The 288,358-nt window shown below is 44.3% G+C and overlaps 1 protein-coding gene across 1 annotated transcript; it reads left to right on the top strand.

Moving 5' to 3' along the window:
• Positions 1 to 27,281: 27,281 nt before the first annotated feature.
• Positions 27,282 to 233,492, top strand: STING1 (stimulator of interferon response cGAMP interactor 1; the record flags this gene model as incomplete). Its single annotated transcript, XM_082255918.1, has 6 exons — positions 27,282 to 27,529; positions 31,208 to 31,394; positions 128,445 to 128,553; positions 129,524 to 129,759; positions 177,788 to 177,974; positions 233,374 to 233,492. The coding sequence occupies 6 exons, from the start codon at positions 27,282 to 27,284 to the stop codon at positions 233,478 to 233,480; spliced, it is 1,074 nt and encodes a 357-aa protein (XP_082112044.1). The 3' UTR covers positions 233,481 to 233,492.
• Positions 233,493 to 288,358: the final 54,866 nt, after the last annotated feature.

Consider the following 288,358-nt stretch of genomic DNA (forward strand, 5'->3'; position numbering starts at 1 on the left):
CAGTGTGGGCTTTTTTAATGTGTCTGTTGCTGACAACAGTGTTGCCATCTGCAGCCTTTGCAGTTAACGCATAAGTCGCGGTAAGCCCAACACTCACCTAGGGACGACCCGCCTTAAGAAGGCACCTGAACTCCCATCACGAGCCCAGTGGGAGCAACTCCCGTCAGAACCCACAAAGCCACACTCCAGGCTCTCACCGTCCAGCCTCTTCTCCTTCTCCTCTCTCCTCACATTTGTCCTCCACCCCACCTTCCATGATGCCTTGTCACGTTGTTCTGGAAAAAGGCAGGCTTCTGTGGCCCAAATGTTGGAGCGTAAAAAAAATGATGACGCCGGATAACCCTCTTGCCCAACGTTTGACTGCTGGCTTGTCGGAACTGATAGCCCGCCAACTACTGCCATATCAACTGGAGGACTCGGAGGCCTTTCGTAAACTTGTGGCCATTGGAACACCACAATGGAAGGTCCCAGGCAGAAAATATTTCTCGCAGAAGGACATTCCAGAGCTGTATGGCCATGTTCAGCGGCAAGTGAATATATCTCTGGCACACAGTGTCTAGCAAACACGGGCAGGGAAGGTATATGTAAGATTCTGGTACCTCCGGTACCCTTAATCACCACTTTCTCTGTAATGAGTCCCACCTTTCTCTTCAGGTGGTACGCATATACCTTTAAGAACGATGATGTCACTGCTGAGCGCCGCAGAGCGGCTATTTCAACCGCCGGCGGTCTCACTCACATTGTTCGTTCAACCTGCCTTGTTATCCACATGCTTTCAAGCCTGTCTCTCGATCGGAACCTCCAGCTATTCCCTTTACCTGGAGCAGACCGGAACCTCGCTACTGATCCCTGTATCTTGCTACCGGATCATTCCTTATCTACTGGACCTCTCTAAACTACTAACATTATAAGTGATAAGTACCCCGCAGGGGAACCCTCCATAACCTTATTGCACTATCTACCTATGCACATTAAGGACTGTTACTACCTATACATACTATCCTATCATCTGCACTGTTACATAGATTGCTAGCTCTTGAGCCTACTACCATCTATCATCTGCACTGCTGCATAGATTGCTAGCTCTCCTATCTACTACTATCTATCCTTGCACTGGGTTAGTCTATCCTGTATTTGTCATCTGCTGTCCTCACCATCTGTTAGCATACTCGATACTAACCTATCTGCATTCCTAAATACCATCTTGAACTCTCCTATACAAAACCTATCAAGTGATTACCATCCTTGTCACTGTTCACACCTGTCCCTTCAGCACTTTACCTTCATACTATCATATACATCCTATCACTCCAGGAACACCTCATTGAGTGTGTATATATCTGTATGTTGAAGCTGACAGGCCCACGGTGATGAGTCCTGGAGAGTTGGATCTGGTATTCAACACATCTCTACATGACTACTGAGTGGAGATTTTGCAGCTGCAAATCCAGCCTATAATAAAAACGCAGGAGCGTTACAGTATATCACTTTTACTGCCCACTGGGTGAACGTTCTGATGGCCGTCAAGCATGTAACCCGTGGCACCCGTGTAGATTTGGTTGTACCGCCACGGATTGCATGCAGGCCTGCCTCTTCTTCTCCTCCTCCTCCTCCATCCTCCCTCTCCTCCTCGGCTGACTCCTCCTTTTCAGCTTCTACCGTCTCTTCCGCTGCGCCGCCAAACATCCCCAGAACCTATTCCACCTGCCAGGTGAGACGTTGCCATGCTGTGCTGCGTCTGTTGTGCCTGGAAGCCAAGAGACACACTGGTCCGGCACTCCTTTCAGCTTTGCATTCACAGGCAGATCAGTGGCTGACACCGCTGAATTTGACAGTTGGTAAAGTGGTGTGCAACAACGGTGCCAATCTGCTGAGCGCGCTGAAACAGGGCAAAAATAACACACGTGCCATGCATGGCACACGTTCTGAACTTGGTGGTGCAGCGATTCGTTGCCAAATACCCTGGGGTCAGCGGCGACACAACCTGCCCGTCAGGCGTCTTATTTGTGACTGCCCGACGCAATGGAACTCAACGTTGCATATGCTTGATAGGCTGCTCCAGCAGAAACGTGCAGTTAACGACTACCTGTACGAACTCTGCGGCAGGACAGATTCTGGGGAGATTAGGTTTTCTTCACCTCGCCAGTGGCTGCTCATGCGGGATGCGTGCAGACTTCTGCGGCCATTCGATTAGATCACCAAACTGGTCAGTCACGGCCAGGGCGCCATAAGTGACATTGTACCTTACGCCTTCTTTCTGGAGTGTGCATTGCGTTGTGTCATTGATCAAGCCATCGAGGAGCAGGAAGATGAGGAAGTCGCAATGTTGGATGAATTCCCAGTGGGTGCTACTCCATCTGAGACAAGTCAACAGCAGGAGTCTGAAGAGGAGTCAGAGGAGGATGGTGCTGGGGGGGGGGGATGAGGAGGAGCAAGAAGAGCATGCTTTAAACCTTTCTGGGATCCCTGGTGTTATCTGTGGATGGGGGGAGGAGAACGAGGACAACATTATCCTGGATGATGAGCTGGAAGCAGGCCACTACACCGCTTCCAGTTTAGTGCGAATGGGGGCCTTCATGCTCCAGTGTTTTAAGGGGGACCCCCTTATAAAAAGCATAAAGGCCAATGACCAGTACTGGGTGGCAACGTACTTAGACCCCCGGTACAAACAAAAAATTGCGGAAATGTTACCAGCATCACAGAGGGCGGTCAGAATGCAGCACTTCCAGGCCTTGCTGCGGGAAATGCTGCATTCTGCTTTTGCGTGCGCTGGCAGAGGAATTTCCAGTCACAGAGAGACAGTTGCGGGTAGCAATCCAACAACGCCGACAAGAAGAGGGTGGCTTGAAGATGTCCTGGTCACTTCAGATATGAGATCCTTCTTTCAGACGAACCATCGACAGCTGTACTCCGGATCCAGCATCAGGGAACGCCTAGACCGACAGGTGTCCGACTACATCGGGTTAACAGCCGATGTGGTTGCTCTGAGGAGTGATGAAACCCTGTACTACTGGGTGGGCAGGCTTGACCTCTGGCCAGAGCTTGCACAATTTGCAATGGAAATGTTGGCTTGCCCCCCGTCCAGTGTCCTATCCGAAAGTACGTTCAGAGCAGCAGGGGGGGTCCTGACCGATAAGCGCACTCGCCTAGCTCATGACAGTGTAGACTACCTCACATTTATAAAAATGGCATGGATCTCTGAGGAATTAAACACATGTGTCCAGTAGACCATGTTTCATTGAAATTTCTCATGCCAGGCCACAAATATCTGCCAGACCGCCGTCCACCCACAACAATTCCTGGTCCTTGTCTTCACTAAATACAGCGGCATAAAAGGCATTTCATGTCCATTGAAGGCAAATTTTTGGGGCCTTTTAGGGCCGACAATTATTTTTTCTGTGAATGCTTAATGTACCTCCAGCCACAGAATACAACTTTCTTTGCTGTCAGGTAAACCCATGTGGGCTAATTTTTGGGGCCAATACTGGCCGACACTTACTTCTGTATCCTGTGAATGCCTAATGTACCTCCAGCCACCAAATACTACTTTCTTAGCTGTCAAGTAAACACATGTGGGCTAATTTTTGGGGCCAATACTGGCCGACACTTACTTCTGTATCCTGTGAAAGCCAAATGTACCTCCAGCCACCAAATACTACGTTCTTAGCTGTCAAGTAAACCCATGTGGGCTAATTTTTGGGGCCATTACTGGCCGACACTTACTTCTGTATCCTGTGAATGCCTAATGTATCTGCAGCCTCAAAATACAACGTTCTTAGCTGTCAGGTAAACCCATGTGGGCTAATTTTTGGGGCCAATACTGGCCGACACTTACTTATTTATTCTGTGAATGCCTAATGTACCTTCAGCCACAGAATACTACGTTCTTTGCTGTCAGGTATCAATTCCCCTGAGGAAGACACGTGATCCCTTGTGTCGTCACGCGTAGGGGAGGGGCAAGGACGGACGGAACGCTTCGCTGAGATACATGCGAGACTGTCAGGATGTCGGGCTGAATCCACTGCAGAGGATAGGACACAGCTGCGGCGTCTCCCACTATACCACAACGGTACTTTAGAGATTGATATACCAGTATGGCTTTCTAAAGGTGCATGGATGCACCTAAACATATCTGCACTATCATATCTTTTTATGGAATAAGAGCACTTATAGAAGACTCTATTGCACTGATTGTCAACAAAGACTTTATTGGACACTTGTTTTTTGTTGCATGGACTTACATATTTTATATTTTATTACAGTTACAACTCATTATTTATATCATTTTATATATTGTATGGTTTGATATACAGTATCCTTTAGCACTAGGATTTATTGTGATACACACGTGTGTCCTAGCACTTTGCACTTTCTTATAGCACAATTTTATATTCATTTTTTATATTTATCTTAGGAATCGCACTCAGCACAATTATTTTATAATATTTATTTTTTATCTCTCAGCAATGGATTTTAGATATGATACAGTAATTTAAGAATACAGAACTGGGATCCTTGGCTTGAGGGCTACACATATTTATATATTTTGTCACAACATTTTAATTTTTTCACGTTTGGATAGATTTTTATTTTGCGCAACACTAATTTTATATTTATTAACAAAATATTGCAGTTTCCTGACTACTCACCTGAAGTGTAACAGCGTTGAGGCTCCTTTACAGAAAGCCACAAGCGCCTTCAAGTTAAGGGCCTCTCCTACAGCCTCCTGTATCCCAGCAAGCTTCACATTGTCGATGGCAATTGGGCATGTTTCTTTAAAGCGGAGTTCCGGCCACAAAATCGTTACAATAGATTTTGTAGGATCCGCTTCCTTATTGTCACCTCTAACAGTATTGGATATTCCCGTTTTTTTTTTTTTTTTTTTACTTACCTTGTTTCTGTAGAAAATATACTCACCTTTCCTTCTACTTCCTCCCTCCTCGGCCGCGGCCCGCGCCGTCACTTCCTGTCCCGCAATGCGTCCTGGGAGCTCTTAGTCATCACTCCCAGGATGCAATGGGCAGTGTCATAGGCGGCCGGCCGCTCCTCTCATCGCGTTATTTCCCTATGGAAACACATACTATGCCGATTGCATAGTACTGAGCATGCACGAGATTTTGCGCTGCATTCACCGGCCTCCTCCCTCTACAACAAGGAAGCAGGGCAGACATTTCCATACTGCGGCTTCGGGAAACCCAGACAAAGTTGGCGGTGCTCTGCAAACATTATATAAAGTAATCAATGAAAATTTGGGGAGAGCCCCATAGTGGAGGAGGGGCAAGACCAGGTGACAGGGTCATTTTAAACTTTGGAATAAAATTTATGACTTTTATATATACTGTATTTTTCTTATTTATGCATTACTTCATAAATTAGAGTCAAGTACCATTTAAAAATCCCAACTGCCCTCATATGTTCCATTTTCTTCCTTTTCTGATCTCTTTGTTTCTGGGAAGGTTTCTTCCCCCTTTACCTTGAGTAGGACAGACCCTGTCACCTGGTCTTGCCTCTCCTCCACTATGGGGCTCTCCCCAACTTTTCATTAATTGATTTCAAGGGATGTCGGTACTTAAACACTTTATTCACTAGATTATATAAAGTAAGAATTTATGATTGCAAATCTATTATTACACTGTATATCACCGGATTAGCTGATGTATGAAGGGAGGTGGATCACTGTTTGGGAAGTATTTAAAAATCAAAAATGATTCTGTGGCCAGAACTCCGCTTTAATACTGTGGAGGCAGCATCCACCTGGCTGGATGCCCGTTGATCACCTTGCTGCACCATTCTTTGGGCCTTAGCATATCTGATGGCATGAGGCCCTCCTTTTAGCATATCCTTTTAATAGTTGTTGTTGTTAGTTGCTGTTCTTGTTTATACACTTCAACTGGATTCGGGGTAGCAGTGATTTCCTGCAGTCCTCCTAAGGGTCGCTGGCCATACTACTGCTTTATCTGGTGGCTGCCCACATTGCCGAGCTTCAAGGCTTTTACTTACACTTGTACCTGCCTGTGAGACTCGCATCGAATGTAGAGCTTTAAGGACACCGCCACTCGCTGTTTCTTCTTTAAGGGATTTCTTTGCCCATGTTTATTAAACTCCCTGGCGGTATGATTCTTTCCGATTTTAGGTGCTGAAAGCGGTACAATTATTTTGCTAGTAATTCTTAAGAATGAGCAGCCCAAACCAACTATTTACATATGATTTTTTTTTTTACTGTGCCTTCTTCTTTATAACATCTCAGGTATGACAAAGTTTGAAACTAAAATAAATAAGTTAAATATTATATACTGTATATATATATATATATATATATATATATATATATATATATGTGTGTGTATATCTATCTATCTATATATATATATATATATATATATATATACACACTGTATATAAATATATATATACATACACACACACACACACATTATATATATATATATATATATATATATATACTGTGCATATATATATATATATATATATATATATATATATAATAAAAAGTACAGTAAAACTGCAGGAAAGGGCACTGGGGGGCAAACTAATATCAGTTTATTTTATTTTGCAATGAAATCAGTGTGCTTGTGTGTATAACTTTTCCAATTTTCCGCCGGTTCCACCCCCCTGCGAGCGTCACATCGCAGGAGACAGAAGCCGGGGCTCTACAGCATCGGGCGGAAGATTCAAAGGGACACATCGCTGGATCCCGATGACAAGGTAAGTAACCTCTACAAGGATCCAGCGATGCTCCCTGGCGGTACCCCGAGTGTGGCTCAGGGTTACCGCTTATGGCATTGAAATCCCACCCCGAGCCACACTCGGGAATACCGCCAGGGAGGTTAAAAGAAAACTCGGTACAAAATACAAGTGTTTCCCTCACAGGGGGTTTCAGCATTTGAGTCCTCAGCAAAATAAATGATTATTCAGCCCTCCTGGCTTGAACTTGCAGCACTGCTGCTCTGGCCTTAACACTTTAGGCCCTTGTCTGTCTCCTACAGACTTAGCTCACCCAACAGGGTGCACACGGATCCCAGCCTCATGCTGCATTGACTCCGACGTGGAGCCCTCCTGACTCCTAGGCCAGACCTCCTGTCTGCCGGGGTGGAGCCCAGAACCCCGGTCAGGTTACTATTAAAAACCCAGCACACCTTCAAGCCTGGAGAACTGTATCCAAATCACAACCTAACCTAAACTTAGCACAAACACACCCCCTACCACTGGACATTCTACCTACAAAAATCCACAAACTAGACATCAACCGACTTAAGTCACTTAACCTACAGAACTTAAATCAATTTTATGATAATCACTCCCTCAAAACCAAGGAAGTACTTACTGAAGAGTTTGGCATACCAGCTAACGCCTCCACCTCCCTGTCCAGAATTCTACTTCTATTGTCCAAACACCCTTTCCTGGACATCCAAACCAATTCCCACTCATGGGAATTTATATCTACCGATAAATCAGAGAGGAAGGGCATATCTCTATTTTACTCCGTTCTAACAGCTGAATACATGAACCAAAAATCACATCATAAGATTAAATGGGAAAAACCCCTTAAACAACAGTTTACAGTGAAACAATGGCAATGCGCAATTAAATCCACTTACAGGTTTTCCCACTGCACCAACCATTGGGAAATGATGACCAAAATTTTGAATAGGTGGTATTACACCCCATATAGACTAGCAAAAATGATGCCTAACATCTCACCCCTTTGCTGGCGTGAATGTGGCATGATTGGTTCTCTCCCACATATACTTTGGGACTGCCCCTCCTTGAAAAGTTATTGGAACTCAGTGTTCCAGTGCCTCACTTCTTGCACTGGAATTCTGAGGAAACCATCCATGGAAATAGCTATTCTAAATCTAAACCTAGACACATACCCTCACATGTACAGACGGATAATAATCCATGTACTGCTTGCTGCAAGAAACACGATATTGAGAAATTGGAAATCAAAGATTATCCCGAATTTGTCGGAAGTCATACAATCAGTAAACGAAAACTACCTACTTGAAAAAGCGTTATCTGTCAATAACCTAACATATAGTAAATTCTAGGAATCCTGGGATGCTTGGCCTTATCTTACCTCTGATAATAGATTGTCTTGAGATCCTTATTAACTTGGGAGGTGGGGCAGGTCCTCCTCTGTCCTGGAGACATTGATCCCTGTGGGTTCCGGACGGAGGAGTCCTGTCACGACTCCTGACTCATTGGACAATGTATATTATCGCTAAAATATGTCGCACAACTTAATCCTTGTATTATGGACTGGAAACTGATTACACCAATGTTTCGTTACTCGTATTCTCCTTATGTTGTTCTCCATGTTGGAGTATTGTTTAAATTCTTTGAAAATTCAATAAAACATTTTTGAAAGTAAAAACCCAGCACACACCTGACCAATTATTATGCTGGCTGTTCTGAATATCTGGATCCAGGATTGGAGATTCCATCCCACCCGGATCACTTAGAAATCTCCAAGCTCCAGGTCCCAAACTGGACTTTTTAAAACACAGAGGAAACTGAAAAGCCAGTTTCCTCTTCATGTTACAAGCTCCCTGGAGCCCCTCAACCTGCCTGGTTGAGAATGCTGGGTCACGTTCACTTTTTAGACACTGGCAGGGCAACGCTCTGCCACACTGCCCCATTTACAGTTTTTTTTTTTTTTTTGCCTCTGTGCATTGGGTTATAGGACCGGTCCCCTGAACTTTTTTGAACTGTTCCCCTTTTTATGACTGTTATTGCACTGTGAGGTTTGCCTAATTCTCTGTCTGGTCTTCCCTGCTTGACACTATGGATTACTAGTGACTGGTTGGGTTCACCTCTTTTGTTCAGGGTATAAGGCCTATCTGTAGTAAGTCTCTCTGTTCCAAGCTGCGCTGGGTATGGGCAGGGTATGTGCAGGGTATGTGCAGTTGCATTTGGTAAAAGTTGCTACTATGCTAGTCTGTTTTAGGACGTGTGTGGGCTCACTCTGGAATTACTGCCCCTTGGGTTCATCCCCCACTTCTCCAATATTGCGATATTTTGTATGACACCTTTCAGGATTTACCTATGAGATGGCGTCACAATGGCTTAAAACCATTTCATGGTCTAAATTGAAAAAAAAAACACACCTAATGGGCAGTAAACTCCTTGCATTAAACAAACCTTGCATTCAAAAATGTTTTCATGCAACATACAGAATTCTACATTTTCAGGGGGGGGGAGGAGGGGGGGTCTCAGTTTTGGTCAGCAAGTCACTTCCATGCAGGTGGTGCATACAGAACACTTGGGTAAATTTGTGATTACAGCACTGTCATTGTGGCACCAACCATATGTCATAGCGGATATATATGCTCTTCTCTTTTCTGATTCAGTATTGTACTCTGTAATGGAGAAAATGCCTCGGCTAAGCTAGTACTAATGGGTAACTTCAATGCTAAATTATCACCTACTCTGGATAGACCTACCCCTGGGCACTATACCTCATGTTGTATTACAGAAAATGTATTGCGCTTAGGAGTATTACGTATACTACTGTGATAAGGTAAATACCAATGAACACAATTAATCAAATGAGCAGCTGCTGCTGACGAATAAGGTGATAGTGCCTTAAAAGTGCTAAAATGTGACTGTCATCGCTGCTGCATGTAATGTGTATAACCAATAAATAAAACTAATATATATATATATATAAATATAACAATAATGCATCCACTAATATCTTCTGTGGTCCAAATTGCTGAGTGCAAAATTGTAAATATCAATATGTCCTTGTAATTGATGTCCTTCCAATATCAAAACCAATACATATAGTTTGTAGATGCAAATGGTGCAGATAAAGTGCTTCAGTGCTCCACTCTGAATAGACGCTCTGTCTATGCTAGATGCGTTTCGCCCTACCCCTGGGCGTCATCTCTAGCATAGAGCGTCTGACGTCACATCCAGCCGGTGGAGAGCACGCTACAGGAAGCAGAAACCACCGCGCCGCAACAAGTTGTAATACAGTAATTTTAAATGTAAGTGGATACTTTTTATTTAATAAAGTTTTTGGCATACTTCACCATGGCGGGCATTATGTCTATATGTCATTGTGGAGGAATCTGGCCAGCACGATACAAACTACAACAGTGGGTACATCAGGCACAGCATAACGTTTGGGATACAGCATGTGGATGTACACCTGCTTTATGTGGACTTAAACCATCTATATACAGTGTTCTGGCGAGTAAACATCCAAAGGGGAGCACGAGCACAATTCAATTTGGAGCGGAGCACTGAAGCACTTTATCTGCACCATTTGCATCTACAAACTATATGTATTGGTTTTGATATTGGACATCAATTACAAGGACATATTGATATTTCCAATATTTGGCACAGTTTGCACTGAGCACTTTGGACCACAGAAGATATTAGTGTATGAATTATTGTTTTTTATATATATATATATATATATATATATTTGTTTTATTTATTGGGTATACACATTATATACAGCAGCGCTGACACCCACATTTTAGCAATATACCTCGAGTACACTAGCTTCCTGGGCACTAACAATGGGCCTTACGGGGGTTTGGCGCTGGACACATCTCTTCTCCAAAATGTATTAATGCTGGTTTACATCCCACTGGAGGTCTTCTAGCATTGATTTGGCTTTTGCCAACCCCGCTCTGCTTGCTGATATCCAGGATGCCAGGTAGCTGCCCAGTGGACTCTCAGATCACTCCCCACTAGAACCTATATTAGGAGTCAGTCGCATATTAGTTCCCTGGGGCGCTTGGGCACTCAATGACTTTCCGAGCCTGACATTCTTGGCCAAATGCCTTCCCGGGTAGTGGACAATGGGAAGAACAATGAGCATTTTGCCTCCCTAGCTACAGTTTGTGATGCCTTTAAGGCTTTCACTAGAGGGCAATATATTTCCACCATTAAGCTGTCTGAAAGGACTTATCCTCTAGTTCCCAATCCATACAGGACTATATAGATGCCCAGGCCCAGGTATATGCTGTGGATCCCTATTCTCGCAACTTTGACATCCTTATGCCAGCCAGACAGAATCTCCACTTACACATGTCTGAGGTTAAAAGGCTTTAAAGCTGTTAAGTGCAGGCAAACAAAGGGGACTGCAATGGGAAGTTTTCTGCCCTGCTGTCACAACACGATACACCTCTCACCTAGGCATGTGCTGAACGAAAAAAGTTTGTTTTGTTTTGGATAGATTTGTTATGCTACTAATTTTGTTTTGTCGATTTGTTTCAGAATTAGTTTAGTTTAATTTCATTTAATAATTTTCAAACAAATTCCAACATTTTGGAACAATTCAAATTCGGATCGGTTGAAAAATTATCGACCAATTCTAATTCTGTGTGCAGAATAGCTGGTTGTTAAGTAGCGGCCCGGGAAGCCGGTTGCCGCATCCTTAACAACCAATGACTCATCAGCTGTCAGTGGGCTTCCCCACTGAGAGCTGAAAGGTAAACAAAAGAATACAGGCAATAGAAAAGTCAGAAAAAAACAACAATGTGGGGTCCCTCCCAATCCATATCAGGCCCTTGGGGTCTGGTATGGATTCTAAGGGGAGCCCCATGCCAAAATTAAGAAAAACCAGCGTGGAGTCCCCCCTCAAAATCCATACCAGACCCCTATCTGAGCATGCAGCCCGGCAAGCCAGGAAGGGGAGGGGAGGGAGTGAGTGAGTGCCCTCCTCCAGAGCCATACCAGGCCACATGCCCTTAACAACCATCCCCCCACCCCAAAGCACCTTGCCCCTATGTTGATGGTGACAAGGGCTTATTCCCCATAACCCTGGGCTGTGGTTGTTGGGGTCTGCGGGCGGGGGGGCTTATTGGAATCTAGAAACCCATTTTAACAAAGGGGCCCCCAGATCCTGGCCTCCTCTATGTGAATGAGCTATGGGTATATAGTACCCCTACCCATTCACCAAAAAATATAAAAATTGAATAAAGACAGTACACGAATTTGATAATACCTTTATTAAAAAGTCAAAAATAAAGAACAATGTACCTCGATGAAGATCCATTGTCAATCATGCCACCTGCCGCCACCGTCGGAAACCTGAAAAAAGAAAAAGGAAAAAAAAAAAAAACCTCCGGCCTTGTTAAAGGTTCCCTGCCAACTGTCTGCTCCTCCATCTGACATTCTTAAATAGGTAAGGGGCAGAGCATTGAACTACTAACTCCAGAAGAAGCTTCCCAAGCGAAACATGTCGAGCAATCTGGCTCTATGAAACTCTGTATGCATCTATAACCACATCAGTCGATCTTTGTGGATGGCAGCTTACACACCTGTCACCACTAATAGATCATCTCGATGTAAAGTATCCAATATCAAATTGTAGCTTCCATTGTTTGCGTTATTATTTTATTATTACTATGTATGAAGGCTATACATACTCCCGCCTTTTTTGAGGCGATGTATTTATGGTTCCTTTTTTTGTTTTTTTTTTTGCCTTGTATTTTACTTGTAAACCAATAAAAATGTTATGTTTTATGTATTCAGTACCTGCAAATTCCATGTTTTCCAACATTTAGTCCAAAGTTAAGGGGCAGAGCCTTCGGTGAGGCTGGAGTTTTTTTTTCCTTTTTTCAGATCTGGCGGTGCGTTGGTAAATGGATAGGGGTACTATGTACCTCATACTTATTCACATGGGGGGCAGGATCTGAGGGCCCCCTTATTAAAGAGGGCTTCCAGGTTCTAATAAGCACCCCACAGACTCCCAAAACCGCAGCCCAGGGTTCTGGGGAAGATGCCCTTGTCCCCATCAACATGTTTGTATTAGAAAACTTTCTGACAGGGGGTTTGCTTCGCTGCTGTAACACCTTGCCGGTTTAATAGAAGGCATTTTTTTGGGATCTTTGCAGTCAGGAAAAACATCTGAACTTGTGTATAGTGGTACTGTGCACAAGTTCTGATGTTTTGCCTGCCTCCAAAAACCCCCAAAAAATGCCAGCAAAAACACACCTGGGCATTTTTTTTTGACGCTAGCGTTTTTTTTGGCTTTTTTTTTGGGGTTCTTTTGAGGCAGGCAAAACATCTGAACTTGTGTATAGTGGTGTATATACACACATCCATATATTTATATACACACCTAGACATATATAGGTGTGTTAGTAGCAGAAATATATGCTTGCGCTAATGAAATCATTTACAGTAATATATTTCTGCTAAAGTTTTCTTTTTTTTTTTTTATTTTTACAAATCAGTGAGTTTATTGGAAAAAAAAATTAAAACAAGTTTTACAACGATAAACATAGGAATTCAACAAGTGTCATCAAGGACCATGCATGTAGGTACGGTTAAAGCAAGGCACTTCAGTCGGGCACAGTGGTTAACATTACTGGCACAGAGCACACATAAAGTAGAATCTGCTAATTGCGGGGGTCACAGTCATGGGCAGGAGGCGTCTCAGCTCCCCGTGTCCGGGCTCTGGACCCACCTATCCCATATCTTAGTGAATTTGGCTGGATTTCCCCTGTTCTTATACATGAGTTTATGGTACGGTAGGACCGCATTGACTTCAGCCTTCCAGGCACCGAAAGTGGGCGGGGAATCCCGCATCCACCGTCGGGCGATCAGCTTTCGAGCTATGAACAATGTGGTCTGAAGAAAAATAAGTATGCTTTTGTCCATATCCTCATCTGGGTATATACCCAGCAGGCACTGTTTGGGGACCAGCTGTATCGGGGAGCCCATCTTGTCATGAAGGAAAGTAACGATTTGTTTCCAGTACCCCTGGAGCTGAGGACAACTCCAGAGGAGGTGGAAAAAGGTGCCCACAGCCAACCGGCACATTGGGCAACTGGGTGACACTTCAGGCCTGTAGCTCTGGAGGCCAATGGGGGTTAGATATGCTCGGTGGAGAATGAAAAGTTGGGTGAGTCGGTCCGATAGTCTGGGAGACACAGTTTTGCACGACCCCAGAGCATCATCCCATTCATCATCTTCTATAGTCCCTACATCTGCCTCCCAGGGGGTCTTAGCTGCATAGACGAGCGCCGTGGAACTGGGAGTGTGGAGTTCAGCGTACAAGATGGAAATCATGTGTTGGGTGTCGGTACTCTTAAGGAATTCTATCATAGAGGGGGTCTCCAAAGGGTGGGGAGGGGTCGGGAATTGGGCCCTAAACGCATGTCTAAGCTGGCAGTATCGGAAAAGCATGGAGGCTGGGAGGTCAAAGGTGGAGCTCAGGTCAGCGAATGTGCGTAGGGTCGTCTCATGCAGCAAGTGTGAGAGGGAGTGAATCCCTTTACTACACCAGAGCTCAGGGTCCGGTACAGACACGAACTCCGCCAGTGTCGCGTTGTGCCAGAGGGGGGTATGAGTGTGTAGGGCTGGGTACTGCATCTTCGTCATAACCACCTCCCAGACCCTGCCATAATGATACAGCAAGGAGTCCGTCTCGCCTGCAATCTCGGAGCCCCTCACCCCCCGAAGGATAACAGTCAGTGGTTCGTCAGTCATTTGGGACCACCTGGGGCACAGGAGCTGCAGAAAACGTGTCCTGTCGGGTTTTATCTATGTGAAACAGGTGGGACAATTGGGCGGCTAGGTAGTAGAGGTTGAAATCCGGCAGGGCCACACCACCCAGATTCGAGGGATTTTTAAGTTTGCGCCAGGCAAGCTTGTGCCTGCTCTGGCCCCACACAAAAGCTTTAAGGGATTCCATTTGTTTGAAATATTTTAACGGCAGGTATATCGGGGAGTGCCAGAGAATATAGAGTATTTTCGGGAGCAGAACCATTTTTACAAGATTCACCCTCCCCATAACACCTAGGGGGAGCCTTGCCCAAATTTGGGTTTTGGCTTTGATCAGGTCATAAAGGGGTTGGACGTGACTATGACTCCCAGATATTTGATCTTCGATACTTGCTGTAGGGGTAAGGGTGAGGGGGACCAGGGCGGGGTGGAAAGATCAACAGGCAGGATCTGGGATTTGTCCCAGTTCATCTGCAGGCCGGAGTATCTGCCATATCGTTCTATCGATTGCAAGGCCGTGGTAAGAGAAGCGTCTGAGTCCGCCAAGTACAACAACGTGTCGTCCGCATACATGCCAAGCTTTTCGGTCAGGGATCCCATACGCAGTCCTTCAATACCGGGGTGGTTACGGATAGCAATGGCTAGTGGTTCGGCCGCCAAGGCGTATAGTAAAGGAGAGAGTGGGCAGCCCTGTCTCGTCCCCCTGGTAAGCGGGAACGATTCTGAGGTCCTGCCATTCGCAAGAATCTTGGCGACCGGAGCACTATACATCAAGCGGATCCACTTAATGAACCGCGGGCCAAACCCGAACCTCTCAAGGCATGCCCAGAGAATGCCCCATTCAACAGAATCGAAAGCTTTGGCCGTGTCCAGTGTCACAACAACCCTACTACCCGAGTTCTCATGCCGAGCCTGTAAGTTCATATGCAATCTACGAAGATTAAAAGATGTGTTTTTTCCGGGCATGAAGCCTGTCTGATCTCCATGTATCAGTGACAAGATGACCCGATTTAAGCGGATGGAAAGAATTTTTGCAAGCACTTTAACGTCCACCTGAAGGAGGGAGATCGGGCGGTACGACTCCGGGAATCGGGGGTCCTTACCCGGCTTAGGAATCAGCACGATCAATGCCTCCTTCATGGACGCGGGTAACCTATCTTCCTCAAAGATGGCAGTAAACAACTTCAGTAGCTATGGCAGGAGAAGTTCGGAGAAATGGGCATAAAACTCAATGGGGAGTCCATCCGTCCCTGGGGACTTAGACCTGGGGAACCTGGACACGGCGTCAGCAATCTCATCTGCCGATATCGGAGCCTCTAACTCAGACACCTGGTCATCAGTAAGCCTAGGGAACTCAACCTCATCCAGTAGCAAATGCATGTCCGTGAGGTCATCAGGGGCTCGAGACTTGTACAAATCCGAAAAGGACACGGCCAAGGCACAGAGTTCAGCAGCTGGTGATTTGGAGGGGGAGAGACAGCCGAGGCTCGGACCAGAGCCAGAGGCACAGCAAGTGGAGTAGAATGTAAAAAAAAAGGGGGGGAACAAAAAAAAGAAGGGAGAAAAACAAGGGGGAACGTAAAATTAAATTAATAAGGGGGGAGAAGAACATGAGGAAGCAAGATTCCAGTGTCAGAAGGTTTCCCAATTCAGCCGCGGGTTTCAAGGTGCTCCAGCCACGCTATGGCTGCTTCCGGATCGTCAAAGAAGTGAACCCGGTCCTCTCCTTCAACACGGAGTCTGGCCGGGTAGAGCATTGCATATTTGAGATGTTTAATCCTGAGTCTGCGTTTGGCCTCCATAAAGTTCTTTCTCTTCCTCTGTACTTCAGCCGAGTAGTCCGGGAATATTGCCACCCTGCTGTTTCCCATTGGGATGTTCCCCTTCTCCCTAGCCAGACGAAGTATAGTGTCTCGATCTCGGTAATTGAGGAATTTGGCGATAAATGTGCGGGGGGGAGCTCCCTGGGGTGGAGGTCGGCCTGACAGGCGGTGTGCCCGCTCCACTACGAATGTGGGGGAGAATGAGTCCCGGCCATATGTTTGAATAAGGAGATTCTCCAGGTATGTGTTGGGATCTCTACCCTCCGATCCTTCAGGGAGCCCAATGAAGCGGAGGTTACACCGTCTCAGGCGGTTCTCCATATCATCCTGTTTGGCGAGGATTTGAGACACCTGGTCCTGCAAGCGAGCGGTGGTGTGCTGCAGCGGGGGGAGGGAGTCTTCCATTCCCCCGATCCTATGTTCCGCCTCCGTGACCCTCTCCCGCAACTGCCTCATATCTTGCCGGATTAAAGAAATGTCTACCTTTACCTCGTCGATCTTAGAGGTTAAGGATGCCTGGCATGCAGAGATTGCCTCCAGCACTGTCACTGTGTCAGCGCCACCCTTCGATCCCGCGGCCGTGGACGGCCCGGCGCCATCTTGGATCGGGGCCTCCCCAGCCTGCCGGCGAAACTTCTCGAGCTTGGCCGCTGCATCTGAGGGCTTCTTTGGCGGCGACATGACCCGTGGGGTGCCCGGAGTGTGTAGGGGTAGGTGGCGGGTCAAATCGAGCCAAGAGGGTACAGGATTATCAAGGTTAGGATGTATGGGTGACGGAGCTCCAGCTACTCACGTCTCACCTCATGCTGCGCCAGGCCACGCCCCCGTCAGAAAGTTTTCTAATACAAACAATCCTTTTTTTTCTGGTTCTGGACATGCTACAGAGATGAAACTTCACAGGTACACCTTTTAGACCCCCAGACACAAAATCACACAAAAAAAGTTCTTAAAAATTGTCATTTTTGATAAAAAAAGCCAATTATTGGAAAATTAAAAAAAAAAAGAGATTTTTTGATTTATACTTTGGATTTCAGATCTGGGGGGTCTAAAAGGTGTACATGTGAAGTTTCAGCTCTGTAGCATGTCCAGAACCATAAAAAAAGATTGTTTGTATTAGAAAACTTTCTGACAGGGGGTTTGCTTCGCTCCTGTAACACCTTGCCGGTTTAATAGAAGGCATTTTTTTGGGATCTTTGCAGTCAGGAAAAACATCTGAACTTGTGTATAGTGGTACTGTGCACAAGTTCAGATGTTTTGCCTGCCTCCAAAACCCCCCAAAAAATGCCAGCAAAAACACACCTGGGCATTTTTTTTTTGACGCTAGCGTTTTTTTTGCATTTTTTTGGGTTCTTTTGAGGCAGGGAAACATCTGAACTTGTGTATAGTGGTACTGTGCACAAGTTCAGATGTTTTGCCTGCCTCCAAAACCCCCCCAAAAAATGCCAGCAAAAACACACCTGGGCATTTTTTTTTTTACGCTAGCGTTTTTTTGGCATTTTTTTGGGTTCTTTTGAGGCAGGCAAAACATCTGAACATGTGTATAGGGGGTATATATAGACATATATGTCTGAATATATACCCCTAGACATATATAGGTGTGATAGTAGCAGAAATATATTACTGTAAATGATTTCATTAGCGCAAGCATTTATTTCTGCTACTATCACACCTATATATGTCTAGGGGTATATATTCAGACATATATGTCTATATATACCCCCTATACACATGTTCAGATGTCATGTCTGACATCAAACATGTCCTCAAAAAAAGCACTGGCAGTGGCAGCCCCTGCAGCATAAAAAATGCTTGGCTGGTGAGAAGCCATATGGGTGTGATGAAGCTGTTCAGAGAAATGATCTTTTCTCTATAGCGGTCACCCTGCTATGGAAGGGTTTTGTCACCCTGCCATAGCAGTCACTGCCAGTTAACCCTACACTACACTACGGTCCCCTTACACTTAACACTTTCCCTACAGAAACTGAATTTTTGAAGCTAACTAAAGTGTAAAGGAGCACTCTAACTACACTAGATATCCCTTTCCTCACACTAAAAATAGCTAAATGACACTTTTAAAGTAAAATTCACAGAACAGCATTCCACTCTCTTCCATGTCCAGTATAACAATGCTAGGAATATGCGGGGGCGATCTTATATACTGGGGGGCGTATTCACTAATGATCGGTCTATGGACCCCCTAGTCACTCCAATCACATTCCTAGCATTCTCCTGCCCCCTCAATTGGCTTTTGCTAATGGTTCTGGTCCAATCACGGGCTTTTAAAGCCCATTTCCTGAAGCATTGCATTTTGGGCGGTTCTGGTTGACGAATTCCGAACTTTTTGGGCAAAAAGTTCTAAATTCGGCCGAACCTCGAACACCCAATGTTCGGGCCGAACCGATAGTGGACCCGAACCGTTCGATCATCCCTATTCAGGAGGGGGGCGCTCGCTCGGATAAGGGTCTGGTAAGACTTTTGGGGGGGCTTTTTTTTACATTTTGGCATGGTTTTCTTTCGGACTTTTCTATTGCTGGCATTCGTTTGCTGAGTCATCGGTTGTTAAGGATGCAGCAGCCGGCTTCCCGACCTCCTCCATAACAACCAGCTATTCTGCACACAGAATTAGAATCAGCTGATAAGCAAAGCTAATTTCAATGAAATTCCTTACTATTTCGTTCAGCGATTGGGATTTATACGCATCTCTGAATAACCAAAAGTTTGCCTGAATTTACATTTGGACTGAAACAAATTGCACCTGTCTAATCTCACCATTGTCTTGGAGATTAAAGCGGAGGATGGGTCAGTTATCACCTCCTCGGCAGGCATATTACAGGAGTTTAGTTTCGTATTACAGTCGATTATACTCTTCCTCTTGGCCTTCTGATCACAACCCTGCAGCCTTGCACTCCCTTCTTGACTCTGTATCAATTTGTTTGGATCCCCTAGGGGTGGGACTTTTTAGGTCACTCAAAGTACAAAAGACTTATAGTCAAATGGTACAAAATTTTATTAATACATATATGAAAAAAATTAGCAAAAAAGAGAAAACAAAGCAGTATACAAATACACAATAAAATGGCAAAAGCTCTATAATGAAATATGCGGATACACTCAACCAACTGCTCCAGTTTGAATCCGACGTTTCGAGGTGATAGACCTCTTCCTCAGGGATTGAGCTGGAGGGTGGTTGGTTATGGTTGGTGTATCATATATACATATGTAGTGGTTTTGCCGCTGGATAAAAGCAGGGAGATTCTAGAACATCCACAGAGGTCAATGGTTTTTTGAAAATAAAAACTATATGCACGTAGGGCAATATAGTACTGGAAGGAGGAGCAGGGAGGGTTGTGCCCCCCGGGGAAAAGTGTCACAGCTGGAGTCCAAATTGCTACAACGGTTGGGCTGAAACTAGACACATCCAACTTCAGGTAGTGTAGCAGTTGAGCGACTTCCTCCCAGCAATGGATGTCAGCCTTCTTGACTCTGTAACTTTGGTCTGGCTCTCAAATGGAGAATGTGAATTTCTAGTACGTTCCATAACCACTGAAGAAGTCCTTGCAGTCAATAACTCCTTCCCGGGAGGCAAGGCCCCTGGCCCGGATGGTCTCCCGACAGAGTTTTATAAACACCATAGCGATATTTTGGTTCCCAAGACTAGCTGCATTATATACAACATGCCTAGCTGAGGATGCTCTTTCACCTTCATTGAGTGAAGCCCATATTGTGCTGATTTAGAAAAGTCCTAAGGATCTGACTTTCTGTGCCTCCTATAGACCTATAGCTTATTGAACCTGGACTTCAAGATCCTAACTAAACTTCTAAAAGGTAAACTTAATCAGACCCTTCCTACCTTTATAGCAGGGATCCTCAAACTACGGCCCTCCAGCTGTTACGGAACTACACATCCCATGAGGCATTGTAAAACTCTGGCATACACAGACATGACTAGGCATGATGGGAATTGTAGTTCCTGAACAGCTGGAGGGCCATAGTTTGAAGAACCTTGCTTTATAGGATCAGACTTTGTGGCTTAAAAGTCCACTGACATTAACAACCATAGGCTGTTCACAAACATCCACGCCTCTCATATTAACCAGAGGACTAGAGTAGTGGCCTCCCTAGATACTGAAAAAGCTTTTGATACCATAGAATGGGTGTATCTATGGGAGGTTCTTACACTTATGGGGTTTCTTCTTTGTTTTATAAAATGGTTACACACTTTTTCCAAGCCCCCCCCCCCCCACTGCTTCAATTAAATTGGGTGGTTGCTTGTCTGGGTCCTCTCACTTCATATAGGTACCAGGCAGGGCTGCCTTCTAGCTCTGTTTTTTTTTCACCATCGCCATGAAACCGATAGCAGAGGCCCACCGTATCTCTCTGGAGATCAAGGGCCTCCGCATTGGCTGGCTGGAGGAGAGGGTGGCCCTGTACGCTGAAAATTTGCTCCTTTCTCTGAATGACCCTGGCCTGCCCTTGCAGAGCGCCCTTCGGGTTCTCAATGCCTTTTCGGAGGTCAGGGGCCTTTGAAGTGAACTGGACCAAGTCGCAACTTTTCCAGATAGATCAGGAAGCAAGAAATTGTGCTGATGTTCCATTGCAGTGGGTAGATAGTTTTAAATATCTAGGAGTCCTGGTTTCTCGTTCTGCTAATGATTCTGTCGAGCTGAACTTAATGCTGATTCTCTGTGATGTAAGGGGAAGACTAAAAGCATTGGAGACTTTGCCATTATCACTACTAGGTCACATAAACCTTATCAAAATTAAGGTTTTACCCAAATTCATGCACCTGCTTAGGAACTCCCCCCCAGTGGATAACCAAAAGGTTTTTCGTCCAGCTCCATCAGCTATTTTCTTCATTTCTGTGGGGCCCTCGACTACCCTGGTATAAATTGGCTACGCTAATAAGACCCACTTCACGGGGGGCTGGCTATGCTGGGCTGCTTTAAATATTACCTAGCCTCACAGCTTTCTGGTGGCTCTGCCTGGACACATCCAACACAGCCACTATTTTGGAAGCTGCAGTGCTGTCCTCTATGGAAGCTCTGCAGTCTTTCCCTTTCAGTGAGGCTAAATCCCCTTACCCCTTTGACTCTACAACACAGATGTAATTGATGTAGGTTTTTGATTGATACTGGAGGGTTTGGGGGGGGAGGGAGTATTCTGGAGTTTTTTCCTCTGCTGAGGGGTGTATTAATAGGCACGTGTCCTCATGATGATTGCATGAGCTTCACACACATAGGTTCTGTTAGTGTTTTTGTGTTTTGTTTGTCAGGGCTCACTGTGCGGCGGATGCCCACAGTCGGCCTTAAATTGGGCCCTGCGTGGGCATGTTTTTGTACTACCTCTTGAAATGTTCAATATACAGAATTAATAAAAAAAATCAATAAAACTCTCAGCAGCAACGTAATGTAAATACAAAATCAAAAAGGCTAAAATCGACTTTGAGAGACATAGCAGAGGAAAGTAAAAGGAACCCTAAGAAATGCTTTAAATATATCAATAGCAAAAAAACAAGGTCAGAGCATGTTGCACACATAATTATCGATGATGGGAGGATGATTACAGATGACACAGAGAAGGCAACTGTGCTAAATGCTTTCTTCCCCTCAGTTTTCACACAGGAAAAAGGAGGGGTATGCTGACCATGACTGTATGGTTAGCAGTACTTCCCAGGACATGCCGCTATGGCTAACAGAGGGTGAAATCATGAAAAGGCTTGATAACATTAACACAAATAAATCACCAGGACCGGATGGTGTGCATCCGAGAGTACTCAAAGAACTCAGTAAGGTTATATCTAGGCCACTGTTCCTGATCTTTGCAGATAGTATTTTGACAGGAACTGTACCAAGTGACTGGAGGAAAGCTAACATGATACCAATATTCAAAAATGGGCAGAGGCATATTCCGGGCAATTATAGGGTGGTCAGCCTGACGTCAATAGTATGTAAATTACTGGATGGGATGATAAGGGACTATATCCAAAAAGTCAAGTCAACAGTAGCATCAGCAGTAATCAGCAAGGGTTTTCAAAAGAACGTTGTTGTCAGACCAATCTGTTAACATTCTATTAGGAGGAGAGCTGTGAGCTAGATAGGGGGAGACCTGTGGATGTCGTGTATCTGGATTTTGCTAAGGCATTCGATACAGTCCCCCACAAACGATTTGTCAGAATTATTGGGGGATATTAAATAAAAGAAATATGGAAATAGTCATATATAGAAATTTTGAGCAGTGGCGTCCATGTTGTAGAAGGTCACTAAAAGTTCAAACCTGCTTTTAGGAAAGGTGTCTATTCAAGAGATTTTTCAACAGACATGCTGTGTTGACCTAAGGTAATAAATAAATAGTCTGTTTAACTTTCTTTAGATAAAGTCTAGCTGACGCTAGACCAAGATAATCTTGTCTGTGTGGTCATCATAAAACACAAGTCAATATTTTCTGTGTTTAGACCCATTTAAAAAAATAAGATTTACAGATACATTATAATCCTATGTAACAGAATATTAACAATGACATATATATATATATATGAATAACATACATAGATATGTAGAAAACCGTTATATATTATAATTGTTTCATTCTTGCTAAAGAAAAGTTTTAACTGATATTGATGACTCATCTCTGTATGTCAAGAAAGACTTCATGTTAATCCTTTGTAAGAAGCCTCATAAAACTTTTCTGTCCTTGCCAGGAGTCTAGTCTAGAAGGTATGGATTTGTAGGCTCTTTGTCAATATAAGGTTCAAAGTTTATTTGTAGGTAAATATTGCTATATACTGAAGCTCAGAGCAATACAATACTGCCATCTCTGGTGACTGACTACTACTAATTGAAGTCTTAGGTTTAGACAGTTATTTCCAATATATATAGATATATATTAAATAAGATATATTAATTCTATTACGGTGTTACCAGATTCATTTCTTACCTAGATGCATGATGGAGATATTAAATGGACATGTAATAGATAAGAGTATGGACAAGTTTTTATGATGATTACTCTTAAATATAAAGAAATCATCATTTAATTTTAATATACTGGTCAACCAAGAGGTGTTACCCAATGACCTCACCAGTTAATGAATAAGATGTCCCAACCAATGGGGATAATGTTACTCCCTCTGGGTTTAACTTATGGTAATTTTAATAGTCCTTTGTTCAATACCATATAAAAAGGAGAACCCAGATGTAACTCAGGACCTTACACAATATACATTACAAATACAACACACACGCTACTACAGCCATGCATAGACTCATCTATACAGACTCCATTTTGCTTCATCATGTATCTGAAACTTTGAGGCACGCCAAACGAAACTCCTCCCTAACTGGCTACCATCTTGGGAAAGCAGCCATCTTAAGGACTCTGGTAACGACCATTCTAAGCTAGCAGCCATTTTAAATATGGTAAATATGCCTTGCTGTTTATTTGATTAATATTCAATATCGTTTATTTCCTTCCTTAAATGTTTTACATTTCATATTTAAGGGTAACAAGATTACAGTCCCAGCCGTATTAACCATATGTAGATTTTTCTCTAAGAGCAAATTTTTGCTTTTTATACATTTTTATTAATATCAGATTTAGCGCATATTGGCGTATTAGTCTCAAGTTTTGCATAGCCTATTCTCGCTTCATCTGCAGTGGAGTGACTATCGGCTGCGCATAGCGCAGACAATTGTGGTCTGATTATATAGAACATTAATTTATGGTTTATACTATACCTGGAGAAAACCTAATCTTGCTTTATTTTTACTTTCATTATTGAGCTACATTTCACATTGCATTTATCGTTTGAAGTTTGTATGTTATGTAAAGTTATCTCTTTGTGTCACTCGAGTCTGATCATTTATTGTGAATACATGTCTTGTGAATAAATATTCTTATATATTCCCTAATGTAGACTGTTTTCACTAAGATTGGTATATGCTTTTAAAAAGAAATTAATCGATAAAAATAATTCGCTACATATTGATTTGTGGAAATAAGTTGACACTCTCCTACCTCACAATCTTTGCTTATTTACATAAATAGAGACACTGTTATATTCAGAGCAGTATAAATATTCTGACAGATTAATGTACAATAAAAAAGGTGCATATTAATCTCAAAGTATTAAAACATATAAATAAGCACAAGCAGCGCTATGACTAAAAACCTTAGTCTGAATAATGACCATACGGTGTTATGTCTCTCATAAAACCATAAATCTCTCATAAATGAGTAAAATGGATAAAACAGATAAAATCAAGTCCATGGCAGGATCAGTCCATCACCAACAGGGCTTCATGCAGGATCACAGTGGGAATAATGGTTCCAGTGCAGAAAACGAATGTTTAATATGTCCCTCCACCTCACCGCGTGCAAAACACCCAAGTATATACTCTTACCAGATGTATCTGTCAATAGCGCCTGTATAATTATGGTCACCGGACCATCCAATGCTCGGATCCTTGTGAGACCTGCTCACAGCTGAAACTTTACGATATTTTGAAGGATGTCAGACCTGTGTGCCATAAAGGAGTCCTGATAATTTTAGTAAGTCCGTAACAGTGGTCCTTTGGGGAATACAGTGTGAGCTGAAGGGATGATCCTGTGCTTCATAGGCGGCTCACAGCCACCTTCTTAGTATATCCACTAATTCTGTTTCAGACAGCATGCAGCCTGTTGAGCTGTTCTGTCCATATCACGTGATCCAGCAGGTGGATAATGAATTTCACACCAGTGTGTGGCTGATACACAATGATTAGCGATCTGTGGGTATAAAGATATTCTATAGTGCCTTTGTCAAGCAGCTTCAAGCAGTACAAAAACGTATTTGTACTGCTTGAAGCTGGAATATTCTGTCCAGTTCTGGTCACCAATCCTCAAAAAGGATGTGCTGGAACTGGAAAGAGTCCAAAGAAGGGCAACTAAGCTAATTAGGGGATTGGAGGACCTAAATTATGAGGAGCGTTTACAAGTGCTCGATTTATTCACCCTAGAAAAGAGAAGCCTGAGAGGAGACCTGATAGCGTTTTACAAATACCTCAATGGTGATCTCAGCATAGAAAAAAAACTACTAATTCGCAAGGAGTGTAAGAGGACACAAGGCCATACAATGCGGTTAGAGGAGAAGTGATTTAACCTCAGGCTATGCAAAGGTTTTTTTTTTTTACAGTAAGGGCAATAAGATTGTGGAACTTTCTTCCACAAATGGTAGTAACTGCGGGGTGTATGGCTTCTTTTAAAAGACTCTTGGAAATACATCTCCAAGATCAAAACATTCAGGGGTATGGGAAATGAATAATGTCCACACACACCTACACAGGTTGAACTGGATGGACTATTGTCTTTATTCAACTACTATGTAATGATAAATCCTCCAGCAGCAACAATTAATTCCCCAGCAACATTAATAAATCTCCTAGCAGAAAAATGTAATCCTCAGCACCAACAATAAATCCCCCAGCAGCAATAATAACTTCCCCAGCAGCAACAATAAATCTCCCAACAGCATCAATACATTCCCCAGCAGCAGCAATAACCCCCCCCCTCTCCCCAGCAGCAGCAATAAATTCCGAAGGGAGAGTTAGCAACCTGCATTATCATATATTCCCTTTGTGAGCTTGGACAAGGTCACACAACGATAAGGTAGCTTTCCAGAATGAGGAATCTGAAATGTGGAAAGGACCAGGGAAAGGGTATACCCTCTGAACTATAACTTATTCTTGCTGGTGAGATTACTTTTTTATAAAGCCAAGTCTATCATAGTAATGACTTCTGGACTAAAATGCTGCTTTGATTAAGAGGGGTCACTCTATAAACCAAGTGACCCGGGTGAGTAATCTAAAAAAAAAAGCCTTTGATAGTCATTTGTTGTCTAATACCAGCAACTTTATGGGAGGTGTTAAAGAAAACACCATTACCATGATTTTAAGGCCAGGTCTGGTTGTTTTTTCGGGCATGCCTTTTATTCTTACATTGTTGTGGCAGTTGCAATTACTGCAGTCTTCCATAGCAAGCTGCAAGACAATGTAGTATTGGTGAAGCATTGGGATTCCAAGACTGTTTCTAGGGCTAAACTTTTTCTCGCGTGTCTAGAGAGGAAGATGTGGTTTTATGCCAGGACAAATCAGAAAACTATGATCAATGCTTACTTTCTCACCTCCTCTCGTTCCTACTTCAGTACACTCTTGGTACATTTAGCCAGGAATTCTGAGATTGTTCCCCATGGAAAGCAGATGAAGAAAGGTTCTTATGTCATTCTTATGGAGAAAAGATAAAAGTGTTAACTGCCTCATAAGGTCATATAGGCACTATGTTGGCTGAGATTTCTTCATTCACATTCTGCTAAAGGTCAAAGCATAGGAGATCTGAGCACCCAAATTCACAGTTGTTGTGGCTGTATGAACTACTGGGTATGCCTTTTAGGCACAGCTACATCGAGCTATGTTGTGAAGTTCCAACCATTATCAATGTGCACTATAGAAGAACTTTTACCTATGATCTGCTAATTGTGATAAATCATAGGCAGTTTTTGACTGTACTAATTGCATAAACATTTGAGGGAGGGTGCAATGTGAGCTAGGCTGTTGAAAGAACAACTTGAACAACTTTAGATCTTCTACTGTGAACTTAGTGGAAGAATTGATTCATAGTGCCCGCAGATGCAAAGGTCGTTTGCTGCTTATCTCAAATACTGTCTATAAATGCTTGAATATCCATAGCCTAGCCATATGTTTATTTAACATAAAAAAAAAAAACTAAATTTTAGAAAGTCAACAGTGTGCTAGTCCAGTTTATGAAATGTGTCATGCCTTAAAATTAAGGATACAAAAAAAAACATGCATCAGGAAAGTTGGCAATGTATGTGTGACTGAGCCTTCTTTTTAAAGGTGTAATAAAGGTGAATGTAATTATACAGTATATGAAGCGGATAACTTTCATGGGTTTTTATCTTTTTTTCAGATGGTTTCCAAAATACAACCTAAATCTGAAATGATTTCCATTATTCCACAACCCCGAGGGAACCGAGCTGTTAAAGCCATCTTTTTTTTTTTTTTTGTATGCCTTATCATTTTGTATTTTGGAGTTAACAATTACACTGGTAGTCAAGTTGTCTATGGCATGGCAATTCATTTCATAATCTCTCAAACTTGGGAGTTTATTGTCTGTCTCTCTGAATTTTTTGAAGAGATCACTCATGTGCATACCAGGTAGTTACAGTAAATGATGCAGTAGTTACATGATTTCCATTCTGAAATGTAAAAATAGTAACTATTTATTGTGGCATGCTAGCGTAGTCATGAAATACCACATTTCAAGTCACTGACCTGATTCAAACTTATTATCGTTAAAGATACACATTTGTTTAAAGTATATGTAAGTCTATGCAGGCAAAATGTTCTTTGGCACCTAAAGCAAAAATACACCCACCCCAAGATGAAATAAAGAGAGCTGGACCAGTGCTGGGAGCAGAAATGACAGTTGTAGGATAACTACATTTTGTTGCTGCAGTGTTAGTTGATATTTTAGTAAATTATTAATAAAAGCCAGAACAGAGCAGCAGTAAAAAATAGCTGACATTGGATGGTTGACACAGGTTTTAGAAGAGAGTAAAATCTAGGTTCTACTGGTTATAATACTACTTCATGCAGAAAGGGAAACAGTAGGAATAGAAAGACACCAGGTCTATATTAGTAAGAACAAATCCTCTCCTCCCTCAATACCCCCCCAGCACAAATTCCCCCAATATTCCCCCTCGTTGCACAAACCTCCCTCCCTACACTCCACCTCCCCAGCACAAATTATCTCCCTGCCTAAATCTCAAATCCCAGCACAAATAATATTTACCCCAAATTCCCTCTCTTAGCACAAACCTCCTTCCCCATATCCCTCCAGCAGACACCCTCTCCTCCCCCAAATTTCAACTCCCCAAACACCCCCCCGGCACCAATCCCCCCCCCCCAAAAAAAATCCCTTCCCCCATATCTCACCTCACAGCACAAATAATATTTCCACTCTTAGCATAAATCCTCCTTCCCTGACACAAATTCCCCCATCCCACCTCCCAGCCCAATTCCCCAAAAATCTTCCCTGCTAGGCCAACCCTCACCCCAAATTCTACCTACCCAGCACAAATCCTCTCCCTGCCCAAATCTCACCTTCCAGCAAAAATAATATTCCCCCCAAATTCCCTCTCCTAGCACAAATCATCTCCCACCCACTGTCTAGCACAAATTCTCTCCTCAGAGCATATGTCCTCTCCTCCCCCAAATCCCCTCAATACAAAACCTCTCCTCCCCTGAATTCCCCAAACACTAATCATCTCCTCCCCCAAATCCCCCCAGAACAAAAACTCTCCTACCCCAAATTTCCCCAGTACTATTCCTCCTCCCCCCAAAAAAATCCCATCCCACCTCCCAGCCCAATTTCCTCCAAATTTTCGCTGCTATCCTAACCCCCACACCAAATTCCACCTACCCAGCACAAATCCTCTCCCTGCTCAAGTCTCACCTTCCAGCAAAAATAATATTCCCCCAAATTCCTTCTCTTAGCACTAATACTCTCCCACCCACTGCCCAGCACACATTCTCTCCTCAGAACACAAATCCTCTCCTCCCCCAAATCCCCCCCAGTACAAAACCTCTCCTCCTTTGAATTCCCCAAACACTAATCTCTAATCGTCTTCCCCCAAATCCTCTCTCCCAACATAAATCGTCTCCCCCCAATCCCTTTCTCCAGGAATTAATCATCAACCTTCCAAAATCTCACCTCTCAGCACACATAATATTCCCTCTAGATTTTCACTCTTAGGACACATCCTCTACCCCCAACTCTCCCCCCTCAATTCCTCCTTCTCCCCCTCCATGAACTTCACTCTCCTAGCACAAATCCTCCTCCTTTTCAAATCCCATCTTCCCAGGAAAAATCCTCTTTACACCAATCCAACTCCTAGCATTAATCAACTCCTTCCTTAACCCCCCCCCCCCACACACACACACATACACACAACCCCTCCCCATCACAAATCCTCTGATCTCTAAATCCATCCCCCCTCCCAACACTAATCCCCCCCACATGTCACAGTCTAGCCTGCAGATTTGTTTCTGCATTACTTACCTCCTTGCTGAAGTGGTTATGCTAGATCTGTGGTTCATTCACATGTGTGCTGGCTTCTCTGTAGATGTTGCCTGCTCTACTATGGATTTATATACCCTTCTATTACTTCCTGGGTCACTCCCAGTTTGCTTCCTATCTATAGACATGCTCAGTGCAGTCCGCCTTGCCTGAGCAATTTCACAGTTCTCTGAGCTCCTATTTGCTACTACTTGTGTATTCTGTGTCTGACTACCCATGTACTGATGGGTTCTTCTATCATCTATGCAACAAGTCTGCTTCCTGTCCTGACCTCGGCATGTCTGCTGCATTTCCTATTGTCTCCTGTGGTTTGTACTCTGCACACATGAGTGGTCTACGCATCCTCAGCTGGGCACACCTGGAGGCCGTGACTGGGTTCCAGCTTGCTGCAAGGCCATCCCCACCATCAGGGGCGCTGGAGAAGAAGCAGGCTGGTGCAACCTGGGGAACCCCAACTTGGAAATCCACTAGGTAGGGCTCACTAGCACAGATGCTTGACACCCCAAATCTCACTCTCCAACACAAATCTTTCCCTCTCCTCCAAACCCTCCCATAAAAATCCACCCCCCCTTTTCAATTTCACTCTACCAGCACAAATCCTCCCCCCCCCCCCCCCAAATTCCACCTCCCCAGCACAAATCATTCCTCCCACCCTCAAATCCTTCCTTTTAGTACAATTCTCCTCATCACCCTCCTAGCACCAATCCCCCCCACCCTCAAATTCCACCTCCCCAGCACAAATTATTCCTTCCCCCTAAATCCCATCTCTTAGCACAAATCCCCCCTCCTAGAACCCCCCTTCAAGCACCGATCTTCTCACCCCAGCAACAAATCTTAATTGTTCCCCCCTCCCCCCAGGTCAGGCTGTCCCCCAGTACAATCTTTACTGAATTTACAGACCTCAAATACAGCACAGCTTGAGAGATTTTCTTCCTCCCAGGCTCCTCCTTGTGTGTCGTGTGATCGGTCAGAACCGAGGAGGAACCCAGGGGAATCTTCTCTTGACTTTGAAGACAGGCAGCTGCATCTGGCAGGGAGAGATGTTGGCTACAGCAGCAGCTGCTGGGGATCGTGGCATTGGAGACACCCCACAGGAGATATGGGGCATGTGCCCTGGGTGCCTGATGCTAGTGGGTGCCCCTGGCTAGCAGAATAAAAAGTGAGGGGTAATTCTAGTAGAAATAAAAAAAAACACAACAACATTCCCTATTTTATCTGAACATAGAAAAAAAAAAAACTTTTAACTTGACATATAATTTAAGCATTACTGAAAGGGCTGATTGTTGGTAAACTGGGAAGGTTATCTTTGTTGAGCAGTAAAAGTACTTAGCCTCTTGCCTTTTTAAAAAAAGGTTTTTCAAAAATAAAATCCCTTTAATTGCTGATTCTGCCTTACAGCTGTCAGTGTTTTTTCTGCACTAAGGGTAAATAGGAGAAGAGTTCACTGATCATTTAAAATCAATGCAGAGTTCAGGCATGATCAGGGGTCAGCAATGATACTATATACATAAAAAAACTTGCTAGATTAGAAAGCTTAGTCTCATACAGTACATCAAGCACTATAGCAAAATGGGCACTAAAGAAATTGTCTGTATTGGAAAATGCATGTGTACAGAGGCCATTGCAAGTTAACAAAATATGTTTTAATTTGTTTTTACTACAACTACCTTAAAATTGATAGAAACCTTTGAGTGTTTGCATGTTTGTAAATTTAATTTGTAGAAATAATATATACGTATCTTTTATTTTCGTAGGTATAATGGAGAATACCTGAGAGCGCTTAAAGCAAGCTTCTGTATGAGAAACGTATATATTTTCATTTTTACCAGTGCTATTTGCTATATCTTTTATGATGAAGTTCTGTTGCCACAATTCTCTTGCTTGATTAACTTGGTCATGCTGTTCCTATGCAATATGTTGTGCAGGCTTTCTGGGATTCAGGTATGGCAAGCAATAATGTACATTTATGTTCGCAAAAATTGAAAATTACAATTTTTAATACAATTATGGTTTATTTATGATTTTCCAGCTATATAAAAATGAATCTTGTACTATGCATATCTACTCATTCTCATGTTTAACCCCTTTCCTAACCAAAAGGTAATTAAATACCCAGGACAAATTTAGCAGCATCAGCATGCATTGGTTAAATTGACAATAACTCTATAATTATAACTGTTGTCAAGTTTGGGGGTTATAGCGCCACGGGCCCAAGTGCAAAGCCGTTCAACTTTAGCCACTTGCTTATTGGGCACATATATCCCTTTCCTGCCCAAGCCAATTTTCAACTTTTAGCGCTCTCACACTTTGAATGACCATTGCACGATCATGCTGCACTATACCCAAATAGAGCTTTCTTTTGGTGGTATTTAATCACCACTGGGTTTTTTATTTTTTTGCTAAACAAACAAAAAAAGACAGAAAATGTTATAAAATCTTCCAAACAGGTAATTTTTCTCCTTCATTGATGTGCGCTGAAGAGGCTGCAGTGATGGGCACTGATAGGTTGCACTGATAAGGCGGCACTCATGGGCACTGTCAAGGCAGCAGTGATGAGCTGTGATAAGGAGGCACTGATCAGGAGGCACTGATGAGGCTACACTGATAGGTGGAACTAATGGGCACTGATAGGTGGCACTAATAGGCGACACTGAAGGGCACTGCGAGGTGGCACTGATAGGCGGCACTAATAGGTGGCACTGGTGGGCACTGATTAGCAGTACTGATGGGCACTGGTAGGTGGCACTGGTAGTTGGCACTGACGGGCACTGGTTAGCAGCACTAGTGGGGACAGTGTGGGACCGATGTCCCTCTTACAGAAGCTGGTGATCAGCTTTATTCTTTTCCCCTCACGCTGTCAGTGTGAGGGAAAAAAAAAAGCAGATGACTGGCTTCTGTTTTTTATCACGTGATCAGCTGTCATTGGCTGACAGCTGATCACATGGTAAAGGGCTGGGATCAGGATCCTAAGGACTCGGCGATCACAGCGTGCGCCGTCTGCAAGCCTCAGGGGGTGGGCGAGAACGGGAGGATGTCTAGGTACATCCTGCTGTGATTTTAGGGACACGCTGTAGCCGTCTTTCGGCTTTAGCATGGGCGTGAAGTGGTTAAACAAAGTCTTTATATTTCTTTAGGCCAACACAAAAGAAACGCTTCCAGAAACAAAACAAAAATGCAACACAAAAAGTCTGCTTGTCTTCAGCACAAAACAGCATAAACAAACTATAAGGAAAACACACAGTTCATAGATGGGTGGGATTTTACCCCAGGGTTAGCACAGTCCCAGTCTGGCTATCTGGCAGCTTCCAACAAACATGCAGCACTCCAAACAGGTGTCTCTCTCCAACTCCTGCTCCTAATACTGCTTCCTTTTTTAAGTGCTGCTTCCTAGAGGTTCTTAACCCTTTGGGGACTGGAGTCCCTGTAGTCAGGAGTGGAGACCTTTTCCCACCCGAATGTCACTTCAGATCCTCCTAAATACTGGGTCCCAAATATGCCACTACTAATGCCGAGAGTACTGTGAGTCAGTCCTCTCTTCTGTACTACTGTCCTGTACATATCCCCCCCCACTCTGCCTCAATGCAGTGGTGCTGGGGGCACCATTTGACACCATACAGCACACTTGGGAGAGGACATCAGCATTGAACTGAAAATTGAACTCCTGGAGAGAAAGGAATCATCTTGGCACCCTGGCATTGTTCTGCTTGTTTTGTCTCATCCAGGTCAATGGGACATGGTCTGACACAAGACGGAGTCTGGAGTCCAGAGCCCATTTGTTGGTGAGGCACTCCCACTCCACTCCCACTGTGTTTTACTCTGCTGTCATCAGTTTCCTACTGAGAAAAACAATGGGGGGGCTCTTCCCCATTGACCACGAGACAAGACCCCTCCTAATCCTTTGATTGAAGCACCTATCTGCACCACAATCTCTTTTGAAAAATCTGGTGCTACGAACACCGGATGCTGGCACAATGGCGTCTTAAGCGCCTGAAAAGCTTCTTCGGCATCTGCATTCCACTTTATCATCACTAATTTCCTGCCTTTTGTTAAGTCAGTCAATGGTGCAGCAATGGTGGCAAAGTTGGGGACAAACCCCCGGTAGTCACCAACTATGCCCAAAAATGCTCTGACCAGCTTTTTGGTTAGGGCCAGTTCTGTATAGCTTCCACCTTACTCATTTGAGGCTTCACCAGTTCTCTACCCACAATGTACCCTAGATACTTGACCACCTCCATCTCAACCGCACACTTCTTAGGATTCATTGTGAACCCTGCTTTCTTCAAAGAGTCTATGCTTGCCTGAACCCAGGGAAGATGGGACTCCCAGTCGGCACTGAAAATGACTATATCATCCAGGTAGACTGAAGTGTATTGTTGATGGGGGTAATGTTTTGTCCATTGACCTTTGGAATGTGGCCGGAGCAGAGTCTAAGCCAAATAGCATCCTTTTATACTGGAAGTGGCTTTCTGGAGTGAAAAAAGCAGTTTTCTCCCTGGCTTCCTTGGTGAGGGCAATCTGCCAGTACCCTTTTGTGGGGTACAATGTGGTAATGTACCGGGCAGGACCCAACCTCTCAATTAAACCCGTGTACCCGGGGCATCAGAAAGGCATCAAATATGGAAACTTCATTAAGTTTTCTAAAGTCATTGCAAAAATGCAGGGTGCCATTGGGTTTCGGGTACCAAAAGGATTGGACTCGACCACTAACTCTGTGACATCAAGTTCAAGCATTCTTTTCACTTCCTCTGACACTACCTTTCTATGTGCTTCCGGGATGCGATATGGCTTTAAACTGATTTTTACATTGGGCTCGGTTACAATGTCATGCTCAATACTGTAGGTGAGACCAGGCAATCCTGAAAAAATAGAGGAATATTTTCAGCAAAAACTTTCGCTTGTTGGGCAACCTGCACCAGGTCAACTCCTGTAGGCTCCCCTGAATTGACACCTACTGCCACAGATACCTGTTTTCAGTCTTTCCAGGATTTTAACATGTTTACATGATAAATTTGGTATGGCTTTCTTTTCCCTGGCTGGTGTAGCTTGCGGTTTACATCCCCCACTTTTTCCACCACCCTAAATGGACCCTGCCACTTGGCCAAAAATGTGCTTTCTACTGTGGGGATCAGAACAGTCACCCAGTCTCCTTTAAATGGCCTGACTTTAACTAAACAGTTGTACACCCTCCTCTGGGCATCCTGAGCCTTCTGGAGATGCTCCCTCGCTAACAGCATCACTCCAGCCACCCTCTCTCGCATTTGGGAAATATGTTCTACCATGTTTTGTGCGGCGAGGACTCACTCACCATATGACGGCGGCAGAATAATGCGCTCTGCGCTCCCCCGTGGGGCGCGCGGAGCGGCGATCAGTGATGCGGCGTGTCACACTGACACACCGCATCTCTGATCTCGGTACTGACAGATCATTGATTACCAGTGCATACCCTCGGGGGGAGGGGGGGGTGCCACTAGAACCACCAGGGATGCTCACCCATGACCCCAGGGATGCCCACCCATGACCCCAGGGATGCCCAGTACGGCCACCAGGGATGGCAATCAGGGCCCTCCCCATCAGTGCTGCCGCCAGTGTCCTCCCCATCAGTGCTGCCCACCAGTACCCATCATTGCCATCTATCAGTGCCGCCCACCAGTGCCCATTATTGCCCACCAGTGCCGCCCGTCAGTGCCGATCAATGCCGCCTATCAGTGCCCATCAGTGCCCACCAGTGCTGCCTATCAGTGCCCATTATTGCCGCCTATCAGTGCCCATCAGTGCCACCTATCAGTGCCCGGCAGTGCCACCTATCAGTCCTACCTATCAGTGCCACATATCAGTGCCCATCAGTGCCGCCTATCTGTGCCACTCCATCAGTGCCTGTCAGTGCAGCCTCATCAGTGCTCATCAGTGCAGGAAAAAACGTATTTATTTACAAAATTGTATAACATAAACAAAAAACTTTTTTTTTTTTTCAAACTTTTCGGTCTTTTTTTTATTTGTTTAGCAAAAAAAGAAAAAACCTTGCAGTGATCAAATACCTCCAAAAGAAAGCTCTATTTGTGGAGGGAAAAAGACATAAATTTGGTGTAGGTACAGTGTTGCATGACCGTGCAATTGTCATTCAAAATGCAACAGCGCTAAAAGCTGAAAATTGGCCTGGGCAGAAAGGGGGGTGAAAGTGCCCTGTATTGAAGTGGTTAAAGTGCAGTCCCACTATTCAGATAACTAAAGTGCAAAAAAATGTGGAAAAAGAAAATGAGAAAACAAGAGATATGCTATATTAAGGAGCATAAAAATACATATAAAGTGCTAATGTTAATATGACCTTGATATAAAATGTATCCTGGATATTATGGCAAGTAGAAAATTTGAACAAACATCATCCCAAAGACACAACACCTAAAGAATCATCAAACAATAAGTCCAAAAATCAGACCATATGATGCATAATAATTCCTCCCAGGTGAAGAAAGTGCAAAAAGTACAGCAGCAGTGCCAATATAAACAATAATGTGCTTTCAGTGTCCACGCGTGGGGATCCCACCATCCGTGCAGAACCTTTTCCCCTAAATGGACTCACCAGAACACCAGCTGGTGAACTTTATCTCAGGTGTTGTGTCTTTGGGATGATGTTTGTTCAAATTTTCTACTTGCCATAATATTCAGGATACATTTTATATCAAGGTCATATTAACATTTCCACATTTTTTGCATAGTTATCTAAATAGTTGGACTGCATTTTAAATACTATCAGACAGTGGGCAGTTTTCATATAATATATACATTTTTTTTTTTCAACTATAATTTCCAGTGTGCAGGTCATTCTCACAACACAATATTTTTTGAACTTTATACAGCTGTGTCAGGCAACCATACCTATTTCTTTATTAACAGTCCTCTACTTACACACACACACACACACACACACACACACACACACACAAACACATAATTTTTCCTGTCTCAGTTATTTGCCCTTTGCACATAATTTCCAGTGTACAGGCTAATTTTATAATACACAATTTTTGCACTTTACTCAGCTGTATAAGACAGCTGGTACAGTATATGTTTACATATATATATTTTTTTTACAATAGCACTATTTATGATTGTGGATGTGATATCTACAACTTCGCACTGACACTTTGAATTTTCATACAATTGCTACAAAGATATTATTAGTTCATCCTAGCCAAGTTTGGGTTACATAAGAATTTGCGCTAGTTTTTTCTTTGGCCTTATACACGTGTAGCACATCTACAGTTTGACCAGCAGCATTTTCTTCTATCCCTTACCATTCATTATAGTTTTTTTTCGTTTATCCAATTTTGACATCCAAGGCGTTTGATTATATATTTTCTCTTTGATTTTCTGAAATGTCACTATCAAGGACAGGTATCTCAACATTAGGGGCATGTGTTGTGGGTGGTTCTGGACCAGACCCATCAAGGTTTGGCCCCAAAAGGCCCAGTGTCCCCAGTTCTCTTGGCTGTCCTGGAAGTCTATTCTGTACCTGGTTCCAAAGTTCAAGAAACAGCGGACAGTCCCGCCCCACTATAATATCATGTATCAAGCTTTTCACCAACCCAAACTCTTGGGTCACAGAGGTACCCTACCGAGGAAGTCAAAGGAGCATTACGCTCGACGTAACGCGTATAGGGGGACGGAGCGTGCGTGGCCGACGCAGAGTCTCTCTCTGGTAACAGATTGCTGACATCGCTTATACAGCAGGCACGGCTGAGTGCCCAACAAATGTGAGTTGATCTGCCTTTCTCTAATAAAGCACACCCTTATTAGTAAGCAGAGAGCACTAGATTTCTTCATCTGTTTTTTATATGTCCCGGGATCCCTCGAGGTGCAATACAGTGTGGCTCTTTCCTGGAAGTCTGATCCATGATACATGTGATTGCTGGCCCGTTTGGGTCCTTTAGGAAGGTGAGAGGCTAATTCACCTGGTGGAGGGATTCACTAATTGGTGTTTACAACTTGTTTTCATCACTGGATTTTCTTCAATTGGATACGGGGACACTCTTCATATCACTTTATTGGAAGCACACACATTGCTATGTGCCTTATGAACTGGATATGATTTATTGTATTTAAAGTCATCACTTTTTTATTATATTTCTGGCGCATCACATTTTGGTAGGATTTAGAGGTATGACCATAAGCAATGGACACTGGGACCAGGGGATACTCCATGGCGTCTCCATGGAAACATTCCACCCGTAGAGTCTTACCTACCAGGCTGAGTCTTCTGATCACCCTGGAATGTACCAGTGTCACCATGCTGCGGAGTACATTCAAACTGACCTGGGTGGCACATGCTCTTTGGACATAGAGCTTCTCCTGCCAGCTCTGCACTCCATGGGCTCCTCCTGAAGTTGGCATTGTGCCCGGGTATGTCCCCAGGACCGGCATCGCCAACACTGTATGTCCCCCATTCTTGTGACAAGGACCGACCTCCGAGGGCTTGAAGCAATTGAGGCCGGGATGCGGGATCCAGAGTCTGGCACGGCTTCCCCCTTAGGTGCTGCGATTTGCCTGGCTGCCCTTGGTGTGGGTTCCAGACGCTTGGCAGACCCGAGAAGGTCCTCCGCCACAGTATATCTTTCAACCAACTCTACCAGCTGGTCCATGGTTGCAGGGTCTCCATGACTTATTCATTGCTGCAGGTCATCCGGCAGGCACCGCGGGTACCAGTCCATCAGCACCCATTCCACCATTTGTGGGGGTGTTAACTTTTATGGTTGCAGCCTTTTTTTGACCAGCTGCACCAGTTCATGCATTTGAGACCTGGGTGGTTGGTCAGGTTGGTACCTCCAGTGGTGCACCCTCTGAGCCTGGACGGCCATGGTCATGCACAGGCAGGCCAGGATCTCTCCTCTCAGTCACTCCTAGACCCTGATGTGTACGGTTGGCAGGTCAAAGTAGGCCTTTGCGGGTCACAGGCAAGAAAAGTGCAACAATGCCAGCCCATTGGTTTCAAATCCAAAATCCTTTCAAAGGTAGTGACAAAGGCCTCCACATCATCGGTGGGTGTCAGTTTCCGCAAGAAATGGCTGGAGCTCACAGATACAGATAAGGTGTGGCTCTCCTCAAACAACCTACGACTATCTTGCCCTTCTAAAAAGTTGGGACCAAGGTTTATTGGGCCTTTTAGAATCAAAAGGATGATAAACCCTGTGGCTTTTGAACTAACTTTACCTAATTCATACAAGATTCATCCTGTATTCCATGTTTCCCTGCTTAAGCCTGCAATTTCTAGCCCCTTCCCAGGGAGGGGAGAATTGCCTCCACCTCCAGTTTCAGTGGAGGGTGAACCTGAATATGAAGTGGAAACCATTCTGGATTGTCGAAGGGGTGAGCTCATACAGTATCTTATTAAATGGAAAGGTTACCCCCCTGAAGACAATTCCTGGGAACCCGCTAGTAACCTGCATGCCCCCAGGCTGGTACAGGAATTCCACAGGAGATTCCCGGAAAGATTGGCCCGGTTGGGCATCCGGAGGCTGCCCCTTGGGGGGGGGGGGGGCACTGTCAGAGAAACGGCCATGCTGCAACTGGCAACTCTGCCAGTACTTCCAATGGCCGCAATGGACTCAGGCCATAGACTCATTTTCAGTGAAATGGCTGTGCTGCAACTGGCAACTTTGCCAGTACTTCCCATGGCTGCAATGGACTCAGGCCATAGACTAATTCACTGGCCTATAAAAGGACTCTGCTCAGCCCATCAGATTGCTGGATTGTCTTCAGCTCTTCCTGTTTCCTGAGCATTGCTACTTCCTGGATTCCCATTTGACCCAGCTTGTTCCTGACCTGTCTGCTCTCTCTCCTGGCTTTGACCCGCGGCTTCGTCTGACCCTTCGATCCTGCTCCAGTGTTTGACCCTCAGCTTGTGTGACCATCCTTGCTCTTTTGTCCTCTGCCTGACTTCTAGTGTACCGATCCCGGCTTGCTCAACGGACTTGCTTCTGCTCAATCCCCTTGTCTTGGTGACCTGTTTGGACTGATACCTGTGTATGACCCTCGGCCTGGCTTTTACCTGCACATTGCTTGATTCCCTGGAGGCCCTGCAAGTTGTTCCAGATACCTTTGTGAACCTTTACCTGCACTCCACAAGCATCCAGTGCTCCTTGGGATGCGTCACCTCCTGTCCCACTTCCAGCGGTGATCCGCACCGAGCTGCAAGGGAAGCCCTCTCAGCATTTCGGCCTCTTCCAAGAAGTGATCTGACAGAGAGTTTGCTAGACACATATAGCGCTGTGAAGATCCACAAAAGTCCTTTTCAGGGCTGGTATTTTTCGGTATAGGTCTAGTATCTTTTGAGCTTAGGGAGAGGTATCCTGTGGTTGCTTTAGGGGCAGTTAGAGATCGGCTGCAGTCACACAGAAATCGCTTTGTCAATGTCCACAAAAGTAATTTAAAATGCTGCAATGTCGTTTTAGGGTCTATTACAGTCTCTTTACTATAGGGCCAGGTATCCTGTGGTTGCTTTAGGGGCAGTTAGAGATCGGCTGTAGTCACACAGAAATCGCTTTGTCAATGTCCACAAAAGTCATTTAAAACGCTCCAATGTTGTTATAGAGTCTATTACAGTCTCTTTACTATAGGGCCAGGTATCCTGTGGTTGCTTTAGGGGCAGTTAGAGATCGGCTGCAGTCACACAGAAATCGCTTTGTCAATGTCCACAAAAGTCATTTAAAATGCTCCATTGATGTTTTAGGGTCTATTACAGTCTCTTTACTATAGGGCCAGGTATCCTGTGGTTGCTTTAGGGGCAGTTAGGGATCGGCTGCAGTCACACAGAAATCGCTTTTACAATGTCCACAAAAGTAATTTAAAATGCTCCAAAGTAATTTTAGGGTCTATTACAGTCTCTTTACTATAGGGCCAGGTATCCTGTGGTTGCTTTAGGGGCAGCTAGAGATTGGCTGCAGTCACACAGAAATTGCTTTGTCAATGTCCACAAAAGTCATTTAAAATGCTCCAATGTTGTTATAGAGTCTATTACAGTCTCTTTACTATAGGGCCAGGTATCCTGTGGTTGCTTTAGGGGCAGTTAGAGATCAGCTGCAGTCACACAGAAATCGCTTTGTCAATGTCCACAAAAGTCATTTAAAATGCTACATTGACGTTTTAGGGTATATTACAGTCTCTTTACTATAGGGCCAGGTATCCTGTGGTTGCTTTAGGGGCAGCTAGAGATTGGCTGCCGTCACACAGAAATTGCTTTGTCAATGTCCACAAAAGTCATTTAAAACACTCCAATGTTGTTATAGGTTCTATTACAGTCTCTTTACTATAGGGGCAGGTATCCAGTGGTTGCTTTAGGGGCAGTTAGAGATCGGCTGCAGTCACACACAAATTGCTCTGTCCCGTGAAAAGATAAATTGTTGGTGTTGGAATTCTAAAAGGACAAAAGTGAATCAAGTTCTCCCAGTCCAATAATCACAAATAATAAATCGTCTATGTACCGACAGAAAAATTGCATATGAGATCTAAAGGGATTGGAATCCCCAAAGATGTGGGAGAATTCCCACTAACCCATAAAGAGGTTGGTAAGTGATGGTTTCTTTTATATTGCTCTAGTGTGCGGCCATACTCGTATGGTGGTTTTTATAGCACCTGTTACAGAGGGATGAGCCTTAGCTCCCCGAAAAGCGAAGTTGCTCAGGGCTGCGTAGGAGCCCAATAGAGTGGCCTCCAGGGCTACTGCAGGATTCTGCCTGGGCTGGGAGAACCACCACCTTACAGTGACAAGCACTGCTGCCCAATAATAAAGTTGAAAGTTCAGGAGTGCCAGTCCTCCCCCCGAGAGTGGAGATATAGGATTTTTTTGGACACCCGAGGAGGTCATCCAGCCCAGACAAAGGATACCACCACGCCATATGTGCGAAAAAGGATTTAGGGATATGTTTTGGATTATTCTGAAAGAAGTATACAAAGTTGGGTAGATACAGTGCATCCGGAAAGTATTCACAGCGCTTCACTTTTTCTACATTTTGTTATGTTACAGCCTTATTCCAAAATGAATAAAATTCATTATTTTCCTCAAAATTGTACAAACAATACCCCATAATGACAATGTTAAAGAAGTTGTTTAAAATCTTTGCAAATCTTTTAAAAAAAACACGTACATAAGTATTCACAGCCTTTGCTCAATACTTTGTTGAAGCCCATTTAGCATCATTTACAGTCTCAAGTTTTTTTGAGTATGATGCTACAAGCTTGGCACATCTATTTTTGGGCAGTTTCTCCCATTCTTCTTTGCAGGACCTCTCAAGCGCCATCAGGTTGGATGGGGAGCGTTGGTGCACAACCATTTTCAGATCTCTCTAGAGCTGTTCAATCGGGTTCAATTCTGGGCTCTGGCTGGGCCACTCAAGGACATTCACAGAGTTGTTCTGTAGCCACTCCGCTGTTATCTTGGCTGTGTGCTTAGGATCGTTGCTCTGTTGGAATATGAACCTTCGCCCCAGTCTGAGGTCCAGAGCGCTTTGGAGCAGGTTCTCATCAAGGATGTCTCTGTACATTGCTGCATTCATCTTTCGCTTGATCCTGACTAGTCTCCTAGTTCCTGCTGCTGAAAACCATCCCCACAGCATGATGCTGCCACTACACTTCACTGTAGGGATGGCATTGGCCAGGTGTTGAGCGGTGCCTGGTTTCCTCTAGACATTACGCTTGCCATTCAGGCCAAAGAGTTCAATCTTTGTTTCATCAGACCAGAGAATTTTGTTTCTCATAGTCCTTCAGGTGCCTTTTGGCAAACTCCAGGCAGGCTGTTATATGTTTTTTACTGAGGACTGCTTCTGTCTGGCCACTCTACCATACAGGCCTGATTGGTGGAGTGCTGCAGAGATGGTTGTTCTTCTGGAAGGTTCTCCTCTCTCCACAGAGACACACTGGAGCTCTGTCAGAGTGACCATAGGGTTCTTGGTCCCCTCCCTGACTAAGGCCCTTCTTCCCCGATCGCTTAGTTTGGCCAGGTCGCCCACTCAAGGAAGAGTTCTGATGGTTTCAAACCTCTTCCATTAACAGTTGATGGAGGCCACTGTGCTCATTGGGACCTTCAATGCTGTAGAAACTTTTCTGTACTCTTTTCCAGATCTGTGCCTCGATACAATCATGTCTCAGGGGTCTACAGACAGTTCCTTGGACTTCATGACTTGGTTTGTGCTCTGACATGCACTAACTGTGGGACCTTATAAAGACAGGTGTGCGCCTTATCAAATCATGTCCAATCAACTAATTTTACCACAGGTGGACTCCAATGAGGTTTTAGAAACATCTCAAGGATGATCAGTGGGAACAGAATGCACCTGAGCTCAGTTTTGAGTGTCATGGCATGGCTGTGAATACTTATGTGATTTTTTTCATTATTTTTTCCAATAAACTTGCAAAGATTTAAAAACAAACTTCTTTCACATTGTCATGGGGAATTGCTTTTAGAGTTTTGAGGAAAATAATAAATTGAATCCATTTTGGAATAAGGCTATAACATAACAAAATGTGGAAAAAGTGAAGAGATGTGATGTGAATACTTTCTGGATGTACTGTATATATTTTTCAGCAAACTTACTCCCCCGACCGGTGGTAATGGGAGGTTGCGCCAGACAGCACAACTCCAGGTATTTTGCGGCAACAGGGGATACACATTTTTATCCAGGTAGGCCTCAATAGTACGACTCACCCTCAATCCCAGGTAGGTAAACTCTTTGACCCATTTTAGGGCTGTCTGTGTATCTATATGGGGCACTGATGGGTGTAGCAGGAACAGCACTGATTTATCCCAATTGATGTAGATACCAGAGTATAGGCTAAACTGATCAAAAAGGGCCAACGGCGCGCAAAGAGATTAAGATGCTTCAGCAAGATAGAGTAGGGAGTCGTCTGCATATAGGGACAGCTTTTCTTCCATTGGTCCCACAACTATGCCTCTAACCCCCGGATCTGCCCGTAGAAGAATAGCCAGAGATACCAGGGCCAAGGTAAACAGTCCCAGGGAAAGCGTGCATCCCAGACGAGTCCTATGTCCCAGGGGAAAGTAGTCAGAGAGGTTGCTGTTAGTACAAACTACTGTCCGTGGGTTGGCATAGAGTAGCCGCAATCAGGACAAAAACCGGGGTTTGAACCCAAATTTCGAGAGGACTGCCCATAAATAGACCCACTCGACAGAGTCAAAGGCCTTGTCGGTGTTGAGAGGCCACCACTCTTGCTTTATTGGAGTCAGCCATGACAATGTGGGTGTAGAGCCATCAGATGTTGATGCCTGTACCATGTTCCAGCATGAACCCCGTCGGATCTGGATGAATCAGTGCTGTTATAACCATATTTAACCAGTTGGCTAGGATCTTGGATATCAATTTTGCATCCATGTTCAAAAGCAAAATGGGGCAAGAGGAGGAACATCTAGAGGGGGGTCTTTCCTAGGCTTCGCTCATAGAATTAGTAAGCCTCTTAGCCTCCATTGACCCTGCAAACACAGCCTACAATCTGGGCGCTGTGATTAAGCTCTGATTGGACACAGCAGTCACATGATACCGAGGGCCAATCACAGCGCCCATATCCGATCCTGTCTTGGCTGTGTCTGGTGACCACTGTGGGCACTTGTTCTAAAGGAAACATTCCTGTACGCCCACTCAGAACAACGAAAGGCTCATCCGGCTGTTTCTGCACAGTGGCTGGGTGGGAAGATGATAACTAAGTAAGTTTAAGTAAACACAAAATACCTTTATAAATATCAAATATAAAAAAATGAAACACACACACACACATATATATATATATATGTGGGGATCGAAAGTTTGGGCACCCCAGGTAAAAATTTGTATTAATGTGCATAAAGAAGCCAAGGAGAGATGGAAAAATCTCCAAAAGGCATCAAATTACAGATTAGACATTCTTATAATATGTCAACAAAAGTTAGATTTTATTTCCATCATTTACACTTTCAAAATAACAGAAAACAAAAAAATGGTGTCTGTAAACGTTTGGGCACCCTGCAGAGTTAATATCTTGTACTGTCCCCTTTGGCAAGTATCACAGCTTGTAAACGCTTTTGTAGCCAGCCAAGAGTCTTTCAATTCTTGTTTGAGGTATCTTTGCCCATTCTTCCTTACAAAAGTCTTCCATAGATTTTCAATTATTTTGAGGTCAGGAGATTGTGAAGGCCATGGCAAAACCTTCAGTTTACACCTCTTGATGTAATCCCCCGTGGATTTCAAGGTGTGTTTAGGATCATTATCCATTTGTAGAAGCCATCCTCTCTTTAACTTCAGCTTTTTCACAGATGGCATCAAGTTACCATCCAAAATTTGCTGAAATTTTATTGAATCAATTTTTCCTTCTACTCGTGAGATGTTCCCTGTGCCACTGGCTGCAATACAACCCCAAAGCATGATTGATCCACCCCCATGTTTAACAGTTGGACAGAGGTTCTTTTCATTAAATTCTGTGGTCCTTCTTCTCCAAATGTACCTTTGCTCATTCAAGTTCAATTTTAACCTCATCGGTCCACAGAACTTGTTTCCAAAAGGCATCAGGCTTGTCTATATGTTCATTTGCAAAGTTCAAACGCTGATTTTTGTGGTAAGGACGTAGAAGAGGTTTTCTTCTGATGACTCTTCCATGAAGACCATATTTGTACAAGTATGTCTCTATAGTGGAATAGTGTACCACAACTCCAGTGTCTGCCCGATCTTTCTGGAGGGATCGGGCAGTCAAACATGGGTTTTGAATTGTTTTTCTCACAATCCTGCGAGCTGTTCTGTCTGATATTTTTCTTAGTCTTCCAGATCTTGCTTTAACTTCCACTGTTCCTGATGACTGCCATCTCTTAATTACATTCCGAACAGAGGATAATGACATCTGAAAATGCGTTGCTATCTTCTTATAGCCTTCTCCAGCTTTGTGAGCGTCAACTATTTTCAGTTTCAGTTTTCTAGACAACTGCTTAGAAGATCCCATGGTGCTGATTGTTGGGGCAAGGTCAGATGAGTGTGGGCATTTAAAACCTTTGAGATTGACATCACCTGGTCTTCCCAGACAATGATTGAGAACAATCCATGACACTGGCAGGTCTCAGCCTTGCACAGGGGGCAGTGCATGCTATAAATTCTGCAGGGTGCCCAAACGTTTGCAGACGCCAGTTTTTTGTTTTCTGTAATTCTGAAAGTGTCAATGATGGAAATAAAATCTAACTTTTGTTGACATATTATAAGAATGTCTAATCTGTAATTTGATGCCTTTTGGAGAGTTTTCCATCTTTCCTTGGCTTCTTTATGCACATTAATACAAATTTTTACCTGGGGTGCCCAAACTTTCGATCCCCACTATATATATATATATATATATATATATATATATACACGCACAGTGCCTTGCGAAAGTATTCGGCCCCCTTGAACTTTTACCTTTTGCCACATTTCAGGCTTCAAACATAAAGATATAAAACTGTAATTTTTTGTGAAGAATCAACAACAAGTGGGACACAGTCATGAAGTGGAACAAAATTTATTGGATATTTTTAAACTTTTTTAACAAATAAAAAACTGAACAATTGGGCATGCAAAATTATTCAGCCCCCCTAAGTTAATACTTTGTAGCGCCACCTTTTGCTGCGATTACAGCTGTAATGGGGTATGTCTCTATTAGTTTTGCACATCGAGAGACTGACATTTTTGCCCATTCCTCCTTGCAAAACAGCTCGAGCTCAGTGAGGTTGGATGGAGAGCGTTTGTGAACAGCAGTTTTCAGTTCTTTCAACAGATTCTCGATTGGATTCAGGTCTGGACTTTGACTTGGCCATTCTAACACCTGGATATGTTTATTTTTGAACCATTCCAGTGTAGATTTTGCTTTATGTTTTGGATCATTGTCTTGTTGGAAGACAAATCTCCGTCCCAGTCTCAGGTCTTTTGCAGACTCCATCAGGTTTTCTTCCAGAGTGGTCCTGTATTTGGCTCCATCCATCTTCCCATCAATTTTAACCATCTTCCCTGTCCCTGCTGAAGAAAAGCAGGCCCAAACCATGATGCTGCCACCACCATGTTTGACAGTGGGGATGGTGTGTTCAGGGTGATGAACTGTGTTGCTTTTACGCCAAACATAACATTTTGCATTGTTGCCAAAAAGTTTGATTTTTGTTTCATCTGACCAGAGCACCTTCTTCCACATGTTTGGTGTGTCTCCCAGGTGGCTTGTGGCAAACTTTAAACGACACTTTTTATGGATATCTTTAAGAAATGGCTTTCTTCTTGCCACTCTTCCATAAAGGCCAGATTTGTGCAGTATACGACTGATTGTTGTCCTATGGACAGAGTCTCCCACCTCAGCTGTAGATCTCTGCAGTTCATCCAGAGTGATCATGGGCCTCTTGGCTGCATCTCTGATCAGTCTTCTCCTTGTATGAACTGAAAGTTTAGATGGACGGCCAGGTCTTCGTAGATTTGCAGTGGTCGGATACTCCTTCCCTTTCAGTATTATCGCTTGCACAGTGCTCCTTGGGATGTTTAAAGCTTGGGAAATCTTTTTGTATCCAAATCCGGCTTTAAACTTCTTCACAACAGTATCTTGGATCTGCCTGGTGTGTTCCTTGTTCTTCATGATGCTCTCTGCGCTTTAAACGGACCTCTGAGACTATCACAGTGCAGGTGCATTTATACGGAGACTTGATTACACACAGGTGGATTCTATTTATCATCATTAGTCATTTAAGTCAACATTGGATCATTCAGAGATCCTCACTGAACTTCTGGAGAGAGTTTGCTGCACTGAAAGTAAAGGGGCTCTATGCCATTGTTTTATGGTGAACACTTGGTTAAGGGGTTTTTCCCATTTAATCATATGTTGTGACTTCTGGTTTAATGTGTTGGAGGTCAAAATGGAGTATATTAGGGATATTCCTTTATTTCTGGCTTATCTGCAGTTATGAAGTCCCATGTTTGGGAGTTGGTTTGGATTTCTAAGATTGGGTGTTTGGATAATAATAGTAGGATTTTAGAGAGGGATATAGAAGTGCTAGCAGGTATGCTAAACTCTTTAGTTACTGCTTCTTTGGTCTTGAGAGTCTGTTTATTATAGAATTGCGTTAGGTGATGGATGCCCAGTGTCTTAGCTTGGTTTATATCTAGTTTGTGAATTTTTGATGGTAGAATCTCTAGTGGGAGGGGGTGTGAGTGTTCGAGGTGTATGTTAGGTTGGGATTTAGAGATAGTTCTCAAAGCTTGAAGGGAGGATTTAATTGTTATTGGTAATTTGTTCCAATTCCAGGGAATCCATAGATCACTCATTAATAGCCATTTAAGATTATAAGTCGTAACTAAGTGTTCTTCAATGGCGGCCTATAGTGGAGATTCAGATTTAATGTTCCAGTGCTTCAACTGATCTAGACGTGTTGCCCGGTAATAGGCCGATAGATTAGGTAGTCCGGCTCCTCCCATATATTTGTGTGTAGTAAGGGTATCATATGCTATTCTTGCTTTTTTCCCTGCCCAAATATAATTTCTTAAAATGGTCGTGAGGGCTTTTAGTTTGTGTTTTGGGAATCTGGATCGGAAGTGTTCTGAATATATAGAGTATTTGGGGAAGGATGCACATTTTAATTGTTGCCATTCTGGCTCCCCAGGATATGTCGACTTTTTCAAATCTTTTAAGGTCTTCGGAAATTTTTTGTTTAAGTGTTTTTAGGTTAGTCAGAAGTAGGTCGGATGGGTATGGGGTGATGAGAATTCCTAGATAAGTTATCTTGTCCGAGGTCCATGGGAAGGGGCATTCTAATTGGAGACGATGTTTGGTGTCAGGCGCTATTTCCAGTTCAAGTACGCATGATTTTGAGGGGTTTATTTTATAATATGAAATTTTACCAAATTCGATCAGGATTTTGTGAGCTACCGGTAGTGATGTTTCTGGGTTAGTGAGCATTAGAATTATGTCGTCTGCGAATAAGTTGATTTTGTGTTCTAGTATACCCGTGATAAACCCAGTAATAGTTGTTTCTGATCGTATAGCTTCCGCTAGGGGTTCAATGGAGAGATTAAGAATGGAAGGTGAAAGGGGGCAGCCTTGTCTAGTTCCGTTTGTAATGGCGAATGATTTGGAAAGTGTACCCGACCTAAATACTCTTGCAGATGGTTGGGAGTATAAAGCAAGGATAGCTGATGGAATATTCCCTGTTAGGCCAAATTTGATTAAAGTTGAGGTCATGTATTCCCAATTTATTCTGTTGAACGCCTTCTCTGCATCCAAGGTCAGGAGCAGAGAAGGCGTTCGATTCGCCTTGGCGATATGTGTTATTGTCATGGTCTTACCTTCTTGCTGTTCTCCTTCGTTTGACATGTGCTGGCGGCCATCTTGGTTTCTGGGTTTCTTGTAGCCTCCCACCCTGCGGCTCCTCCTTCCCACTGGGAGGAGCTGGATGCCTAGCTCATATATATAGGAGGTCTGTGGCTTCAGTTCCTTGCTTGGTCCTCCTGTGTTCACATGCTTCTAAGACTGCTGCTGCTTCTGGTCTCTGATCCTGGCTTCGTCTGACTACCCTGCTGGTTCCTGATCCTGGCTTCGTCTGACTACCCTGCTGGTTCCTGATCCTGGCTTCGTCTGACTACCCTGCTGGTTCCTGATCCTGGCTTCGTCTGACTACCCTGCTGGTTCCTGATCCCGGCTTCGTCTGACCACCCTCCTGGTTCCTGACCCCTGGCTTCGCAAGGACTCTGCCTCGGTTTCGCCATCCGTTTGGACTTTTGCTTTACAGCTTGATTTTCAATAAAGCCTTCTTATTTTCACTTATCTGTTGTTGTACGTCTGGTTCATGGTTTCGTGACAGTTATATTAATTATACGTCTAGTAGCATCTGCCGTTTGCCTACTGGGTATGAAACACATCTGGTCTTTTTGGACCAGAGTGTGCATCACTCCCTGTAGTCTTTTGGCCAGAATTTTTGCAAAGATTTTCAAGTCCGTGTTTAGCAGGGAAATTGGGCGGTAATTGTTTGGTAGTGATGCATCTTTTCCGGGTTTGGGTATCGTTACTATGTAGGCTTCGAGCATATCTTTGGGAAACAACGCCATTTCTATTGCTTTATTGAAGAAATCTGCTAAATGTGGTGTAAGGATGTGGTGGAAGATTTGGTAGTATTCGTTTGGAAACCCGTCAGGTCCAGGTGATTTCCCCTGTGTGAGTGACAGGATGGTTTTACGAATTTCCTCTTTTGTAATCGGTTCATTGAGTTTGGTTATTTGGGAGTCAGAGAGATGGGGAAGATTCAAATTATCTAAGAATTGGGATATAGAGGCATTGGAGGGTTTACTGATGTTTGGGTCCATGTTTAGGTTGTAGAGGGAATGATAGTAATCTGCGAATTCATTTGCTATATCATTTGGGTGCGTGAGTTTGTGTGCGGAGTGAAGTTTCTTTAGGTGTGCTATTCTGGATTTGGCTTGTTTTGGTTTTAGGCGATTGGCTAATAGTTTCCCCGCTGTATTAGCATGTGCAAAGTAATTTAATTTTAGTTTTCTTAGTTGAATGTTGTGCTTCTCTAGTAATAAGGAGCGAAGCTGGTGTCTAAGGGTAATGAAAAAACAAATTTAAACCCGCGCTGCACAATAGTGATAAATTATGGTGATAAACTGGGAAAGTGTGCAGCTGCTGCAAACACTAAGAAAAATCTTAGAATAAATGAATAAAACAAATTTATGCAGCGCTAGCAATAAATTAGTGAAAATATAAAATTATGATAAAACCAATCTATATCATACAAGAAATCATAATATAATGTATCAATCACATTAAGTGCATAAAATAACTGCAATAATTATATAAAGTGCATGATAAACTAAAAAGTTGAGTATAGTTTTCAAGTGAGAAGATTAAAGTGCATAAATAAATAATTTGGTGAAAAAAGTCCTTATTGATGATCCAATAGGTGCCAAAGTGCCAAGTGAATAAAGGTGCTTATAAGGTGAAGGTGCCCTCTTGGTTCCCCACTCACCGGATTGTGATTGTAAAAAAGCCCTTGGTATTATTGCACATTTGCCCAGGATCTGATGTGGGGTTCCTCCGATGTGACCTCCAAATTGAAATCGTCTCCGATATCACCATTAAAAGAAAAAAGGGCCATACATCGTGAAGTACGTAGGTATATTTTATTTCCCCAAAAAGCGATTCAATACTTACAGGATAAAAAGGTTAAAAAAGCATGTAAGTATTGAATCGCTTTTTGGGGAAATAAAATATACCTACGTACTTCACGATGTATGGCCCTTTTTTCTTTTAATGGTGATATCGGAGACGATTTCAATTTGGAGGTCACATCGGAGGAACCCCACATCAGATCCTGGGCAAATGTGCAATAATACCAAGGGCTTTTTTACAATCGCAATCCGGTGAGTGGGGAACCAAGAGGGCACCTTCACCTTATAAGCACCTTTATTCACTTGGTACTTTGGCACCTATTGGATCACCAATAAGGACTTTTTTCACCAAATTATTTATTTATGCACTTTAATCTTCTCACTTGAAAACTATACTCAACTTTTAAGTTTATCATGCACTTTATATAATTATTGCAGTTATTTTATGCACTTAATGTGATTGATACATGATATTATGATTTCTTGTATGATATAGATTGGTTTTATCATAATTTTATAATTTTATATTTTCACTAATTTATTGCTAGCGCTGCATAAATTTGGTATCTAAGGGTGTTTAATTCGTTGGCTGTTTTGGGTTGTGGGTTACGTTTGTTATCTACTTCTAGGTTGTGAATCAGTGTCAGGGTTTTAGTTAATTTTTGGTTGTATTTCTTCCTTAAATTGGAGTTTTGTTGGATACAGATCCCCCTCATGTATGCCTTGTGTGCTACCCAGAGTGTCCAAGGATCTGACACTGATGGGGAGTTCATTTGGATAAATTCCCATAAATGCTGGGATAAATGAGTGTTACACACATTGGACTGTAAGTTTTTAACATTACATCTCCATACCTGTTTTTGCCCTCTTGGTATCCCCTCGTCGACAGTTATCTCGATCACCGCGCGGTCGGACCATGTGATGTCCTTAACAACTGCCGAGGTGGTCCTTCCCAAGAGATGCCAGTCCGTAATGAAGATGTCTATTCTAGAATAGGCTTGGTGTCTAGGCGAATAGAAAGTATAGTCTCTCTCTGTGGCGTGTAGGCATCTCCATGTGTCATACAGACCCTCCTTATGAAGTAGTCCTTGTAGAGAGATTTTCCTGCCTCTCGTAGGGGTCGACAAGTCCAGCTCCGGGTCCGTCAGCGAGTTGAAGTCTCCACACATCAAGAGGTTCCCGTACTTGACCTTGTTAATTTTTTTGATTAGTCATTGAAGAAACCGTAGTTGGTGGGTTTTTGGTGCGTAGAGTGTTACTAGAGTTAATGGGAGGTTGTTAAAAGTTCCAGTCAAAATGATGTATCTTCCATCAGGGTCTATTATGAGATCTTTGATTTGTACTGAGATCGTGTTTTTTATTGCCAACAGAACTCCTTTTTTCTTAGTAGAGGAGGTTGCAAGGAAGATGTGAGGGAAGTCTTTGTGAGTGCAATTACGGTGGTTCATTGTCTGGAAGTGGGTCTCTTGGACTGCTACTATGTCCGCCATTGTAGATTTAACTTCTCTCCAGAGTGCAAATCTTTTAGCAGGGTGATTAAGGCCGTTGGCATTAATTGAAATGCATTTAAAGGGCATGGTAAGTCAGTTGTCTTGGTGTGCTAGGGTGGTGTTGGTTTAGAGGTGAAAGGTTCAGTGCATAATAAAAATCCTTGTTGTTAAACGTTTGTGTGGTTCCTGGGACTGTAGAAACTGGGAGAAACAAAACTGAAGAACTTGAAAAAACGATAAAAAGGGTATGGTAAAAAAGGGACCATGGATGAGGTCCGAGATCAACTTGAGTAGTTGATAGAGGATGTTGGTAGAGGGCCATGAGGAGAATTATCATTCTATAGGCCGGGGACCTTGATGTTGGAAGGATGTGAATGTAGGACCTCCAGGGTTGTGCTTGGGTTTCCCTTGTTTTTTCCTCGTCACTAGCTGCCATTCACCTTCAACAGGCATGGACGTTAAATGGCGCTGGTTACATAGTTACATAGTTAGTGAGGTTGAAAAAAGACACCAGTCCATCCAGTTCAACCTATCATGTGTGTGTGTGTTTGCTTTTAACCGTACATTGTATACCCCTGTATGTTGTGGTCTCTAAGGTGCCCATCTAACAGTTTTTTGAAACTATCAATGCTCCCTGCTGATACGACTGCTTGTGGAAGAGAATTCCACATCCTTACTGCTCTTACAGTGAAGAACCCCTTACGCATTTTAAGGTTAAACCGCCTTTCCTCTAGTTTTAGTGAGTGGCCACGTGTCTTATTGCATCTCCTTTCTCTGAATAGTTTGTTCCTTATGCTAGGGTCGCCAGTACAGTATTTGAACATTGATATCATATCCCCCCTCAGTCGTCTCTTCTCCAGAGAGAATTAGTTCAGTGCTTGTAGTCTTTCCTCATAGCTGATGTCCTCCATTCCCCTAATTATTTTTGTTGCCCTTCTCTGGACTCTTTCCAGTTCCAGCACATCCTTCCTGAGGACTGGTTCCCAGAACTGGACAGCATACTCCAGATGTGGCCGGACCAGAGTCTTGTAGAGTGGGAGAATAATCTCTTTATTTCTGGAGTGAATCCCCTTTTTTATACATCCCAGTATTCTGTTGGCTTTACTTGCAGCGGCTTGGCATTGCATGCCACTGCCAAGCCTGTTGTCTACCAGTACCCCCAAGTCTTTTTCCATCCTAGACTCACCCAGAGGCTCCCCCCCTAGTGAGTAGCTTGCTTTCTGGTTTTTGGCCCCCAAGTGCATTACTTTACATTTTTCAACATTAAAACTTCTTCTGCCATGTAGTTGCCCACCCCGTTATTTTGTTCAGGTCCGCTTGTAAGGTTTCCACATCCTGCAAGAAGATATTGGCATGCTTAGTTTAGTATCATCTGCAAATACTGAGATTGTACTAGATATCCCCTCCTCTAGATCATTTATGAATAAATTAAACAGGATTGGTCCCACGACAGAACCCTGGGGGACCCCACTTTCCACACCCGCCCAATCCGAGTACTAATCACCACCCTCTGGACTCTCCCCTGGAGCCAGTTCTCTATCCAGGTACTCACCTTATGGTCCATACCTACCTTCCTTAGTTTGTACAGTAAGCGTTTGTGGGGAACGGTGTCAAAGGCCTTTGCAAAGTCCAGATACACCACATCCACAGGCTTACCTTTATCTAGGTGGCAGCTCACTTCATCGTAGAAGGTTAATAGATTGGTTTGGCAAGAACGATTTTTCATAAATCCATGCTGATTGCTACTAATAATACAGTTTTCATTACTAAAGTCTTGTATGTGGTCCTTTAACATCCCCTCCAAAATCTTGCAGACTACAGATGTTAGGCTGACCGGCCTATAGTTCCCCGGGATACACCTCGGCCCCTTTTTAAATATTGGTACCACGTTGGCTTTTTTCCAATCAGCTGGCACCATACCCGTCTGTAAACTATCCTTAAAGATCAAAAATAATGGTCTGGCAATCACCTGGCTGAGCTCTTTAAGAACCCTCGGGTGCAAGCCATCCGGTCCCGGTGATTTATTTATGTTAAGTTTCTCTAGTTTAGTTCTAAGTCTATCTTCTGTTAGCCATGTCCCCCTGGTCCGAGGCTCCTGCACCCAGCCCCCGGCTTCCTGGTGTGGATTGTCCGGTGGGAGTAGTATGCCCCATTTCTGGAGTAAGGCTATGCCATCCTCCAAAGAGGAGATAGGGGTCGTGTTTCCATTATATGTGATTGAAAGTGAAGCAGGGTGCTTCCATTTATGCAGAATTTTATGATTTCGTAACGCCTTTGTAATGTTCGCTCGGTTTTTCCTTTTTTGCGATGAGGTCAGGAAGAATTTGCAATTTAGCAAATTCAGCGGCAAGTTCTGGGTTTTTGCGGAAGGCTGTTATTAGTATTTCTCTTTACTTTGGAAGAAATGAACCTGCAGGAGTACATCTCTTGGTATTTCAGGGGCCAAGAATGCAGGCTTTGGGATCCTGTGGATTCGGTCAATTGCTAGATCAGTTTCTGATAAGTTTGGGACTAAAGATGTGAACAGTTTAACTGCACGTTGTTCTAATTGTTGTGGCAGTATTGATTCCGGGATCCCCCTTAATTTAAGATTGTTCCTTCTTGACCTGTCTTCTAAGTCAGCCACCTTGTCTTTAAGCCATGCTATGTCCTCAGATTGGTGGTTATGTGCATCAACCATGGCATTATGTGATAAGGCTTGTTTGCTTATGGAGTTTTCTGCAGTACTAAGTCTGTCTCCCATATTCTGCATTTCACTTTTAAACTGGTGCATGTAACTCATCACATCATCATGTAAAGAAGCTCTAAATGTATGCATGAATGAATGCAGCATATCCTTCATCATAACATCAGAAATTGGATTGCCAGTAGTGGGATATGAGGCAAAGGGATCAGGATTGTGCTGACCATGATCTAGGCTGGGAATCTGTGTCTGTGTAAAGTTCATTCCAGTGACATGTCCCTGTCCTTGCTTGGCTGGGGATATAAATCTTGCTTTAGTCTTGACAGGACTTCTAGAGGATGGTGACCCAGGGGAGGATGACCCAGAGGAGCCCCCACTGTCAGGGTTGCCTACCTTGCTTATCGGATGTTGAGGAATTACATTTCCTTGCTGGAGAGCTGAGGCTGCTGCCATCTTGCAGAATGTGGGTCTCATGCGGTCTAGCAGGCATCTCCATTTTAGGGAGTTGTGTGTTTTCCCTGCGGCGACGACTCATCTCCTGAGGGTCTGTGGGTGTTCACTGTCCTAGCTGGCAGGATGCAGTGATTTTGGAGGTCCGGTATCGTGTGCGGTCCCCTATGGCTGACGGAGCTTGTGTTCTATGCGGCCATCCGCGGCTCCGGTCGCCACGCCCCCTACTTTTCACATCCTTGAATCTTTCATTAAATGCTTCAATTAGTTTTGCACATTCACTAGCATATTCTTGTGTCGGAGAAGGCTTTTGTCCTTCCAGAGTGGGGAAATGCACCGTGTTATTCTTCCCGAGTTGCACTTTCCACAACCTTAATTTACCTTCAAATGATTTAACGTTTGAAAGCAGTGAGCCGAGAAGCTGGTTGGGGCCCTGCAGCTTGACGTTCAGCTCTGAGAGGTACTTGGTAATGTCCACCATGAATGCTAGATCACACAGCCACTTGCTATCAGTAAATTCCATGACAGGTTTTCCCTTCATCTCCATGAACTGCTTGACTTCATTCTGCAGTATATAAAACCTCCTGAGCATGTTCCCGCGACTCAGCCACCGCACTTCACAGTGATAAACAAGATCACCATACTCAGAGTCAAGATCACTCAGTAACTCCTCAAAACTGGAGGCTGTAAGGCCCTCTGGTTTTGATAAAATGTATGCATGACACTACAGTTGACATCACATTGTTGAATCGCAACGACTGTGCACAGAGACTTTCTTGGTGTATGATGCCATGGCATATAATTAAACCATTTGGATCAAGATTGAGACAATTCAGTTCTTTCTTGACAAAGGCAACTAACCCTTTTTGTGAGCCAACCATTGCTGGAGCTAAATCTGTAGTAAGGCCACTTAACTTTTCAAATGTTAGTTCAAGTTTTTTCATTGATAAAACAAGTCTCTCAAACAAGTCCTCACCTCTTGTGGTGTCATGCATAGCTTTGAGTGAAAGCAGTTCCTCTCGTATGTCAAACTCTGCAGTTATCACATGAACAAAAACAGCCAGTTGAGCAGTATTTGTTATGTCCATTGTCTCATCACAAGCCAGAGAGAAAAATTGAAAATCTCCTGCAGAATCCTTCAATGTTTTTTCAATATCTTGTGCTAAGTCAGTAATTCGTTCTCCGAGAAAAACTAAAGCCCCGTACACACGCATCGAAAATTGTCAGGGAATTTTCGTCCAACGTCCGATCTGCCGATTTTCGGCCTGTTAGTATGATGCTTCTGACAACCGACTCCGACTTTTCGGCCGAAAAAATCTGGTGTGCAGACTATAAAATTTTTGTTGGCCGTCAAAACACGGCTGATTTTCGTGCAGTCAGTACTGATTTCGACAGGGAAAAATCTTATGAGCAAGTCTGGGCATGCTCAGATAAGAAAAAACACAAAGAAAGCAAACCAACACATGACATCACTTCAGAAGTAGATTTTTGTTGGGCGAGAAAATTAGTGTGCAGTCTAAGCACATTCCAACCAACAAAAAACCACTCTGGACAAAAGTCGGACGATTGGTCGGCCGATAATCGTTGCGTGTGTACGGGGCTTAACACTCTGAAACAATTTTACTTTGTCTGAAGCAGCAACCATGCATTCTTTCACAAACTCTCCCTCTACATGAGGCCTGAGCTTCTTTGCTATTAGCTCACTCACTGCATAACTCGTCTGAATAACGTTGTCTCTGTCATAACGAGGTCTAGTGAAAGTGGCTTGTTGTGATTCCAAACTCAAGCGCATTGATTTTATCCAGGCGCAATTGGCCTCCCAATTCTCTGAGTTTAGCATGTTTTGAGCTGTAATGATGCTCCAGATTTGCTTTTTTCATTACTGCTAATGCATCGCCACAAACTAGGCACACATTTTTGCCTTTGACTTCAACAAAAAAAATAATCATTTGTCCATTTTTCTTGGAAAACTCGACACTCTGCATCAACTTTTCTTTTCTTTGTAGTCGCCATTTATATGATCGCACACCACTTTTTATAGTTTTAATAACTATCCAATGTGTGTTAACACTTTCGCCTCCCTGGCACTCACTATCCCCTGAGTTGGTCCTGACTGGGAATGCAAAGCAGTCCTGAAAAAAAAAATGCATGCCAGCCGTACCGTATATGTTTTTGTGTCATGGTAGATACAAAAACACAAGCTCACTGACACACACATGCTCACTACTGTAACGCTCCTGCGTTTTATGTATGATGTGGATTTTCAGCTGCAGAAATATTCCACTTCAGTAGTCATGTAGAGAAACGCTGAGACACCAATCCCACTCTCAATGACTCATCATGTGTGGATGATCTCAATTCAGCAAGTAAATACACACACTCAATAAGATGTTTCCTAGAGTGACTTATGTATATAGTAACACAGTGATGATAGGCTGAAGAGACAGGTTGGGTAGAGATGGTAGATGACAGACACTTGAAAGGAAATGTTCTTGAAAGTAAGATAGTAGCAGATGGGATGCAGATAGGTTTAGCAATCATGTATGGTAGCAGATGACAGAGTAGCAGGTGGACATTCAAGAGAGATCAACCCAGTGCAAGAACAGGTGGTAGTAGGCTCAAGAGCTAGCAATCTTAGATAATGCAGATGTAGTAATAGTCCTTAGTATGCAGAGCTAGATAGTGTAAGCTTTAGTATAAAGGTTATAGAGGTTTCCCCTGTGGGGTACTTATCACTAATAGCAATGTAGCAGAGGAGAGGTTCGGCAAGAGCGGATGATCCGGTAGCGGGATACAGGGATCAGCGCAGCGTGGTTCCGACAGCGAGGTATGCTTGCAAGCATGAGAGCTTCAAGACAGGTTAGCATCAAGGCACAAAGCAGTTTGAACGAACACATGTGAGTGAGAGCCGGCGATCTAAATAGCCATCCAGTCCGGCGCTCAGTGATGACAGCATCAGTCTTAAAGGTGTATGCGCACCTTACCAAAAGATAATGGTGGGGCGCATACACTTATGAAAGAGTAATTAGGGTACCCAAAGGTACCAGAACATTACAGTACCCCCCCCTTAAGGCCGGCTCCTGAAGGCCTCTGGAGCTGGTTTGTCTGGGTACTTCGCATGAAAATTGCGGATTAATCTAGAGGCATGTATGTCAGAGGTGTTTAGCCAGGTGTCGTCTTGGGGCCCATAGTTCTTCCATCGAACCAAGTACTGAAGTCTTCCTCTGTGGATACGAGAATCCAGAATCTCTTTTATCTCATATTCTTCTCCACATTCAACTTGTACAGGAGGAGGAGGTGGGATAGTAGGCCTTATTCCTTGGTCAGGAACATGGGGCTTCAGTAGCGACACATGGAAAATGGGATGTATTTTGAGGTCTATTGGCAATGTAAGCTGTACTGCAGCTTTTCCAATAAGTTTCTTGATTGGGAAAGGTCCCAAGAACAGAGGTCCAAGCTTTTTGCTAGGGATTTTCAGTCTTAAATTTTTTGTTGAGAGCCAAACGAGGTCCCCGATAGCGTACTGAGGAGAAGGTCTTCTGCGAAGATCATAGTACTTCTTTTGTTGACTATGAGCGTGTGCAATGGTAGTATTAAGCAAACCCAGAGAGTCCTTTATTTGGGTAAGATAGTCTGAAGCTACTGGGTTATTTGAAGGAAGGATGCGTGGTGGAAGAATAGAGGGATGAAACCCATAGTTCAAGTAGAACGGACTCTGCTTGGTCGTACTGTGGGTTGCGTTGTTGTAGGCAAATTCTGCCAGAGGGAGAAGATCCACCCAATCATCCTGTTGGTAAGAAGTGTAACAACGTAAATATTGCTCGATGCATTGGTTGACTCTTTCAGTCTGTCCGTTGGTCTGCGGATGGTAAGGAGAAGTGAGCTTCCGCTCGATCCGTAGTATGTGACATAGTTCTTGCCAGAACTTGGAAATAAATTGTGATCCACGGTCAGACAGAAGAGTTTTGGGATACCATGTAACTTAAAGACATGTTTCATCAGGAGTTCTGCCGTTTGTTTGGACGAAGGTAGTCTGCGAATAGCAATGAAATGTGCCATTTTTGTCAGATGGTCCACTGACACTAAGATGGTATTAAATCCTTTGGAAGGAGGCAATTCCACTATAAAGTCCAAGGACACAACTTCCCATGGAGTTTGGGGTATTGGTAGACTGCATAGTAGACCGGATGGTCTCGTAGTGTCAATTTTGGACCTGGCACAGACATTGCATGAAGAGACGAATTTTTGTATAGATGTTTTCATGTCAGGCCACCAGAATTGCCTGGTAATCAGATTAAGAGTCTTTGTCATACCCATATGTCCTGCCATAGGCACATCATGCGATAATTCCAAGATCTTGGTGCGTATGGTAGGTGGTATGTAAAGTTTGTCGTTGTAGTAGAGGAAGCCTTCTGCATCAGTATTTAGTTGTGGTGGGGGTGAATCCAAACTTATACCATGCAAAACCTCTTCCTTCAAGGAACGGACAACTCCAATAATGCGTTTGTGAGGTATTATAGGAACGGAAGGGATTTCAAAGTAGTTTTCTTCAGTTAGTCGTGATAGGGCATCCGCCTTTTTGTTCTTATCTGCAGGTGTGTAGGTCACTAGGAAGTTAAACCTTAGAAAGAATAGTGACCATCGTACCTGTCGGTGCGAGAGAGTTTTGTTAGTCTGAAGATATTGGAGATTTTTATGGTCCGTGTATATAAGTATTGGTAATTGGGTGCCTTCGAGTAGATGTCGCCAATTCTCCAGAGCCAATTTTATAGCAAGCAGTTCCTTTTCACCCACGGGGTAATTTATCTCTGGACTGCTTAGGGATTTAGAAAAAAAGGCGACTGGATGAAGTGGTGAAGTGTGAGTTGGTCGTTGGGAGAGTATTGCTCCTACTGCCATGTTTGACGCATCTACTTCCAGAATGTATTGGAGGGATGGGTCTGGATGGCGTAGTATGGGAGCAGAAGTAAACCTTGTCTTTAACAGGTGAAAAGCTTTATTTGCTTCATCTGACCATTTGAATAGTTTTTAATGCTAGTGAGCTGTGTGAGGGGTCTCACAATGGCAGAGAAGTTTCTAATGAACTTCCTGTAGAAATTCGAAAATCCAAGGAATCGCTGTAGCGCCTTGCGTGTGGTTGGTGTAGGCCAATCCTGAATGCAGGATATCTTACTCATGTCCATCTCGATTCCTGTTTTGGATATGATGTAGCCTAGAAACAGTACCTCTTCTTTATGAAACAAGCATTTTTTCAGTTTCACATAAAGGTTGTGTGCAAGCAATCTCGATAATACTAGTCTTACATGTCTTATGTGTTCAGACAGGGATCGTGAATATATAAGTATATCGTCCAGATATACCACAACACAGACATCTAGTAAGTCTCTGAAAATATCGTTTATAAATCCTTGAAAAACTGCAGGGGCGTTGCATAGCCCGAATGGCATTACAAGATATTCGAACAATCCATATCTGGTTCTGAATGCAGTCTTCCACTCGTGTCCATCACGGATTCGAATGAGATTGTATGCTCCTTTCAGGTCCAATTTTGAAAAATAGGTAGCTCCACGCACCTGCTCAATGAGCTCAGGGATAAGCGGTAGAGGATAGCGATCTTTTATTGTAATAGCATTCAATTGCCTATAGTCGATGATAGGCCTGAGACTTGAGTCCTTATTGCGGACAAAAAAGAGTCCTGCTGCTGTGGAAGAAGTGGAAGGTCTAATAAAACCTTTTTCCAAATTCTCATCCAAATAGTCTTTGAGATGGGAAAGTTCATCCCGTGAAAGAGGATAAACATGACCGAACGGCAATTTGCTATTTGGGAGTAGATCAATGCTACAATCATAGTCTCGATGGGGAGGTAGTGCTTGAGCATTTTTCTCAAGAAAAACCTCAGAGAGATCCTGATAACATAGTGGTGCAATCTCATCTGTCACCACAGACAGGATCTTCCCGAAAGACGGGAGGTTACACGTACCCTCGCAATAGCAAGAGAGGAAGGTCAGGGTCCGTTCCTTCCAATCTATGGTTGGTTGATGTGTGTGCAACCAGGGAAGTCCCAAAACAATGGGAAAGTGGGGTGAAGGTATTAGATCGAAGGTAGTGGTCTCCATATGAGACCCGTTAGTAGTGACTAGGAGTGCCTGTGTCTGATCAGTGATCGGACCAGAGGATAAAGGAACACCGTTAATAAGACTCACTGAGACAGGTTTAAGTTTAGAAATAATAGGAACTTTATTTAAAGCAGCAAAACGTATGTCAATATAATTTCCACAAGATCTTGTGTCAATCATGGCCTTAGTAGTAATCCTGTTCTGGTCCCACTGTAATGTTAAGCAAACAGAAAGGTAAGGGTTAGTGATTGAAGTTGTCAATCCCCCTAGGAGGACATGTGAACACTCACCCTTCTTTTTGTAGACTAGGGGACAGACGTTTATCTTGTGATCCGGGGATGCACAGTACAAGCAGAGATTACCAGATCGTCTTCTGGCTCTTTCCATAGTTGATAGAGGTGGGCGTATGGTTCCTACCTCCATAGGAACGGGGTCAACGGCCGAAATCCGAGAAGAACTGGATAATGGCATTCCCATTTTCTCAGCCTTTCTTTCTCGTAGTCTTCTATCTATGGTGATACTGAGTTGTATCAATGCATCCAGGGTTTTTGGCAGATCCGCTCAGGCGAGCTCATCTTTAATGGCCTCTGATAGGCCAAGCCTAAATTGGGATTTCAGAGATGCATCATTCCATTCTGAATCAAGGGTCCATCTCTTGAATTCTGCGACAAAGTCTTCTACAGGTCTCCCACCTTGTTTCAAGGATCTTAATTGAAGATCGGCAGTACTCTGCCTATTGGGATCATCATATAGGCTAATGAGTTCTGCTAGGAACAAGGCATAGGAGTTGAGAAGCTGATCGCTTTTCTCAAAAAGAGAGTCTGCCCAGGCCCGAGGATCGCCTGTTAGGTAAGAAATAATAGTACAAACCTTAATGTGATCAGTAAGGTAGGTACGGGGTTTTAGCAAGAAAAGTAACTCACATGCGTTTTTAAATTCGCGAAATTTTTTGCGATCGCCTGTAAATACCAAAGGAGGATTTATTTTGGGTTCAGGGGACTGAGCAGTGGTAAGTTGTGTCAGTCTAATTACCTGCTGCGACAGAGCCTGATTGTCTTCTTTTAATTCAGCAAGTGCGTGTATTAACGCAGGTACTTGCTGTTTTAATTGTGTCATCTGAGTGGTTATTTCTGCTGAATCCATTTGTGGTTCGTTCAATCTGTAACGCTCCTGCGTTTTATGTATGATGTGGATTTTCAGCTGCAGAGATATTCCACTTCAGTAGTCATGTAGAGAAACGCTGAGACACCAATCCCAACTCTCAATGACTCATCATGTGTGGATGATCTCAATTCAGCAAGTAAATACACACACTCAATAAGATGTTTCCTAGAGTGACTTATGTATATAGTAACACAGTGATGATAGGCTGAAGAGACAGGTTGGGTAGAGATGGTAGATGACAGACACTTGAAAGGAAATGTTCTTGAAAGTAAGATAGTAGCAGATGGGATGCAGATAGGTTTAGCAATCATGTATGGTAGTAGATGACAGAGTAGCAGGTGGACATACAAGAGAGATTAACCCAGTGCAAGAACAGGTGGTAGTAGGCTCAAGAGCTAGCAATCTTAGATAATGCAGATGTAGTAATAGTCCTTAGTATGCAGAGCTAGATAGTGTAAGCTTTAGTATAAAGGTTATAGAGGTTTCCCCTGTGGGGTACTTATCACTAATAGCAATGTCGCAGAGGAGAGGTTCGGCAAGAGCGGATGATCCGGTAGCGGGATACAGGGATCAGCGCAGCGTGGTTCCGACAGCGAGGTATGCTTGCAAGCATGAGAGCTTCAAGACAGGTTAGCATCAAGGCACAAAGCAGTTTGAACGAACACATGTGAGTGAGAGCCGGCGATCTAAATAGCCATCCAGTCCGGCGCTCAGTGATGACAGCATCAGTCTTAAAGGTGTATGCGCACCTTACCAAAAGAGAATGGTGGGGCGCATACACTTATGAAAGAGTAATTAGGGTACCCAAAAGGTACCAGAACATTACAACTACAGACAAGCTCATTGACACACATATGCTCATTACACAGTCTGCAACTGCCCTCAACACAATCTGCAATCCCCACAATGCAATCTGCGATTCCCCCAATCCCCAAAACACAATCTGCAGTCCCTCACCCCCCAAAAAGCACAATGCAATCCCTCACCCCCCCCCCCCAAAAACACAATGCAATCCCTCACCCCCCCCCCCAAAAAAACACAATCTTTATTCCCCCAACCTCCCAAAACACAATCTGTAATCTCCCCCTAAAAAATCTGCAGTCTGTATTCCCCCTCAATCCCCCAAAACACGATCTGCAATCCCCCACAATATAATCAGACCGATAGCGTGAAAGGGGCCTAATGCTGCTTTCACACAGATGCACTGCACTTTACCTGCTGACTGGTACTGCTGGCTGGTACTGCTGGATGGTACTGCTGGATGGTACTGACCACAGCGTGCCCCCTTTCAATGCAGAGAGACCACAGCATGCCCCCTTTCAATGCAGACTGACCACAGCGTGCCCCCTTTTAATGCAGACTGACCACAGTATGCCCAATTTTAATGCAGACTGACCACAGCGTGCCCCCTTTCAATGCAGAGAGACCACAGCGTGCCCCCTTTCAATGCAGACTGTCCACAGCGTGCCCCCTTTCAATACAGAGAGACCACAGCGTGCCCCCTTTCAATGCAGAGAGACCACAGAGTGCCCCCTTTCAATGCAGACTGACCACAGCGTGCCCCCTTTCAATGCAGACTGACCACAGCATGCCCCCTTTCAATACAGACTGACCACAGCGTGCCCCCGTTTAATGCAGACTGACCACAGTGTGCCCCCTTTCAATGCAGACTGACCACAGTGTGCCCCCTTTCAATGCAGACTGACCAGAGCGTGCCCCCTTTCAATGCAGACTGACCACAGCGTGCCCCTGTTTAATGCAGACTGACCACAGTGTGCCCCCTTACAATGCAGACTGACCACAATGCAGAGATCATCGTGCCCCCTTCAATGCAGACTGACCACAATGCAGAGATCATCTTGCCCCCTTACAATGCAGACTGACCACAATGCAGAGATCATCGTGCTCCTTTCAATGCAGACTGACCACAATGCAGAGATCATCTTGCCCCCTTACAATGCAGACTGACCACAATGAAAAGCTCATCGTGCCCCCTTACAATGCAGAGTGAACAGCGTCCCAAGCCCCCCAGACCAGTGCACTTGACTTACCTGTTGTAGTGGCGGCTTCCTCTCTTCAGTCCCCGCGTCTCTTCGAGTCCTCCCGCGTCCCGCCTCCTCCTCAGCCAATGGCATTGGCCGAGGAGCAGGAGGATCCATGAGACAATAGCGAATTTTAATTCGCTATTGTCACACAAATGGGCGGGGTCGGGGTGCACTGCTCTGCGCCCCGGGTCCACCCTTTTCAGAGACTCACAGTGTCAGGACGGAGCCATCGGCTCCTTCTGACACAGTGGCACGGGGGGGGGGGGGGGGGCGGACGCAACGATTGTGCAGGTTCCCCACCCCTGCTTTAAGGGGACAAAAGGGGTTAACTCATTGATCAGAGGAAGTGGGTTTAAGAAGGACAGGAAGTTGTAGATTGGGTGTGGTGGAGCATAGAGGAGACTGTGGATGGTGGATGGTGGACTTTTGTACAGCCGAGAGGGTGCATGTCAGTGTGCTGACTGGAAACCTGTTGCCAGGGGACGTTACCCTCTTCAAAAGTTGGGACTGTTTGACTGCAAAAGCAGCTCTGAACTCTTCAAGTCGATGAGACTGTTTTTCCCTGTTGTGTTTTTTTTGCTGCTATGAAGCCTGTTTAAGTTAACCACTTGCCGACCGCCGCAAGTAGATTTACTGCGGCGGTCAGCCCCTCACAGGCAAAGTGACGTATATTTACGTCACTAGCCTGTGAGGCTCTGGGGAGCGAGCGCGTGCCACCGCCAGCGCGCTCCCGCTCCCGCGATGTCACGGACCCCCCGCGCGTGTGACCGGCGGACCCGATGTCCACCACTCACTCTGCGATCGTCGGGGGAGAGGGAGAAAGGCAGGCAGCTTGTGTAAACAAGCTGCCTGTCATTCTCCCTTGTGTAGAAACACTGATCATACGGTTCTACTATGTAGGACCGTTGATCAGTGTAACTACAGCTCAAGCCACAGCCAATCACAGTTAGAATCACGCCCCTAGGGACACACACAGCCTCTCCCGCTCAAATAAAGTTAACCCCTTCACTGCCAGTGTATTTTTACAGTAACAGTGCATATATATATAGCACTGATTACTGTAGAAATGTCACTGGTAACCCCAAAAGTGTCAAAAATGTCAGTCAAGGGTCCGATCTGTCCGCCCCAATGTCACAGTACTGCAAAAAAAAAAAATCGCAGATTGCCGCCATTACGCGTTAAAAAAAAAAAAATGACAAAAATCTTTCCCTTTGTTAGTAAACGCAATAACTTTTGCGCAAACCAATCAAAATAGGCTTTTTGCGGGGTTTTTTACCAAACATATGTAGCATAAAACAAACTGGCCGAAAATGTTTTTTTTTTTTGGGGGAATTTCATATAAAAAAATGTGAAAAATATTGTTATTTTTGCAAAATTGACGCTCTTTTTTTGTTTATAGCGCGTGATCAAAAAATCGCACAGGTGATCAAATACCACCAAAAGAAAGCTCTGTTTGTGGGAAAAAAAGGACGTCAAATTCGTTTAGGTACAGCGTCGCACGACCGCGCAATTGCCTGTTAAAATCACGCAGTGCCAAATCGCAAAATACCCCCTGGTTAGGAAGGGGGTAAAATCTTCCGTGGCTTAAGTGGTTAATAAACATTTATTTGGTTGCAACGCCTGTGTCCTGCGATCCAGCTGATTCCCCAAACATTGCAACTGGTGCAGGATGTGGGGCAGGACAGAGTAACATGCACAAGAAGAAGAAAAGAAAAATTTTTTTTTTGGACTGAAAACCGTCATTTAAAGGGACAGTACATTTGACTTATGTCCTGGATTAAAGCTGCACTAAAAGCTGAAACAATGGAGGAGCTAATTAAACAGTTATCCCTGGCTAATATGCAAGTGCAGACTCGTCATGAGGAAGCTAATTAGCAACCCAGCTCACCACAAAGAGGCTCTGGCTCAGCAACAAGAAAGTACTCACCTGTTGGTAAACCAGCTAGCAGCCCAGTAAGGAGCTATAGAGACTCAGGTGAATGCCTTACATGAGGTAGTACAGCACCTTTCCCAGAGTCATGAACAGGCAGCGGTTACCCCTAGCAACCAGGTGACGGTGAGGGCCAGTCATTTCCTGCAGAAGTTGTCTCTGAGTGATGATGTAGAGGCATTTCTTGTTACGTTTGAAAGGACGGCAGAGAGAGAAGGGTGGCCCCAGGACCAGTGGGCAGGTCTCATTTCTCCTTTTCTCACCGGAGATCCTCAAAAGGCATTCTTTGATCTGCCGCCTGATGAAGCGAAAGTCTATGAACGATTAAAGGCAGAAATTCTGGCTCGTCTGGGGGTAACTACCGCTGTTCAGGCCCAACGAGTGCACCAGTGGAAATATTATCCAGACCGGCCACCAAGGTGCCAAATGCACGACCTGTTGCAACTGGTAAAAAAAATGGCTGCAGCCTGAGGTGTTGTCTGGCCTCCAAATTGTGGAACGAGTTGTGTTGGACCGATACCTAAGGTCCCTGCCAGACGACCTTCAACGATGGGTCAGCCATGGAGACCCCAAAACAGTGAACCACCTTGTTGAGATGGTGGAACGATATACGGTAGTGGAGGATCTTCTTGGCCCTACCAAGCGCCAAGGCCCCAGCACGTCTCGGCCTGTTCGGTCAACTGCAGCCGCTCGGATGGAAATCCCACGGAACCCTGGAGTACCAATTCCACAAGGCCAAGAGTCACTTCTTGTGCCTCCTCAGAGGGCTGTTCCTGCTCGGAAAGTAGGGGGATGTACAATGTTGGCAGTGTCATTCCTGGGGCCATACCCGGGCACACTGCCCACTGCAACAGGAGCCCATGTCCTCCAAAAGGGGTCTTTTTATGCCCATAAAGAATGCACAACACATCTGGATCTTGGTGAGGGGAAGTTCGAGTGTGAAGTTCGAGTAAACCCCCTTCCTGCCAGGGCTTTGTTGGACTCAGGAAGCATGGTGACCCTGGTTCATCCCAGAGTTATTGGGAGAATCGGCCCAGTAAGCAAAACTTTATGGGTTGTGTGCATTCACGGAGACACTAGAGAGTACCCTCTCATCTTGGTGTCAATCTCCAAGGCATGTGGCACTGGTACTCAAGAGGTGGGGGTGGGGGAAAACTTAGTGCATGATGTGATCATAGGACGAGACTGTCCGTTGTTTGCAAAACTGTGGGAACAAGGACAACCACATGAACGGCCCAGAGACTGGGGAGAAACGCCCTCTGTTCCTGCTGTTGAGGAGAGTAATCCTGAACTGCCAAATTTTGTTGAGGGTGGATAAAAGCAATATTGAAACTGTTGAGGATGCCAAAATAGATGGTGTGACGAGACCAATCTCGCCCCATTGCATTGTAGGAGCCTGGTTGCCCACCTGCTGCCTTTGGACTATGGACCAGACTTTAAAAGACTTTGACTCCCTGGCGATTAAACTGTATTTGTGGGGTCTGAGTGCCATTCACCTAATAATGTGCACTCAGACCTGAGCTATCTGGGGATATGTAACATGTCTATGTTTAATGTATAAAAAGTAACTTTATATATTTTAAAGCATAATACTGTATTTTGGTCCCCATGTGTGTAATGGAGTCTCGCTGTGAAAACTAGTTTTAGCTGCAGAGAGAGGGGGGGATTGTTTCCAGCAGCCCCCTCCTGAGGAATGTCTATTGATTAACTGAGTGCTTTTGTCTAGAGTGGGGATGCTTTGCTTCTGGGAGTCTGTAATGTGATACATGTCTGTTTGTGTTACAGTCTTCCATTTGGTCCCCTAGGGGAGTGTCCACCAGGTGGGAGACCTGTATAAATACGGGGGCAGGTAGCCCTCAATAAACATACCACTGCTTGAGCCTCACACTGAGCCTTGTCTCGTTCTTGGGGGGATTCACTGTAGGCTGTTGGAGACTGATTGCTAGGAGTGTAAACTGATGTATGCTTTTCCTGTTCGTCTGCTAGCAGCTATTCATGAGGTTCCAGGTTGGAGTGCTATTTTGTATCCAGTTCGGGAGTTTGGTGTCCTGCAAGTAGCTGTGCCTGTCTCTCAGAAAGGGGCATATCGCCTAAACGGATTTTAACCCCTTGTCTGCTGAAACGGTCCCTTACAACTGGTGGCAAGCAGGGGGATCGTTCCTACAGCCAGAAGGACAGCTACAGGAGACACCATTGCTCTGGATTTTACAATTGAGGGCAACGCATGTCCCAGTACAGCGACCCTGACAGCAAAAGCATGGAACCAGCAGTGGAGTTCGATGAGGGTGCCATGGATGACAGAGATGCAGTCCGTAAAGGCATCTGGTACCAGGCACTGGGCATGGTGGAATACCAGCGGGGCGAGAGACTCCCCAAGGAAGACCAGCGACTGCAGAAGCGGCTAGCCCTGCGGATGCCCTTCCTGGGAGAGCAGCACCTGAAGGAATGGGTAAAGGAATTGGAGCTCCGGGTATGGCAGGAGATGTGGCTGGAGGATGCCTACCAGGCGCTCTGGTGGTATGGGGCACAGTACCTGCCCTGGACAGCCGAGCATTACAAGCCAGAGGGAGAGGAGTTTGATGGCCCTGGCTTGTTATGGGAGTCTTTTTCAGAGCTTGAATTTGGGAGCCCTACACAAGCCCGGTTCAGTGATCTCTTGGAGTGGAGGGAGAGCAGGTATGACTGGGACGACACTCACGAAATTGAGCAAGACCTGGTCCACCTGGTGACCCGGGAGATGGAGCTAGAACAGGGCTACCAGCAGCTGTTCCAATACTATGAGAAGGCTCAGCAGGAGAGCAGCAGGACAGACCCAGAGCCAGACCCATTCAGAGGGGACGAGATGGTAAGGTTTTACTGGGAAGAACCCCAGGTGGCCGGTAGAGATGGGACCGAGGTCTCTCCACCGGTCCTGCCGGGAATTGGGAGCCCAGTCTCCATTCCCCAGCGGCAGTGTAAAGTGCAGGGAGAGGAGAGCAGCGTCCTCCCTCCCCAGCGGCAGGCTGAGTTACAGGGGGCAGAGGTAGTTGTTCCTGCCCCCCAGCAGCAAAGTGATGTGCCAGGAAGGCAGTGTGAAGTACAGGGAGAGGAGAGCAGCGTCCTCCCTCCCCAGCGGCTGGCTGAGTTACAGGGGGCAGAGGTAGTTGTTCCTGCCCCCCAGCAGCAGAGTGATTTGCCAGGAAGGCAGTGTGAAGTGCAGGGAGAGGAGAGCAGTGTCCTCCCTCCCCAGCGGCAGTGTGATTTTTTGGGAATTGATAGCCCAGTCTCCATTCCCCAGCAGGAGATACAGCAGGGAATTGGGAGCCCAGTCTCCATTCCCCAGCGGCAGTGTGATGTGCCGGGAATTGGGAGCCCAGTCTCCATTCTCCAGTGGCAGAGTATCCAGCAGGGAATAGAGAGCCCAGTCTCCTTTACCCAGCAGAAGAACTCTGTATTGGGAGGAGAGACAGTCGGTCTCCCTCCGCAAAGACTGGAAGTATGTATGGGAGAGGAGATTGTTACCACCTCTCCCCAGTAGCGGATCATTAATGGGCAGAGTGTTCTATCGGGAGAGGAGCTTGTTACCCCCTCTCCCCAGCGGCAGCTTAATGTACCAGGGGGAGACTGTAAGCCCCCCACCGGTGCAGATGGGACCGTGGTCTCTGCACTTACCACACAGGGGGTAGGGATGGTATCCCCCCACGACAGAGCTGTGTATCCAAGGGGGAGGCAGTCAGTCTCCAGCCACCAGGCTCCAACCAGACTACTCCGGTGGTAGTGCTGGCACCAGGACAGAGTACCGCTGGTCTTTGCCCACTCAGCAACCCACCAAGGCAGCCTACCAGTCCCCTACACAGCCGTGGTGAGGCACCTGGACATGGACAAGCTTCTCCTCTACCCAGGTGTAGTAACCATTTATTGTGGGTGGGCTGTACTGTTTTTTCTGCTTTATGGGTGGGCTGCTGGACTAACAAGGGCACTGACCGGCAGGAGGTCAGGTACCCTGTTAGTCTTTTTGGAAAGGGGGAGAGATGTGACGAGACCAATCTCGCCCCATTGCATTGGAGGAGCCTGGTTGCCCGCCTGCTGCCTTTGGACTATGGACCAGACTTTAAAAGACTTTGACTCCCTGGCGATTAAACTGTATTCGTGGGGTCTGAGTGCCATTCACCTAATAATGTGCACTCAGACCTGAGCTATCTGGGGATATGTAACATGACTATGTTTAATGTATAAAAAGTAACTTTATATATTTTAAAGCATAATACTGTATTTGGGTCCCCATGTGTGTAATGGAGTCTTGCTGTGAAAACTAGTTTTAGCTGCAGAGAGAGGGGGGGGATTGTTTCCAGCAGCCCCCTCCTGAGGAATGTCTATTGATTAACTGAGTGCTTTTGTCTAGAGTGGGGATGCTTTGCTTCTGGGAGTCTGTAATGTGATACATGTCTGTTTGTGTTACAGTCTTCCATTTGGTCCCCTAGGGGAGTGTCCACCAGGTGGGAGACCTGTATAAATAAGGGGGCAGGTAGCCCTCAATAAACATACCACTGCTTGAGGCTCACACGGAGCCTTGTCTTGTTCTTGGGGGGATTCACTGTAGGCTGTTGGAGACTGATTGCTAGGAGTGTAAGCTGATGTATGCTTCTCCTGTTCGTCTGCTAGCAGCTATTCGTGAGGTTCCAGGTTGGAGTGCTATTTTGTATCCAGTTCGGGAGTTTGGTGTCCTGCAAGTAGCTGTGCCTGTCTCTCAGAAAGGGGCATATCGCCTAAACGGATTTTAACCCCTTGTCTGCTGAAACGGTCCGTTACAGATGGTCCACAGACCAACCTGAATACAGAGGAGGGGGGGACCTTCTCCACTTCAGGTGATGCTGGGGGAAGAGGAGGAGGAAGTGGCCTCTACCCCTGCTCTGCCAGATTTGGGTGTTCCCCTGGGGCCATTTGGTACTGCCCAGATGCAGGACCCCAATTTGGCCCGGGCACGGGAACAGGTTGTGGTAGCAAATTGGGTTCCACAAGAGCCAGGGGCAAATGAGCGATGGCCACACTTTGCAGTATGCAATGAATTGCTTTATCGGGTTAATTTGGGGTACCAAATGTGGTAGAACAATTGTTGGTACCCCAACAATTTAGACGGAAGGTTCTTGACCTGGCCCATATAGATGTTTTAGGGGGACACCTAGGAATGGAGAAGACAGAAACACGAATCACCGACCAGTTTTACTGGCCAGGTCTGAAAGCAGAGGTAAAGAAATACTGTGCCTCCTGTCCCACCTGTCAGTTAACCGCTCCGGTGACTCACTTCCGTAGCCCTTTGGTCCCTCTGCCTATAATTGAGGTCCCCATTGAAAGGATAGCGATGGATATAGTGGGACCCTTGGTAAAGTCTGCTCAAGGTCACTCCTATATACTGGTGATCCTTGACTATGCCACCCGATATCCAGAGGCGCTACCCCTGCGGAATACCTCCTCTAAGACTATTGCTTGGGAGTTATTCCAATTGTTCACACGGACTGGATTTCCTAAGGAAATACTCACGGACCAGGGCACTCTGTTTATGTTGAGGGTTATGGCCGATGTGTGCAAGCTGTTTTGGATTAAACAGCTGTGCACATCAGTGTACCATCCCCAAACAGACAGCTTGGTAAAGCGCTTTAATAAGAATCTGAAGTCAATGCTCAAGAGAGTGGTACAAAGAGATGGGAAAGACTGGGACTGCCTGTTACCAGCTCTCCTATTTGCTATTTAGGAAGTGCCTCAGGCCTCCACGGGGTTTTCACTCTTTGAGTTGGTGTATGCAGTGCTGTATTTTGGCCTAGGCCGACAAGGCCCAGGCCTAGGGCGGCATTTTGCAGGGGGGCAGCAAAAAAGCCGCCCCCCCTCCACCGGAGACTATTTTGGCGACTGGTTGCTAGAGTTGCCTCTCTCACCTCTCTCTCGCTCCCCCCCCCTCTCTCTCACCCCTCCTTTCTCTCTCTCTCACACACCCCCCCTCTCTCTCTCACCCCGTCTCTCTCTCTCCCTCCCCCTCACTCACCCCCTCTCTCTCTCTTCCTCCCCCCTCACCCACCCCCTCTCTCTCTCATCCTCTCTCTCTCCCTCACCCACCCCCTCTCTCTCTCTCCCTCCCTCACCCACCCCCCTCTCTCTCCCTCCCCCCTCACCCACCCCCTCTCTCTCCCTCCCTTCCTCCATCACCCACCCCCTCTCTCCCTCCCCTCCCCTCCCTCACCCACCCCCCTCTCTCCCTCCCCTCCCTCACCAACCCCCCTCTCTCCCTCCTCTCCCTCACCCCCTCTCTCTCTCACTCCCTCCCTCACCCACCCCCTCTTACAACCCTTCCCCTCGTGAGATCTCAGGGGTTCATGCTGGGACTTGAAGCCCTTCAATTTTGGAGGGAGTCACATCCGTTAAAAAGGAAGGAGTGGGGCACATTTACATAGGAGTCAAAATGGGGGCGCCCAATTATAGTCTTGCCTAGGGCAGCACAAAACCAAAATACACCACTGGGTGTATGGGCGGAGACCTCGTGGATTGCTTGATTTTGTTAAAGAGGAATGGGAAAGTGAACCTATTCAGCATAACAGTGTTCTTGAATATGTCTCCCAAATGCAGGAAAGGATCATGAGTGTGATGCCACTGGTCAAGGAACATTTGCAAAAAGCCCAGGAGGCTCAACGGAGGGTATATAATAGGGCCACTAAAATAAGGCACTTCCAAGTGGGGGATCGAGTGGCGGTACTGATTCCCACTGTGAAAAGTAAGTTCTTGGCCGGATGGCAATGTCCCTTTGAAATTGTGGAAAAAATAGGGGAGGTAAATTATAGAGTCCATCAACCAGGCAAGAGGAAGCCGTATCAAATGTATCACGTAAACTTGTTAAAGCCCTGGATGGACAGGGAACCGGTGACCTCCCTGGCTGGTGTAAGACTTGAACCTCAGGTTGGTGTGGAGAGTGTCCAAGTAGCAAATACCCTCTCTAAAATCCAAAGTCAGCAAGCAAAGGAGTTCTTGCAGAGAAACAAAGAGAACTTTTCAGATTTGCCAGGTCTTACTATGGTCATCGAGCATGATGTTATCACAGAACCAGGGGTCAAAGTTTGTGTCCGGCCGTACCGTATCCCGGAAGCTCAGAGAAAGGCCGTTTCAGAGGAAGTAAAGAAGATGTTAGACCTGGATGTTATTGAAGAATCGCAGAGTGAGTGGTCAAACCAATCGTGTTGGTACCAAAGCCCAATGGGACTCTGCAGTTCTGGAATTATTTTCAGAAACTTAATGAAGTTTCAAAGTTTGATGCCTACCTTATGCCCCAGGTGGATGAGCTTATTGAGAGACTAGGCCCAGCCAGTTATATCACCACCTTAGACCTTACTAAGGGGTATTGGCAAATCCCCCTGACTAATGCTGCCAAAGAGAAAACTGCTTTTTCTACCCCAGAGGGGAGTTTTCAGTACAAAATAATGCCTTTTGGACTACAAACTGCTCCAGCCACCATCCAGCGAGCAATGGATAGGATTTTACAACCTCACCGAGAGTATGCCTCCGTATATTTGGATGACATAGTCATTTTTAGCAGAGACTGGGAATCCCACTTGCCTAAAGTTCAGGCAGTGCTGGACTCCCTTTGGAAGGAGGGGTTCACAGTGAATCCAGAAAGATGTGCGTTGGGAATGGAGGAGGTTAAATACCTGGGGTATATCGTAGGTAGAGGGCTGGTAAAACCTCAGGTCAACAAGGTAGAGGTGATACAGTTGAGCGAGAGTGTTTAGCCATTAAGTGGGCCTTAGAATCCCTCAGGTATTATCTCTTGGGGAGGAAATTTAGGCTGATTTCAGACCATGCTCCTTTAACGTGGATGAGAAAAAGTAAAGGGACTAATGCCAGGATTACCTGTTGGTTCCTGGCACTCCAGGAATTTAGGTTTGTAGTGGAGCACAGGCCCGGGGAGACAGCATCAAAATGCAGATGCTCTCTCACGAGCCCATTGTCTTAGCTCCACTGTTGCCTCCACCTCCTTGGCGTTGGGGCAGAGGGGGGGATATGTACAGGTCGTCGAGGGTGTGTCCGTGAAGGACGCTATATTTCCCCTCTGTTTGGGCTCTGGTCCCTTTAAGGGAACAAAAGGGGTTAACTCATTGATCAGAGGAAGTGGGTTTAAGAAGGACAGGAAGTTGTAGATTGGGTGTGGTGGAGCATAGAGGAGACTGTGGATGGTGGACTTTTGTACAGTGGAGAGGGTGCATGTCAGTGTGCTGACTGGGAACCTGTTGCCAGGGGAAGTTACCCTCTTCAAAAGTTGTTGACTGCAAAAGCAGCTCTGAACTCTTCAAGTCGGTGAGATTGTTTTTCCTTGTTGTGTTTTTTTTGCTGCTTTGAAGCCTGTTTATGTCAATAAACATTTCTTTGGTTGCAACGCCTGTGTCCTGCGATCCAGCTGATTCCCCAAACATTGCAATATATACTGTATATATATATATATATATATATATATATATATATATATACACATATACATACATATATTTTGTGGGGGGAACAGCTCAAGTGGGGATCACCTTTCTTGGGAAAAAGGCTAGTCCGGCAGCAAAGTTTCTTTAAGCTGTTTTGCAGACAGCACTTTTATTTTTAAAAGGTTGCAAACAAAAACAAAACACAACAGAAAAACAAATCCTTGCCATCTGGCTCTAACTAAACACATGGGTATTCCTAGCTAAACAGGTGGTGGGCTTCTCCCATCCACCTCACAAAACAAAAAGTACTGCAAACAAACCTTTTTCTCTCACAAAGTATTCAGTCCGTAGCTCTCTCAGCAATGTTGTCTGAGCCCCAGGGTAGAGCACCATTATGCTCCAGCCTTTTCCTTTTTATCTCACCTGGATGGCCAATTAAACATTTACCAATCCAGTTGAGGGAACTGGACAGCACAGACCCAAAGCCAGCTCGAAAACCTGGTCTGGATTCCGCTAGTCCTGTATATAGGACAGAAAGCGAGGGGAAACAGGACTTTCCCTTTCCTTAAGTCATATGTCCCCACCTCTGCTTAAGCCACCGTGGCTGAGCAACTGCCATGGAGAGGCAATGGACACACGAGAGGGCATCTACATTATTTTTCAGCTTCCCCGCTTTGTGTTCCACTGTAAGTTTAAATGCTTGTAAAGCCAAGAACCACCTTGTAACTCGGCTATTACTTTCTCTATCTTTACACATCCACTTGAGGGGGCTATGGACAGTGACCAGATTGAACTGTCTACCAAACAGGTAGTACTTGGGGGCGTTCAGGGCCCATTTGATAGACAAACATTCTTTCTCAACAATGGCATTGTAACGCCGCCGAGTGCTCCGGGTCCCGTGGCTTCCCCGGAGCACTCGAGGCGTCCCGCGGGCTGCAGCGCTCCGGTCATCGTCCCCGACCGTGAGCGCTGTTCCCCCGCATCTGCACCACTCACCCGCTGGGTCCCGTCATCTCGGCCGCTCGGTACACGCCGGGTTCCTTCCTCCTCCCGGCGTGCGCGGTCCCGCCCCCTAGGGCGCGCGCGTGCCGCTGCATTGAAATTTAAAGGGCCAGTGCACCACTAATTGGTGCCTGGTCCAATCAGTACCAAATCATATAAAAACCCACTTCCCCTTCCTGTCCTTGCTGGCTCTTGTTGCCTTTTGTGCCTTGAGAAAGCTTTTGGTGTATTTTTCCCTGCCTGTGTATCAGACCTTCTGCTGTTGCCCCTGACTACGAACCTTGCTGCCTGCCTTGACCTTTTGCTCCGTCTGACCTTGCCTTTGCCTTGTCCTTCTGTACCGCGCCTGAATCAGCTGTCTTTGAGGTTGAGCCGTTACCGGAGGATACGACCTGGTTGCTACCGCCGCAGCAAGTCCATCCCGCCTTGCGGCGGGCTCTGGTGAAAACCAGTAGTAACTTAGAACCGGTCCCCTGGTACGGTCCACGCCAATCCCTCACTGACACAGAGGATCCACCTCCAGTGCAGTCACCTGCCGCTAGTCCAGACCCTGACAGGCATAATTTTTCTTGTGTTTGCGCCCAGACCCACATCAGAGGCATCTGTCTGCACTATGAATTATTTTGTGAAATCTGGGGTCACAAGCACCGGTTGAGCACACGAAGCTTGCTTCAAACTCTTAAATGCATCATCAGGCTCAGAATTCCACGTAATCATGACTTACCCTCTACCCCTCATCAAATCAGTCAGGGGAGCTGCAATGGTGGCAAAATCGGGGATGAAGTGCCAATAGTAGCCTGTGATCCCAAGAAATGCTCTTATTTGTTTATTATTTATAGGTTAGGGCCACTTTTGGATCGCCTCAGTCTCATTGATTTGAGGCATAACTAAACCCCAACCTATAATATAACCCAAATATTTTGATTCCTCCATGGCACATTTTTTTGTGTTGGCTGTGAGTCCCGTCTTCCTAAGAGAGTCTACTACCGCTTGCGCCCTTGACAAATGAGACTGCCAGTCTGGGCTGTGTATGACTAAGGCCCCTTTCGGGTCAGTTTTTTAGGCGGACCTGATCGGATCCTCCATGCATCCCTATGGGGCAGGGGATGTCAGCAGTGACATGTCCGCTGACACCCGTTGCCAGCCGCATCCGATCCTGTCCATGAAATCCTGTCCATGAAATCCGGACAGATGGAAACTCTATTTTCCCCCATAGAAAGCAGCGGGGCTCTGACACCTCCCTCTCTGCACACAGAGCGGAGAGAGCTGTCACCTGCATGCTCAGCGGGGATCGGTGGATCGATCCCCCAATGAGCAGCACGGAGTCCGCCGACAGAGGCGGACCGTGTGAAAGAGCCCTACATTGTCCAAATAGGCCGCTGCGTATTGTTGATGTAGTTTCAGTGTTCTATCCATCATTCTTTGGAAGGAAGCAGGGGCACCATGGAAACCGAATGGCATCCTCTTATACTGCCAGTGCCCCTTTACTTTTTCCCCTAAGAAGCCATCACGGCCATGCCTACTAATGGCTGAGTGCAGCATGTGACCCAGCCTCTTTATAAGCTGGAGTCACGTACTGCCGCACGCCACTCTGCTGCTGTGAGCTTAGGGAAAGGGTGCTGCTGCCGCGATCAGGGACAGAATTGGGCACATATCAGAATAACCTGTGCTACTTTAATCCACAGGATACAGCAAATAGAGAGGGAGGGAGGGAGGGAGCTTCAGCAATCCAACATTTCAAGCCACTGCAAGGGAAATCTTTTTTTGTAATCCATCTGGTACTGAGGTGGTGCTCAGCGGCCATATTAGCCACTGCAGTGTACTGCATGTGTGCGAGCCAGCCAGGGACATCAGCCTAATCCTATTTTGTAGTTCAGTGAAGGAAAAAAAACTATTTTTTTCTGGCTGTTCAAGTCCCCTATATTGCCTTTTGTATGTTTAAGGGGTGACATAGTCCATTTGTCTAGCCTGGGATCTATGGTGCCACAGAGCACTTGTGTATACAATGCACTAAACCGTATATTCCATTTCAGCTATCAAATATTACATATATTTATACTATGTATAGTACTATAGTTAATGTACAGCAGTTAAAAGCTGCATTTTGGGGTGTTATTTAAAAAAGCTGCGTTTTAGGCCAAAAAAAACAGTTGTGCATCCGGCGTTTAAATAATAATTATTTCCAATATATAGCAGTTCATTACTGCATTTGTGAATTTTGGCGACCAAATCTGTGCTCTGGGTCCCCAAATCTGGTGTCCATACATAGTATAAATATATGCTGTTAATGTACAGCAGTTAAAAGCTGCATTTTGGGGTGTTATTGAAAAAAGTCACGTTTTAGGCAGAAAAAACAGTTGTGCATCCGGCGTTTCAATAATTATTTCCAATATATAGCAGTTCACTACTGCATTTGAGAATTTTGGCGACCAAATCTGTCCTCTGGGTCCCCAAATCTGGTGTCCATACATAGTATAAATATATAATGTTAATGCACAGCAGTTAAAAGCTGCATTTTGGGGTGTTATGTAGAAAAGCTGCGTTTTAGGCCGAAAAAACTGTTGTGCATCCGGCGTTTCAATAATTATTTCCAATATATAGCAGTTCACTACTGCATTTGTGAATTTTGGTGACCAAATCCGTGCTCTGGGTCCCCAAATCTGGTGTCCATACATAGTATAAATATATATATACTGTTAATGTACAGCAGTTATAATCTGCATTTTTAGGTGTTATTGAAAAAAGAAGCGTTTTAGGCAGAGAATTTTGGTGACCAAATCTGTGCTCTGGGTCGCCAAATCTGGTGTCCATACATAGTATAAATATATACAGTTAAGGCACAGCAGTTAAAAGCTGCATTTTGGGGTGTTATGTAGAAAAGCTGCGTTTTAGGCCGAAAAAACTGTTGTGCATCCGGCGTTTCAATAATTATTTCCAATATATAGCAGTTCACTACTGCATTTGTGAATTTTGGCAACCAAATCTGTGCTCTGGGTCGCCAAATCTGGTGTCCATACATAGTATAAATATATACAGTTAAGGCACAGCAGTTAAAAGCTGCATTTTGGGGTGTTATGTAGAAAAGCTGCGTTTTAGGCCGAAAAAACTGTTGTGCATCCGGCGTTTAAATAATTATTTCCAATATATAGCAGTTCACTACTGCATTTGTGAATTTTGGCGACCAAATCTGTGCTCTGGGTCCCCAAATCTGGTGTCCATACATATTATAAATATATAATGTTAATGTACAGCAGTTACAAGCTGCATTTTGAGTGTTATTGAAAAAAGACGTGTTTTAGGCAGAAAAAACTGTTGTGCATCCGGCGTTTCAATAATTATTTCCAATATATAGCAGTTCACTACTGCATTTGTGAATTTTGGCGACCAAATCCGTGCTCTGGGTCCCCAAATCTGGTGTCCATACATAGTATAAATATATATATATACTGTTAATGTACAGCAGTTAAAAGATGCATTTTGGGTGTTATTGAAAAAAGAAGCGTTTTAGGCAGAAAAAACAGTTGTGCATCCGGCGTTTAAATAATTATTTCCAATGTATAGCAGTTCACTACTGCATTTGTGAATTTTGGCGACCAAATCTGTGCTCTGGGTCCCCAAATCTGGTGTCCATACATAGTATAAATATATACTGTTAATGTACAGCAGTTAAAAGCTGCATTATGGGGTGTTATTGAAAAAAGAAGCGTTTTAGGCAGAAAAAACAGTTGTGCATCCGGCGTTTAAATAATTATTTCCAATGTATAGCAGTTCACTACTGCATTTGTGAATTTTGGCAACCAAATCTGTGCTCTGGGTCCCCAAATCTGGTGTCCATACATAGTATAAATATATAATGTTAATGTACAGCAGTTAAAAGCTGCATTTTGGGTGTTATTGAAAAAAGACGTGTTTTAGGCAGAAAAAACAGTTGTGCATCTGGCGTTTCAATAATTATTTCCAATATATAGCAGTTCACTACTGCATTTGGGAATTTTGGCGATCAAATCTGTGCTGGGTCCCCAAATCTGGTGTCCATACATAGTATAAATATATACTGTTAATGTACAGCAGTTAAAAGCTGCATTTTGGGGTGTTATTGAAAAAAGTTGCGTTTTAGGCCGATAAAACAGTTGTGCATCCAGCGTATAAATAATTAATTTCAAATTACAGCAGTGAAATACAAATTTTCTGTATCTTATTACAAAAATACTTATTCTTGTTACACAAACAATTTGTGCATACAGCGTACCAAAAATTTTTTACATTTCCGCATTGAAATTGAGAATCAGTGTATTTTGGGCACTAAAAACATTATTCTGGGTCCACAGAGCATTTTTATGACACGGCATTGCCTTAGCAAACGTAATTGTAGACTACTGCCAGGTAAATTGACACCGGAGAGAGACCAATCTTTCAGCTTGGTGGGTGAAAGCAAATAATGAGGAGAACATCAAATAAGGGACGTGGGCATGGTCGTGGTGGTGTTGGTGGAGCTCCTGTTGCCGGTAGAGGACGTGGTCGTTCAGCGCCAACTACTACCGCTCCAAGTCAAACACCTTCCTCTGGTGCGAGTAGGCGACAGAATCTGCAGCGTTTTTTGATAGGCCCAAATGCCGCTCTATGGATGGTGAAGTCAGAACATGTACACGCTATAGTAGATTGGGTGGCTGGCAGTGCCTCCAGTTCCTTCACAGTATCTAACACCCAGTCCTCTGCAGAAATCTCAGAGTTGGCACCTGCAGCCCATGCCCATCAGTCTTCCACCTCACCCCCTTGCAAATCAGCCAAGCAGTCAGAGCCCCAAATCATGCAGGAAAGTCTTATGCTTTTTGATGACTCTGTTGCCAGGGTTTCTCCGGCCCATCCACCTAGCCCTGCCCCAGAAGAGAAGGACATTGAATGCACTGATGCTCAACCACTTTTGTTGCAGGATGAGGACATGGGAATATCGCCACACAAGGTCTCTGATGATGACGAAACACAGGTGCCAAATGCTGTGGCTTTCTGCAATGTGCAGACCGACGAGGAGGGGAGGGGTCATGAATGGGTGGAAAATGATGTGGAGAATGATGAAGTCCTAGACCCAGACTGGACTGAAGGTCATGCTAGTGAGGCGTGCAGTTATGAAGAAGAGGCGGTGGTCGCACAGAGGCAACAGCACAGCAAAAGAGGGAACAGGGTGCAAAAGTGCAGCGGCCATTCCAGAGACAGTACGCCTGCTACTGTCCACCGCACCCAGGCACCGAGCACGCCAAGGCCTGCTCCAAGGAGTTCATTGGCATGGTAGTTCTTCACACAATGTCCTGACGACAAGAGTTGAGTGGTTTGCATGTTGTGCCATCAGAGCCTGAAGCGAGGCATAAACGTTCTTAACCTGAGCACAACCTGCATGACCAGGCATCTACATGCAAAGCATGAACTGCATTGGATACCTTAAATACCTTAAAAACAAGGAACTCTCTCATGCTCCTCCTGCTCCCTCTTCTGCTGCTGCCCCGGCCTCTCCCTCCACCGCTGGCGTCACTGTGGCACCTGGCGACCAGCAAACAGAGGATGTTCCACCAACACCACCACATACGACACCATCACCAAGCATCTCCAACATGTCACACGGCAGCATTCAGCTGTGAATCTCCCAAACATTGGAAAGAAGGAGGAAATACCCACCTACCCACTCTCGAGCCCTGGCCCTGAATGCCAGCATTTCAAAATTACTGGCCTTTGAAATGCTTTCATTCCGTCTGGTGGAGACGGACTGTTTCAAACAGCTGATGGCAGTGGCTGTCCCCCAGTACGTTGTTCCCAGCCGCTACTGCTTTTCCAGGCGAGCCGTCCCTTCCCTGCACAACCAAGTGAAAGATAAAATCAAGTTTGCGCTGCGCAACGCCATCTGTGGCAAGGTCCACATAACCACAGATACGTGGACCAGTAAGCACGGCCAGGGTCGCTATATCCCCCTAACTGCACACTGGGTAAACAAAGGGGCGTCTGGGCCCGAGGCGGATAGCGGTTTGGCGCATGTCCTTCTACCACCGAGGATCGCAGGGCATTATTTGTTGCCTCCTGTTGCTTCCTCCTCCTACTCCGCATCATCCTCCTCCTCCTTCTCTTCTACCACCCCCACATCCAGTCATCGAAAGAACCTCACCCCCAACTTCAGCACAGCCCAGGGTAAACTTCAGCAGGCGATTTTAAAACTCATGTGTTTGGGTGACAAACCCCACACCACAGAGGAGCTTTGGAGGGGCATAGAACAGCAGACTGATGACTGGTTGCTGCCGGTGAGCCTCAAGCCTGGCCTGGTGGTGTGCGATATTGAGCGAAATCTTGTTACAGCTCTGGGACTAGCCGTTTGACGGACATCCCTTGCCTGGTACATGTGCTGAATCTGGTGGTGAAGAAGTTTCTTAAAAACTACCCAGACATGTCAGAGCTGCTGCTAAAAGTGCGGTCCGTATGTGTGTGCTTTCGGAGTTCTCACCCTGCTGCTGCCCGCCTGTCTGCGCTGCAGCATAACTTCGGCTTTCCTGCTCACCGCCTCATATGCGACATGCCCACCAGGTGGAACTCCACCTTACATATGCTGGAGAGACTGTGCGAGCAGCAGTGGGCGATAGTGGAGTTTCAGATGCAGTATGCACGGGTCAGTCGCTCTGCGGATCAGCACCACTTCACCACCAGTGACTGGGCCTGCATGCAACACCTGTGTACCTTGTTGGGGTCTTTGGAATACTTAACCAACATGGCCAGTGCTGATGACGCCATTGTTTGCATGACAATACCCCTTCTATGTCTCCTTGAAAACAATATTACAGCGATGATGGAAGAGGATGTGGCACAGAAAGAGGAGGAAGAGGGGCCATTTCACAGGGTTTCAGGCTGGTCATAAAGAAGTGCCTCAGAGAGTGGGTTCCTGCACCAGCAGAGGCCAGGAACACATGTGGACAGCCAGGGCACACTTCTGGAGGACGAGGAGGATGAGGTAAAGGAGGAGGAGGAACCGGTTTCACTGCAGGGTGGCAGCCTATGCAGCTTAGGGTCATCACTGGAGCGTGGCTGGGGGATATGGAGGACACAGGTGATACACCACCTACAGAGGACAGCATATCGTTACCTCTGGGCAGCCTGGCACGCATGAGCGACTACATGCTGCAGTGCCTGCGCAACGACAGCAGTGTTGCCCACATTTTAACTAGTGCTGACTACTGGATTGCCACCCTGCTGGATCCCCGGTACAAGGACAACGTGCCCACCTTAATTCCCGCATTGGAGTGTGATAGGAAGATGTGCGACTACAAGCGCATGCTGGTAGACGCGCTCCTGAGGGCATTTCCAACTGACACGGGGGGACAAGTGCAAGCACAAGGTGAAGGCAGAGGAGGAGGAAAAGGTCACCAACGCAGCTGTGTCACGGCCAGCTCCTCAGATAGCAGGGTTAGCATGGCCGAGATGTGGAAACGTTTTGTCAGCACGCCACAGCAAACTGCACCACCAGCTGACAGGGAACGTGTTAGCAGGAGGCAGCATTTCAACAACATGGTGGAACAGTACGTGTGCACACGCCTCCACGTACTGACTGATGGTTCTGCCCCATTCAACTTCTGGGTCTCCAAATTGTCCACATGGCCAGAGCTTGCCCTTTAGGCCTTGGAGGAGCTGGCCTGCCCTGCGGCAAGTGTATTGTCTGAACGTGTATTTAGCACGTCAGGGGGCATCATTACAGACAAACGCAGCCGCCTGTCCACAGCCAACGTGGACAAACTCACGTTCATTAGAATGAACCAGGCATGGATCCCACAGGACTTGTCCGTACCTTGTGCAGAATAGATATTCATAACTGCCTCGCCCTCAACCATACACTCTTGTACTCCAGGCCACTTCTTTATTGAATCCTCTTTTTTTAATTGTACTATTATTTTGGGAGCAACCCCAAGTTGAATGAACCTCTCCTCTGTCTGGGTGTCAGGGGCCTAAAATTCAGTTAACCGCCTGCTGCTTTGGTGCGTGACATTAACCTGTTTTTGCTGTCAAATGACCTCTCCTCTGTCTGGGTGTCAGAGGCCTACAATTCTGTTAATCGCCTGCTGCTTTGGTGCGTGACATTAACCTCTTTCTGCTGTCAAATGACCTCTCCTCTGTCTTGGTGTCAGGGGCCTACAATTCATTTAATCGCCTGCTGCTTTGGTGCGTGACATTAACCTCTTTTTTTTTTTTTTTTTATCAACAAGGTCTTTATTGCAAAAAAAAAAAAAAGCAAGGAATTTACATACAAAGATAGAAAAACAAAATTACAATCGCGCATATGGAGAATGCAATGAGAATACAATGAGAATACAGCTGGGTGAGCACTAAAAACAGAGAATGAGCAGATAAAACAATCAGACATCAGGATGGAGGAACTGCCAAATACAGCACAGGCATAAAACAAACCCGGGTGACATTCCACAAAGTCTATGACCAGCAACAGCCTAAACACCACGCACAGTATGAGGGAAAACCACACATCAATAGCGTGTGGTCTACATACACGTCTCCGGAGCCTGAACCCATCTGTCCCAGATATTGTTGTATTTGGAGGGGCAGCCCCTGTGGGTATAAACCAGTTTCTTGTAGGGCAGGATCGTATTGACCTCTCTGAGCCAATCCCGGAGCGAAGGAGGAGTGTCCCTCATCCATCTACTGGCAATGCATTTTCTGGCGAGAAACAACGTTTCGTGTAAAAACAGGGTGGTGTATTTATCAATACTGACATCAGGGGGTATCCCTAATAAGCAGAATTTCGGGGCCAGTGTCAGAGGGGAACCCATGGTGTCATGGAGAAATCTAACCACCTGTCCCCAGAAGCCCTGGATCTCCGGGCATTGCCAGAGGAGATGGTAAAAGGTGCCTTGTTCCTGCCGACACACGGGGCACTGCCCGGACACCTCACTGCGGTACTTAGCCATCATTATTGGCGTCAGGTAGGCCCGGTGAAGGATGAACAATTGAGTTAGTCGGTCCGAAAGTTTTGGAGAGACCAGTTTACAATTGTCGAGGGCGTCCTCCCATTCCTCATCATCCATGGTCCCAACATCTCCCTCCTATTTAGTTTTAACAGCGTAGGCCAAGACCGTAGAAGCTGGTAACAGAAGGGCATTATACATATGAGAAATGAGTTGTTTAGATTCAGAACCCATCACTACTTCCAATACCGAGATCGGGGCCAGGTCGGGCATAGGTCGGGGGAATTGAGCGGAGAAAGCATGCCTAATCTGCAGGTACCTGAAGAACATATGGTTGGGAAGGTCATACTGGCTTTTCAGGGCATCGAAAGGCGTAAGGGCACCATTAGTGACTATATGAGCAAGGTAGCTAATTCCATACTGGACCCACACATGCGCATCCGGGATAGAGACATACTCGGGGAGGCTAGTATTGTGCCACAGAGGCGTGTGTGCATGAAGCAAGGGAACGTCCAATTTAGTGGACACCACGTCCCAGACACGCCTGTACTGAAACAGCATGGAGGTGCGGTCCCCTCTGGACTCGGCGCCCCGAATGCTCATCAGAACCAACGACAGGGGATCTGCAGATGCATGGGCCCAGGCAGGAGTGAGGAGGGCCAGAAACCTCTCCCTATCGGAGTTGTGAAGGTGGAAGAAGTGGGACAATTGCGAGGCCAAGTAGTATAGATTAAAATCCGGGAGGGCGAGGCCGCCCAAGTCAGTGGGATTCTTAAGTTTCCTCCAGGCCAATTTGTGTCTACTAGAGCCCCATATAAAAGGCTTGAGGATGGAATCGATCTGAAGGAAATACTTAAGGGGGAGGTATATCGGAGACTGCCATAAGATATACAATAGTTTGGGGAGTAGCACCATTTTGACAAGGTTAACTCGGCCACGCACCCCCAGAGGGAGGCGCGCCCACGTCTGGGTCTTGGATTTCAGCAATGCGAAGAGGGGTTGTAAGTTATCGTGTATGTAATCACCCGAGGAGTTGGTCACCAGGATCCCTAGATATTTAATACGGGGCACAACCTGAAGTGGAAAGAGCGGGTCAATGGGGAAAGGGGGTATATCGTCGATAGGCAAGATTTGAGATTTGTCCCAATTAATTTTTAATCCCGAATAACGACCAAATTGCTCAATAAGGGTGAGAGCGACGGAGAGGGAGGTGCCCGGGTCGGCCAGGTATAGCAATGTATCATCGGCATACATACCGATTTTTTCCTCCAGGGCACCCACCCTAAGACCATGTATGTCGGGGTGTGACCGTATCGCGATCGCCAGCGGCTCGGCCACCAACGCGTATAGAAGGGGAGAGAGGGGGCAGCCCTGCCGAGTACCCCTGGTGAGGGGAAATCCAGCCGACGTGCACCCATTGGCCAAAACCTTAGCCAGCGGTGCCTGATATAGAACACGGACCCAACGGATAAAGTTTGGGCCAAAGCCATATCCCTCCAGACACCGCCACAGGAAGCCCCATTCAACCGAATCGAAGGCCTTTGCCGTGTCCAAGGACACCACGACTCTGGAGCCAGCATTGTCATGATTGGCCTGTAGGTTCATAAACAGGCGCCTCAGGTTGAAGGAGGTGTTCCTGCCTGGCATAAAACCCGACTGGTCTGCATGGACTAAAGACAGAATAACTTTGTTAAGCCTGATCGATAGGACCTTGGCCAGGATCTTGACGTCTACCTGGAGTAGAGAAATCGGGTGGTAGGAGGCAGGCTGGTGGGGGTCTTTACCCGGCTTGGGGATAAGCACAATTAACGCTTCTCGTAGGGAGTGTGGAAGTTTCAAAGGCATGTTCAAACATATTCAGTAAGTGTGGCACTAATACATCGGAGTAAGTGGAGTAAAACTCTATAGGTAGGCCATCCGTACCCGGTGCCTTGGACCTAGGGAACCTGGCCATAGCCTCCAGGATCTCATCCTGTGTTAGCGGGGCCTCTAAGAGTGTCAGTTGGTCAGCCGTCAGTTGGGGAAGAACGTCTGGGGACAGGAACGGTAGGATTGGTGAGTCATCAACCGGAGCATTGGAGGTGTACAGGTCCTGGAAGAAGTCCCGGAAAGAGCTCGCCACCCTCCTGGGGTCAGAAATGGGGGGACCATGGGGGGAGTGTAGGGTGATTACCACCGGAGGTCTGTCGTTACTGTGAACCAGATATGCTAAAAGTTTGCCCGCGCGTTCACCATGCTCATACAACTTTTGTTTCTGGAAAAAAAGGGACCTGCGAGCCTTCTCAAAATCCAGTTGTTCCACAACTCTAGTCAAAAGTTTTAATTGATCCGCTCCAGCCGGAGTCGGATCAGCCGCAAACGCCGCCTCCGCGGCTGTCAGGGTCCCGGTGGCTTCAACGTAAGCCCGGGCAGAGTCCGATTTAATGGCATTGATAGTGGACGTCAGGGTCGACCTAGCATGTAGCTTGAAGGTCTCCCAGACCACCAAGGGGGAGGCCGAACCACCATTGTCAGCAAAAAAGTGTTGCCACACGGCGGCCAGGTCAGTCCTCTCAGGGATAAGGGAGAGCCAAAACGGGTTCAGCCGCCAAGTCGGCCGAACACGTTCACACTGAATCTTAAGCGTGACCCAATAGGGGCTATGGTCGGAGAGACTACGGGCCGAAAAGCCTGCGTCCAAAAGTCTGGGGAGCAAAAAGGGGGAAATAAAAATGAAGTCTATACGGGACATGGAATTATGGGCTGCCGAGAAGCATGAGTACGCCCTGAGGGAGGGGTACCTAACTCTCCAGGTGTCAAGCAAATTAAATTCTGCCATAAGGCGGGCAAATCTGGTGGTCGTGGGTTGGGGCTGTGCAGGCCCGGAGGTGTGTAACCTATCTAGACTGGGGTTCATGGTGTTGTTAAAATCCCCGAGCCAGATTGCTGGTGTGCGGGGATGTAGCATCATGAAGCCCAGACCCTCTAGTAATATAGTGGCCGCAAAAGGTGGGGGCACATAGAAGGCCAGCAGCAAATAGGGTTCACCATGTAACAGTGCGTCCAAAAACACATATCTTCCCAGTGGGTCTACTGAGGACCCCCGGAGCTCAAAATGTACTGATTTGGCGACCAAAATTGCCACTCCGCGGGAGTGGAAAGTAAACAGGGATTGGAACGTCCAGCCTATCCACGGGCGTTTCAGCGGCCTGTGGAGAGCACCATCTAGATGGGTCTCGAGCAGAACTATGACATCGGCCCTGAGGCGTTTTAGGATGTCAAACGCCGCCGACCTTTTAAGTTTATCTCTCATGCCCCGGACGTTCCAGGTAAGGAATTTAAGGTGCGCCATAGGACGGGGCTAAAAGAACAGTTTGCAGGAGCTCCGGGGATTCCGTTCGACCCAAACCTCCACCCAACAGTAACACATCTGGCAACCACAGATCATTAATAAAAAAGGTCAAAATCACATCCAGCTGTAAAAAAACATACAATACAGGTAGTAAAATGCATTGCACAGTGCTCAAGAGAAAGTAGAACATGACATACATCAACAATAAAGACAACTCGCCCACCCTCCCCGCCCTGCACCTAACCCAACTGGTGCGGGCTTTCGAGAACCCAACCCAATCAAACACCTGGCGCGACCCAAAAAAGGGGGCCCACCAGCAGGAAAAGAAAAAGAAAAAGGAGGAGCAGCAAAAAAAAATTCCAGTAGAAACAAGGGGCACAGTAGTACACTGGCCCAGCGGAGCCACCGCCCCTGCCACCCGGTTCGGTGACAGAGGGGAGGTTGGGGAAAGCGCCTAACATAGGCTAACATGGGGAACGAAACTTCGCTGGGTAGCAACGCATGCGTATAGGACAAACAATGAGAGATTCCAAATGCTCCACCGGCTTGTACGGATAGGAGTGTCCATGCCGGATGTAGAGGAACTAGGAAAACAACAAACAAAAAAAAAAAAAAAATAGTACTTGCATCCGGCTAGGTGAAGCAAAGGTATGAAGGGGGTCATGAGCCTCCCAGCCCGTGAGCCAAATCAGTTCCAAATAGTTCCAGATACCCTCCGACACGGCCGCAGCTCCAGGCCAGGAGCCAGAGGGCCCGGGGGGGCAAGCGGAGACAGCAAGTCAGAGCAAGTGAAAGGGGAACAAGTAAGGAGTCCAGTAGATACGGGGAGATTCTGCCATAAAAAAGGGGAAGAAGAGGCACAAGGCATGGTCAACCTCGAGCCTCGAGATGCTCCAACCAGGAAATGGCAGCTTCTGGGTCGTCAAAGAAGTGCACTCTATCGTCACCCTCCACACGGAGACGGGCAGGAAACAGCATGGCGTACCTGATGTTCTTTATGCGGAGCCTACGTTTTGCTTCAATGAATGTTTTCCGTTTTTTCTGAACCTCCGCCGAAAAGTCAGGGAATATCGCCAATCTTCCATTCCCAAAGGGGATATTGCCCTTCTCCCTGCTGAGATGGAGCACAGCATCCCTGTCCCGGAAATTCAGGAGTTTAGCTATGAAGGTGCGGGGGGGTGCTCCTTGCGGTGGTGGTCTGCCAGACAGGCGGTGGGCTCTCTCCACCACAAAAGTAGGAGAGAAGGCTTCCCAGCCATATGTATCAATCAGGAGCTTTTCTAAAAAGTCAGACGGTTGAGCCCCTTCTGCCCCCTCAGGTAGTCCTACAAGCCTAATATTACACCTTCGCAGCCTGTTTTCTATATCATCTTGCTTAAGCAGGAGCTGGGTGACCTGTAGCTGGAGGCGATCAGAAGCAGTTTGCAGGGGGGGGCAGGGAGTCCTCCACAGTGCTGATTCTCTGTTCTGTCTCAGCCACCCTCTCCCGCACCGCCTGGAGATCCTGGCGGACCAGGGAGAGGTCTATCTTCACCTCCTCAATCCGTGAGGTCAGGGAAGCCTGGCACTGTGAAATAGCCTCAAGTACCTTGGCAGTGTCTGCTCCCGCCGCGCTCACCTCCGCTCCCGCCTGGCCGCCATCTTGGGACTGGGAGTCCTTCTCCGTGCGGCGGTATTTGTCCAGCTTGGCGGCCGTGTCCGCCGTTTTTTTGGGCGGCGACATGCTGCGGACGGTCCAGAGGGCAACCTGTGATATCGGGGAGGCTGCAGAGGATCTCGGGGTTCAGGATAATAGTGAAGAGGATTATATGCCGGCGGAGCTACTCTCTCGCGCGTCCTATTCCATGCCGCTCCAGGCCACGCCCCGACATTAACCTCTTTTTGCTGTCAAATGACCTCTCCTCTGTCTTGGTTTCAGGGGCCTACAATTCAGTTATTCGCCTGCTGCTTTGGTGCTTGACATTAACCTCTTTCTGCTGTCAAATGACCTCTCCTCTGTCTTGGTGTCAGGGGCCTACAATTCAGTTAATCGCCTGCTGCTTTGGTGCGAGACATTAACCTCTTTTTGCTGTCAAATGACCTCTCCTCTGTCTTGGTTTCAGGGGCCTACAATTCAGTTAATCGCCTGCTGCTTTGGTGCGAGACATTAACCTCTTTTTGCTGTCAAATGACCTCTCCTCTGTCTTGGTTTCAGGGGCCTACAATTCAGTTAATCGCCTGCTGCTTTGGTGCGTGACATTAACCTCTTTCTGCTGTCAAATTTCCTCTCCTCTGTCTTGGTATCAGGGGCCTACAATTCAGTTAATCACCTGCTGCTTTGGTGCTTGACATTAACCACTTTTTGCTGTCAAATGACCTCTCCTCTGTCTTAGTTTCAGGGGCCTACAATTCAGTTAATCGCCTGCTGCTTTGGTGCGTGACATTAACCTCTTTTTGCTGTCAAATGACCTCTGCTCTGTCTTGGTTTCAGGGGCCTACAATTCAGTTAATCACCTGCTGCTCTGGTGCTTGACATTAACCTCTTTATACTGTCAAATGACCTCTCCTCTGTCTGGGTGTCAGGGGCCTACAATTCAATTAATCGCCTGCTGCTTTGGTGCGTGACATTAACCTCTTTCTGCTGTCAAATGACGTCTCCTCTGTCTGGGTGTCAGGGGCCGAAAATTCAGTTAATCACCTGCTGCTTTGGTGCGAGACATTAACCTCTTTTTGCTGTCAAATGACCTCTCCTCTGTCTTGGTGTCAGGGGCCTACAATTCAGTTAATCGCCTGCTGCTTTGGTGCGAGACATTAACCTCTTTTTCCTGTCAAATGACCTCTCCTCTGTCTTGGTGTCAGGGGCCTACAATTCAGTTAATCGCCTGCTGCTTTGGTGCGTGACATTAACCTCTTTTTGCTGTCAAAAGACCTCTCCTCTGTCTGGGTGTCAGGGGCCTACAATTCAGTTAATCGCCTGCTGCTCTGGTGCGTGACATTAACCTCTTTTTGCTGTCAAATGACCTCTCCTCTGTCTTGGTTTCAGGGGCCTACAATTCAGTTAATCGCCTGCTGCTTTGGTGCGTGACATTAACCTCTTTTTACTGTCAAATGACCTCTCCTCTGTCTGGGTGTCAGGGGCCTACAATTCAATTAATCGCCTGCTGCTTTGGTGCGTGACATTAACCCCTTTCTGCTGTCAAATGACCTCTCCTCTGTCTTGGTGTCAGGGGCCTACAATTCAGTTAATCGCCTGCTGCTTTGGTGCGTGACATTAACCTCTTTCTGCTGTCAAATGACATCTCCTTTGTCTTGGTTTTTAGGGGCCTACAATTCAGTTAATCGCCTGCTGCTTTGGTGCGAGACATTAACCTCTTTTTGCTGTCAAATGACCTCTCCTCTGTCTTGGTTTCAGGGGCCTACAATTCAGTTAATCGCCTGCTGCTTTGGTGCGTGACATTAACCTCTTTTTGCTGTCAAATGACCTCTCCTTTGTCTTGGTTTCAGGGGCCTACAATTCAGTTAATCGCCTGCTGCTTTGGTGCTTGACATTAACCTCTTTTTGCTGTCAAAAGACCTCTCCTCTGTCTGGGTGTCAGGGGCCTACAATTCAGTTAATCGCCTGCTGCTCTGGTGCGTGACATTAACCTCTTTTTGCTGTCAAATGACCTCTCCTCTGTCTTGGTTTCAGGGGCCTACAATTCAGTTAATCGCCTGCTGCTTTGGTGCGTGACATTAACCTCTTTTTACTGTCAAATTACCTCTCCTCTGTCTGGGTGTCAGGGGCCTACAATTCAATTAATCGCCTGCTGCTTTAGTGCGTGACATTAACCCCTTTCTGCTGTCAAATGACCTCTCCTCTGTCTTGGTGTCAGGGGCCTACAATTCAGTTAATCGCCTGCTGCTTTGGTGCGTGACATTAACCTCTTTCTGCTGTCAAATGACATCTCCTTTGTCTTGGTTTATAGGGGCCTACAATTCAGTTAATCGCCTGCTGCTTTGGTGCATGACATTAACCTCTTTCTGCTGTCAAATGACCTGTCCTCTGTCTGGGTGTCAGGGGCCTACAATTCAGTTATTCGCCTGCTGCTTTGGTGCTTGACATTAACCTCTTTCTGCTGTCAAATGACCTCTCCTCTGTCTTGGTGTCAGGGGCCTACAATTCAGTTAATCGCCTGCTGCTTTGGTGTGAGACATTACCTCTTTTTGCTGTCAAATGACCTCTCCTCTGTCTTGGTTTCAGGGGCCTACAATTCAGTTAATCGCCTGCTGCTTTGGTGCGTGACATTAACCTCTTTTTGCTGTCAAATGACCTCTCCTCTGTCTTGGAGTCAGGGGCCTACAATTCAGTTAATCGCCTGCTGCTTAGGTGCATGACATTAACCTCTTTTTCCTGTCAAATGACATCTCCTCTGTCTTGGTTTCAGGGGCCTACAATACAGTTAATCGCCTGCTGCTTTGGTGCGTGACATTAACCTCTTTTTGCTGTCAAATGACATCTCCTCTGTCTGGGTGTCAGGGGCCTACAATTCAGTTAATCGTCTGCTGCTTTGGTGCATGACATTAACCTCTTTCTGTTGTCAAATGACCTCTCCTCTGTCTGGGTGTCAGGGGCCTACAATTCAGTTAATCGCCTGCTGCTTTGGTGCGTGACATTAACCTCTTTTTGCTGTCAAATTTCCCCTCCTCTGTCTTGGTATCAGGGGCCTACAATTCAGTTAATCACCTGCTGCTTTGGTGCTTGACATTAACCACTTTTTGCTGTCAAATGACCTCTCCTCTGTCTTAGTTTCAGGGGCCTACAATTCAGTTAATCGCCTGCTGCTTTGGTGCGTGACATTAACCTCTTTTTGCTGTCAAATGACCTCTGCTCTGTCTTGGTTTCAGGGGCCTACAATTCAGTTAATCACCTGCTGCTCTGGTGCTTGAAATTAACCTCTTTATACTGTCAAATGACCTCTCCTCTGTCTGGGTGTCAGGGGCCTACAATTCAATTAATCGTCTGCTGCTTTGGTGCGTGACATTAACCTCTTTCTGCTGTCAAATGACGTCTCCTCTGTCTGGGTGTCAGGGGCCGAAAATTCAGTTAATCACCTGCTGCTTTGGTGCGAGACATTAACCTCTTTTTGCTGTCAAATGACCTCTCCTCTGTCTTGGTGTCAGGGGCCTACAATTCAGTTAATCGCCTGCTGCTTTGGTGCGAGACATTAACCTCTTTTTGCTGTCAAATGACCTCTCCTCTGTCTTGGTTTCAGGGGCCTACAATTCAGTTAATCGCCTGCTGCTTTGGTGCGTGACATTAACCTCTTTTTGCTGTCAAATGACCTCTCCTTTGTCTGGGTTTCAGGGGCCTACAATTCAGTTAATCGCCTGCTGCTTTGGTGCGTGACATTAACCTCTTTTTGCTGTCAAAATACCTCTCCTCTGTCTGGGTGTCAGGGGCCTACAATTCAGTTAATCGCCTGCTGCTCTGGTGCGTGACATTAACCTCTTTCTGCTGTCAAATGACATCTCCTTTGTCTTGGTTTTTAGGGGCCTACAATTCAGTTAATCGCCTGCTGCTTTGGTGCATGACATTAACCTCTTTCTGCTGTCAAATGACCTGTCCTCTGTCTGGGTGTCAGGGGCCTACAATTCAGTTAATCGCCTGCTGCTTTGGTGCGTGACATTAACCTCTTTCTGCTGTCAAATGACATCTCCTTTGTCTTGGTTTTTAGGGGCCTACAATTCAGTTAATCACCTGCTGCTTTGGTGCATGACATTAACCTTTTTTTGCTGTCAAATGACCTCTCCTCTGTCTGGGTGTCAGGGGCCAACAATTCAGTTAATCGCCTGCTGCTTTGGTGCGTGACATTAACCTCTTTCTGCTGTCAAATGACCTCTCCTCTGTCTGGGTGTCAGGGGCCAACAATTCAGTTAATCGCCTGCTGCTTTGGTGCGTGACATTAACCTCTTTTTGCTGTCAAATTACCTCTTCTCTGTCTTGGTTTCAGGGGCCTACAATTCAGTTAATCGCCCGCTGCTTTGGTGCTTGACATTAACCTCTTTTTGCTGTCAAATGACCTCTCCTCTGTCTTGGTGTCAGGGGCCTACAATTCAGTTAATCGCCTGCTGCTTTGTTGCTTGACATTAACCTCTTTCTGCTGTCAAATGACCTCTCCTCTGTCTGGGTGTCAGGGGCCTACAATTCAGTTAATCGCCTGTTGCTTTGGTGCGTGACATTAACCTCTTTCTGCTAACAAATTACCTCTCCTTTGTCTTGGTTTTTAGGGGCCTACAATTCAGTTAATCGCCTGCTGCTTTGGTGCATGACATTAACCTCTTTCTGCTGTCAAATGACCTGTCCTCTGTCTAGGTGTCAGGGGCCTATAATTCAGTTAATCACCTGCTGCTTTGGTGCGTGACATTAACCTCTTTCTGCTGTCAAATGACCTCTCCTCTGTCTTGGTTTCAGGGGCCTACAATTCAGTTAATCGCCTGCTGCTTTGGTGCGTGACATTAACCTCTTTTTGCTGTCAAATGACCTCTCCTTTGTCTTGGTTTCAGGGGCCTACAATTCAGTTAATCGCCTGCTGCTTTGGTGCTTGACATTAACCTCTTTTTACTGTCAAATGACCTCTCCTCTGTCTTGGTATCAGGGGCCTACAATTCAGTTAATCGCCTGCTGCTTTGGTGCGTGACATTAACCTCTGTCTGCTGTCAAATTACCTCTCCTCTGTCTGGGTGTCAGGGGCCTACAATTTAGTTAATCGCCTGCTGCTTTGGTGCGTGACATAAACTTCTTTTTGCTGTCAAATGACCTTTCCTCTGTCTTGGTTTCAGGGGCCTACAATTCAGTTAATAGCCTGCTGCTTTGGTGCGTTACATTAACCTCTTTTTGCTGTCAAATGACATCTCCTCTATCTGGGTGTCAGGGGCCTACAATTCAGTCAATCGCCTGCTGCTTTGGTGCGTGACATTAACCTCTTTCTGCTGTCAAATGACCTCTCCTTTGTCTTGGTTTCAGGGGCCTACAATTCAATTAATCACCTGCTGCTTTGGCGGGTGACATGAAGCCTGATTTTCTGCTATGGGACCTCTCTCCTCTGTCTGGGTGTCAGGGGCCTAAATAAATGATAATGGCCTGTTCCATTGCAGGTTGACCTGAGGCCTGTGTTGCTGTTACGAGACCAATCTCCTCTTTGTGGGTGCCATGGTCCTGAATTAGTGAATGAGAGGCCCGTGGCACTACTGGGTGAAATCAATACTGTTTTGGTATGAGTGTAACTCTCCTCTTTGTGGGTGCCATGGGTCTAAATCTGTGAATGAGGCCTGTGGCATTGCTGGGTTAAATCAATACTGTCTTGGCGTGATATTTACTCTCCTCTTTGTGGGTCCTGTGGGCCTAAATGTTTGAATGAGGCCTGTGGCCCTGCAGGCAGACATGATTCCTTCTTGGCTGTGATGACAACTTCAAGTCCAATAGCATTCCCACTTGACGCCACCCCAACCTCCTATTCAACCTCCTCCTCCAAGTTGCCAATTGATATTGATTAATTTTTATTTATTTTATTTTATTTTAAGTCATTTCCTTATCCACATTTGTTTGCTGGGGAATTACCTACATTGTGATGCCTTTTGCAGCCCTCTAGCCCTTTCCAGGGCTATTTTACAGCCTTTTTAGTGCCCAAAAGTTCGGGTCCCCATTGACTTCAATGGGGTTCGGGTTCGGGGTCAAGTTTGAATCCTGAACCTGAACATTTTCGTGAAGTTCGGCTGAACTTCTCCAACCCGAACATCGAGGTGTCCGCTCAACTCTAGTGGTTATATATCGAGCAGTTCCTAGTCTGTCAATGAGCTCATCCACCCAAGGCATTGGGTAAGCATCAAACTTGGACACATTATTTAACTTTCTAAAATCATTGCTAAACTTTATGCTTCCATCTGGTTTTGGGACCAGTACAATCGGACTTGACCAATCACATAGGGACTCTTCGATCACCCCCAATTCTAACATGTCCCTGACTTCTTCTGAGACAGGTTTTCATCTAGCTTCCGGTATTCTATATGGCTTTATATTTACACGAACACCAGATTAAGTAATGATGTCATGCTGCATGATTGTGGTCAGTCCAGGCTTTTCAGAGTAAAAAATCTGTATTTTCTCTCAGAAACGTTTTTACCTCAACCTGTTGAGCCATTGATAAGGTTTGGGAAGTTGGGACCTCTGGTGTGGAGGGGCCTGTATCTTTTGAGGGGTTGAGATAACCACCAGGGCTTCTCTTTCCAGGGTTTTAAGAGGTTGATATTATAAATTTTCTTGGGTTTTCTTTTCCCTGGCTGGTGAACTTTATAGTTTACTTCGCCCGTTTTTTCCATTATTCCATAGGGGCCTTACCACTTTGCCAGGAATTTACTCTCAATGTTGGGACTAGGACTTGGACTCTACCCCCGGGGTTAAAGCTACGTACTTTTGCCCCCTGATTTTAAGCTCTCCTCTTGGATTTCTGTGCTTGCTCCATATGTTCCCGTACCAGGGGTATGACAGCCGCAATTCGGTCTTGCATCAACGAGATATGCTCGACGATGCTCCTATAGGGCGTGGTTTCACCCTCCCTGATTTCCTTAGCAATATCTAGAAGGCCTCTAGGATGCCTGCCATACAGTAGTTCAAACTGGGAGTATCCTGTGGATGCCTGAGGTACCTCCCAGATAGCAAGCACGAGATACGGCAACAAGAAATCCCAATTCTTCCCATCCTTGTCAACCATCTTTTTTAACATATTTTTAAGCGTCTTATTAAATCTCTCTACCAGCCCATCACTTTGGGGGTGGGGAATAGATGTGCGTAAGTGTGAGATTTTGAACAGCCTACATAACTCCTTAGTCACTCTAGACATAAATGGTGTGCCCTGATCTGTTAAAATCTTCTTTGGAATACCCACGCAGGTAAATAACTGAACCAGCTCCCTGGCAATAGTTTTAGCTGAGGTATTGCGTAAGGGGATAGCTTCAGGATACCGTGTAGCATAATCTAGTATTACTAGGATATGCTGGTGCCCCCGGGCGGACTTAACCACTTGACCCACCAGATCCATGCCAATTCTTTCAAAGGGGACCTCAATATTTGTCAAAGGTACTAGGGGACGACGGAAATGGGGTGATAGCTCTGAATACTGACATTCTGGGCATGATTCACAATATTCCTTTACATCTGCATGTAAACCTGGCCAAAATAATCTCTGGCTTATTCTTTCCTTAGTTTTCTCTACACCACGTTACCCCCCCCCCCCCCCCATTTATATGATCATGAGCAAGATCCAATACCATCCTGTGATATGGCTTTGGGACTACTAATTGTTCCACCACGTCCTCTCCTTGTTTTACCACTTGGTACAGCACATCATTTTTTTACGCCATGTAGGGGGGAAGGACATCCTCACCTCGGGGTCAATGGGTTTCCACTCTATCATTTTTATTTTCCCTGGCTCTAGTCAGTGGAGTCTTTTATTTGATCTGTACAGAAATCGTCCTTTCTGACTTCTAAGTCAGGCATCTCACTTGATCCACTTTCAGAACTAGAGCTGGGCACAAAATCCTGTTCATTATTCCCAACCTCTGGCTCAGGCTCCACCTCCTCTTGTACCCCAACCATCACAGAAAGAAGGAAAGGCTTAACATCGGACACACCCACAATATCGTCTTCCATTTTACAGTCAAAGGGTTCTGGACTAAGTTCCCTGGGTTCACCTGTAGGTGGAGTTGCTAATGGGTTTGGTTCCCAAGACCTTATTAACCTCCCTGGCGGTATGATTCTGTCAGGAATTCTGTACCAAAAGCGGTACAATTTTTTTCATGGAAATTTGGTGTTATGTATTATAGGCTTACAATTCTTAGTAATTACTGACTTAAACCTGACCAAAACAAGACTCTAGTAGACATCCCAGATGTGATACATTTGAAACACAAACGCATGAATTATAATCAAATCAATAATATAATTTTATTATAGAATATATAATATATACAATAAAATTATATTATTGATTAGATTATAATTCATGCGTTATATATTATATATATATATATATATATATATGTGTGTGTGTATATATATATGTATATATATATATATATATATATATATATATATATATATATATATATATATAAAACGCATGAATTATAATCGAATCAATAATATAATTTTATATATATATATATATATATGTGTGTGTGTATATAGGTATATATATATACACATATATATATATATATATATATATATATATATATATATATATATATATATATGCATATATATAATATAAAATATGTGTTTGTGTTTTGTGCAACGTTTTTTTTTTTTTTTAATTTCCCTCCCTAGTTCCGCTCCCATGCAGCATTGCTGCTGCAGAGAACGGAACTAGGAAGTCCTTCTACCGACAGACGAGCGGCTGGCAGTCACAGCAATGAGAGCTCATCGCTGGATCGCCAGGATAAGGTAAGACACTCCGCTGCGCTGTCTGCACATTCACCCCGAGCGTGACTCGGGGATACCGATAATAGCAGGAAATTCCTACCCCGAGTCACGCTCGGGGTTACCGCTAGCCTGGTTAATAGGTTTTAGCCTTCCTCCCTTAAATGTTAGTAAAAGGTGGTTTTTGGTACCTCGGGCCAATGGTTTGGGACTTTATGGGCTAGTATAGAGTCGATTATTTGAAAAATAGTGTTTTTATTCAAAAAGATATAGTAATACATGGGTACAATAATCACATGGGGTGTGGGTTATAGACCCATTAGTGATTGGTGAAGATAAGAAAGATGAAGTGACATATGTGATAGGTGACAATGGTATGTCTCTCTATTATTCACGCTTGCATGGCGTGAAGTCTGTAGGGAGAGATATCCTTAAATTCCTACGCGTTTCGGCTTTACGCCTTTGTCAAGGAAAATTTTCACCGTATCTGTAAGTATATTGGTAGATAATTAGAATATTGAGCTTCCAATGGAGAGTTTTCATTGGTTGCCAATAATATACATACTTTTTAAAGAAGGTGCTGCCATTAAACCTTTGGTCCTTATATTTCCACACAGAAATTGAGGGTGGGCACTGGTCTCTGGGGTATAAAGTATAAGTATAATGAGTAATCATAATTGTGTGTATGAAGTATAAAGTAAAGTTCAGGTTGAGGGTACTTACAACCAATATGATACTTAAGAATGCCAGTGGTGGGGTGATCATCCATCCTGATCCTTTTAATTCTAATAGGACAGAGAAAGTCCGTTAGAGAAGGATCAAGTTCCTATTATGTGTCAATATCATGTATAGGAAAACTGGTCATTACTTACATTTGTAAAAAATAAGTGAGGTGTAGTATTCTTTTTGGCCACCGGGTGGTGTTCACATTAGGTTTGTTTTCTGTTTGGTGGTAAACATACAGAGGTGCTTTTACTTTCCAGAGAGTTTAATTTAGAAGGAAACCATCAATGCATAAATCGCATTGTGGTTTACTTACTGTTGTGGTATGTTTCTGTGTCCTTCAGGGTTTGTTTGATGCAGAGCGGCAGCGTCCTGGCATCCTATCGTTCCCTCAGCTGGAGGGAAGTGGCGCCTTGTTGCAATTCCCGGCCTTTTATATAGCCCGCGCATGCGCAGTAGAGTGCATGACGTGTAGTTTCGGCTGACTTCCGGGTATCGGGCGTGATGCGCGCGCACCCTGTCAGCTCGCTGGGAATATAAGATTTGCGGCCGCCGACACAGAGTCAGAGCGGAGTTCCTGCCTGGATCATTGGAGGCGGTTCTAATCCTCTATCCGTTCGTTCAGTCCCTGGATTCATTAGGAGCCAGGGACCCCTGTGACGGGTGTGGAGGTTAAAGGGACAAGGATTTCGGTTTTTTCAGGCAGGTTTTTTGAGTTGCAAATAAATAATGTCAAATAGATTCCGATTGGAGAGATTTCACGGAACATTAGTACATACATATACAATATGTATTTTGGTTTTAGCTATATTATGTTGTTGGAGGTTGCACTCTGTACACAGGGGCGCCTGAATACCGATGGTGTTGTTTGACACACTCTGCTGACACCATTCTTGAACAGTGAGGATCTTCACTTCCTGTTACAAGGGTTTGACACACTCTGCTGACACCATTCTTGAACAGTGAGGATCGTCACTTCCTGTTACAAGGGTTTGACACACTCTGCTGACACCATTCTTGAACAGTGAGGATCGTCACTTCCTGTTACAAGGGTTTGACACACTCTGCTGACACCATTCTTGAACAGTGAGGATCGTCACTTCCTGTTACAAGGGATGTGTCTGGAGTGACGACCGCACCTCCGCCTCCGCCCTCTCACTCTGTCGGCTATGGGCGTGAGCGTGTCACTTCCGCCCGGATGACGATGATTCATTGGAGGATACAGATCGTCACTTCCTGTTCATCATGTGACGTGCATCACGTGACGACCGTCTCCCTGCCCCTTTGCCTATTGAACGAATGGGCATTAAGGAAGACGGATCGTCACTTCCTATTAGCTTTTTGTGCCACCTATCTCCAGACGGTTTCCTTTGGTCTTCTAACCTATTGGAAGCGAGTTATTAACATATTACTCCTGCCCCTCTGGGATTGAATACCCATTGGCAGAGGTGACCGTCATGTGACATAGGTGTGGGGGTATATAGGCGTGTGTGTTGCGTCTGGGGTCACGCCCAGAAGAAGTCTTTCTTATGACGAAACATTGGCGATCCCAGACGTAAACGTCCACACGCCCCCCCAACGAAGCCGGCTGTTTATCCATATGCTGATCTGGAGACTTGCGGGACACCGCGGTTAGATCCATGACCGGCACATACTACATGCCTGTTTTTGTCTTTTAAATTGTAAGTAGTTTTTTTAATAAATTTACCTATTGGTTTACGGGATTACGCTATGGGCCTCTGTTTCTTTCTACATATGGCTTTACGTTCAATGGAGTATATGAGAAGTTCCAAGTGTGCCACATACTAATGTGATCGGTTTAACAACATACCAGAAACGGCTTTCGGCTTTTGGAGTCTTTGGAAGCACCTGAGCTTGATATCGGTTGACCTACTGGTTTATTACTAGCTGGGAGAGGCTGTCTCATTAAATTGAGCAGCCACGGAATTTCGGTAAGCTGCTTGTTATACCTGAGCACAAGGGTGTCCCCTTCCTACAGTTTTCCCTGGTGTCACTGGAAGAAAGTTATTTTTCACGTGGATTCACATCTCTGCACTTAATATTGGGACTATTCATTTGGACACTATCTCCTCTCCTTTTTTTGTTTTCTTTATATGAGCTTTTCAGCTATATTATTGTATACTGATTTTAGCGCTGCACTTTTTGGTTTTTATTGTATTTTTTGAATCACTGTTAGTTGATTTTGTGCCAGCTGCTCACTATTGTTCTCAATCATTTGGTTTTCTATCACATTTAGCGCGGAAATTTCTCTTCTATTTATATTACATACATATATAGTTTGTAAAGTTCAATAATGCAATACATTGTTACTGTTTTAAACAGCAATTGAAATAAGTATATACAGAGAGAGTCCGGATATCAATGGTGGTCAGGGGGCATGAGTAGGAATTTCCCCGGGATGGGGATGTTTGGCAAGTATCCAAGATTAGTGATACGGAATATAATTGAAAATATAATAGGAAAAAAGGAAAGGATGGAAATAAACATGAAATAGAAGAAAAATAGACAATAGGTGGAGCACTGCCCACCTCTTTATTTTCCCAAAGTCTCCAAAACTGTGGAAAACCTCTCCCCACTATAGCCTCGTGGAATTTCGGTAAGCTGCTTGTTATACCTGAGCACAAGGGTGTCCCCTTCCTACAGTTTTCCCTGGTGTCACTGGAAGAAAGTTATTTTTCACGTGGATTCACATCTCTGCACTTAATATTGGGACTATTCATTTGGACACTATCTCCTCTCCTTTTTTTGTTTTCTTTATATGAGCTTTTCAGCTATATTATTGTATACTGATTTTAGCGCTGCACTTTTTGGTTTTTATTGTATTTTTTGAATCACTGTTAGTTGATTTTGTGCCAGCTGCTCACTATTGTTCTCAATCATTTGGTTTTCTATCACATTTAGCGCGGAAATTTCTCTTCTATTTATATTACATACATATATAGTTTGTAAAGTTCAATAATGCAATACATTGTTACTGTTTTAAACAGCAATTGAAATAAGTATATACAGAGAGAGTCCGGATATCAATGGTGGTCAGGGGGCATGAGTAGGAATTTCCCCGGGATGGGGATGTTTGGCAAGTATCCAAGATTAGTGATACGGAATATAATTGAAAATATAATAGGAAAAAAGGAAAGGATGGAAATAAACATGAAATAGAAGAAAAATAGACAATAGGTGGAGCACTGCCCACCTCTTTATTTTCCCAAAGTCTCCAAAACTGTGGAAAACCTCTCCCCACTATAGCCTCATGGAGCAGAGAGAGTACTACACCCACAGAATGTGTCACAGAGCCCCATGGGGTATCAATTTCAGCTAGAGCAGTTTGGTAGTTGTGTGTCACCGTGTACACAAATAACCCCAATAGTGCTAGGGTGATACTTTGTGCGACTGATAAAGTTGCCTCTTGCTACAGTGACCACGCTACCAGAATTTAGCAGAGCTGTAACTGGCTTTCCATCAACTGAAATAATACAAATTTGTCTTTCAACATGTTCCTGACAGTACACACCCCTTGTGCAGAGAAAGACATGCGTTTTCTCAACATAACATTATCACATTGCATAGGTTCACCAATTAAAGGACAATTAGCAGCAATATGTCCTAACCTATGGCAACGAAAACATTTTATAGGTTCTCCACTTAGTCCTTTATACGGCCTCATGGTCCTTTCTGACCTATCAGGCCAGTCTCTAGGTCCAGAGCCTACAGTATCGTTATTTCCAGCAAATGTCTTATAATAACCTCCTGAGCCCTTACCCCCCTGGAATCGGCTTACCAGGACCTCTGGGCGAAACGGGGCAATCAAGCACGGGGGTACTTAGTAGGTCTGCCACTGTGGTATACCGTTCTACCATGTCCACTAGGTGGGTAGCAGTTTTGGGGTCTCCATGGCTGACCCATTTCCTTAGGGTGGCAAGAAGAGCCCGCAAATAACGGTCCATCACCACATGCTTCACTATCTCCGGTGGCGACAATGTCTCAGGTTGGAGCCACTTCCTGGTAAGGTGTACGAGGTCAAACATTTGGGATCGTGGGGGCTTTTCAGCCTGATAGGTCCACCGAAACACCCGCTGGGCATGAACTGCAATGGTGACACCCAGCCTTGGCAGGATTTCAGCCTTAAGTACATCATAATCCTGAGCAGCTGCTGGTTCCAGGTCTTAGTAGGCTTTTTGGGGTTCACCTGTTAGAAAAGTGGCAAAAGCCCCGCCGACTCATGTCTCTGCCAACCTTCTTGCACAGCAATCCTTTCGAAAGTGGTGTGGTAGGCTTCCACATCATCTGTAGCTGTCATTTTTTGCAGGTAACAGCTGGCATGCTTTTTCATTTTTGTTCCACTGGCATTGCAGCGGCGGGGTTAGCCTTTAACTCTAGGATGCTCTGAGTAAGCTCCTTGAGTAGCTCTCGATTTGCTTGCTGGGCCTCTCAATCCGCTTGCTGGGCCTCTGCCAACTGGTGAATTGTTTCTTGTTGGGCTATAGTGGCCTGCTGCTGGGCCTCTGCAAACTGGCGGTTTGTCTCTTGTTGGGCTTTAGTGGTCTGCTGCTGGGCTGCAGTGGCTTGCAGTAAAGCTCTTACGACATCCTCCATTATGCAACTCGCTCAGGAAAATGCCTGCCAAATCCACCATATGTGGGGGGAACAGCTCGAGTGGGGATCACCTTTCCTGGGAAAAGGCAAGTCCGGCAGCAAAGTTTCTTTAAGCTGTTTTGCAGACAGCACTTTTATTTTTAAAAGGTTGCAAACAAGAACCAAAACAGAATATAAATCCTTGCCAACTAAACACACAGGTATTCCTATCTAAACAGGTGGTGGGCTTCTCCCATCCACCTCACAAAATAAAAAGTACTGCAAACCTTTTTCTCTCACAAAGTATTCAGTCTGTAGCTCTCTCAGCAATGTTGTCTGAGTCCCAGGGTAGAGCACCATTATGCTCCAGCCTTTTCCTTTTTAACTCACCTGGATGGCCAATTAAACAACTACCAGCCCAGATGAGAGACACAAAACCCAAGCTGGAGGGGGCGTGAATTCCGCATGGAGTAGTGAGGACACACGGCTGTAGAGCTCCGCCGGAAATTTTACTTTAAGTGTCTTAAGCTTCCCTCTATACTCACCGCAGTTCACATCCAATTATGGGAAAACGATCCTTACGTTCCCTGCCTGTCAAGGGTTCGTCATCCGGGTCCATAGAGCGTTTCCTGGCTCCGGGACCGGAGGATTCTATGGACACTGGGGATCTCCTTCGTTCACAGCATGGCGCCAACTCCGCCCCTCTTCATCGCCAGTCTTCCCGACACAGCTCGCCAGCCTCGTCCTGTGACACAGAAGGTAGATGCTTCACTCCTGTTCGATCGGAGGTTGCTTCACTGGTCTGCGGATCCCTCACAGGTTCTTTCTAGAGTATAAGAGAACGAACACCGCCTTGACAACTACGCGGCTGCAATAAGGGATCTCCAGCTCAACCAAAAATGGGCGGCCATTGCCCACAGAATGACCCTGTACAAAATTGAGGACCAGGAAAACAGAAGCCACCAAAATTCGGGGCCTCCCATAGGCTACTAGGGACGATGATCTCTCTGCTACTGTTCGTGGCATTTTCAACAAGCTGCTTGGTAAACCCTGCATATAATCCCTTACGCCTGGACAGAGTCCTCAGAGCTCTCCCTCCCTCAACTTTTCATCTGATAACCCCCGGGATGTGATCTGCCGAGTCCACTATTATGAGGAAAAGGAGTTGATCATGAAAAGGGCTAGGGAAGCCACTCCTCTGGACTTTGACGGTGTCACTGTGGCTCTTTTCCTGGATCTTGCAAGGGAAATGTTAGACCGCCGCCACGCTCTAAAACCCCTCACTGACAAGCTGAGACAAGCTAGCATCCCCTACCGCTTGGGCTTCCCTTCGTGTCTTAAAGCCTCCAGGGAGGGAAGATCCGACACCCTTCACTTCCCGGAGGACCTTGCCAAGTTCTGTATGGATCTCAATATCATCGCTCCAGAGCTACCCGGCTGGGAAGAGGACATCCCCCATCTTGGAACCCTCGGTGGATCCTGTTTGGAACAAGCCTTCTAAGAAGCACCGCTCATCCACTCATGGATCTTCTCCTAAGCTGGGCTGAGCCACCAGGCTCCCCTATCTCTTTCTCCTGTTGGCATTCATTGCTATAGTTCTTCCACGATGGTGACTTACCTTGCACACTTCTCCTGCTACTTACAATGTTCGCCTCCCTATACCGAGCGGGACATTCCCTCCAGCTTGACTGCTAGGGTTTGGTGAGCAATTGGAAGTTTACTGCCCCCAATGTTCATGTTCATGCCTATGTTTCCAGTATGTTTTATCTGGGACTTTTTTTACCGTTCCCTTTCCTTTGGTATTATTTTTGATGGCACCGGCTAATCTTTGCACCTCCTGCCATTGCTGCATGTTAACGCTATGCTTCATAGTTACATAGTTACATAGTTGGTGAGGTTGAATAAAGACAAAAGTCCATCCAGTTCAACCTGTGTAGATGTGTGTGGCTGTAATCATCTTGCATACCCCTGAATGTTCTGATCCTTGAGATGTACGTCTAAGAGTCTTTTGAAAACCACCATACTACCCGCAGAAACCACCTCATGTGGTAGAGAATTCCACAATCTTGTAGCCCTAACAGTAAAGAACCCCCCACGTTGCCTGAGGTTAAAACGCTTCTCCTCTAATCGCATTGTATGCCCCCGAGTTCTCATGCAATCCCTTCGACTGAACAGCTTTTTTTCTAAGCCTAGATCCCCATTTAGATATTTAAAAATTGCTATCATGTCCCCCCTCAGGCGTCTCTTCTCCAGGGAGAATAAATCAAGCGATTGCAGACGCTCCTCATAATCAAGGTCCTCCAATCCCCTAATTAGTTTAGTTGCCCTTCTCTGGACTCTCTCCAGCTCCAACACATCCCTTCTGAGGACTGGTGACCAGAACTGGACCGAATACTCCAGATGAGGTCGGACCAGAGTTTTATAAAGTGGAAGGATTATAGTCTTATCTCTGGAATACATCCCTTTCTTTATGCATGCTAATATTCTGCTAGCCTTGGCAGCTGCCGCTTGACATTGCATGCTGTTGCCTAATCTATCATCAACCAAGACTCCCAGATCCTTCTCCATTTTTGATTCTCCCAAGGGTTCCCCTCCTAACGTGTATTGTGCTTTTATGTTTCTAGTCCCCAAGTGTAAAACCTTACATTTCTCCACGTTAAACCTCATTTGCCATGTCTTTGCCCACTCCGTTATTTTGTCCAGGTCATTCTGTAGGATATCTGCTTCATGCTGTGCTGTTATTGCCCTGCCTAATTTTGTGTCATCTGCAAAAACTGATATTGAACTACAGATCCCGTCCTCAATGCTGTTTATGAATAAATTGAACAAGGTTGGTCCAAGGACTGAGCCTTGGGGGACCCCGCTTACTACCTCAGACCAGTCTGAGTACACGCTGTTTATTACCACCCTTTGGACACGCCCTTTTAGCCAGTTACGTATCCAAGAGCAAACCCTGCTGTCGATACCTGCAGACCTTAATTTATAAATTAAGCGCTTATGGGGAACTGTATCAAACGCCTTAGCAAAATCTAGGTACACCACATCCACTGGTCTGCCCCTATCTAGCTCACAGCTCACCTCCTCGTAGAATGTTAAGAGATTGGTTTGACAAGAACGCCCATTTGTAAACCCGTGCTGGTTACTACTGATGATGCTGTTGTCCTTAGCAAACTCTACGATATAGTCCCTTATCATCCCCTCCAGAAGTTTACATACTACTGATGTCAGACTGACAGGCCTATAATTTCCCGGTATATGCCTCTGACCCTTTTTGAATATCGGAATCACGTTAGCTTTCCTCCACTCCCCTGGTACATCTCCTGTCCTAATACTGTCCGCAAAGATCAGGAACAGTGGTCTGGATATAACCTTACTGAGTTCCTTGAGTACTCTCGGATGTACGCCACCCGGGCCTGGTGATTTGTTAGTGTTGAGTTTATCCAGCCTTTCCCTGATTTCACCCTCTGTTAGCCATAGTGGCAAGTCCTTTGTATTACTACTAACCATACAGTCATGGTCAGTGTACCCCTCCGATTCCTGTGTAAAGACTGATGAGAAAAAAGCATTCAGCACGGTTGCTTTTTCAGTGTCCTCTGTGACCATCCTCCCATCATTGTTAATTATGTGTGCAATATGCTCTGCCCTAGTTTTTTTGCTGTTGATATACTTAAAGAATTTCTTTGGCTTTTTTTTGCTATCCTCCGCTATTTGTCTCTCAAAGTCTATTTTAGCCATCTTGATTTTGTGTTTACACTTCCTATTTGCCTCCTTGTATTGGTCGAAAGCCAATACTGTGCCCTCTGATTTATATTTCCTGAAGGCCAATTTTTTTCCCCTAATAAGTTTTTTAACGCTCCGGTTTAGCCAGCCAGGTTTGGCTTTGTCCCTTCTAAATTTATTTCCCATAGGAATGCACTGCAAGATGCCTTTGCTTAATATGTTCCTAAAGCATTCCCATTTTTCCTCTGTGGTCAGGGATCCCAGGGTTCGGTCCCAATTTACCCTTTCCATCAACAAGTACAATTTTGGAAAGTTTGCCCTTCTGAAGTTAAGGGTTCTTATGTTCCCCACTTGCCTTGCTATATTGTTATTTACGCTAAATGTGATCATCCTGTGATCGCTAGAGCCCAGGTTGTCCTGGACTCCTACCTCCGAGATTAGGTCTGGGTCATTAGTGATCAATAGATCCAGGATTGTGTTTTCTCTGGTAGGGGAATCCACCAACTGTGACATGTAATTATCCTGTAAGGTTTCCGTGAATTGACGGCCCTTATGTGAGTGTGTAGTCCCCTCTCCCCAGTCAATGTCGGGATAATTGAAGTCCCCCAATATGATGACTGATCCTAGCTTTGCCACTTTACCCAAAAGTGCTAAAAATTCCAGCTCTACCTCCTCCCCTTGTTTAGGTGGCCTATAGCAAACCCCCACAATTACTTTTCCCTTTTCTCCTTCCCTATGGAGTTCTACCCACACGGATTCTAACTCCATACTCATCCCTTCCGTAATGTCACTCCTCTCTATCACCCTTACATTATTCTTGACGTAGAGACATACCCCTCCCCCTCTTTTTCCTACCCTGTCCTTCCGGTACACTGAATACCCTTGGATATTTGCCAGCCAGTCATGTGAGGGGTCGAACCAAGTCTCCGTTATTCCCACTAGGTCTATGTCCTCCTCATGTACTAACATTTCCAACTCATCCATTTTATTAGCTAGGCTCCTGGCATTAGCATATACCCCTCTTAGTTTTACGGAAGTTAAACGTGATTGGTTATGTTTATTCCTGTTTGGTCTGCGGTTCTCCCGCACAGACCTACCAATAGACGTTGTGGACCTACTGTCGCTGCTGACCCTACAACTGCCATCAGTCCTTTGCTCCCTCCTAACTGACTCTACTTCTGAGCCCTCCCCCCGTCTCCTAGTTTAAAAGCTCCTCCAACTTGGTGGCCATCTTTCTCCCCAAAAGAGCTGTACCGCCCCCATTAAGGTGCAGCCCATCCTCAGGAAAGTTTTTTTATCTCCCTTCAGTGCGTTATCTCCGGCGGGCTCTCGTTACCCCTTACCAGAGACCTTTCAGGCCTGCATACCCTGTTCCCGGGATATGACTCACCCCCCTCCACCATGGGATACGCCCGGGCTCGGTCCTGGCCTGTCGGCACCTTCTGCGGATTGCCAGCGGTTGGGATGCGGGGCACGTTCATTGAGTTGAGGTCCCGCAGAAAAAGAGAACGGCTATCCCAACATAACTCCCTGTTAAAGGATATCCAGGCCCTGGAAAGCTCTCATAAGCTTTCTTCCTCCCCGTCTCTCCTACATCTACTTTCTCAAAAGAGGGAAGAACTTAAACAACTTTACCATTCTGATTGCAAACGCGTCTTCCGAGCGGTCTCACAAAAGTGGTATGAGTGGGGAAATAAGCCCAGCAGACTTTTTCCCAACCTTCTCAAACAGCAGAAAAAGGCCTATTTTATCTCAAAAATTAAATCTCCTTCCACTACACTGGTTCACGAAACCAAGGCCATTGCTGGAATTTTTCGCTCATTCTACCAACAACTCTACCAGGTTAACCGCGACTCCCCTAGACCGCCCGATATCCAGACGCTAATTTAGAACTACCTCACTAGAGCCAATCTACCACCTCCTGGCTAGGACGTATTAATGTAGCGAAAATGAATGTCTTGCCCAGGGTGCTTTTCTTGTCTCAGATGTTGCCGCACAGGCTGCCTCCTAGCTGTTTCCAGACCCTGTCTGCTCTGATTGGTAATTATGTATGGTCTGGTAAACATCCTCGGATTGCTCGCACCACCCTCCACAAAAGGAAAACCTTGGGAGGTCTGGCTCTCCCTGATTTTTCTATGTATTTTAATGCTGTGTCCCTCCAGAGGGCCTTGGACTGGAAACATCATGCTCAATCCAAATTGTGGGTTCAACTGGAAAAGACCTTGAATGGTTCGGACCCATACCTCCACCTATGGATTCCACCTAAGGACAGGTATATAGGCCACCACCATTAACTTCTTCCACCATACACGTCTTGGACCACTTATGCAAAAAATATGCCTGGGTGCCGAACTACCCACTGATGCCACTCCAGGGCCACTCTTACTTCCTCCCAGGGAAGCTAGATTCCTCTTTCTTTCAATGGCTGTCTCACCCACAACCTCTTCTACACCAAATTCTTCATCGCCAAGACATAGCCTCACTGGAGGTCCTCTCCGGCTCACCTTCACGGTCCTTTTTGGATACTTGGAGACACTTGCAACTGTCCCACTTCATCAAATGCCTCCCCAAGCCTTTGTGCTCTATGTCCGAACTCACACCGGTTGAACAAATCTTTGCTCATACTGACCCACCTCACAGGTCTCTCTCTCAGTTCTTTAAGGCTTTACAGGATATGAGCCCCTCTGACACTCCCCGTTTTCTTCTCGCCTGGGACCTCAACAGCTCTCTGGCTACCTCCCAGAGGGACACTATACTCAAACTTGCCCATGTCTCTTCTATCTCCTCCATGGCAGCGGAAAAACAAACTATAAACTCCTCACCAGATGGCATCTCACCCCTGCATCTTTACACCGCTTTTACAGATCGTTACCTGACCAGTGTTGGAGGGGTTGTGGGGGGATCGGATCACACGCTCACATTTGGTGGCACTGCCCCAAGATTCAAACCTTTTGGCAAGAGGTGATCCACTGGGTTGGGAAAATCCAAGGCAGTCCTCTTAATACAGATACTTGGTCAATCCTCTTTCACTGCACTGAGGAACCGATCCATCATTATAAGCGATCCATCACGCCTCACCTTTTAAACGCGGCCAAAGCTTTAATCCCACTCTATTAGGCTCGTACCACAGTGCCTTCCATCCAGCGCTGGCTACACAATGTGGATCATATTTACCGTATGGAAGACCTTACTCTTTCCCGCCATGGTCAGTCGACCTTATCAAACAGGGTATGGGCCTGCTGGATCGCTTTCGTTTACTCTCCGGCATATACACAATTAATGTATCCTAATGTCCCCGCTTGAGGTTATAATGAAGAATTTTTTTTGTCTGTTCCCCACGGCCCCTCAGTTCCCCTACCTCCCTCCCCCCCCCCCTCATCTTTTCTGCTTTTCCTCCTTTCTACCTCTCTTCTCTATATTGTTCTACTCGTGCCTACATGGCCTTGTTTGCTTTTGGTCACATTTCATTATGGCCCATTGTTGTTTGAAATGGCTCGTCATGCCTCGCGTTGGTAAGATGATTGTGATTATTGTTTAGCCTATTGACTTTGTATTGTAGGCTCTTTTCTCTTGCTGTAATGTTCATGACTTGAACTGTTCTTTATGCAAAAATTTTCAATAAAAATGTATTAAACAAAAACAAAACCCAAGCTGGATTGCACAGACCCAAAGTCAGCTCGAAAACCTGGTCTGGGTTCTGCTAGTCCTGTGTATAGGACAGAAAGCGAGGGGAAACCTATCATCCCTCGATGTCTTCCCCTTTCCTTTCTGGGGCGGTTCGCGAGCGTCAGCCACAAATTTTCTCAAATGTCCGCGAACCACAAGTTCGCGGCGGGCCCCATTGACTTTAATGGGAGGCGAACTTTAAAAAACTTTAGGTCATATTTGCAGCCACAAAAGACTTACTAGCTGTGCACAAATAGTCCCACCACATTGACAATGTGATAACTGAAGTATTGCAATTGGAAAAGTTGCCCAAAATTTTTTTACAGCAAAAAAATGTTTTTTTTTTTTCATAAATCAGCCAGAACTGACAGCAGCCGGTAAATACATGTCAAATACATATAGGGTCCATTCACACATCTGTAAAATGGGTCCTCATCCATTCCATAATTTGGCGGAACCTTTACAGACTCATTGATTTCCAATTCTAGTCTGAAAAATTAGGCATTCACCGGATAAAGAAGTAAGTGTCGGCCAGTACAGGCCCAAAAAATTAGCCCACATGCATTTATTTACCTGACAGCTAAGAACGTTGTATTCTGTGGCTGAATGTACATTAGGCATTCACATTAGGTATTCAGTGCTATAAAAGCACTCACATTTGGTAAATGTGACATGGGCATAGCAAAGATCTGTCTGGAGTCTTCCTATCCGCTGTGCTGAGTGGTCGCAATGAGGACATCCAGTGATCCACTTCCTGTAGGTGCGTCCTTTCGCCTCTGAGGTCTGACGAAGGAGCCAAGCTCCGAAACATGTAACCGCCCACCACCCGCTCTATTGGACACCAGCCGCTGCGTCCACACCCTGCCTTGAGGAAATTTCATGCCGACCAGGCTGAGACACAGACGAAAGGACGCACCTACAGGAAGCGGATCACCGGATGTCCTCATTGCAACCACTCAGCACAGCGGATAGGAAGACTCCAGACAGATCTTTGCTATGCCCATGTCACATTTACCAAATGTGAGTGCTTTTATACTTTTAACCTAATAAATACTCAGAGCCTACTGCACTTAAAGGCGCCTTGTCTTTTTATCTTTATCACTTTCAGAGCAGCTTCTCCTCTCCAGTGCTGCCGAAGTGCAGTGTCTCGCCTAAAGCCTGCTGTATTCCACGGAAGCGCCCATACAACAAACCCTTTTTCTCATTCAATGGACATGAAATGCCTTTTATGCCGCTGTATTTAGCGAAGACAAGGACCAGGAATTGTTGTGGGTGGATGGCGGTCTGGTGGATATTTGTGAGCTGTCATGAGGAATTTCAATGAAACATGGTCTACTGGTCACATGTGTTGAATTCCTCAGAGATCCATGCCTCATTCATTTTTATAAATGTGAGGTAGTCTACACTGTCAAGAGCTAGGTGAGTGCGCTTATCGGTCACGATCCCCCCTGCTGCGCTGAACGTCTTTTCTGACAGGACACTGGACGGGGGAGCAAGCCAAAAGTTCCATTGCAAATTGTGCAAGCTCTTGCCAGAGGTCAAGCCTGCCCACCCAGTAGTCCAGGGGTTCATCACTCCTGAGAGCATCCACATCGGCCATTACCCCGATGTAGTCGGACACCTGTCGGTCTAGGCATTCCCTGATGCTGGATCCGGAGTACAGCTGTCGATGGTTCAGCTGAAAGAAGGATCTCATAACTGAAGTGACCAAGACATCTTCAAACCACCCTCTTCTTGCAGGCGCTGTTGGATTGCTACCCGCAACTGTCTCTCTGTGACTGGAAATTCCTCTGCCAGCGCACGCTAAAGCAGAATGCAGCATTTCTCACAGCAAGGCCTGGAAGTGCTGCATTCTGACCGCCCTCTGTGATGCTGGTAACATTTCCGACTTTTTTTGTTTGTCTAAGTATGATGCCACCCAGTACTGGTCCTTGCCCTTTATGCTTTTTATACGGGGGTCCCCCTTAAAACACTGGAAGCGGTGTAGTGGCCTGGCTCCAGCTCATCATCCAGGATAATGTCGTCCTCGTTCTCCTCCCCCCATCCACGGATAACACCAGGGATCCCAGAAAGGTCTAAAGCATGCTCTTATTGCTCCTACTCATCCGCCCCGGCACCATCCTCCTCTTACTCCTCTTCAGACTACTGTTGTTGACTTATCTCAGATGGAGTAACACCCACTGGGAATTCATACAACATTGCGACTTCCTCATCTTCCTGCTCCTGCTTCTCGATGGCTTGATCAATGACACAACGCAATGCAGGCTCCAGAAAGAAGGCGTAAGGTACGATGTCAATGATGGCGCCCTGGCCGTGACTGACCAGTTTGGTGATCTCATCGAATGGCCGCAGAAGTCTGCATGCATCCCGCATGAGCAGCCACTGGCGAGGTGAAAAAAACCCAAGCTCCCCAGAACCTGTCCTGCAGCAGAGTTCGTACAGGTAGTCGTTAACTGCACATTTCTGCTGGAGCAGCCTATCAAGCATATGCAACGTTGAGTTTCATCGCTATGGGCAGTCACAAATAAGATGCCTGACGGGTGTCCCTGCTTCTGGACCGGAGCGCTCGCAGCGTTCGTTCCAGATCCACTCACCTGTGCCCGCTCCGGCTCCCTCCTCCGCTCCCCGCTCACATGGTTCCCGGAGCACGCGCCCCTGCACGCGCAGGTCGTTTGAAATTTAAGGGGCCTGTGCACCAGTAATTGGTGCCTGGTCCAAACCTCCCTTCCTGTTTCCTGTGACCTGTTTCCTGTTTCCTGTGACCTGTTTCCTGTGACCTGTTTCCTGTGACCTGTTTCCTGTTTCCTATATAAGTGACCTGCCCCTTCCAGCCATTGCCGGATCTTTGTTGCCTTGTTGCCTTAGTGAAAGCGTTATTTGTGTAATCCTTTGCCTGTTGCCGAACCCTTTGCTAACGACTATCGCCTCTGAACCTGTGCTGCCTGCCCTGACCTTTGCTACGTCTGACTACGCCTCTGCCTGTCCCTTTTGTACTACGCCTATATCAGCAGTCGGTGAGGTTGAGCCGCTACCAGAGGACACGACCTGGTAGTTACCGCCGCAGCAAGCCCATCCCGCCCTGCGGCGGGCTCTGGTGAAAACCAGTAACTACTTAGAACCGATCCTCCGGTGCGGTCCACGCCAATCCCTCACTGACACAGCGGATCCACTCCCTGCACCGCTCCTGCTACCAGTCCGGACCCTGACAACGGGCAGGTTGTGTTGCCGCTGAATGTCAGCAAGGCGAGCCATGGCTGTGTAAGATCTTCTGAAATGGCCCGAGATTTTCCTGGCCTGCCGCAAGACGTCCTGGACCCCAGGGTATTTGGCAATGAATCACTGCACGACCAAGTTCAGGATGTGTGCCATGCATGGCAAGTGTGTTATTTTGCCCTGTTTCAGCGCGCTCAGCAGATTGGCACCGTTGTCGCACACCACTTTACCACCTGTCAAATTCAGCGGTGTCAGCCACTGATCTGCCTGTGAATGCAAAGCTGAAAGGAGTGCAGGACCAGTGTGGCTCTTGGCTTCCAGGCACAACAGACGCAGCACAGCATGGCAACGTCTCACCTTGCATGTGGAATAGGTTCTGGGGATCTTGGGCGGCGCAGCGGAAGAGACAGTAGAAAAGGAGGAGTCAGCCAAGGAGGAGAAGAGGAGGCAGGCCTGCATGCAATCTGTGGCGGTACTACCAAATCTACACGGGTGCCATGGGTTACATGCTTGACGGCCGTCAGAAGGTTCACCCAGTGGGCAGTAAAAGTGATATACCTTCCCTGCCCGTGTTTGCTAGACCACGTGTCTGTGGTCAGATGTATCTTGGCACCGACACTGTGTGCCAGAGATACATTCACTTGCCGCTGAACATGGCCATACAGCTCTGGAATGCCCTTCTGCGAGAAATATTTCCTGCCTGGGACCTTCCATTGTGGTGTTCCAATGGCCACAAAGTTACGAAAGGCCTCTGAGTCCACCAGTTGATATGGCAGTAGTTGGCGGGCTATCAGTTCCGACAAGCCAGCAGTCAAACGTTGGGCAAGAGGGTTATCCGGCGTCATCATTTTTTTCCGCTCCAACATTTGGGCCACAGGGCTCGGTGATGGGAGTTCAGGTGCCTTCTTAAGGCGCTCATCCCTAGGTGAGTGTTGGGCTTACCGGGACTTATGCGTTCACTGCAAAGGCTGCAGATGGCAACACTGTTGTCAGCAACAGACACATTAAAAAAAGGCCCACACTGCGGTGCCATGTGACGGCGTCCTGGGAGTGCCAGATGTGACTGTACATGGTTGATGGCTCGCTCCTGATACATTTGCAGTCTGCTTTGTGCTTCTTGTGCAATGCAAGTTCCGCCTGCCTCTCCTCCATATCTGCTGGTCCGTCTCTCCCTCTGAACTCCCCTCCTCTTCCTCTCTTGTGGGCACCCACGAGACGTCCATAGACACGTCATCATTCAATATGTGGTATTGAGGGGCCAGTGGTCTATCACACCAGTTATAATACATTAAAAGTGCTTTTGTCACTGTTTGTTGTATTGCTGCAGCAACGCTCAACACACCAGTCACAATGCTGCACAGTGCACAATACAAATCCACTATAATATGCTTTCTATATTACAAAGTATATTATATGTGGATTACACCCCTATATAGTGCACTGCACACCTATACCAAATACCAGCCCTTAAAAGCAAAATTCGCCGCGAACCGACCGCCAGGCGAACTGCAAGGCCATCTCTAGTCACTATATATATATATATATATATATATATATGTATATAGCCTTCTTCCACCATTAAAAAAGAAAACATTGTAGAAGAATAGTATTTATATATGTGTGTCATTTTTAATACTATTTTCATTCAATATTTGACGTGTGTCCCTTTGACTGGTATTCTAATCACCTCTTTACTTTTGTATTATTACATATGCTGCAGGGACCGCACTGACTTAGTGAGTTTGCAAATTTCTACGGTCTAAACCATTTCATCTCTTTATAGCAATAAAAACTGACAGGGGTTTTTATTCTTCTCCACTGTATCAATTCCACTGTATATTGCATGAGATAAAATACCACATGGTTTCATGAGATATTTACTTCATATTTTGGAAAAATACCACAACTAGATGGATTGGTGTCTTTTTTTCAACCTGACTAACTATATAACTCCGTTTTCTTTTTTTTTTTAATTAATTTCAAATTGTTTATTTTTTTAATACTGTAATAGTATTAGGCAATAACCATATTAAACAGATGGCAACACAGTCTGAAGGTGTCAGTGTTAATCTGCAGGCTATTGGTTTTTAAAATATAAATGACGCCTCCAGTTTGCCTGTGATCACTATGTTATAACTGACATAGTAATCACGTGTTTGGAAACCACTATGATTAGTTCATGATCATCAGTGTATGCTGCTGGCTCTCATTCTGAATAGCACAAACACATCTTCTTATGGATGAAGATGTAGCAACATACTAATGTGCAGTACACTGCCAGAAAATGCTAAAGTAAACCTTTTTTTGTTTCATTTGACTGCTCATTCAAAGGAATGGGCTGCCTTAATGCAACACACATTAACATGAAGTGTAACACGAGGTAACATGAATGTGCTAAAGCTCCAAAATAGTGTAAATGGGAGCCACCTTGCCACTGTATATTTACAGTATACGGTCGGCAAGCAGTTAAACAGTGCATTGAGGTTGGCTTGTAAGTTGGAGACATCCTGTAAGGACCTTATTCCATGCATAGCTTGGTGCCATCTGCAAAGACTGAACTGGTACTCAGGGCCGGACTGGCCTACCGGGATACCGGGAAATTTCCCGGTGGGCCGCCGGCCCTGGGGCCACTTTAAAATTGTGGCCGCTTTAAGACGCAGCCGCTATTGTGGCCGCTTTAAGACGCGGCCGCTATTGTGGCCGCTTTAAGACGCGGCCGCTATTGTGGCCGCTTTAAGACGCGGCCGCTATTGTGGCGGCTTTAAGACGCGGCCGCTATTGTGGCCGCTTTAAGACGCGGCCGCTATTGGGACCGCCCCGTGGCCGCGCTGTGATGGCTGCTGCATCCCTGGTGAAGTCCGTACTATGTCAGCCGCTATGAGCGGCATGACGTTAGAGCGGCTGCGCGGCGCCGGCCGGCGGTGGATCATGTGACTGAGTCTGTCAGCAAGACGGACGGTCACGGTGACGGCGCCGAGGGACCCACTACACGGACGCCAGCCCAGCAGCCCAGCACCCGGGGAATCGAGTCCGACTGTCTGACCAAGTTAGTACTAAAAAATCAGCAGACTGCAGTGCAATTATTGATCCCATCCTCCGACCTCCACCAGACCACCACAGATCTTCTCCCTAATAGGATGGGGGGGAAGTAGTGGCGGTGGGGAGGATGGCACCCCCCATCACCACTGCCACCAATCTCCCCCCACCACCACCACTGCCACCGATTCCCACCCCCCTCACCACCACTGCCAACGATTCCCACCCCCCTCACCACCACTGCCAACGATTCCCACCCCCCTCACCACCACTGCCACGATTCCCACCCCCCTCACCACCACCACCACTGCCACCGATTCCCACCCCCCTCACCACCACTGCCACCGATTCCCACCCCCCTCACCACCACTGCCACCTATTCCCACCCCCTCACCACCACTGCCACCTATTCCCACCCCCCTCACCACCACCACCACTGCCACCGATTCCCACCCCCCTCATCACCACTGCCACCTATTCCCACCCCCCCTCACCACCACTGCCACCGATTCCCACCCCCCTCACCACCGCCACCACTGCCACCGATTCCCACCCCCCTCACCACCACTGCCACCGATTCCCACCCCCCTCACCACCACTGCCACCTATTCCCACCCCCCTCATCACCACTGCCACCTATTCTCACCCCCCTCACCACCACCACCACTGCCACCTATTCCCACCCCCCTCACCACCACTGCCACCTATTCCCACCCCCCTCACCACCACTGCCACCGATTCCCACCCCCCTCACCACCACCACCACTGCCACCGATTCCCACTCCCCTCACCACCACTGCCACCTATTCCCACCCCCCTCACCACCACTGCCACCTATTCCCACCCCCCTCACCACCACTGCCACCAATTCCCACCCCCCTCACCACCACCACCACTGCCACCGATTCCCACCCCCCTCACCACCACCACCACTGCCGATTCCCACCCCCCTCACCACTGCCACCGATTCCCACCCCCCTCACCACCACTGCCACCGATTCCCACCTCCCTCACCACCACTGCCACCGATTCCCACCCCCCTCACCACCACTGCCACCGATCCCACCCCCCCTCATCACCACCACCGCTGCCACTGATCCCACCCCCCTCATCACTACCCCTGCTGCCACCGATCCCAACCCCCTCACCACCACCCCTGATGCCACTGATCCCACCCCCCTCACCACCACCGCTCCCACCGATCCCACCACCCCTGCTGCCACTTATTCCACCCCCCTCACCATCACCACCGCTTCCACTGATTCCACCCCCTTCACCACCAGCCCTGCTGCCACTCATCCCACCCCCCTCATCATGTCTGCAACCTCTGACATCTCCTGTACCATGTCCGCACAGCCCCTGACATCTCCTGTACCATGTCCGCACAGCCCCTGACATCTCCTGTACCATGTCCGCACAGCCCCTGACATCTCCTGTACCATGTCCGCACAGCCCCTGACATCTCCTGTACCATGTCCGCACAGCCTCTGACATCTCCTGTACCATGTCTGCACAGCCTCTGACATCTCCTGTACCATGTCTGCAACCTCTGACATCTCCTGTACCATGTCCGCACAGCCTGTGACATCTCCTGTACCATGTCTGCACAGCCTCTGACATCTCCTGTACCATGTCCGCACAGCCTATGACATCTCCTGCACCATGTCTCCACAGCCCCTGACATCTCCTGCACCATGTCTCCACAGCCCCTGACATCTCCTATACCATGTCTCCACAGCCCCTGACATCTCCTATACCATGTCTCCACAGCCCCTGGCATCTCCTGTACCATGTCTCCACAGCCCCTGACATCTCCTGTACCATGTCTCCACAGCCCCTGACATCTCCTGTACCATGTCTCCACAGCCCCTGACATCTCCTGTACCATGTCTCCACAGCCCCTGACATCTCCTGTACCATGTCTCCACAGCCCCTGACATCTCCTGTACCATGTCTCCACAGCCCCTGACATCTCCTGTACCATGTCTCCACAGCCTCTGACATCTCCTGTACCATGTCCACACAGCCCCTGACATCTCCTGTACCATGTCTCCACAGCCCCTGACATGTCCTGTACCATGTCCACACAGCCCCTGACATGTCCTGTACCATGTCCACACAGCCCCTGACATGTCCTGTACCATGTCCACACAGCCCCTGACATGTCCTGTACCATGTCCGCACAGCCTATGACATCTCCTTTACCATGTCCGCACTTTTACCACTTTTAACTAGAATTTGCTCTTTTATATATAAAGCCCTATATGCTTTCATATCTATCTTATCTATGTATAATACACTCTTCAAATTTGCTTTAAAATGCATGGTTTTCCCTTTTATGAACAAGAAAATAATGGCGCTATGCTGTTGGGCCGGTATAATAATGCTATGGGGCTGGTATGACATTTTTTCCAGGGCTGAATTTTATTCCCAGTCCGGCCCTGCTGGTACTGGACCCTATAAATATATAAATATATTTATAAATAATATTATAAAAACATATATAGCATTATAATATAATATATAACTTATAAATATATAAAAGGTAAGGGATCCAACACTGAACCTTGAGTTATACCACTAATAACTTTAACTGGGGTACGCTACTGATAACTTTAGACCATTCATAGTATGGATCATTAACCACTACTCTCTGAATACAGTCTTTTAGCATGTTTTCTATCCATTTACAAACTGCTTTTATCAAGCTTCTAGACTTTACATTACACAATAGCTGTGTGTGGGGAACTGTGTCAAACGCTTTTGCAAAATACAAGTATACTATGTCCACAGCATCCTTTGTTTAAGGTTTTTCTTTCCTTCTCAGGAAAAGAAATCAGATTTGTTTAACAACTTCTGTCTTTCGTGATTCCATGCTGGCTATTGCTTAAGGCCCCGTTCACACTGGGGCGATCCGACTTCCAGGGGCGACCTCCGAGGTCGCGGTGCGAGCAGCGCGCCACGACCTCGGAGCGGCCGCCACGGACTTCATAACATTGAAGTCTATGATGGTCGCTCCGGGTCGCCCCAAAGAAGCTCCGGACCCTTTTTCTAAGTCGGAGCGACTTGTGTTACTCCTATTAGAACGGGTCCGCAGCTTCCCTATGGAAGGCGACCTGTGAGGCGACAGGTCGCCTCACAGGTCGCCCCAGTGTGAATGGGGACTTAATGTTTTTTAGTTTTTTTGCTAACAAAAATATATATTTCCTTTTTAAAACGAAGTTTATTGAAAACAATTGCAACAGTGCATTACATCACACAAAAAGAGAACGACAACAGGCAATGGCACATTTGGTACAGAATTAAATGCATCCATAGACAAAAGGAAGTGTTTACAGGCTCTATAATAGCACATGAGGATACCCTGTATCATAATGAAAGAAACGAACGTTGTGGTAGGCCAAACGCAAGAGAGACAAAGAAAAAAAAAACATTTGCAAAGGCAAGATCAGCAACATAGGAGACATGTACAACAGCTCAATAAAGAAGTGGTCTAATCTGAACAGGTAGAAGCATTATCCAACCATCTCCCCCACACCTTCTCATACTTGGTCGGACAGCCCCTATGGCGGTAGATCAGTTTCTTATATAACAGGGTGGAATTTACACTTGCTCTCCATGTATGAATAGAGGGGGGTTGGGGCCGCATCCACGTCCTCGCAATCAGCTTACGGGCACAGAAGAGTGTTTCATGTAGGAATGTAGAAAGGAATTAATCCATGGCAGAGTCAGGGAACAAACCCAGGAGACAAACCCCAGAGTCCAATTGTAGTGTGGAGCCCATATGATCATGTAATGCCCCATACACACGTGCAGATTATCTGCAGACTTTTGTCTGCAGACTTACCTTTTCTATGTAGTGCAAGGGCCTGCCGGATTGCATACAAATTGAAAGTGTTTAGGTTTGACCTCATATTATATGGTTTTGGTAAGTCTGCAGACAAAAGTCTGCAGATAATCTGCACGTGTGTATGGGGCATAAGAATTTGAAAACCTGGAGCCAGAAGGGTTGAATTAGTGGGCAGGACCAAATCAAGTGAAAAAAGGCGCCTTTGTTTGCATGGCATCTAGGGCAATGCAGACTGAAAATGGGGTGGTACTGTGCGATGCGTGCTGGTGTCAAGTAGGCCCTATGAATTATGTAGAATTGGGTCAGTCTATCGGGTAGCCTTGGGGAGAAGAGGTGTGGGCAGTCAAGGATAGAGTCCCAGTCCGTCTCGTCCAGTGGGCCTAGATCCCCCCTCCCAGCGAGTTTTAGCCCTGTCAGTCACAGCGTTGGTGGCTTTAAGGCGGAGCTCCAGATAGAGGGCAGATATCAACTTGGATGGAACAAAAGTATATATTTAAATATCTATTTCATCAGGATAATATATTACGACTTTTTTCACGGTGGTAAAACTTGAATGTTTGTCAGCTTATTCTCTGTGTGAATAGAATTAAATATATTTTATATGTGATTATAGCATGTAAAACATGGTGATCTGTAGAGTTGTGGTCTATCAAGGTACTGTAAAAGTAAATATGTTATTGATCAAACACTTCCCCCTGAATTTCAGTGCAAAAAATAACCAATTGGAAGAAAAATGTAAAATTCACTGAGCTTACACCCCAGCTTCTGGCACTCTAGGGAAATGTTACTGGGCTTTTTTTCAGGGTTCTTGGAAAGCTAAAAATCCCAAGAGTGCACTTTTGCACAGTGTTGGAGCATATTTTCATTAGATTGTGATTTCCTCAGCCTTACCTGGATCCAAAGGTGAGGTACAGTGATGACACTTCCTTTTAAGCAAACTTGCCTCTAGTCAGGGTTGTTAGAAGTTTCTTTGCATTTTTCTTTTGCTTCATTGTTTTCACTTAGCTTTTTTTTTTGGTGGTGGGGGTACAAGGTCCGCTTTACTTCTTTAAGACATTACCTGTCCAGGGCAAAGATCTACTTAAAGGGTAACTCCAATTTTGTGGGGAAAAACAAATAGCAAAGAAAAACCAATATAGCGTACACAATTGCGACACAAATCAAATTGTAATTGAATGTTAATAACAATTACCTTTCCTTTTAAATCTGCAGCCGTTGTAATTTTCTGAATTTGCAATGCAATATGGCTACCTGGAGATGCTCTGTACACAGAATGTATACTGACCACACCCCAGAAACATAATTTCCTGCTTATGTGATTGGCTCACCAATTTTCACAGAAGTCTGCTTAACCACTTCCCGACCACCCGCCGCCTATTCACTGCGGCAAGGTGCTCTCGTGTGCAAACCGACGTAGGTCTATTTGGGTCGCGCGCGGGAAGCTAGGGGGCGAACGTGCGGTGCTGGCGGCGCACTTCCCCCCCACTCGGCAGCGGGGAAGCCGATGCATGGGTCAGGCGATTCCGATTGCCGTCTGGCACCCGCAATCGCTTCCAGCTGAGAGAGAAGGACGGTCAGCTGTTGTAAACTTCTCCCTGAAATGATCACAGAGCTCATGTGATCCTTCTATACAGGATCACATGTCTCTGTGGTCATTTAACAAGCTACGCCCCCCCCCCCACAGTTAGAAACACTCCCCTAGGCTCACATTTAACCCCTTGATCACCCATAGGGTTAACCCCTTCCCTGCCAGTGTCATTATTACCGTAACAGTGCATATTTTTAGCACTGGTTACTGTAGTAATGTCACTGGTACCCCCAAAGTGTCAGAAATGTCAGTAAGGGGTCTGAGTTACCAACCGCAATGTCGCAGTCCCGCAAAAAAATCGCAGATCGCCGCAATTACTAGTAAAAAAAAAAAAAACAATGAAAATGACATAAATCTTTTCCGTAGTTAGTAGATGCGATAACTTTTGCGCAAACCAATCAAAATACGCTTATTGCAATTTATTTTATCAAAAATATGTAACAGAAAACAAATTGGCCTAGAATGTTAAAAAATTTAGATTTTTAAATTTTTTTTTTTGAGAATGTCATATAGCAGAATGTGAAAAATATTGTTTTTTCCAAAATTGTTGCTATTTTTTTGTTTATAGCGCAAAAAATAAAAATCGCACAGGTGATCAAGTTCCACCAAAAGAAAGCTATATTTGTGGGAAAAAAAAGGATATCAATTTTATTTGGGTACAGCGTCCCACCACCGCGCAATTCTCCAATAAAATAATGCAGTGCAGAATCGCTAAATAGGGCCTAGTCATTAAGAGGTTAAATCCTTCCGGTCTTAAAGTGGTTAAGATACAAGTCAGATTTCTGGCATCTCCTGCAATAAAAATGTCATCTTTGGTGAGATACTCCCAATAGGAGCACATCCAAAGGGATGTAGGCACAGCAGATTTCCTCATTAGAGCTCTGCAGCTGCCAAAGCTGAAAGATAATTATGAAACCACTCCCATTTGACCCACTCAGCACAGAGGCACAGAGGAACAAACAATGATTTCTCCAGAATAACATAAGGTAGGAATCTGCAACCAAGTTTGTTAAAATCCTTGTAATGTACACAGTGGCGTAGCGTGGGTTGTCAGCGCCCAGGGCAAGGTAAGTAATTTGCGCTCCCTACACAAATCTACTAGACCACTACACTGACACCTACACTGACCTAGCTGACCACTACGCAGACTTACCTGATTACTATACTGACACCTACACAGACCTACCTGACCACTACACAACCCTACCTGATTACTATACTGACACCTACACAAACCTACCTGATTACTATACTGACACCTACACAGACCTTCCTGACCACTACAGAGACCTACCTGACCACTACAGAGACCTACCTGACCAATATACAAACCTACCTGACCAATCTTATTCCTACACTGGCCTACCTTATTCCTGCACTAACCAAATGATCACTACACTGACCTACCTAATTACTATACTGACAATTACACAAAATGAAAGGAATGGGCTGCCTACATGCAAACACAGGTAGCAATGTTATAAAGTTAGCCTCATACCCCCCCCCCCCCCTTCACATTACTGTCCTCAGCAGTCCACCTTCATATCCCCCCCTTTACATTCATATCCTTATGCCCCTTTATATCATGCCCCTCCTCCTTCACATTTCTGTCCTCAGCCCCCCTCTGCATTCCTGTCCTTAGCCCCCTTTATATCACCTCTCTTCCGCCTTTATATGACCTCTCTTCCCCCTTTACATTCCTGTCCTCACCCCCAGTACCCCTTTACATTCCTGTCCTCACCCCCCCTACCCCTTTACATACCTGTCCTCAGCCCCCACCCCTTTACATTCCTGTCCTCACCCCCCTACCCCTTTACATTCCTGTCCCCCCCCTACCCCTTTACATTCCTGTCCTCACCCCCAGTACCCCTTTACATTCCTGTCCCCCACTACCCCTTTACATTCCTGTCCTCACCCCCCACCCCCACCCCTTTACATTCCTGTCCTCACCCCCCTACCCCGTTACATTCCTGCCCTCACCCCCCTACCCCTTTACATTCCTGTCCTCATTCCCACTACCCCTTTACATTCCTGTCCTCTCATCCCCACTACCCCTTTACATTCCTGTCCACCATTACCCCTTTACATTCCTGTCCCACACTACCCCTTTACATTCCTGACCCCCCCACTACCCCTTTACATTCCTGTCCCCCACTACCCCTTTACATTCCTGTCCCCCACTACCCCTTTCCATTCCTGTCCCCCACTACCCCTTTACATTCCTGTCCTCAGCTCCCCCCATCTTCAGGTTCCAGTCCTCAGCTCCCCCTTCACAGCACCCTGAGCTTCCTCCACAATCCACATTACTCACAGATCAGACAGCAGCTGGACAGCTCTGCATGGATGGCGGCAAGCATGAAGTTGACATTAGAACTAGAAGCAGGACATCTCTGGAAGGAGGGCGGGATCTGCATAACTTTTCCAGGTAGCCAGCTTGTGATTGGTTGCTAGCAACCAATCACCTGCGGGTTAACTTGAAGTCCTGCCCTCCATCTGGAGCTGTACACTGGCTCTGATATCAGCCACCTGCCGTCCATGCAGGGCTTGTTCAGGATGGCTGAGCGGGCTCTTAAATGGCAGCGTGACACTGCGCACCCCCAGATTTTGCGCCCGGTGCAGTTGGCCCCCCCAGCACCCCCCACGCTACGCCACTGAATGTACATAGATCACCCAGAGGGGAATGCTTTTTCTCAACAAAAGTGGAGTTACGCTTTATTAGATATTAATGATTAGACTGACATTTAGCTTAAAAATAAGTCTTGTCTATAGCTTTAGTGACCTAACACAGTGGTCCTCAACTCCCGTCCTCAGGGCCCACTAACAGGCCAGATTTTAAGTATTACCTTGGGTAGATGCAGACTAGAGTACTGCAATCACTGAGCAGCAAATGATATCACGTGGGATGTATTTCAGTTATCTTGAAAACCTGTCCTGTTAGTGGGCCCTGTAGGCCAGGGTTGAGGACCACTGACCTAACACACCTGTTATGAAGAATGTTCTATATTTTGCAGGCAGTTTCATCCTGTAGAAATGTTCTGTGCAGGATGCCAAGTCCTCACTCTGCTGTTGAAATTATGGCATGCATTGGTTAAGTCCATCTGGCTCAACCAAAAAAAAAACAAAAAAATAAACAGTAATGAAATCCCAACCATACAATTTCATATACACAATCTTATACCCACAGTTGATCCAGAGAAATGTGAAAAAAACCTCAGCAAAGCATGATCCAATTTGCTACAGCAGGGGAATAAAATTCCTTCCTGATCCCCCGAGAGGCAATCGGTTATTCCCTGGATCAACTTTACCTCTAAATATTAGTACCCACTTATATTAAGTACACCCAGGAAAGAATCCAGGCTTTTTTTAAAGCAATCTAGTGAGCTAGCCAGAACCACCTCTGGATTCCACATTTTCACAGCTCATATGGTGAAGAAACCTTTCCATATCTGGAGACTAAATCTGTTTTCCTCTAGACGTAAAGAGTGTCCTCTGTGTTGACCTCAAAGTGAACAACTCAACACCAAGTTCACTATACGGACCCCTTATGTATTTATACATGTTGATTATATCCCCCCTTAATCTCCTCTTCTCAAGAGAGAATAAATTCAGTTGAAGTTCCTCTAATCTTTTCTCATAGCTGAGCTCCTCCATGCCTCTTATCAGTTTGGTTTCCCGTCCCTGCACTTCCCCGATATCCTTTTTAAGAACTGGTACCCAAAACTGAACTGCATATTCCAGATGAGGGCTTACTAATGATTTGTACAGGGGCAAAATTATATCTCTCTCTCTGGAGTCCATGCCTCTGTTAATACAAGAAAAGACTTTGCTTGCTTTGGAAACCGCAGCTTGGCTTTGCATGCTATTATTAAGCTTATGATCTACCAGAACACCCAGATCCTTCTCCACTATGGATTCCACCAGTTCTACTGCACCTAGTATATATGATGCATGCATATTCTTAGCCCCCAAGTGTATAACTTTACATTTATCAACATTAAACCTCATTTGCCACATAGTTGCCCAATGAAACAGTGCATTGAGGTCAGCTTGTAAGTTGGAGACAAAGAAGTTATTCCACTGCAAAGCTTGGTGTCATCTGCAAAGACTGAAATTGTACTTTTAATCCCAGACCATATATCATTTATAAAGATATTAAAAAGTAAGGGTCCCAACATTGAACCTTGGGGTACACCACTGATAACCTTGGACCATTCAGAGTAAGAATCATTAACCACTACTCTCTGAATTCTATCTTTTAGCCAATTCTCTATCAATTAACAAACTGATCTTTCCAAGCCTGTAGACTTTACCTTACACATTAGCCGTGTGTGGGGAACTGTGTCATACACTTTTGCCATATCCAAGTATGCTACATCCACAGCCACCCCTCTGTCCAAAGTTTTACTTACCTCCTCATAAAAAAAATCAGGTTTGTTTGAAAACTTCTGTATTTCATGAATCCATGCTGTCTGTTGCTTAACATATTTTTTTTCCAGCAAGAACTCATCTATGTGATCATTTAATAAACTCTCCAGTATCTTCCGACTATAGAATTTAAACTAACAGGTCTATAGTTACTTGGCAAAGACTTTGATCCCTTTTTAAATATAGGCACCACATTGGCCCTACGCCAATCCAGTGGTACTATTCCAGCCCTTAACGAGTCCCTAAAAAATAGAAACCAAGGCTTTGAAAATAACGGTTAATAGCTCTAAGCCTGTCAAGCTGTAATGAACAAGCTCCCAATGGAGAACCAACCCCTTTTCCCTCCTCCATTGTGAAAAGTTCTTTCTATGATTACATTGCATGCAACTTGATCTATAAATGAGGGAGAGAATCCTGTAAGTCACCAGACTCCACCCATTCACTCCCCCACCCCCAGATCTTGCTACCTGCAGTGTACACTATGAAGAAACATTTTCCATTGGAGGAGAAAGGAGGAGGGACAGGTATTTATATAATATACCTGTATGTCTAAATTAGCAATTAATTTGCAACCAATTCATTGAAAAGAAGAGGCTATCCTAAAACACAAATTTCTTTGGTTTTGTAGACCTAAATAAGGTCAAATTAAATAAGAATAAAGTTTATTATCTATAAATAGAGCCACTGATTAATAAACTCCCTATTACATTTTTTAAAGCATAAAATGAAAAGACATTGGTATGGCAACTTTTTGTTTATATACAAAGTGTCTGATTCTAATTAATTTAATTAATTAGAGTTAATTTCTTGTGATTTTTCTGGATGAGATGAGAGATTGTCAACCCTCTAGCACCTTGGAAAGTGTATTTGGTCTATCGCCAATTGGAAGAAGAACAACACTAATTTCACCTATCCATTTACTTCCTTCATTTTCTCAGCCTCAGTAGTGTGTTGTTTATATGAATATTTAACTTGCTGATAGAGCAGGATATCCAAGAATGTAAAAGCTTTCCACATTTTTTCCCCAAGGGTCCAACACCTGCAGCTATTTCTGAAATCACAGAAAAAAGACACCTGAATGTTGCTCATGGGCTTGCATGGTCCTATTATGTTGGCTACCTCAAATTTGTTCTTCCAGGTAGGAAACCGTTTTTTTCAATAGAGATAGTAGTGACCATACAACATACAAATAATTATAGGTTCAGAATATGTGGTCATGCACTCTTCAGGATAAATCAAGTTTTTAAGGGGTACACTGATGAAAGCAATGATCGGCAGACATAAATAAGATTTTACAAATAGCTAGTGACTGCTATAACTGCTCGAAAACACCAAATATTGGAAAAATGTGTGTCTGTGTTTATGTCAGCTATGAATGTTTAAATATTTTTTTTAAAGAGTAGAAATAAATACCTGCCCACCGTTTCTGGCAATTCCTACTGCTTTTTTGTGCATGTATTTATGACAGCTCTAGGAGGTTAGGTTGTAGAACAGCTACATTTGGTTGACAATAGGATTCTGAGATACTGGAAGATGTGACATAGCTGTAAAGTAACACATTTTAATTTTTTATGTTCAGCACATGTTTCTGTTATATGACATATTTTGGCAGGTATGACCATAAAATGTAAACTGTAGCTATTATAGGACAAGTCAATACTTTTCTTATTACATGCTGTAACCTTCTGTGAGTTACTCTATAGACTGAGGATAATTTACTGTACTAAAAGAGTTCAGAATCTTAACTCAAAAAATGTTGCTAATTTTTGTTCACTTTAAATTTCCAATTATGTCCTGACACCTTTCCCATGATTGGATAACTGAAGTAAATATTCACACAATTTATTTGAGAGAAGATTCATAACTGCTTTTGTAAATCAGTGGACAGGACTGAGCCTGTTGACAAGTGTTGACATCCCAACTGTTGCTCTGTCTGCAATCAAATGTGTGTTTAAATACAATAATAACATTCACTGCTTTAAGTGGTTCAGAGTTTCAGACTAATACACAATTTTCATTATTTGATTAATTGATTACCACTGTCCACTGACAATTGCTGGTATTTGCATTTTGCATGTTGGTTTAACTATTGTAAATCTGTTTTACAGCCTTAAAGGACTCTGTGAAAAGATTTAACGAAGAAAATAATTTACTGAAATCTTCTGACACTTGCAGACTTCATATCTTGATACCTTTAAGCTGCAAAATTTATGGGGACCTGAAGGAGATAGATGAAAATATTGAATTTGTCAAGGAGATCCCACCACTCTACATTGATCGGGCCGGTATCAAGGGGCGAGTTTTTAAAAACAATGTCTATCGGATTCTGGATGAAGATCAAAGGGTATCTAACACTTTTTAAATACCTGTTGAGCATGACATGAAGATACAGTTAGATAAATGGTTAAAGCCAATGCAATCCAGAACCATTTTAGTTCTTGACTAGACACATAAATTGAATAATAACCTTATATCACTTGGAGATTCAATTTAAGACACACATTAACGTATGTATCCTGTCTCTGCCAAAATAACATACCAGGGATCTTGCTCTGCTACACCTACATGCTGGGATTACTGAGAGCAACTGAACAGAAATGGGTGTTTTTTGACAATCTTTTTCTCCCATACCTGATCATTCTCTATGACCAACCCTGGGCTACAAATACAATATGCCACATTTATAAGTAATGATATGAGCTGAAAAATCTATTGCATTATTTGACTGTTACCATTTCATAAGATAGGGAAGTGACCATTTAATTTTGGTTACAGAAAAACAATCACTTGAGTCACTTATGAATATTGTGGCAACACAGTTCAGGCAAGCAAAAAATTATAATAGAAGTCTTTTGTTGCATTATCGCGGTTGTTACTAGAAAGGTGATGCCATTAGCTCCTGATGGCACCTCCACACATCTATCTAACACATGCTGCCCTAAACATGACATGCAGAAACACGCAGAAATGGTCCAAAATGCACATGCACTCCGTCACACCTGCATAGATGTGAGTGGAGCCTAATCTTTAATATTTCCATACACATAATCATTCATTGTCTGGACATACATTTTGGGTCCTATTAAAAAAAAAAAAAGCTGAATGAATGTCATATTTATCCAGCCATAAAAAATGTTCCCTGTATTTTATCTAATAGGTTTATTACCTATGATCATCAGCTCCCTCTATGGCCATAATGCAATATTTTCCTGAAATATATATATATAGCAGGTTTTCTAGGCCTTGAGCCTAAGGTGGGTCTGCCATTGTTACCGGTAACACTCTCAGCCCATTTGAGCTGTGAACCCAGGTGTGAGAACTGAGACAATGACCATTCTGGCATCTTTGGTTTGTTTTATTGTATTTAGGGGAGGGGAGAAGGGAATGAGTGGGATACTCCTTTGGCTCAACTAGGTACAATTTTGGGACTCTTCTAGAACAATTCCTGTTAGTGCTATCTTGACGCTAGCCAACGCTTCCTGGCGCTTGAATACACTGTATCACTGAAAACTGTGCTGGAACCTCGACTTCTAATTCAGAAGATCCAGGACTGTAGAATACTTGACTTCTGACACTGCTTTGCTCAAAAGTCACTGAACAGCTCCCTCCAGCCCTGTACTAGCTTGAGGCAGCTCTTTGTAAATTCCTGTGCTGTTGCAACTCTCAACCTGTACACTCCACACTGTACACTGACTCTTCAGGGCCCAAACTGCAGGCCTTCAGGGTCTTCAACCTAGGTACCCCCTCTAACACTTCAGGGTCCTCTGATCGGGCACCCCCTTTACCGCTAGCTGACTCTTGGATCCCAGAACCTTCTCCGGAGTGGCCCCTCTGACACTAGGCAGACCCCCAGGGGCAATCCACAGTACTCACGACCTTTGTAGGCTTTCCTGGGACTGGACCCCTCTGACTTTCCGCTGGTTCTTGGCACACCGTATCCCCTTCAGCTCAACTCAGCACCCTCTGGATTCTCAGGCAGCACCCACAGCCATACTCTCCCTCCTGGGACCCTGCTTCCCGCCAAAGACTCTGCGTCATGCATTCCCTTCAAACTTATACACACTCCCAGAATCCTCTGTGGCAGAATCTGCCTTCTGGGGTAGATACAAGCCTGACTGAGCCACTGATTGCGTTTCCTCCACTGCCCTATGAGAATCCTCTCACAGAGCCAGTGGGGAGACTCCCCTCTCAGTAACCTCACCTGGGAGACATGACAGTCCAGCTGAAATTATGGCCCTGCTGTTAATTAGCCAAGGCCCACTATACTTTACCTAGCACCTACCTGTAGGGTGCTACATATATAATAAGCAAAATACTCCGTTTGGACTACTAGATGGATCTAACGATCATACATAATAAACGTATTAGACAAAAATATGTAAAAAATTAATTACAGCTGGGCCAAAGCTTGTGACATTTTCCCAGAATTTTATTCTATAAATAGACCACTTGAAACTTTACCCATAAAGCCTAACCCTTCTTCAGTTTAATTAATTTTCACGTACTGTATTCACACCCAAAGAATGCATGGTACAAATGTTTTTTTTTTCTCACAAGCAAATTAATTTCCTGACAGACTCCATGGCAGCTTACGTGTGGGTTAGTCCCGCCTCCTCCTACCTCATAGGACCCTACTCGATACATTTTTACTCCGTGCCAGAGGCCGTGTTCCTTTTTTGTCCTCCTCCTGAAAGGACTATGGTCAAATCTTACCTCATGAAGATTCCCAATTCAGGCCTGGCGGTCTGCACGTCAGATCCGGTAGTGTCCCCTTCATGTCCAGCACGCCCTAGCTATTAGAGGGGTAGGACACGGGCATGGAGTCAGTTTTCAGAAGAGCTTACAACCCTGGCCAATGGCAGGCAAAGCGACATATGGCCAATCGTCCCAGCTATTAGCGGGAGGTCCATTAATACGCCCCATCGTGTGTGCAGCCGCGGTGTCCGTATGGTCCAAGGTCTGGTCGTGGAAGTGGTGATGTACCCTGCTTTACATTCTATGGCAGCAGTTTGTTTTTGTATATTCTCCTGTTGTTTGTTACTTATCTCTCCCTAGGGCAGTGGTTCTTAACCTGGGTTCGATTGAACCCCAGGGGGTGAGTCAGTCTCGCCGGTTCGGCGGAGGACTCATATGATTCGGGATGACACGCACACCCTCCGCTAGTACCACTTCGCTGTCAGGGACTATTTCTCCAATTTCGGGCGTGTCCTTCCACTCCCACTCCGCGCCGTCATCATGGAAACATACAACATCCCCACAGTACAGAGCCCGGACCTGGCGGAGTGGTTCACATGTCATGTGACACTGACACACTTTGAGTCAGTGCACTGACGGCGAGGACAAGGACAGACTGAGCGGAGTGAGAGCGGGGACTTGGAAACTAGAGGGGAGAGAGGTCCAACTCCTAGGCCTAGGAGGAGGCTTAGTGAGTGGTGGCTCACTCAAGTGACTCACTGAATGAGTCTGACACCAGTCTGGCACCAGACCCAGGCCAGAGCAGGCCGCCCACAGGCCACGCACTACTAGGCCAATGCAGCAGGCAGCCCAGAATCAGGAGGACTAAGGTAGGTAGATGTGGTGGTGTGGTGTTCTCTGCAGAGAAGTGTTGAACTAAAAAGGCGCCCACCCACTATGTATAACAGTTATACACAGTGAGTGAGTGTGCAGTATTGGTATGGCATTTTTTTTTTTTTAAGTTAGGAGAGCCTTTTTTTTGGTTAGTTGGTTGGTAATGCAAATGGTCAGTGCTCAGTATTAATGCAAATGGTCAGTGCTCAGGGCCGGTGCTTCCACTAGGCAAACTAGGCAGCCGCCTAGGGTGCATTGCCACCTAGAGGCGCAGCCATGAGTCAGCACTCACTCTCCGTCATGAATGATCCTTGCTAGCTGAGGGGAGGGACGGCAGTGGGGGTGGAAAAAGGGACAGAGGAAGATGCCAGGTGTCTGGGGCAGTGGCAGAACTACCAGGCCCTGGCTTTCCACCATTGGTGGGGGAGCCCCAAGGGGCAGGAAAGGAGCCCACCGGAGTGCTATCTGCATGATGATCCTCTTCGTCCGGAGCTGAGCGGCCTAAACCCTGGGCGGAAAGTGAGTCTCTATACTGAGCTGGTGGGCAGCCGCCCATTTCCCTGGGTCGGTATAAAGCAGGGAGTGGCGGAGAGCTGAACCTGAGCCGGAGCTCAGCACTGGAGGGCGGCACCTTTACTGGAGCAGAAGAGACAAGGCACCGGAATGGTCTGGGGATGTTGGTGATGAAGGAGGTGCGGAGCTCTTTGACTGCTGCTTCTCCCTCCACCAGGAGCCGGTTGGAGCTGTGGTGAGCACTGTGGTCCAGGAGAGGAGCGTCCTGGGAGAAGGAATAAGCAGGATGACAGTGAAGGAGGGCAGAGTACAGGCCACTCTCTTCATACTGCCCAGTGAGTGTCCCCAGAACAGGGGATCAGGGTCCCTGGGTGTGACATGGAGGATCCCTGGTGTGAAAGAGAATTGGGGTCACCAGGTGTGCCATGGGGAATCGGAGTCACCAGGTGTGACATGGGGGAGAGGGGTCTCAAGTGTAACAGGGGTTCGGGGTCACCAGGTGTGCCATGAGGAATTGGGATCCCTGGGTGTGCCATGGGGGATTGAGGTCCCCAGGTGTGACATGGAGGAACATCAGGGTCCCCAGGTGTGACATGGAGGAACATCAGGGTCTCCGGGTATGACATGGAGGAACATCAGGGTCCCCTGATGTGACATAGAGGAACATTGGGGTCACTGGGTATGACAGCATGACATGGAGGAACACAGGGGTCCTTGGGTATGACATGGAGGAACATCAGGATCAGTGGGTATGACAGCAGTATATGGTGGACTATTGGGGTCCCAGGATGTGACATGGAAAAACATCAGGGTCCCTGGGTGTGACATAGGGGGACATAAGGGTCCCCAGGTGTGACATGGAGGAATATGGGGGTCACTGGGTATGACAGCATTACATGGAGGAACCATCAGATCAGGGTCACTGGATATGACATAGAGCAGTTTTTAACCCCTTCCCTTTTTATTTATTTTTTTGGGGGGGCGCAAATAGCTGATCTTGCCTAGGGCGTAAAACAGTCTAGCAACGGCCCTGTCAGTGCTCTGTATTAATGCAAATGGTCAGTGCTCAGTATTAATGCAAATGGTCAGTGCTCAATATTAATGCAAATGGTCAGCGGTCAGTGTTAATGCAAATTGTCAGTGCTCAGTATTAATGCAAATTGTCAGCGGTCAGTGTTAATGCAATTGGTCAGCGGCCAGTGTTAATGCAAATGGTCAGCGGTCAGTGTTAATGAAAATGGTCAGCGGTCAGTGTTAATGAAAATGGTCAGCGGTCAGTGTTAATGAAAATGGTCATCGGTCAGTGTTAATGCAAATGGTAAGCGGTCAGTGTTAATGCAAATGGTAAGCGGTCAGTGTTAATGCAAATGGTCAGCGGTCAGTATTAATGCAAATGGTCAGCAGTCAGTATTAATGCAAATGGTCAGCGGTCAGTATTAATGCAATGGTTTTGTTCTTTGATGGTTTTGTTCATTTTGTGCACCTATGTATAAATATATACCGTCCTAAATATATACCTATGTTTTGAATTTGAAAAAATCATATTTTATTTTTCCAATTAAGAAGGGTTCGGTGAATGCGCATATGAAACTCGTGGGGTTCAGTACCTCCAACAACTGCCCTAGGGTCTAGTTCGGCTGTGGGATGCACGGCGTTACATTCCACGTCCTTCCCCTCCGCTCCACTGCTTCCTGGTGCCTTCCAGGCTCGATCTGAATCGAGGCTTGGTTTGCACAGGTGGGGGGAGGGGGGGCGGTGACGTTATTCCGGCGGCAAATTCAAATAGCTGTAAGTTTCAGCTGTTTGTGGGTTTGTTCAGCAGTGTTTCCAGCGGCTTCCCCGTGCTCTGCAGGAATCTTTTAAAGGTGAGAGATGACTGTGATTATGCTGAATAGGCTTTCTGCCTGCTCTCTGCATGTCACTCATTTATGGTCTCTTGCAATTTTCCTAAAGTGATATGGATGTCTCACCGCCTCCTGGTTGCCAGCCCTTACATTACAGGTAAGATTGGTTTTATTCCTCTCCCTGTAATGTTTGGGGGTTTTTCTGCTGTTCTGTTGAGTCTTTATTTTCTTTCCTAAAGCCCTTCTAGGTCTGAAAGACATCACTCAGCCCGTGAAGATCAAGATCCTCCCAGATCGCAAACGCGGCATTCATCATCAAGTTCCAGGCTCCATCGGTCGTCCTCTAGGCGCCATGGTGAAGAGTCTGGAGCTACTTCAGGACACCACCACTCTGACAAAAGATCCTGCTGGGGATGTGGGGCACAGGTGCCTGACGGAAGGTCGCTCTGTGAGCCCTGTTTTGCACATGCTGCAAACGAAAGGGAAGACAGCAACCAGCAGATGGAGTCGCTGGTCAGGCGAGTAGTTAAGGAGTCCTTAAAAACCTTGGATCCTGCTCGTGCTGGTACTTCCTCCCCCAGGATGGCGAGTACTCCGGCTGGTGAAAATATTCATATCCCTGGGCCTTCCCAGCACAGTCACTCCTCATCTGACTACTCTGAGGGTGAGCTTGAAGCGGACGACCCTGGTACGGGTTTTGACTTTGAAAATAGCCAACTCACATTTAAAATCACAATCGAGTGAGTTGGCTATTTTTTGTGTAATAAATATTTGGAACGACTACACTATGTTGGCCCCTATCATTTACATGAGCTGTAAAGAGAAAGAGGAGCAGTAAAGGATCACAAGTGGTAAAGATTTAGGAAGCACCCATAAGAAATAGAAAGTGGCATAGGAGGAAATATTGAAGTGGGCACAGTGGAAAAATGTGGCCTTTGCAAGTGGGGTTTCTCCATCAGTGGCATCCAGGAGATCAAAATCACCTCATTCACATAACATCATCAATGCGGGAGAGCCTTCCATGGTGGCTGCAGAGCAAAAATCTCCTCAATTGCCATTCCATCATGCCCATCTCTTGGATCACAGTTACCACAGATGCCAGCAACACCGCATGGGGCGCCCTCTGTCAGACGGAGATAGCCCAGGGCAGCTGGGATTTCCAAGCTAACAGGGTAGTGTCAAATACTCTAGAATTGTGAGCCGTGTTCTGCGCTCTGAAAGCATTCCGTCACCTAATAGAAGGGACTTCTGTGATCCTGAGGATGGACAATACGACCGTGGTCTCCTATGTGAAGCGACAAGGAGGCACTCACAGTTGCTCCCTGTTGAAGGAGGTAGATCCAATCTTATATTGGGCCCAGTAACACCTGGTCAACCTCACTGCAGTGTTTCTTTTCCGGGGATACAGAATGTTCAAGTGGACTTCCTCTCAAGAGTCCGCTTGGACAACAACGAATGGAGCCTTCTCAACGATGTCTTCCAGTGGCTCACTTCTCTGGAATTTTGCCCGGAAGTGAATCTATTTGCATCCCCATGCAATCACAAGCTTCCGAAGTATTATGTGAGGTTCCATTGTCCCCAAGTCTTTGGGACGGATGCTCTGACAGACCAGTGGAGATTCCACTGATCTGGGGCTGCTGTCTTGCGCCTCCTCTGATAGTGAGATAGTGAGGATGACCTTTCTGCCTCCGCTGTCGCGCAAGATGAGGCGCTGGTGGACACGCTGATTGTGTCTGTCCGGGATATCCTAAAGCGGGAGGATGCAGCTGCGGCTGCGACTGCAACTGTTACGCAGGTTGCCGTTGGCGCTTGCAAGCCCTCCAGGGTGACAAAGGTTTTTTCCCTTTCATGCATAACGTGGATGGCTAGGCGCTATCTATTTGAGGAGTCCCTCATTAAAAGAGTGGACGGTGCCGATTACCGTCCTTTGGGGATCTTGTTGATCGTAGGGTGTAGTCTGTGTCTTGCACTATGTTTTCCCTGGCATGGTCTGCCTTCAGACCAGTGTTTACATAGTTACATAGTTACATATGTATAGTTGAGGTTGAATAAAGACAATAGTCCATCCAGTTCAACCTGTGTAGGTGTGTGTGGCCGTAATCATCTCTCATACCCCTAAATGTTCTGATCCTTGAGATGTACGTCTGAGTCTTTTGAAAGCCACCATACTTCCCACAGAAACCACCTCTTGTGGTAGAAAATTTCACAATCTTGTAGCCCTAACAGTAAAGAACCCCCCACGATGTATGCCCTCGAGTCCTCATGCAATCCCTTCGACTGAATAGCTTTTTTTCTATGCTGAGGTCGCCATTGAGATATTTATAAATTGTTATCATGTCCCCTCTCAGGCGTCTCTTCTCCAGGGAGAATAAATCAAGCGATTGCAGACGCTCTTCATAATTAAGGTCCTCCAATCCCCTAATTAGTTTAGTTGCCCTTCTCTGGACTCTCTCCAGCTCCAACACATCCCTCCTGAGGACTGGCGACCAGAACTGGACAGAATACTCCAGATGTGGTCGGACCAGAGTTTTATAAAGTGGAAGGATTATAGTCTTATCTCTGGAATACATCCCTTTCTTTATGCATGCTAATATACTGCCGGCTTTGGCAGCTGCCGCTTGACATTGCATGCTATTGCCTAGTCTATCCTCTACCAAGACTCCCAGATCTTTCTCCATTTTTGATTCCCCCAAGGGTACCCCCCCTAAAGTGTATTGTGCTTTTATGTTTTTGGCCCCCAAGTGCAAAACTATGACGTACCTAGAGATGAGCCTGACACTGTGAGGAAGGCCTCCCTTGCGCCTCTGACTCGGGACCCCTGATAGTGCAGACAGCGGACACCTGAGTGTAGAGTAGCACGAGCGCCTGGAGACTTGCTTGGAGCGGACAAAGGCTACTGGTGAAGGTTGCCAGAGAAGTTTGATGAGCAGGGTGTTGAGCAGGCAGCAGGTGCTGGAAGCAAGGGTTCCTGGGTAACAGGAGGAGCTTCCTATGCAGGATGGACGGTGTAGTGTATTAACACAGACAAGCTGTACAGGTTGCTTCTTTATTCACTGCACATCAGCATGCAACTAACTTCAGCCACACCCAGCTCCCAGACATATACATAATTGTAACATTTTGCAGACAGCAACTTAACCCGTTGCTTACCATACTACATTCCCTCCTCTCTTTGAATAAAACATAACATGCACAACGTATTAATAAGATTAACAAAATGCATGGATGAACAACTAAAAATTTAACCTATAAACTCCTGACTATACACATAGTCCTTAAGGTAGGCCGGTGGATTTGTTGCTCGTTTTTCTCTTGGCCATTCCGATGTGGATGGTTGTGGATTGAAGTCTGGATCACTGGCAGTATCATCACTACTCTTTGCCTGTTCGCCATCTTCCGATACTTGACCTTCTGACTCAATAAATTTCTTCACAAATGAGGAATTACGCACTTTTGTGTGTCCATCTAAATCCTCTAAAACCACTTGAGTACCTCTTTTCTCCTTTACAACATAAGGCTCAGGATCAAAGGACGGAGCCAGTTTGTTAAACCGATCACTTTGAAGCAACACCTTATCACCCTGTTGAAGGCCACTAGGTTGACAATGGCGGCGGTGGTTTGCATACTGTTCAGCCCGGATCTTCCTTTCCTCATCAATATGCCGAAAAGGTTTCTGACTTGTAGGAGGACCCCCAATGTCTGGCAATTTTGTCCTGAATTTGCGACCACAAAGAAGTTCCGCAGGACTAACGCCAGTGACAGTATGCGGAGTTGTGCGATAAGCCAAAAGAAAACACCACAGTTCCTTTTTCCAGTCTCTTCTCTCTAAATGAGCAATCCGCAAAGCTTTCAGCAAGGTTCGATTCTGGCGTTCCACTTCCCCGTTAGCCTGTGGCCAGTATGGAGTTGTACGATGATGTTCAATAGCATTTGATTTCAGATAATCCTGAAATTCCTGAGAAGTAAATTGGGCACCATTATCACTCACAATCCGTTTAGGCAACCCATGAGATGCAAAAATGCTCTCCAACCCCTCAATTACAGTTGATGATGTAGCTTTAGTGAGAACTACCACCTCTTGCCACCTTGAATAATAGTCCACAACAACTAAAAGATGGTGTCCAGATGGAATGTCGCACAGATCAATGGCTAAATCTTCCCATGGTCCCTCAGGTAGAACAGTGTGAGTTACTGGTTTAGGTTTGCTGCCCACCAACTGACATGCTCGACATGAAGAAACCAAACGTTCCACATCCTTGTCAATTCCTGGCCACCAGACTTTCTCACGTAATCTTTGTTTGGTGCGTACAATGCCTTGATGGCCCTCATGGGCTAAATGTAATGTACGTTTCCGTAAATCTTTAGGCATCACAATACGATTGCCACGTAAAACTAGTTGTCCTGCAATACTCAGCTCTTGTTTGATTCTGTGATAGCTTGGGTCACAATCCACCCAAACTCCTTGTCTTACACATTTTCTCAACCGAGCAATTTCCGGATCCACAGATGACAATTCTTCAACCTCCCGCGGTGTCAATGCCTGAGGCATGGCGTTAGTAGCCACAAAACGAATGTACTCTTCTGCCAGGTTATGAACAGGTGCAGAAGACTGAGGCAATCTGGAAAGTGCATCTGCCGCATTAGTCGGTCCAGGTCTGTACCGCACTGTAAAGCGATATGGTAACAATCTGAGAACCCATCTCTCAATTCTGGCGGATGGTTTTGAGCGTGGCGAATATATCACTTCCAGAGGCTTGTGGTCTGTGATGATTTCAAAATCAAGGCCGTAGAGATAGGTGTGAAACCTTTCACATCCCCAAACAGCCAAAGCTTCTTTCTCGGTCTGAGAATAACGTCTCTCTACATCAGTGAGGGATCTGCTTGCATACTGAATAGGCCTGTAATCGCCTGTGCATTGTCTCTGAACCAAGATGGCGCCTAACCCCACAGGGCTAGCATCGACAATAACTTGGGTGTGTGCAGTAGGATTGAAATAAGCCAAAGTTGTGGCGCAAGTCAGCCGTCTCTTAAGTTCATCAAATGCACCTTGTTCCAAAAAGCCCCACTTCCACGGGACTGCTTTGCGAGTCAACACTCTCAAAGGTTCACTGACAGTCGCCATATCTGGAATAAACTTGGCACAGTAATTCACTAGCCCAAGAAAACTGCGTACTTCTGCAGGGTTTTCAGGATTTCTGGCATCAGACACAGCTTTAATTTTACAGTCCTCCGGACCAATGCCCCTGTCAGACAGCACATGGCCCATAAAAGTCATTTTATTCATTTGAAATGTGCATTTCTTCTCATTTAATGTTAACCCTTTCTCCTTCAAGCGATTTAGCACTGCACGGAGACGTTCGTCGTGCTCCTGTGTGTTTGTTCCCCACACAATTATATCATCAGAAATGTTATGCGTGCCTTCACAACCATGTAGCACTTGCTGAATCACATGTTGATAGGCCTCCGGTGCGGACGATACGCCAAACATCAACCTCTTGTATCTAAAAAGACCTTTATGGCTTGCAAATGTAGTGATGACTCTAGATGCTGGGGTCAATTCAATCTGATGATAACCCCATTTCAAATCCAGTTTACTGAAGACACTTGCCCCATTCATTGCATGCAGAACATCTTCAATAGTGGGAATTGGATGTCTCTCTCTCTGCACAGCTTGGTTAGCACATCTCATGTCCACACAAATCCGAATATCTGTGCCCTTTGGTACAACAACTAACGGCGATACCCACGGAGTGGGCCCTTCCACAGGTTCAATAATGTCAAGGTCTAGCAGCTCTGCCAGTTTGTGCTCAACAGGTGATCTCAGGCTATAAGGAAGTCTGCGTACTGGCTGTGCAATAGGCTTTACATGTGGATCAATGTGAAGCTCCAACTGAAAATCCTTTAATTTTCCAAACCCAGAGAAGCAATCTTTAAATTCCTCTTTCAATGCAGAAATAGCAGGAGACACCATATTCACTCTTGCGCTGCCTACATCACGGCCAATCTGTAACACCCCTAGTGCCATTGCGGTTTGACGACCAAGCAGAGGCGACCCTGTGCCATCTACAACATAGAATTCGGTCTGCAATGGAGGACCAGTCTCATGTGTTTGAACAGAGGTATAAAATTTGCCTTTAAGTTGCAGTGGTGTACTGGAGCCATAAGTATAAATCTGTTTAGTGGTGTTACACAATTTAAGGTGATTTTCTCTGCCATTAAGACTGTGCCAAGAAGCCAAGTCCATAACATTGCATGTAGCTCCAGAGTCAATCAACACTGACACATCTGTATTTCCAATCTTAATGGTTAATGTCCCAGCTTGCAGAGAACACAGGGAGAATATAAATTCACAGTCAGGAGCACTCTCTTTATCCCCAGCTATAACATTTACTTGTGCAGATTGTCCTTTGGTTTTGTTATCTCTGGTTGTACTTCTACACACAGCTGCAAAATGACCTGTCTTTCCACAAGCATAGCACGTTTTATTCTGTACCACAGTGCAGTCCTGACTTGTGTGTCCCTCCCTGCCACATTTATTGCAGGTGATATGTAAAGTCCTCTTTGGAAAACTCTCTTTCCTACTCCAGATATTCCTATTATTATAGGTAGGTTTGGAGACTGTATTGACAGATGCAGTGTTCTTGGTTTCAATATGCAGAGCCTGGAGCTCAGACAGTTCAATGGCTCTTGCAATCTCCTGCAGACTAGTAAGTGTGAGACTAGGTTCTCTCAATAATCTCCTCCTGAGGTGCACAGATGTGCATTTCTCTATGACCTGATCTCTGATTATCTCCTCAGTTACAGTCCCAAAATCACAAGACTTTGCCAGATATTTCAGCCTAGTCACATAACTGTCTGTGGTTTCTCCCAGTTCTTGCACAGCCTGTCTAAACTTATATCTTTCATAGGGAATATTTTTCTTTGGCTCAAAGTACTCACTCTATTCATGGCTGTCTCATAGTCTGAATCTTCCCCCGTTGCTCCCAGGGTTTCAAAAATGTTCTGAACTTGAGGTCCAGCTAGATGCAGCAGCATGGCTCTCTTCTGAGCAGGTGCAGTCACTCCAGTGGCTATAACATAGAGCTGAAATCCCTTCTTCCACTTGTCCCAGCGCTGTGAGAGACTAGTGTGGTCTCCAGACACATCAAACGGTCCGATAGCCAGTAAATCCAGAAAGCTAGCCATCCTCGTCGCCAAAATGTAGTGTATTAACACAGACAAGCTGTACAGGTTGCTTCTTTATTCACTGCACATCAGCATGCAACTAACTTCAGCCACACCCAGATCCCAGACATATACATAATTGTAACATTTTGCAGACAGCAACTTAACCCGTTGCTTACCATACTACAGACGGATTCAGGGATGACAGAAGCGTAGTAAGACAAGCCGGGTCAGGAGACAATCGGTAACGTAAGAGCCAGTAGGAGCAGACAGGGAGAGAGGTCACGGGACAAGCCAAGGTCGGTGCAGGTGGAGATCAGAGAATCGTCAGGACAAGCTGGGTCTGGAACTAGGAACAAGATGCAGGTAAACAGGTAACAGGTATCCAAGGCTGAAGACAAAGCAGCACTGAGCCTGTGTGCTGATCCAGCTTAAATAGTGCTCTTCCTTGATGAGAAGGGTGGAGCCAGGATTAGCCTGTGGGTTTAACTCATCCTCTTCGAGAGCCTTCCTGACATGGCCCTCCCCAATGGGCAGCCTCCGGATGCCCAACTGGGCCATTCTTGCTGGGTGGGCCCGGTTGAAAGCCTGTATGAGTCTTTTGGCATGGATGTTTCCTTCAGGTTCCCAGGAGTTGTCTTCAGGACCATACCCCTTCCATTTAATCAGGTACTCAAACTCCTCTTCCCCGTTGACTACCACAGGTTCAGGGGGACCATTGTCCCTTTCAGGAAAGGGGTTCGGTAATGCAGGTTTTAACAGAGACACATGGAAAACAGGGTGGATTTTGAAAGAATCAGGTAGTACCAGTTCATAAGAGACGTCATTGATTCTTCTTTTAATAGGGAAGGGACCCACAAATTTTGGTCCAAGTTTTCTTGAGGGACAGGTAAGTTTCAAATTGGTTGTGGCCAACCATACCTGATCACCAGGTTCCAATATCAACTCTCCCTTTCTTTTCCTGTCAAGAATTTCTTATTATTTTCTTGAGCTTTAGCCATGGTTTCCCGAAGTAACTCAGTGTTGGATGCAAAAAAGTTTACTGTATCCTGGACAGCAGGGACAGGGCATTCAGGTACAGTGGTGATCAGAAAGGAAGGGTGGTAACCATAATTGGCAAAAAATGGAGTCTGCTTGGTAGTCGAATGTTCAGAGTTGTTGTATGCGAACTCCGCTAGTGGCAATAGCGTCACCCAATCATCCTGGGAAAAGGAAGAGAAACAGCGTAAATACTGTTCTAGTGTCTGATTGGTCCTTTCCGTTTGACCATTGGTCTGTGGGTGGTAAGCTGACGAAAAGGACAGTTCAATATCCAATTTCTCACAAAGGGATTTCCAAAATCTAGAGGTGAACTGAACTGCACGGTCGGATACTATGTTGGCAGGAACTCCATGCAGTCTAACAATCTCTTTAATGAACAACTTAGCTGTATCCATGGCCGAGGGGGTGCCCTTCATGGGCAAAAAATGCGCCATCTTGGATAGACGGTCTACCACCACGAAGATGGTAGTGTAGCCTTCAGATGGCGGGAGTTCAACGATGAAGTCCATCGAAATCATTTTCCATGCTCTGTCAGGGACTGGTAAGGGTTTGAGCAAGCCCCAAGACTTAGACCTGGGGGTCTTGTTCCGGATACATGTAACACAAGTTTCAATGTATTTTTTACAGTCCTTCTGTAGATCAGGCCACCAAAAGGTGCGTTGAAGCAACTCAGAGGTCTTATGGACTCCAAAATGACCTGCAAGGGAATGGTCATGGCAGAGACCCAGGACAGGGACCCGCAATCTTTCAGGTACGAATATTTTGTCATTGTGCCATAAGAATCCGTCCTTAACTTGTAAGGACACTCCGGGAAGTGGGGAAATATCCTCAGAGGCCTGTCTGAGCTGTAGCAGTAAGTTCTCTTGTAGTAACAGGAAATTTCCTGACAAGAGAATTGTATCTGGGACTACAGATCTCTCAGCATCAGAAAACATACGGGATAATGCATCCGGTTTTGTGTTCTTTGATTCCGGCCTGTAAGTGACATGAAAGGAAAATCTAGAGAAAAAGAGAGCCCACCTGGCCTGGCGAGGTTTCAAGCCTTTAGCTGCTCGTAAATATTCTAGATTCTTGTGGTCTGTGTACACTAGAATTGGATGGGCTGCCCCTTCTAAGAGGTATCTCCATTCTTTCAGGGCTGCCTTAATTGCCAAGAGCTCTCGATCACCGACGTCATAATTCCGCTCTGCCAGAGATAACTTGCGTGAGAAGAAGGCAACGGGGTGTAACAGAGCTTTGGCTCCTTGCCGCTGCGATAATACTGCTCCTACAGCCGACTCAAATGCGTCCACTTCTAGGACGTAAGGCAGGCCAGGATCTGGGTGCCGAAGGACCGGTGCAGAGGTGAAGAAGGCTTTTAGAGCTTCAAATGCGGTCTGCGCCTCAGGAGTCCACAGGAACCGGGTACCTTGTCTGGTTAATTGAGTGATGGGGGAGATGATTGCAGAGAAATTTTTGATAAACTTCCGATAAAAGATTGAGAACCCTACAAACCGTTGCACCCCTTTCTTATCAGAGGGGACTGGCCAGTGTAAAATGGCAGAAACCTTTTGAGGATCCATTTTAATACCTTCTGTGGAGAGGATCAGACCCAGGAATTGGATACTCTGACGATTGAACTCACACTTCTCAGGTTTTGCGTATAAGCCATGCTGTCTGAGACGGGCTAGGACACTTCTTACGTGTTCATGATGGTCTTCTATGGTGGAGGAAAATATCAAAATGTCATCAAGATAAACAATAACAAATAAGTCCAGAAAATCTCGGAAAATGTCATAAACAAAGTGCTGGAAGGTGGCTGGGGCGTTGCAAAGCCCAAAGGGCATCACTAGGTACTCATAGTGCCCGAAACGGGTGCGAAATGCTGTTTTCCACTCGTCACCTTCCCTGATTCGCACTAGATTATATGCCCCCCGTAAGTCCAATTTAGTAAAAATGGTGGCACAGCGGAGTCTCTGAAACAGTTCTGGCACTAATGGTAACGGGTAACGATTTTTGATCGTAATTTTATTTAGATCACGATAGTCCACACGGGGGCGGAGCGAGTGGTCCTTTTTTTCTACAAAGAAAATCCCAGCTCCTGCCGGGGATGTGGAAGGGTGGATAAACCCCTTTCTCAGGCTATCATCAAGGTATTCCTTTAGTGCTGCAAGTTCAAGCTCAGTGAGGGGAAAACTCCGTCCGAAGGGTATTTCGGCTCCGCGAAGAAGCTCGTTAGGGCAATCGTATGGTCTGTGAGGGGGAAGAGTCTCTGCTCCCTTCTTGCTGAAGACATCTAAGAAATCGTGGTAGGTTGCAGGCACAGAGGAGCACGATTCAATATCAGAGTCTATACACAGTAATGAAGACAGGGGGTCTTGTGGTTGGAAACAACAGAGTTGTTGACAGTAAGATGACTGGAATTTAATCTCCCCTGTTTTCCAATTAATGCAGGGATTGTGTGCCTGCAGCCATGGCATGCCCAGAATGATGGGAAATAGAGGTGAGGTGATGACATCTAGGCGTATTAGCTCCTGGTGGTTACCAGATATGGTAGCATGCAAGAGTTTCTTGTGTGAGGTCCAGATCTGATACGAGATCCATCGGCCAAATGGATAGTCAGTCCCTGTGATCTGGGCCTTAGCGGAACTTTTAGCTGAGTTGCAAATTTCAGATCAATAAAACAGCTACAGGCTCCTGAATCAATAATGGCGGGTGCCTGGAATCTGTAATGAGATAAGAACAGTCAGGTGAGATGAATTGTGGGGGCACAACCCTTGGTTAGTAGAGGAAAGGGTTAGGCACTTACGGCTCTTAGCTGGACAAGACCTCACAAAGTGTCCATCTTCTCCACAGTACAGGCACAAGTTATTCAGTCGCTGGCATTGACGTTCTTCTGGGGTGAGAGAAGGACGGATTATGCCAAGCTGCATTGGTTCAGAAGAGTCAATAGTGGGAGGAGCGGATGCTGAGGGTGTCGGACCAGAAGGTCTGAAGACTCGAGGCATCATCCATATGGGTCGGGATTGACCGGATGATCTTTCTGCACGGCGTTCTCTTAGACGTCTATCAATCTGGATCGCCAGGTGTATCAGGACTTCCAGAGTATCTGGCACCCCTACACGGGCCAATTCGTCTTTCAGAGAGTCAGATAGTCCCATCCGAAATTGGTGGCGGAGGGCAGCATCATTCCAGTTAGTATCAGCACTCCACCTTCTAAAGTCAGTTACATAGTCTTCTGCTGCTCTGCGGCCTTGCTGAAGGGTGTAGAGGGCTGCCTCAGCATTAGTAGTTTTCTGGGGGTCCTCATATAACTGGCCCATAGCTGTAAAGAACAAGGTTAAACTGGATAACCAGGGATCCTTTTGTTCAAGCAAACGGTGGGCCCAGGACTGGGGTTCGCCTTGTAGAAGGGAAATAACGAAGCCTACTTTTTTTTACAGTTAAATTTTTATTTTATTGTTACACATATAAACATCACAAACATTCCAATACAATACATTACTCTGCACAAAGAATAGTTTTATCCGTACCTACTAACACACACAAAAAAAAAAAAAAAAAAAAAAAAAAAAAAAATTCTTAGGGAGAGGGAGGGAAGGGGAATGTCAATAGACCAGTCTTAGAAACAAGGAGAGAAGGAAAAAAAAAAAAAAAAAAAAAAAAATTCTTAATTATAATAATAAGAGCCTACTTATATCATTATGGAACCGGTGACTTTAGCTCACCTACAGCGTCGATCCAGGCTGACCAGACTTTATCGAATTTTTTTGGACAGTTCCTACTACCGTATGTAAAACGGTAGAATGGGAGTGTCTTAGTAATGGCAACTATCCAGGATAATCGGGTGGGAGGTTCGGGTAACTTCCATCGCAAAAGGATTTCTCTCCTGGCATAAAACAGGGTATATGTAATGCACATTTTAGCATATTTATCCGCAGCCAGTTCTGTAAGGTTACTCAATAAAGTTACCTTTGGGTCCAAAGGGATCATAATGTCAAAGATTTCGCCAATAGTATCCGTCACTTCTTTCCAAAAAGTTGCCAGGTCAGGGCACGACCAGACAACATGTAAGAATGTACCTATTTCATGCCCACATCTAATGCACAAAGGATCTTTCGTGGGGAATATCCTGGCAAGACGTTGTGGCGTATAATATGCTCTATGTAAGAATTTGAGTTGTATAAATCTGTCCCTAGCTGCTATCATTGAGGGGATATAATTATTAACAGAATCCTCCCACTCTTCAATAGTCAGATCTGAAATGTCCTCCTTCCATTTATTATAGGTTTTCTCAAGGGACTGACTATGATCTGTTGAGAGTATGGAGTATATAGCAGAGAGAGATTTCCCTATTACCTTAAAAGTTAACATTTTCTCCAAGGGGTCTGATTCCAGGATAACAGGGCCATGGAACTGAGCCCGCATAGCATGACTAAGCTGGCGGTAACGAAACCCCATGGTGGAAGGTAATGAATGGGTGGACTGAAGAGCATTAAAGCCTTGAAGTCTTCCATCTTTAATAACATGTTTCATAGTCACAATCCCTCTAGCAGCCCATAACTGTGGATCAGGGAGATGATATAAATGTTTTAAATTAGGATTACCCCACAACGGAGTGTGGGGAGATATATGCAATGGTGTGTTGTATATCACCCGCGCCCGAGTCCATATCCGCAGGACGGTCTTCATCAGACTGGTTATTTGAGGATGTGCCTGTTCCCCCCGAAAAACAAGATTACTAAGGGCCGCATATGAACCCAATAGTGCTGCTTCTAGTGTAACTGCAGAATTAGTTTTGGGCTGAGAGAACCACCACCGGACCGTCACCAGGACGGCCGCCCAAAAATACAATTTAAAGTTAGGAAGCGCTAATCCTCCTCTTGCAAGAGGAAGGTATAGCGTGCGTCTTGCGACTCGTGGAGTACGCCCGGCCCATACAAAAGTTGTTATAATACTTTCTAATCTCGAAAAAAAGGTTCTAGTCATATCAATGGGGGAGTTACGGAAGAAATACAGAAATTTCGGAAGGTAGTTCATTTTTATTAAGTTAATTCTGCCAACGGGGGACAAGGGAAGCATGCGCCAAGACGCGCACTTTTTATTTAGTTGTAAAACTAAAGGGTCAATGTTATTTTGCTGATATACCTCCAGTGTTGGACCCACTTTGATGCCTAAGTACACCATATCCTGTACCCATTTCAACGGTGTATGAGTATCAATTAAAGATATCGATGGGTGTAGTGGAAAAAGGACGGACTTAGACCAATTAATATTTATACCTGAAAACCGGCCAAAGATGTCAAATAATTGTAAGGCCCTATGTAATGATGTGGATGCATCCGCCAAATAAATCAAGGTGTCGTCTGCATATAAAGACAACTTCTCTTCAATGACCCCTACCTTAATGCCTCGGACTTGTGGGTCCGCCCGCAACATAATCGCTAGCGGCTCCAAAGCTAAGGCAAACAAGGCTGGGGATAACGGACATCCCTGTCGGGTACCCCTCAATAGAGGGAATTTATCCGATAGAGATGTATTAGTACGAACTCTAGCTGTAGGGTTCTCATAGAGAAGCTTAATCCATGAGACGAAATTAGGGCCAAACCCGAAGCTAGATAAGATCTTCCAGAGAAATGGCCACTCAACAGAATCGAATGCTTTCTCGGCGTCGAGGGAGGCGACCACACCTGTTCCTCCCCCCGACGCCAAGGCCATATGTGTGAACAATCTCCGGATATTAATATCAGTACCCCGCTCAGGTATGAATCCAGTTTGGTCAGGATGGATCAATCCTGTAATAACACTATTAAGTCGATTGGCCAAGACTTTTGAAAGGATCTTCCCATCAACATTTAATAAAGAGATAGGTCTGTATGATGAACATAGTGATGGGTCCTTCCCTGGTTTAGGGATCACAACAATAACCGCTTCGCTCATTGTTTTAGGGAGTTCCCCATCCTTTAGAGATCCTAGAAGAGTGGCTAATAAATATGGGCCCAAAAGGTCCATATGTGCCTTATAGAATTCAACAGGAATTCCATCCGGTCCTGGTGTCTTATCGGGTTTTAGGGAGGCCACCACTTCCTGGATCTCCAAAAGAGTAATAGGGGCGTCTAGTTTGGCCCTATCTCTATCAGTTAAGACTGGAAAGTCCACTGCCTGTAGATAATGATCGAGTTCATCTCCTGAATAATTAACCTTAGTATTATATAGGGCTCGGTAATAATCAGTGAAGTTGTGATTAATAGTTTCTGGATTAGAGTGAAGAGTGCCTGATTGATCCTGAATATGTGCTATACTATACCCACTTGTCTGTTCCCTAGATATTTGCGCCAGCATTTTACCGTTATACTCGCCATGTACAAAAATATGTTGGGCTTGAGAGAGCAGTTTTTTCTGTGTAAGGGCTGTTCGTATTCCCATTACCTCCTTAGTCAAGGATTGAAATCGTGTATAATGAGTGGGGTCTCTAGTTTGGACATATAGATTTTCCATATCTCTAGCTTCCTTTTCTTTTTGCAATAGGTTTGTTCGCCTATATCGTTGGGTCTTCCCAATAGCTGTCTGATAATACCCCCGGGTGCAAACCTTAAAAGCTTCCCAGACCATGGCCACTGATGACGTACCCGGATTTATCTCCCAAAAGGCCGCTATCTGGGGTTCGACTAAGGGGTTTATATCAGAATCAGCGATCCAATATCTGGATAAGCACCATAATCTATGAGAGGGGTTACCAGACAATTCCATTTTTAAGAGAAGTGGGGCGTGGTCGGATATCCCTCGAGGAAGAACCCGAATCTCCCGGACCTGAGATAGTAATGACCCACTTGCAAACATTAAGTCAATTCGAGAAAGGGTTTTATAAGTGGCGGAGTGGCAGGTATATTCCCTAGCATGGGGATGGTGCCAACGCCATAGGTCTGTCAACCCATAGATCTCAGCCCATTCAGTGAGATCTGATCTAGAGGAAGAATCTCCAGTCATTCTATCCATGTTCGGATCTGGGACCATATTAAAATCACCCACAATGAGTATATTATCATTCTCAAATTTTGCAATTTCTTTAAAAATTTTATATAACAGCCTGATTGAGGCCGGCGGAGGTATATATAACCCTACCAGCAATAAAGTAAAAGATGATATCTGCAGATTGAGTAGAACAAATCGTCCATCCGGGTCCGAGAAGTGACCCATTAGTCTGAACGGGAGAGACTTGTGGATAAGAACGCTGACTCCCCGAGAATACGTAGAAAACGTAGAGTGGTAATGATGCCCAACCCACGGTTTCTTAAGAGCCAGCGTTCGAGTACCCAACAAGTGAGTCTCCTGCAGGACACATATGTGGGGCTTAAACGCTTTTAAATATTGAAACACTAAAGAGCGTTTCTGTGGGGAATTCAAACCTCTAGTGTTCCAGGAAATCACCCTTAAAGATTCCATATCCACTCAAAAAACAATGTATACAGCATAGTAACAGAAAAGGGGAAAAAAAAAAAAAAACAAAAAAATACAGTAAATACAATAACAGAGTAATGATTCAAACATCCCCATCCCCCCCACCCCACCCATCTCCCCGAAATTGGAGAGGGTTTGTATCCCACCCACCGCGGACCTCATAGTCCACCCTAGGGGGTAAGTGTCAAAAAAGGACTTCAGTGGCCTCGAGTGAAAAGGTCCGGGGTTGCAGCGCAAAATAAAGTTCACAGGCGTTTTGGAAGGACCTGAACTTGCTGCGATCACCAGAGAACTTTTCCGGGGTAGGTACACGAGGTTCTGGAGGCAAAACCATTACTGTAGGTGCAGCAGGAGATCCCCCCTGGGCGTTTGAAGAGGAGGCTGGCGGGGTAAGTGACTGGATCTGTTCTTCAAGTCGGGTGTAGCCTTCTTGTAAGTCTTTGACTGATCGGGTCAGTGCCGCCAGGTGATGACATAACTCGCCCATAGGGGAGGTTCCTCGGTCAGGCTCAGACATCTGGCTGCTTTGTACTATCACGTACCTGGAGATGAGCCTGACACTGTGAGGAAGGCCTCCCTTGCGCCTCCGACTCGGGACCCCTGATAGTGCAGACAGGGGACACCTGAGTGTAGAGTAGCACGAGCGCCTGGAGACTTGCTTGGAGCGGACGAAGGCTACTGGTGAAGGTTGCCAGAGAAGTCCGATGAGCAGGGTGTTGAGCAGGCAGCAGGTGCTGGAAGCAGGGGTTCCTGGGTAACAGGAGGAGCTTCCTATGCAGGATGGACGGATTCAGGGATGACAGAAGCGTAGTAAGACAAGCCGGGTCAGGAGCCAATCGGTAACGTAAGAGCCAGTAGGAGCAGACAGGGAGAGAGGTCACGGGACAAGCCAAGGTCGGTGCAGGTGGAGATCAGAGAATCGTCAGGACAAGCCGGGTCTGGAACTAGGAACAAGATGCAGGTAAACAGGTAACAGGTATCCAAGGCTGAAAACAAAGCAGCACTGAGCCTGTGTGCTGATCCAGCTTAAATAGTGCTCTTCCTTGATGAGAAGGGTGGAGCCAGGATTAGCCTGTGGGTTTAACTCATCCTCTTCCAGAGCCTTTCTGACAAAAACCTTACACTTCTCCACATTAAACCTCATTTGCCATGTCGTTGCCTACTCAGTTTTTTTGTCCAGGTCATTCTGCTTCATGTTGTGCAGTTATTGCCCTGCCCAATTTTGTGTCATCTGCAAAAACTGATAGAACTACTGATCCCGTCCTCAATGCTGTTTATGAATAAATTGAACAAGGTTGGTCCCAGGACCGAGCCTTGGGGGACCCCACTTACCACCTCAGACCTGTCTGAGTATGCGCTGTTTATTACCGCCCTTTGGACACGCCCTTTTAGCCAGTTCCGTATCCAATAGCAAACCCTGCGGTCGATGCCTGCAGACCTTATTTTATAAATTAAGCGCTTGTGGGGAACTGTATCAAACGCCTTAGCAAAATCCAGGTATATCACATACACTGGTCTCCCCCTATCTAGCTCACAGCTCACCTCCTCGTAGAATGTTAAGAGATTGGTTTGACAAGAACGCCAATTTGTAAACCCGTGCTGATTACAGCTGATGATGTTGTTGTCTTTAGCAAACTCTACGATATAGTCCCTTATCATCCCCTCCAGAAGTTTACATACTATCGATGTCAGACTGACAGGCCTATAATTTGCCTCTGCCCGTTTTTGAATATCGGTATCACGTTAGCTTTCCTCCAATCCCCTGGTACATTTCCTGTCAGAATACTGTCAGCAAAGATCAGGAACAGTGGTCTAGATATAATCTTACTAAGTTCTTTGAGTACTCTCGGATGTACGCCATCCGGGCCTGGTGATTTATTTGTGTTAATTTTATCCAGCCTTTCCCTGATTTCACCCTCTGTTAGCCATAGCGGCAAGTCCTGTGTATTACTACTAACCATATAGTCGTGGTCAGTGTATCCCCTCCTTTTCCTGTGTAAAGACTGTTTACCACTGCCCTGGTTTGCAAACATTAACAGAATGGACCAGGTTCCTACGCTGTGACCTGGAGGAGAGAAACCTCCCCCCTGCCATGTCGGAGTTACTGGACCAGATGGTGCAGGGGCTGCAATTTGTTTGCGATGCCACACTGGAGACTGGTCCATTGCTGGGGCGTTTGTCATTTTGGCGGTGGTCCTCTGGTGCATGCTTTGGCTGTAGTGCTGGTCGGCAGATCAGGCTTCTAAGAAAGCCTTGACTGGCCCCCCTTTTTAGGGGGATCACCTGTTTGGTGTTACCCTGGATGATATTGTCAAAGGTCTCGCTGGGGGCAAGAGCACCTTTCTCCCACAGGTTACCAAGTGTAAGGACCCTTGTCGCAGACGGGGACCCTCCATTTCAGCTCACAAGCTGTTTTTTCATTCCTCTGGAGCGGTCAACAAGGCAAAGCCCTTCCGGGCCCCCTCGGGGGGGGGGTCCAAGTGACCCTGGTTTGGTAACGGGAAATCAAGTTCCTCCAGCCCTGGGGATGAGTCTGCTTCGGCCTGAGGGTGCGCTCCCACCCATGTCGGGGATGGGGGGGTCGTCTTGCCGGCTCTCAGATCCGTGGCTCTCCAGGATTCAAGACTTCTGGGTCACGAGGTCATGCGGTCGGGGTACAAGATCGAGTTTCGATCGGTTCAACCGGTGAGGTTATCCCTTCCATTGTGAGGCTCTCCCCGGATTGCCTACGGGCTCTGTTGGGGGCTGTACAGGACTGGGTACAACTAGAGAACGTTTTTTTTTTTTTTGGGTTTTTACTCACATCTGTTCACGGTGCCCAGAAATGGAGGCCTCCCTGCATCTGGGGACTTTTTGGCCTCCATTGACATCAAATGTGCCTACCTTCACATTCCCATTTGCGCAGGACACCTACGTTTACTGCCATTTGCAGTGGGAGAGGACCATTATCTGTTTGTGGCGTTACCCTTTGGTTTTGCCTCTGCTCCCCGGGTCTTCTCAAAAGTTTTTTTTGGCTCCGGTTCTGGCGCTGTTGTGGCAATGGGGGGTATCGGTCCTGGGCTACCTGGATGACCTCCTCCTCCTTGTGGAGTCTCCACAGGTTCTGATGGCAAATTTGGAGATCACCATGACCTCTCTGGAAGAGTTCGGGTGGCTTGTGTGCCTGCTGACGTCGTCCCTGGTCCCCTCCAGGAGACGGGACTATCTGGGCCTGGCTTTGGCTGCGTCCTTGGCCAAGGTGTTTCTCCCTGCGGAAAAACTCCAGAAAATCCAAACAGTGACTCGGCTGTTTCTGTCCACCAAATGATCGTCCCTTCGGAACCTGCTGGAGCGTTCTAGGACTGCTGGTGGCGTCTTTTGAGGCGGTACCTTTAGCTCAGTTTCATGCGCGGACCCTCCAAAAGGAGATCTTCTCACATGGAACAGGAATCCCGATTCTCTGGACAATCAGATCCAGCTGAGCGAGCGGACCGGGGGTTCCCTGCTATGGTGGCTTCGGTCTCCGTTGCTCAGTCGAGGGAAATCCTTTCTTCCGATCTATTGGACCATTGTCACCACAGATGCCAGTCTATCCGGGTGGTGAGGGGTTCTCGGCAGGTTTTCTGCTCAGGGAATCTGGTCCCTGGAAGCATCCAGGTTGCCAATAAATGTATTGGAACTGAGAGCGATCAGGCTTTGCCTGGTTCACTGGACTGAGCATCTTCGGGGCTGTCCAGTGCAGGTTCAGTCGGACAATGCCACGGCCGTGGCTTATGTCACTCACCAAGGAGGCACCAAGAGTGTCCTTGTGGCCTTGGAAGTGGCTGGCATCCTCGTTGGGTGGAATGCTTGTTCCAGCTCTCTCCGCTGTTCACATTCCAGCCGTGGAAAATTGGCAGGCGGATTTTTTCTCTGCCGACAGACCGTCAATCAAGGGGGCTCAACAGGAGGGTGCAGAGGTTTGTAGCCTGCTCCCAAGATCCTCTGGCAGACACCACAGACGCGCTGGTGGCCCCGTGGGGGCAGTATCAGCTGCTGTATGCCTTTCCTCCTCTCAAGTTGCGGCCTGGGGCTTCTTCACAGGATAGAGGTGGAAGGAATTCCAGTCATTCTTGTGGCCCCGGACTGGCCTCATCGTGCCTGGTACGCTGACTTGGTCAGGCTGGTCGCAGACGCTCCTTGGAGGCTTCCTCTCAGGGAGGATCTGTTGTCTCAGGGGCCAATCTTCCGTCCTGCTTTACGGTCACTGGCTTGATGGCTCGGCTGTTGAAAGCCAGGTGCTGAAGGATAGGGGATTGTCTGCTTCAGTTATGCCTACTCTGCTTAAAGCGGGAAAAGCGACTTCTAGAATGATCTCTCATCGTGCATGGAAGACTTGTATAGCGTGGTGTGAATACCTCGGGGTTCCTCCACGTTCTTACTCAGTGCTCTGTTCTTGGTCTTCCTTCAATGGGGGGGGGGGGGGGGGTGATGGTGAGCAGAAGCTGGCTTTGAGTATTATCAAGGGTCAGGTCTCGGCCTGGGGATTTTCTCACAGAGGCCACTGGCCACTCAAAGTTGGTGCGAACTTTCATCCAGGGGGTGTGGCACCTGGTTCCTCCGGTGCGCTCTTCCTTACCGCACTGGGACCTTAGTTTGGTGTTGTCGGTTCTCCAGAAACCTCCCTTTGAAGGTACTGGGAGATTCCCCTGCTTACCTTATCCCAGAAGGTGGCCTTTTTGGTGGCTGTTACTTCTGCACGCAGGGTGTCAGAACTGGCTGCATTGTCCTTTTGTTCCCCCTATCTGGTGGTTCATGGGGATTAGGTGGTTCTTCGTCCGGATCCGTCCTTCTTTCCTAACGTGGTCTCCGTTTTCACTTAAATTAGGATATTGTGTTGACTTCCCTGTGTCCTCAGCCCAGCCATCCTAAGGAATTTGCACACCTTGGATGTGGTTCGGGCACTCAGGGTGTACCTGGCCACTGTTGACTCTTTTTCGTCAGTCGGATTCGCTCTTTGTGATCACGGATGGCCCTAGGAAGGGGTTGCCTGTGTCTGCTGGGACTTTCTCTGGAGGGATCAGGCAGGCGGTGGTGCAGGCTTGTTCGATTTAAGGGTCAGGTTCCTCCTTTCCCTGTTAAGGCGCACTCTACTGGGGCACTTAATGCTTCCTGGCATCAGGCGTCTGTGCTTCAGGTTTGCAAGGCGGCTGCCTGGTCGTCTGTTCATACCTTTACAATGTTTTATATGGTTGTTGGGCTGGCATCTACGGATGCCTCTTTTGGCCGCAAGGTTTTGCAGGCTGCTGTTTGAGGGGACCCTTGGTCTACCTCGGGGGTTCTGTTTTTGGTTTTCAGGTGGGTCTCCTCTTTTTGTTCCGATGAGTCCTGTGTTTCCTGGTTGGCTATGTTTTTTGGCCTTATGGGATGTTTTCTTCTGTTATCCCAACCCTCATTTATGGCACTGCTTTGGGACGTCCCTACGGAAATCAAGATATAAGTCCTGCGTCTGTCAATGAGCAACAGAGAACACTGGATTTTTGACTTAGCGTAAAATCCTTTTCTCTTAAGCTCATTGACAGACGCAGTACCCGCCCCTCTATGTTTGAGTTGGGTTAGTATGATTTCTCTGACACTGATTTGATGCAAAACTGACATCCTATAGCAGGAAGTGAGAGGGTATACCCCCTGGGACTGCCCATAGGCGTAGCCAGAACTTTTTTTCTGCCTAGTGTCCTACTCCTGTAGGGGGCAGTATAACCCTACGGATATCAAGATATGAGTCCTGCGTCTATCAATGAGCTTAAGAGAAAAGGATTTTACGGTAAGTCAAAAATCCAGTTTTTTCCTGTATAAATTTTGTAAATGCATTTTTAAAATGTCGCCTCATTGTCCTGAAGCTGTTGTTGAAAGGAGTCAAGGACACCCCCACCTACCCTGAACTTATGCGGGAAGTGAGGGAGGAAGAAGCTCTGCTAGAAGAGAAGAGCCGAGGGGTGAAGGAGCTGTTGAACAATGAAGGAAGAAGGGAGAGAGCTACCGCTCGTTTAGTGAGGGTGGAAAATAGCCTCTCAGGGGATGAGAGTGAAGCAGAATTGGAAGTGATTCACCAGGAAGATGCTGTAGAGAAGAAATCAGAGGATGGTTCACCCTCTGCAGATTTGATGCTCCAGGTAGCTCAAGCACAGACCCAGATGTGCCAGACCCTCATGCAAGTCATGGAGGCCCAGGGGAAGGTCCCTGAGACACGGAGAACTTTCAAGGGGTCCAATCTTTTCCCCTCCGAGAAAGAGGATGTTTTGCCTGTGGAGAGATAGGACACTTCGGGGCCCAGTGCCCGAGACGGGGCCTCAGCCCTAAAGCAATGGAAGAGTTATTGAAAGCATTACAGAAACTGTTTTCCAACAAGAAGGTGGAAAACTTCAGGGGACCTCAGTGAAGGAGCCAATTGAGAGTCCCTTTGGAAGCCTGAGCTCCAGCAGTCATGATACTGGTCATGGTCACTGTGGTACGGGGTTTGCTTCCCCGTCCCTCCCCAATGCCTCCGTACCTTTTGTGGGGACCACCTGAGTTTGGTAGAGAGACACAAGGGGTTGGTACCTCCACTCCAGTTCAAGAGAGGGTGTGGCAAACTCCAAGAACCAAGTCGATTAAAGTACAGACTATGGAATGTCTTTAAGACCCTGAACGCAGGAGGGTGAGGGACCCCAATGCCAAGGCCCGTCAAAAGTTATTTCAGTCCACCAAAGAAGCTGTGCCCAAGAAGTTAGTGGGGCCGTCTCCTGTGGTGCCGCTTAAAGTAGAAGGCATCTATAATAAGGCCTTGTTAGATACAGGCGCACAAGTAACATTACTCTATCGAGATTTCTACCGGAAGCATTTGAAGCATATCCCTCTGTGCAAGGTGGAGGACTTAGAAATCTGGGGTTTGGGCCCTGAAAAATTCCCCTATGACGGGTACATTCCTATGAAAGTCTCTTTTCAGCCTGTGGTAGGGGCCAAGATGGAGCTGTTCGACACCCTAGCTGTGGTGTGTCCAAGACCCCCGGGTGCCAAACAGAATTCGCTGATTATTGGAACCAACACAGACTTGGTCCGAAGAATAATTGCCCCATTAGAAGTCCAGGATTCATCAGAGGAGGAGGAGGTGCACCCCAAGTTGAGGCAAGCCTTTCAATGGGTATTGCAGGAACAGAAGACCCCTGAGGAAGTGGGGAAGCTTTGGAGGTTGGACACCAGGGAACGGGTGTTTCAGCCTGGAGAGAGGACCTGCATGAAGGCTGTAGTGAAGCTGTCTTGGGACCAGCCAGGCCCCTTTGTAATGGTGGAAGGGGACCTGCTGGGAGAAGACAGTGGGATTGAGTTGGTCCCGGAAGTAGTCCCAACAAAGGTCCTACGGAAGAATGGTGGGAAGATTTCTGTAAGTGTCCAGAATGTCACGACCTAGCCTGTCTGACTGAAGCCTAGGATGGTGTTGGGGCATGTGAGTGCCGCCTCCCCATTAACCCCGTCAGAGTTGAAGGAAGAGGGGGACAAGATGAGAGGGTCCAAAAATACTAATCCTTTCCACCCGGCTGTCCGCTTCAAGTGGGGGGAGCGGGTGAAGATGCAATTGTCCCGTTGGGAGAAGCTATTCTCTAGGAACACAGGGTATATTTTACTCTAAGAGTGTGGTTCCTGTGCTATCTTGGGTAAATAAACCGCCCTGATGCCGCACATACAGTAACTGATACCGAAAAACAGTTTGGAGTAATAAATATATGGGGGGGGGGGGGGTTGTACTGCACTTCAAGGGTGTTTTAATAGATCTCTTAAAATTCAATAAATATAATAAATCTATATAGTGCTTCTGTGTATATCATATGACTACATAATCATGTGCAAAATATTATCACTAATCCAAATTCATCACATTAGTAAAATGCAAAAATAAATACTATAAAGTGCTTAGGTGTCACAGTTTAAATAAATATATCATACTTGCAACTGCAAAAGGTTGCAGTAGAGGCAATGAAGTACCTGGGATGTGGAGGAAGGGAGAGGCTGTGTGCGGTGGTGATTATTATCCGATGATATAAGAGCTGTGCAGGTCTGCAGTTCCATACTATGACCGTGTATGCTCTCCATCCCTCCGCTGTGTGATCGCTGTGCTCTCCCACTATAGGAGCCTGAAGGAACAGAGGTATTAGTTACCAGAACGATCCCGGAAGGACCCAAAAAGCTCCCATAGGAAGCCCACCCTAGGGAAAAGAGACGTACCGAGGCCAGGAGAGACTGAGATTCCCCCGGAAGGAGTAGGACTGGGCTGGGATAAGGAATTAAAGGAGCCACATCCACCATAGGTCTAATGATACAGGCGTATTATTGACCTCACTGAGGTGAGCATTTAGGACACCTTGAAGTGTGATCACTGGAAAAAAAACCTTAATCATGGAGATTAAAGGTGGAGGAAGATAATCAGCACTGTGAATTCCTAATATATTTATATTTTTTTTACAATTTTGTGATTGGACACTTTATATTCATTTTTTGATGACAATTTCTGTTTTTCACTAATACTGGAACACCAAGTGTATATATGGTTGTAGGAGAAAGGCACTCGCACTGGTTGACACAGAACACATTGATTTATATGATTATGCACGGATTCACTTTAAGCAATATAAGCACCTTTTTAGTTATAGTTATTTATATTGTGATTGTGACACCTAAGCACTTTATAGTATTTATTATTGCATTTTAACAATGTGATGAATTTGGATTAGTGACAATTATTTTGCACATGTTTATGTAGTCATATGATATACACAGACGCACTATATAGATTTATTATATTTATTGAATTTTAAGAGCTCTATTAAAACACCCTTGAATTGCAGTACAACCCCCCCATATATTTGTTCTCTAAGAACGATTATGATGTGGGTTGTGCTAAGAGTGCCCATTATCGAATTAGCCTTAGTGAAGACAAACCTTTCAGGGAAAGGGCTAGGAGGATACCACTGAGTGACCTGGAGGATCTTCGGGAACAACTAGCTGAGCTGAAGAGATCAGGTGTCATAAGGGAGTCTCACAGCCCTTATGCTTCACCCATAGTGGTGGTCTGCAAGAAGAATGGGACTATCAGGATGTGTATTGATTATCGCACCCTGAATCGCAGAACCATTCCTGATGAGTACACTACCCCTCGAATAGAAGATGCTCTGCAGTGCCTGTCTGGAGCTAAATGTTTTAGTGTACTAGACCTGAAGAGTGGGTATTATCAAATGCCAATGCACCCAGATGATTGAGAAAAGACTGCCTTCATCAGCCCATTGGAGTTCTTCGAGTTCAACCACATGCCACAAGGACTGGCCGGAGCTCCAGCAACCTTTCAGCGGCTCATGGAGAACCCTGTGGGAGACATGCATTTGATTGAAGTTCTTGTGTATCTAGACGACATTATTGTCTTTGGAAAGACTTTAGAAGAACATGAGGCCCGTCTGAAGAAGGTATTCCAAAGGCTCTATGAGGAAGGGTTGAAGTTATCTCTGGAGAAATGTTAGTTTTACCAGACGTCTGTTACTTACTTGGGTCATGTGGTGTCTGCAGCCGGAGTGTCCACTGACCCAAAGAAATTGGAAGCTGTCACTACTTGGCCAAGGCCTACTAATGTGATTGAATTGAGATCCTTTTTGGGATTCTGCTCCTATTACAGAAGGTTTGTGGAGAATCTTTCACTGATAGCCAAACCCTTGAATGAGTTACTAAAGAAAGAGACTGAGGAAGAGGGTTTGCCCCTTCAGAAGGTTAAGATGTCCAAGAAAGACCCAGAGGGTCCAAAGAATCTGTTCAAGCTCAGTGGAATACCAAATGTGAACAGGCCTTCTGGAAGCTGAAGGAGAATCTCACCAAAGCTCCTGTCTTGGCTTATTGAGACCCAGCTAAGCCGTATGAGTTACATATGGATGCGAGTAGAGATGGAGTGGGGGGAGTGTTGTATCAGGAAGCTGAAGGGAGGCTGCGCCCTATTGCCTACATTAGTCGCAGTTTGTCCCCATCAGAGAAAAATGACCCCATTCACAAACTGGAATTTCTGGCTCTCAAGTGGGCTGTGGTAGACAAGTTGATGGACTATCTCTATGGAGCGTACTTCGTGGTCAAGACTGACAATAGCCCCTTGACTTACCTACTAACCACAGCCAAGTTGGATGCTACTGGACATAGGTGGTTAGCTGCACTTTCAGAATTCCACTTCAGTTTGAAGTACCGGCCTTGGAAAGGAAATTTGGATGCTGATGCATTATCTAGACGACTGCATCCTGCTGACAGAAGAGAACATGGAATCAGCTGGCAACACTGAGACGAATGTCCATACTGAAGAAGAGCTGGGATCGTACCCGACAGGGGCAGGCCGGGGCCTGCACAGTGGAGGGCGAAGAAACAGAGGTGCAGGCATCAGAGCAGAGTAGATGGGTGACAGTTAGGAGGGGTAGAAGGGAACAAGGCAAGGAGGCCGGTCATGGGCTGGAGCACCCCAATAAATATGCCCCGTTTCGTGATGTTGGGGAAACCAGTCAGGGACCAGCATTGCTGGAGCAGAGCGACGCCCCTAGCTGCCAGGGGAAGAACTCCAGTGAGGTCGGGAGAAAGGGAAAGAAAAGACAGGTGCTGGTGGTAGGGGAATCAATCATTTGAAGGACAGACAGTGCAATCTGTCACAAAGACTGTGAGCGCCGAACTGTCTGTTTACCGGGCGCTCGGGTACCGGCACATCACGGATCGGGTGGACAGATTACTGGGCAGGGCTGGGGAAGACCCAGCTGTCATGGTACATGTGGGTACCAATGACATAGGCAGATGGAGATGGAGAGTCCTAAACTATTTCAGGGACTTGGGCGCTAAGTTGAAGAGTAGGACCTCCAAGTTAGTATTTTCAGAAATACTACCTGTACCTCAAGCCACACCAGAGAGGCAGCGGGAGATTAGGAAAGTTAACAGGTGGCTGAGGAGCTGGTGTAGTAAGGAGGGTTTCGGGTTCCTGGAGAACTGGGCCAACTTCTCAGTCGGCCACGGCTCTTTGGTAGGGACGGATTGCACCTAAATGGGGAGGGTGCAACCGTACTGGGTGAGAGGATGGCCAAAAAGTTAGAGTGGCTTTTAAACTAGGTGATGGGGGGAGGGCACAGATGTAGAATTAGCCAGCGGGGAGCAAGATTCAGAGGGCACAAATGGGGACATCAGTGGTAGGGTGTTCAGAGTTCCTAAATCCAAGGTGGGTATAGGGAAAAAATCACAAGAGCAGCCTAAAAACAACATCAAATAAGGATATGGTATGCAACCGGTCAAAATTACGAGGTTTGTATACCAATGCCAGAAGCCTGGCCAACAAGATGGGAGAGCTGCTGATGTTTGAGGAGGACTTCGATTTTGTGGGGATAACAGAGACTTAGTTCGATAACTCTCATGATTGGATGGCAACCATTCAGGGGTATTCCCTTTATTGCAGAGATAGAGAAGGGGGAGGGGTATGTCTGTATATTAAGAACAGTGTACAGGTAAATATGAGGGATGATATTAATAATGGAGCTATGGATGAGGCAGAATCCCTATGGGTAGAACTTAAAAGGGAAGGTACTATAGGGAAGGTAATATTGGGCGTATGCTATCGGCCCCCCAACCAGAGGGAGAAGGGGAAAGCGGACCTCCTTTTACAGATAGGATTGGCAGCAAGGATGGGAAATGTCTAATTATAATGGGGGACTTTAATTATCCAGATATAGACTGGGCAGAAGGAACCGCGCATTCAGCCAAGGCTCAGCAGTTCCTAAATGTTTTGCAGGACAATTTTATGGGTAAGATGGTGAACGCACTGACAAGAAACAATGCAGTACTTTCAAATAATTTTGGTTCCTCAAGCCAAAGACAAAATGGGACTTTTTAGGCAATTTTTGTTATTTTATAAATGTGATTTGGAAAAAAGTGAAACGTATTTATTTATGCATTTTGCTAGAACATAACGAAGTGCTCCATTTGGGCAAAGGCCTAAAGGTGAGTTGTGAGAAAGAGTAAGAAGTTATGTGACATATCTGATAATGGTGACTTTTTAGAGTACTCTGTTATCCATGCGATTCTGGATTTTACAGAGGGCGTCTAAATCCTACGCGCTTCGGCTCTTGCCTTTTTCACGGATTTCACCATATCTGAGAGTGTATTAAATTACATAGTTACATAGTAGGTGAGGTTGAATAAAGACAATAGTCCATCCAGTTCAACCTGTGTAGGTGTGTGTGGCTGTACTCATCTCACATACCCCTGAATGTTCTGATCCTTGAGATGTAAGTCTAAGAGTCTTTTGAAAGCCACCATACTACCCGCAGAAACCACCTCTAAATGATTATTAGATATGTATTGTTGAAATAATTACAGTTTTCTTAGGTGTTTTACATAAGAAAAAGACATACATTTGTATTTTTTGTGCAGGTGTAATAAAATCAGGATGTATAGGGTACCTCTCTATTATTCTTCTCCTATGCAGCAGCGAGATTCCGAGGGTTGGAGGACATGATGTAAAAAGTTTCTAAAGAATGAGTGATTTAGAGTTTTTATGTTTTTGGTTTTTGACAATCCCATAGTGAGACCAAAGATGGCAAAATCAAAAAAACTTACTTGGGGGGGGGGGCTGTAGGAAGAGATTTTTCTCATATTGATTTGCAAAACTAAAGTTTTTCGGTGTGTGGTCTCCTTTAAGGTTAGAGAAAAGTACCTGGTGTCTAGTGGGTCCAGAGCTGCAATCCAACTGAAGTAATGTCTGTGTTCCTCACGGAGGTGCTTTCTCTACTCTGCATTGGGGAGGAATGGCACTCTCCAGAGATCCCCAGCGCCATCGCGGTCCTATACGTCAGGGCGTCATGCGGGACTACCGCGCATGCGCCAACCAGCTGCGTGCGCACCCGCAGGGGAGCCTGCCGCATCTGACTAATAAAAAAACAATGCCGACACTGAAGGAGGAGCCAGGGCCCGGAGGCCGAAGGTGTAGATGGAATTGACACTCTTATGGCTACAAGTGCCCCGCCATTGGTGGGCCTTACTGTGCCTGGTGCTGCATAGACAGATGAGCATATAACAGAGGGAACCGCTGTGACTGATTTTAGGCTGCATTACATTGTACATGTATTTCACCAGGGTATATAACATTTACCTGAAAAAATAATAATAAAAGAATATAGAAGATACAAACAACATAATATTGCGTGTGTCATATACAGTATTACATATGATATTTATACAGCAGTCATATTTTATATGCTAGAGCCAAGATACAAAGCAATGTTGATGGGTCTGGGTTTGTTGGAAGCAGAAAAACGTTTAATGGCATTTAAGGTGTTTTTTGAGCAGGTCCCCCATAAAAGAAAGGGGGGGGGAGGAAATAAAGGACAACGAGGGGGAGGGGGAATATATATATATATATATATATATATATGTATATATGTGTATATATATATATATATATATTGTGACAGGAAGTCAGGTAAATCTGTGGATGTAGTCACAGACAGGAGATACATTTCCACCTGGTTTAGAAAATTCACCAATTACTATAGGGTGTCGGCTGCAAAGGTAGCCAGAACTGTCTAAGGACGTTGAACAGACTTCAGCTGTTCAGAATGAGGAAGTAAAGGCCTCTATAATTTGTCCAAAGGAAGTCTATTGATTGCTGCCTCCTGACGCCGTGTGGGTAGAGGAGGACAGTCAGATGTGTGCCTCCCGACGCTGAGTGAGCATGGGAGAAGGATTGCTGCCTCCTGACGCTGTGTGGGCATGGGGAGAGGAGGACAGTCAGATGTGTGCCCCCTGAAAGCTGTGTGAGCATGGTGAAGACCTCCTGGAGCGATGTGCGCTGAGGAGGGTAAAAAGTGTGAAGACCTCCTGGAGCGATGTGCGCTAAGGAGGGTAAAAAGTGTGAAGACTTCTCAAGGTGAGAAAATGAACTATTTCTATGTGGAAGAAATAAATGAACTGTTTGCTATGTGGAGAGCAAAGGGACATGTTCAATGTGAAGAGGAAAAGGGACATGTTCAATGGACATTTGTTGTGTGAAGAAAAAACATGGACTATGGAGTGTCTGCTGTAGGATCAGCAAAGTTTGCCCAACAGTAGGTTGGAGACAGACTTCATTAGATAGGTTCCTGTGTGTGAAAAGGTAGCCGCCCACAGTGGCAAGGATTTATTTTGTGTTTTATTTTATTTTGGATGTTTTTGCTGCATGCACTTGTTTGAAGAAAATTGCATGAATAAACCAAACTATTGTTTGCAACCACTTCTCGGCTATCTCCCTGTGTAGCGAACCCCCCCAAAGGGGTCATCCACGCCCGCCACCGAGCTAAATTCTCACAATATATATATATATATAGTATAAAAAATAACCGCGCTAAGCACAGAATTGTGTAAATAGTTAAATAAATAAATGTATAATTGAAAATATAAATAAGTGATAAATAAGTGATTTGTGTAATAAAGCTGCAGCTGTAGTGGGAAACACCAAAAAAGAAATTATAAAAAAGAGCCACACTACATTGAAATATTGATATTAAATCAACCTGCATAAAGCAATACCAATGATTAAGTAATTAAATCAACCAATAAAGTGTAAACCTGAATGTATACAAATTATATTCAGTGATAAATGTCCCAATAGGATAACGCAATAGAGCGTTAAATAAATTAGAAAAGTAAATGTCCAAAATCAGCAAGGATCCAGTGCAGGGTGCTGAGTGCAGGAAAAGAATCCACCACCACTTAGTGTGACTATATCCACGGTTAGTGCTGCATGCTCTAGATACACCAAGCGCTTACCAGATCACACATGTATGTCAGCATCCAACACAGGGTATGAACATCAATGGAATCCTGGCGCAGTGCCAGCTCTCTGGGGCGGGGCTCCTCCGCAGATGGGGGCGGGATCAATGAACACTGACGCTTCCTCCTCCGATCACCATAGACGTTCACCTTCCTCCTCCGATCACCATAGACGTTCACCTTTCTCCTCCGATCACCATAGACGTTCACCTTCCTCCTCCGATCACCATAGACGTTCACCTTCCTCCTCCGATCACCATAGACCCTCAGAGAAGAAACTTCTCAGTAGACGCGGCACGGCGGGGATCTCGGGGGGGCACTGAACTCCTCACACCGGAACTTCCTCCTCCGCCTTGAAACGTAACAATCTGTGGCGAAAAAGTGTATGTGTGTATCTATATATAGAGAGAGCGAGATTATTGATTCGTTTTTTTCTTTTGGGTGAGACCCCTAGTGGAAGGTAGTTGGTGCAGTATGTCTAAACCAGGGTGAGGACTGCTGCATTCGGTCTTGGGGGTTGTTTAATCGGTTTTTAGCGATACGAAACCTTCCAAGAACGGTCGACAACTCTCCGCTTCGTTTAAGCCTGGTGGAGAGGTGGCTCTCAAGCGTTTTATCCAGCGCATTTCTTTCTGTAACAAGGTTTCAGTCGCCCCCCCCCTAGGTATGTGTATTCTGTCCAAGGCCATAAAGTTCACTTTAGGCATTTTGGATTTATGTTAGTCTCTTACATGCCTACCTAGTGGTAGGTGAAAGTTACACATTTTCTTGCTTAGTCTTTCCTATATAGTAGGCGCCACATTCATACTCCATGAAGTATACAATGCCCCTCGTTTTGCAAAGTGGGTTGGTAGAAACAATTCACCATTAGGGGGTATTTTTGATGTGCATTTTGTAATGACCTTACATTGAATGCAATTACCACAGGGAAAAGTGCCCTTTTCCTTACAGGGGTCTTTTTTGGGGCCCTCCTTGTGCTCGCTGTGTACAAGTGTTTGTTTTAAGGATCCAGCTTTCCTGAAGGTAATTTGTGGTTGTATTGGGATTAGATGTTTTATGGAGGGGTCTTCGGTCAGAATGGTCCAGTTGTTATTCAGAATTTTTCTGATCTGTCCGTGTTGATTGGTGTATCTCATGATCAATCTATTTGTTTTAGTAGTTTCAGTGGGTTCACTTCTCTTAGGTTTTTTGAATAGGATTTCTTGTCTTTCTCTTGTATTAGCTCTGTTAAATGCTTTCCTTAAGCATGTTTTGGTATATCCTGTGATCATTAGGCGTTTTGTGAGAGCATCAGACTCATTTTTAAAATCCTCCTCGTTAGTGCAGTTGCGTTTCAGTCGCAGATACTGACTGTATGGGATTGATTTTTTAAGGACCTCTGGATGGAAGCTTTCGGCATGAAGTATAGCATTGCCTGCGGTTTCTTTTCTAAACAGTGTAGTGTTTAGATTACCGTCTTCGTCCTTATATACCCATGTGTCAAGAAAACTGATCCTTTCTTTGCTGTACTGCATTGTAAAGAACATGTTCAAGTTGTTGTTATTCATTTTATTGAGGCATTTTTTGATGAGTTCTTCCGGACCATTCCATAGAATGAAGATGTCATCTATATATCTCTGCCACAGTGCTATGTGGCTAGAGTATATAGTGTTGTCTTCATCTGATAAAAACTCCTGTTCCCATTTTCCCAAAAATATGTTGGCATATGACGGGGCACAACTTTTACCCATCGCTGCACCGCATGTCTGTAGGAAGTATGTACCGTCAAAGGAAAAATAGTTATGGTACAGAATGAATTCCAACATTTGGATAATAAAATTATTAAATTTGTTGTCGTATTGGCTCTGTTGGCTTAGTGCCCGTCTGACAGGTTTTTTTTTTTTATATATTTCTAAGGTTTTGGCTATTAAGATATTAAAGGCCATCTTTGGTCTCACTATGGGATTGTCAAAAACATAAAAATTCTAAATTGCTCATTCTTTAGAAACTTTTTACATCTGATGTCCTCCAACCCTCGGGATCTTCCTGCTGCATAGGAGAGGAATAATACCCTATACATCCTGATTTTATTACACCTGCACAAAAAATACAAGTGTAAGTTTTTTTCCTATGTAAAACACCTAAACAAACTGTAATTATTTTAACAATACATATCTAATAAACATTTAATATACTCTCAGATATGGTGAAATCCGTGAAAAAGGCAAGAGCCGAAACGCGTAAGTTTAGACGCCCTCTGTAAAATCCAATCCAGAATCGCATGGATAACAGAGTACTCTAAAAAGTCACCATTATCACACATGTCACATAACTTCTTACTCTTTCTCACTACTCACCTTTGGGCCTCTTGCCCAAATGGAGCACTTCGTTATGTTCTAGCAAAATGCATAAATAAGTTTTATAAAAATCACATTTTTCCAAATCGCATTTATAAAATTATAACAAAAATTGCCTTAAAAGTCCCATTTTGTCTTTGGCTTGAGGAACCAAAATTATTTGAAATTATATAACAGGGATGTTGGCACGCTATACTTTATTTTTAAACCTCCTCTATGAGTATGAAAACCTTCCCCCCCTACAATGCAGTACTTGACCTACTGATTACCAACAATACAGACCTGCTCTCGGATATAGAAATACGGGGCAACTTAGGAAACAGTGACCATAGGTCAATTAGTTTCAGTATTAATTGTGGTAATAGGAAACACAAGGGTAATATAAGGACACTGAATTTCAAAAGAGCCAATTTCCCAAAACTGCGCTCTTTTCTAGAAAATATCAAATTGGATAGAACCCTGGGAACCAAGAACACGGAGGAAAAATGGGAGTGCTTCAAGAGCATACTAAAGAAGGGATTGGCCAGTGCATTCCAAAGGGAAATACATTTAAAAGAGCAAAATAAAACTCTGGGTGGCTAAACTCCAACATAAAAATACATATTAATACTAAAGAAAAGGCCTTCAAAAAATACAAGGCTGAGGGGTCATTGGCAGCATTCAAGCATTACAAAGAGTGTAATAAGAAATGTAAAGGCGAAATCAAGGCAGCTAAAATAGAACACGAGAGACCTATAGCGGAAGTGAGTAAAAAGAACCCCAAGAAATTCTTTAAGTATGTAAACAGTAAGAAAGCAAGGCCAGAACACATTGGCCCCATAAGAGACGACAAAGGAAATCTGGCCACAAAGGACAGAGAGAAGGCGAAAGTGTTAAATAATTTCTTCTCTTCAGTCTTCACAAAAGAAACGGGGGGGCTACACTAACCCAGCTTGTAATGCTAAACTAAATAATATACCTCAGGAAGTACTGCCATGGCTAACAGAAGATAGACTTAGAACTAAACTAGAGAAACTTAACATAAATAAATCCCTGGGACCGGATGGCTTGCACCCGAGGGTTCTTAAAGAGCTCAGCCAGGTGATTGCCAGACCATTATTCTTGATCTTTAAGGATAGTCTACACACAGGTATGGTGCCAGCTGATTGGAAAAAAACCAACGTGGTATCAATATTTAAAAAAGGGCCGAGATATATCCCGGGTAACTATAGGCCGGTCAACCTAACATCGGTAGTCTGCAAGATTTTGGAGGGGATGTTAAAGGACCACATACAAGACTTTAGTAATGAAAACAGTATTATTAGTAGTAATCAGCATGGATTCATGAAAAATCTTTCTTGCCAAACCAATCTATTAACCTTCTACGATGAAGTGAGCTGCCACCTAGATAAAGGTAAGCCTGTGGATGTGGTGTATCTGGACTTTGCAAAGGCCTTTGACACCATTCCCCACAAACGCTTACTGTACAAACTAAGGTACGTAGGTATGGACCATAGGGTGGGTACCTGGATAGAGAACTGGCTCCAGGGGAGAGTCCAGAGGGTGGTGATTAATGGGGAGTACTCGGATTGGGCGGGTGTGGAAAGTGGGGTCCCCCAAGGTTCGGTCCTGGGACCAATCCTGTTTAATTTATTCATAAATGATCTAGAGGAGGGGATATCTAGTACAATCTCAGTATTTTCGGATGATACCAAACTAAGCATGCCAATATCTTCTATGCAGGATGTGGAAATCTTACAAGCAGACCTGAACAAAATAATGGGGTGGCAACTACATGACAGATGAGGTTTAATGTTGAAAAATGTAAAGTAATGCACTTGGGCATCAAAAACACGAAACAAGCTACTCACTAGGGGGGGAAATCTCTGGGTGAATCTAAGATGGAAAAGGACCTGGGAGTACTAGTGGACAACAGGCTTGGAAGTGGCATGCAATGCCAAGCCGCTGCAAGCAAAGCCAACAGAATACTGGGATGTATAAAAAAGGGGATTCACTCCAGAAATAAAGAGATTATTCTCCCAATCTATAAGACTCTGGTCCGGCCACATCTGGAGTATGCTGTCCAGTTCTGGGCACCGGTCCTCAGGAAGGATGTGCTGGTACTGGAGAGAGTCCAGAGAAGGGCAACAAAAATAATTAGGGGAATGAAGGACATCAGCTATGAGGAAAGACTACAAGCACTGAACTTATTCTCTCTGGAGAAGAGACGCTTGAGGGGGGATATGATATCAATGTACAAATACTGTACTGGCGACCCTAGCATAAGGAACAAACTTTTTAGAGAAAGGGAATACAATAAGACACGTGGCCACTCACTAAAACTAGAGGAAAAACAGTTTAACCTTAAAATACGTAAGGGGTTCTTCACTGTCAGAGCAATAAGGATGTGGAATTTGCTTCCACAAGCAGTCGTATCAGCAGGTAGCATCGATGGTTTCAAGAAACGATTAGATGGGCACCTTAAAGACCACAACATACATGGGTATACAATGTATGGTTAACAGCAAACACACACACACATCATAGGTTGAACTGGATGGACTGATGTATTTTTTCAACCTCACAAACTATGTAACTAAAAAAAAAAAAAAAAAGTGGAGCGAATATGTTCCAGTATTGGTACATGCCTACAACAGTACCGTTAATGACATAATACAGGATTTTCACCTTACATATTAATGTTTGGAAGAGAGGCCCGTCTACCTATAGACTTAGCTTTTGAGACTTCATTCGACCATACCTCACAAGCTTCCTACAAGAGCTACGTTGATAGACTTAGACTGAATTTAAAATTGGCTCACAAGAAAGCTATGGAGGCCTCTGCTAGCCGAGAACAACGGAATAAAAAGTTTTGACTTGAAGGTGAGAGTGCAAGATCTACAGCCAGGAGATAAAATACTCTTGAGGAATCTAGGGGTGCCTGGGAAGCATAAACTACTAGCTAATTATTGGTGCCCACAGCTTTTCATTGTTCACAAGAAGTTTCCTGGATTGCCTGTCTATCAAATTCATCCTCCTGGATTGCCTGTCTATCAAATTCATCCTGAGGGTCAAGCGGGACCTCTTAAGGCATGGCATAGAAACCATTTGTTGCCCATCATCACTGAAGCAGTTAGAACATCTACAGAGTGGACGGAAGAAGAAGATACTCCCAGAGTCCCTAGGTTGCGGCCTTGGCCTTCACAGGATCCTCTGACCTCTAGTTTGTTGGAAGAGGAGGAAGATAGTGAGGATGAAGGAGCTATCTTTGATTGGTGGTGGCCATCCTTTGAGAAAGATTCTTCTTGTTAGCTGTCTCCACCAGTCACCGATGGGCCTTCTGTCCCTCTTCCTGAACGGAAATTGAGTCAGGGGCCCAGTGTACCTGCAACTGAAGTGGGACTGAAAACCTCAGAAGAGGACACAGTGGTGAATCCTGAAAGTCAGCCACTCAATTGAGATGTTTTTGTTGATTCCTCTTCTCCAGAGGAAGAGGAACTTGTTAATGGAAATCTAAATTCTTCCTCAGTTGAATCAATAGAGGCTCCAATTGAGAGTCAGGTTTTGGAGGTGCCTAACTCTATGGAAGAAGTAAGCCTTTCTGAAAACACTAAAGAATCATCAATGAGCCATGCAAGTGACAGTGGAATATCATCTAGACCGCGACGGGAGATACATCCCCCCTAAGAGACTGACTTATAGTACATTGGGAGAAAGATCTAAAGAACAGATTACAACAGCACAATGGCCTGTGTCAATAGTTGCCTTCCTTGTTGAAAACTCTAATGAAGAAAATTCTATTTCACCCACTGACCCTAATTCTATTTCACCCACTGACACTATCAGGTTGGCCACTGATCTTTTGTTGGCCTTTTGCGAGAGTGACCCAAATTTGTCAGATAACTTGTATAATAAGTTGCTAGACAGTGCTTTTATTAACCAGTTTTCAGTTGCTATGAATGTTACATTAGATTGTTGATTAAAACTCTTGCTATAGAGTAACTCTTTTTCTTAGGACTTCATTATTTTTGGGGACCAAAGATGTTCAAGTGTGGGGAGGATGTAGCCTGGTCGCAAGGCTGGAGTTGTTCAGACTGTTCGTTCTGTTATTAAAGTTTCTTCAAGTACTGACTTATTGAATTATGGGAGATATAGTTCTGGGAGGAGTAAGGACCATGGAATGTCTGTGTGATTGAACTATTCTCCCAGGGAGCAGCGGGTCTTGCAGGGGCAGTTAGGATTGTCTTTATAAAGGGGGCGGGGCGAAGATTCGCTCTCTTGCCTCGAGGACAGCACGCTGTGAGGAGGGAAAGAGCTGCTGCGGAGTGCAGAGAAGAATAGGCTGGAGGCCTAAAGTACAGACACAGGAGACAGAGAGAGCGGTGTGTGGAAGGATCTCGGTGGTTAAGCGAGCGAAGTGACGCCCTGAGAGGCTGTGAGCGTTGCTGAGGAGAGTGGGACACTGACGGTGTTGACCGTGGACATAGAGTTCATCACACTGAGTGAGAAAGATACGATTTAAAGTATTTAAGATACTACTAGACTGAGCCAGGGCGGGTCTGAAAAGCAGTTCTAGAAAAAGGCCACAATAGTTCTAATGGTTGCCATAGGACACTGCCGCATTGAATAATGAGTGGCAAATCAGAATATATCTATAAAATAGAGTCCACTCTGACAGCCTAATTTCAGGATATTAGAATCTCTGAGACAGGCTGGTTGGAGTTACTTTTTATTACTGTAAAGCATTGATTTGTAGTCACTCTTGCATTACACTTGAGGAGTAGTGTATTTTCAGATTGCCAACATATTAATCTTCTATTCTATATTAATATATATGTTAGCATTGCCTTTTAATCCTGAGTGCTGAATCTCATCCAATTCTGGGTTGAGTATTTAGGATCTTTCTTTAACATTGACGTTCTTGTATTGACTGTTTGTGCATTTTACAAAATGCAAGGTAAAGATAAGTAAATCTGATTCTTTACTGCAAAACTGGTAGTGTCTTATCATTTACCATGACAGAACCTATAGTGTCAAGTGGGTTGGACAACACTCAGGGCAACAGAAGAGAGGAGGATGTGTGTATATTTAGCCACTCGCCAGGGGGCAGGGCTGCAAATATATATACACACACATCCCAAACACAGTATTTTGTGAATTTTAAAATTGCACATTACAGGTCATAAGCTGCTGATAAAAGACTGTTTTCGCCACCAACCTGTAGTGGAGAACGTAACGTTTTACTTAGCAATTCTTCGTCATTCTCCACATTCAGTTTCTGAAGAGTATTTCCTTCCACGTTTAATAGTCGCTTATGAATGGATAAAAAAAAAAAAAACTTGCACTTTTCTTTTTTTTTACATTTTGCATTCTTTCACTAACAAATTTTGTATGCTATTGCAACTCTGCAATTTTTTTTAGCAAAAATATATAAATTCCATGGAACAAGTACCTTTTGAAATGATATACTAGCAATGAAGCCACGCTGAAGAAATTGTTAAATATATGCTTTTTTATTCCAGCTCCCATTAAATTATGTGTATGTAGGCAGGTTGCCTACAGTGTACTGCACTAGCAAGGTAGCCGGCTCGTCCAGGCTAAGGAAAGGTTACATTTCTGTACTTCAGTTCCCTGGCTTTTGGTCTTGGACCAGCCCTCCACTATATGGGATACATAAAGGGAGATGGTCCAATTCAGGGGGCCTTCAGAGTCTGGTGGGAGCCTGAGAATGTGGAAACACATCAGTACATGAAACCCTGGAGCCAAAGAGTCAGTTTGTAATCAGTGCAAGATGCCAATGTTTTGGTCTACACTACTAGTCATTGGAAATTGCCAGCTATGGGCTTGCACCTGTATAGGTATCAGATTAGAACAAAGAAATTCTCCTGTGCTCAAAGGATTTGTGGCGGCGGTGAATCTCTATGGCTCCTGGTATATGCACAGACTTTGCTGTCCTCCTAGAGTCAGGGTAAACCCAATGGAAACACTGTAAAAAGAACAGAAAGCGGGCACACCAACCTTGCGCATTACCAAGTGGTGTTTTATTGATAAAAGAGAAAGGAAATATACTCACAAACACATAAGTTTTAAAAGTCTATCCAGTCCACATGCCAATGGCTCTGAGGAAGTGGCTCTCCTCGAAATGCGTCAGCCATTTGGAAGGTACTCTGGCGTACTGGACATTGTCACAGTGATCTGGTTGCTTTGTGTCCATTGTGGACTGGATACACTTTTAAGACTTTTGTGTTTCTGAGTATTTTACCTCTCTTTTATCAATAAAACACCACTTGGGAAATGTGCATGGTTGGTGCGGCCTCTTTTCCTTTTTCTTACCTGTATAGGTATACCTGGGCAGCCACCTCTGTTAGTCAGTATAGGGTCTGGACTTTGTTATGCTCGCGGTCTGTTCTGCCATGAGAAGTCACAGTAAAAGTTGCCAAACTATTCTTCTTTTTTTTTTTTTCCAAAAGCCTAACTATTCTAAGCCAGGTCTGAAATCATTCAAGGGGTTTCTGGCGTATGAAAGAACAGGGACAGTAAAGCGCATGTGGGGTATGAACCAAGGTCACTCCAAAAAGGGTAACTTGGCAAGACAAGTGGAGGAGGAATGTAATTGCTATGGGTAACCAAAAACTATTGAAGATGCGAATCAGCTGGTCACAAGGCATAGTACCTGGCATGGCGTAGGGTACTCCTGTAGCTAGGGGGTCGGTGATCTGGCTTTCTCCCAGTGCTCATGAGGTCTGTGCTAGGAACACGGTGGGACCCCATCAGGGCCAGCGCTACCTATAGGCAAGATGGGCGCCGGCCTAGAGTGCACATCAGTGGGGGGCGGCTCTCGCCCTCCCTCTCTGTCTCCCTCCCTCCCCTCCATTGTCCATCACTTGTGGAGTAGCATTGTGGAGTAGCATACCTTGAGTCCCAACAGTCCCAAGGCAAGGGGGCATACGGCCTCAATGAGAGCGTGTGTGAGTCCATGAGTGGATCTGTCAAATTGAAACTCTGATTTCGGGAAGGGCGGAGCTGAGGGGCTCCGCCCATTTGTTCCATCTATAGAGCAAAGGGCCAGCGTTTACACAGTGGGCGGGGAAGAAGGTGGAAGGGGGAGGGACCAACTACTGCATGTGCACCCACAGCTCTGTATAATTCAGGTTGAATATACAGAGCTGTGGGTGCATATGCAGTAGTTGGTCCCGCCCCTCCCACCTTCTTCCCCACCCACCAATGTATAAATGCAGATTGTTTGGTCTATGCAGATGACAAAGGGGCCGCACTTTGGCCATGCCCTTCTCGGCATCAGAGCTTCAATTTGGCAGTTCCACTCATGGACTCACACTCACTCTCATTGCGTCTGTACACTCCGCTGGCTTGCCCACCAATCCATGGCTGTGCTGGATAAAGGTTTATACTGCTGAATGTTCTGCTATAGGCTGCTCTAATTTATTATCTATCTGATGCCTACATTCTTCCTCTACTCCTGTATGCCGCTAATCAAGATTTTAGGCTGTAAGTGTGCGATGTTTAATTCATTGGTGTCTTTGCAGTTTAACAAATTCCTGAACCATGCACTCTGTACAATGCATCCCTGAACCGTCCCCCCTGTACAACACATTCCTGAGCCGTGCACTCTGTACAACACATTCCTGAACCGTGCACTCTGTACAGTGCATTCCTGAACCTTGCACTCTGTACAATGCATTCCTGAACCTTGCACTCTGTACAATGCGTTCCTGAACCATGCACTTTATACAATGCATTCCTGAACCTGCATTCTGTACAATGCAGTCCTATACTGTGCACTCTGTACAATGCATTCCTGAACTGTGCACTCTGCACAATGCTTTCCTGAACTGTGCACTCTGTACAATGCATTCCTGAACTGTGCACTCTGTGCAATGCATTCCTGAACCTGAATTCTGTACAATGCATTGCTGAACTTGCATACTGTACAATGCATTGCTGAACTTGCACTCTGTACAATGCATTCCTGAACTGTGCACTCTGTACAATGCATTCCTGAACTGTGCACTCTGTACAATGCATTCCTGAACCTGCACTCTGTACAACGCACTTCTGAACCTTGCACCCTGTATGAAACGCACTCCTGAACTTTGCACCCTGTATGAAACGCGCTCCTGAACCTTGCACCCTGTATGAAACGCACTCCTGAACCTGGAACCCTGTACAAAACGCACTCCTGAACCTTGCACCCTGTATGAAGCGCACTCCTGAACCTTGCACCCTGTATGAAACGCGCTCCTGAACCTTGCACCCTGTATGAAACGCGCTCCTGAACCTTGCACCCTGTACAAAACGCACTCCTGAACCTTGCACCCTGTATGAAACGCACTCCTGAACCTGGAACCCTGTACAAAACGCACTCCTGAACCTTGCACCCTGTATGAAACGCACTCCTGAACCTTGCACCCTGTATGAAACGCGCTCCTGAACCTTGCACCCTGTATGAAACGCGCTCCTGAACCTTGCACCCTGTACAAAACGCACTCCTGAACCTTGCACCCTGTACAAAACGCACTCCTGAACCTTGCCCCCTGTACAAAATGCACTCCTGAACCTTGCACCCTGTACGAAACACACTCCTGAACCTTGCACCCTGTACAAAACACACTCCTGAACCTTGCACCCTGTACAAAACGCACTCCTGAACCTTGCACTCTGTACAACGCATTTCTGAACCTTGCACCCTGTATGAAATGCACCACTGAACCTTGCACTATGTACGAAATGCACTCTTGATTCCTTCCACAATAAGCATACCGCACTCATGGGCAGGGCAAAGGGAGTGGAGTCGGGTGGAGCCAGGGGGGTGGCAAAATCAGGTTTAGCCTAGGGTGTCAAAAATCCTTGCACCAGCCCTGGACCCCGTTTTGTCACTGGGAGTGAGGTGGCAGATATACACTGGACTGCAGGAGAAAGCACGGGCTCAGCAGTGTCCCTCCTAAATGAGAAACAAGGAAAGTGTGTAGTAACACAGGACAGCACTTTTTCAGCAAGACTCTGTGTAAATAACTACTGCACAAAGTGTGTGGCTCATCTCTAAGCAGGAGTACCAACATAAGGTTTGACTTCCACATAAATGCGGTCCCCATCTGGGCATCGATTAGCACACACAAGGCAAAAGGTAACCCCACGTGCAGGACAAGTGGCCCTGCCCACATGTATACCTACTTGTCTTGTCTAGACATTAAAATGCTTCTGAAGAGCAGTTTTTTCAACAAATTATTCTTTATTAAAGAGTTCTTCAAGTTTTCTGGGTTTCATACAATATACAAACATAAGTTCAACAGTTACAGAGCTGAACAGTGTGGCCTACAATACAGGAAGAGTGGAAGAAGGCTGTCTTCAGTTCACTTGTTGTCAATTTATGCATACTAGGTATTCAACATACAATAAAGCATAGTAGTACAGAATATAATTACATAAAATCAAATGAAAATACAGTTTAATTGTAGAGAAGATGACTACATTTATTAAGGCATCAAGCAGTGTTTCTGTACATCTAGCTGTGTTTGGCCCTTATATTTTCACTAAGAATACCATCCTCTATCCATTCATCATCAGACTTATGAAAAACAAATGTTGAAAATGTTCTGGTGTTTTGTGGTGGTGTAGTGTGTACGATGGGCTGCTCTGTTGATGGGCTGCTCTGTTGACTGCCTTCCTTTTTTTCCAGCCATACTACTGCATTGTGGAATATGCTACACCTTTAGCATCCCTGTATGAAATGTCAGATGTAACCAGTGCTGGCTTCAGTAAAGAAGATCGCATTGAACAGGCTAAACTCTTTTGTCGCACTCTGAAGGACATCCTTGAAAGTTCACTGCAATGCCGAAATGCTTTTCGATTAGTCATTTATGATGGTAAAGTAATCAATCTGTTTGGGGTATATCAAAGTTGGGTTGAGGAGTGTGCTGAATGTGATGGCAAACTACAATATTTTTATCTCATCTGGTTTTGCTAATGTTGAATCCAGTGATGAAATATTAACTTTATTGTAATTACAGTAGATAAAAACATACAGCAACATTTCTATTTGCTTTCCTTGAATTACTCATTAAATAATTAACACAGTTCCAAAATAATACAAACCTACATACACATTATGAATAATAAAATATATAAATTAGTGTCTTTATATTATTTAAAAATAACCAGCGCATGTGGTTAATTTTAGTAAGATTATGAAAACAAGGGACTAATGTAATAAAATTATTATAGTGCAAAGGAAGCTGCTGGTTCTAAGACCAAAAGGACTAAGCAATAAAGAATATCAGAGAGACCAGTCAGCAATTAGGCTGAATGTCAAATATATAAATAAATCCGCGCTTAGGATATGGGTGTATCAAATACAACTGGCTGCGGCCCACCTCTAAAACTATAATCCAAGGATATATACAGTAGTTAAAATATAATAAGGAGGTAGATGGCGCTGCCTATAAAACCAATGTATATAATAAATATGAATCTAATAGCAGGATATATGGGAGGGGGACCCAAAGTCCCATAACAAAAAGTTCAGCAGGGTTAAAATTATCCAATATATACGTGACAGTCCAATAAATATCCTTAGGGTATATATAAATCCTAAAAACAGTTCTTAAAGTTCCGAAAATGCTATAATCAAGGTGACTTCAGTGCAGGTGCCTTTAAAGATCTATATGGGTGCTTAATGAAGTGGTCAAACGGTGCTCCCCGCACTCCCAGGACCGCACTTACCAGAGGTGACTACCCCTACAGGGGTAACAAGCCTGTGTGTAATAAGGTCCCAGCCCTCGGTTTCCCTGGGTGGTCTGGTCAGCTCTGGATGGTGTTTCTGTGTGTATAGGCTATAACCTGCCCGAATCTGGTCCCTTTAAGATCGTTATCTCATATGGTCCGTAGACGTTTCAAGGATATATATGAGGAAAGAAGGGGCTCACATAGTGAAGTATTGTAGGTAAAAATCCATATCCATATAAAGGGTCCAGATTCGGGCAGGTTATAGCCTATACACACAGGGACACCATCCAGAGCTGACCAGACCACCCAGGGAAACCGAGGGCTGGGACCTTATTACACACAGGCTTGTTACCCCTGTAGGGGTAGTCACCTCTTGTAAGTGCGGTTCTGGGAGTGCGGGGTGCATCGTTTGACCACTTCATTAAGCACCCATATGGATCTTTAAAAGCACCTGCACTGAAGTCACCTTGATTATAGCATTTTCGGCACTTTAAGAACTGTTTTTAGGATTTATATATACCCTAAGGATATTTATTGGACTGTCACGTATATATTGAATAATTTTTACCCTGCTGAACTTTTTGTTATGGGACTTTGGGTCCCCCGCATGACATATATTCTGGAATCTTTTTCCTGCTAATTTTATGCTGTGAATCTTAGATCCTGTAGGATATTTTTCTATCCATTAGTGGATTTGTTCTTTGGAACTAAGAACGAATGTCTAAATACCTGTGTTTAATATTTTATGCAATTTTATAGCATTTAGTATTTTTTCATTTAATATTTTTTTCCTGTCACTTTATTAATTTTATCACATATATATTAACTATTGAGCACGTTATCTCTTTCTGCACAGTTTAAGCACTTTTTCAGTGCTTTTATGTGTATGCGACTTTGGTGAATCGCATTATATGCAATAGCATTCTTTTGCAATCTTTTGCACACCTTATTGTATTTATTGCTCAGCATTCTAATTTGTGTAATACCTCTTATGTGGTTTCTTTACCACAACTGCACTATTTTACCACTTTATTTACAGGCACTGTTTAGCTTGAGCTATATCTATTACTCTTTTCACTACTATAGAAAGCTGAGCCTTAGGATTGGGGCTATTTTTCACTCTTTTTTGCACAGTCACTTTTAGCTAAGGGATTTTTACCCACTTTCAGGAAATTCTAATCTTTCTATTCTATCACTTAGCCACCTTCAGGGTCTCAACCCCCTGGTTCAGCACATGTTCACTTTATTTTATTGAAATTTTAAGATATATCCTGCTATTAGATTCATATTTATTATATACATTGGTTTTATAGGCAGCGCTATCTACCTCCTCTTCTTCCTTATTATAATTAGGCTGAATGGTTAATCTGAAAAAAAAAAAAAAATGCACTAATATTTGAGTGCTAAATGTGCATAAATGAATAAATAAATAGATAAATACAATAAAATAATAATATAATTGATACAAATATGTGCAAAAAGTGCTATCAGAATAAATAAATGGATATATTGTGAAAAATGTCCAAAGGCATCAATGTGAATAACAATCATAAATCCATAACACCAATGTGAGTCACACGAGTACACTTTATGTACCACTCTTCAGAGAAAATTTCATCCACGGACTGTGTCAAAAATTGTGCCTCAATCCACCGCCAGTAGAAATAACTACTCACCAGAGGTAAGTATGTGACTTGCACATCACTGAAAAGGAATCCTAAAACCACAAGCATAGATTCTCCACCGGGACCACCATAAATAAAGTCACATTAAGTAGATGTAACTTCTCATAAACCTCCTCGCTGGCTCACATTTAAAAGGGGCAAAGAGAGAGAAAACCCTCCATAGTGTAATATTTCCGATTTATTGAAATTAAATAGGTTAAAACCACTTACATTGATTAGGAAAACAATAAGCTTCTATAAAACATGCAGGGATACCGATTGCATTCCAGACGGCAGAAGTGACGTGTCACGTTACCCCATGAGCCTACGCGTCTCGTCAGGCGTTTGACGTCATCAGGGGTCATGTGGTCGGACACGTCCTTTCCACTCTATTTATACATGCCACCATAATGAAGGATATCCAATCCATATTAATCCTTACTGGAAATTAATAACAAAGGAGATTCGTGCCCCTACCCACTTTAGTCCTCCCCAACCATAAAAACGACACCCATATTAAGCACTTAAGAGGTAATTTGCAAAATCATACATGGTTATAACAATCTCCCATACAGTGTATATGTGTTCCCGGGAGGTTCTGCACATACACAATATGTACCACAGACTGTGTCCGAGCATGATGTCCCCGCCCTCCCATAATAAATAATTTAATAATGATTGGCATTTATATTAATGGTTATAATTATTACTTAGTAATTTTACTATAGTATAGAAGTGATAAACTCCCCTCCCATACTCGCATAGAGGGGGAATATCACCCTTCAATGGACCTACAAAAAATAAATAATAAAATATAAAAAGTATCATAATGAAAGATAAAAGATCCAAAGGGATCTAAATACGCCCTCTAGTGGCCTTTAGTATCTTTATCCACTAGAGGGAATGCCGCCCTCTAATGGCCATGAGAAAATATTAAATTAAATAATGGAGAAGTCCAAAGGGATATCCTGATGCACCCTCTAGTGGCCTTTAATATCTTAATGGCCAAAACCAAAAAATATAAAAAATAAAATAAAAACATATATATATATATATATATATATATATATATATATATATATGTATAATATGTCCTCTAGTATCAAATAAAGCGATTGTCCCAACTATAAATTTCCAATAAAAAAACTCAGATTGGAACACCTTTTGACATTCAATAATTAGAAATAAACAATTTAAATCAATATCCACATTCATTCCAGATGGACATAAGGTACATAGTTCAAAAATCCATTTTGTTTCATTTCTTGAGATTTTTTGTTTCATATTTCGAGTTTTGTCGATCACATAAAAAACTGCTAAACTAGGGTTCCTGTTGTGATGGGTTCTGAAATTATTAGAAAGGCTATGTTTTGGAAACCCCTTCTTGATATTATTTAAATGATTCTAATAGCTAAATTCTGTGTGGTGCGCCCCATGTATTGCAACCCACATGGGCACATGACCACGTAGGTTGCATGCATGGAGTCGCACAAAATATACTGATAGAAAGATTCAAGGAAAAGGGCTATAAAGGAAAAACCCTATTATCTATCCAAACAGATGTTTTGAATATGGATAGAAATGAATTACTTTAAAGATAAAGTCAGGATGGAACAAAGAAGAATTAAGTAATTTAGCTTTCCTGACGAGTTTTAATAGAGATCATAAAGCTTTTGAGCATATTATAAGAAAGCATTGGCCTTTACTCTTGAGAGATAAAACATTATCGACCCTGCTTCTAACTAGACCAAAGTTTATATATCGAAAGGCTCCGAATCTGCAAAACAAATTAGCACTTAATATATATATAATCCCGCCAAAAAGATTTCCACCTTTTTGGATAGAAAAGGGTTTTTTCATTGTAACAGGTGATCAGTGACGGGGAAAGAGTATAAAATCAATAAATGTATTTTGTGCGACTCTACGCATGTAACCTATGTGGTAATGTGCCCATGTGGGTTGCAATACGTGGGGCGCACCACACGGCAATTAACTATTAGAATCAACGTATTTAAATATCAAGAAGGGGTTTCCAAAACATAGCCTTTCTAATCATTTCAGAACCCATCACTACAGGGACCCTAGTTTAGCAGTTTTTAATGGGATCGATAAAATTGAACCCTATTGGTGTACTTTTGGGTACCCTAATTACTCTTTAATAAGTGTATGCGCACCACCATTCTCTTTTGGTAAGGTGCGCATACACCTTTAAGACTGATGCTGTCATCACTGAGCGCCGGACTGGATGGCTATTTAGATCGCGGCTCTCACTCACATGTGTTCGTTCAACCGTCATGGTTGGAGCGTCCTGATCTCTGAGTTCAGCATGTCAAATCTACACGTTCCTGTATCTCGCTACCTGAACCTCTGTTTTCGGATCCTGTGTCTCGCCACCCGATCAACCCTGGCATGCTGTTTTCACCTTCACCCTTCTCACGACTACACTGCTTTGTGCCTTGATGCTAACCTGTCTTGAAGCTCTCATGCTTGCAAGCATACCTCGCTGTCGGAACCACGCTGCGCTGATCCCTGTATCCCGCTACCGGATCATCCGCTCTTGCCGAACCTCTCCTCTGCTACATTGCTATTAGTGATAAGTACCCCACAGGGGAAACCTCTATAACCTTTATACTAAAGCTTACACTATCTAGCTCTGCATACTAAGGACTATTACTACATCTGCATTATCTAAGATTGCTAGCTCTTGAGCCTACTACCACCTGTTCTTGCACTGGGTTGATCTCTCTTGTATGTCCACCTGCTACTCTGTCATCTACTACCATACATGATTGCTAAACCTATCTGCATCCCATCTGCTACTATCTTACTTTCAAGAACATTTCCTTTCAAGTGTCTGTCATCTACCATCTCTACCCAACCTGTCTCTTCAGCTAGGCTATCATCACTGTGTTACTATATACATAAGTCACTCTAGGAAACATCTTATTGAGTGTGTGTATTTACTTGCTGAATTGAGATCATCCACACATGATGAGTCATTGAGAGTTGGGATTGGTGTCTCAGCGTTTCTCTACATGACTACTGAAGTGGAATATTTCTGCAGCTGAAAATCCACATCATACGTAAAACGCAGGAGCGTTACAATTGGAGGGGTGGAAATATGAAACAAAAAAATCTCAAGGAATGAAACAGAATGGAAGTCGAAGTCGTAGTGCACAGTGTGCACCACGACCTTGGCGCGACTTGCACAGACTTCATATAATTGAAGTCAATGCAAGTCGCCTCCAGGTCGCCCCAAAGTAGTACAGGACCCTTTTTCTAAGTCGGAGCGACTTGTGTCGCTCCTATTAGAATGGGTCCTGTGCTAATCAATGGCAGGCGACCGACCGCGACTTGTCAGGCGACCAAGTCGCCTGACAAGTAGAGATGTCGCGAACATAAAATTTTATGTTCGCGACCGGCGAACGTGAACTTCCGCAAATGTTCGTGAACGGGCGAACCGCCATAGACTTCAATAGGCAGGCGAATTTTAAAACACAGAAGGACTCTTTCTGGCCACAATAGTGATGGAAAAGTTGTTTCAAGGGGACTAACACCTGGAGTGTGGCATGCCAGAGGGGGATCCATGGCAAAACTCCCATGGAAAATTACGTAGTTGACGCAGAGTCGGGTTTTAATCCATAAAGGGCATAAATCACCTAACATTCCTAAATTGTTTGGAATAACGTGCTTTAAATCATCCAGTGTGTGTATACGATCAGGTATGATGTTGTATCGATCAGGTAGTGTAAGGGTTACGCCCGCTTCACAGTGACAGACCAAACTCTGACAGACCAAACTCCCCGTTTAACGCACTGCAAACTGTGGGCCTGACACTCACTAGCAGGCAACTGCAATTATATTACAGAGGAAACATTAAATTACTTTTTTATCTGCAAGGTGCTGTGCCACCCTATATGAGTGGTGGGCAGTGGGCACAGTACCGTCTGTGGACCTGACATTCACTGGCAGGCAACTGCAATTATATTTCAGAGGAAAAATTAAATTATTTTTTTATCTGCAAGGTGCTGTGCCATCCTATATGAGTGGTGGGCAGTGGGCACAGTACAGTCTTTGGGCCTGACACTCACTGGCAGGCAACTGCAATTATATTGCAGAGGAAAAATTAAAAGTATAAATATCACTACTTGTACTAAATTAATAGATGATGTTGTAATCCACTGCACTTTAGGAAATACAGGTAACACAAACCTGACAGAATAACACAAATAACACAAATTGCAGCTACTTAAATGTGTAAATATAATAAAAAATTAAATTCATCCAGAAAAAACTGGCTTTTTCATTCGAATTTCACTAGCGCAGTGATAGTGATAACCTCTTACCAAATAAATAGGATGATAACATATACCAAAATATATGAATCCGATGTGATAAATATAAGCATAAAATCATAAATACATAAAAGCATGAAATCACTTCAATAGGAGTCCATAAAGTCCATAGGTATAAAGTGCATAGAGCAATGAAAGTGCAAACATGAAGGATCACAGGTGCAACTTATGGGGACCACCCTTGCTTGCCACCACGCTGGGAGAAGTATCTGAAATCCAGACTCACCAGATGCCTATGCCTAACCACTCTCATGAACTAGCCAACAACAGCATATAGTAAAATCAGATTTCCTCCAGATCTCTGATTTGTGCTGCAAAGACTCCTCTGGAAGATTTCCTGGTAAATTTATAATGAGTCTGAATTTCAGATACTTCTCCCGCCACTGTGTGGTGGTGGCAAGCAAGGGTGGTCCCCATAAGTCGCACCTGTGATCCTTCATGTTTGCACTTTCATTGCTCTATGCACTTTATACCTATAGACTTTATGGACTCCTATTGATGTTATTTCATGCTTTTATGCTTATATTTATCACATCTGATTCATATATTTTGGTATATGTTATCATCCTATTTATTTGGTATCACCATCCCTGCGCTACTGAAATTCGAATGAAAAAGCCAGTTCCTGTTTTTTCTGGATGAATTTTATTTTTTATTATAGGAAAAATTAAATTCATTTTTTATCTGCAAGGTGCTGTGCCACCCTATATAAGTGGTGGGCAGTGGGCACAGTACCGTCTGTGGACCTGACATTCACTGGCAGGCAACTGCAATTATATTTCAGAGGAAAAATTAAATTAATGTTTTATCTGCAAGGTTCTGTGCCACCCTTTATAAGTGGTGGGCAGTGGGCACAGTACAGTCTGTGGACCTGACACTCATTGGCAGGCAACTGCAATTATATTACAGAGGAAAAATTAAATGAATTTTTTATCTGCAAGGTGCTGTGCCACCCTATATGAGTGGTGGGCACTGGCAGTGGGCACAGTTCAGTCAGTGGGCCTGACACACACTGGCAGGCAACTGCAATTATATTAAAGGGTAAAAATTAAATGACTTTTTTATCTGCAAGGTACTGTGCCACCCGATATGAGTGGTTTGCGCACAGTACAGTCTGTATATATATAGAAAAAAATAAATAAAAGCAGACTGATATACCAGCCCTAAAAAGGGCTTTTTTGGGGTGCTGTCAGGATGCTGTCCTTACAGCAGGAGTGGACACCGAACACTGACCTAGCTAATGATTTCCCTATTAATTCAGCAGCAGCACTCTCCCTGCTCTAACTAACTCTGCAGCTTCAGAATGAATCCAATATGGATGCTGTCCTTGCTTTTTTATAGGAGGTGAGAGGGTCTGGGAGGGAGGGTATGCTGATTAGCTGGAATGTGTCTGCTGACTGTGAGGTACAGGGTCAAAGTTTGCTCAATGATGATGTATAGGGGGCGGACCGAACATCGCATATGTTCGCCCGCCGAGGAGAACGCGAACAAGCGATGTTCGCCGGGAACTGTTCGCCGACGAATAGTTCGGGACATCTCTACTGACAAGTCGCGCTAGTGTGAATGGACCCAAGTCACGATAAAAAGTCGCTCCTTCATGGGGCGACTTTCTGGTCGCGGTAGTGTGAACCGGCTCAAAGAGTTCATTGTCCTATAATGCTTCCCAGATGGTAGGAAAGTAAAAAGACAATGACAGGGACGTGAAGGATCCTGCACTGTACTTAGTGTTACTAAACCCACAACAGTAAAATCTGCCTGTAAGATGCATAACATGTTTGTTATACTCACTGTGTAACTTAACCACTTACAGACCTCCCGCCGCAGTTTTACATTTACTTAGACGTCAAATACCGGTATTTTGACCGCTTCTTTGTAGTTTTCCCCTCAGGCAGGAAGTCGAGTGAGGGCAAGATGGCCTTGGGGGACCTAGCAATGGATTTAAAGAGCCCATTTTTTTTTTTCAAGATGTAAAATATGACTTTTTTTGCAAGATGAAAAAAAATGATTTTTTTAATTTTTTTTTGTGTAGATGAAAGATCTGAGGGTTTTTTAACCCCAGATCTCACGTTAAAGAGGTCCTGTCATGCTTATTTCTATTACAAGGCATGTTTACATTCCTTGTAATAGAAATAAAAGTGATCAAAAAAAAAAAAATCTGTAAAAAAAAAAGATAAAAAAATAGGAAAAAAATAAAAATGAAAGCGTTCCCGTCCCTGTTAGCTCGCACGCAGAAGCGAAGGCATACGCAAGTCGCGACCACATATGTAAACGGTGCTCAAACATTTTAAAATGTTGCTTATGGGGATTGTTGCCAATGTTTGTTGCCAATTACATGAGCTTGCGCAATTTTGAAGCATGACATGTTGGGTATCTATTTACTCTGCTTAACATTATCTTTCACATTGTAGAAAACAATTGGGCTAACTTTACTGTTTACTCATTTTTTAATTAAAAAAGTGAATTTTTTCCTAATAAATTGTGTTTGTAAGACCGCTGCGCAAATACAGTGTGATAAAAAAATAGTGCAACGTTCTCCATTTTAGTCTGTAGGGTCTCTGCTAAAAAAAATATACAATTTTTGGGAGTTCTAAGTAATTTTCTAGCAAAAAAATGATTTTAATTTGTAAACAACAAGTGTCAGCAAAAGACCCGGTCCAAGTTAAAATCATTTTTTTTGCTAGAAAATTACTTAGAACTCCCAAGTGGTTAAATAATTAATCCTCTGCATTGTTTAAAAAGGCTGTGTGATCCTGTATGAACAGATCCTCCCCTCCTGCATGTTCACTCTTGACAAGTCCAGATAAGCCACAGTAAGTGTAGTTCAGCTGCACATGCTCAGTTTGGTCTCTATTGCTGGATAGAACACGTCCCGGTTTTAGCCGAGCTATTCAGGTCAAATGGTATTAACCTCACACATTTGGGCATGTATACAGATCCTAAATGATGGCCCAGTCCCCCCTCCTCCTCCGTGCCCAGTAACTAAAAAGAACACAGTGGGGGGATGTCACATCTTGATTGATGGATGATCCACCTCCCATAAAAGCATGAGGACACAAGGTGTAGAGGAATTCAAAGGGCAGTGATTCCATAAAGAAGATAACACCACAGTACATGTTTTTGTAGTGTTGTTTTTTTGGTTCTCAACAGCATTAGTAACAGCTTGCAGACTGCATATTGAGGCCATAGATATTTCTAAACTTTTAAAAATAGATTTTTTTTCGCAACTTCTAAATTCATAAATAATACAGATTGTGCCAATAAATGTGTTGTTTTCTTTTTTTCATATTTATGATCCTTCTTTCTCTCTTTCTGTACCTTATTATCCTCATCCCACCTGGCAACTAACACCCCACCCCCTGTCATCCTCATCCTCATATTCATCACACCTGGCACCCCACTGCAACCTTGCTAACACCCCACCCCCTGTCATCCTTCATCCCACCTGGCAACCTACTGATACCTCGCTAACACCCCACCCCCCGCCATCCCCCTCCTCATCTTCAGAACACCTGGCAACCCACTATTACCTTGATAACAGCCCACCCTCTTTCATTCTTATCCTCATCACACCTGGCACCCCGCTGCAACCTTGTTAAAACCCCAATCACTCTCATCCTCATGTTCATAAGACCTGGCACCCCACTGCAAACCTGCTAACACCCTACCCCCTGTCATCCTCACCCTCATCACACCTGGCAACCTACTAATACCTTCCTAATATACTACCCCCTGTCATCCTCAGCCCCCCTATAACCCACTGCCAGCTTCCAAACACCTGCATTGAGAAAGCAGCTTATCTCAATGTTGAGAGGACAAGGGTCTCTTCCCCACAAATGTGTGGTGGTGGAAAACATAGTCTGTGGACAGGTAATGTGGTCTGTGGACGGGGGTGTATTGAAATGTGGAACACTATGTTAACAATAAAGATGCCACCCCAGGTCAATGATTATGTGTTACTAAACCCACAACAGTAAAATTAGTCTGTATATGCAGTAAAGCATGCTTGTTATAACCCTTAGTGTGGATCCTAAGGGGTTAATCCTCTGCATTGTGTAAAAAGGCTGTTTGATCCTGTCTTCTCTGATCATATCCTTTTTCCACAGACTCCACAAAATAACCCAATATTTACAGAGTCTATAGAGTCAGGCTGCTTTGTTTGGTGTGTTTTGCTAGTGAGTTTTTTTTCTTGTGAGAGTACATGTGATCAGCGCAGGGCCAATCAGCACTGTTCAGACATGTTCAGACAGAGAATCAAGGGTCATGAAGCCTGAAAGGATAATTGTGGTAGAAATTAAAATTCCTCCTACAAGCTATCAGCAGTCACTGATACAAGTCATAAGATTGCTCTAATTGCTATATACAGCTGATGATGAAAAAAGGTATTTATCAGTTTAGATTTACTAAAATGATTGCATTTTCATGTTCTGTGCACTGTAGGAGACCAGATATAGTGAATGCAGGATCTGGGTTAAGTAACACTTTAATGTTCTATTGACACAACAAGTAGGATAAGGACTCTGCTGTACTAATACAGTACCAAAATGTGATGGGATAAGTAAGAATACTCTCAATTGCACAGGGTAAAAAGACACTAATAATCTCTTTGCTATCTGTATCATCATCACAGACTGTGGAAAATGTCACATTTCATTTGGAAATCAAGGCCCCAGAGTCTGGATAAAGAGTGCAAAGACAGAATCCGAGTTGCACGAGGTCCAGTTTGAGGTTTTCACGGTCAGTGATGATTTGGGGAGCTATGTCATCTGCTGGTGTTGGTCAACTGTTTTAAGTCCAAAGTCAGTGCAGCCCTCTACCAGAAAATTCTAAAGCACTTCATGCTTCCCTCTGCTGACCAGCTTTATGGAGATGCTGATTTCATTTTCTAGCAGGACTTGGCACCTGCCCATACTGCCAAAAGTACACACATATTTTATATATATATATATATATATATATATATATATATACACACACACAGTATCTCCCAAAAATGAATACACCCCTCAAATTTTGTAAATATTTTTTTATAATTTTTTATGTGACAACACTGAAGAAATTACTCTTTGCTACAATGTAAAGTAGCGAGTGTACAGCTTGTATAACAGTGTAAATTTGCTGTCCCCTCAAAATAAGTCAACACACAGCCATTAATGTCTAAACCGCTGGCAACAAATTGGGCCAGGAGTATCAATGTTTTGTGTGGCCACCCTTATTTTCCAGCACTGCCTTAAACCTCTTGGGCATGGAGCTCACCAGAGCTTTACAGGTTGCCACTTGAGTCCTCTTCCCCTCCATGACGACATCATGGAGCTGGTAGATGTTAGAGACCTTGAGCTCCACCATCTTCCATTTGAGGATGCCCCACAGATGCTCAATAGGGTTTAGGTCTGGAGACATGCTTGGCCAGTTCATCACCTTTACCCTCAGCTTCTTTAGCAAGGCAGTGGTTGTCTTGGAGGTGTATTTGGGGTCGTTATTATGTTGTAATACTGCCCTACGGCCCAGTCCCCGAAGGGAGGGGATCATGCTCTGCTTCAGTATGTCACAATACATGTTGGCAATCATGGTTCCTTCAATGAACTAAAGGCTCCCCAGTGACGGCAGCACTCACGCAGCCCCAGACCATGACACTCCCACCACTATGCTTGATTGTAGGCAAGACACACTTGTCTTTGTACCCCTCACCTGGTTGCCGCCACACACGCTTGTTACCATCTGAACCAAATAAGTTTATCTTTGTCTCATCAGACAACAGGACATGGTTCCAGTATTCCATGTCCTTAGTTTGCTCATCTTCAGCAAACTGTTTGCGGGCTCTCTTGTGCATAATCTTTAGAAGAAGCTTCCATCTGGGACGACAGCCATGCAGACCAATATGATGCAGTGTGCGGTGTACGGTCTGAGCACTGACAGGCTGACCCCCCACCCCTTCAACGTCTGCAGCAATGCTGGCAGCACTCATACATCTATTTCCCTCACACAGCCTCTGTATATGACACTGAGCACGTGCACTCAACTTCTTTGGTCGATCATGGTGAGGACGGTTCTGAGTGGAACCTGTCCTGTTAAACCGCTGTATGGTATTGGCCACCCTGCTACAGCTCAGTTTCAGGGTTTTGGCAATCTTATTAAAGCCTAGGCCATATTTATGTGGAGCAACAATTATTTTTTTCAGATCCTCAGAGAGTTCTTTGCCATGAGGTGCCGTGTTGAACAGTGACCAGTATGAGAGAGTGAGAGTGATAACACCAAATTTAACACATCTGCTCCCCATTCACACCTGAAACTTTGTAACACTAACGAGTCACACGACACCTGGTAGGGAAAATGCCTAATTGGGCCCAATTTATAAATTTTCACGTAGGGGTGTACTCTTTTGTTGTCAGCGGTTTAGACATTAATGTATGGAGTTATTTTGAAGGGACAGAAAATTCACACTGTTATACAAGCTGTACAATCACTACTTTGTAGCAAAGTGTCATTTCTTTAGTGTTGTCACATGAAAAGAAATAATAAAATATTTACAAAAATGTAAGGGGTGTACTCACTTTTGTGAGATACTGTATACACACTATATTACCAAAACGATTGGGAGGTCTGCCTTTACACACACATGAACTTTAATGACAACCCAGTCTTAGTCTGTAGGGTTCAAAATGTAATTGGCCCACCCTCTGCAGCTATACCAGCTTTTAGGCCCCATGCCACGGGGCATCAGAAAAAATGAGCTGCAAAGCTATTTCTGACACCAGGAAAAAGCTGCGTCAAAAAATGTGCCTCTAGCAACGTTTTGGATTTGCGTCAATGCGCGTTGGTGCTTACCAGTGTTTTTTTTAATAAACACAACCTTCTTCGAAATTACACTCCCAAATTTCCCACAATGCCATAAAATATGTAAAATATGTGACTGTGCCATTTTGTTTGGAGAGAGGAGAGAGCACTACTGATTTTTTGGAGATTGTTGATTTGAGGAATATGGATCCTGTGATTCAAAAAATTGATTAAGCAATCCTGTTGATTGTTCTGCGGAGTATGCGGCGAAGGAGATAGTTGGAGGAGAAGCAGATAGGTTCTGGATGCATCCGATTGTATCCCAGCGTCTTTTGTTGGGGTACTTTCACAACATGTATGCCCAACTTCACATGCATCCGGAAACATTTCACAACTTTACCCGAATGTCTGTACCTGTCTTTGATGACCTGCTGGAGAGGCTCAGGCCAAGGCTGGAAAGGATGGACACCTTGATGAGAAGCAGTGTGTCACCAGAGGAACGACTGCTTGTGACAGTACCGGTAAGTGACATTTTTTTTTGAAGGGTTAGGGGTTGGGGTTAGTGCCTGTTCACACATATGCAATGTCACACATTGCATGACATTGCATGCAATTTGTACCGCACTGCTATGCAAATCTCATGTGATGTCTGTGCATTGCGATTTCACCCAAACAGATTGTATTGCTGAATTTGCATCGCATTCGTACAAAATGTATTGTATTGACACTTCCGATTATGTTCTTTTAGGTTCCTTGCTACAGGACTAAGTTTTGTATCCTTGCATCACCACTTCCTTGGCGTCTCGATGGTGGGGAAGATAACCAGAGAAACCTGTGTGGTAATATGGGAGGAGTTGAATCAAGTGGTAGTGTCGGAGCCAACAGAAGACCTCTGGGAAGCAGTGGTGGATGAGTTTTGGGAGAAAACTCAGTTTCCCAGTTGTATTGGTGCCCTTAATGGCAAACACATCAGGGTGAAGAAGCCTCCGAACTCTGGATCGGCATATTTCAATTATAAAAAATACTTTTAGGTGGTCCTCTTGGCATTGCCTGATGCTAATCTTCGGTTCAATGTTGTGGATGTTGGAGCATACGGCAGCCAGGGTGATGCCCGCATATTTCGGGAGTCGGCCTTCGGACGTCGGCTACATGAAGGAAAGCTCTACATTCCAGCAAGCAGGCCTCTACCCTGTACCGAGGAACCCAGCTTACCATTGGTCATGGTAGCAGACAAGGCCTTTGGACTGGCCCGAGAATCTCATGAGGCCATACAGTGGCTATGGTCTCAGTGATGCCCAAAAGATTTTTAATTATCGGCTCAGCTGTGCACGCCGCATTGTGGAATGTGCTTTTGGAGTGTGCAAGGCAAAATGGAGAGCTTTACTCGCCTGTATGCTGCTCGATGTGGATAATGCCATTAAGGTGGTCCTGGCATGCTATGTTCTCCACAACTTCCTGCGGGAGAAGGAGAGGAGCACCGTTGAACCGGAACCCCAAAACCCAAATCAGCGAGTGCACTTTTTGGACTTGCGGTCAACATCACGAGTGATAACAATTCATAATCAATTTGCCGATTTCTTCTTATTGCCTGATGGAGAAGTTTCGTGGCAAAATGATTATGTATAAAAAAAACTTGGATCTTTCCAAGCTCTGCCTTTTTTATTTTTTCTTGAAATAAAGCATTTAAAAATTTGTCAGTTCTTTGTCTCACGTTCCTCTATCGTTCGGGTGTACTTTTTTCTTCTGCATGAGGCAAGCGTATGCTACCCCTTGTTTGGCTGTACATACATTTGCCCCAGGCAGAGGAAAAAGGAGTCCTTTTCTTCCGCATGAGGAAGGGTATGCTACCCTTTGTTGGGCTGTAAATATGTTTGATCCAGGCAGAGAAAAAACAGTCCTTTTCTTCCGCATAAGGCAAGCGTATGCCTACCCTATGCTAATTAGAATATACACATATTAGAATATTTCATAGTGCTGACGTGCACCATACCCCAAAAAACAAAACAAAAAAACAGACATACAAAATATCATTTAAAGCTTTTATTTAAGTAATCAAAAAAAAAAAGGTTAAATCACAGCTGCTGATAGTAGACAGCAGATTGGTCAGCATGGCTCGGAGGTGGTGATTGGGGACAGGGGAAAGTGGATTTGGGGTCTGAACGGGTAGCTTGGGGCAGGCGTTCGTTGCCAAAATCTTGGTGGTAGTGGGGTCCTTGGAAAGCAGGAGGTGTGGGATCCGTATAAAAATTGGACTGTCCAGGAGGAGGATGAAAATCCATGGAGGAGTGGGGGGGGGGGGGATAAAAGGAAATGTTAGAATGGATAGGTGGTGGCTGGCATCTAGGGGGCTGATATGAGGGGGGTGGTAGCGCTGCCGAGGTCCCGGGGGACATTGTGAGATCCTGAAAAGCACTGTATGGATCGCTTGGTGGTGGCCCACCACTTAATTTAGCATTACGGTATTTCATCGCAATACCGTACATGCGATCCATACAATGCTTCTCCTGGTCTCCCCCAATGTCCTCCAGGATATGGTATAAAGTGCGCAGGAAGTAGGCGCGTGGGTTGCAAGGATCCAAGAAGGGGTCCACACTGCGCCTCTCCTGCCGCACTTCCAGCAGCAACGCTATCACCCTGTCCTGTTTCAATACTGAAACTGCCACCCCTCTGGCGCTGATTGCGGTCTCGACCGCGCACCATGCCACGGCCACACACCTGGCAACGAACTTCAGTTTCCCCATGACTTTGGTTGCTGGAAGCCACATCCTGGGCCCTGGATTCCTATGAAAAAAAATGAAAATGTTCAGATTGGCACATACACTGTCAGACAGAAAGAGACATAATGGACAGACAATTACCTGTAATGGGGAATCACTTTCAACACTTGGTAGATTGAGGGATAGAAGGTCAGTACTGTCTGTGGCACTGTCATCCAATGGATCATCCACTGCCTCCTCTATCTGACCGCTTTCGTCCACGATGTTGGATGTTGTCCTAAAGAGAATTACGGGTAAAGATTTTGAACTTTTTTGTATTTTTGTACATTAGAGCAATGCACAAAGGGGAATAATATGCGACCGAAAAAAAAAAAGTACTCTCTATTGTTCTCAATCATGGCTTGGCAGAGGAAAGCCAGATGATTGTGGAACAGGTGCTCCACTCCTCTGCGCCTTCTCCAGCTCGGTCAAATCCCTCCTGATGCGGTCACAGAGGGACTTCCATCTCCGCTGTAAGATTTTACCTACAGAAAATTGGAAAAGAAGGGTTAATATGCATTCTAATTAACACTACACAGCAAACCTATCTTGCAATTGCTCAAATGGGCCCAGTCTGGTGTCAGTGATGATGATATGAACAAAAGGTGGTAATATCTGCGCTTGGAATACATCACATATGTAAATAAGGCAGCCGGCTAAATAAGTGGATTACAAACCTATACAATATATATAAAAAAGATAAAAGCAGTGCCAAAGGCTAGTGAACCATATAAAGGATAAAAATCCAATAAGTAGTAATGTGCAGTCCAAAAAGTTAATAAAGTCCAATTCAGAGGAAACCAGGAGGAGAGAACCAAAACAGGATTCCCAAGCACCAGTGGTTGAATACAAGGTAGATGAACACCCAATCGTGATATTCACACAAAATGCTTGCCAGAAGCATTTGACCCCCATAATAGAGCGGTCAAATCAGGCACAAAGTAACAGACAGGATCTAAGGTCATCACCGGAGCAATCTCAAAGATAATCCAATGGGCATAAAGCTGAGTCAATCCAAAAGAAGACCTCTGTATTTCATCTCCAAGGAACCTCAAAAAATAGACATGCCTGTGACGATGTCACGTTTTATGACGATACGTGTAAGGCGCTACCATTGATTGGACGCTCAGCATGCTCACTTGCCGCGGACTTTTAACCACTTAAGCCCCAGCCCTATTTCGGACACTTTTTGTTTACAAGTTAAAACCAGTATTTTTTCCTAGAAAACTACTTAGAACCCCCAAACATTATGTATATTTTTTTAGCAAAGACTCTGGAGAATAAAATGTCGGTCATTGCAAAACTTTTTGTCAAGCGGTATTTGCGCAGCGGTCTTTAAAACGCCATTTTTTTGGGAAAAAATTGAAAAATCACATTTCACTTAAAAAATACTAAACAGTAAAGTTAGCCCATTTTTTTTGTATATTGTGAAAGATGATGTCACGCCGAGTAAATAGATACCCAACATGTTACGGTTTAAAATTGCGCCCCCCCGTGGGATGGCGACAAACTACGGTCAATAGAGATCTCAATCTGCGACGCTTTAAATTTATTTAACGGTTACCAGTTTAGAGGTGGAGTGTAGCTCTTTTTTTTTAATTACTGCGCACGCTCTGGCGATCGCGGCGATACCTCACATGTGGAGTTTGAACAGCGATTTCATTCGCGGCTCTACTTGCGTATACGTTTTTTTTTGTGCGCGAGCTAACGGTGACGGGGGCGGCGAAATTTATTTTTTTTTTTTCCTATTTATTTTTTATTTTTTTTAAACTTTATTACATGTTTTTTTAAAAAAAAAAAATCTGATCACTTTTTTTGCTGTCACAAGCAATGTAAACATCCCTTGTGACAGCAATATGTGTGACAGGTACTCTTTATGGAGGGATCGAGGGTCTAAAAGACCCTAGACCCCTCCACTACACTTCCCTGTATGCAAAACGCAGAAAACGGCATTTTTGCATACAGCCGTTTTTTAAATTTGCCGCCTTTTGCAGCACAGTAACCCGGAAGTGACGTCATGGACGCCGCCTCCGGGTTACGTCATCGGAGCCCCGATCGATGCCGTTTCCGGCATTCATCGGGACTCCATCCAGCCGGCGGACGTGCCGGCTGGGTGCTCGGGGCTCCCGGTGGGACGGGAGCCCCGGGCAAAGCCATGGAAGGCGGCGGGAGGGGGGGGACGTCCCCTCCCGCCCCCGGGTAACGATCGAGCGGCTCCCGAGCCGCATCGGTCATTACCGACGGAAAGCCGACCGTCGGCTTCAAACCAGGGTACCGGGATGATGCCTCTAACTAGAGGCATCATCCCGGTATAAACCCGCAAAGTGTACCGACGTATCAGTACGTTGATATGCGGTAAGTGGTTAAATTGCTACATGTCTTGAATCTTTTTACCAAATGTAACTGCAATATTTTGCTTTTCAATAAAGTGTTATTTGTACAGTGTCTGCACTATCGCATGTCCATTTTTTGAGGTTGGAAGAGAAGTCCGCAGCAAAGGCGGATGCAGGCGCCTCCAGCACCGGCCAGGCCCAGGTAGGAGAGGGCAGGGGACCCTCTAACTTTACTATTTGGCTTTCTATGGTGGTTGTTTTCTTTGCCTCTATTTGAGCCTGTCACTGTTTAGGTTGGTTTCTAAATGCTCCAGCCTTAGTGTTATGTGTTTCTGCGGTGGGTGCACCTTTAGGGTTAAGTTGTTCACCTGGGTGTTAATTAAGTAACAGGTGTCTGTGTATTTAGGTACATAATAGGATTTTTTTGTTTGGTTTTCAGGGGAAAGCCACGGTTAAGTTCAAGTCCCCTTCAGGGAAAAGGAAGTGTCCTTCCTGCAAGTCTCCTTTAAAGGATACATGGCCTAAGCCATTATGCAAGACCTGTATTGCAGACTTAGTAAAAGAAGAATCTGCACAGCAGTGCAAGGATTTATTTTCTTCTGTGAAAGAGCGGACATATACACTGAGTTCAGTCAAATCCTTGTTAATTAAAGCCCCACCTGCACAGACAGACTCCTAGACGAATGCTTTGTCAAGCTCCTATGCATCCACCTCAAAGTCTGAGGGTGTAGTGACTCAGAAGGTGAAGGAGCGAGCACACTTCCCTCCCTCAAAGATTCAGAGGAAGAGAAAGACTTGGAAATGCCTTCCAAGTATAAATTGTCCTTCGAAGAAGTGCAAGATCTACTCAAGGCAATATATACTACCCTGGGTATCCAGGAGGAAAAATTGCAACTGTCAGTTCATGACAAAATGTATGAGGGACTGGAGACTAAGCATAGAGTCTTTCCTGTACACAAGACCCTTACAGAGAAGATGAAAAAGGAATGGAAAGATCCTGAAAAGGCTCCCTTTTTGCTAATAGTCTTAGAAGAAGGTTTCCTTTTGAAGATAAGTCTCAGGTCTCTAACAAAAAACCCAAAGTGGATGCAGCTTTTTCCCAAGTATCTCGCCGCACAGACCTAGCCTTTGAAGACATGGGGGTACTAAAAGATCCCATGGACAAAAGAGCGGATTTACTCCTTAAAAAGGCTTGGGGTTATGCCTCACCCAGCCTGAAACCAGCTATGGCATCCACGGTAGTAGCTAGAAACCTGGAATGCTGGTTGGAACAGTTAAAAACACAAATTGAAGCTGGAACTGACAGAAAGTACTTATTAGAATCCTTTCCTCTGTTGCTCAAAGCAGTAAAGTACATGGCTTATGCCTCGCCAGAGACAATTAAAATGTCTGCAAGGTCTTTAGCATTGGTCAATTCTGCCAGGCGGGCAATTTGGCTAAAGACTTGGACTGAGGACTAGTGATGGACGAACATCGACTGGGGCGGTTCACGAACGCCAGCCGCAAATTTTCTCAAAAGTCCGCGAACCACGAGTTCGTGGCGGGCCCCATTGACTTTAATGGGAGGTGAACTTTAAAAACCTTTAGGTCATATTTGCAGCCACAAAAGACGTACTAGCTGTGCACAAATAGTCCCAGCACATGGACAATGTCATAACAGAAGTATTGCAATTGAAAAAGTTGCCCTAAATTTTTTTATTTATTTTCTACAGCAAAAAATATATATTTTTTTCATAAATCAGCCAGAACTGACAGCAGCCGGTAAACACATTGTCTAATACATATAGGGTCCATTCACACATCTGTAAAATGGGTCCGCATCCATTCCACAATTTGGTGGAACCTTTACAGACCCATTGTTTTTCATTTCCAATCTGAAAAATTAGGCATTTACAGGATAAATAAGTACGTGTTGGCCATTCCAGGCCCCAAAAATTAACCCACATGCGTTTACCTGACAGCTAAGAATGTAGTATTCTGTGGCTGAAGGTACATTAGGCATTCACAGGTAAGAGAAGTAAGTGTCGGCCATAAAAGGCACCAAAAAATAGCCCACATGGGTTTACCTGACAGCTAAGAATGTAGTATTCTGTGGCTGAAGGTACATTAGGCATTCACAGGATACAGAAGTAAGTGTCGCCCATTCCAGGCCCCAAACATTAGCCCACATGGGTTTACCTGACTGCTAAGTACGTAGTATTCTATGGCTGAAGGTACATTAGGCATTCACACAGTATACAGAAGTAAGTGTCGGCCTGTATAGGCTGCAAAAATTAGCTCACATGGTTTGAACTGACAGCAAAAAACTTAGTTTTTGATGGCTAGAGGTATTGTAGGCATCCACAGTACACAGAACCGTAAGTGTCGGCTCCAAAAATTAGCTCACATGGTTTGAACTGACAGCAAAAAACTTAGTTTTTGATGGCTAGAGGTATGGTAGGCGTTCACAGTACACAGAACCGTAAGTGTCGGCCTGTATAGGCTCCAAAAATTAGCTCACATGGTTTGAACTGACAGCAAAGAACTTAGTATTTGATGGCTGGAGGTACATTAGGCATTCACAGAAAAAATAATTGTCGACCCTGAAAGGCCCCAAAAATTTGCCATTCAATGGACATGAAATGCCTTTTATGCCGCTGTATGTAGCAAAGCCAAGGACCATGAATTGTTGTGGGTGGAGGAATTTCGATGAAACCTGGTCTATGTGTCACATGTGTTGAATTCCTCAGAGATCCATGCCTCATTCATTTTTATAAATGTGAGGTAGTCTACACTGTCGCGAGCTAGGTGAGTGCGCTTATCGGTCACAATCCCCCCTGCTGCGCTGAACGTCCTTTCAGACAGGATACTGGAACTGTGCAAGCTCTGGCCAGAGGTCAAGCCTGCCCACCCAGTAGTCCAGGGGTTCATCACTCCTCAGAGCGTCCACATCGGCCGTTAACCCGATGTAGTCGGACACCTGTCGGTCTAGGTGTTTCCTCATGCCGGATCGGGAGTACAGCTGTCGATGGTTCGGCTGAAAGAAGGATCTCATATCTAAAGTGACCAAGACATCTTCCAAGTGCCCTCTTTTTGCAGGTGCTGTTGGATTGCTACCCGCAATTGTCTCTCTGTGACTGGAAATTCCTCTGCCAGCGCACGGAAAAGCAGAATGCAGCATTTCCCGCAGCAAGGCCTGGAAGTGCTGCATTCTGACCGCTCTCTGTGATTGTGGTAACATTTCCGCCATTTTGTGTTTGTACCGGGGGTCTAAGTACGTTGCCACCCAGTACATGGTCCTTGGCCTTTATGCATTTTATACGGGGGTCCCCCTTAAAACACTGCAGCATGTAGGCCCCCATTCCCACTAAACTGGTATAGTGGCCTGCTTCCAGCTCATCATCCAGGATAATGTCGTCCTCATTCTCCTCCCCCCATCCACGGATAACACCAGGGATCCCAGAAAGGTTTAAAGCATGCTCTTTTTGCTCCTCCTCATCCCCCCAGCACCATCCTCCTCCTCTGACTCCTCTTCAGACTCCTGCTGTTGATTTGTCTCAGATGGAGTAGCACCCCCTGGGAATTTATGCAACATTGCGACTTCCTGATCTTCCTGCTCCTGCTCCTTGACGGCTTGATCAATGGCACGACGCAATGCACGCTCCAGAAAGAAGGCGTAAGGTATGATGTCACTTATGGCGCCCTGGCCGTGACTGACCAGTTTGGTGATCTCATCGAATGGCTGCAGAAGTCTGCATGCGTCCCGCATGAGCAGCCACTGGCGAGGTGAAAAAAAACCCAAGCTCCCCAGAACCTGTCCTGCCGCCGAGTTCAAACAGGTAGTCATTAACTGCACGCTTCTGCTGGAGCAGCCTATCGAGCATATGCAACGTTGAGTTCCATCGCGTCGGGCAGTCACAAACAAGACGCCTGAGGGGCAGGTTGTGTCCCCGCTGAATCTCAGCAAGGCGAGCCATGGCTGTGTAAGATCTTCGGAAATGGCCCGAGATTTTCCTGGCCTGCCGCAAGACGCCCTGGACCCCAGGGTATGTGGCCACGAATCGCTGCACCACCAAGTTCAGGACGTGTGCCATGCATGGCACGTGTGTTATTTTGCCCTGTTTCAGCGCACTCAGCAGATTGGAACCGTTGTCGCACACCACTTTACCAACTGACAAATTCAGCGGTGTCAGCCACTGATCTGCCTGTGAACACAAAGCTGAAAGGAGTGCAGGACCAGTGTGGCTCTTGGCTTCCAGGCACAACAGACACAGCACAGCATGACAACGTCTCTCCTGGCATGTGGAATAGGTTCTGGGGATCTTGGGCGGCGCAGGAGAAGAGACGGTAGCAGTGGAAGAGGAGGAGTCAGCCTAGGAGGAGAGGGAGGATGGAGGAGGAGGAGAAGAAGAGGCAGGCCTGCTTGCAATCTGTGGCGGTACAACTAAATCTACACGGGTGCCACGGGTTGCATGCTTAACGGCCGTCAGAAGGTTCACCCATTGGGCAGTAAAAGTGATATACCTTCCCTGCCCATGTTTGCTAGACCATGTGTCTGTGTAGATAACACCCCGCTTCAATCTGTGGTATTGGGGGGCCACAGGTTTATCACACCAGTTCTACAAATAATTGGCCAGTATCTGTTGTCAATGTGTGTAGCACAGTTAACACAGCAAAAGAGGCCAAATTTTTGCAGGACTAAAATAGAATCTTAGAAAAGTATACTCTTAAATAACACCACGCTTTAATATGTGCTATTGGGGGGCCACTGGCCTATCACACCAGTTGTTCAAAAAATTGGCCAGTGAGTTTTGCACTGTGTGTATCAGACTTCACTCAGCAAAAGAGGCAATATTGTTGCAGGACACAAATACACTTGTAAAAGTATACTCAGATAACACCCCACTTCAGTATGTGGTATTGGGGGGCCACTGGTTTATCACACAGTTGTTCAAGAAAATTTGCCAGTAAGTTTGGCATTGGCACTGTGTGTAGCAGACTTCACTCAGCAAAAGAGGCAATATTGTTGCAGGACACAAATACACTTATGAAAGTATACTCAGATTACACCCCACGTCAATATGTGGTATTGGGGGGCCACTGGTTTATCAAACCAGTTGATCAAAAAATTGGCCAGTGAGTTTGGCACTGTGTGTATTAGACTTCACTCAGCAAAAGAGGCAATATTGTTGCAGGACACAAATACAGTATACTCATATAGGCTCCAAAAATTAGCTCACATGGTTTGAACTGACAGCAAAGAACATAGTATATGATGGCTAGAGGTACAGTAGGTGTTGACAGTATACACAAGTTGGTGGTGGGCTGCTTAGGCCGCAAACATGAGCTCACATGGGTTGAACTGACAGCAAAGAACGTAGTATATGATGGCTAGAGGTACAGTAGGCATTGACAGTATACACAAGTAGGTGGCGGGCTGTTTAGGCAGCAAACATGAGCTCACATGGGTTGAACTGACAGCAAAGAACGTAGTATATGATGGCTAGAGGTACAGTAGGCGTTCACAGTATACACAAATTGGTGGCAGGCTGTTAAGGCCGCAAACATGAGCTCACATGGATTGAACTGACAGTAAAAAACGTAGTATATGATGGCTAGAGGTACAGCAGGCGTTCACAGTATACACAAGTAGGTGGCGGCCTCTATAGGCCGCAAAAATTAGCTCACATGGGTTGAACTGACAGCAAAGAACGTAGTATATGATTGCTAGAGGTACAGTAGGCGTTCACTGTATACACAAGTTGGTGGCGGGCTTTTTAGGCCGCAAACATGAGCTCACATGGGTTGAGCTGACAGTAAAGAACGTAGTACATGATGGCTAGAGGTATAGTAGGCGTTCACAGTATACACAAGTAGGTGGCGGGCTGTTTAGGCTGCAAAAATGAGCTCACATGGGTTGAACTGACAGCAAAGAACATAGTATATGATTGCTAGAGGTACAGTAGGAGTTCACTGTATACACAAGTTGGAGGCAGGCTGTTTAGGCCGCAAACATGAGCTCACATGGGTTGAACTGACAGCAAAGAACGTAGTATATGATGGCTAGAGGTACAGTAGGCGTTCACAGTATACACAAGTAGGCGGCGGGCTGTTTAGGCCGCAAAAATGAGCTCACATGGGTTGAACTGACAGCAAAGAACGTAGTATATGATTGCGAGAGGTACAGTAGGCGTTCACTGTATACACAAGTTGGTGGCGGGCTGTTTAGGCTGAAAACATGAGCTCACATGGGTTGAACTGACAGTAAAGAACATAGTATATGATGGCTAGAGGTACAGTGGACATTCACTGTGTACACAAGTTGGTGGCAGGCTGTTTAGGCTGAAAACATGAGCTCACATGGGTTGAACTGACAGTAAAGAACGTAGTATATGATGGCTAGAGGTACAGTAGGCGTTCACAGTATACACAAGTTTTGCTCCCTCTGGGCTTGGTGATGGGATTTCAGGTGCCTTCTTAAGGCGGTTGTCCCTAGGTGAGTGTTGGGCTTACCGCGACTTATGCGTTTACTGCAAAGGCTGCAGATGGCAACACTGGTGTCAGCAACGGACACATTAATAAAAGCCCACACTGCGGAGCCATGTGCCGGCGTCCTGGGAGCGCCAGATGTGACTGTACATGGTTGATGGCTCGCTCCTGATACATTTGCAGTCTGCTTTCTACCTCTTCTGCAAAGCAAGTTCTGCCTGCCTCTCCTCCCTATCTGCCGGTCCCTCAGTCCGCCAGTTCTACAAATAATTGGCCAGTAACTGTTGTCACTGTGTGTAGCAGAGTTAACACAGCAAAAGAGGCCAAATGTTTGCAGGACTAAAATACAATCTTAGAAAAGTATACTGTTAAATAACACCTCAATTCAATATGTGGCATGGGGGGGGGCACAGGTTTGTTACACCAGTTCTACAAATAATTGGCCAGTAACCGTTGTCACTGTGTGTAGCACTGTTTACACAGTGAGAGGCCAAATTTTTGCAGGACTAAAATACACTCTTAGAAATTTATACTGTTAAATAACACCCCACTTCAATATGTGGCATTGGGGGGAAGCATTGGTGTAGTACACCAGTTCAAAAAATTGGCCAGTGAGTTAGGCGCTGTGTGTACCAGACTTCACTCAGCAAACTAGGCAATATTGTTGCATGACACAAATACACTTGAAAGAGTTTACTCAGATAACACCCCACTTCAATGTGTGGCATTGGGGGGGGGGGCACAGGTTTATTACACCAGTTCTACAAATAATTGGCCAGTAACTGTTGTCACTGTGTGTAGCACTGTTTACACAGCAAGAGGCCACATTTTTGCAGGACTAAAATACACTCTTAGAAAATTATAATGTTAAATAACACCTGACTTCAATATGTGGCATTGGGGGGGGGGCACAGGTTTATTACACCAGTTCTACAAATAATTGTCCAGTAACTGTTGTCACTGTGTGTAGCATTGTTTACACAGCGAGAGGCCAAATTTTTGCAGGACTAATATACACTCTTACAAAATTATACTGTTAAATAACACCCCACTTCAATATGTGGCATTGGTGTAGCACACCAGTTCAAAAAATTGGCCAGTGAGTTTGGCGCTGTGTGTACCAGACTTCACTCAGCAAGCTAGGCAATATTGTTTATATTTTGGTATGAGTCTCGCACTGTCTGGGGGATTTTTTTATTACTATTGTACACTCCCTAGATGCTGCATGTACCGATACTGAAAACCATACAGTGTAAAGCATATATTGAGGGGAGGGGGGTACCGCGCCTCTGGGAAGTATCGTACCTAGTCTCCTGTATTGTTGGTGAACACAGACCAAACACGTGTTCAATAACTATGATATAACTCAACCACATCTATATATTGATTACAAATATTTATGTGCACTTATAAAATTTTAAATATATATAAAATCCATAATACCAATAAATAACCTGTATTCAATCAAATACAAATAAATCACATATAAAGTGCACCAGTGTATAAAGAATTGATATAAATAAACATGCTCACACTATTAACCGAATGAATTGAAAAGACAAAAAATTCATAAAAGTGATAAATAAAGTGCTCAGTGCTTGAAAAAACAAGTGGGTGAATGAATTTTCAATTATAGTATACAGTCCTTATAAAGTGCTAAAGGTGACCAAAAATTAGAAAAAAATATATATAGCCCAGTGATGTATTTCTTCTATGGGGTGTTCGCCCTCCACCTAACACTGTGTTGAATTGTGGGGTGCTTCTTCTCACTAGTTACCCCTCAGGGTGTGCTAATTGCTCACCTCAATTTATATGGTTATGCACCTTTTGATATACAATAAATGCTCCTCTCCTCTCCTTCCTTATACTTGAATCAGGGATGGTGCTCAGTCTGCCTTACATGGATCGGTGTACCGTGTTCTCCAGGGGACCAGCGGATCTCAAATTAAAAGACTCACATAGTGCAATTTTGCCATAATAAAATCACTTTATTAAAATAAATCAAATGCACTTACAAACAACGTTAAAAACTGCGCCTTAAGCTGCAAACCGGTGATCGCGGTCCTCACTTCCGCATACAAACGTCACTTCCGGTCAAACGGCCCTACGCATTACGCCACTTCCGCTCGTAACGCGTAGGGCCGTTTGAGCGGAGCGGAAGTGGCGTAACGCGTAGGGCCGTTTGACCGGAACAAAAACCAGTGAGTCCTTTTCATCCGAAACAGTTCTCAAGAACTCCCCCAAGCAGCTTCTTTGTCACCCCGCTTCCAAAGGATCAGGAGATAGCTTTGGCTAGGATGTCTATTTTACAGGAGCTAATGCAACAAGAAGTAGTCATCCAGGTCCCCAAGGAACAAGACGGCCGGGGATTTTATTCTCACATCTTCTTGGTAAAGAAACCATCAGGAAAGTTTAGTTTGATCCTAAATCTCAAGGTTTTGAACAAATCAATAAGATACAAGGGTTTCCAGATGGACACCATCTATACAGTGACAAAACTGCTATCTCCGGGTTGTTTCATAACGACTATAGATCTGAGAGATGCTTATCTACATATCCCAATAGCTTGGTCCAGCCAAAAGTTTCTCAGACTAGCAATCAATCTGGGAAAGTCAATTTGGCACCTTCAATTCAGAGCTCTCCCCTTCGGACTGTCATCCTCCCCCAGGGTTTTCAACAAAGTGATAGCAGAAGCCCTGGAACCCCTGAGGTTGAGGGGATCTCTGTGGTTCCATATCTGGATGACTTGCTCCTTTTCAAAGATTCCGAAGCAAGGATGCTAGAGAATCTTCAGGAGACTCGGTTACATCTCGAGAGCCTAGGGTTGCTCCTAAACCTGGAGAAGTCCAATCTGACTCCTTCGCAGGAGATTCGGTTTCTGGGGTACAATATCCATTCTAAAAAGATATATACAAAAGTATATTCCCTGCGCCAAAGTTTAGGGTAACCAATAGGTATGAGAAATGATATAAGCAATATATGATATAAATTAATTAAAATTATAAAAAATATTAAAATGGGCTATATAAGCAGCTGCTGTAAAAATGAATAAAATGTCACAGAAATGGTCTTTAAAAAAGGCCAAATGCAGCGCTTGCTATTATATGATTTAAACAACTAATCCTATGAATTTAAATTACCAATGAAGTTATAAAAGTTTCTTCATAAATATCACTTGAAGAGAAACTCTGAAGACGTCACCGGAAGTGACGAAACGCGTCAGTTTGGACCGCATAACGTCATCACGCTACCCTAGTTGGAACGCAAGCCGGAAGATAGCCGTTATTCCGCGAGGAGGACGTGCGGCCCGCACCGCTGACCACCAGGGATAGTGTGTCTTACGATTTTAACTTGTCTGAACCCGATGGATGGGTAAATAAACCATTATTAAGACTTTATTACGCTATTTGGAGTCTTTCTTCTTCCCTTATATTGCTTTTCTGAATATTGCACTCCGGAGTCCAGGGGAGCCAGTATTAACCCGCAGGACCTCCTAGAGGGGAAAGACACTTGGCCCAGAGGGCAACCTAAGCCTGAGTGGTCTTAGTGTCGTACGACACATAAGACCCACGTTATCTGGTAAGTGACCCATCTTATTCACTTTTGGAACCAGCAATTGATACCTTGAACATTCAAGCCAGAGCACTTTTTGTGGATAACTACTTATTGAGGACACCCATTGCCTGAGCACAATCACCATTGATTGATGGACTTTTATATTTAATAATTTATTCCCTTTTATAGATCGTGTTGTTTGATGGTATTTATTTAATACAGTCTAAGTTACCAAGCATATGACCCACCGCTATGTTTTATGAATTTTAATAATTAATGTATGGTACTATATTCTGTTTTACTAATCAAGTGATATTTATGAAGACACATCAGAAAGAGGTACCTGTGTTGGGTGCTATTGGTGGTGCCACATCCCTATAACAATTCAAGAAAAAGTTTCCCCTATTGGTGGGACTTTTTAGGCACTCACATGTACACAAAATTTTATAAAAAGTATAAATTTTATTGAAAAATTACAATTTCATGGATATGCATAAAAAGCAAGTAAAGTAAGATACATCACATGTGCATTTGGGAAGTGACCACACAAGTACAGGGTGAAGGCTCAAAACCCGACTAGTTTCGGAGCTAAACAATTACTCCTTCTTCAGGGGGGAGACGAGACTCTGGATGGTGGTCTGTAGATAATTAATTAGGTAGACATCAGTCAAATATAACAATAATGCAGTCATGTATACATTACAATAATTAGTAGAACAAGAAATTTCCTCAAGATAAAGAAGAATTGTGACTTACATTCTATGCAGTGATGAATGGCACTATAAACCTGCCGGGATGTATTAAAATCAGATGCTGTCTATGCTCTGCCGAACCTACACTCTGGCTGAATCACAACATAAAAATGGGGTACTCAGACCTCATACACATGTGTTGTGAAGGAAACGGGTATGCCAATTTCTCGTGGGTGGCTCCCAGGAAGCACCAGGTAAGGATAGCTGGATCCCAAATTAGTGGCTGATCAGCTGGAAGGAGGAAATGTGAAATTGTAAGGAACAAGTAACTTCAAAAATCCAGTGATTGGAGGTGGCTATTTCTTTAGAAAAAGAGAGTGGATAATGCATAAGGGAATAAAGAAAGGATTTAAACATTCTTATTAGAATGTACAAATTATATTTGGAGGCATGAGGTTTCATATTCCTCCAAAGCTTCAAAACAAAAAAAGGGTAAAAGGAGGGGTAAATTTACTTGGTCTTACAGAGCAGGTTATTCTCTATACCACGTTCTGAAAGTTGTTTGATTTATATCTCTTCATTTTAGTATAGCCAATAGTATAAGATAGTCACCTCCAAAACACAAAGATAGAAGGTAAAAGAGGGGGTTTTTTTTTATAGGTGTAAAAATGGAGTATACCAGTTACCTTGTTCAGATGGTGAACGGCCTGGATCATGCCAGACAAACAACCCTCGGTGTTCACAGCAAGCGAGCAATTGGCTCACTGCTATGATTCGGGGGTTTAAATGTGAAGTCAGATTGACTTCACAGCTGTGTTTACTTAGCTGGATTGGTTTGCAGCCTATTTAAACAATGTGATTCCTAAACATACATGGGAATTTATCCGTACATCATTCCCCATTACTCCAACCTTTTATTCGCTCCCTAAAATTCATAAAAATGCCACTGATCCACCAGGGAGACCAATTATATCAGGTCGGGGCTCGATCTCCGATAGCGCCAGTAAGCTAGTAGATACCTTCCTCAAACCCTTAGTAACAGCCTTACCCTCACATATCCGGGACACGATACATTTTCTGCAGCGCATTGAGAATGTATTTGCCCCAGAGGATTGCCTACTTGTCACCATTGACGTCGAGGCACTGTACAGCTCTATCCCCCATGACCGGGGGATAGCAGCTGTGCAACATGCAATAACATCTAGCCACAACCTCGACGCCTATGGTGAATTCATCCTGTCTGTTTTACAGTATATTTTACATCATAATGTATTTACTTTTAATGGCTCCCACTACCTCCAGATACAGGGCGTAGCGATGGGCACTTGTTGTGCCCCATCCTACGCCAACCTGTATCTGGGGGAGTGGGAGAAATTTTTCCTTACCAGTGAGACTAATTCTATGTATACAGACCACATCATTATGTGGTTACGATACATAGATGATGTCTTTATGATCTGGCAGGGACCACCTGAACTTCTCACCCATTGCATAGACAGGATGAACAGGAATGATTTCAATTTAACATTCACAGTAAGTTTCAGCAGGGATGTGATCACATTCTTGGACGTGGAAGTCAAGAGAGGGGAGGATGGTGTTCTCCGCAGTGGCCTTTTTCGGAAGCCCACTGCTGGAAACACCATCCTCCATGCATTCAGTTTTCACCCCCAGTCTCTTGTACATTCCATACCATATGGTGAATATTTAAGAGCTAGACGTAATTGTACAGACTTGGATAGTTTCCGCAAAGCAGCGGATGATTTGAGGACCAGACTCCTTGCGAGAGGATACACGAAAACAATTTTAAAAAAAGCCTATAAGAAAGCTGTTTCCAGCGACAGAGGCAAATTATTATCTCCTAAAGAAAACAAACAGGAAGATCCAGTCCTTAGAATAATAACAACATACTCGGAACAATATCCAACTATCAAAAAAATAGTATCAAAATACTGGCACGTGCTGGCCATGGATCCTACACTTGGCAGACACGTCCCGGAACACCCCCACTTTACTTACAGGAAGGTACCGGCGCTAAAGGACAAACTAGTCCAGAGCGAATTTAAAGATGAAAAGAGACAAGATCCTTGCAAATATAGGGGGACCTATATGTGCGGCAGCTGCAGATATTGCAAATATATGCTGACTTCAAAAAATCCAATCTTGCCGAATGGCCAAACATTCAGGCCCAAGCACTTTGCCAACTGCCGCACTCACGGAGTGGTATATTTACTACTCTGTGAGTGCGGCTGTTTTTATGTCGGCAAGACCAAATTAGAATTTTTTAAACGTGCCAACAGACACATTAGAAGCATTGAGACATGTGACCCGGACTTGCCCCTTGGGCGACATGCAGGACTTGTTCACCAAAGAAAATGTCCAAAAATCAGATTTCTCATCCTAGATAGAATCCACCCTAGCTCCAGAGGGGGAGACTGGAACAAGGTTCTCTTGCAAATGGAGCTACGGTGGATATATCTTCTCAGGGCCACTGAACCCCCAGGATTGAATGAAATGATATTCTTTAAACCTTTTTTAGAAGGTTTTACTTCAGGAAGAATGGAAAAATAGAATTCTTTTCAATGTTTCCTCCTTTAAATGATCCCATTCTTTTCTAATTAAAAAAACAATTTGCTTTCGCAGATCGTTAACAGTAGAGGTCTGCAACAATGTCATATTAACATTCAAGACCACAGATATATATATATATATATATATATATATATATATATATATGATACATGCAGGCAGGCTCTGATTCCTTCATCCCCTTTTCTTTCTTTTTTCCTTTTCTTTTCTTTTGTTCCCAATCTCCCAGCAGATGCCTATATGTCTCCCTGGACCACCTCTAGGCCATAGGAAATGCCTTTCTTCCCCTGGCAAGTAAATTGACATATATTAAAGGTTATATAGAAAAAGGGGCTATCTCTACAAATTTTTAACAGATATAAAGCACCCCCATGCCTTGTGGTCGTATTTCCCATTGCAGCGTGCTCTAATGCATGTTTAACAGGTATGACGATGTGTATTATTTTTGCTGCCTCTCTATCATGGACACCATGCAATATCTGTTTACTATGGTTATGACCTTTATATGTTGTAATATTATATCATTAACTGCATAAGTCACTATAAATGATTTTGTATTGATTTCTCTTTTTTCTTTTTTATTTTCATTTTTTTCCACTTAAGTCGTTATTTTCATGACAAATATATCTATGTGACACCCTCAAAGATACCCCTGAAGAAGCGGCGGCAGTGCCGCGAAACATGTTGGGTTAATGGCTGTGGGCCACTACGCCTCCTGCACAAAGACCATCCATTGTGGATGCAACTGGGTATAAAGTATATATACCATCTACCCTTGTGTTAGGAGAGTATATATATATATTTGTATGATACTGTATGGCTGTTTACTGTATATGTTTTTAACACAATTCAGTTTTGTACAGTATATTGTAATCCTTATAATTACAGTATACTTTGTACTGTTGTTTCAGAATAAAATCTTTTTCATGTTTTTTTACTAAAAATAAATTCTCTCTAGTCTTACTCTATATATTAAGGAATACTTAAGCACCCCAATTGAAAAGTCCCCCCTTGTGGCACCCCCAATGAATCTTTCACGTTATAATATATTAAAGGTTAAATGATCTCGTAATGAGCCACAAGGGGGCGTTTACTTAAAAAATCCTTTCTGGATTTTATCCCCATACATTTTTCCTTTTTGCTCCATTCCTCTTTATTTGTTGAATGACACTTTGTCAAGAAAACAGAGAAAGAACCTCATAATTTATATACACCTCATTTAAATTTCTCTTTGCCCACAGCCAGATAAACAATGGGTAAATGTATGGCCATTCAGCTCGCTCCAGGTAAATAGCCCGCCACGGTAAGCGGCCGCAATATGAGTCCTCGGCTCTGCACCAATCTCGCGAATTGCGAGACGTCCAGACGATGACTCACACTATGCCCCGCCTGCGTTCCACGCGAGCGGGTCATGTGACGTGCCGGTGGTGCGCAGGAGCCGACCGCACTTCCACCGTGCCCGACAGCCGAGCAGTGGATGGGGAGAGCGCCCGGCCCCCCCAGACCAGGGACCCCACCAGGCAATCAACGGAAGGAGAACGCAAACCAATCCAACTAAGTAAACACAGCTGTGAAGTCAATCTGACTTCACATTTAAACCCCTGAATCATAGCAGTGAGCCAATTGCTCGCTTGCTGTGAACACCGAGGGTTGTTTGTCTGGCATGATCCAGGCCGTTCACCATCTGAACAAGGTAACTGGTATACTCCATTTTTACACCTATAAAAAAAACCCCCTCTTTTACCTTCTATCTTTGTGTTTTGGAGGTGACTATCTTATACTATTGGCTATACTAAAATGAAGAGATATAAATCAAATAACTTTCAGAACGTGGTATAGAGAATAACCTGCTCTGTAAGACCAAGTAAATTTACCCCTCCTTTTACCCTTTTTTTGTTTTGAAGCTTTGGAGGAATATGAAACCTCATGCCTCCAAATATAATATGTACATTCTAATAAGAATGTTTAAATCCTTTCTTTATTCCCTTATGCATTATCCACTCTCTTTTTCTAAAGAAATAGCCACCTCCAATCACTGGATTTTTGAAGTTACTTGTTCCTTACAATTTCACATTTCCTCCTTCCAGCTGATCAGCCACTAATTTGGGATCCAGCTATCCTTACCTGGTGCTTCCTGGGAGCCACCCACGAGAAATTGGCATACTCGTTTCCTTCACAACACATGTGTATGAGGTCTGAGTACCCCATTTTTATGTTGTGATTCAGCCAGAGTGTAGGTTCGGCAGAGCATAGACAGCATCTGATTTTAATACATCCCGGCAGGTTTATAGTGCCATTCATCACTGCATAGAATGTAAGTCACAATTCTTCTTTATCTTGAGGAAATTTCTTGTTCTACTAATTATTGTAATGTATATATGACTGCATTATTGTTATATTTGACTGATGTCTACCTAATTAATTATCTACAGACCACCATCCAGGGTCTCGTCTCCCCCCTGAAGAAGGAGTAATTGTTTAGCTCCGAAACTAGTCGGGTTTTGAGCCTTCACCCTGTACTTGTGTGGTCACTTCCCAAATGCACATGTGATGTATCTTACTTTACTTGCTTTTTATGCATATCCATGAAATTGTAATTTTTCAATAAAATTTATACTTTTTATAAAATTTTGTGTACATGTGAGTGCCTAAAAAGTCCCATCAATAGGGGAAACTTTTTCTTGAATTTATGAAGACACATCGGCACTTTATAACTTCATTGGTAATTTAAATTCATAGGCTTCGTTGTTTAAATCATATAATAGCAAGCTCTGTATTTGGCCTTTTTTAAAGACCATTTCTGTGACAATATCTATTCTGTTCCCCAAAATTTTTCTGCCTCAAGAAAAAATGGTAAAGGTTCAGTTTGCAGTAGCTCAGTTGCAGACCAACCTCAAACTGCCAGTTCGGACAGCAATGGCGACCCTGAGCCTTCTCACCTTGTCTATTCCAGCAGTACAGTGGGCCAGGTTACACTCTCGCCCTCTGCAAATGGAGATCCTGCAAAAGTGGTCTCACCTAGAGCCACTAGAAAAGCCTATCAAAATCTCGGCAAGGCTACAAATGGCCCTCTGGTGGTGGCGAAACCCAGCCAATCTGACAAAGGGCCTAGGTTGGTCCTTTCCTCTGAACAAGAGACTGACCACAGATACAACTGCTTGGGGGTGGGGAGCCCACCTGGATGGTCAGACAGTTCAAGGCACTTGGTCCAAGGCAGAGGCCAGGAAAACTTCAAATTGGCGAGAACTAAAGGCCATATCTCTGGCTCTTGTGTCTTTCCATCAAAACATAAGAGATCAGCATGTTCAAGTCCTGTCAGACAACATGACGGCGGTAGCCTATGTCTCAAGGCAAGAGGGAACAAGAAGCAGAAGCCTCTTAGAGCTGGCCATGCAGTTACTGTAATGGGCAGAACAGAATGTGGCATCCTTGACGGCAGTTCACCTGAACGGTTCCCAGAACCTCCTGGTAGATCTTCTGAGCAGGAAGAAGGTTCTGGAATCAGAGTGGAGTCTGAATCAGGAAATTTTCCTTATGATCTCAGAGACTTGGGGGTATCCCCAGATCGACCTGTTTGCAAACCAACAAAACACCAAGGTGCCAGTATTCTTTTCCCTCCACAGGGAGGATCAACCGCTGGGCCTAGACGCATTTGCTCATCCTTTGGTCTTCCCCTTGTGCTATGCGTTTCCCCCCTTCCATCTGATTCCACTGGTTCTCAGGAAGTTCAGGGAGGAATCTACCTGTTTAACCTGATCACACCCTTTTGGCCAAAAAGACCTTGGTTTGCGACTCTCCTGAATTTGGCAGTGAAACCACCCTGGAAACTCCCAGTCAGGGAAAATCTTCTGACACAAGGGACCCTGAATCATCCAGAGCCAGAGCGGCTTCAGTTGACAGCGTGGTTTCTGAGGAAGATCTCTTGAGGGCCAGAGGCCTTTCAGAAAAACTTAATTTCCACACTGATGTCCAGTAGGAAAAAAGTGACCAGGGCTATTTATATGAAAGTTTGGAAAAGGTATAACTCCTGGTGTTCCTTTAACAAATTCCAAGTAAAAGATATAGTTTTCTGTTTTAGAGTTCCTCCATGAAGGAATGAAGAAAGGATTAGCTGCAAGTACCCTGAAGACACAGATTGCGCTCTTTCAGTTTTCTTTGAAAAGACCTTATCACAAGAGACTTTAATTATAAGGTTTTTTAACCACTTGCCTTCTGTGCACTTAAACACCCTTCCCATCCAGGCCAATTTTCAGCTTTCAGCGCTCTCACACTTTGACTGACAATTGCGCGGTCATGCTACACTGTACCCATATGAAATTTTTATCATTTTTTTCACACAAATAGAGCTTTCTTTTGGTGGTATTTAATCATCTCTGGGTTTTTTATTTTTTACAAAAAAAAGAATAAAGACAGAAAATTTTGAAAAAAAAAAAAAGTTTTTCTTATTTTCTGCGAGTAAATTTTGAAAATAAATTTTTCTCCTTCACTGATGTGCGCTGATGAGGCGGCACTGATGGGCACTGATAGGCTGCACTGATGGGCACTGATGAGGTGGCACTTATGGGCACTGATGAGGTGGCACTTATGGGCACTGATGAGGAGGTACTAATATGCCGCACTGATGAGCACTGATAGGCGGCACTGATAGGCGGCACTGAGAGGCGGCACTGATGAGCACTGATAGGCGGCACTGATGAGCACTGAGAGGTGGCACTGCTGGGCACTGAGAGGTGGCACTGCTGGGCACTGAGAGGCGGCACTGACGGGCGGCACTGATGGGCACTGGCGGATGGCACTGGACACTGACGGGTGGCACTGATGAGCGGCACTGATGGGCAACACCATCAGTGCCCACACTCAGTGCCCATAGTGCTGCCAGTCAGTGCTCATCAGTGCCTAGATGAGCAGGCACTGATGGGCACTGACTAGCAGCACTATGGGCACTGATTGTGGGCATTGATGGGGGCACTGATGGCGGGCACTGTGGGCATTGATGGGGGGGCACTGTGTGTGTATTTTTACCTTTAGTAATCAGGACACTGGTGATCGGTGCCCTGATTACATTCTCCTGTGTCCCCGGCGCTGTGAGGCTCCCCCTCCTTCCTCACACTGCAGGCTCCGTGTGAGGAAGGAGCGCCGGCGATGAGAGATGATCTCATATGTTTACATATGAGATCATCGCTCATTGTACGGCCCGATCACGTGGTGAATGGCCGCTGTGATTGGCCATTCACCACGATCTGCGATCGGCCGTGTCCAAGGGACACGGCCGACACAGATTTTCCCCGCAGCGCGCTCGCGGGAGCGCGCTGGGGGCGTGTCACTGGAAGGCCGTTTAAAAACGGCCTCCCGAAAATCCAAGTCCGCGCTGCAGCCGTATATAGGCTGTAGCGCGGATGGGGGGTGGTTAAGGCATTATCTAGAAGCCGGCCAACGACTATTAAGAATTTTCCCAAATGGGATCTATCTTTAGTTTTACAAGGACTTACTAAGGCTCCATTTGAAACTTTAACAGAGTAATCTCTGAAACATTTGGTCTTAAAGACACTTTTTTTGGTGGCAATTACTTCTGCCAGAGAGTGAGTGAGATTCAGGCCCTGTCTATTACAGACCCCTTTTTTGATTATTTTTCCAGACCGAGTTGTTCTTCGGATGGATCCAGCTTTTCTCCCTAAAATAGCTACTTCCTTTCAACGCAATCAAATTGTGCTGTCTACCTTTGCTTCAACACCAGCTAACACTAAAGAGGAAGCCTTTCATTCCCTGGATGTGAGAAGATGTCTAATACATTACCTGTCTGTCACCAAAGAGTTGAGAAGGTCAAATGCCCTGTATTCATTTTCACAGGACCTCGTAAGGGTGAAAAGGCGTCAAAGGGCACCTTGGGAAGGTGGCTCAAATGGGCAATTGAGGTAGCATATGTAGCTCAAGGAGAGACTCCTCCTGAAGGTATTGTGCCCCATTCTACCAGGTCGGTGGCTACATCCTGGGCTGCAAGGGCCAGTGCTTTGCCTGAAAAAATTTGCAAGGCAGCTACCTGGTCCAGTTATTCCACTTTTCTCAAGCACTATAAGCTGGACCTACTGTCTGCTGCTGATCAATCCTTCAGGAGGAAGGTACTGCAGGCAGTGGTCCCGCCCTAGGGTAAGTTACTCTTATATACTCTCCAGGTGCTGTCCTGAAAGGCAATTTGAGAAAACCTTAGTTAGACTTACTAGTGACTGTATTTCTAAGAGCTTTTCAGGACAGCAGCCTACTACCCTCCCTAAAACGTTGTACTTTATAAAAGTTATGACCTATGTGTTGGTTGTTCTGTGGTTATGTGCTCTGTTTTCCAGCATGTCGGAGGATACTTTATAACTGAAGGCATGTGGAAGAGGAGGGATTTAAAGACTTCAGTGTTTCCTGATTTTGGGTGGAGCTGCGCTCTCTCCAGGTGCGGTCCTGAATGGCTCTTAGAAATACCGTCAACGGTAGGTCTAACTAAGGTTTTTTTTTTTTTTATCCAACTAGAATACACTGACGCTAACTGACTCTGTTACTAGTTTAAAAAAAATATAACATTTTTAAACTCCACCCAAAATATGCTGGCTGTGACCTTTGACTCTGTGTTTGACCTTTGATCCCGACCTTTGACCGTGACCTTAACCGTAAGACACTAACCCTGGCAAACCTTGACTTGTTGTTTTTTCTTTATTTTTGTTTTTTTTATTTTGAACTTTTATTAGATTTTTTTCTTTTACACACTTTCTTTGTTTACCCTTCCTCTCCTGCAAGAAGAGGAAGATACAATGTATCCTTCTCTTCATTCAGAAGAGGAAGTAAGCACAGGGGTGGGGCCACAGTGACTAATCACTTTTTTTTTAATCCGCGGTGGTGTAAATCCTGAAACAAAAACCCGTAAGTGAACAGAAAACATGCATGTGAACACACAAAAGAAGTGTACTTAGAGGTGTGCTTTGTCCACCCCCCGAAGGGGTAAGACCTCTACCCTGGTCCCCGGGGCACAAGGGTCCTGACAGAGACAAAGGGTTTACAATGGTCTGCCTAGCCAGAAGGCCTGGCAAACCCAGTTCTTCTAGGTCAGCTGAAGCCGACCATTGAATACTTGGTCGAGGGGCTCTCCTGGAGGACACAGACACCGCAGACTCTCAGCCTTCCCAGCCCATGGCCAGACAAGGTAGACCCATTCAAAACAGGAGGAACTGGGCTCTTCCAGTTTTCCAGAGGGAATTATTCCCATACCCTAACTGCCTGTGGGCACCCCGGTTTCACCCCATCATACCAGCAGGAGTACTATACAGACAACCACTCCCATCATAAGACAAGAATGATGGCATAGCACCCCTACTAGACACTGATAAGAATATATATTACACTTGATCTTAGCCAAAAAGCAGAGAAGTGATTAATCATTGTGATAGATAATCAGAGGCTATCAAAGTGATCAAGTTACCCAGAACACTCCCAGCACAAGGTGATACGCATATATGCAGCCCCATAGAAAAAAGCCCATTTCCGAGAGGCTGCATATGTGTGCAGTCGGCGGGAAACAGTCAAGATGGCTTTTGACATGAATAAGGATCCCAGCCACAGCTAGAGGTGGCCAACCCTCAGAAATAGTGCTAGTTCCAAGGCAGAGCAGACCTCTGCAGACTCCTGTACCTGACAGGCCTTCTTGGGAACTTTGGTGTCAATCAGAGCTGGTGTCATAGAGAGGCATTGTCACATGGGCCTGTTTATAAAGGTTCATGCTTTGCCCTACATGCCTTCTGCCACCTGCAATGGGTTAATAGGTTAATGTAATTACCCAATTCCTCTGGCTGCTTATACTCTTTGTTTTTAACCCGTCACCCTGTTCTCCAACCAGGACAAATTGAAAGGGGTCTTTCTGTTTGGAGCTTACAAAAAGCTAAGGATTCTTCCCTCCAGTACCCAGATGACAGTGCTGGGGCTCAGCAACTGGCCTCTAAGGCACCTAGAGCTACATTGTGGAGGAAAAAAAGTGTTGCATACTCCCTATACCTAAAAAATGACAAGTATAATGTGTATTCACTTTGCTTAACTCAGTGATTAGGGCAGCAAAGAGAATGTGGAGTATAAGTAGAAAGAGGGAAATGAGGTGTAGTTGAGTGAACCTGCTTCCTTGTCCATTGTGGGCAAAGCACATGTTGACTTTGAACACAGAAAATAAAAGGCAGTCATTTCTCTAAGTAAGACAGAATACAAAAGATAAAGACAAAGGCAACAGTCCTAGAAATGAAAGCAATTATGTGCTTTTGCAACATTTATGTTTTAAATTTACTCAGTAATAGACTTATGGGCGCATTTATAAATCGGTGAATGTTACTTTCACAAAACATTCACTTGTGGTAAATTATTTTTGATAAAAAGACATGCTTAACCACTTCTGGACCGGGCCTATTTCTGACACTTGTTGTTTACAAGTTAAAATCGTTTTTTTTTTTTGCTAGAAAATTAGTTAGAACCCCCAAACCTTACATATTATTTATTTATTTTTTTAGCAGAGACCCTAGAGAATAAAATGGAGATCGTTGCACTATTTTTTTTATCACACTGTATTTGCGCAGCGGTCTTCTAAGCGCAATTTTTGAAAAAATTCACTTTTTAAAATAAAAAAATAAGAAAACAGTAAAGTTTGCCCAATTTTTTCTATAATGTGAAAGATAATTTTACGCCTAGTAAATAGATACCCAACATGTCATGCTTCAAAATTGCGCACACTAGTGTAATGGTGACAAGCATTGATACTTTAAAATCCCCATAGGCGATATTTTAAAAATGTCTACAGGTTACCAGTTTAGCGTTACAGAGGAGGTCTAGGGCTCAAATTAGTGCTCTCGCTCCAACGATCGCGGCGATACCTCACGTGTAGTTTGAACACCGTTTACATATGTGGGCGGGACTTGCGTATGCATTCGCTTCTGCGCGCGAGCTAACAGGGACAGACAGGACGCTTTAATTTTTTTTCCTATTTATTTTATCTATTTTTTATTTTTACATGGTTTTTTTTTTTTTTTTGTTATATTTTTTATCATTTTTATTCCTATTACAAGGAATGTAAACATCCCTTGTAATAGAAATAAGCATGACAGTACCTCTTTAATGTGAGATCTGGGGTCAAAACGACCTCAGATCTCACATCTACACTAAAAAAGAAAGCAAAAAAAAGTAATTTTTTTCATAATGAAAAACAATGGGCTCTTTAAATGCATTGCTAGGAGACAATGCCTGACGTTGCTCTGGTCCTCCAAGGCCATAGTCGAGTGAGGGCAATCTTGCCCTCAGTCGACTTCCTGCCTGTGAGGAGCGTGGACTGGATCGGGGAAGCGGCAGGAGGGGTGGGGGCACCTCTCCCGCCGCACCGTAAGGGTGATACCGCGGCTAATCTGCTGCTGGGACCACCCTTATGTGAAAGAGGACCGCCGGCAGTTTAAAAAAATACCGGGGGTATGGCAGCTATCTGCTATAACCCCGGGATTTAACGTCAAAGTACTGATGTATAACTGTGACGAGCAGCCTCGAACTAGTTAAGGAAGATTCATTCACAAGGAATGTTTGGTTAATGTCACATTCACTCCATACATATACTCCATACATTTTAAAATGGTGGCCACCGCTCTGTTTACTACTTGGGCGCGCGTAGCATGTGCTCCATACCTTTGATTGCGCTGTCAATTCACAGTGCAGATCACAGGCAAAACGCACAGAGCCAATTAGAGTGCCTCTGTACCTTGTGATTACTGTGATAGCCAATCACAGCTATCACAAATGTAAACACTGCTAGTGATTACATTTGAGAGACCACTACTTCCTCTCACAACAGTGGAAAAAGAGGAAGTACAATCTTTTGTAGGAAGAATTTATTTAATGAAGGGTCTTGTTTTTTAACCCTTCATCTCCTCACCTGTACTGTATATCTCATCTCCATCCTTTCTTTGTATGTGACCTGTAAATTAATGAGGAAAAAAGGGGCCTATGCGCTACCAATTGGGTAAATGCAATGGGGTTATACCATGGAATTCTGAAGATGGTGGAACACCATAATCAGCAGCCGATTTAGTAGTGTCAGCACATACTTAATGCCCTAGATACAGAGGGGAAAAAAATCAGCGCTCAATTTCTTAAAATGGTGGACCAGGGATGTTGTAATAGAGTGTAATTTAAAAGATGTATATGGTGTGGTTCCACAGGCGTGAAAAGTAGTAAAATAAATGGAAAAAAATCAATGCAAATTCTGATGGAAAAAATTCTAGTGCTAATGCAAAATGTCTCCAAGATGTCCGATAATAAGCAACAGAAAAAAATTTATAAAAATCTATAATATATTATGCAATGTAAGTAGTATGACCACATTGTAGCGAATCAATCAATCGATACATAAACATGCAGAGATAAAAATATAGGCAATAAAAGGTGCTAGCAGTGCATATTGTGCAATCAAAAATCAAATAACAGTAAAGGTGCTATAATGCATGATAGATACAAAAATACAAAATATATTGGGGAAAAAAGTCCATGTGCAGATGTGTAATGTGCACCAGGCTATGTGCCAAATAATATAAAGTGATTCTCGTGACTGTTCCTTAATATTCCAGTGACTTTTGTGATTTTCACATCCAGTGACAATGATGTGCTACTATCGTGAGCTTATCCACAATTAGGTGCAATGGCCGCTCACCTCCATTGACACTCAAACAAGCGTTTTGGTGTAATAAATCACCATATGGGGCATCAGGGTTTTCACAACAGTGCAGGGGCTTTAAGATGTGGACAGGTCCCTCAATCCTTAGGATGGTATTATCAATAGTAAATGCTCCCTCTCTTCCTATAGAGTGATGATGGATCTGCAATCTGATGTTCCTCCTAGGACACTTGCTCATCAAGAGGTAATGACAAGAGGGGGGACTCTCATAGTGTAGTAAATCAATATTTATTAATAAAAGTATTTATAAGACTTACAATTCAGGCAATGAACACGAGCTGCAACAAAAACACCGCCAATGCGGTGTACTCCGAAGCTTCCGGTCTCGGTCGTAGACCGGAAGTGACGTCACCCTGCTCCTCCCGACGTGTTGCGTCACAACAAACACGTGACTTTCTCAAGGGTAAATATGCTGGGTGGCAGTCTCCGGGTATTTAAGGCATCTTGGTAACCAAGGGAACCAATCAATGCAAGAACGTCATATGCCGTTAACCCATACGATGCTAGCGATGTCGGAGGGACAATTCTCTAATCATATTACATGGGAACAAATAAAATACATATGCACTCGGGATGTAAATGGGTGTCCATCGCTTGAGTCAAAAGTATAGGGTGTATTCAGACCATAAATATTAAGCATAGGTTCAATGGTAAACTAATAACATCACGTTCTAGATAATCGTGGTGTAAACAATAAAAATAAACCTACATCAGAGTCAGGGATAAAATACATAAGTGGAATACCCAACATATGAATAGAAAAATATATATCATTAAAATATAATCAATAAATAGATGCAACTGATCCACATAAATTGCGGTTCTTATATGCTCATGACCTCCATTTTGGAAAATGAAATAAAGATATATAATTAAAAATAAAAATTAAAAATAACATGTAGAGGTGCGACTCGTAGAAATGCGAATCTGGCTCAAAAAACACTTTCAATCTGAAAAAAATGTAAAATTTTATATATCTAAAAATGTATATAAAAAAATATAGCACCATGGGTAATCCCAAATGGAGAGATAAAAAAGAGGGGGCTGGGGATCAAAGATAAATGTGTGAAGATAAAAACTGAATGTGAAGGCCAAAAAAAGGAGTATTTGGAAGAAACTAAAGGCCGGACATTCCAATGGATGCAATAGTCATAAAGGATGAGCTAGCTCACGGTAAAATATACAGAAGTGTATCAATATAACAAGGAGTGGGACCAGGCAATAGGCCCGGACTACGGCAAAGGATAGGTGGTGCAATATGGGTCCACATTCGACATAAGATGGTAGATGATGAAATAAAATAAAAATGTCTGTACATCTAACAAAAGGGGATAAGTACTAGTCTGAGATGAAGCAGTTTAAGTCAAAATCAATGTTGAGTCCTGATGGCGTGAGTGTTGGTAGTTCAAAGATCCAGCGAGATTCAGCTTGACTCAAACTTTTGACTTTATTGCTCCCTCTCCAATGGGGCTTGTACTTTTCTATTCCCCAGAACAGTAAGGATGAAGAATCTTTTTGGTGTACTTCCGCATAGTATTTGGAGACGCTGTGTTTTGGGAACCTTTTTGGATGTTTTCTATGTGTTCACGTAGACTCTTCCATAAGGGCCTTTTTGTCCTACCTACATATTGAATGTGGCACGGACATTCCAGCATATAAACAACTTCCTCTGTTTTGCGGGATATGAAATCTTTCATTTTGTAGGTTTTACCTGTACTTGTTGATCTGAATTCTTCTTTTTTTCTTTTTGTTCAATAATGTTATTTTGCAAGCATAACAGTTTTTACATGGGTAGAATCCCTTGCCTTCAAAGAAGCTGAAGTTGTTCTTTTTTTTCCAATGCTTCCTTATAATGGTTTCTAGTTTTTTATGTTGCATGTTACAGATGATTGGTTCAACTTTTTCAACAATAAAGGCCTTGAATTGTTAAATTTTCTGATAAAAAGTAAACAGAAAAAAATCAGAACCTTAGATGGACAATTGAAGACCCTCAAGGAAACCATAGAACCATTGAAGGATACACCAGAATTTGCCAATCTAGACAACTTAACAGGGATATGGAACAAAAAGATAAAGAAACTGCCGCAAGGAAGAAAAAAAATAAATACACCAGGGACTTAAACGATTATCAAGATGACGTAGTGTTTAAGTGGTAGGGCTCTAATATAGCTATCTCCACACACACACTACACCTGAAAGAGATCAGAAAAGAGACACTCCAAACAGAGAGACAAGAGCTTATGAGGACAGAAAACCAAAAGAATACCATACCCATGATACTCCAAGAGAGGTAAGATACCATCAATCAAATCAAAGGATGCCATATTGGAAAAAGAGACCATATAATAACCAATGGAAAAAGCCCTTTTGGAAGAACTGGCAACAGAGACAGCCACAAAGAGGTTACTACCAGCAGCAAGAAAAGAGAACGCCCCATCACCAATCCACGTACTATGAACAATATAATCATGAAAGAAGAAAAAGCCAGAATAGAGACCATCTTGACACGGAGTCCATGGGTTCAGCATACACCAATAAAACGGCACTATGAAGAAAGAAGAGATAGTATCCCAACCTACAATAGATATGAAGTTCTGAGGAGAGAGGAGGAACAAGATAGAACATCTCCAACATCATAAAAGAAATGAAAGGTATAGAGATGATCGCAGCAGAGATCGATATTTTTTAGGAGATCGACAACAAGGAGCCCCAAGGAGATCGGATGGAGACAATGAAAGAAAGAAAAAGCGGGGAAAGGAGAGATGATGCAGAGCAGGTCAGAAAAAACAAACGAAAAAGAGACTACTAGGGGATGGCATTTTTAACCTGAGTGGAGTTGAGCTGACTATACAAGAAAAAAGAGTCTTAGATAAAGGCATAAAATTTGCGCCAAAAAAGAATCTGAGAAAATTTGAAGCATATGTAGATATACTGAAATTTAGAAGAAAGATAAATATTAAAAAATATATGCTATCTAAACCGGGAGAACCCCAGATAGTTAGACGTACAGACAGCAATATTATTCACACGAATCTGAAAAACAAATCACTATTCAACCCGCTAGGAATTAACGTAGATCACAGTGAAGTTTTCAAAAAATTAGTAACACAAGACCTACAGAATTTGAAAGTGAAGAAAATATGGGACCCCACTGATATTAAAGAAGGAATAAAGAAGCTAGAAGAAAGAAAAAACATTGTGATTAGACCAGCTGACAAGGGAGGATCAATTGTGATACAAACAAAAGAAGCATATAACAACGAAATAATAAAGCAGCTATCAGACTCATGCACCTACTTCAAATTACTATCTAATCCCACTAGAACATATAAAATTAGAAAAACTCATCTTTGAAGGGAAGAAAAAAAAACTCCTTAATGAAAAAGAGGCCAAGTACCTGATACCCAATACATGTCGGATCCCCATCTTGTATACACTTCACCGGGGCGACCCATTGTGAATAGTATCAACAGATTAGGTGAATACATCGACTGGTTTCTACAACCAATAGTACAAAAGCCTATCTCAAGGACACCAAAGCTCTAATAGAGCATCTAAACAAAGTACTGATAGACACGGAAACCATCATATTAGCTACAGCGGATGTCGCAAGTCTCTACACTATCATAGATCACCAAGAAGCACTATCAGCTACAAAATGGGCCCTTCATGAAATGAGCAACCTAAAGTGCAAACAGAGAAAATTTCTACATAAATGCCTTAAATATAGTCTTGAACACAATTATATTTGGTTCAAGTCAGAATATTATAAACAATTACAGGGCGTAGCAATGGGTGCCAAATACGCACCGAGTGTAGCTAATCTTTATATGGCCAAATGGGAAGAATTGGCCATATATGAAAATAGACCAAATCAATTGCTCATGTACAAGAGATTATATAGACAATATAATCATTCTTTGGGCTGGAAGTAAAGAAAACCTATTAGAGTTTGGAGAATCACTCTCCCAGAATGACAAAAACATTATCTTATCTTGGGAAATGAGTGAAGAGAAGATCACATTCCTTGATTTGGAAATATGGCGAGAATGCGATTCATTGAAAGCAAAGACCTTCTTCAAACCAGTAGATAGAAACAGCTATTTACCTATGAACAGCTACCACCACATGCCTTGGTTAATCAATATTCCGAAAGGTCAACTTATGAGACTCAGACGCAACTGTACCGACAAAAAAGACTATGAAAATCAAGCTGAAGTATTGGGAACTCGCTTCATAGATAAAGGGTATAAAGATGCATTTATAAAAGAAAAAAATAAGAGAAGTGGGAAACATTAATAGCGATCAACTACTAAAAAATACAAGTAAAAAGGACAAACATGAGTCTATACATCGGAATCCCTCTCTGATCTTTAACTTTAACAGGCAACATAAAAAACTAGAAGCCATTATAAGGAAGCATTGGAAAATCCTCCTGGCAGATAGAACCTTGGCCGAATTTCTACCACAACATCCTAAATTTACAGAAGAGCTCCAACATTACTGAATATAATAGCGAGAAATATTGTAGATCAACCAAAAAAGAACAACTTCAGCTTCTTTGAAGGCAAGGGATTCTACCCATGTAAAAACTGTTATGGTTGCAAAAGAACATTATTGAACAAAAAAGAAAAAAAAAAGAATTCAGATCAACAAGTACAGGTAAAACCTACAAAATGAAAAATTTCATATGCTGCAAAACAGAGGGAGTTGTTTATATGCTGGAATGTCCATGCCACATTCAATATGTAGGTAGGACAAAAAGGCCCTTATGGAAGCCTACAAAACATCCAAAAAGGGTTCCCAAAACACAGCGTCTCGAAACACTATGCGGAAGTACACCAAAAAGATCCTTCATCCTTACTGTTCTGGTGAGTAGAAAAGTACAAGCCCCATTGGAGAGGGAGCAATAAAGTCAAAACTTTGAGTCAAGCTGAATCTCACTGGATCTTTGAACTACCAACACTCACGCCATCAGGACTCAACATCACTTTTGACTTAAACTGCTTCATCTCAGACTAGTAATTATCCCCTTTTGTTAGATGTACAGACAACTTTATTTCATCATCTACCATCTTATGTCGAATGTGGACCCATATTGCACCACCTATCCTTTGCCATAGTCCGGGCCTATTGCCTGGTCCCACTCCTTGTTAAATTGATACACTTCTGTATATTTTACCGTGAGCTAGCTCATCCTTTATGACTATTGCATCCTTTGGAATGTCCGGCCTTTGGTTTCCTCCAATATACTCCTTTTTTTGGCCTTCACATTCAGTTTTTATCTTCATACATTTATCTTTGATCCCCAGCCCCCCTCTTTTTTTATCTCTCCATTTGGGATTACCCATGGTGCTATATATTTTATATACATTTTTTTATATATATATCCTTTATATATATATATTTCTTATACAATTTTAAATTTTTTTCAGATTGAAATAGTGTTTTTTGAGCCAGATTCGCATTTCTACGAGTCGCACCTCTACATTTTATTTTTAATTGTATATCTTTATTTCATTTTCCAAAACGGAGGTCATGATCATATAAGAACCACAATTTGTGCATCAGTTGCATCTATTTATTGATTATATTTTAATTATATATTATTTTATTCATATGTTGGGTATTCCACTTATGTATTTTATCCCTGACTCTGATGTAGGTTTATTTTTATTGTTTACACCACGATTAACTATCTAGAATGTGATGTTAATAGTTTACCATTGAACCTATGCTTAATATTTATGGTCTGAATACACCATATATTTTTCAATCATGCGGTGCACAGATGGTTATTAATACCATATTTTATCTTCTATTTCACTCCACCATATATAACTACAATTTGGATCCCCAGGGGATGGACACCCATTTACATCCCGAGTGCATATGTATTTTATTTGTTCCCGTGTAATATGATTAGAGAATTGTCCCTCCGACATCGCTAGCATCGTATGGGTTAACGGCATATGGCGTTCTTGCATTGATTGGTTCCCTTGGTTACCAAGATGCCTTAAATACCCGGAGACCGTCACCCAGCGTCTTTACCCTTGATAAAGTCACGTGTTTGTTGTGACGCAACCTGTCGGAAGGAGCCGGGTGACGTCACTTCCGGTCTATGGCCGAGGCCGGAAGCATCGGGGTACACCACATGGGCGGTTTGTTTGTTGCGGCTCCTGTTGATTTACTGAATTGTAAGTCTTATAAATACTTTTATTAATAAATAAATGCACCCAATTGTGGATAAGATCACGATAATAGCACATCATTGTCACTGGATGTGAAAATCACAAAGGTCACTGGAATATTAAGGAACAGTCACGAGACTCACTTTATATTATTTGGCACATAGCCTGGTGCACATCACACATCTACACATGGACTTTTTTTCCCAATATATTTTATATTTTAGTATCTATCATGCATTATAGCACCTTTACTGTTATTTGATTTTTGATTGCACAATATGCACTGCTAGCACCTTTTATTGCCTATATTTTTATCTCTGCATGTTTATGTATCGATTGATTGATTCCCTACATTGATTCATACTACTTACTTTGCATAATATATTATAGATTTTTATATATTTTTTTCTGTTGCTTATTATCAGACATCTTGGAGACATTTTGCATTAGCACTATAATTTTTTCCATCAGAATTCGCTTTGATTTTTTTCCATTTATTTTACTATTTTTCACGCCTGTGGAACCACACCATACACATCTTTTAGATTACACTCTATTACAACATCCCTGGTCCACCATTTTAAGAAATCAAGCGCTGATTTTTTCCACTCTGTACCTATAAATTAATGCTTCACCTCCCTTCTTCTGCATATAGACCCTCTCATCTCCCTCTCCACACTCCCACTGTATATGACCTGTACATTAAGCCCTTCATTTTCTCCTCACCTCCTGTGTATACCTTTTATGACCTTTATGACTACATTAATGATGAACTGTATCCACTGCACTATTACCAAGCTCCATTTTTTTAACCACTTCAATTCCAGCATGTTTCTTTATTTCCCCAAAACATTGTGGGAAAATGAGATCCTCTTAGGGTGTTTGCTCTACAAATACAGTTCATTTTGTGGGCGTTGCCTGGCATTTTTATTTCAGTTTTTTATTACAAAAAATAAGTTTAAAGTTTATTTTTCAAAATTGTTGTTTTGTTTTTTTCTTTATATAGTAAAAAATAAAATCACAGTGGTTATTGAAAACTACCAAAAGAAAGCTCCATCTGTCCTAAAAATCTGATATAAAATTAATTTGGGTACACATTGCATGGCCAAATAATTGTCAGTCAAACACTCACAACACTGAAACTGAACAATAGCCTGGTATTTACAGGCTATTCAAGGGGTTAAACTTAAAAATCCAAAATACCATTTGAATTCTTATTTTGTTGCTCTTGAATGTTTACGAATGTGAAACAAATTTTATTTTATTTTATTTGGTTTTGCAAATTATTTACAGCAGAAAATCACAGCGTTTTGGATTACAGTATATCTTATGCCATTGCTTGTCTCCTGTGCTTTATACAAATTTGTATTTTGGAGCATTTGGAAGGCATTTCTATTTACTTAATTCCTGTGGTTTTTGTGCTATTGTGTTTTTCCTCCAAAACAGCAAGGGTCATCAGGTTATAAGGAAAGGAATATATATATATATATATATATATATATATATATTAGCAGAGATGTATAGTAACCAAGTAGAACTACTTAAGTACTGTACTTAAGTACCGAAAGGCGGTATCTGTACTTTCCTAGAGTAGAATTTTTTTCTCCTACTTCTACTTTTACTTCACTACATTTTTTCGATGATTTCGATACTTCTACTCCGATATTTTTTTTTTTGTGCTGCATAGTTACTCGTTACAATTATAAAAAATGACCACTGCCAGAACAGTAGATGACAGGTTTCATGAAGCTCAAAACATGTGTATTATCAGCGCATATGAAAATAAATGCTACTGTATGTATAAATAAAAGCTGCATTTGAAATAATAAAAAACAATATGATGTTCAAACTTTTGACTTCTTTCTGTAATAACTACATAACACAGTACTTCTACTTCTACTTTCAGTACTTGAGTAGAATTTTTTTTTCAAAACTACTGGTACTTTTTACTTTTAGTACTTAAGTAGCAATTTTTTAAAAAAAACTACTTGCAATACTTAAGTAAAAAAAATGTTGAATACTTTAGTACTTCTACTTAAGTAACTTTTTCTGCGAGCACTTCCACTTCTACTTAAGTCACTTTTTGATCGAGCACTTGTACTTTTACTCAAGTAGAAATTTCGAGTACTTTATACAAGTCTGTATATTAGTCTGAACAAATGTGGGAAGGAAATGTATTTACATGTCATGCACACTGTTGTGCATACGAGTAGATATGTTTGTAACAGACTTTCTAAACTCCTTTGAGAATATAAGGAAGAGCCCCAGAAAGGTGGAATTATGAAGAAAAAAAAAACTCGGGTTGAATTAACATAGTAGAACATTGTCTTAAAGCTGAATTCCCATCAGCTAATAAAAATCCACTTTTGGTAGCTCCCACCCCCACCACATAATAAACCTCTAATGCTTCTTTAGTTTATGAGCTAGTAAATAGGGCGATGGGTTGAGGCTTTGAGAACTTTCATGGTATGGTATGAACTCACAACTCTAAATTCTTTAAAATAGTAGATTTATTACATTAATCAATGTTAAAATTAATTTCACAAAGATTGTCCAATAATGGATAACAACACAAATCTCACTAAAACATAAATTTATTCATCACAGATTGGATATTTGTTGACATAGTCTCCTCCCAGACAGGGGGATCTATATTTACACCAATCCAGTCTCTCACTCCACATGTTTTGCAGAATGTGTGTATAAGAGTGATCCTGTGAGATACTATGTCTAAAAAACTGCAGCCTGCACTACCCAATCAATTAGTGTGGAAAACAAATGGTAATCATTGAAAATGCTGCGCACTAAGTGCCTATGCTAATTAAAATATCCAGTGATAAATAAATTCATTCATAAGATGTATAACAACACACATGATAAATCATCAAAAACAAAAATAAAAATAAAAAGTGATAGTGATATCAATGAAAATAAATAGTGAATGATAGATGAGAAGGTGATATATGATCCCAATCACCAGTGCTGTGAAAATAGTTGAAACAATAAAACAGCTTGTCAGATGCGTCACCTCCACTTTTGTGACCCCCCTTAAAGGGTGGGTTCTCACCTCATTGAATGGGACCTCGCAATTAAGCTTGGTCTAAAAGAGCTGGTATACCCTCACAGGGTGATGGTGGATAGTTTTCCTTTGTTCCTCTTTTAATTCAAGCTCCCAGTGTTAGGTATATAGCTCTAGCAGCTCTCTCGCATATGGGAAGAAACATAAATCCATGGTGAAAATAACGTATGATAAAATCAACTTTATTAAAAAAAACATACAGTAGATTCACTCACATGCAGTTGGTGCTTGAGCACACCAATCTAGTCCAGCAGGAAATATACTGATGGGAGGCATATTGGACAGTGGAGAAAATCTGAAATCTTTGGCTGTCGAGCAGAGTCCCAGAAGGAGGGTGGCGGCTACCTCCTCTTCTACAGCAGTTGGTGTATGGTCACATGCAGTCGGTCTGGTGAGTCAGAAGGAAAGAGCTGAACCCAGAGGTCCAGAAGAGCTGACTAGAGGGGTTGAGACACTGGAGAACCTGGAAAAACAGTATCCTGAGTACAGGGGATCGTGTCTAAGGGCCGGACCAGGAAGGGGGCCACCCCAGAGTAGGGTAGTCAGAGGACGGGTTTCAGCTGGTGGAGTGAAAGGGGGTGCTAAGCAAATACCCTGAAGATAAGTGCTAAGTAAGCATTATATTCAGAGACTTTACCTCAGATTCATCTAGTGGCAAGGTGAAACTGCGGCCCTGTCACACCTTCAGATAAAAGTTCCCAGCATTGTGAATAGTTCAAGTTCTGAAGTATCCCACTCTTCCCTTCTCCCATCCCTATTTATAATAAAACCAAAACCCCTAGACTGTTCATTGATTGAGCCGGGAGAGTAAAGTGTTACCTTTCTGCATGCAGTTGCTAACGGTAGCCCAGAGGGACCCGAAAAGGTGAACAATACAGCAGTCCTCTAGGGGGCAGTGTTACATATAGAAGACAAAAGAACAGATACTCGGAAGAATATATGTGCACATGCAAAGGCATACAGCATCTTATCTCTAACTGGCTGGCACTGTTTGGGGAAATACCAAGGTCCATTTTGTTCTGATTTACTTTTTGCATATGACTGTCTATCATGATGTATATCTAGTGTGCTTTTGTGTGTGCACATGCCAACAAGTGTATTTGTTGTGAGTAGTCATAGCTTTAGCTCATGGCTAAAGTTTTAGTTAACCAAAAATGTTAGTGTTCAAATTTAGCTGACTTTTCCATAGTATATGTGATAGCCTCTCAATAAGGACTTACATCCATGGCATACATTCAGTATCATCTTGGCTGGGGCTTAAAACTCTTTAGGATGTCCACTCTAATGTCCATTAACACATTTTAAAATCATACGCTAAGTTAACTATTATTCAGAGAGTAGTGGTTAATGATTCATACTCTGAATAAGAATGTGAATGCATCATACATACTTGAGGGAGTACAACTGGGGAAATCAGTAGTGGAGGTTTTGGTAGATCATAAGGCTGGCCATACATGTTCAACTTTTGTTGTACAATTTTCTTTTTTCGATTTATCACAAACCACATAATATGAGGTCAAAGCTAAACAACACTTTCACTTGTATCTAATTAGCCTTTGTACTACATAGTTGAAGGTAAATTTCAAGAAAATTGTTCAGAAAACTGTAAGAAAATTGTATCATGTATGGCCAGCCTTAGCCTAATAATGGTATGCAATGCAAATCAAGGGTTTACAAAATTAGCAAAATCCTTTCTTGTTTTAGGAGAGGTATAGACTCCAGGGAAAGAGATATAATTTTGCCCCTGTACAAATCATTAGTAATACCTCATCTGAAATATGCAGTAAGTTTTGGGCACCAGTTCATAAAAAAAAAAACGGGGAACTGGAGAAAGTGCATTGAAGAGCAACCAAACTGATAAGAAGAGGCATGGAAGAGCTCAGTTATGAAGAAAGATTAGAGGAACTGAATGTATTCTTTCTTGAGAAGGGGGGAACTGATAAACATGTATAAATAGATAAGTGGTCCATATGGTGAACTTGGTGTTGAGTTATTTACTTTAAGGTCATCACAGAGGAGAAAGGAGCACTATTTACATCTAGAGGAAAAGAGATTTAATCTCCAAATACTGAAAGGTTTCTTCACAGTAAGAGCTGAGAAAATGTGGGATAGACTCAAGAGCTTTGAGCAACAAGCATTGTGATTGGCATAGTATCTATATGTATGCATGTTTGTATAGCAAAAAAAAACCTTTTTATCAACTGTTCTATTGGGGAGTAATTGTGTGCCCCATATCCTTTTAAATTTTTGATCCAAATAAAAATGTTTTTATAATAATTTCTGTGTTGTGGCACCATTAAAATCCCTTTTTTATTATTCTTTTAAAAAATTCCCTCAAGAGCTTGTGTCCAGCTCATTAGATTGCTTAAAAAAGGACTGGATTCTTTCCTAAATACATAATATTACTGCATACTAACTTTTATAGGTAAAGTTTCTCCAGGGAATATCCGATTGCCTCTTTGGGAATCAGGAAGGTTTTTTTTTTACCCCTGCTGGAGCTAATTGGATCATGCTTTGCTGTTTTTTGTTTTTTTTTTTGCATTCCTATGGATCAACTGTGGGTAAAGCATTGTATAATTTCTTTTTCCCTTCTATTGGTTGAACTAGATGTTGTTGTTTTTTTTTTTTTATTTGTTTGTTTTTTTTAACCAGACTAACTAATTAACTTTTTCCATTTTCAGGCATTTTTTCAGGCATTTTTCAGGGCGTTTTTTTTAGGTGTTTTTTCAGGCGATTTTCAGACATTTTTTGCAGGTGTTTGGAGGCAGGCATTGACATCTAACAAAAACGCTTGTATTCTGCCAAAAAAGAAGCCCATGTACTTTTATGAGCTTCAGGCGTTTTGCTTAAGGTGACAAAACGCTCATGTGTGAACAGGGACCATTGAAATAAATGGGAATTTGCTAGTTGGGTATTTTTAGACTTCAGAGATGAGTGTTTTACGAGCAGAAAAACAATTGGGTGTGAACAGGGCCTTAATGTGCCTATAAGGCCAAAACAAATACACTTGCCTCTCTGCTGGAAAAAATTGGGAGGTAATTTTTCTTGGTCATGTTTGCACACTAGATTCTCTGTGAAGGGGGTTTTCGTGTGGGTACAATACTTCCCTTCATCACTATCAACCTTGAGAGCACATAGAATCAAACCTGCTGAGTTATGAAATACAGAGGAAATAGACTACCTGGAAGGTAAGATACATTTTTCTGCACATATACCTGGCATTTAAAACCACGGAAATACCACAAACAATAAACATGTCATACATAGGGAAGAGCTGTAATGATAAAAAAAAGGTTATATTATGTGGTAATGTTAAATACAAATGATGCTTTCTAATGATCTTTTCTCTCATGTTGTATTTTAGATTGTCCTAAAGGTGACGATTGTAGTGAGCTCCTGCTTTCCCGGGAAATACTGAAACATTTAAAGCAACAACATTCTGAAGAATATGACCTTGGTATCAGAGCCTAATGTTGTGGACTCCCTATCAGTAAAGAGACCTAACACTTCACTCCTCACTTACCAATGTGTAAAGGATCTTTACATTTTCATAGCCATTTATGTACATTTTAGTGCTTTAAATTTACCATGCTTTACCATGCTTACCTGTTTACCATGCTCACAACATTCTTAAAACAGATATAATCACACTGTCGCTACCATTAATATTTTATTGCAGTAATGCTCATATAGTGTTTAACCTTTCCCCTTTAGTTCCCTTTAGCCTGTCACATGTTAAAAAAAAAAAACCCTGTATATTGTGACAAGGGTTGCCAACCCCTCCAACCTTTACACACAAATCTTTGAAAATTGACTGACCGGGAACATTTTTACTGATGACCTCCTATTAACCTAAAACAATCAATATCAATGCAGTGTAAAGTTAAAAAATATCCTCAAGAAATAAACTGCCTTACTTTATAGATAAACATTTCAATCAGCACTAGTAAAACTGAGCATGGCTAAATTAACAAAGCCTAATAGGTGAGACCAATGTTTAATAGGCAAGGTAAAATAATGTCATTCTGCCAGAGGCATAACCCACTTTTACCATGCTTATTACAAAAGACCACTGATGACGAACAAGAGATTCATAAAGTTGACCAGGATGTTGGAAGTGACTCCTAGAGGCCATATGCTATAGGTGTTTTTGGAGGGGGAGAGAGTTCCCTTCCACCAGTTGCACATTACATAGAGGAGACAGTGTTTTCCAGTCACATGACTACATATAAAAACAAGGAAAAAGGGTAGTGAAATTGTGATTTATGTTACAATGTATGGATGGCAGTGAAAGTTGAAAGTTAACAAATGCCCACAAGATGTAAAGTACCTTACTTTATAGATAAACATTTAATTTAAACTATCAGCAACAATCACAGGCAGCATTTAAAAAGTGGGGTATAGCAAAGCCTACATTTATACCTTAGTTCATTGGTGTTCAGTGGGAGTCAGGCTCCTAATTGCTGTTCAGTGGGAAACTTGCCCCTTAATTATTGTTCAGTAGGAGAAATTCCCTTATGATTCGTTGGTGTTCAGGTAAAAACTTTCCTCTTGATTTATTTGTATTCAATGGGAGAAATGTCTCCTTATTCATTAGTCCCGGTTCACACTGGGGCAACTTGTCAGGTGACTTAGCCGCCTGACAAGTCGCGCTCCATTCAGTGCAATGGACCGTTCTAATCGGAGCAACTCAAGTCACTTCGACTTAGAAAAAGGTTCCTGCAATACTTTGGGGGCGACTTGCATTGACTTCTATTAGAGAAGTTGTTTGCAAGCCACGCTGAGGTTGCGCTGCACGGGGCGGCTTCAGAGTTTGGCAACTTTGAAGCCGCCCCTGTGTAAACCAAGCCTTAGTATTTAGTGAGAATTGACACCTAATTCATTGATATTTAGTGGGAGCTGTTTACTACAGTGCTGAGCAAAACACAATGTGTTTTAGGGTGTTACTCTAAGTATGCCTAATATCTTATTGCTTGACAGCTGTGTTTCTTCTTTTACCAAAAGCTTGTGGCTAAAAATGTAATTTTACCATGCCTCTAATTAAATATGTTGGAAGGTCTACTGTGTCCAGGTACTTCAGGACCTCAGAAAATGCAATAGGTAGTCAGGGAGTCGGATACATTATTTATGCCCCTTAAAAGCTGAAGGTGCTTCTTGGATTTTAGGTTCCTTTATGCATCTAGGCAGCAATGAACACTCACACATGTGGTATCCCCATACTCAGGAGCAGCAGAATGTGTTTTGAGTGTAATTGTAGGTATGTACATGGTGCTTGTGAGAAATAACTTTGTGGGAAAAAATCCCAATTTTTGGCAAATAATTACAACTTTACAAAAACTTACTATGCCTAAAAAATATATACACTCTTTTTTCCTTTTTTTACCAAAGAAAAGTAGCACAATACATTTTGCCCTAAATTTATGAAGAAATGGTCAGTTTTTCAAAACAACAGAAACTATTAAAAACCTTGGTTCTTTTTCCTTTATATAGTAAACAAAAAAAAAGTGGTGAATAAATACCACCAAAAAAAAGCTTTATCCGTCTCAAAAAATGTATTTTGGTATGTGTAACATAAATGTAAGGGTAGGGTAGTTGTGCCTTAGAGAGATATGAAGTGATCTGTAGAAATAGTATAATTGTGGATGTAGTGTCATTTTGGGTTATTAAGAATACAGTATTTAGTATCAGTCATACACATATGTCCTGTTATTAGCATCTGAAAGGGACAGGACCATTCTCTAGGGTAGAGTTGACACCTACATGCCAATAAAGTCTCCCATGCAAGTGAACAAAAGTTGTCACCTTCCTGGAGCTTCAAAGAAAACTGCTAGTCATCTTGGCTACAAGGATTCGCAGGGGGGCAGTGAAAGGCTTCAAGCAGTCTGCAAGCTTTGAGCGGTATCATCAGATCAAAGGAATGTATTTTATCTCTCATAATAGGTAAAATATTAGTGGCAGAGAGATGAAAATAATTCCTTCTTATGGTTCACGTGTTGGGCTACAACTACATGTAAATCTGTGTCTGTAGCGGGTGTAGAATCCTAGAGAATTGCATAAAACCGTTATATGGTGCCTGATTGCGGCAGGCAAGCATTGTGTGGTACTGTCGCAATCAGACCGATGCACTGGTGTCAGAATTCCTATCCCTGACTCAGCGGTCAGCGCCGTTCTGGGCCAATTCAACTCTGGTCAGTTCAGAACACAAAACATCCTGTGGGCTGAGATGGGGACACCCCCTGGGGTTTATTGGCCAAGGGCTAAAGTCCAGCCCACATCCATATTCCAATAAATTGGGGAAACCTGAGGTATAGACAGTCTTCTTCCTTGAAGCCAGTTCTAAACTGGGGAGTCCCCACGCGGTTTCCGGTATGCTTCTACAAGGGGATAAGCTTCGGTAAAGTTTATTTCTGTTTTTTATTCCTTTTTATTTTCATAGCAAATTGCCAATTGTGTGTCTTTTTATCTTTTTTGTATTTTTTGTAACTGCTTTTGCTTTGTATATATTTTTTATGCACTGCCCACTTTCGGGATATTAAATTATAAAATTAATAAGTGACTTCTGTGTGCTAAGCTAGGACTCATATCTCTGAGATTGTTGCATTTTAGTGCCTAATTGCTTGGTCTACGTTACATGCCAATCTGTATGCAATTGCACTGTGTGTTGGCAGATTGCATGCAGATTGTAAACCAGACGGAGATCTGCGTGTTTGTGCTGTCCCAGCAGACCAGTCTACAGACAAACTGTTGGGTGGTGGCAGGCTATCGTTTGTGGTGTGTGGACAGTGGGAAGAGTGATTAACAGGGGTTCTAGCTTGTAGGATAGCTGGAGGAATCCTAGTAGTGTGTGGTTATTGCTTGACTGCTCCCTAACCCTTACAGTGCACCAGATTGTATGTAAGATTTGTATCTGCCTGTGTGTGGTCAGCCAGCTGGATTGGAGTGGAGTCTCCCTCTAGTGGTGACCAAAGGCAGTGCAAGCTGCGAAAGTGTCACAGCCAGTCTTATTACTGAGTAGGAATTCCCCTTATTCCCTTATACTCCCCAGTCATGGAACCATGTTTCGGTTAGCTAGTCGCCGTGGGCGTGGTCAATCGTGACAGTATGCCATTTTGTAAATGTTATTTTTTTTTCCTTTCTGTAATGGTACTGTTTGTTCAAAATGTAAAAATCAATAACAACGTCTTGAAATATAAATTATTTAGATAGTGTTGCATGACTGAGTAATTGTCATTTAATGTATGAAAATGCTGAAAACTGAAAAATGGCCTGTACAGGAAGGGGGTTTAACCTCTCTGGCGGTATGATTATGTCTGAAAGTTTATACCAAAAGCGGTACAATTTTTTGCATGGAAATTTGGTGTTATGTATGTATATGTAGGCCTACAATTCTTAGTAATTACTGACTTAAACCTGACCAAAACAAGACTCTAGTAGACATCCCAGATGTGATAAACTTTGAAACACAAAATCATGAATTATAATCTCATAAATAATGTAATTTTATTCAATAATGTAGTAAATAAGGAAATTTGTCAAAGAAAGAAAATTCAATACACATCCTGCGTGTGATAAATTTTGAAACAAGGAACTACACAAAGTCCGACGTCACAATCAGGACAATGGAACCTGGTTTCCTTTCGGACTTTCTTTCCATTGCTATCGCGTTTTGAGCAGCAAACTACACACATCCTGGTCGGTGCTGCCTTTTTATGCAGTTGGCTGGATATAGTCTGCAAAGTGACGGCCGGTCAGATGTTCTGGGTTGACCATAAAAGAAAAAGGGTCGGGACTTTGAATGAGAGACATGGCAGTGACAAGGCTTGCACAGTTGAAAATTCATATTTAATGATGTAGCATAAAATACAGACATGATGAACATAATGTGACATGATGCATAATGGCAAATGGCTGAATTAGCAAAAAAGAAGAAGTAAATTCCTAGAACAGCTTCAGAACAAACCAGCATGGCAAAAGTAATGATTTAAATGAGTAATAGATAAAAGCGTAGTGAGTTTGATCATAGCATCCATTGACTGACGCGTTTCGTGGACTTAATATGCCACTTCTTCAGAGTCGATGTATGATTCATATCTATAATAAAAAAATGCGTATAAGAACATTGCATAAGCTGGTGATTGATGGAAGCTGATAAAGGAAGGAAAGGGGGATTGTTGACCCCACAGTTCCAAGAACTTACATGTTGGTCCTGGCAAAAGCTGGCAATGGAGGTAGGGGCATGGGCCCAGGTGCCTCACCCGGGAGCTGAGGACGCATAGGGTCAGCGGCATCGGCAAGAAGCACCACACACAAAAAGGCATTGAATAGAAGAGTAGTCTGAATGTTGATGGTATTGTATCTAATCAAATAAGTAATAGTAGATTATATATAAATTATATGTAAATGTATACAACAAAAATAGATAGTAGGTATGTAGATATTTATACCATTGTATGACTTGTAAGCTATGGAGGGAAGGAAAAAATGGATTTATGAAATAGTACTAGGTATAGAGTATCTATATCAGAGAGAAAGTATGATAATAAAAATAAAAAATAAATATATATGTGTGTGATCATAAAAAAGTACAGACTAGCTTGCAAATAATGAATGGGTGTGAGTGGGTTTGTGTGTGAGAATAACTGAGATAATAAGGAAAAAATGATGAAGAAAAAAGGTTCAAATAGTGTGCAGGAAAGAGATATTGAGACCGAAATGTGGAAAATATGTGAATAGGTGGAATAAGACCACAGAGTACCAGTGAGAGTCAAGTTGCCATGTGAAAACAATAGAGGAAAGGAGGGAGTGAAATGTTTTACTCCCATAGGGGACTAGGTCCAAAAAGGAAAGGGGGTGACTAAAATGGAAAAGGACTAAGTGATAGCCCAAAGGAGTGACCAAGGTCGGAGAAAATGAGAAAGGAAAAGTACCAGCTGAAATATCCTAGAAGGTGTGCAGTGTATCCGCCAAGTACCATCGGTCCTGTAACGTCCAGCGTCACGTAAAACAGTGCAAGCAGGGGGAGCCGCGGGAACGGCCGGAGAGGCCAACCCGTCCAGCCGGCTCCCTTATAGGCACTGAAGATGGGAATCAGCTGTCGGCGTGTAGGCGTCACAGGACACCGCACGACGGCGCGAGGCGTGACGCCGATGTGCGGTGGCTCCGCCCACCCGTTCCCCTGCTCGGAGAGGGGGAGAAAGGGCTAGGGCATACAGCGCACATCGCAGCTCCCGGGAGGGACAAAGGGGGACACCCCGACCAACCAACCAGCAAAGCCAGGATGTCCATGTAGGATAATCAAAGTATAATTGCTAAAGGGCATTATACAAAATACAAACAGGCAAACAATGTATCAAGCATGTATATAGTTGTAATCAAAATATTGCATATCAACATGTGCATATAACTGGAGTGTACAGAGCCTCCAACTGATCCGGAGGGGGTTTGATATTGACACAGTGTATGAGGCTAAGAAGAATGAGCCCTTGCTACTGGTCAATGTAAGATAGTAAAATGGTAAAAAAGAAACCTGTCACGGTAATCATGTCTCTCCATCCCTAATTTGGTTTAGGAAGAGGGGGGGAGGGCGGGACTTTAAATGAGGCGCACGGTGGGATTGGCCGCGCGTCTCCATCCCTAACTTCAATTGCATAAAAGAAAAAGGGTCGGGACTTTGAATGAGAGACATGGCAGTGACAAGGCTTGCACAGTTGAAAATTCATATTTAATGATGTAGCATAAAATACAGACATGATGAACATAATGTGACATGATGCATAATGGCAAATGGCTGAATTAGCAAAAAAGAAGAAGTAAATTCCTAGAACAGCTTCAGAACAAACCAGCATGGCAAAAGTAATGATTTAAATGAGTAATAGATAAAAGCGTAGTGAGTTTGATCATAGCATCCATTGACTGACGCGTTTCGTGGACTTAATATGCCACTTCTTCAGAGTCGATGTATGATTCATATCTATAATAAAAAATGCGTATAAGAACATTGCATAAGCTGGTGATTGATGGAAGCTGATAAAGGAAGGAAAGGGGGATTGTTGACCCCACAGTTCCAAGAACTTACATGTTGGTCCTGGCAAAAGCTGGCAATGGAGGTAGGGGCATGGGCCCAGGTGCCTCACCCGGGAGCTGAGGACGCATAGGGTCAGCGGCATCGGCAAGAAGCACCACACACAAAAAGGCATTGAATAGAAGAGTAGTCTGAATGTTGATGGTATTGTATCTTATCAAATAAGTAATAGTAGATTATATATAAATTATATGTAAATGTATACAACAAAAATAGATAGTAGGTATGTAGATATTTATACCATTGTATGACTTGTAAGCTATGGAGGGAAGGAAAAAATGGATTTATGAAATAGTACTAGGTATAGAGTATCTATATCAGAGAGAAAGTATGATAATAAAAATAAAAAATAAATATATATGTGTGTGATCATAAAAAAAGTACAGACTAGCTTGCAAATAATGAATGGGTGTGAGTGGGTTTGTGTGTGAGAATAACTAAGATAATAAGGAAAAAATGATGAAGAAAAAAGGTTCAAATAGGGTGCAGGAAAGAGATATTGAGACCGAAATGTGGAAAATATGTGAATAGGTGGAATAAGACCACAGAGTACCAGTGAGAGTCAAGTTGCCATGTGAAAACAATAGAGGAAAGGAGGGAGTGCAATGTTTTACTCCCATAGGGGACTAGGTCCAAAAAGGAAAGGGGGTGACTAAAATGGAAAAGGACTAAGTGATAGCCCAAATTTATTTTTTATTTTTATTCCCGGTGAGGCACCTGGGCCCATGCCCCTACCTCCATTGCCAGCTTTTGCCAGGACCAACATGTAAGTTCTTGGAACTGTGGGGTCAACAATCCCCCTTTCCTTCCTTTATCAGCTTCCATCAATCACCAGCTTATGCAATGTTCTTATACACATTTTTTATTATAGATATGAATCATACATCGACTCTGAAGAAGTGGCATATTAAGTCCACGAAACGCGTCAGTCAATGGATGCTATGATCAAACTCACTACGCTTTTATCTATTACTCATTTAAATCATTACTTTTGCCATGCTGGTTTGTTCTGAAGCTGTTCTAGGAATTTACTTCTTCTTTTTTGCTAATTCAGCCATTTGCCATTATGCATCATGTCACATTATGTTCATCATGTCTGTATTTTATGCTACATCATTAAATATGAATTTTCAACTGTGCAAGCCTTGTCACTGCCATGTCTCTCATTCAAAGTCCCGACCCTTTTTCTTTTATGCAATTGAAGTTAGGGATGGAGACGCGCGGCCAATCCCACCGTGCGCCTCATTTAAAGTACCGCCCTCCCCCCCTCTTCCTTCTGGGTTGACCACGTCAACAGCGCGACGTCCAGGTCTATTTACAACTCCTGATGGTGTCTGGTGCTTTACAAAAATCTGCTCAGCCACCTTCCAGACAAACTAGGAATGAGCAAGAGGCTTGTCACTGTTTGCTTTGTGCAGGATGTAAGCGTTCCAAAGACATTGTTCCAGAAGATGTCTGAATATTTTTTTAGAATATTTTTTTGCTGTTTTCGCATAGCCGGATAGAAGGTCATGGCCTGATCGGCTCTGTCGACACCTCCCATTGTTTTGTTATAGTCAATCACGACCTGCGGTTTCAGCACATCTGTCCCACATTTTGTGTGGACCATGGCAGTGGAGGTATTGTGCACAGTGCTCATGAGACACACGTCCTTCTTGTCTCACCATCGCATTGCCATCATCTTACCCTTCTGCCAGGCAACCATTTCTCCGGTTTTTAGTTTTTTTTTGGCAAACAAAGATGGCATGTCTCGTCGGTTAGGCCTAAAGGTACCATATGAGTCGGTTCTATTTTGTAGCAAAACATCATATAGTTCCGGGGACGTATAGAAGTTGTCTGTGGTCACACAATATCCCTGGTTCAGCAATGGCTCTAGAAGTGTAAGGACGGATGATGTGGTCATTCCATAGCCGCTGTACCTGGGGTTGAATTTAGTGCCTTTGCCAGTGTAAATTACCGAATTCCAGATGTACCCCGTGGATGACTCGCAGAGCATATATGATTTGATGCCAAACCGCTCTCTTTTGGATACAATGTACTGAACACAGCTTAGGCGTCCTGTGTAGGCCATCAAACTCTCATCCACGCTGACGTCCCTTTCTGGAACATAGGACCGCTGGAAATTGGCCACAATAATTTGCCATACCTCCCAGATTTTTTTAAGTTTGGGAGCAGGAATGCGTGGCCTCATCAAACTCCTCATTGTTTGTGAAGTGGAAATACTTCATAATCAGGGAGAAGCGATACTCAGACATCACGGTGCCAAAAAACGGAGTGGCCAGTAACCTGTTGGTGGTCCAGTACCATTTCTGGAACGGTTTCCCCACCAACCCCTGAAGAAAGAAGAAAGAGGAGTCCCAGAAACAGCCACATGTCCTCTTTCGTCACCGGTTCCCACTTTCTGCTTCTGGAAAACCTGGCATGCAGCGTAGCAGATTGCTGCTCTTGGTAGCGATTCGTCTCCGTGACAATTATTTCAATTACCTCCTCAGTGAGGAATAATTGCAGGTATGCCAGAGGGTTGTCACGCTCGACATCGACCTTCATCCCAGGTGATCCGGTGAATGGGAATCTTGGGGGCGCTACCTGGTCCCCATCGCAATCAGGTCAGGTGCAGGGTCATCGCCGTTGTCACTTGCGAGATCCGTGTCAGTGTCAGTGTCAGACGACAAATCACCCCATGACTCGCTATCGCTCACTTCCGCGAGCACCTCCGGGTCGCTGTCGCTGCCGCTGTCACTCAGCTGGTCCAAAAGCGATTTTTTGATGCCATAATATATATTTTTTTTTGGGCACAAATCACAAGTATAATGTCAGAAGGGGCACTGTACTGTCAGATCTGAGGTAATCTGTGGTGATACAGTGTAATCCTCTCAGATTACATTGTATCACCTCTTTTATTTATTTTTACTTTTCGAAATTCTCGCCCAGTTCCGCTCCCGTGCGCCGCCTCTGCTCGCAGGGAACGGAACCAGGAAGTCAGACGCCGGTCACCCGGCAATCGGAGTGAAGGACATCGCTGGATCGCCGGGACAAGGTAAGTGCATTACTCGGGGAGCTAAGGGGGCTCCGCTGGCACTCTGCAATACTACCCCGAGCGTGACACGAGGTTACCGCTCCTGATAGAAGAAATTAACCCCGAGTCACGCTCGGGATCACCGCCAGGGAGGTTAACATGCAGTCATCGTGGTTTTTTAATTGGTGTTTATTTAGAGAAATTTCTATATTTTAGTATTCAGTGGAATGAATGCCCCTAGTTTAACTGATTTTATTTTAGATTTTCAGTGTTGTTAAAAAAATAATATAAAATTCAGCAGCTACAAATACTGTAGCTGCTGACTTTTAGTAAAAAGTCACTTTCCAGCTCAGGTATCCAGTGCTGTCTTCCCCATGGTCAGTTCTTTGCCTGTCTTTAGGGCCCTGGTGCCGTCATCTTGACTGTGGGAAGCCTGCTGTGTTTTACAGTCATCTCACCACTGCGCATGTGCAAAACGCGCTGTGCTTTCTCAATCACCCCACAGTCTCCTGGAATCTGTGACATGTCCAAGGAGATTACTGTCGAATTTTCACCCGGCTCACCTAGGTCTAAAATAGGTGCCTGCTTCCTGCAAAAAAAATCTATAATGGGGGGGGGATAAGCAGAACTTTTAGTAGAAGAAATAGAAATACATCTTTATTAGGAGTTCACTAGGAGAGATGTCATGGAATTCACAGGACTTCAGTGTGAGAATTGTCCAATAATTCAATGGCATTCAAGTGGGAGTCATTACACTTGACTCATTGGTGTGCAGAGGGGTTTTAAAGACCCTTAATTGAGAGTATAACTATCAGAGTACAGTGAGCGAACTGACAATGCATTGGTGTTCAGTGGAAGACTTGCCCTAAATCTATTAGTGTTCAATGTTGCACTTTTCCCAGCAGCCAGTGCCACCCAATGACAATCCTGCTGCTTGACAGTGGCTCTTCCTAACACCATCTGCGCAGCCTTGCCAATTTTTTGGGCTTCGTTACACAGAGATTAATCTACCCATGTGGTGAGCTTAATGGCCAGCCAGGTTACTTTTATTCAATCAAGGCTCATTCATACCAGAACCAGGAAACCAGAATTCCATGCGCGTTTCTGGCACCACGTTCAAAATGCACGGCAGTTGCGATCTTCAACGGGTGTTAATGTTAAAAAAACAATGCCCCAAACACAGGTCGCAAATGCAGTGCATTTGCCTGTACCAGATCGCATGGTATAGAAGCATGTGATCTGGTTGCAGTGCGTGTTTTAAAGTAGTGCATGAACTACTTTTGGTGCAGTTCAGTGCAATTCAGCCCATTTAAAATGAATGGGCTCAAATAGCACTGCACTGCATGTGAATTGCACAGGAACACGCAGCAATCTGCTATATCCTCTTACAGATTTCACAGACAGCCTCAATTTAAGGCCTCATGCACACTGGATGTTAATGCAGCTGCTGTATTTTGGCTGTTTTTCTGCAGCCAATAAACTCCCCAGCATGTTATCTTATGTGTCCCTGCACACATAGGCTGTTATCAGCAGTTTGTGGCAGAAGCGTTTTCTGGCTGGAAAAAATACCAACTAGTGGGTTTTGAGAAGAGTTTTTCAGCTGTAAAAACGCTCTAACTCTAAAAAAAAAAAAAGCTTAAAAATGCCAAAAACTGCCAAACAAAATGTGGCTATTCGGCGTTTATCAGCATTTTTGAGCTGTAGCAGGTTTTCCAGGCATTGGACCTGATGTGGGTCTGCCATTGTTACCGGTTACCTCTCCAGCCCATGTGAGCTGCGACCCTGGGTGTGAGAACTGAGATATTGACAACTCCGGCATCTTTGTTTTGTGGTTTTATTTCTAGATAAAGGGGATGGGAGAAGGGAATGTGTGGGATACTCCTTTAGGCTCAAATAGATACAATTTGGGACTTTATCCGTAAAAATGTCTGTTAGCGCTGCCTTGATGCCAGCCGACGCTAGCCAGCGCTCACTGACATTTGGAACACACTAACTTGACAGAAGTGCTGAATCCTCGACTCTAGGTCCAAAGGTCTCAGGACTGTGAAGCACAGAACTATGGACACTGCTGCTATACAAAGTCTCTGACCACTCTCTCCAACCTGGCACTGACTGGAGGTAGCTTGCTGTGAATTTCTGTATAGCTGCAACTCTCAACTGGTACTCTGTACAATTCAGGGCCCAAACCGCAGGCACCCCCTTTACACTTTAAGCTCTTCAGGATCCACTGACTATGCACCCCCTCCACTACTCCAGGGTCCTCAACCTAGGCACCCCCCTTACAGCCAGCTGACACTGGATCCCAGAACCTCCTCTAACTGTTCAGGCAGACCCCCTGTGCTTTGAGAATATCATCTTTGATGAAACGCGTCAGGTCACGGCGTGCTGACGTCACCCTCACGTATCTGTCTACGAAGGACGGGCGAGCGGAGCCGTCCGGCCGGCGGCTGTTATCCCTTTCCAATCCATGCACTTGTCTTCTGATGCTTGTAAGTGTCTCTCTTTTTATATAATAAAATATTGTTGGGTTTTACGCTATGGCTCTCTCCTCTGTGTTCCTTGGGTAATCCTCACAACTTTATCCTGTGTCCTATGGTGGAGTCTTCAGTGGAGGTCACATCTGAGTGTCCATTTGAACCCCTGCTTACCAATTATCTGGAGCTGGTAAGAGTACCCACACCTACTGTCGCCCCTTTTGGTTTGCATGATCGGGACCCCCTCTTCTCCCTACGCTCTCCATTAAGGTCCTTTTGGTAAGCGGCTACTCCCACTGGGGAAGGTGTTTGAATAATCCTCTTGCTATCACCTGCCATCATTCGGTAAGGGGTACCTATCGAGTCTGGTGGTGTTTGTGTTTCACCTATCTACACCTATTTACTTTTTAGCACTGGAACCTCTGTGTCCCTCATCACTTCGGGTGTTGCCTTAATTTTTTGTTTTTTTTGTTTTACGCTATGGCGCTTGCCTTTTTCTATTTCATATACTGTAATATCCCATTGCTGGAGATCTATACTGGAACCGTGAGGTCCTCCTATCATATCTCCTGAGGCTTGTTGGAGTCACCTTCCATTATTTGGCCATCTCATATGTTAATTTCTGGTAAGCGGTACCTGCACAAGATACTCATCAATTTTGGGTGTTATTCCTCATTTATTTTTCGGTTTTACACTATGGCGTTTGCTTTTCTTTATTTTATATAACGTCCCACTGAGGAGATCCACACCGGAACCGTTGAGGTCCACTGTGTCTTACTTCCTGAGGACAGTTGGAGTCATCTCATAATATTTGGCTTTCTTTTATTCAGTTTCCGGTAAGCGGTACCTGCACAAGTCTCTTCATTTCACAATTTTGTATTGGACATTCATATGGACTACTTCAATTGTTTCAATCTATAGCGCAACTTGTTTATATATATATGTTTTTTTATAGACCCCCTGTGCTGCCTTCGCACTGTATATCTTGTACCTGGCACTCAGCAGTGTCTGTCCCTTTAAGACCCTCCATTTTCTTGTAGCCTAGGGGCGGGTCTTCTCCCTTCTGCTTTGGGCAAGTCTAAACTTGTCTATCCATTCCAGCGTGAGCCACCATAGGGAACAGACATAGGACCTCTCAAGCTAATCTATTGCAAATCTGATGAACACCAAAAGCCTGTAAGTAAAGGATTTGCTAGTTCAGCCTGTATAGAGGGATGTTAGACCTTTGTATAGATAATATGTGTTCCAGTATGTAGTAAGCACATGTTAGTTAGTCCCTATCTTCTGCATAACTATGTATAATGTATGATGTTGAATAGCCATACTTATACCTGTCTTTCATATGTTTGTTTTACAGTTTTACCACATACTTTTATGTCCTCTCATGTCCACCACATATCTGCTTATTTATATGTAAAGGCACATGTATGGATTATATCTCAGTAAAGGTTGCATCAAAGAAACCAGCGGTTCTTTCATTGAGATTTGGTTATTACTTGATGTGTAGCCGTGTACCTCAAGCAACACACAGCCGAGACATTACACCCCCAGGGGCAATCCCCAGTGCTCACGACCTGTGCAGGCCTTCCTGGGACTGGACCCCTCTTGCTCTCCGCTGGTTCTCGGCACACTGCAGGGGCGTAACTACAGGGGTTGCAGGGGTTGCAATTGCAACCGGGCCCCATGCTCCATGGGGCCTGTGCAGCTCTCCTGTACACCTGGATAGGAGGGGCGGTGGGGGCAGCATGTAGAGAAATCACTGTCCTCCTTTTTTCTCCTGTAGCTGCAGGAAGAAAATGGAGGAGATTGGTTCCTCTGTATGCTGCCCCCACCACTCCTCCTATCCAGTTCACTTGTGTTCTGCTGTCTCTGGGCCCCTGTGTGTGGAGAACCAGGAAGAGGTTGGTAAATATGTAATTTACCAGCTCCTTCCTTTTCTGAATGGACAGAGTCATAGTCAGTGACATTGTAAAAAAATAAAATAAAATGATAAAAAATAATACAATTAAAATACCAAAAAATAAAAACTACTGACACCAGTGGGTGAACTTCCAGGATCGCAACAGTCACACTTGCGACCGGACCCTGGCATTCCACCACCATGGGGAGGCCCCAAGATGGCAGGAAGGGGGCCCACTGCAGAACTTGTGAAAGGGTCCTGCTGCGGGACCATAATAAAGGGCCCAGCAATGAGAGTAAAGGGCCCCAGGATCAATGAGAAGAGCCCAAGGCTTGAAGGGAAGGGCCCCGGCCAGGGGTCCGGGAGGCCCTTCTTGGTTTCTTGCACCGGGGCCCTGAAGGTTCTAGTTATGCCTCTGGCACACTAGATCCCTTCAGCTCAACTCACCTTTCTCTCTGGATTCTCAGGCGACACCCCGAGACATCCATTTCCTCAGACAGGAGGAGAGACAGCCGTTCTCTCCCTCCTGGGACTCTGCTCCCGTCAAAGACACAGTGTCACGCACTTCCCCCAAACTTATACCCACTCCCAGAATCCTCTGCAACATATTCTGTCTTTTGGGGTAGTCAAAAGCCCAGATGTGTCCCCTGATTGGGTTTCCTCCACTGCCCTATCAGAAACCACTAATAAAGCCAGTGGGGAGACTCCCCTCTCAGGAGACACACCTGGAAACCATGACAACCTACCTAGCAAAAAGAAACACGGCCCTGCTGTTGGGCAGACAAGGCCCACCCTGCATTTATCTAGCACCTACCTGTAGGGTGCTACAGAGCCATAAGTTTTTGTGGGAGTATAATTTTGTTAACCACCTAAGCCCCGGAAGATTTTACCCCCTTCCTGACCAGGGCCTATTTTGCGATTCGGCACTGTGTGACTTTAACGGACAATTGCACGTTCGTGCGACGCTGTACCTAAACAAATTTTGCGTCCTTTTTTTCCCACAAACAGAGCTTTCTTTTGGTGCTATTTGATCACCTGTGCGATTTTTTTTTTTTTGATCACGCACTATAAACAAAAAAAGAGCGTCAATTTTGCAAAAAAAAATAACAATATTTTTCACATTTTTTTTATATGAAATTCCCCAAAAAAATGTAAAAATCAAAATTTTTTAACATTTTAGGCCAATTTTTTTTTTTTACCATATGTTTGGTAAAAAAAAAATCGCAAAAAGCGTATTTTGATTGGTTTGCGCAAAAGTTATTGCGTTTACTAACAAAGGGAAAGATTTTTGTCTTTTTTTTTAACGCGTAATGGAGGCGATCTGCGATTTTTTTTTTGCGAGACTGCGACATTGGTGCGGACAGATCGGACCCTTGACTGACATTTTTGACACTTTTGGGGTTACCAGTGACATTACTACAGTAATCAGTGCTATACATTTGCACTGTTACTGTAAAAATGACACTGGCAGTGAAGGAGTTAACTGTATTGGAGAGGGAGGGGTTAAGTGTGTCCTAGGGGCGTGTTTCTAACTGTTATTGGCTGTCGCTTGATGTGTAAGAACAGTGATCAACAGTCCTACATAGTAGAACCATTTGATCACCATTCTTACACAGGGGAGACTGACAGGCGGCTTTGTTTACACTAGCCGCCTGGCTTTCTCCCACTGTCACGGACAATCGCGAGTGCCCGGCGGACATCGGGTAAGACGGGCACATGCGCGGGGGGGGTGGTCCGTGACCGAGCGGGAGGGGGAGTGCACATCTGGCGGCGCGCGCTCGCTCCCAAAACCCTTACAGGCTAGCGACGTAGCCCTACGGCGCTTTGCCTGTGAGGGGCTGACTGCCGACGTAAATAGTCGTGCGGCAGTCGGCAAGTGGTTAAACAAAAGCTAAAAAATGCTACTCCAAAAAAAATGCTGAAACACTCATTCTACAGCTACACTTTTCTACAGCTAATGCTACTGGCTTTTTTATAATGTCCAGTGTGCATGAGGCCTAACTCTGTTTTATGCACCTTATGTGAAATTACAGATGGCTGGCAACCCTGATTGTGGCTCTAATGTCCTGTATACCCACCCCTACATTGACTTTCCTACTACACTCCTCCCACATGCGTATATCTGAAACCTCACCCCTTGTGTTAACCCCATTAAGTTTCAAGCAGAAAAAGCAGCCATGTTTATATTTAAGGATTAGGCAATATTGTACTTAACCACTTAAGCCCTGGAGGACTTGGCTGCTCAAAGACCAGGGCCTATTTTGCGATTCGGCACTGCGTGCTTTAACGGACAATTGCGCGTTCGTGCGACGCTGTACCCTAATGAAATTGACATACTTTTTTTCCCACAAACTGGGCTTTCTTTTGGTGGTATTTGATCACCTATGCAATTTTTATTTTTTGCACCATAAACAAAATAAGAGCGTCAATTTTGAAAAAATAACAATATTTTTCACATTTTTGTTATATGAAATTCCCCCCCCAAAAAATGTAAAAATTATTTTTTTTTAACATTTTAGGCCAATTTGTTTTCTGCTACATATTTTTGGTAAAAAAAAATTGCAATAAGCGTATTTTAATTGGTTTGCGCAAAAGTTATTGCGTTTTACTAACTAAGGGAAAGATTTGTCATTTTTATTGTTTTTTATTTAACTAGTAATGGCGGCGATCTGAGTTTTTTTTTTTTTTTTGCGGGACTGCGACATGGCGGCGGACAGATCGGACCCCTGACTAACATTTTTGACACTTTTGGGGGTACCAGTGACATTACTACAGTAATCAGTGCTATACATATGCACTGTTACTGTAAAAATGACACTGGCAGGGAAGGGGTTAACTTTGTTAGAGATCCAGGGGTTAAGTGTGTCCCTAGGGGCATGCTTCTAATTGTCAAGAGGTGTGGCTTTTGCATAGCAGGATCACATGATCTCTGCAGTGACACCAGAGAGAATGACAGGCGGCTTTGCTTACATCAGCCACCTGCCTTTCTCCCTCTCCAGCGGGAGATTGCGAGTGACCAGCGGACATCGGAGCCACCGGTCACTCGCGCGGGGATCCCTGTAAACGAGCAGGTGCAGTTGGCTCATGGGCGAGTGACGTACCAATACGTCACTTTGCTCAGGAGGGGCAAGGTACTTGCGGCGGTCGGCAAGTGGTTAATCACTGGTGAAATGTACAATATGCACAACAGTATATGCAAATCATCTGCTCAAATGCTTCTCCTTACAGTATTTTTGGAAGTCTGCAGTACAAAGCGACTATACAAAGAAAATGCAGTTATTTTGTGAAAGGTCAAAGTGGAACATTTTGCAAAATAAAGCAGATGTGACTCAAATTATCTATAAAGGGTGCATACATTTCAGAAACGATTAATGCACAATTGCTTAACCTCTACATTTTAATTCTAAATGCAAATTTAAAGTGCGTGTGTAGTGGTTTTGCATAGATTTTTGTATGTTTAATTTTTGTATAATATTATTCACATATGACTGCAACGTCCCATTTTCAGTAAGTAGTTATCCAGTGTCATTGGACAGTACAAAGTAGATAATACAAAGTAACTGAGACTGACACCAAAATAAGTTTAATTGGTTATATATTGGCCACGGTGTTTTTTTAACCACTTAAGCCCCAGAGGATTTGGCTGCTCAAAGACCAGGGCCTATTTTGCGATTACCGTATTTTTCGCCGTATAAGACGCACTTTTTCTTCCCCAAAACTGGGGGGGGAATGTTGGTGCATCTTATACGGCAGATGTACACATTTTTGCCTGCCAGACTCATCATCATTAGCGAGCGCCGCCCGCCGCTCCCTGCGAGACAGTTCCGTCTCCCGCCCAGCACCGCCCAGAAGTTGAAAAGAAGGCTCGCCTGCCTGTTCTGCCAATAAATTATCCTGCTGCTGGCTGGGGGAGAGAGTGTTGAATCGGCGCGGCGGTGGGACTTGTCCAGAGAACTGTCCCTCCCTCTGGAGGAGGGACTAGGGAGTGGCACCGTGGCTGGCTGGCCTGTGATGAGACCGGTGTCACCGCACAGCAGAAAAGGAGCCGAGGAGAGAGCATAGCACAGCAGCAGGAAGTCTTCTTGAAGTCAGTCAGTGACTCGGGGAGCACCAGAGAGAGTGAGAGACTGAGGGGAGACACTGACAGTGACACAAGGTACAAGTTGTTAAAGAGTACCGTAAACTGAACTGAAGTCTATGGGGGAGGGGGGCCAGTAGGCCACCTCAGGAAGGGATGGGACCTGCCCTGGCCTCTTTTAAGGGTTTTTTGGGTGGGGGGGATCCAATCCACCCTGGTCCACCCTGGGGGGGGGGGGACTGATTGTCACTGGGGGGATCCACCCTTGTCCCTGGTCCACCCTGGGGGGGGGACTGACTGTCACTGGGGAGGGGGGGTCCACCCTGGCCCCTGGTCCCTGGCCCACCCTGGGGGGGGACTGACTGTCACTGGGGGGGATCCACCCTGGGGGGGACTGACTGTCACTGGGGGGGGGATCCACCCTGGTCCCTGGTCCACCCTGGGGGGGGGGACTGACTGTCACTGGGGGGGGATCCACCCTGGTCCCTGGCCCACCCTGGGGGGGACTGACTGTCACTGGGGGGGATCCACCCTGGTCCCTGGCCCACCCTGGGGGGGACTGACTGTCACTAGGGGGGATCCACCCTGGTCCCTGGCCCACCCTGGGGGGGGGACTGACTGTCACTGGGGGGGATCCACCCTGGTCCCTGGTCCACCCTGGGGGGGACTGACTGTCACTGGGGGGGGGGATCCACCCTGGTCCATGGCCCACCCTGGGGGGGACTGACTGTCACTGGGGGGGATCCACCCTGGTCCCTGGCCCACCCTGGGGGGACTGACTGTCACTGGGGGGGGATCCACCCTGGTCCTTGGCCCACCCTGGGGGAACTGACTGTCACTGGGGGGGGTCTATGGGTTGGGACCAGTTACCAGGCCAGGGGTCCCCCCATATAGATCCCTCCTAGAGCAGGCCAGGACCACCAGGGTCCCCATATAGATCCCCTTAGAGAAGGCCAGGCCATCTATAGGGAGGGGGACCATGGCCTGCTCCAAGGAAGATCTATTGGTAGGGGACCCTGGCCTGCTCTAAGGGGGAATGGGATCTATGGGGGGACCTGCCTGTGCTAAAGGGGGGGATCTACAGGGGGCCTGCACTAAAGGGGGATCTACGGGAGACCTGCCCTGGACTGCACTAAAGGGGGATCTATGGGGGACCTCCCCTGTCCTTCACTAAAGGGGATCTATGGGGGACCTCCCCTGTCCTTCACTAAAAGGGATATACGGGAGACTTGCCCTTTCCTGCTCTAAAGGGGGCTCTATGGCAGGAGACCTGCACTAAAGGGGGCTCTATGGCAGGAGACCTGCACTAAAGGGGGGATCTATGGGGGACCTGCCCTGGTCTGTACTAAAGGGGGATCTATGGGGGGGGACCTGCCCTTTCCTGCTCTAAAGGGGGCTCTATGGCAGGAGACCTGCTCTAAAGGGGGCTCTATGGCAGGAGACCTGCACTAAAGGGGGCTCTATGGCAGGAGACCTGTACTAAAGGGGGCTCTATGGCAGGAGACCTGCACTAAAGGGGGGGATCTATGGGGGACCTGCCCTGGCTTGTACTAAAGGGGGATCTATGGGGGGGGACCTGCCCTTTCCTGCTCTAAAGGGGGCTCTATGGCAGGAGACCTGCTCTAAAGGGGGCTCTATGGCAGGAGACCTGTACTAAAGGGGGCTCTATGGCAGGAGACCTGCACTAAAGGGGGGATCTATGGGGGACCTGCCCTGGTCTGTACTAAAGGGGGATCTATGGGGGGGGACCTGCCCTTTCCTGCTCTAAAGGGGGCTCTATGGCAGGAGACCTGCTCTAAAGGGGGCTCTATGGCAGGAGACCTGCACTAAAGGGGGCTCTATGGCAGGAGACCTGTACTAAAGGGGGCTCTATGGCAGGAGACCTGCACTAAAGGGGGGGATCTATGGGGGACCTGCCCTGGCTTGTACTAAAGGGGGATCTATGGGGGGGGACCTGCCCTGACCTGCTCTAAAGGGGGATCTAGGGAGACCTGCCCTGGCCTGCACTGAAGGGGAATCTATGGGGGACCTGCCCTATAATATAAGGTAAGAATTTTGAAAATATTTTAAACCGTTTATAACAATATATCACAAGCAGTAAATGTTATTTTAAACTTATTTGTAATTGTAGAACTAGGCCAGAGAGTAGACAGAATGTTTGTTTGTTTTTTGATGGTTTTAGGTAATTTGAAATGTACCTTGGTGTCCTTCACTAAGGTCTGTACTTTGGAAAATGTCCGCCACGGCCTTGGTCCGTGCCTTTCCCTGGTGGCGGAGCCAGAGGGCTAGCCAGAAGTTCAGTGAAGGAGTCCTTGCCACCCCTGTTGCCACCCGGCCCCGCTCGCGCCTCACGCTCTGTCATAAATGACAGGTGCCCTGCAGTGACTACCGTTAGTTCTCCTGACTCAGACTGACTGTGACTGTCTGAGCCGAGCGCGGTGAGCAGCAGAAGCGGGTGGCGCCCCCACAATCCCAGGTACCGTACCTAGGCATAAGATCTAAGGGCACTGAATGGGTGGTGCTGGTCACTACATTGTCAATTGATGGGGGGGCATGCTGGTCACTACATTGATGGGGGCATGCTGATCACTGCATTGAAGGGGGCACGGCACGCTGGTCACTGCATTGATGGGGGGCATGGCACGCTGGTCACTGCATTGATGGGGGGCACGGCACACTGGTCACTGCATTGATGGGGAGCACGGCACGCTGGTCACTGCATTGATGGGGGGCCCACTGGTCACTGGATAAGAGAGCACCAGATGAAATATAAAGGGGGAGGGGAAATGAAGAACATACCGGTATTGGTACGGTAATATTGGCAGTTGTTTCATTTCTGGATTTCTTGCAGAAAATTACCGTTACCTCCTTTTCAAGATGTCCAAGCAGAAGAGACTGGCATATAAAGTTGCTTTCAAGCTGGAAGTAATCAAATTTGCTAAGGAGCATGGGAACCGAGCAGCAGAGAGACACTTCGGGCCACCTCCAACAGAGAAAATGATAAGAGAGTGGAGGAAACAGGAGGATCAGCTCCAAAAGTTGGATAAAAGCAAGCACACCTTACGTCACACGTCACCGGCAAAATGGACTTTCTGTCTCAACTAAAATGATCATTTTTGAGGACAAACGCATTGCTGTGGAGAAAGGCCTTCGGGATTTCACCGGATCACCATCGTGGTGCTATCGATTCATGAAGAGATCTGGCCTTTCTATGCGCACAAAAACCAGAATTGCACAAAAAATGCCAAAGGAATACGAAGCAAAGATTCTGTCATTTCATAAGTTTGTTATTGATGCGAGGAAGAAGAATCACTTTGAAATTAGCCAGATTGGGAACATGGACGAAGTCCCACTAACATTTGATGTGCCATCTAACAGAACCATAGATAACATAGGAGCCAAAACCATAACTGTAAAAACTTCAGGGCATGAGAAAACCCACTACACGGTTGTGCTGTCCTGCTGTGCAGATGGTACCAAACTGCCTCCGATGTTGATCTTTAAAAGGAAAACTTTCCCAAAAGAAACAATTCCACGGGGAGTCATCGTGCACGTTCATGATAAAGGGTGGATGGACGAAAATGGCATGAGGCTGTGGATTGACAAAGTGTGGTCCAAACGTCCTGGGGGGCTTCTGAAGAAATCTTCCTTGTTGGTGCTTGACCAGTTCAGAGCGCACATTACGGAAACTACTAAAGAGAACTTTAAGGAAGTTAAGACCCAAATAGCTGTGATTCCTGGTGGTCTTACCAGCCAGTTGCAACCTCTGGACGCCTCCATAAACAAGCCGTTCAAAGTTCTGATGCGAGAGGAGTGGAACACCTGGATGGCAGCTGGGAACCATGATTTGACGTCTACTGGGCGGATGAAGAGGCCCACTATCACACAAGTGTGTGAATGGGTTAAAAGGTCATGGGACTCCGTGAAGGAGGACATTGTTGTAAAATCCTTCAAGAAGTGTGGCATTAGTAATGCTTTGGATGGAACAGAAGACAAAGTCTTATTTGACACCAGTGAGGAAGAAAGTGATGACAATGACTGCTTGGATCTGTCCTTCATCATTTCTGATAGCAGCGAAGAAGAGGAATTCTTGGGGTTTGAATAAAAACATTACAGCCTTATTTTTGTTACTTTCACTGTTTACTGACTTTACTGATTGTTAATGAGAGTAAAGATAGTTCTTTATATGTTACTTTATACAGTTGATATAAAATATTTTACTACAGTATTTGGTTCAGAATCTTTTTTTTCTAGATTTTCCTCCTTTAAAATTGGGTGCGTCTTATACGCCGGTGTGTCTTATACGGCGAAAAATACGGTAGTTATTGCGTTTACTAACTACGGGAAAGATTCGTCATTTTTATTGTTTTTTTTTTAACTAGTAATGGCGGGGATCTGTGATTTTTTTTGTGGGACTGCGACATTGCGGCGGACAGATCGGACCCTTGACTGACATTTTTGACACTTTTGGGGGTACCAGTGACATTACTATAGTAATCAGTGCTATACATATGCACTGTTACTGTAAAAATGACACTGGCCGGGAAGGGGTTAACTTTATTGGTGATCAGTGGGTTAAATGTATCCCTAGGGGCGGGATTCTAACTGTGGGGGGGCGTGGCTTGTGATGTAAACACAGAGACATACGATCCTACATAGCAGGATCGTATAGTCTCTGCAGTTACATCAGGCAGAATGACAGACGGCTGTGTTTACATCAGCCGTCTGCCTCTCTCCCTCTCCAGCGGGAGATCGCGAGTGGCCAGTGGACATCGGGGCCGCTGGTCACACGCGCAGGGATGTCAGGGAACGGGCGGGAGCGCGCCTCCGGCGGCAGGCGCTTGTCCCTTAGAGTGAAAAGGAATAATAACTGCGCTACAGGTGAAAAATAATTAAGTGAAGCAGCAACTTCAAGTGTGACCACACCCTCAAATCAATATGTATACAATCGCGCTAAGTGATCTAGAACAAATAAATGTCCAAAAAACAAAAAGTCCCATATTGTGAACATAAATAAATTGAAGAAATGATGATGAAATCTCGATCAGCACACAAGCAATCCAGAGTCTCTTAGGTAATATGCCTACTAGACAAGCAATTAGAAATTGCGGGATTCATATGCCAAGGTGACTTGATTGTGAGAAGTTTCAGTGTTGGACACTCGAATTAAAGTGTCATAAATCATATAAAAAAGAAAAATAACTCCATAGCGTGATGGCGTCATCCCCGGAAGCGTTTGAGAGAGCGGATGTGCTTTGCCGTCCGGCCGGCGGCTTTTACATTCCTTTGTGCTTTTATTCTTCATGCGTTTGTAAGTGTATTTCTTTTTTACAATAAATTAGTTATTAAGATTTTACACTATTGGCGCTTTCCTTTTTGGTCGGATTGGTCTGGTTTCATCTGCTGGCATTATCCTGGTCCCTGAGATTGTCTGCTGTATACGTTGGGGGAGCGCATAGAGCAATATTACACCTTGAGCAACTGAATATTTTGGTCTGGTAAGGGGCTCAGAGTATCTTTGAGTGTCACTCTTGATGTTCAGATGAATCCAGGATCTGTCTTATTTCTGCTGATTACACTTCTTAATCTGGTAAGAGGCTTTATAATCGGTGGTGGTTCTCCCTCCTTCCTCAACACTGGGATTGTATTTGTCTTTTCTATACATTTTTCTGGTAAGCAGTTTCACAACTGGTGACGGATACTCACACCTTTATGTGGTGGAATTGTTTAAGGTTAATATTTAACACTTACTGTTACGGTATCACGCTATGGAGTCATTTTTCTTTTTTATATGATTTATGACACTTTAATTCGAGTGTCCAACACTGAAACTTCTCACAATCAAGTCACCTTGGCATATGAATCCCGCAATTTTTAATTGCTTGTCTGGTAAGCTTGTCCCCTAGAGGCTCGTGGGCGAGTGACGTACCCCTACGTCACTTTGCACAGGAGGGGCTGGCCGCCGCAGTATATAGTCGTGCGGCGGTTGGCATGGGGTGTATTGTTAACTCAATATATACTAATCCGTAAACAAGATATATATATAAAGTGTTAAAGTGCAACAAATAAATAGTGTAGAAATAGGTGTGGAATCCTGAAATAGTACTGATATTAAAACAACAAGATATATATCACTTCAGTGACATTTTTTTATCATACAAGCCTCTGATATGCAAGATGTAGCCTGCAAAGGAGCGTGGTTACAGGATTTAAACTGAACTGGACGAAAAGCGTTGAGGTGGGTTTGAGTTTTCAACAAAGTCAACTGTTTATTACTATGAATTGCAACATTACCCTGGGAACGCAAAGCACTCCATACCAAGCCAACATTTAATGGATCACCTGTGACCGTCTGATTTAGAAATGATCTTGATAAGCCCCGATTGTGCACCTGAACCCTTCTTGCCTTACACCAGTAGGTGGAGCAGTACTAACATTTAAAGAATCACTAAATACTTGGAGCAGTACTAACATTTAAAGAATCACTAAATACTTCATCAGTGCTCCAGCATAGTTAGCTCCTGGCAATGCACCAAAAAACTGTGCACCTGTCTGTGACATTCAGGGAAATGCACCAGGGGACTGCACACCTGAAGGAGCACTAAGAAAAGCACCAGAAGGCTGAGTCTCCTAAATAGCATCAAATAAATGTGCCCCTAATAAAGCACCAGAAGGCTGTGCCTCATGCATCGGGAGAGGTGCCCGACTTGCAGAATTCTGAAAAGAACAGCCAGCTCCTGAAAAAAGAGCCCTGGCAATAAGAGAGGGAGAGTGAGCCCCTTGTTCCCTATCTGGCAGGCTAGCAAAAGCATTAAAACCTAGGTCAGACATAGTAGCACAGGTGTTCTCACCAGAAAGGTTTTCTGAGGCAGCAATTTGCACTTGAAGAGAAAAGGAGCTTGTCTGTTGCAGAGAAGCTGAGGAGGGTAAAGCTGAGGCACCTTTTTGGCTTTTAGAACAAGAACCCAAAGCTCTGAAATCCTTCCTGGCATAAGGTACAGCTGGGGCTGCTGTCTTCCTCCTCCTTTTTCCTCCTACACGTGGGCGGGAGCTGCCTGCTCCCGCCCACGTGTAGGAGGTATCTGAATCCCCAGGCTCTTCCACAGGACCAGCCGGCATGGGTGTCAGCGAAGCGAGTTGAATGGAAGAAGAAGAAGGTGGAACTTCAGCGAAGCAATGCCTTAGCCACTTTTCACCACCAATGCTTTCAGTTTTTTCAAGCAGCTGACAAAGGAAAGAATCCATGCTGACAAGCAGCACACAAGAGCGCAGCCAGGTCCTCTTCAGGTAGCTGGCAGCTGTGGCAGGATCCGGCTTCTTATAGGCAAGCAGAAGGCGCGAACATGAACTGCCGATTTTGGCGAATGGTGACCTTGTTGCTATGGGAGATTCCTCCAATAGCACCTGCTGAGGAAAAAGCAGAGCGGAGCAAGCCCTTTGCCCTGTCCCATGCGGGTCCCCAGATAAAGCCGGGGACCGAATATTCTGTAACTCATTTAGCTCATGTTTAACTCACTTTGTAAAAGAGACACTATCATTAAAATTAAATAATTTAATGATTTACTGCTTTGGAAAACGCACGTATAACATTCAATATTAGTGACTCTAGTGTATTAGTGAATTTTCATGATCAGACACCTATAGATGTGTTGGATGCCTGTGTCTGTCTGCTGCCCTTAGTGAACCCCCCCCCCCTCCCCCCCACAAACTCCCTAACAGCTACATTACAAGGATGGGAAGGGGAGTGACTTGAAACAGAAGGCATTGAGGAGACCTAGGCATCCTACACACCTGATAATGTCTGATACTGAAGATTCTGGCAACATATCCAAATTGTGCAAGTGATACAAGATTTGTTGTAATGCCAGTGTCTCTTTGAAAGATAATTGGTTATTGCAAAACACTTTTGTAACTTTTAAATAAAACCTGGTATTTTGTTCAATTAAGCAAGTAAATTGTCCTTGCTTAAGTTGTAAAGGTCATGGCATTCCAAACTTTTCAATCAACATACCAATCTATTTTTGGTTTGTGAAATGAATAATATTTCATGTGTCAGATTGCCAAGAAACTGAGGATTTCATACTGGACTTAGGGGATGAGTTTAGAACTTGTAAGTCAAATAAAGTAGTTTTTAATTGTGAGCTAAAACATTTTTTAGGTAAAATATGATTTATAAAACATCTTGATTTTACTATGAATGCAAAAGGTCACAGTTTTCTAATTCAATTTAATATTTGGATATTTGAAGTTGCATTTTGCATATGTATGTTGGTTTGAAAAAGTGTAGATATTTTAAATTGAACTGCTACTGAAAGCGTATTTATTTTTATTTAGTTTTTTTATGCCATTAGGTAGGTAAGGTTTTATTTCACTTAGGGTAGTGGTCAGACTAGAGTAGGGGGGAAATTTCTATGCTGGACTCACTGCCAGGAGCAAAGACCCTCTGGGGATTGAACCTTTCCACACACTCTCCAAATGAGATCTTTTATCATATTTGAGATTGTTAATCACTTTGCAGCAAAAAACAATTCTAATTTCAAAGTGCTGAAAGAGTGATTGTATTTAATAAGATGATATTGTGCTTCTAAGTGATTTAAAGTTTCCTATGCAGCTAATACCTATGCATAGTTAGAACAACCAGCTTAGTTATGAACAGATTGAAAACATGCAGCATTATTGCAAGCATTAGCTGGTCATTTGCTCTTCCTCACAGTTAATGCATTCCTAGGTGGATCTCAGGAACTGTCAAACCACTCCTCATAGGCTGTGGCCTACGGCTCTAACCTGCTTTCTAAATAGTGATGCGCAATGGCCTTTTTGAAGTAGTTTGCAAAATCTGTGTCTCTCTAATTTGTAATGTCACAGCCTTGTGCAGCAAAATTTTCTGTCACTTTGTGTTCAAAACCCCTTGGCACCACCAGTAGGGGAAACCTTGCGATTATTAGAGATTCACATCTAGCCCTGTAGGAAGAAATCTCAAATGATTTCATATGGCTGGGCTATTAATATTCCTATTATCCCTTATATTATATTTAAAAAGGGATCAAAGTCTTTACCAAGTAACTATAGACCTGTTAATTTAACGTCTATAGTTGGGAAGATACTGGAGAGTTTATTAAAAGACCACATAGATGATTTCTTGCTGGAAAAAAGTATTTTAAGCAACAGACAGCATTGATTCATGAAAGAAAGAAATTATCAAAAAAATCAGATTTCTTTTTATGAGGAGGTAAGTAAAACCTTGGACAGAGGGGTGGACAGAATATTGGAGCAGCCGATTATTATGGGCCAATATTCACATTTTGCAAATATTTTATATTGGTCAGAAACGTACGAATATTACCAATACTGGTCAGACCTCCTCCCCCTGTCCGCACACAGCCCTCTCTGCAGTCTCTGCCATTCTCTGTCAGCAGTGCAGCGGGCAGCAGAGAGATGACATCCTCTCTCACTGACCTCCTCGCTTCCCTGCTGTTCTGTCCCTACAGCAGGGCAGCAAAGGCTCCTGTCAACAGACCTGCAGGCGAGCAGAGAGATAGTTACGTTATCTCTCACCGCCTGCCCACATGTAGAAGTTTACCTGCTCACATGCCGCTGGGGAGAGGCTGCCAGAAGTAGTATAATTAGTGACAAGCTGCATATGGGTGCCAGGTGACAGTGGCAAGTGACATGTTGCACTGGGTGCCAGGTGACAGTGACAAGCTGCATATGGGTGGCAGGTTACATCCTGCATCTGGGTGCCAGGTGACAGTGGCAAGTGACATACTGCATCTGGTTGGCAGGTGACAGTGGCAATTCTGCACCTGGGAGGCAGATGAGAGAGCCAAGCGACATGCTGCATTTGGTAGCAGGTGACTGTGATGTACAGAATATCGACACCTGTTATCAGCTATTGGCCTGAAAGATGGCCAAAAATCAGTTTAGGTATCTGTCCTGATCAAACTATATCAGTCAACTCCCAGTGGATGTGGTATACTTGGATTTTGCAAAAGCATTTAACAACGTCCCCCACACATGGCTAATGTGTAAGGTAAAGTCTACAAGCTTTGTAAATGGATAGAAAACTGGCTAAAAGACCAAATTAAGAGAGTAATTCTTACTCTGAATGGTCTAAGGTTATCAGTAGAGATCGACTGATTATCGGCAACACCGATATATCAGGGGCCGTTATGCACTTTCCCTGATATATCACAATTGGCCTTTGGGTTTACCAATATTGCCGATATTTTCGTGATGTCATTGCATATGTTGCGTGCACACATTCTAGCCTCCCACGCCTGCGCGGCCCATATGTGACGCCATTTCACCACGCGCTGCACATGTTCTCTGCCTTAAAACCGCCTCCCATGCCTCAGATAGCCTTGTGTACAGCCAGCTGCAGTCCGGTCTGGTCAAGGTGCCAGCCATCCATCCTCCACTCACAGGCCCTGGCCTCAGCCACCCACCACAGGGTGCCAGCCGCCAACCATCTGACCTACAACAAGAGAACAAGCGAGGGTGAGTGAGCGACACCAAGCCAGCCACCCACACAACAGGGTGACCCCCAAGCCAGCCACCCCACCACAGTGTTCCAGCCAGCCAGCCATAACAGGGTGGCACCACGCCAGCCACCACAGTGTTCCTGAAAGCCAGTTACCCATAACAGAGTGACACTAAGCCAGCCAGCCAGCCACCACAGTGTTCCTGCAAGCCAGCCACCCATAACACACAACACTAGCTTTGTTGCCTAGCTTTTTTTTTTTTTAGCAGTTTTGCACTGACTGTTGCAGTTGAAGTGAGTGCCCCACTGCAGAGGAAGTCCACTGAGTGACTCAAATCCAATCCACTGTCTAACTGTTGCCTATTTTTTTTTTTTTGTAGCAGTTTTGCACTGACTGCTGTAGTTGCAGTGAGTGCCCTAATGCAAAGGTAATCCACTGACTCCAGTCCAATCCACTGTGTAGCTGTTGCCTAGCTTTTTTTCTAGCAGTTTTGCACTGACTGCAGTAGTTGCAGTGAGTGCCCTACTGCAAAGAGTCCAATACAATACAATGTCTAGCTGTTGAACAGGCAAAAAATTTGGGGGAGCATACCCATGTATTTCTAAAGCTGCTGCAGCTATGAACCAAAAGACATGTATATTAAAAAAGAATAGCGCGCAAATGCAAAAGAAATAACTACCAAATCTGAAGACAATCCATAAATAAAAATGGGGGTTTGGTCCCACCATATGGCCATATCGTGCTCAAGCCCACTACTGCGTCAAAGTACCCCATTATCAGTGGGTCCTACACTATCCATGAAAAAGAGATGAATCCAGCCTAACCCTTGGAGATAATACTCCTTGCTGGGAAGGATGTGCAAATGCACTACAGGGGACTCCTACTATATCCACTAGATGGTGGACACTGATTGAGTACAGGTGTGTGTGGGGGGGGTGGGGAGGGTTGCTCAACCTCGATAGTCTGGTCAGACCGAATACATAATAAACAGGCAAAAAATTTGGGGGAGCATACCCATGTATTTCTAAAGCTGCTGCAGCTATGAACCAAAAGACATGTATATTAAAAAAGAATAGCGCGCAAATGCAAAAGAAATAACTACCAAATCTGAAGACAATCCATAAATAAAAATGGGGGTTTGGTCCCACCATATGGCCATATCGTGCTCAAGCCCACTACTGCGTCAAAGTACCCCATTATCAGTGGGTCCTACACTATCCATGAAAAAGAGATGAATCCAGCCTAACCCTTGGAGATAATACTCCTTGCTGGGAAGGATGTGCAAATGCACTACAGGGGACTCCTACTATATCCACTAGATGGTGGACACTGATTGAGTACAGGTGTGTGTGGGGGGGTGGGGAGGGTTGCTCAACCTCGATAGTCTGGTCAGACCGAATACATAATAAACAGGCAAAAAATTTGGGGGAGCATACCCATGTATTTCTAAAGCTGCTGCAGCTATGAACCAAAAGACATGTATATTTTAATATAAATGTCTAGCTGTTGCCTAGCTTTTTTTTCTAACAGTTTTGCACTGCTGCAGTTGCACTGAGTGCCCTTCTGCAGAGGTAGTCCACTGACTCCAGTCCAATCCACTGTGTAGCTGTTGTCTAGCTGTTTTTTTTTTTTCTAGCACTTTTGCAACGACTGCACTGCAGTAGTGATTTATTGCAGTGAGTTAGTGCAGTACTGCAGCAGTTTATTTATCCATTAATGCACAATCAGATGATGTGAAACTGATGTCCCTGCAAGTGCACTTTTCCTACCAGTTTTCATGCAGTTAAGGTGTGAAGGATGTTAAAAATGTTAATAAAGATTAACATGTTTATTAACAGTTTTTTGTCAAAATTTGTGTTTATTTTGCAAAATTTTAAATGTGTGAAAATATCGGCCAATACCGATATGCGATCTGTAATGTATCAGTATCGGTAACGAAAAACCGATAACGGTCGATCACTAGTTTCCGGTGGTGTACCTCCAGGTTCAGTGTTGGAACCCTTACTTTAATTTATTTATAAATGATATAGGGTCTGGGATTAACCGCTTCCAGACCGCCCGCTGCAGTTTTACTGCGGCAGGCAGCCCCTCCTGCGCGAACCAACGTAGCTCTTCGTCGGTCGCAAGCCTGTAGCTAGGGGGTGAGTGCGCGCTCCCACCCCCATTTGTCAGCGGGGACTCAGTTGCACAGGGCAGGGGCTCTAATTGCTGCCTGTCACCCGTGATCGCTCCCCGCTTAGAGAAGAAGAATGGTCAGCTGTTATAAACACAGCTGACCGTTCTTCTCTCTGGAATGATCATACCTTGTAACACCAATGAGTCACATGACACCGGGGAGGGAAAATGGCTTATTGGGCCCAACTTGGACATTTTCACTTAGGGGTATACTTACTTTTGTTGGCAGCAGTTTAGACATTCTTGGTTGTGTGTTGTTATTTTGAGGGGACAGCAAATTTACACTGTTATACAAGCTGTACACTCACTACTTTACATTGTAGCGAAGTGTAATTTCTTCAGTGTTGTCACATGAAAATATATAATAAAATATTTACAAAAATGTGAGGGGTGTACTTACTTTTGTGAGATACTGTATATCAGTATATGCAGTGGAATAACGTCCTTACATGATGTCTCCAACTTACAAGCGGACCTCAATGCACTGTTTAATTGGGCAACTATGTGCAGGATGAGGTTTAATGTTGATAAATCTAAAGTTATACACTTGGGGGGTAAGAATATGCATGCATCATACATACTAGGGGGAGTACAACTGGGGAAGATAATGGTGGAGAAGGATCTGGGTGTTTTGTTAGATCATAAGCTTAATAATAGCATGCAATGCCAAGCTGCGATTTCCAAGACGGGCAAAAGAATTTCTTATATTACCCACTTGAGCTCCGCTCCGCTTTTACCCCCCTTCCTGACCAGACCATTTTTTGCAAAACGGCCAGGGTTGCTTTAACTGACAATTGTCCCCACAACTAGAGCTTTCTTTTGGTAGTATTTGATCACTCCTGCGGTTTTTATTTTTTGCGCTAGAAACAAAAAAAATTACCAACAATTTAGAAAAAAAAAACAATATTTTTTACTTTCTGCTATAAAACACATCCAAAAAATGTAAAAAATCGAATTTCTTCATCAATTTAGGCCAATATGTGTTCTGTTCATGTTTTTGATCAAAAATATCCAATAAGGGTATAGTGATTGGTTTGCGCAAAAGTTATTATATCTTCAAACTATGGGATAGATTTATGGACTTTTTTTTTGTTACTATTAATGGCAGCAATCAGTGATTTGTAGCAGGACTGCTACATTGCGGCGAGACAATATGACACTGGGTGACATTTTTTAGGGACCAGTGACACCAATACAGTGATCAGTGCTAAAAAAAAAACACACTGTCACTGTATAAATGACATTGCCAGGAAAGGGCAGACCTTGCTGATTGGCTCCCGCTGTTTCCAATCACAGTGGGAGCAGGGTTCCAGCGGGGCATGCCCCAGATCTCGTGCACAAAATCACGTACATGTACCCGATTTTGCGCAGCATGGCCGTCCTGCCACAGTATATATTAGACAGGCGGTCCAGAAATGGTTAAGAGAGCAATGGACTCCAGAGAGAGAGATACTGTATAATTTTGCCCCTGTACAAATCATTAGTAAGACCTCATCTGGAATATGCAGTTCAGTTTTAGGCACCAGTTGACAAAAAAAAGATATTGGGGATTGAGAAAGGGCAGAGAAAAGCAACCAAACTGATAAGAGGCATGGGGAAGCTCAGCTATAAGGGAATTAGAGAAATTTATTGTATTCTCTCTTGAGAAGAGGAAATTGGGGGGGAGGGATATTATAAACATGTATAAATACATAAGTGGTCTATATAGTGAGCTGAGTTATTCACTTTAACCACTTGCCGACCGCCTCACGACTATTTACTGCGGCAAAACGATATAGACCTACATCGCTCGCCCCCGCGTGCCCTCTGCCCCGCTGATGGTCTGATTGGGTTCAGAACTGATCAGTCATCAGGTCCAGGTCAATGATTTTTGGCCTGGACCTGTTGATCGGTCCGTCCAATCAGATACTGTCTGTGCCTGTGAAATGTAAACACAGGCACAGAAAAGACCCGCTCTCTCCTCCCCAAATCCTTTTTGGATTCATCGAGAGGAGAGAGCGGATCTGAACTGTGAACTGTGAGTACTACACCAAGCACACCCACACACACCTAGGCTAGACACATTTAACCCCCGACCACCTCCCAGTTAACCCCTACACCCCCTTTCACAACACATACACTGTATACAGTATATAGCATTTTCCTATACTGTATACCCATATAAGTGTGACTTGTGACCAGGTTTAGCGCTTGCAGCCCTTCCTTTTATACTTAGGATACCCGCCACTCCCCCCCATAAATATTTAACCCCCTGATCCCCCCCTGATCACCCCTTCCGCCTGTCACATTGCAGACTAATATACAGGTAATATAGTGGTTTACTGTATTTGTATTAGTGTGATTGTGACTTGAGTTAGCGCTAGCAAGTTAGTTTCTGTCCCAAGGAGGTTTAGGGTCCCGGCCCCCCCCCCCCCCATAAAGATTTAACACCCTGATCACTGCATACAGTATATAGCAGTTTCCTATATACCTGTATCAGTGTGACTTGTGACCAGGTTTAGCGCTTGCGGCCGTTCCTTTTAACCCCCAGTTAACCCCTTCCCCCCTGTCACATTGCACACTATACACAGGTAATATAGTGTTTTTTTGTATATTTGTGATAGTGTGATTGTGACTTCAGTTAGCGCTAGCGAGTACATTTCTGTCCCAAGTAGATTTAAGGTCCCCGCCACGCCCCCCCCCCAATAAAGATAAACCCCCTGATCACCCCCAGTTAATCCCTTCATTGCCCTGTCACCGTGTCACTTTTATAGTGTACAGTTTTTTTTTCTGATCACTATTATTAGTGTCACAGTTAGTGTTAGCGTCAGTCTAAGATAGCGTAGATCCCCGGCGCATAGTTAGAAATAACCCCTTGATTTCCACACACACACACACACTTCCATTACTAGTATAGTGTTTGAACAGATCAATATCTGATGTGATCAGAACCATACAAGCATCCCCATAGTTTAGGGTTCCCAAAACGCGGTGTTTGCACGATCAGCACTGATGCCTGCCAGCACCTGCATTTAACCCCTCCGCCCAGCCCACCCCACCTGGGCAAGTGTAGTAATTAATAGATTACTGTCACTTACAAAAAAACACAAAACACACAAAACCGCTGTGTTAGAGTCAGGCCTGACCCCTGCTAGCATTAGCAGTTTTTTTTGGTAGCGGTCGAAATAGTCCTTGACAACCAGGTGCTTTTTTTACCTGTCACACTACTGTACCGGTAAATTTAGTTGCTAAAATTACCAAACAGTGGTACAGTAGTGAAGAGGCCTACAGTATACTGACCATGTCAGATGAGAGTGATGGGGAAGCCTCACTGGCAGAATCAGGGCCAGTATACGAACCTGAAGAGAGCAGCGGCTCCCTGACAGATCGATCCGACGACGGATGGGTCCCTGTTAGAACCAGGCGTACCCGACCCCATTCTGGAGTTGCTGAGGTGCAGAGATCGCAGAGTGCTCGTCTGGAGCAGAGTGTTGGTACTAGTGCCGCTCAGCCTTCTGGTGACCTGGCGAGCACCATCGGCCTAGTACACCCTGGATCTAGTACAACCAGCACTGCAGTAACACTTGGTGATGTGGCGAGTCCCATAAGTGCAACTGAAGCTGGTGCGGTGGCTATCACAAGTGGTGGACGGCAGCCACCGCGTATTCGAAGACAGGCCCGTAGAGCCCATAGTGCCCTCCCTGATGTGCTGGCATATCCTGATTGGCAACCCACTGATACTACAGCCCCCATACTTCCCCCATTCACTGGCCAACCTGGAATCCACATGGAAACAGCCAATTTTACTCCCCTGAATTTTTATGAGCTGTTTTTCACAGAAGATCTTTTCAGATCTATTGTGGACCAAACAAATTTATACGCTGCTCAATTCATCGCCGTCAACCCAAATTCGCCCCTTGCCAGACAATTTGGCTGGAAACCTGTAATGGTTTCCAAGTTTAAGATGTTTCTGAGCCTTTCCCTCAACATGGGCATAACCAAAAAGAGTGAATTGCGGCTTTATTGGTCCACTAGCCCACTTCACCATATGCGTGTGTACTCTGCCTCCATGTTCAGGGTGAGATACGAGCAATTTCTGCAATTTATGCATTTCAACGACAATGAAATCTGTCGTCCTCGGGGAGACCCTGAATATGATCGGCTCCACAAAATTCGGCCCCTCATAGACCACATCAATTAGCACTTTGCAGCCTTGTTTAACCCCCAACAAGTTGTCTGCGTTGATAAGTCCCTGATTGAGTTTACTGGCCGTCTTGCTATGAAACAGTATCTCCCCAGCAAGCGTGCCAGATACAGGGGTCAAGCTGTATAAGCTCTGTGACAGGGCCACAGGCTATACAGTTAGTTTCCGGGTCTACGAAGTAAAAGATAGCTCTGTGGAGCCCCCCAACTGCCAAGACTACATAGGGAGCAGCGGCAAGATAGTTTGGGACTTGGTGTTACCCTTATCCGGAAAGGGGTACCATTTGTACGTGGACAATTTTCACACAAGCGTGCCACTATCTAGTCACCTGCTCGAATTACAAATTGGCGCATGTGGCACCATGCGACCTAATCGCCGGGGCTTCCCCTGATGGCTTGTAGATTCCCATCTTAGTCGGGGGGAGAGAGCCTGCTTGAAAATGGACAAAATGTTTGCAGTGAAGTGGAGGGATACACGGAATGTTTTCATTCTGTCCTCCCTTCACGCAGACACGACGGTCCAAATTACTACAGCAACTGGCGTTTTGGAGAAACCCCTCTGTGTCCACGACTATAACTTTAATATGGGAGGGGTGGAACTTAACGACCAGCTTTTGGCACCATACTTAGTTGTCTGTAAAGCCAGACGCTGGTACAAAAAAGTGTCTGTTTATTTATTTCAATTGACTATACTGAACGACTATGTGCTATACAAAGCGTCAGGACGAACCGGATCCTTCCGAGAATTCCAGGAAGAGATCATCAATGCCTACCCGTACCCAGGAGGTGTTCGTGCCCAACTTCCCCTTCCAGATGCAGTGAGCCAGCTGCATGAGAGGCATTTTTCACATGTCCTCCCGAGTACCCTTACCCAAAGATACCCCCAAAGAAGATGTTGTGTCTGTCGCAGGCGCGGATTTAGGCATGACACCCGTTATTATTGTCCCACCTGTCCTGACCAACTTGGTCTCTGCATCGGGGAATGTTTCGAGCGCTACCACACACTAGCGGAATATTAGTGTAGGGTACAGCACGACATAGTGTAGGGCACACTAACACAGGGTCTCGAAATATGTTCGATGGCTATCGACATTTTGAGAGACCCTAACCTGGAAAGTTGCACCAAAAAAAAGTGTAAAAAAAAAAAAATACAAAAAAACAAAAAAAAATATAAAATAAAAAAGCCAAAAACAGTTGTCGTCTCAGTTATTTTTATGTTCTTCTACTCTTCCTACTGTACTTTGTTTGTTTTTCATTCTTTTGTTCACCTGTTTGCCTTGCAGGTACTCATCGGCTGCCACAGTGATTTTATATATTCTGACGCAAACAGCGTTTGCGCTCAGCATATATGGATACCTCTGATGGCAGCGCTGTGGTAGGTTGATTTCACCACTGCAGTAAAAATACCTTTAGGTATACGTGGAATATTGTCATGTATAACCGCCATTAAGAAGTAGGTTTGGATGTTTGGGCGGTTAATGGTGTGTATACTACACAATTTTCCTGCAGAGATTTCTGTTAGGTTCTCTTTTATTCGTTCAGCCCACAGGCTGCATGAAAAAAAACCTACACTATATGCCAAACAAGGACCAGCAATGTACTGGTACGTTGCTGGACTTTGAGTGGTTATACCAGGATGATGCCTGCAGATTTAGGCATCATCTTTGTATCATTTTTTACAGCCAGCGGTCGGCTTGCATGTAAAAGCAATCCAGCAACCCCCCCCCCCCCCCGCCGCCTTCCTTAGTTTTTCTCAGGCTCTCTTGTCCCACCGGTTAACCCGAGAGTGCAGTCGGTGGTTCAATTATCTAACCATAGAGCTGATTGGTGACGAGAATGGCTCCAATCATCTCTATGGCCTAAGCCAGGCTTTTTCAAGGTGCCTTCAGGTTTCTTTAGGGGTGCCTTGGCAAAATGCCTAAAAATTTACCAAAAATTGTATATAAGCCAGCAGGTGGATGAAGCCAGCCTTTTCATTACACAAAGCCACAGGTTTTCATTGTGCATAATTACAACCTTCTAGCCACCGGTGTCCTATCAACCAATGATGTCATCGGATGATTAGGAGGACGTCAGGTTCCTGCACAGCATCCTTGTTTTCCCCTCTCCGCCAGCACTGGGGTCACATTTTTCCATAATGTAGAATGGGGTGCCTCGAAATTGTGCACAATTTTAAAGAGTACCTTGATTGAAAAAAAATTGAGAAACACTGGCCTAAGCTACTAGCATTTCATGACTTCTGTTTCGCTAGAAATAAACAGCGCCATTGGGAAATTGGAAAAGCATCTTATCACACCAATCTTGGTGTGGTTAGATGCGTTAAGGTCAGAGGAGAGATCTAGAGTCTAAAAGACCCCAATTTAAAAAAAAAAAAAAAGAGTACCTGTCATTACAAATTGCTATAAAAATGATTTAAAAAAAATGAAAGGAAAGGGGTCAAAAAAACATAAAGAAGCAAAATCAATAGAAAAAAAAATCAAGCCCCCCTGTCCCCCCGTGCTTGCAGGCAAAGGCGCACGCAAGCATTGGTGTCATATGTAAACCGCAATTGCAGCATGCATGTGAGGTATTGCCGCGAACGCCAGGTCGAGGGCAGTAATTCTTGCAGTAGACCTCCTCTGCAAGTCTAAAGTGGTAACCTGTAAAGACTTTTAAAGGCTTTTAAAAATGTACGTAGTTTGTTGCCGCTGCACAGGCGTGCGCAATTTTTTGGTATCTATGTACTCGGCATAAGATCATCTTTTAAATTTTACCAAACAATTTGGAATTATATAGTGTATTTGTGCATTACATTTTAAAAAAAATTATTTTTTTCACAGAAATTGCGTTTGGAAAATTTGTGCGCAAATATCGTGTGACAAAAAATCTGCAAAATCCACCATTTTGTTCTATAGGGCCTCTGCTTTAAAAAAAATATATAATGTTTGGGGGTTCAAATTTTTTAGTAAAAAAAATATATTTTTTCATGTAAATAAAAAGTCACAGAAAAGGCTTGGTTTTCAAGTGGTTAGAAGAGTGGGTGATGTGTGGCTAAGATTGAGCATAAAATGCCAGGGCAGTTCAAACACCCCCCAAATGACCCCTTTTTGAAAAGTAGACACCCAAAGCTATTTGCTGAGAGGCATATTGAGTCCAATGAGTATTTTATATTTTGCCCTAAGTTTCGGGAAGGTGACAATTTGTTTTTGTTTTTTTTACACAAAGTTGTCACTAAATGATATATTGCTCACGCATGCCATGGGTATATGTGAAATGACACCCCAAAATGCATTCTGTTGCTTCTCCTGAGTACAGGGATACCACATGTGTGAGACTTTTTGGGAGCCTAAGCTGTGTACGCGACCCCAAAAACCAATCACCACCTTCAGGTTTTGTAAGGGTGTAAATTATTGATTTCACTCCTGACTACCTATCGCAGATTTGAAGGCCATGGAATGCCAAGATAGCACAAAACCCCCCCAAATTACCCCATTTTGCAAATTAGACACTCCAAGCTATTTGCTGAGAGGCATGGTGAGTCCATGGAATATTTTATATTTTGCCACAAGTTTCGGGAAAATTATAATTTTTTTGTTTTTTTACACAAAGTTGTCAGTAAATGATATATTGCTCACACATGCCATGGGCATATGTGAAATGACACCCCAAAATACATTCTGCTGCTTCTCTTGAGTACAGGAATACCCCATGTGTGAGACTTTTTGGCAGTCTAGCCCCGTACAGGACCCCGAAACCAATCACTGCCTTCAGGCTTTCTAAGGGCGTAAATTGTTGATTTCACTCCTTACTACCTATCGCAGTTTTGAAAGCCTGGAATGCCAAGATAGCACAACCCCCCCCCCCCCAAATTACCACATTTTGCAAAGTAGACACTCCAAGCTATTTGCTGAGAGGCATGGTGAGTATTTTGCAGCTCTCATTTATTTTGGAAAATGAAGAAAAAAAAAAGGAAAATGCATTTTTTTCCTCTTTTTTTCAAATTCCAAAACTTTGTGACAAAAAGTGAGATCTGCAAAACACTCAACATGACTCTCTGCAAATAGCTTAGGGTGTCTACTTTCCGAAAAGGGGTAATTTTGGGGGGGGGGGGGTTTGTGCTGTCTTGGCATTTCATGGCCTCCGAAACTGTGAAAGGTAGTCAGGAGTGAAATCAACAATTATGCCCTTGGAAAGCCTGAAGGTGGTGATTGGTTTTTGGGGTCCTGTACTCGGCTAGACTGCAAAAAAGTCCCACACGTGGGATATCCCCATACTCAGGAGCAGCAGCAGAATGTATTTTGCGGTGTCATTTCACATATACCCATAGCATGTGTGAGCAGTATATCATTTAGTGACAGCTTTGTGTAAAAAAAAAAAAAATAATAATAATTTTCCTGGAACTTGTGGGAAAATATAAAATATCCCATAGACTCACCATGCCTCTCAGCAAATAGCTTGTAGTGTCTACTTTGCAAAATGGGGTAATTTGGGGGGGGGGGTTTTGTGCTATCTTGAAATTTCAGGGCCTCCGAAACTATGATAGGTAGTGAGGAGGTGAAATGCACAATTTACGCCATTGGAAAACCTGAAGGTGGTGAAAGGTTTTCGGGGTCCCGTACACAGCTAGGCTCCTAAAAAGTCTCACACATGTGGTATCCCTGTACTCAGGAGAAGCAGCAGAATGTATTTTGGGGTGTCATTCCATATATACCCATGGCATGTGTGAGAAAAAAAACAAAAATGACAAATCTTTCCCGTAGTAAGTAACTTTTGCGCAAACCAATCAAAATCCGCTTATTGCGATTTTTTTTTTTTTACCAAAAATATGTAGCAGAAAACAAATTGGCCTAAAATGTTAAAAAATGTTGATTCGTACATTTTTTTGGGGTATGTTATATATCCGAATGTGAAAAATATGTTTTTATTTTTCAAAATTGTCGCTCTTTTTTTTAAAAATGTAAAATTGCACAGGTGATCAATTACCACCAAAAGAAAGCTCTATTTGTGGCGAAAAAAGGACATAAATTTAATTTGGGTACCGCCTCGCACGACTGCGCAATTAAAGTAACACAGTGCCGAATCGCAAAATATGGCCTGGTCAGGAAGGGGGTAAAATCTTTGGGTCTTAAAGTTGTTAAAAATACATAGTTACATACATAGTTAGTGAGGTTGAAAAAAGACATCAGTCCATCCAGTTCAACCTATGATGTGTGTGTGTGTTTGCTTTTAACCGTACATTGTATACCCCTGTATGTTGTGGTCTCTAAGGTGCCCATCTAATAGTTTTTTGAAACTATCAATGCTCCCTGCTGATACGACTGCTTGTGGAACAGAATTCCACATCCTTACCGCTCTTACAGTGAAGAACCCCTTACGCATTTTAAGGTTAAACCGCCTTTCCTCTAGTTTTAGTGAGTGGCCACGTGTCTTATTGTATCTCCTTTCTCTGAATAGTTTGTTCCTTATGCTAGGGTCGCCAGTACAGTATTTGTACATTGATATCATATCCCCTCTCAAGCGTCTCTTCTCCAGAGAGAATAGGTTCAGTACTTGTAGTCTTTCCTCATAGCCGATGTCCTCCATTCCCCTAATTATTTTTGTTGCCCTTCTCTGGACTCTTTCCAATTCCAGCACATCCTTCCTGAGGACCGGTACCCAGAACTGGACAGCATACTCCAGATGTGGCCGGACCAGAGTCTTGTAGAGCGGGAGAATAATCTCTTTATTTCCGGAGTGAATCCCCTTTTTTATACATCCCAGTATTCTGTTGGCTTTGCTTGCAGCAGCTTGGCATTGCATGCCACTGCCAAGCCTGTTGTCTACCAGTACCCCCAAGGCTTTTTCCATCCTAGACTCACCCAGAGGTTCCCCCCCCCCCCCCTAGTGAGTAGCTTGCTTTCTGGTTTCTGGCCCCCAAGTGCATTACTTTACATTTTTCAACATTAAACCTCATCTGCCATGTAGTTGCCCACCCCGTTATTTTGTTCAGGTCCGCTTGTAAGGTTTCCACATCCTGCATAGAAGATATTGGCAAGCTTAGTTTAGTATCATCCGCAAATACTGAGATTGTACTAGATATACCCTCCTCTAGATCATTTATGAATAAATTAAACAGGATTGCTCCCAGGACAGAACCCTGGGGGACCCCACTTTCCACACCCGCCCAATCCGAGTACTCCCCATTAATCATAACCCTCTGGACTCTCCCCTGGAGTCAGTTCTCTATCCAGGTACTCAACTTATGGTCCATACCTACATTCCTTAGTTTGTACAGTAAGCGTTTGTGGGGAACGGTGTCAAAGGCCTTTGCACAGTCCAGATACACCACATCCACAGGCTTTCCTTTATATAGGTGGCAGCTCACTTCATCGTAGAAGGTTAATAGATTGGTTTGGTAAGAACGATTTTTCATGAATCCATGCTGATTACTACTAATAATACAGTTTTCATTACTAAAGTCTTGTATGTGGTCCCTTAACATCCCCTCCAAAATCTTGCAGACTACAGATGTTAGGCTGACCAGCCTATAGTTACCCGGAATACATCTCGGCCCCTTTTTAAATATTGGTACCACGTTGGCTTTTTTCCAATCAGCTGGCACCATACCCGTCTGTAAACTATCCTTAAAGATCAAGAATAATGGTCTGGCAATCACCTGGCTGAGCTCTATAAGAACCCTCGGGTGCAAGCCATCCGGTCCCGGTGATTTATTTATGTTAAGTTTCTCTAGTTTAGTTTTAGGTCTGTGTTCTGTTAGCCATGGCGGTATTTCCTGAGGTGTGTTGTTTAGTTCGGCCTTACAAGCTAGGTTCGTGTAGCCCCCCGATTCTTTTGTGAAGAATGAAAAAAAGAAATTATTTAACACTTAACACCGCCTTTTCTCTGTCCTCTGTGGCCATATTTCCTTTGTCATCTTTTATGGGGCCAATGTGTTCTGGCCTCGCTTTCTTACTGTTTATATACTTAAAGAACTTCTTGGGGTTCTTTTTACTCTCCTCCCCTATATGTCTCTCGTGTTCTATTTTAGCCACCCTGATTTTGTTTTTACATTTCTTATTACACTCTTTGTAATGCTTAAATGCTGCCAATGACCCCTCAGTCTTGTATTTTTTGAAGGCCTTTTCTTTAGCACTAATATGCATTTTTATGTTGGAGTTTAGCCACCCAGGGTTTAGTTTTGCTCTTTTAAATGTATTTCCCTTTGGAATGCACTGGTCAATCCCCTTGTTAAGTATGCTCTTGAAGCACTCCCATTTTTCCTCCGTGTTCTTTGTTCCCAGGGTTCTATCCCAATTGATATTTTCTAGCAGCGAGCGCAGTTGGCTCTTTGGAAATTGGCTCTTTTGAAATTCAGCGTCCTTATATTACCCCTCTGCTTCCTATTACTGTAATTAATACTGAAACTTATTGACCTATGGTCACTGTTTCCTAAGTTGCCTCGTATTTCTATATCCGTGAGCAGGTCTGTATTTTTGGTAATCAGTAGGTCAAGTACCGCATTGTTTCTTGTCGGTGCATTCACCATCTGACCCATGAAATTGTCCTGCAAAACATTTAGGAACTGCCTAGCCTTGGCTGAGTGTGCGGTTCCTTCTGCCCAGTCTATATCAGGATAATTAAAGTCCCCCATTATAATGACATTTCCCATCCTTGCTGCCAATCCTATCTGTAAAATGAGGTCCGCCTCCCCCTCCTCCCTCTGGTTGGGGGGCCTATAGCATACGCCCAATATTACCTTCCCCTCCGTGCCTTCCCTTTGAAGCTCTACCCATAGGGATTCTGCCTCGTCCTTAGCTCCATTATTAACTATTAGTATATTTACCTGTGCACTGTTCTTAATATACAGACATACCCCTCCCCTTTTTTACCTTCTCTATCTCTGCGATAAAGGGAATTTCCCTGAATGGTCGCCATCCAGTCATGAGAGCTGTCAAACCAAGTCTCTGTTATCCCCACAAAATCTAAGTCCTCCTCTAAGTCCTCCTCAAACATCAGTAGCTAGTAGTCAAAACATGTAGCCAAATACATTTTGGCCTAAATATATGACAAAAATTTTATATATTGGATATTTTTTAACTGTCAAAGTAGAAATGTAAATTTTTCGCAAAATTTTCGCTATATTTTTTTATTAATATCGCAAAAAATAAAAAGTGCAGAGGTGATCAAATACCACCAAAAGAAAGCTCTGTTTGTGGGGAAAAAAAAGGATGTACATTTTGTTTGGGTATATCGATGCATGACTGCGCAATTGACAGTTAAATTCACGCAGTGCCAAGTTGAAAAAAGTGGCCTGGTCATTAAGAAGGAAAATCTTCCAGTCTTAAAGTGGTTAAGCATGCTTTTAGATTGGCTTTTCTCATTTTTTGAGATACTGACAATTGCGCGGTTGTACGACACTGTACCCAAATAAAATCAATGTCCCTTTTCCCCACAAATAGAGCTTTCTTTTGGTGGTATATGATCACCTCTGCGCTATAAACAAAAAAAGAGGGACAATTCTGAAATAAAAACAATATTTTTTACATTCTGCTATAAAACACAACCAATAAAATAATTTAAAAAATCTAAGTTTTTCATCATTTAAGGCCAATGTGTATTCTTACATATTTTTGCAAAAAAAAAATCCCAATAAGCGTTTATTGGTTTGCGCAAAAGTTATCGGGTCTGCAAACTAGGGGATAGATTTATGGCATTTTTATGTATTTTATTTTTTTACTAGTAATGGCGGCGATCAGGGATTTTTAGCGGAACTGCAATATTGCGGCAGACAGATCAGACACCTAACTGACACTTTTGAGGGGACCAGTGACATTACTAAAGTAATCAGTGATAAAAATATGCACTGTTACTGTACTAATTACACTGTCAGGGACGGGGATAACACCAGGGGCAATGAAATGATTAAATGTGTGCCTAGAGGATGCTTTCTAACTGTGTGGGGGTGGACTCACTAGATGAATATAGAAAACTGTGTTCCTGAATAGCAGGAACACAGGATCCCTGTGTTCATCTGTGACAGAACAGTGGTCTGCCTTGTTGACATAGCCAGACTGACTTTCTGTCTCTATGGGGAGCGATCGCAGGTGGCCAGCAGACATCGCATCCACCAGACCCGCTGATTGGCTCCCCCTCTGGCCAATCAGCCCCCCACTGGATACACAAATGATGTACAGGTTCATTGTTTCACTTAATAAAGCCGACCTGCTGCAGTAGATGTGCGCGACTTATCGGCAAATGGTTAAGATGCTTTTGCATTCCCTTTTGATCTAAGAAAAACATTTGTAATGCAAACAAATGCCCAAGCACACAAGCCCTAAGGGGTGTTATTCAGCAGCATATGTGTTTGTATATAGTTAGATATGAAACACAAGGTAAGACATGTTGAAATTACATTTTCTTCTTTATTGTATTTTTATACTTTTCAAATGTTAATGTAAATGATTCAAACTTCCATGTCATGCAGTAAATGTTTATACGGTGTGCTTTTTAAAATAAAAAATGTGACTTTGAACCCTCTATAACATTTATTTAAAAGAGTTTTATGTTCTGTCCTTGCTACACCTTGCCCTGTGTGCAGCTTGACATGCAGCTAAACCTGCAGATCAGCTAAAGCTGCTAAAGAATTGTTCCACTCTAGCCAAGAATTCATTGTTTCCGGGGGGGGGGGGGGGGGCTAGCGGAGCATGCCAGTCTGATGTTTCAGGTGTTACGTATGTAATGCTTTACCTTGAATTGTTACAGGAGCTGTAATTCTTAATGGATCATGCTGTCTGTTAATTGTAGACTGTTAGTTGTAGACAAGACATCTCTGCGTGTGAAAGACATTTCCTCTCTTTCCACCTGGAAAGTAAATGAATCAGTGCTTTTCTGAAAAGAATGATTGCGTAATCATTGGAAGGCAACAATTTTAAACAGTCATCTACATAGAAGTTCTTGGCTATGAATTGTTTAGCATCGGAACCACGCTCACTCCCTCTTTGGCTAAGGACTAAGGAGGACTAAGAACTGGAGCTTATGATTCACAAGGAAGATTTTGACTTTGGAATATCAGAACTTGGTTTAACAGCTCACATGACTGACTATCAATTGTCCAGGGGTATTCCTTGTATCAGAGGGACTAGAGGGTAGAAGTGTGCCTATATATCAAGCATGATGTGCTAGTGAACGTGAGGGAGGGCATGGCTAATGGGGCAAGGGAGGAACTGAAATCCTTGTGGCTGGAGCTTCAAAGTGGAAAAACAAATTGGAAACTAATAGTGGGCACATGCTACAGACCCTCTAACCTGAAGGATGAGTAGGATGAGGATCTCCTATCATAGTTAATGGAGGGGGACGAGGCAGGGCAGTGGTATCATAATGGTGGATTTTAATTCTTTAGATATCGACTGGGTTGAAGGAACTGCTAATTTCCTAAATGTCTTGCAGGACAATTTCATGTGCCAAATGGTTGCTGCCCCAACTAAAAACAATGCTCTGCTAGATTTACTAACCACAAATAACATAGATTTGATTGCAGATGTGAACATACGGGACAACTTGGGAAACAGAGATCAAAGGTAATTACATTCAACGTAAATCATAGGAAAAGGAGGCATGAGGATAGTGAAAGAACACTAAAATTTTCTAACTTTTCTAAACTGTGCTCTATACTACAAGATATTAAGTTGGATCATATTCTGGAAACATTGAACAGAGAAGGGAAAAATTGGAGCGCTTTTAAAAAAAGCATATTAAAAAAAGGTATTACCCAATGCATTTCAATAGGCAACAAATATACAGCTAAGGTTAAATCTGGTGGCAGAACTTTAACGTAAATAGACATATTGAAGAGAAAAAAAAGTGGTTATTTTTTTGCATTCCAACACTACAAGGAATGCAATAAGAAGTTTAAGAGTGCAATCAGGGCAGCTAAAAAAGACCACGAAAAGTACACAGCAAAGGAGAGTAACAAAAAAAGTACCCCCCAAATTTTTAAATATATTAATAGTACAAAAGCTAGATCAAAGCATATGGGCCCCATAAAAGGTGATTAGAGGAACATGGTTACAAATGACAAGGCAAAGGCAACTGTACTAAATGCATTCTTCTCCTCAGTTTTTACAAAGAAAAAGGAGAGGTATAGTAAATAAGACTGAGTCATCAGTAAAACATCACAGAAGGTACCCTTGTGTCTAACAGAAGCCAGTGTCTGTAAAAGACTTGGAAAACTTAAAGCAAATAAATCACCAGGACCAGATGGTTTACACCTGAGAGTCTTCAGAGAACTTAGCCAGGTAAAAACCAGACCGTTATTTCAAATTTTTACAGACAGCTTACTGATGGGAATGGTACCAGCTGATTGACAGCAAGCCAACAGGGTACCAATATTTAAAAAGGGCAGGGATATATTCCTGGGACCTACAGACCAGTCAGTCTTACATCGATAGTATGCAAACTGTTAGAGGGGATGATAAGGGACTATATTCAAAAGTTTGCTGATGAAAACAGTATGATTAGTAGTATCAGCATGGATTCATGAAAGATTATTCTTGCCAAACCAATCTGTTAACATTCTATGAGAAAGTGAGCTGCCATCTACTGTCAGGTCCATAAATATTGGGACAGCGACACAATTTGAATCTTTTTGGCTCTAAACACCACCACAATGGATTTGAAATGAAACAAACAAGATGTGCTTTAACTGCAGACTTTCAGCTTTAATTTGAGGGTAATCGTTGTAATTACAACAGTTTGTATATGTGCCTCCCACTTTTTAAAGGGACCAAAAGTAATGGGACAGATTAATAATCATTAATCAAACTTTCACTTTTTAATACTTGGTTGCAAATTCTTTGCAGTCAATTACAGCCTGAAGTCTGGAATGCATAGACATCACCAGATGCTGGGTTTTATCCCTGGTGATGCTCTGCCAGGCCTCTACTGCAACTGTCTTCAGTTCCTGCTTCAAACAAAAGAGAAAACAGGCGCCTCTGAGTTAAGACTGCGATTTAATATGGCAAACAAGTAATAAAAACTTACATCAAGGTAAGTATAAGCAGACAAGATGGGTCCTTCCGGTGTCCATGTGGAGGCTGGGGCTTGGAGTCATCACTGTGGGTCTGTAATCATCTCCTCTCTTCCTCTTCCTGTCCAGCAGGAAGTGGAGGGTGTCACAGCAGTGAGATGGAGGCTTGGACAGCAGGGTGAAACCGCAGTGAGATGGAGGCTTGGGCCGCACAGTGGCTGTGATGCTTGTCCAAAGTAAACATGACTCTACGTTGGCTGTATGAGGAACAAGGGTCCCTCTAGAGGTCAAACCAGTAAGAAATAAAAATAAACAATAATATACATGTGATACGATGCATGAAGAGAATAATGCCATAGACAATGAGAGGAAAATTAGAGGGGAAAAAAAAAAACCCCCACGGATTAACATTCACCCATGTCACCAATTCTGAACGACTTGCTTTTCTGGACCTTGAATTGTACTACATAGGAAATCAAATTCATGCCAAGAATTACTCCAAACCTACTGCAGGTAATTCCCTATTGCACTACAAGAGCTTCCATTACAACAAATGGACCAACAATATTCCCAAGGGACAATTTTGTCGGCTGAAGCGCAATTGCACCAGGCACGATGACTATGTAGCTGAAAGTCAGCTTCTAAAAGCCAAATTATTGGACAAAGGTTATCCACTCCCCCTGGTAGATCAAGCATATCATCTGTACCTCACAGATCCCCCTCCTGCCAAAACCCAAGACACATTTGATCAATCCATTCGTTTCACCACCAAATTCCATTACAAACACAAGACCATGGAACAGATTCTTCTAAAACACTGGCCTATACTCTTGGAGGACCCCCATCTCAAATTAGTCCTCCGAAGTACTCCCAGAGTCACATACAGGAAAGCACCCAACCTTAAAAACAAAATTGCACCCAGCAAACCTAAAACCATTAAAGATGCCACCCCTAGGGTGTGCCTGATTCCTTTAACAGGCATGTATAGGTGCAACAAGTCTTTGTGCAAAACCTGTGCATATGTAAAACATGGTAAAAAATCATTCCATACACATAACAAAACATACAACCTCGCTGATTTTTTCAATTGTTCATCTGATTTTGTAATCTATTGCCTCAGTTGTCCTTGCAACCTCCTCTATGTAGGACGCACGATCCGTCCCCTTCGACAAAGATTTGGGGAACACAGGAGAAAAATAGAGGAAGGAAAAGACAAACATAGCGTCCCCCGCCACTTTCTCAGACACCATGACAAATCTACCTCAAATCTTGAGGTATGGATCATTGAGCAAATATCAAAAGACCTTCCCGAAGCCGAAAGATTTCACAAACTGTGCGAACGTGAAACGTTTTGGATCTATTCCCTCAATACACTTTCGCCCAATGGGATGAACGAAGAATTGGATGTATCCACCATTCTTTAATTAGTCCCCTCTAGGGTTCACTTTAGGTAATCCATACAATTTTTATTTATTTATTTATTTATTTATTTTTTCCCACCCCCCTTCTTACCCTTCCTGCCGCCAACAATTCCTCATCCACTCACTGTCTAGCATTTATCCCTTGTCTCCACCGTATGATTATACATTCCATATTCATACCTCTTTCAGGTTGATATTCATCATTGTTCCCATTCCATCCATCTCATTGCATTAGTATCCATTTCCTGATTTTATACATACATGTATCAATATATACTATAAGAATTTTACATTATCACATACAAATATAATAATTCTTTTATTTATTTATTTATTTATTTATTTATTTATTTTTTTATTGTATATTTAGTCTCAGTTAATGATATGCTTACATCATATACAATTCTTTATTTATTTTGTTTACATTTATTTTTAATTTCCCATTTTTGATTTTTATTTCTAATTTAATTTAATTTTTATATTTTATTTTTATTTTTATTAATATTTAATTTTATTTCCACATTTATCATTTCTTTTTCATTTCATCCCATGTTTTTTTTTTTTTTTTTCCCTCTAATTTTCCTCTCATTGTCTATGGCATTATTCTCTTCATGCATCGTATCACATGTATATTATTGTTTATTTTATTTCTTACTGGTTTGACCTCTAGAGGGGACCCTTGTTCCTCATACAGCCATAACGTAGAGTCATGTTTACTTTGATAGTAATTTAATAACTTCACCACCAGAGGGCATTGTTCCTCATACAGCTATAATGTAGAGTCATGTTTACTTTGATAGTAATTTTATAACTTCACCACCAGAGGGCATTGTCCCGGAAGACATAAATTGGTCCTTCTCTTCCCCTTTTACATTTGACTTTGAAAAAGGAGCGCGCGCTGGTTTCCCACCACAGTGCGCATGCTCGGAAACGCGTCAGTCATTACGCCGGAAGATCCTGTGGACAAGCATCACAGCCACTGTGCGGCCCAAACCTCCATCTCACTGCGGTTTCACCCTGCTGTCCAAGCCTCCATCTCACTGCTGTGACACCCTCCACTTCCTGCTGGACAGGAAGAGGAAGAGAGGAGATGATTACAGACCCACAGTGATGACTCCAAGCCCCAGCCTCCACATGGACACCGGAAGGACCCATCTTGTCTGCTTATACTTACCTTGATGTAAGTTTTTATTACTTGTTTGCCATATTAAATCGCAGTCTTAACTCAGAGGCGCCTGTTTTCTCTTTTGTTTGTTGCATGTTTGGAGATCGCTTCTGCTCCCCAACAGGCTGGCCCTGAGCATTCAGACTATTTCCTCATCTCACCTTAAGACTTTATCATAGCCTTGATGTGCTATTATATGGACTATCGTTTTTATGTAGTGCTAACAGCTTGCGCCACTTGTTCCATTTCTCTTAAGTTCCTGCTTGATCTTGGGGCATTTTCCCTTCAGTTTTGTCTTCAGCAAGTGAAATGCATGGTCATTTGGATTCAGGTAAGGTGATTGACTTGGCCATTGCATAACATTCCACTTCTTTCCCTTAAAAAACGATTTGGTTGATTTCGCAGTATGCTTCGGGTCATTGTCCATCTGCACTGTGAAGCGCTGTCCAATAAGTTCTGAAGTATTTGGCGGAATATGAGCAAATAATATTGCCCGAAACACTTCAGAAATCAGAATTCATCCTGCTGCTTTTGTCAGCAGTCACATCATTAATAAATGCAAGAGAACCAGTTCCATTGGCAGCCATACATGCCCACGCCATGACACTAACACCACCATGCTTCACTGATGAGGTGGTATGCTTTGGATCATGAGCAGTTCCTTTCCTTCTCCATACTCTTCTCTTCCTATCACTCTGGTACAAGTTGCTCTTGGTCTCATCTGTCCATAGGACGTTGTTCCAGAACTGTAAAGGCTTTTTTAGATGTTGTTTGGCAAACTCTAATCTGGCCTTCCTGTTTTTGAGGCTCACCAATGGTTTACATCTTGTGGTGAACCCTCTGTATTCACTCTGGTGAATTATGCTCTTGATTGTTGACTTTGACACACATACACCTACCTCCTGGAGAGTGTTCTTGATCTGGCCAACTGCTGTGAAGGGTGTTTTCTTCACCAGGGAAAGAATTCTTCGGTCATCCACCACAATTGTTTTCTGTGGTCTTCCGGGTCTTTTGGTGTTGCTGAGCTCCCGGTGCGTTCTTTCTTTTTAAGGATGTGCCAAACAGTTGATTTGGCCACACCTAATGTTTTTTCTATCTCTCTGATGGGTTTGTTTTGTTTTTTTTTTCAGCCTAATTATGGCTTGCTTCACTGATAGTGACAGCTCTTTGGATCTCATATTGAGAGTTGACAGCAACAGATTCCAAATGCAAATAGCACACTTGAAATTAACTCTGGACCTTTTATCTACTCCTTGTAAATGGGATAATGAGTGAATAACACACACCTGGCCATGGAACAGAAGAGAAGCCATTTGTCCCATTACTTTTGGTCCCTTAAAAAGAGGGTGGCACATATACAAACTGTTGTAATTCCTGCACATTTTACCTGATTTGGATGTAAATACCCTCAGATTAAAGCTAAAGATGCCAGTTAAAGCACATTTTGTTTGTTTCATTTCAAATCCACTGTGGTGGTGTATAGAGCCAAAAAGATTAGAATTGTGTCGATGTCCCAATATTTATGGACCTGACTGTAGATAAAGGAAGGCTTGTGCAAAAGCATTCAATACAGTTCCCTATAAATGCTTAATCTACAAATTGAGTTCTGTTGGCATGGACCTTGGGGTGTGTACCTGGAAAGAAATCTGGTTACAGGGGCGTGTCCAAAGGGTGGTAATAAATTGTGTTTACTTAGTCTGGAGTTGTAAGTGGGGTACACAGAGGCTCTGTTCTGGGACCATTTCTGTTTAATTTATTCATTAATGATGTAGAGGTTGGTATAAATAGCTCAAACTCACTATTTACTGATGATACAATGCTAAGCAGGGCAATAACTTCAAAGCAGGATATCGTAACTTTACAAGAAGACCCCAATTAAATAAAAGGCTGAGCAACTACATGGCAAATGAGGTTTAATGTTGAAAAATGTAAAGTAATGCACTAGGGGGCTAAAAACATGAAAGCAAGCTATTTGCTGGGGGGGGGGGCCTTTGGGGGAATCCAGGATGGAAAAAGATCTGGGGGTCCTAGTAGATAATAAGCTCAGCAAAAGCGTGCAATGCCAATCTGCAGCAAGCAAAGCTAGCTGAATATTAGCATGCATTAAAAATGGGATTTATTTAAGAGATAAAACAATAATCCTGCCACTTTATATAAAACTCTGGTTCGCCACATCTTGACTATGTCATCCAGTTCTGGTCACCAGTCCTCAGGGAAGATGTGCTGGAGCTGGAGAGAGTTCAAAGAGGGGAGACAAAGCTAATTAGGGGACGACTACAAAAACTAAACTTAATTTCCCTGGGAAAGAGATGCTTGAGAGGAGATATGATAGCCAGATACAAGTACCTTAGAAACGATTCTAGCATAGGAAAAAACTATTCAGTTTCAGGGAGCTTAAGAAAATAACCTTAAACTATGTAGAGGGTTCTTTACTGTCTGAGAGGTAAGGATGTGGAATTCCCTTCCACAATCAGTGGTGTCTATATTAAAAAAAAAAACCTCTTAGCCATCTTAGCGAATGCAATATACGGATATATAGGAAATGGTTTTGACATAAACACACATACTTCCTCATCCACACCACGGGTTGAACTGGATGGAGTTATGTCTTTATTCAACTATACCAACTGTGTAACTATGCAATTATCTATTGAATGTCAGCTTCGAAGGCAACAGAGTCTCTGCAAGAACCTAAGAGCACTCCCATGAGTCGGTTATTGAGATCTTGGCCTGTTTAGACAGACAGCCTCAAATTTGGTACTAGGGTCAAACACTACTCTAATCTAACTTGGCTTCTTATGGTGATACACTTCATCCATTCTCTAGGGTACTGGTGAGCATGCTGTTAATGGGGGCTGGTTTGTGCATGCTTCCTAGGCAGAGATCTGATTCTGATCATAAGAAGCCCTTTGGGGACCATTAATCTGAACTCTTGTTTGTGGACCCACAAGTTATCCCTCCCAAGGAATAGGATTCTTTGAGTCTGAGGATGAAGTTCTGGTATCAGATGCACAATGCATGTCAAATGTGGATGATGACCAGCTGCATCTGGAGTGGAAATTTCAGATCTGTAATCAGTAATCTGGTTACATTCAATAAGAGTTGGTAAGGACAGGCACATTTGTCTATCTATGGACTTGAGTTAGTAGCCAGATTCTCTCCTTCCTGCTGTCTCCACAGTTCCTGCATATGTCTTTAAGGGGTAGGGAGTGCTGGGGCCCTTAATGTTGAAGATATCAAAAAAGGTTGATCTGGCTAAAGACTTGTTACTTTGGTTGTCATAAAATGCATAAACTTAAAGACTTTGCCCCTTTAGACTGCTGGGTGGAATCTAACTAGACAGATTTCGGAGCAAAACCTGCCACAAATGGCTTCTTTACAGACTTTAACACATTGTGAAGTGATTTCTGGTGTAGTTGTAACAGTAGCTTCCTGCTCTCTACCATGCTCACTTGTGCTGTGGGTGTGTTGTAAAGTCCATGGGGTTGGCCCAGGGTGTAAAGCTGTATTGTAATTTGAGCTGTCAAATTCTGTGCATTTTACACTAATTTTATAATTCTTCAGTGAGATGTTAATGAGTAGCACTTGCAACAGATACTGTTCTCCTTCAAGAAAGCTTTATAGACTTCAAAGGATCTTTCTCTACATTTTAGGAGAGGATCTCCTCAAAGCAGTGTCCCTGTAAGGGACACTGCTTACCAAGCAGGGCCGGACTGGGAATAAAATTCAGCCCTGGAAAAAATGTCATACCAGCCCCATAGCATTATTATACCGGCCCAACAGCATAGCGCCATTATTTCCTTGTTCATAAAAGGGAAAACCATGCATTTTAAAGCAAATTTGAAGAGTGTATTAAACATAGATAAGATAGATATGAAAGCATATAGGGCTTTATATATAAAAGAGCAAATTCTAGTTAAAAGTGGTAAAAGTGCGGACATGGTAAAGGAGATGTCATAGGCTGTGCGGACATGGTACAGGACATGTCAGGGGCTGTGTGGACATGGTACAGGACATGTCAGGGGCTGTGCGGACATGGTATAGGAGATGTCAGGGGCTGTGGAGACATGGTACAGGAGATGTCAGGGGCTGTGTGGACATGGTACAGGAGATGTCAGGGGCTGTGGAGACATGGTACAGGAGATGTCAGGGGCTGTGGAGACATGGTACAGGACATGTCAGGGGCTGTGGAGACATGGTACAGAAGATGTCAGGGGCTGTGCGGACATGGTACAGGAGATGTCAGGGGCTGTGGAGACATGGTACAGGAGATGTCAGGGGCTGTGGAGACATGGTACAGGAGATGTCAGGGGCTGTGTGGACATGGTACAGGAGATGTCAGGGGCAGTGCGGACATGGTACAGGAGATGTCAGGGGCAGTGCGGACATGATACAGGAGATGTCAGAGGCTGTGCAGACATGGTACAGGAGATGTCAGGGGCTGTGGAGACATGGTACAGGAGATGTCAGGGGCTGTGTGGACATGGTACAGGACATGTCAGGGGCTGTGGAGACATGGTATAGGAGATGTCAGGGGCTGTGGAGACATGGTGCAGGAGATGTCAGGGGCTGTGGAGACATGGTGCAGGAGATGTCAGGGGCTGTGGAGACATGGTGCAGGAGATGTCATAGGCTGTGCAGACATGGTACAGGAGATGTCAGAGGCTGTGCAGACATGGTACAGGAGATGTCAGAGGCTGTGTGGACATGGTACAGGAGATGTCAGAGGCTGTGCGGAGATGGTACAGGAGATGTCAGAGGCTGTGTGGACATGGTACAGGAGATGTCAGAGGCTGTGTGGACATGGTACAGGAGATGTCAGAGGCTGTGCGGACATGGTACAGGAGATGTCAGAGGCTGTGCGGACATGGTACAGGAGATGTCAGAGGCTGTGCGGACATGGTACAGGAGATGTCAGGGGCTGTGCGGACATGGTACAGGAGATGTCAGGGGCTGTGCGGACATGGTACAGGAGATGTCAGGGGCTGTGCGGACATGGCACAGGAGATGTCAGGGGCTGTGCGGACATGGTACAGGAGATGTCAGAGGTTGCAGATATGATGAGGGGGGTGGGATGTGTGGCAGCAGGGGTGGTGGTGAGGGGGGTGGAATCAGTGCAAGCGGTGGTGAGGGGGGTGGGATAAGTGGCAGCAGGGGTGGTGGGATTGGTGGGAGCGGTGGTGGTGAGGGGGGTGGGATCAGTGGCATCAGGGGTGGTGGTGAGGGGGTTGGGATCGGTGGCAGCAGGGGTAGTGATGAGGGGGGTGGGATCAGTGGCAGCGGTGGTGGTGATGAGGGGGTGGTGATGAGGGGGGTGGGATCGGTGGCAGTGGTGGTGAGGGGGGTGGGAATCGGTGGCAGTGGTGAGGGGGGTGGGAATCGGCAGTGGTGGT

The sequence above is a fragment of the Pelophylax lessonae genome (genome assembly GCF_965119305.1).
Source record: "Pelophylax lessonae genome assembly, chromosome: 4".
NCBI classification, from domain to species: Eukaryota; Metazoa; Chordata; class Amphibia; order Anura; family Ranidae; genus Pelophylax; species Pelophylax lessonae.